The sequence below is a fragment of the Dasypus novemcinctus genome, chromosome 9 (genome assembly GCF_030445035.2).
Source record: "Dasypus novemcinctus isolate mDasNov1 chromosome 9, mDasNov1.1.hap2, whole genome shotgun sequence".
Lineage (NCBI taxonomy): Eukaryota > Metazoa > Chordata > Mammalia > Cingulata > Dasypodidae > Dasypus > Dasypus novemcinctus.
Genome location: NC_080681.1, coordinates 111,032,893 through 111,318,104, shown reverse-complemented (window position 1 = coordinate 111,318,104; position 285,212 = coordinate 111,032,893). Strand labels below are relative to the sequence as shown.

Here is a 285,212-nt window from a genome sequence, read left to right as displayed (position 1 = left end):
AGGAAAGGGGACCCTTGTTATAAAGTGGCAGAGAACTTGATGGAATTCTATTCTGATGTCAGATGGAAGGCAGAACTTGCAAGTGACTGTATTAGTCAGCCAAAAGGGGTGCTGATGCAAATCTGTTGGCTTTATAAAGGGTTTTTATTTGGGGTAAAAGCTTACAGTTACAAGGTTCTAAAGAGTCCAACTCAAGGTTACTTCCTTACCACACTCTGTTGCCATGTGTTGAAGCAAAACGGTGGGCAACGTCTGCAAGGGTTCAGTTTTCTTCTTCCTTCTCAAGGCACTGGGAGTCCAGCTTCTTCTGATCTCAGCTGTAGGCTGGCATAGGCCTCATCTCTCTTCCCAGGGCTTGTTTCTTTCTGGGCTCAACGGCTCTGGTCTCTTCAGAAGGTCAGCTGTAGACTATGAAGCGAATGGCTCATCTCTCTTCCTGGGGCCTCTGCAGTGTCTATGGAGCTGCCTCTCTTCCTCTGTGTATCTACTTCTGTGTCTCCTTGGTTGAGCATCTGCTTATATAGCCCACAAAGGGAGTCGGGACTCAAACTGAGTCACCCTAAAGACATGGTTGAATCAAAGCCCTAATCTCAATAATCTCAATAATTTAATCTCAATAATTTAATCAAAGCCACCTGTATTATTCAGCCAAAGGGGTGCTGATGCAAAATACCAGAAATCTGTTGGCTTTTATTAACGATATTTATTTGGGGTAGAAGCTTACAGTTACCAGGCCATAAAGCATAAGTTACCTCCCTCACCAAAGTCTATTGCCACGTGTTGGAGCAAAATGGCTGCTGATGTCTGCAAGGGTCAGGCTACCTGGGTTCCTCTCTTCCCAGAATTCATTTTTCTCTGGGCTCAGCTGCTCTGCTCGCTCCAAAAGGCCAGCTGTAGTCTCTCAGGCTAACGGCCTGTCTCTCTTCCTGGGGCCTCTGCTGTGTCTAATGGAGACTCCTCTCCTTCCTCACCTATCTGCTTCTCAAAACTCTCACCTCCCTTCTCTGACTAACACACTATAACCATCACAGTGTGTAAATGAGCATTTATTAGGGGGCTTATATGGTGTCCTCATCCTTGGCAGTGGGAGAAGAGATGACAGCCTGAGTTCAATCATCCGCATCTCACTGCAAACGAGAGGCGTCTTTTATAATGCCGGTCTACCTGCCGATGGGGAAGGCACACAAGGGGCAGCAGGACTTCTAAAGAAAGCAGTGCTCTGGCAGATAATCTTTACAGTGTTTCTCAGTAGGGCAGAAATTACTATTTACAGTGGCTACGTGGGAGATCTAATGATAGGAAAATAGTAGAAGAACAGCTATTCTAACAGTTTTTAGGAGAAGAGGCCAAGCATTTATGGTACAAGGCTTACCAAGCAATCACAAGTTAGCAAATGATCATTTCCCAAAGGTTGCCTTTTAACTGTTTAGAAACGGATGTTGCTGTGACTGGAGGAGGAAAGAACTGGAAGAGTTCGGGAAGAAAATGAAAAGTTATCTATGCCACAATCCGCCCATCCCATAACTCTTACAATCGTTCCACACCTCTTCCATGTGAAGCCCTAAGAAAAGTGGGGACAGGGGGTAAAGCTTAGAGTTGGTGGTATTGGGATAGGCAACCACAGCTACAATTCAAACAACAATAGGAGAAAGAAATAATGAACAGAGGCAGAATAATTATAAGAATCAGTAAGTTCTGGAAACGGCCACCTAGAAGGGCTGCTCTTATTTGAAGTCTTTACCCAGTTATTCCAATTTGTCAAAGATAAGGGAGGAATATTCCAGGGGAGACGGGAGCTTCCAGATGCAGGTCCATATCCACACCCCCCCCAGTCTGACCGATTGTGGGTTATTGCCACAGTGGCCACCCAGTCAAGGGAGACGTTAGACGAACTTGTGTGACTCTGGAAGAGAAGCCTAAGGGCACAAACACAAATGTTTAGTGGGTACCTATAGGGTGGGGTCTTCTCTGGTGAGTAAAAGAACAGTGGAACTTTCTCCCATAGACCCTAGGACATTTGCTGAGAGCAGGAGAGATCCCACACACATGCTGACCCTCCATGGGAGCAGGTTATAACACCAGTTGTATTTCTTTTAGTTGTACCCACATCACTCTGGCACTTATTGCCCTCTTGGTACGCCTTTTGTGCAGGTGACATGTTGTAGTGCTGTCAGTCCTCACGAGAACAGGAAGGTTGGCTCCAGCGTTCCACCGGCCTGTTGCACAGCACCCTCCAGCGCTAGAAAACAGAGCCAGTCTAGAGCTAATATCCACTGTAGGGCTAAGAGACCAAGCCGTCACTGGCTGGAAGCCACAGGAGTCTTCAGCAGCAGTGTGTTTCCACCCACTTCTGGGGCATGGTCAGGTGATGTAGCAGATGCCCTTAGTTGTTTTAGGGGCGGAATTATCTGGCCTTGCCAATAACTCAAACGGAGAGCCGCCATGTGTGGTGGCTGGGGCCTGGTTTAAATGCCTGAGTCGGTGAACGCCAAGGTCCAAGCCACGTGAGTTGTTTTTAGTGAGTTGCCTTATTTGTTATTTTCGCAAGACATTTTTCCTCTCTCTGAGTCCTGCCCCTGTGGGGTAATAGGGTCGGGGAAAACATCCACTAATATCTTGTTCTTTAGCCCATTGAGATACATTGTGCTTGGTAACATGCATTCCTTTGTTTCTAACTAGGCAACAGAGTATCCTGTATAGACTGCAAAGCCGTTTTATCCCTTTGACCATTCACACCTGTAGGCTCCAGTAGTGACATGCAAAGTGTGGCCCATCAAACATCAGCCCCAGGGGTGTTTTCTTGTTGGGGAGATATATGCACTAACATTCCCTGAGGGGTATATGCACTAACATTCCCTGAGGGGTATATGCATTAACATTCCCTGAGGGATATATGCACTAACATTCCCTGAGGGGTATATGCACTAACATTCCCTGAGGGGTATATGCACTAACATTCCCTGAGGGATATATGCACTAACATTCCCTGAGGGATATATGCACTAACATTCCCTGAGGGGTATATGCACTAACATTCCCTGAGGGATATATGCACTAACATTCCCTGAGGGGTATATGCACTAACATTCCCTGAGGGATATATGCACTAACATTCCCTGAGGGATATATGCACTAACATTCCCTGAGGGATATATGCACTAACATTCCCTGAGGGGTATATGCACTGACATTCCCTGAGGGGTATATGCACTAACATTCCCTGAGGGGTATATGCACTAACATTCCCTGAGGGATATATGCACTAACATTCCCTGAGGGGTATATGCACTAACATTCCCTGAGGGGTATATGCACTAACATTCCCTGAGGGATATATGCACTAACATTCCCTGAGGGATATATGCACTAACATTCCCTGAGGGATATATGCACTAACATTCCCTGAGGGGTATATGCACTAACATTCCCTGAGGGGTATATGCACTAACATTCCCTGAGGGGTATATGCACTAACATTCCCTGAGGGATATATGCACTAACATTCCCTGAGGGGTATATGCACTAACATTCCCTGAGGGGTATATGCACTAACATTCCCTGAGGGATATATGCACTAACATTCCCTGAGGGGTATATGCACTAACATTCCCTGAGGGATATATGCACTAACATTCCCTGAGGGATATATGCACTAACATTCCCTGAGGGGTATATGCACTAACATTCCCTGAGGGATATATGCACTAACATTCCCTGAGGGGTATATGCACTAACATTCCCTGAGGGATATATGCACTAACATTCCCTGAGGGGTATATGCACTAACATTCCCTGAGGGATATATGCACTAACATTCCCTGAGGGGTATATGCACTAACATTCCCTGAGGGGTATATGCACTAACATTCCCTGAGGGGTATATGCACTAACATTCCCTGAGGGATATATGCACTAACATTCCCTGAGGGGTATATGCACTAACATTCCCTGAGGGATATATGCACTAACATTCCCTGAGGGGTATATGCACTAACATTCCCTGAGGGGTATATGCACTAACATTCCCTGAGGGGTATATGCACTAACATTCCCTGAGGGATATATGCACTAACATTCCCTGAGGGGTATATGCACTAACATTCCCTGAGGGGTATATGCACTAACATTCCCTGAGGGATATATGCACTAACATTCCCTGAGGGGTATATGCACTAACATTCCCTGAGGGATATATGCACTAACATTCCCTGAGGGGTATATGCACTAACATTCCCTGAGGGGTATATGCACTAACATTCCCTGAGGGATATATGCACTAACATTCCCTGAGGGGTATATGCACTAACATTCCCTGAGGGATATATGCACTAACATTCCCTGAGGGATATATGCACTAACATTCCCTGAGGGGTATATGCACTAACATTCCCTGAGGGGTATATGCACTAACATTCCCTGAGGGGTATATGCACTAACATTCCCTGAGGGATATATGCACTAACATTCCCTGAGGGATATATGCACTAACATTCCCTGAGGGATATATGCACTAACATTCCCTGAGGGATATATGCACTAACATTCCCTGAGGGATATATGCACTAACATTCCCTGAGGGATATATGCACTAACATTCCCTGAGGGATATATGCACTAACATTCCCTGAGGGATATATGCACTAACATTCCCTGAGGGGTATATGCACTAACATTCCCTGAGGGGTATATGCACTAACATTCCCTGAGGGATATATGCACTAACATTCCCTGAGGGATATATGCACTAACATTCCCTGAGGGATATATGCACTAACATTCCCTGAGGGATATATGCACTAACATTCCCTGAGGGATATATGCACTAACATTCCCTGAAGGATATATGCACTAACATTCCCTGAGGGATATATGCACTAACATTCCCTGAGGGATATATGCACTAACATTCCCTGAGGGATATATGCACTACATATTCCCCCTAAGAATAAGACTGTCTAATTTTACTGTTACGGCAGAGCTGCAGTAGCCATCTACCATGACCCACTGCCCTTGATGTTTCAGGATTCCTATAAATGAGGGCACATTCAGCATGTGTATCTACTAATGCCCATGTTTTCTGTTTGTTGTGGGTGTCATAAATAATGAGCTCCACATGTGGCCTCCAGTCACCTTGCAGAACTGGGACACGCAGGCAACCTTGGCCTCCCTGTCAGAAAAGGGGCTCTGGGGGGGGGTCCACCCTAGGAGATTAGTTTCCGATGGCATTATAGTCACCCCGTCTTCTGGGGTAGCTAGTTTGGTAAATTGCTGTTCAGGTTTTAAGGTTTTCCATCTATGTCCTCGTAAGCAATGCCCACTTTCAAAAGGCCAGCCCAGACTTCCAGGAAGATGGAAGATTCGAGAAAAAATAGCTAGAGCGCAGGTAGAGACTGTCTGGAGGGCTGCTCTGGGGCTCAGAACACCAGGGGAAGGCGAAACACCACCCAGAAGAGACGGAGGAAGGCAAAGAGTCTCAGCTAAGTGAAAAGTCCTGTGAATAAAGCTGCAGGAGAAGCAGCTGGCACCTATCGCCCTACCCATGGTGCAAACAGCAGTCTGGACAGCAGTGGCTGTAGACTAAAGGGATTTCAGGTGTCCTCTTCCCCAAGAAAGGGAGAGGGAGGGAAACAGCCTGCAGCAGAGGTTTTTAGCCTTTTTTTGTTCCACAGACCCCTTTGCCAGTCAGGTGAGAACCACGGACACCTTCTCAGAATGTAGCAGCAGATAGTTTTATTTTTTTTATTTTTATTTTTTTTAAAGATTTATTTTTATTTATTTAATTCCCCTCCCCTCCCCCAGTTGTCGGTCTTCTGTGTCTTTTTGCTGCGTCTTGTTTCTTTGTCCGCTTCTGTTGTCGTCAGCGGCAAGGGAAGTGTGGGCGGCGCCATTCCTCGGCAGGCTGCTCCCTCCTTCGCGCTGGGCGGCTCTCCTTATGGGTGCACTCCTTGCGTGTGGGGCTCCCCCACACGGGGGACACCCCTGTATAACAGGGCACTCCTTGCGCGCATCAGCACTCATGGGCCAGCTCCACATGGGTCAAGGAGGCCCGGGGCTTGAACCGCGGACCTCCCATGTGGTAGACGGACGCCCTAACCACTGGGCCAAAGTCCGTTTCCCAGCAGATAGTTTTATGACACTCAACATCAGAGGTCAGAGAAAATAAAGATAATAAGTTGATTTTTTTCGATTCAAGCTCGCAGAGCCCCTGAAATCTTTCCTGACAGGGCTAGACCCCATCCCTAGCCCCCATAACAGCCACAACTGGCAGAAGCTTCAAGGTTATTATTAACCTGCCCTATTGTGGAAGGGCAATCAACCATTTACTCAGGAGCCACATCCCATGACGCAGAACAGACCCCACCCAGAGCCTACAAGTCCAGATACGGTTCATTTCCTCACAAGAATAGACAAAGAAGCCACAGGACCCTGCCAACCCCTCCCACACCTCTAGAATTCACCGTCCCCAGCCCAATGCCCCCTAGCCATCCCTATAGGCCCTTGAGTTTCACCCAAGCCAAAACCCACTCCCACTAAGTAAGCAAGTTCCTGCCCGGAGATGTACTGTAGGAATTCATGGCTGCCTCTGCCAGAGGTGGGCTGAAGTTCTCTTCAGACCCCCTCCATCGGGAGGGCTTCCCAATAAATCCTTGCCTGCAATCGCAGGTCTTGGTGTCCCAGTTGTCTCACCCCGACATCTATCACTGGAGGGGTCCCACACTTTCAGACGGGGGGGGGGGGGGGGCTCAACATTGTTTATGCTGAGAGCCAGCAGGGAACAAAAGATAATTAATGTACCTTCTCAAACACCTTCCCAACTGCCCTGGGCTGGTTGCTGAGGAGTTGGAGGGACGCAGGGTGCAGCCAGTCAAGGGAGAACAGCCTCTGAGAAAGTTGGTGAGGCTTGGCCAGCCTGGTGGACATTGCTTCTGCACCTCCCGCCCACTGAGGAGCTCCTCGGCCAGCATTCCCCCCTAGCACTTGGGGTCTGAGCTGAGAGGTCTGCCGAAGAGTGCCATCTGCAGGCAGACCAGAAAAGTGCACAAAAAGGGAATAATAATAAAAAAAATAAAAGAGGCAATCAGATACCTTTACTGCCTCCCTCACCAGGCTGTTGGAAACTGTCTGCATCCCAATACTGGGTCCTTAGCCCTGGTTTGAGCAGTTAAACAGGTAATCCTAAATATCTAGAACAAGTTAAACCAAGAGTTAAAGAACAGTGGTAGCACACAGCCACTTAATGAATACCTAGGCAAGAGAGAGAAACTGAACATCAAAGTAAGCCCAGCATCATAATCAGATGCCTAGATATCAGCAAAAAATTACAAGTCACAGTAAGAAAAAGGAAGATATGACTCAGACAAAGCAACAAATAAAAAATCTAGATAAGACATAGGACTTGGAACAGCTAATCAATGAGGTTCATACAAATCTCCTAAATCAAATCATGGAATTGAAGGACAACATGATTAAAGAAATAAAAGACATTAAGAAGACACTGGGGTGCTCGCTTCGGCAGCACATATACTAAAATTGGAATGATACAGAGAAGATTAGCATGGCCCCTGCGCAAGGATGACACGCAAATTCGTGAAGCGTTCCATATTTTTGACCTATGTACCCATTGTTGATGTTGCCTTCCATCCTTTTAGCATTTAAAATTTTAAATCTAGTTTTGTAGTGTTACCTTTAAATCTAGTACCTGAGTAGACTGTCAGATGTCACCAGTGCTTGCTTGGTACTTTTAGTCCACCAAGTGATGTACATAAACCTCATGTGCTTTAAAAACTAAAAAAGTTATAAAAACAAAACAAAACAAAAAAACAAACAAACAAACAAACAAGAAGACACTGGGAAATACTCTGGCTTCTCTTCAGATCATATAAACCTTTCACCTTTTACTAAAGATTTCCATGGAGAGAAACAACTCTGAGTCTTAAGACAATTTTTTGAGGCCTTGTTTTGGCAAGTCTACAAAAAGAAAAAAAAAGAAAAAGAAGACAACACTGGGTGAGCACAAAGAAAAGTTTGAAATCATGGATAGAAAAATAACAGAGCTTATGGGAATGAAGAACAAAAATAAGTGTGATTTAAAATACAGCAGAGTGGGAAGCAGATTTGGCCCAATGGATAGGGTATCCAAGTTTCAAACCCAGGGCCTCCTGACCCATGTGATGAGCTGGCCCATGAGCAGTGCTGATGCGTGCAAGAAGTGCCATGCCATGCAGGGGTGTCCCCCATGTAGGGGATCCCCGTGTGCAAGGAGTGCACCCCATAAAGAGAGCTGCCCAGTGTGAAAAAAGTGCAGCCTGCCCAGGAGTGGCACCACACACACAGAGAGCTGACACAGCAAGATGACGCAACCAAAAGAGACACAGATTCTGGGTGCCACTGACAAGAATACGAGTGGATACAGAAGAACACACAGCAAATGGACACAGAGAGCAGACAACTGGGGCAGGAAAGGGGAGAGAAATAAAAAATAAATCTTTAAAATAACTAACTAAATAAATAAAATACAGCAAAGAAAAAACTGAGCAGGGGCTGAGGGAGTGAATGATAACATGAAGCACAACAACATACGTGTCATAGGAGTTCCAGAAGTAGAAGAGATGGGAAAAGGGGCAGAAAGAATATTTGAGGGGAAGCAGATGTGGCTTAAGCCATTGGGCTCCTGTCTACTATAAAGGAGGTCCAGGGTTCAATTCCCAGGGCCTCCTGGTGAAGACAAGCTGGCCCACAGGGAGCTGGCCATGCAGGAGAGCTGGCCCACACAGGAGAGATGGCCCGTGTAGGAATGCTGGCCAGCATGGAGTGCTGGTGCAGCAAGATGACACAACAAAAAAAGACACAGAGAGGGGGAAGCAGATGTGGCTCAAGTGATAAGGCCTTCGCCTACCATATGGAAGGACCCAGGTTCAATCCTTGGGACCTCCTGATGAAATAGAAGAAGAGAAAGCATGCCTATGCAGTGAGTGATGAGCCAGTGCCCACGCAATGAGCCGAGTGCCCACATGAGTGGCCACGTGGTGAGCCAAGTGCCCATGTGAATGCCTGCGTGGTGAGTCAGTGCCCGTGTGGTGATACAGTGCCCATGCAAGTGAGTCACGCAGAAAGATGATGATGCAATGGAAGAGAGATAGAGGGGAGAGTCAAAGTGAAGTGCAGCAGACACCAGGAACTGAGATGGCACAATTGACAGGGAACCTTTCTTCACATCAGAGGTGTCCAGGATCGAATCTCTCTGAATCCTAGAGGAGAAAGATGAGAAGAAAAGACAAAAAAGAGAAATAGATACAGAAGATCACACAATAAATGGATACAGACCGCTGAAACAGCAGGGTGGGGGCAGGGGATTGGGAGGGGGAAAATAAATAAATAAATCATTAAAAAAAAAAAGAGAGAGACACAGAGGAGAGACAATAAGAGATGCAGCAGACCAGGGAGTTGGGGTGTCACGAGGGATTGAGCACCTCTCTCCCACTCCAAAAGGTCCCAGCATCAGTTCCTGGTGCCACTTAAAGAGAAGACAAGCAGACACAGAAGAGGAGCACACAGTGAATGGACACAGAGAACAGACAGGGAACACAAAAAAGCAACAAAGGGGGGGGGATAATTAAAAATAAATAAATCTTTAAAAAAAATTTGAGGCCATAATGGCCCCAAATTTCCCAACTCTCATGAAAGACATGAATATACATGTCTAGGAAGCACAGCACACTTGAATTAGGACAAATCCAAATAGACCTACCCCAAGAGACATAAAATTCAGAATGCCAAATGCTGATGATAAAGAGAAAATTCTGAAAGCAGCAAGGAAGAAGTGAAATATCACATACAAATTATGTCCAATAAAACTTAGTATGGATTTCTCTTCAGAAACTCTGAAGCTAAGAAGGCAGTGATACAATATAATTAAGGTACTGAAAGAGAAAAACTGCCAGCCAAGAATTCTTTATCTGGCAAAACAGTCCTTCAAATATGACAGTGAGCTTAAAATATTCACATATAAAAAGAACCTAAGAGAGTTTATAAACAAGAATCCAGCTCTGCAGGAAACACTAAAGGGAATTCTGCAGCTGGGAAAGAAAAGACAGTGAGAGAGCCTTGGAGGAGTGCAGAAATGAAGACTATCAGAAATGGTAACCAAAAAAGGTAAAAAGATGGACAAAAATAGGGAAATGGATGTGACTCAAGCAATTGGGCACCTGCCTACCACTATGGGAGGTCCTGGGTTCAGTTCCCCGTGCCTCTGAAAGAAGACAAGCAAGACAGTGAGTTGACATGACTGGCTGGCACAGCAAGCTGACACAATGAGATGATGCAACAGAGAGACACAATGAGAGACACAACAAGTGGGAGCAGAGGTGGCTCAAGCCATTGGGTGCCTCCCTCCCACATGGGAGGTCCTGGGTTCGGTACCCGGAGCTGCCTAAAAAACGAAGACAAACATACAATGAGCAGACACAGAGGGTAGACAGTGAGGGCAAACAATGGAGGGGGGGGAGAAATAAATAAAATAAATCAGTGGACAAAAATAATTTATGACATATGAAAATCGAAGGATAAAATGGTTGAAGTAATTAATGTCTTTACAGTAATAACTGAATGTTAATGGATTAAGCTCCCCAATCAAAAGACAGAGGCTGACAGAATGGATAAGAAACAAAAGCCATCCATATGCTATCTGCAGGAGACTCACTTTAAACCCAAGGATGTAAATAGATTGAAAGTGAAAGGTTAGAAAAATATTTCATGTGAATAATAACCAAAAGAGAGCAGGGGTAGCTATACTGGTGTCAGAAAAAACAAATTTTAATTGCAAAAAAAAAAAAAAAAAGATAAGAGATGCAGAAGGCCATTATATATTAATAAAAGGGACAATCCACCAGGAAGGAGTAATAGTCATAAATATCTATGCACCTAACAAGGGTGCCCAAAATACATGAGGCAAACTCTTGCAAAACTGAATTGAGAAACAGTTGGAGACTTCAAAATACCACTCACATCCATAGATAGAACAACTAGACAGAAGATCAACAAGGAAACAGGGAACTTTAACAATATGATAAATGAGCTGGACCTGACAGACATTTATAGAACAGTGCCCGCAAACTAGCAGTTACACATTCTTCTCAACTGTTCCTCTTTCTCCAGGATAGACCACACATTGGGTCACAACACAGCTCTCAATAAATTTAAGAAGATTGAAATTAATCAAAACACCTTCTCTGATCATAATGGAATGAAGCTGAAAATCAATGATAGGTGGGAAAGGGGGAAGATTTGCAAATATATGGAGGCTAAACAATGCATTCCTAAACAATCAGTGGATCAAAGAAGAAATTGTGAGAGAAATCAATAGACAAGACAAATGAAAATGAGAACACTACTTATCAAAACTTATGGGATACAGGGAAGTGGATGTGGCTCAAGTGATAGGGCTTCCGCCTACCACCTGGGAGGACCTGGGTTTGATCCCTGGGGCCTCCTGGTGAAAAAGAAGAAGAGAAAGTGTGCCCGCATGGTGAGCCAGTGCCCATGTAAGTGAGTCATGCAACAAGATGATTACACAACAAAAGAGAGACAAAGGGGAGAGTCAAGGTAAAGTGCAGTAGAAACCAGGAACTGAGGTGGCACAGCTGACAGGGAACCTCCCTCCATAACAGAGGTCCCCAGGATCAAATCCTGGTGAATCCTAGATGAGAAAAAGTAAAAAAGAGAGGACAAAAAAAGAAATAGATACAGAAGATCACACAGTGAATGGACACAGCAAAAACAGAAGGGCAGAGGGAGGGGGAGGGGGAAAATCTTTGGGAAAAAAACTTACAGGATACAGGAAAGGCAGTACTGACAGGGAAATTTATAGCCCTAAATACCTATATTTAAAAAAGAAGAAAGTACTAAAATCAAAGATCTAATTGAACAACTGAAAAAACTAGAAAAAGAACAGCAAACAAATCCCAAAGCAAGCAGAAAGAAAGATTAGAGCAGAAATAAATGAAATTGAGAAAGGAAGGAAGGAAGGAAGGAAGGAAGGAAGGAAGGAAGGAAGGAAGGAAGGAAGGAAGGAAGGAAGGAAAGAAAGAAAGAAAGAAAGAAAGAAAGAAAGAAAGAAAGAAAGAAAGAAAGAAAGAAAGAAAGAAAGAAAGAAAGAAAGAAAGAAAAGAAAGAAAGAAAGAAAGAAAGAAAGAGAAAGAACCAGTAGAGAAAAATCAACAAAATCAAAAACTGGTTCTTTGAGAAAATCAATAGAACTGACAAACCCTTAGTAAGATTAACAAAGAAAAGAGAGAAGATTCAAATAAATAAAATCGGGAATGAAAGGGGCAAAGTTACGACTGACCCCACAAAAGTAAAAGGAATCCCAAGTCAATATTAAGAGAAACTATGTCAACAAATTAGACAAACCTAAATGAAATGAATAAATTCCTAGAAATTCACAACTATAATACATTAACTCTACAAGAAATATAGGAACTTAGCAAACCAATCACAAAAAAAGAGATTGACTCCATTATCAAAAATCTTCCAACAAAGAAAAATCCAGGACCAGATGGCTTCACAAGTGTAAGCATTTCGAGAAGAATTAACACCAATCCTGTTTAAACTCTTCCAAAAAAATTGAAAAGTAGGGAAAATTACCCAACATATTTTATGTTGCCAACATCACAGTAATACCAAAGCCAAATAAAGATACTCTAAGAAAAGAAAATTACAGACCAATCTCTCTAATGAACATAGATGCAAAAATTCTCAACGAAATACTTGCAAACTGAATCCAACAGCATATTTTAAAAAATGATATACCACAATCAAGCGGGTTTTATTCCTGGTATGCAAGGGTGGTCCAACATGAGAAAAGTAATTAACATAATACACCACATTAAAAAATCGAAGGGAAAAAAAATCACATGATTATCTTGCTTGATGCAGAAAAGGCATTTGACAAAATCCAGCATCCTTTCTTGATGAAAAAAACCAACACTTCAAAAGATAGGTATAGAAGCAAAGTTCCTCAACATAATCAAGGGCATAAACGTAAATCCCACAACCAACATCATACTCAATGGGGAGAGGCTGAAAGTGTTCCCCCTAAAATCAGCCACAAGACAAGGATGCCAACTCTCACCATTGTTATTCAACTTTGTGCTAGAACTTCTAACTAGAGCAGTTAGGCAAGAAAATAAAAGGCATCCAAATTGGAAAAGAGGATGCAAAACTCTTAGTATTCTCAGATGACATGATCCCATATTTAGAAAATCCTGAAATATCTGCAACAAAGCTATTAGAGCTAATAAATGAGTTCAGCAAATGGTGGGGTACATGATCACACAGAATTCAGTAGCGTATCTATATACTAGCAATGAGCAAGCTGAGGAGGAAATCAAGAAAAAAATGCCATTTACAATAGCAACTAAAAGAATAAAATATCTAGGAATTAATTTAACCAGGAATGTAAAGGATGATATTCAAAAACCTACCAAATCTAGGACTCCTGTGAAGAAAAGCTGAATAATTAGGGGGGGGGGGGGAAAAAAAAGAAAAAAATAGGATGTGGAATTTTTTCAAGTCAACATTCTTTATCTAAGTTCTTTATCTAACTTTATCCAAGTTCTTTATCTATCCTTTAAACTCATCGCTATATGCCATTCCCTAGTAAGGGACCATGACATTATTTTGGGTTTCAAATTTCGAGGAGTTCTGGATCACAGAGTGTTTCAACAATGGCAATGGAGGGATACTGGTATGGGATACCAATGACAGGTGATATATGACTGACAGGGAGCGGTACAGAACATATGTCCAGGGTGCATGGTAATGTTTGGATATACTCATAGTGGCAACAATTAAAAACCACAGTAGGGGGGGTACTGGGTTCCTGGCCAGTGGTGCTCTGTCGTGGTCCCTAGGGGAGCAGCGACAGTCTCCCAGGTACAGTGGTGGGGACCGGGAGGGAGTGAGGGTTCAACAGTGAGCCCCTGATACTAATGACTATGCTTGTGAGCTGATAAACCCAAAATAATAACAAGGCCTAGAGCAACTTTGTGCCTGGGAATTTCCTTCTGTCAGCCTTCACGTTACTCAAATGTGGCCAGTCTCGAAGCCAAACTCAGCATGTAAATACAATGCCTTCCCCCCAGCGTGGGACATGACACCCGGGGATGAGCCTCCCTGGCAACGAGGGACCACTATCAACTACCAACTGATGATGCAACTGGAAAATGACCTTATACGGAAGGTTCAATGCGGATCAGCAGAATATCCATGTCTACATAAAATACCATGACTTTAAAATGCTGTTTGACCTAAAGTAAGGGGGAAATGGAAAGGAGAAATGAGTTTATATGGCTACGAGTTTCTAAAAAAGAGTCTGGAGGCTGGCAGAAGGTTTGCCCTCATGCACAACTGAGCAGAGTCAGAGAGACAGATAAAGCAGATACAACCCCCAGATATTGGTTCCTTTGAGGGCTAAAGAGACCCATGGGAGTTATGGTCATGGCCGATGGGGTTAACTACCAGGGCAGATGGCCCCTCTTTGGAAATGGTGTTTATGTGTGATGAATCTGGACTCAGATGGGATCTCCCTTCATAAGACTTTCATGCTAATGTGCTGGAGGTGCAGTTAATGTTGGGGTTTAAGATATATTTAGGGGATTTGAATCTCTGGACTGACAATGTGATAGCCAGATCCTGAGCCTCAACAGACTCCAGCACCTACAATCTGATTTATTGGACTTACCACACTCAGCTAAGATGGAGGTGAAGAAGGACAACCACCACACCATGGAGCCTAGAGTGATTACAACTGAAAATGGGAGGATTGCATCCAGCATCCAGGTGGAATCTGAGCCTCCTCTTGACATAAAGGTGCAATGGACACAACCAATCCAGTGTCCACATAGAAGAGGTGGCATTGGATTGGGAAAAGTGGACATAATGGACAAAGGGTATGGGGAAAGGCAGGAAGAGATGAGAGGTGGAGGCGTCTTCGGGACATGGAGCTGCCCTGGATGGTGCTTCAGAGGTAATCACCGGACATTGTAAATCCTCACAGGGCCCACTTGATGGAATAGAGGAGAGTATGGGCCATGATGTGAACCAATGTATATGAGGTGCAGAGGTGCCCAAAGATGTACTTACCAAATCCAATGGATGTGTCATGATGATGGGAACGAGTGTTGTTGGGGGGGGGAGAGGGGGGTTGGGGGGGGTGGGGTTGAATGGGACCTCACATATATATTTTTAATGTAATATTATTACAAAGTCAATAAAAAATTAAAAAATTAAAAAAAAAAAAAAAAAAAAAAAAAAAAAAAAAAAACCTACCAAAGCTGCTGAAAGCAACCGAAGAAGACCTAAGCAAATGGAAGGACATTCTGTGTGCGTGGATTGGAAGACTAAACATCGTGAATATACCAATTCTACTCACATCGATTTATAGATTCAATACAATACTATTCAAAACTCCAACAACCAACTTTACAGAAATAGAAAAGGCAATTACCAAATTTATTTGGAAGGGGTCCTGAATAGCCAAAAATATCCTAAAAAAGAAAAGTGAAGTTGAAGGACTCACACTTCCTGAACTTGAAGGGTATTATAAAGCTACAGTGGTCTAATACAGCATGGTATTGGCATAAAGATAGACACATTTATCAATGGAATCAAATTGAGATTTCAGAAATAGACCCTCACCTCTATGATCAACTGATTTGTTGTTGTTGTTTTATTATTTTTTCTTGTTTTTGGTCAACTGATTTTTGATTTTTTGATAAGTCTACCAAGTTCACTCTTCTGGGACACAACAGTTTCTTCAACAAATGGTGCTAGGAGAACTGGATATTCATAACCAAAAGAATGAAAGAGGCCCCCATCTCACTCCCTATACAAGAATCAACTCTAAACAGATCAAAGACCTAAACATAAAAGCCAGGACCAGAAAACAGATGTGGCTCAAGTGGTTGAGTGCCTGCTTCCCACATGGGAGGTACTGAGTTCGGTTCCTGATGCCTCCTAAAAACAAACAAACAAACAAACAATAAGCAAACAAAGGGAAAAACCAACTCAGGAGATCCGATGTGACTCAGTGATTGAGTGCTGGCTTCCCACATATGAGGTCCCGGCTTCAATTCCCGGCCCTGCCTGGTATCTATAAATGGGACCTCCTCAAAATTAAACACTTCTGCACCTCAAAGGTCTTTGTGAAGAGGGTGAAAAGGCAGTCTACTCATGGGAGAAAATACTTGGAAATCACACATCTAATAAGGGTCTACTATCCATGATAGAGAAAAAGATCTTACAATTAAACAATAAAAAGAAAAATGACCTGATTTAAAAATGGGAAAAAAAACCTGAATAGACATTTTTCTAAAAAAGAAATACAAATGGCAGAAAAAACACATGAAAAAATATTCAACATCAATGGCTATTACGGAATGCACATCAAAGCGGCAATGAGATATTAGTTCACACCTACTAGAATGGCCATTATTAACAAAACAAAACTATAAGTTTTGGAGAGGATGTGGAGAGATAGGAATGCTTATTAACTGTTGGTAGAAATGTAGAATGGAACCGCAACTGTGGAAGACTGTGGTTCCTAAAGAAGTTAGACATAAATCTACCATGTTACCTGGCCATACCGCTACTAGGTATATATCCAAAAGAACTGGGAGCAGTGACATGAACAGACATCTGCACAGCAGTGGTCATGGTGACGTTAATTCACAATTGCCAAAAGATGGAAATAACCCATATGTCCATCAACTGACAGATGGGTAAACAAACCGTGGTATATACACAGAGTGGAATATTACTGAGCTGTAAGAAGAAATGCTGTGAAGCAAATGACAACATGGATGAGCCTAGAGGACATTATGTTGAGTGAAGCAAGCCAGGCACAAAAGGACAAATATTGTATAATTTTGTTATTATGAACTAAATATGATGAGTAACCTCATGGAATTAATAGCCAGAATATAAGTCACCAGAGAAAAGAATGTGTTAGAGAATGGAAAACTGAGGTGTAATCTGTAGAGAATTGGTAAAAAGTTGTTTGGAAATGTTTGGAAATGGTGAAAACACACTGTAGGATTTGTAATTAGTAGTTAGTAGCGCTAGCATACGGGTATGATAGTATTTTTTGTTTATTTGTTGTTTGGAGTAATGAAAGTGCAGTAATATTGATAGAAGTGATGAATACACAACTTGGTGATTATAGCAAATACCATTGATTGAACAGTTTTGATAAATTTTATGGTTTATGAACAAAATGATAGGACGGGTTGGAGGAAAAATGTACCAAATGTAAGATATGGACTATAGTTAGTAATACTTTGACAGTGCTCTTTCATAATTTGTTACAAATGTTTCATGACAATGCAAGGTGTTTGTGGTGGGATGATGTGTGGGAACCCTGTATGCGTGTTTGTTTTGTAAGTTCACAACTATTACTAGGTACTTATTGTTTCTGTATGTTCATGTAATGAATGATCTACTTCAATAAATTGTTTTTAAAACGAGGAAAAAAAAAAAGGGTCAGCCCACATTTGCTCGTGAGTTACTTTAACGGGGCCCCTAACCATGGATGTGGTCCCCGGGGAGGGCTGTGCTTTCATGTCTTTTATCGTTTGTCCTTTCATTCTCTTTCTTACTCATTCTTTGCTTCTGTCTAAATCACTCAAATCAACCATGGCTTCACCTACTACGTATATTTCTTGGGTCACTAATGGGCTTAAAAGGGCTACCAGAGCACCATATCATTCCCGAAGGCCAGAATTTATCATTTTCTTTCTAATTTCTCCTGTAAAGTGGTAGGTTTTCTCGTTCCTAATTCCTGTAGCATGGCCTGGCCTTCCTCCACAGTCCTCCACCCAGCGGGTGCGCTCTTGGGTTCTCCTGGTGTCACCCAAACATCTAAACACGCAAGAATCAACCTGTCCTTGAGGAAATGTGTCCCTGAGGATTTTGCAAATTATACATTTTTTGCCATAAGGCAGGATTAGTGGTGATATTACTGTTTTTCTGCTTCCCAGCAATTAGGCTGTCCCTTAACCGTATACCATCCAGGTTGTTAGGGATTCCCTAGGTTGCCAGAAAGTTTTCCTAATTCAATCACTTCTCTGACAGGATATCCTCTACCAATCATTGTTTCATTAAGAGGTCCACCATTCGGCACCCCTGCCTGTGCTGGAGGGTGTACCTGGGATTTAGCTGTCCTCTGTATGAGGGACTGGACCTAAGGTTTTGGGGTCTCTTCTTCAATCATGTCTACATTGGCATCACTATCTTCCTCTTCCTCAGGGCTCTGTGTTTTCAGATCCCAACCTTTTCTAGCTGACATCACCCAAACGCTTGGTCACGTTTGCCACCCCCTAATTTTAAGAAACAATAGGCCAGTGAGTGTCTCCATATATTCTTCCTTCTTTTTTTAAAAAGACTTATTTATTACTTTATTTTTTTATTTATCCCCCCTTCCCTCAGATGGTTTTCTTGCCTGTCTGCTCATTGTTTGCTCACCTTCTCCAGGAGGCACCGGGAACCAAAGCTGGGACTTCCCACCTGGGAAGTGAGTGCTCAGTGACCTGAGCCACTTCTGTTCCCCATGGGCGAGGGTGTCTGCTGGCTTGTGGCATCTGCTTGTTTAGGTGTCTGCGCATTGTGGCAGTGTGGTGTCTAGCTCGTTGCAGCTGGTGCATCTGCTCATTGTGGTGGGTGTGACGTCTGCTTGTCTTTTTTAGGAGGCACAGGGACCCGAACCCAGGACCTCCCATGTGGTAGGCAGGTGCCCAACTGGTTGAGCCACATCTGCTCCCCTCTTCCTCCTAAATCTAGCCGGTCCAAGAGACCTGTCACTAAAGTGGAGGAGCACATCTGCACATCTCTTTTTAGTTGTAATTCCTCCATCAACCTGTGGATTTCTCTGTCTTTCCTGAGACAATCTGCTGTAGCTAAATATACCACTCACAACAATGGTCAGCCAATTGCCGTGGCAGCACGCTTACTGTCTTTGTTACATTTCATAATCTTTTGTTCTTGGAATACATACTCTTTCCTTCTGGCATTTTCAGGATGTCCCCATACTTACGTGGAAGTCACAAAAATCAAGCAATTGGGCAATTCCCCCACACAGAGAGGTAGAAGGCCATCCTGGGATTTTCCAAGCAGATTCCCCACCCTGCCTCATACTTGGGTCTGTCGAATCCTGCTGACCACACCAATTGTTCTGAATATAGTGAGGAGCTGTATAAAACGGCTTCTGCCCACTGAAAGGGATATATCAGGCCAAAAACAACTAAGACAACACCAGCTGGCAGTAAATGAGTGTTTACGAGCGGGTTTCCTTGGGGTCCTCCTCCTCAGTGGTGGGAGGTCTGAGCGCGATCGCCCACGCTGACTGAGCAGTTGAAGGGTCTTTATTGTGGCATAGGGATAACTCTGAAAGAATGTACCACTTTGCTCAAGATAAAAGGTACATACATTTAAAGATGTTTATCAAGGCATGCAGGGGTGCTGTGACTTCTACAGAATGTTTCTTTGATGATAATCAAAGAAACAGAAGTGCGTGTTATTTGCGCAAGGAGAGAAAGGTCAAATAGTTACAGTTTTACTGACTTTAAGATCTACTTATTCTTGGGCAATCATTTCCTGAAGCATGTCTTATGACCAACTGAATCTAGCTTACAGTTTGATTTAAGGAAAAGGCAGTGAGAGCTGGGGGACGCTGAGTTACCGCTGCCGCGGTTTCTTCCAGCTTCCTGCTTCCGTGGCTTTCTCTCTCTCTGAATTTCTTTCTCTTATGAAGGACCACAGGAAGAGGATTAAGACCCACCCTGGGGCACGCCCATTAAGTAACCTCAACAATAGGTCCTAAAAAAAAAAGACAAAAAAGAAATAAAGCAATAAAAGAAAACAAAATTAAAAAAGAAAAAAACAAAACAGAATAAAAACAAAAAAGAAAAAAGAAAACAAAACAAAAATTTTTTAAAAGAGGGAAAAAGGACAAACAAAAGGTCCTACTTAAAATAGGTTTACACCCACAGGACTAAATCAGCTTTAAGAACATGGTTTTCATGCAGTGTAGCAGAGGCAGGGTAGGGACAGGATTTGAGGTGTACCTGCTGTCAGTCTTTATTCATGCCACTGCAGAGCAATTCTCCTACAGGGTCTACTATTGGGGAGCGGGTGGTGAGATGTCCTTGTTGAGGGATATTAATTAGAAAAATCTCTAGATCAAAATCATTGCAAGGTAACTGTTTATAATATAAAAGATGGTGCAACCAGTAAAATCCACGCCTTCAAAGAATATTTAAGGGACATGGGGAAATATTCATGACAGAAAAAGTAGGGATCCAAATTATATTTGTGACATGATTCCAGTTTTGTGAGGGGGGAAAAAGAAATACATATGTACAGAAAAAGAAAAAAAAAAGAAATGAAGGAAATACAACAAAATATTAATAGTGATGAACTCAGAACCATAGGATGACAAGTGATGTCTGTTTTCTTTTCCATATTTCCTTAATTTTCTATCAGGAGCATGTATGGCTTTACTTTCCAAATTTTAGAAAGCTTTTTACCAAGGAAGGTATAAAAACTTCCCCCAATAGTGACATCTTATATAGCTGTAGGATGGTATCAAAACCAGCAAATTGACATTACTGTTGGTACGTCATAGTTAACTAGCCTACAGATCTTATTCAGTTTCACCTTTATTAAAAACTGCATTCACTTATGTGTAAGTATCTGTATGTCTAGTTTTATCTCATGCATAGATTTATGGAACCACCACCACAATCAAGACACAGGACTTTTCCATCACCACACAAGAGTTCGTTCAACCATTTGCCCATTGAAGGACATTATGGTCATGCCCAGGATTTTGCTCTTACAAAGAAAGCTGCTATGAACATTTGTGTACAAGTTCTTATGTGAACTTAAGTTTTAATTTCTCTGGGATAAATGCCCAAGAGTATGATGGCTGGGTTGTAAGGTAAGCATGGTTGTATAAGAAACCGCCAAACAATTTTCCAGAGTAGTTATACCTTTTTACATTCCCACATACATTACTTTTATAGCCAGAAAAAAAAAAGGATTTTTTTTTTACAGAGGAAAAAAATCTGAAGGAACTATATTAACTACACTGTGAAGAAGTAGTTACAGGATGATGAATAATTTGGTTTTCTACTTCTGTTATCCTATTACAATCTGTATATTGAGCATATTTTATTATAATTTTTTTTAGATTAAAAAAAAAAAGACAGACCTGTGAAGAGCTGATATTGAAACTGCTCAAGTGAGTCAATTTGCCTGATGCACCCAATGCCAGCACAGTGACACCGGGATTTTGAGAGAACACTTTATTAGCAAGGGCCAGCACAGAAGAGACCAGAGAAACAGTAATTTCCTCAAATCAGTCTCCCAGAGCTGAAAGCTGTGCTGATTTTTATGTGGTTTTGTGGGGGGCTGGCTTAGTATAGTGAGGCAGATGGAGTGAGATTACCTGGGGTAGGAGGTGAGTTTCAGCTGAGCACGTGCTGTTTCAAAACATGCTTGGTTGTAGTCCCATGTAAGAGAACAGCAGTGCAGCTGTGGACGTGATTTTTACTATTATAATGAAGCAAAGGTAATTTTTAGGTCAAGTTTTGTGTCTTTTTTGGGAGGTACTGGGCATTGAACCCGGGACCTCATAGGTGGGACGCAGTCCCTCAACCACTTGACCTACATCTGCTCTCCATCGAGCTTCTCTTAACTGCGCACGTTTTAGTGACCAGAACCAGTCTACTTCAGTTCTAGAGTGAAAGGATCTAACCCAGATTTTGGGATTAGACCTTCTAATAGTCTCATTACTATGCATAGGGTGAGATGTTTCCTTTTAATATACCTAAACAGGATGGGGTTTTAAAACTAAGGAAATAGCAAATTTAATAAATCAGAAAGAAAGGTTACTTCTGTCAGGGATTAGTGAAGCAGCAGCTTCAATATCCGGTCAATGAAAGATCGAGCTTGATTTTCCTATTGGGTACCCTCTTACTTCATTCCCAGCTGCAGGGATGATGGAAAGATGCTTAATCTGAATTGACAAACTCGTCAATTCCACAGGCATTCGCTGAAGGTTAGAGCATGCCAGATCCCTTGCCGGGTCCTGGAAGAACTCAGCGTGTATTGGAGTTGAGAGTGTGTTGTCGTGTGTTGGACTCCCCACAGAGAGGTCCCTGGAAGAACTCAGGGTGTACTGGAGTTTCAGCAATGGCTTTTCTTGGAGCTGGAAGCTGTGTTATCTAGGGGCTAAGGCATTAGGCCAAGTCAAACTAAAAGTGTTGAAGAATCAACAAGACCGCGGGAAAAGCCCTTTGGGAGGAGGGAAGACAGAAAGAAGAGGGAGTAGTTGGTGGAACCCAAAGTAGCAAATTGCTATGAGAGGCTAGTGTAGAGAGTGACTTAAGGAGATTGTTAAGTCACTACCAACTTCATTTTGCAAAATCTACTGCAGTGGCTTCAAAACCACCAGACACCAGCAAAAACTCTTGAGAGTAAGATGAAATTTCTGACCCGAAAGAGAGGTCTGGGGTCAAATAAGGGCAAATACCCAGCATCTTCAAAAGCCACTAATTAATTAATCAGACAGTTTACATATATTCCCACGGGCCAATACCATGATGTAGGCCATTCCTATAGCACTTTACAGTTTACGAAGCTCTTTTATTTTATTTTATATTTTATTTTTAAAGATTTATTTTTTATTTCTCTCCCCTTTCCCCCCCGCCATCCGCCCTGTTGTCTGCTCTCTCTGTCCATTCACTGCGTTCTTCTGTGTCCATTTGTGTTCTTGTCAACGGCACCGGGAATCTGTGTCTCTTTTTGTTGTGTTACCTTGCTGCGTTAGCTCGCTCTCTCTGTGTGCAGCGCCACTCCTGTGCTTTCTTCGCACAGCGCAGCTCTCCTTGCAGGGTGCACTCCTTGCATGTGGAGCTCCCCTATGTGGGAGACACCCCTGCGTGGCACGGCACTCCTTGTGTGCATCAGCACTGCACATGGGCCAGCTCACCACATGGGTCAGGAAGCCCTGGGTTTGAACCCTGGGCCTCCCATGTGGTAGGTGGACGCTCTACCAGTTGAGCCAAATCCGCTTCCCTACAAAGCCCTTTTATAGCTCAGCTGACCTTCTCGATATTCCTGTGAGGACAGCTATCGCCCCTCTCACACTGAGGAGATAATAAGACTCAAAGAGGTGAAGTGACCCATGTTGCATAGCCGGGAATTGGTGGAGCTGGGACTTGGAACCTGGTCTTTGGATCCCAAAATCGGTTTCCTACCCAGCATGCCACAGATAGGCTCGGAAGCATGAGCTGAAAGACCAAGGATAGATGAGAATTTCAACCTACAACAACCTTACTTTATTTTTAATGCATTCGTGGAGATTACAGCTAAGAAATTTGATTAATGCCTCAAGATGCAAAATAATTAGTGAAAACAAGGCTTAGATGAAGATGATGATGAAATCAGCTCCTTATCCAACCACTTATCATAAATCTTTTCTCTACCATTATCTGTACCCAAGGGGGAGGACCAGAACGATCTCCCCAATAGTGTAAGAACATCTCCTCAACCACCTCCCAAAATGCCCTGATTTTCAGGACATTTTTCTGTGGGCTTTGGTTAGAGCGCCCCCATGTGTTTCTATTTTGTATTAAGTCTTTTAAAGGACCTGTTACCAGCATCCTCAAGATTTACAATAGGGTGTGTGAGATGCTTTATCTACTTAAATCCATACCGCGAGGTAGGTGGAAACTGAGGCTCAGAGAGGCCCATCCAAAGAAAGTGGCAGAGCCAGGATTCTAATCCAATCCAGGTTTGCCTGTCTTTGAAGCCTGCACTTTCTTGCACCTTTTCCTGCAGCAGGCTGGTTTCCAGGCACAGAGCCTGGTCTTCAGGAACTGATCTGTGGAGTGTTCCAGAACTTCTGGAGGATGCAGGCACTGTACTGACTGGCTTCAGTGCCTCTGACCCTCAACCTGAAAGCAGCCCTTCCATGAAGGAAGACAGACCCTCTCCAGCTCATCTTATGCCTACCCTTTCTCCCATATCTGACCCCAAATATTTATTCAACAACCCTGTGCTGGGTACCTGAGTTTACAGAGATGAATGGGGCTGGAACTGGAGTCACATCCACTCTTTCATTCATTTCTTCAGACATTAATTTTTGAGAGGCAGAGCTAGACACTGGCTAAAATAGCTTGGGTCAGACAATTTGAGATCCAATCCTAGTCTGCTACTTTCTAACCCATGGTTCTGCACCTGAGCCTCAATTTCCTCATTTGTTAGATGGAGTTAGAAGTAGCATAAAGGAGATGGCACAAACAGTGTTCTGGGTCAGGGCCTGGAAGGTGGTAGGCAGTCATCCGTTGAGTTTGTTCACTCAACAAACTGAAAAATGGGTCAATGAAAGATTGAGTTTCCTTTCCCTGTTTTGTACCCTCTTTATTCATTCCCCGCTGGGACAAACCAGAAGGTGGATACATTAAAAAGTTAGACTAGCTCCTCCCTCCTCCCTCCTTCTCTCTTGACTCCTTTAGATACATACACCATAATAGCCACCCTGAAGGCAAAAGGCACAGGGACAGCAAGTCCCTCCTCCAGATCCCAGGTTCTAGCTTTCACCTTCCACCCCCAGGCCTGCCCATGGGCCATTTTCTAGTGCCCAGCCTGGGATGGGGAGGAGTCTCAATCAGCATCTCAAAGCCCAGAACTGCCTTCCTCCCAGCTGGCCTCTCTCCCCACAGAAAACAGTGGAGCCCATCCCCTAAGTTCTGGGCCACTGGGTTTTTCTCCCATGGGGCCCAAGGGCCAGAGTGAGCCAATAAGGATGTGGGATGTGAGGCACAGATGGTGCCAGGCAGGCCCAAGGGGTGAGGGGCCCCTCCAGGCTCTGGAAGTAGCCATATCCTCTTTCGGGCTGGAGGTAGGTACATCTTCTTTGGGGGGAGACTTACACATTTGCCCTAGATGTGGGATGTTGGGGTGACCCTTTCTTCCTGGCCAGCTGTTTCCCTCCCTTTTTTTTAACCCCTCCACTGGTCAAGCTGGCCAACCCCAAGGAAAATAGGTTGGGGGTAAGGGGTGGTCAGTTCACCCCTGAGCTCCCTGTCCTCCCTGCTCTGTGCAGCCCCCACCATCAAAGTCTTCAAAGAGAAGACCCACATCGACATCATGGCCATTGGCCATGTGGTCTTGGACAAGCTCCAAGTGGGCACCTCATCTACAAATGCAGAGATATCAACCAGATGGCCAAGAACAGGTTTCAGAAGGAGGCAGCAGAGGTGAGGCTGCTGCACCAGGGGTCCCCTGAACATGGCCACTTTCAGCCTTAGTCCCCAGGGGTGGGATGCTTCATGGTGGGAGGCGGGGACAACTCGCTCCTGAGCAGCTGAACTGGTGAGTGCTTTCTATCTCAGTCATGAGAGATGGGGCAAGTGAGGCTCAGAGGTTTAGATTGCTGGCCTGTGGGTGCATAGGAATGTGGCACAGGAGGTAACGCTGCCACTATCTCCCAGGTAAAAAGGAGGGGAAAGGATCTATCCTTTCCATGAGTCCACTATGGACCTTGGAGGAACACTGGGGACATGAGGTGAACATGACGGGACTTGACCCCAGGAACTCATGGTCACACATCCTCATGTCACATGACAAACTCAGTAACAGTATGGGTGCAGTAGGAGTCCAGAGAAGGGACAGTGATCATGGCCCAGGAGCCTGGGAAGGCTTCCCAAAGGAAGGGACCTCCTGTGAACCTTGAAGAACTGGGTAGGGTGTCTGTGAGGCCTGAGGAGACTGGAACACTGGATGCAGAGTGCCTGAGATGGAGAAAGATTGTCTGATGAGACTGGGGGTGTAGGCAGCAGATGCTTTGCTAAGAAGCCTGGCCACTTTATCTGCAGTCAGTGGAAAGCTAGTCAATTTAGTTTCTCTGTTTCTCCATCTATGCAAAGGAGATAATAAAAACAGCTACTTCACTAAGCTATTGTGATAATTAAATGAGATGATCCATGTTAAATGCTTAAAACAGCCCCAGGTACATGGACAGCACTACTTAAGTGTTTGCTGCTATCACTAATTGGAGAGCTTGTTGATAACGTGCCAGAGCCATGTGCCAGTCTAGGCACTGTATGGTATGTCACTAGGTACCCTGGCTCTAAAACTTGCTTTTAAGAAAAACTTAATTATGCAAGTAAGACATTCTATTATAAACATTAAAATTCAAACAAAGGCACCTACATGTATGCTCTCTTCCTTTCCCCTCTAACTCCCAACTTATCTGGGAAATTTCTTCCTGGTCAATGGGCCACTGCCAAAGGCAGCAGGGGTAACCCGGGAGTTTTCCCTTCCCATGCCTGGGTCAGATGGACAAGGGCTCTTTCAAATACACCTCGGGTGCTGGACAAGTTGAAGGCAGAGCAGAAGCATAGCATCGCCACCAAAGCAAAGCATCACCATCGAAGTGTCCCTGTGGAAATTTGAGACCAAGAAATACTACATTGTCATCATCAACACTCGACAGTAACATGACTTCATTAACCACCAGGGTTGTCCCAGTTCTGCTAGGCAGGTGGGCAGTGGGTGTCCAGGCCAGGTCTGAGCTAGACTTTCCTCCCTCTATTCCTTTGTACCAAGCAGACTGTGGTGTGCAGATTGCAACGAGTAGTGTAGGGGAGTTTGAGACTGGCATCTCCAAATGGGCAGACCTATATCTGGGCATGAAGCAGCTCATTGTGGTGGTGAACGGGATGGACATTAGGGAGCTGCTTACAGTCGCACACATTTTGAGGAGGGGAGGTGAAGGGCTATATCGAGATCGCTTACAGCTCTGTGGCAGTGCCATCATACTCATCTTGGGTTGGCATGGGGACACCATGCTGGCTGCCAGCAGTGAGGTGAGGACTGGGGTAGGGCCAGGTAAATGAAACTTTCCAATGAAAATCTTCTAGTTATTACTATAATATAATACTCAGGATTAATATCATGTATATGGGGACAGACACTGTGAATGATCTCTATTCCCACACAATACACGATTGGATCCCCATTTTTCAAATAAACAAACAGAGGCTGTGTCTTTTTTTTTTAAGTGATATATTTTTAATCACATAAATGAATTGAAATTGCTTATTGATTTAAAAAAATTTTTTATTTCTCTTCCCTTCCCCACCCCCGAGTTGCCTGTACTCTGTATCCATTCACTATGTGTTCTTCTGTGTCCACCTGTATTCTTGTCAGTGGCACCTGGAATCCATGTCTCTTTTTGTTGCATCATCTTGCTGCGTCAACTCTCCGTGTGCGCAGCACCATTCCTGGGCAGGCTGCACTTTCTTTCGCACTGGGCGACTCTTCTTATGGGGCGCACTCCTTGTGTGTGGGGCTCCTCCATGCGGGGACACCCCTGTGTGGCACAGCACTCCTTGCACGCATCAGCACTCCTTGCGTGCATCGGCACTGCGCATGGGCTGGCTCGTCACACAGTTCATGAGGCCCCGGGTTTGAACCTTGGACCTCCCGTGTAGTAGGCAGACACCCTATCCGTTGGGCCAAATCTGCTTCCTCAGAGGCTATGTCTTAACTTAAGGCTTACAACCAGTAAGCATAGAGATGCACTTTCTTTTGTGGTAGCCACTAGCTATGCTTGGCTATTTAAACTTAAATTCTTGGGGAATGGGTATAGCTCAGTGGTTGAGTGCCTGCTTTCCATGTATGAGGTTCTTAGTTCAAGCCCCAGTACCTCCTAAAATAATAATGATAACAGAAAAATTTAAATTGTTAAAATAAAATAAAAGTTCAGCTCCTTAGTCACATTAGCCACATTTCAAGTGCCCAACAGCTACATGTGGCTAGTGGCTACAATATTGGACAGCATAGTTATAGAAGATTCCCATCATCATAGGAAGTTCTACTGGATATCAGTGGTAGGTTCTAGAATCCTGCTCATGCTTGCAGCATCTAAGCTATGCTACCTCTCAAGACATGCTGGGCAGTGTGTGGGAAATATAAATGCATCTAAGGTAGGTCGCTGTGCTCATGAATCCCACCATCTAGTAGGGTTGGAAATTCTTTTAGATGAGTGTGTCCCCAACAGGGAAGTCCGGCTTTGGCATCAGTCCCTGGTTCAAGGCCCAGCTCCATCCCTTGGCTGAGGTAACAGGGCGAGTGAGGCATTAACATTCTGGGCCTCAGGACTCACATCCTGGCATTGTAAGAATTCAGTGAGAGAATCCTCATGGGCATTTGTTCACGCGTACAGTTAGTGCTCAAATGCTAACTGCTATCATTTATTACATTTGCCTAAAGCCTATCTTTTCTATAACTGACTTGAGAATTTTTAGCCTTTATCTCAACATGTACATATCTATGTTTTTATGATTATAGAAGTAATTTCTAACATTTTTACAAAGAACATTTCATACACGGATGAAGCATAAACCATAATCCCATGGCTTAGTTTTTGTATAGTTCTTCCAAGGTACTCACAGTTGGACTCAAACTATATATACCATACTATAACACTTTATTTTCTTAATTTTCCTTGCCACTTAGACATGCTAAATAGTTAATGGGTCATATTGCATCTCATGGAGGTACAGTCATTTGTTTAGCCATATCCATTATTAAATGCAAATGGTGATAAATGATTTGAATAATTACTATATGCCAGACATAAAAATAAGCACTTTACATATATATAAGTACATGAAGAAGGAATTTACTCCCATTTAAGATAAGACAACTGGGGCACAGTACAGTTATGCAGTAGCATAGCGTGTCTAATTTCAATAAAACTGCTGTAATAATCATCTTGGTAAATAAATCTTTGCACGTATCCTTGATAATTTAACTAGGATAAATTCCTAGTGAAACTAAGTGTAGGTATTATTTTGGGTCGCATCTGACTTAAACTGCCCAATTACCCACCAGAATAATAGAACTGCCACCAACAGTGTTTTTATCTAGTTGGTATTTGAGCGTGCGCGCACACACACACACACACACACACACACACACACACACACACCGAGCACTGTCCGTGGTGCTGAGGTTACACCGGTGAAAGAGATGCAACTCTGCTTATGGCGCTTACAGTCTTGTGCGGAGGGATAATATGGCAGATGGTGACAAGCGCTGAGAAGAAAAATACACAGGAGAGAGCTACTTTATATTGGGTGGTCATGAGGGGCATGTTTAGGATATTAGAGTCGAAAGATGAAGGTTTGGTGACGTTTCCCATACCTTGAGCATTATTACACATTTCAACTGGTGTGATAAGGGAGGTTTCATTCCTGTGTCCTGTTAGGCATATTTTAGGTACCTACTATGTGCCATGTGCTAGTTTATGGCTAATATTTCTCAGCTTGCAAGAAATATCTGTGACACTGAAGATTTTAATATTCCCCATCTTTGAGATGGAGATGACATGATGCCAACCTTGTAGGTTTGCTTTGTGGGCCTGTGAGTTGGCATAGAACCAAGCGAGCTAAGAAGTTCATCAAACAAATGGAAGTGCTCATCCTAGGCTCACCGTCACAGAAGTGTCAGTGTGAAAGGGGTTGGTGTTTGGGTTTTTGGAGTTGGTCTCTTTGTCAACTTGTGAATGGACCACTTGGCAAGAGCCTTTGGCTCTGGGAAACCTACCTCTGATTCTCAATTATTTGCTCTGTACAAAGAGGGTATTCTATTTTTGTTACAGGTTTGGATTGTTTATGTAAAAATGCTTATTAGTTTTTCAAAGCCTCTTATTTCCCCCCACAAGAATCGAGTATTAGTAGAAACAATAACTTTCTTCCTGGAGCTGCCAAAATTTTTTTTTTTTTTTGGCATTTTATTTACAAATAACTTCAAAGTTACAGGACAGTTTCCAAAAACACTAAAATGCCATACAGGGAAATGGATGTGGCTCAAATGATTGGGCTCCCGCCTAACACATGGGAGGTCCCAGATTTGGTTCCTGGTGTCTCCTAAAGAAGATAAGCAAAACAGTGAGCTGGAATGACAGGCAGGCATAGCTAGCTGATGCCACAAGATGACGCAACAAGAGACACAAGGAAAACATAATGAGAAGATACTCGCATAAAGATAGCGGAATAGAATTGAGAATCCAGAAATAAATCCTTACCTATACAATCAATGTCTCATTAACTACCAAGTCCATGTTAATGGGACAAACAGTCTCTTCAACAAATGGTGCTGGGAGAACTGGATATCTATAACCAAAAGAATGAAAAAGGAACCCTATCTTACTCCCTATACAAGAATCAACTCAAAATGGATCCAAGACCTAAATATAAAAGCCAGGGTCATAAAACTACTAGAAGAAAATGTAGGGAAACATCTTCAAGACCTTGTAGTAAGTGGTGGTTTCTTGGATCTTACAACCAAACACGTTCAATAAAAGAAGAAAGAGATTAATGGGACCTTCTCAAAATTAAACTCTTTTGCACCTACCAGGACTTTGTCAAAAGGGTGAGAAGGCCACCAACTCAATGGAAGAAAATATTTGGAAATCACATGGCACATAAGGGTTTAATATCCAGGATATATAAAGAGATATTACAACTCAACAATAAAAAGGAAAATAACCCAATTAAAAAATAGGCAAAAGTCTTGACTAGACGTTTGCCCAAAAAAGAAATATAATTAGCAAAAAAAATCGCATGAAAAATTGCACATCACTAATGATTAGGGAAATGCAAATCAAAACTACAATAAGATATCATTTCACACCTATCAGAATGGTCACTATTAAAAAGACAGAACTACAAGTGTTGGAGAGGATATGGAAAGAAAGGAATACTTATTCACTGTTGGTGGGAATGCACAATGGAACAGCCACAGTGGAAGATTATTTGGCAGTTCCTAGGGAAGTTGAATGTAGTCTTGCCATGTGACCCAGCAATACCACTACTGGGTATATACCCAGAAGGACTAAGAGCAGTGACATGAACAGACATCTGCACACTGATGTTCACAGTGGCATTATTCACGATTGCCAAAAGTTGGTATCAACCCAGGTGTCCATCAACTGATGAATGGATAAACAAACTGTGATATGTTCACACAATGGAATATTATGCAGCTGTAAGAAGAAATGAAGTCATAAAGCATAGGACAGGGCAGCGGACTTGGCCCAGTGGTTAGGGCATCCGACTACCACATGGGAGGTCCGCGGTTCAAACCCCGGGCTTCCTTGACCCGTGTAGAGCTGGCCCACGCGCAGTGCTGATGCGCGCAAGGAGTGCAGTGCCACTCAGGGGTGTCCCCACGTAGGGGAGCCCTACGCGCAAGGAGTGTGCCCCGCAAGGAGAGCCACCCAGTGCGAAAGAGAGTGCAGCCTGCCCAGGAATGGCACCGCACACACGGAGAGCTGACACAACAAGATGACGCAACCAAAAGAAACACAGATTCCCGTTGCCACTGACAACAACAGAAGCAGACAAAGAAGACGCAGCAAATAGACACAAAAAGAACAGACAACCGGTGTGGGGTGGGGGAGGGAGGGGAAATAAATAAATAAATAAATACTTTTTAAAAATAATAAATAAAGCATATGACAACATGGATGAACCTGGAGGACATTATGTGGAGTGAAGCAAGCCAGACACAAAAGTACAAACACTGTATGCTTGTGTTACTATGAACCAAATATATTGTGTAACATATTATATGACTCAAAAAATTGTATATGTATCCAGTACATTTAATTGAGAAATATATATTTTTATTCAACTGTTTCCTTTTTATTTTTAAATTATTGTTTATATTTTCAATTATTAAATGTACAAAATTTAAAAAATGTAATGAGAGACACAACAAAGCAGGGAGCAGAGGTGGCTGAAGTGATTAGGTGTGTCCTTCCCACATCAGAGGTCCTAGGTTTGGTTCCTGGTGCCTCCTAAAAGACCAGCATACAACAAACAGACATAACAAATGCAAACAATAAGGGGGTGGAGAGAAATAAATAAATATAATAAATCTTAAAAAAAACTCCAATACCCCCACACCCCCAAATACTCAGGTCCACCATTTTAACATTTTGCTATCTTTGCCATATCATTCTTTCTTTCTTTCTATTTATCTACCTACCTACCTACCTATCATCACCATAATCTATCTATCTTTCTATTCTATTTTTGGAATATTTGAGAGCAGGTCACACACATCATTATCCTTGAACATATAATACTTCTGCATACATTTCCTGTGAACAAATCACCTATGTAATCACCTTATGTGCAGATATCAAGTTCAAGAAATTTAACATTGATATATAGCTTACCTTCTATATTCTAATTTTTTCTGATGTCCAATAATGTCCTTTTTTTTTGAAGGTACGATGACTGAACCTAGGGCCTCCTACATTGCAAACAGGTGCTCAATCACTGAGCTACATCTGCTCCCTGCAATAATGTCCTTTTGAGCCTTTTCTCCTCCATTCTTAGATCCCATCCAGTATCATGGATTGCATTTACTCATCATTATCTCTTTGTTTTTCTTCCCATCCCAACCTTTCCCAATCATACCATTCAGTGGGATTAATCACTTTCACAGTGTTGCAATACCCTCACCACCATCCATTACTATCACTTTCCCTTCACCCTAAACAGAAACCCTATACATATTGTGCACCAACTCCCCATTGTCCCTGCTTCGCACCCCTGGTAACTTATACTTTACTTTCTATATTTATGACTTTGAATATTCTCTGATATTTTCTTTGTGGTACCATGGGGCTTAAATTTAACATCCTAAATCTATAACAATCTCATTTACTTTAATACCAACTCACAACTTCAATAACAGGCATAAACTATGTTCCTTTACCCCTCCATTCCCCCATCTTTATGTAGTTCTTGTCTCAAATTATATATGTGTACATTATGAGTTCAAAATTATTGATTTGGGAATGCACAACAAAAGGACACAGAGAGCAGAGAGCAAGTACAAAACAATGATGTTTGGGAAGGGAGAAATAATTCTATAACAAAAACAAAAAACCAATTGATTTATCATTATATATTTTTTACATATATATAATACATATATTTTAAATGAGGTAGCAGGGATTGAACCCAGGACCTTGTACATGTGAAGCAGGTGTTTAGCCACTGAGCTACACCTGCTCCCCTATTTTATATATATGTATTTAACAAATCAATTTTATTGATATATATTAATAAATCATACAATTCACCCACAGTATACAATCAGTGGTATTTGGTATAATAACATAGTTGATCATTCATCACCTCATCATTATTAAACCATTTTCATCATTTCAATAATAATAATAATAAAAAACAGACAAATAAGAAAATTGTTCACCTCTTGATGTCTATATGATTTCCTGCTGTACATAGCTGTTATTTCTGGCTATTCTTGCACAATTACTTATTAATCAGTTTTGTTGAGGTATATTCGTATACCATCCAGTCAAATCAAGTGTATAATCAATGGCTTTTTATATAATCACACTTGGGAAGTGGATTTGGCTCAACTGATAGAGCATCTGCCTACCATATGGGAGGTCCAGGGTTCAAACCCAGGGCATCCTGACCCATGTGGTGAACTGGCCCACGTGCAGTGCTGATGCGTGCAAGGAGTGCCATTCCACACAGGGGTGTCCCCTGTGTAGGGGTGTCCACATGCAGGGAGTGTACCCTGCAAGGAGCATTACCCCACGCGAAAAAAGCATAGCCTGCCCCGGAGTGATGCCACACACACTGAGAGCTGACACAGCAAGATGATGCAACAAAAAAGAGACAGATTCCTGGTGCCGCTGACAAGAATACAAGCAGACACAGAAGAACACACAGCAAATGGACGCAGAGAGTAGACAACGGGGAGGGAGCGGGGGGGGAAGGAGAAATAAAATAAAAAATAAATCTTAAAAAAATAATATAATCACACCGTTGTGCATTCATCACCACAAAAACTTTTAGAACAATTTCATTACTCAAAAAAAACCAAACTTCATACCCCTTAGCAGTCCTTCCCCAGCCCTACATAACCATTAGTCTTAATCATCTTTATAAATTGATTTATATTTACATTTTATATAATTGGAATCATACAATACATATGTGTCTGGTTTCTTTCACTATGCATAATTTTCTGTCCGATAATAACATCTAAGAGTATTAACATACATTTGCTAAGTTTCAAAGAAAAAGTCTTAAATATGCAATTTTACCCATATTCACATTTCACATGTGGTTTTGTTGTGCTATACAGTTCCAAGTTACATTTTTTTAAAGATTTATTTATTTCTCCCCACCCCCTCATTGTTTGCATTTGCTGCATCTGTTTGTTGTGTGATGGTCTTCTTTTTAGGAGGTACTGGGAAACGGACCTGGGGCCACCAATGTGGAAGGCAGGTGCTCAATCGCTTGTTTAGGAGACTATTCTTTCCCCATTGAGTAGACTTGGCATCCTTGTCAAAAATCATTTGGGCATGGATGTGAGAGTTTACTTTTGAATCCTAAACTATTCTGTTGGGGTATATGTGTGTCTTTGTGCTTGTACCACATGGTTTTGATTACTATGGCTTTGAAATAAGTTTTAAAATTGGGAAATGTGGTGCTCCCACTTTGTTCTTTTTAAAGTTGATTTTAGCTATGTCCCTTACCCTTCTTTATGAATTTCATAATTAGCTTTTCCATTTTTGCAAAGAAGACTCTTGGAATTTTGATTAAGATTGTGTTGAATTTGCAAATTGCTTTGGGCAATAGTGACACTGTAATGCTACTAAGTTTTCTGATCCATGAATGTGGAGTATCTTTGCATTTATTTAGGTCTTCTTTAATTTCTTTCAGTAATACTTCGTAGTTTTCCATGTACAAGTCCTTTACATGCTTTGTTAAATTTATTCCTAGATACCTTATTCTTTCCAATGCTCTCGTAAATGGACTTTTCTTGATTTCATTTTCAGATAATTATTGACTCAGTTTTCTTTTTGCTGATGAGTTTGAGGCATTGTCACAAAATACAGCAAGTTTTTTTTTTTTTTTTTTTGCCTCTGCCTCTTCTGACCTGTGTCTCAAAGAAAGGCAGAAGCAAATGGGGCACTAGGAATCTAAATCTGCCCCCGTGGCTTCCTTCTGGGGGTTTAACTGGTACACAAACCAGGGAGCTGGAAAAGGTGTTAAGGGAGGACTCTCAGGGAGTTCTTGGCCCTGACCTAATTTCCTAGTCCTTAGAATAAGTCCAGACCCTGGTGTTAGACTTCCTGACTTAAATACTGACTGTAAAAGTTACTAAATCTGTTTGCCTGTTTCCTCATCTGTGTAATGGGAAAGCAATGATAACTGCCTCCACAGGGTGGTGAAGGTTGAGTGAGTTGACTCTCGGTACAGTAAATTAGCTATTAGTTAGCTAATTTCATTAGCCTGATATAGGTACTGGAGTCTAAAGAAAATGATTACAAGAAAGTCTGAAGAAAAGTTGGGTGTTGGAGGGGAGGGGAAGTGAATGAGACTGAGCTCTTTTTAACATCTTCTCAGGTACATGTGTCCCTCAATTTTTTTTTTCACTTAACTTTATTTTGACAATTTCGGAGTTATAGAAGTGTTGCAAGATCAGTATATTCCTGGACACCCTTCACTCAGATTCCCTAATTCTTAAATTTACCACATGTGCTTTACCCTTTCCCCTCTATTCTTTCTTTTTCCAAACCATGTAAGAGTGTCAGACATGATCCCCTTTACCCCAAATACCGAATGTGTTTTTGTTAAACATAAGGACACTCTCTTATGTATCCAAAGCCCAAGAATCAAGGAATTAATATGGACACACTACTGAAGTCTATAAACTTTATTTCAGATTTTCCCAGTTGTCCCAATAATGTGCTTTACAGAAAAAGAAAATCTGGGACCCTCAGTTGCGTTCAGTTGTCTTGTCTCTTTATTCCATGTTTTTTTGGAGAAACCTTTCCCTTGGCTCTGCCCTTTCCAGAGGACGGGCTGAGGCCCCAGCTCTGAGAGTGGGCCAGTGGATACCCGATGGAGGAGACTTTTAGGAGGGGCCTTTTTTCTTCTCCCTCGTCCATTAGTCCAGCTTTTCAGAAGTGCTCTCTTGACTCCTGGATGAAACCCAGAGAGGTTGGGGACTTCTACCTCCCCTATGGGTATGAGAGAGGGGAATTACGGCAGTATAAGTGAAGGGTTTGTCCTGTTTCACCAAAGTCCTGTCTGTTCTCCTTTTCCCACTTGTGCCTGATGCAGGAACTGGCAAAGTCAAAGCAGGCTTCTGCCCGGGTTGTGTATCTCGGCCCTATCTTGGGTCCCCCCTGAGGACTGAACATAGACCAGGAGCCCTGTTACCTACTGTGCCATCTGCTGTCAGGACTGTAGTCCTTGCCTGTCAGAAATTAATCTGAAAACCATCTTTGTGCCTACAAGATGATACTCTTTCAATTATACACCATAACTAATTATACATCACAGCTCACGACCCTTAAGTCACCACTGGAGTTGTATAAATTTGGTTTACTTACATTGTTACAGAAAACATGAAAACATTTGCTTCCTAATTTGCAGAATTGCTTTAATGTAGCTTTGGCGGTTTCACCACTCAAGAACCACCAGGTCCTGAGACGATGGAAGGAGCGGGTGCAGTTGCCAACAAGGTCCACGAGGGAGAGGCAGCCCCTGAGACGCCTCAGCGCCCCTGTCTTCCTCTCCCAAATCTTCCCGGTTCGCTTGGGGAGAGAGCCCGCCTCCTGGCCCATAAGGCCCTAGGCCGGAAGCTCCGCTCTCTCTTCCTGTTCTTCATCATGGCGGTGAGTAGCTGAGTCTCGAGTTTCCTTCCCTTCATCCGCCTCCATCCTCGGCCGGCCGCGCCCACAGGGGCTGCCTTGTCCGCTCCCGGAGGAGAACGGAGCCTGCAGTTCCGGCCGGGCCGCAGTTGGCGGATCGGCGCGGGTCTGGAGCCTGTCATCTCCCCTCCCACTCCTGGTTGCAGGCTCGGCACAGCCGCCGGAGGGCTCAGAGGCACGGCTTGCAAGCCGCGGCGAGGGCGAGTAGGGCGAAGGAGGGGCCGGGGACGCGTGGACGGGCCCGTTGCGGGGCCCGGGGGCTGGAGGCTGTGGCCCGGTGCTGGGAAACCTCAGCCGCTTCCTCCGCGTACGGCGTCCGTCTTCGGCCAGAGCAGCGAACCGAGCTGGGGACGTCGTAAACCACGTGCTTCCCTTTTCCTTGGCACTTTTTCTTCTTCTCTTACTCTCTTAATATGTCCTATAGTGGTGCTCCCCTCGGCACCCTGCACGTTGAGCACTTCGGGGTCCATCTTCAACGTCTTACACTCGGTACTTGTCCTAAGTCTCGGTTCACCCTTTCCGCGCGGGAAGATAAGCGGTTCCGAGCTGTCTTAATGCCACCCATATAGACACGGTGATATTCCCGAACTTAGAAGTAAATGGGCAGAGAAATAATTAGGCTTAGACCTATGGTGGGGTTGTGGGTGTGTTGACGGCTGCGCTTCCCTGTTGCAGCAGGATCAGGGTGAAAAGGAGAACCCCATGCGGGAACTTCGCATCCGCAAGCTCTGCCTCAACATCTGCGTAGGGGAGAGCGGAGACAGATTGACCCGGGCAGCCAAGGTGTTGGAGCAGCTCACAGGCCAGACCCCTGTGTTCTCCAAAGGTGAGTCATGGCAGGCACGGTGAGGGCTGCCCGCTAGGTGCTGGTATGCCTGGTGATTTCTTCTTAACTCACGTTGTTCAGCCTGGTTTTAAGGTGATGTCCCTTCTTAAAAGCATTAAATTCACGAGCTACCTAGGAAGCATCTTTATTTCAAGGTAGGCGTGGCATTGATGTGAGCAGAGATTAAGCTAAGACTAGCCCAAGTAGAGATTTTCCAAGTAAACTGGGGTGAAAGAAGAATGAAATGGTCCTGAGTGCAGTACAGGGCATTAGGCCTGATTAGGTTATACGGGCTACACTGGGAATAGGGCTGGGTACCCAAACTGCCTGGGTTCAGATCCTGGTTCCACCACTTGAGAGCTCTGACCTTGGATTCTTCTGCTTAATTTGCATAAAGAGGGTAATAATGATACTTTATAAGGTTGTAGAGCAAGGGTTCTTAATCGGGTCTGTGAGCTTGAATTGAAATTTAAAAAAAAATTCTTGTGGGGACATGTTGGTGCTGGCATGACACATTTTTTAAATAATGCAAATAGTATGGACTTGGTATAGTAAGGGGTCTGTGGTTTTCACCTGACTGGCAAAGGGGTCCATGGAACAAAAGGTTTAAGAACCCCTGTTATAGAGGATAAAATCAGTTGTTACATGTGAAGTGCCTGCTACAAAGCAGTAAATTCAATGTAGGGAACTTCTTACTTTACTTTGTTTTTAAGGTTATATTGTTTTAGGGTATTTATTAACTGTATGATCTTGGGCAAGTTATTTAACTCACTCTCAGCTGGTAACCATACAATAAGATTTTAGCGAATATTCACTGCTATTATCATTAATGCTTTGTTTTCTTTAGAACACAGTGATTATCTTCCTTTCTAGGTATTTGTCTGTTCTGGTTGTGGTCTTGCTGTCCCTGAAGTTTTGATATTACTTTCTGAATTGTGGTTGGGTGTCTTGGAAATTGAAAATCTGTTTTCTATGTTATCGATGAAATGGATTAACAGACATTGTTAGACTAGACCACCACCACTTAGTGTGATACTTAATGTCTGTTCTGAGGAATGGAGATGATGTTCTGGGGAAGAGGCAATGCCATGGGATTATGAACATATCTGACTGCTCATTACCCCTGCCTACAGCTAGATACACCGTCAGATCCTTTGGCATCAGGAGAAATGAAAAGATTGCTGTCCACTGCACAGTCCGTGGGGCCAAGGCAGAGGAGATCTTGGAGAAAGGCCTGAAGGTGAGGCTGATCCCCTCGTGGGCGATACTATTCAGTACCCACTTAACACATGGAGATAATTAAAGTGACGGACTGTCTTTGGTGCTTTGATTTAATAGTTTAGAAGATGCCTGAGGGGGAGTTAAAGTGCCTCTGTGTTCTCTGGGTTTCTTCCCTGCTCTTAGGAGCTTGAAACCACCATGAAATCCCTACAGTTGGGATGTGATTTGGTATAGGGGAGAGATAAGAGATTTTGTTCCAGCCAGGTTAGATTGAATTGTATTTTTTATCAGACTGTTTAGGGTGCTGAATATTGCAGGCTGAGGTGGTTATCTTTTGGGGAATTGAAGTTGACAAGGAATGTGATTGTTGTATTTTCTCCTCAGGTGCGAGAGTACGAATTAAGGAAAAATAACTTCTCAGATACTGGAAACTTTGGTTTTGGGATCCAGGAACACATAGATCTGGGGATCAAATATGACCCAAGCATTGGTATCTACGGCCTGGATTTCTATGTGGTATGAATATTTAGTTTCTGCTCCTTGTCTGTGAGATGAGTGGAATCTGCTACCTGTTCATTTTGTGTGCTATCTTGGTGTTCCACATGTTGGATGGAAGCTTTGAGTATTGTCTGTTCTCCTCCCCCTTGGAATGATGTGCCTCCTTAGTGGATGACAAAGGAAAATTCAGCCACTTAGTTGAAAGTTTTTTGAGAGGTAGTATTAGTATTTGGCATGAGGTTTAACTGCACTGAGGTTGATATCCCAGCACTTATGGCCCTTAAGCCACTGGATGGAGTGGGTTCCATCCAGAGGATAATTGTGGGTTTGAATGATATGATTGTTAGCTCAGGATGGGGATTTTAATGTGGAAATGACCATTTATGTTACTGCAGTATTTTGGTCCAATCATAAAACTAAATAGTAATGAGAATTGGATGTGTAATTTGTAGACAGCAGACTTTTGGGAGGCACTTTGGAGCTAAAGCAGAAGAAAAAAAATCTTTTTCTAAAATGTACCTGTTGTAATAATAAGGTATTGAAAATATTACTTATTAAATATTAAAAGAAAAGTGCTTTGGCGATTGGGGACAGTAGAGAGGGGGAAGGAGCTGAAAGTTCCAGCCTCCAAAGCAAACTTACACTGTGGTGGTGTGTTGTCTGGGATGCTGGGAACTGTTGTGTTAGATACAGCCTTGCTCTCGCTCCAGAATCCATTGGGCCACCAGGTGACTCTAGAAGATCCCTCCAATGTGTGAGTCTTGTCTGTCTGCTCTTGACTCTGAGCTGGCTAGGTGACTGTTGGTTATTCCTGGGACAGGTGCTGGGTAGGCCAGGTTTCAGCATCGCAGACAAGAAGCGCAGGACAGGCTGCATTGGGGCCAAACACAGAATCAGCAAAGAGGAAGCCATGCGCTGGTTCCAGCAGAAGGTAAACCTGATTTCTCTCAAGTGAAGTGGTGGTGTTGGTGACTGGGAGTTGGGATTCGGGGGTGTCAGGTATAGCACCGTTTGATGGGTAGTTGTTTTTTTTTTTTGTTTTTTTTTAAAAATTTTTTTAAAGAGAAGTTATTTGGGCAACTTGTTGAATGGGGCTTCCAGTGTTGGTGGCTTTAAAAAAAAAAATTCCCAGAACTTGACCTTATCCCTATGCCCATGACTGTGGGCAGCTGGAAGGAGAGGAATATGGCCTTAGAAGTCCCCTTTTCTCATAGAGTAGTTGAGCACAGTGTAGCACTGAAACAAGACAGCTTCCTGTTTGTTCCGAAGGTATGGGGGATTCAGAGTCAGAGTTCATGTATGAGGTTTGAATTTTCAAATGTTAGACATTTCTGCATCTTTGCTGTTGCCTCCAATTCTGAAAAAATTAATCTCTTCTCTTTCAGTATGATGGCATCATCCTTCCTGGCAAATAAAATCCCATTTCTATCCAAAAGGCCAATAAAAAGTTTTCAGTGAAATATGTATTACTGTTGTGTGTTCTGTGAAAGGAGCCTGGCCATTTTCAAGTTCTTGGACCTCAAGCCTCTTAAAGCTTCGATGGAATAGCTGGTAACTAAACCCTGTCATCCTCTGGCTGGATGCTAGTGTTTCCTGGTAGATCCAAGTCTATGGAGAATCGTAGAGTTGTTGAGAGGCAGTATAAATGGATAAAAGGGTGGTCTTTGAGTTAAATTGCCTGGATTTGAGTCTGAACCTTTTACTAGCTATGTTTTGTTCCCTTTAGAGTTATTCATTTCTGCCTCAGTTTTCTCATCTGTATCATGGAGGTGATAATAGTAATACCACTCACAGGGTTGAAAGGGTTAATACTTGTAGAATGCTTAGGCTACATAGTGCTCAGAAAGGTTGATTTTTGTATTTCAGTATATGAAAAATGCTATTCCATTTGCTTCCCCTTTTGTCTGAGAATTAGGACTTTCATGACTATACTTTTCCAGGTCCCTGGAGGAGTGACATTCAAAAGTCACCATTTCTCTTACTAAGCATTAAGACAATTCTTGGCCAGTGGTTCATTGTTTTCAACCTTGGGCTGAAACTTGGAGCACCTGTTAATCCAATTCAGTAATTTACTCATTTGTGACTAATGAGTTCAGTAGTCCTGCTGCCTTTATCATTGCTATTATGTGGTTCTTTGACTTGTCAGCTGCCTTTGTAGATATTAAAACCTGGAAATTATTTGGCATGTCTAATTTTTAATTGAAAATATGGCATGTGTTTTGTCTTCTGATAATAAAACTATTATAGTACAAGTCCTTTTATCCAGTAAGATCAGATTCAGTTGTTTAAAAGGGAGAATCATGAGATAATATACACTTTATTTCATAGGAACATTTGCATTCATTTCTCAATCTTTTATCATAGAGCCAGGCTCATCACGTAAATGGAGTGAAAACTTGTAAAGGTTTCTGCTTCATTATTTCCAGTTACACTTGTTATTGTAATTACTTAAGTTAATACAAACAAGTATAACTGGAAAAAAAAACATTTGAGAACAAACTAATGCAAATTCAACATGTTTTACAAAGATGAAGAGCATGTTACCTTCACTTAAAGCATTTCAGAAAAAACTAGTAGGTGAAAGACTCTCTAATGTTACTGTGACCTCATGCACGTTACTGTTAGCCATTTGCTATGTAGGTAGATTGGATCACCTGGGAGTTAAAATCTTGGGCCCCTGTCAACCTCCCAAATTAGATCTGTCTTTTAACAGTATGCATCATTAAAGTTCAGAAGCAGTGTACACGTCTTAAGGCCAGAAACAAAGCAGGGGAGAACATGATGCCCAAGGAGATTGCTTTAATAAATAAATTTAGTTTTATGAAGTTCTTGCCGTGTGGTTATTTTTCTCATTTCTTCTACCTCTGAACTTGGCAGTGGATCAGTGCTAGGTGACCTTCTGCCCCTATGTCTCATAATGATTGTTTTCAGAATAAGGTGATATCCCTAGTGGTCATCTATTTTTGTATCAGGCCTGGATTTGCTAGATGCTGCTTTGCTGAGTGAATGTTCTAGTCCTGCAACTACCCTTTAAGACAGAGTTCTTCAAGCTGGTGTAGAATGCCCACCCCCATCCTGGGGTATTTGAAAATTGTGGGAATGGGCACATGTATATATCACAATAACCGAGGTTGCTGTTGGCATTAGCACCCAGAAGTCACGTGTCAAATAGTCTACCATTCAGGATAATCTCACATGAAATGGCAAAGTGCTACAGGGATAAATACAGGGTGTGGTCATTGTTAACTTGAGCAAATACATGACAGCTAGCTGTGCAAGCACTGGGAGGCGCCAGTATAGTAGGAGTGATTCAGGAACATCTGATGACCATGTAGTTAGCAAAGGGAGTGTAGTAGGTAATAGCAGAGGCCAGTAGGGGGGGCAGGATCACAGCGTGTGGGGAGCCCACCATGGGATACTTTAAAGGGGGTTTAGGGCAGAAGCAGGGAAACCTGTTAGATTATTGTGTTTTGTGCCAGGGTGCTGACCTTTTCATCCACACAGGATGACCAAAGCACCAAAAGGGTAGGGATCAATATCTGGGTAAAAGTTTGTAGGTATCTTGTATTTTTGAGACATTTCATTTATTCCCCACCCCTTGTTTGTGCTTGCTGTCTGCTGTCAGCTCTGCCGTGGTGCACGCCAGCGCTGGCCTTCACCAGGAGGCCTGGAAAATTGAACCCAGGGCCGCCTATGTTGTAGATGGGAGCCCAATCACCTGAGCCAAATCTGCCCACTGTAGGTATCATTTTTTTTTTAAGATTTAGTTATTTTTAATTTATTTCTCTCCCCTTCCCCGCCCCTCTCCCCCCCCACACACACAGTTGTCTGCTCTCTGTGTCCATTTGCAGTGTCCTGCTCTGTGTTCTTCTGTGTCTGCTTGTTCTCTTGTCAGCGGCACCCGGAATGTCTCCTCTTTTTTGTTGCATCATCTTGCTACATCAACTCTCCATGTGTGGGGCCCCATTCCTGGGCAGGCTGCACTTTTTTCATGATGGGCAGTTCTCCTTACAGGGAGCACTCCTTGTGCGTGGGGCTCTGCTACGCAGGGGACCTCCTGCATGGCACAGCACTCCTTGCACGCATCAACACTGCTCATGGGACAGCTCATCACATAGGTCAGGAGGCCCTAGGTTTGAACCTTGGACCCCCCCGTGTGGTAGGCAGATGCCCTATCCATTCAGCCAAATCTCCTTCCCTGCAGGTATCATTTTAAAGATGAATCAAAATCTTAAAAATATGTGTATGCTTTATATATATATACACACACACATACATGCACAGATTTGCACTGTTAACTGAAAATACCAATTTAAAAGGATTGTTTTTATAATAATTAGAAATATATAATTTGCAGGAGAGCACATGGTCCCATTGGAAACTAACTGGCAAACACAGCTAATGTTACTTTTTGGTCTCTAATAGAAAGGAAGCTGTAGTTTTTTCTATCGCTATCGTGGGTTTTTTTGTTTTGTTTTGTTTTTATTTGTATATGTTAATGAAGCATACAATTCATCCTATAGGTTTCATTTGTGTTTTTTCTCTTAATATGTGTTCTCATAGTGTCTTTATATTCCAGCTTAGAGATATATAGGACATGTTTCCTTGTCTAGTAGCGGGCATTGAGTGTCAGGAATGTCAGTTTCATAGAATTGTCCCAGTAGAGCAGGGGTTCTTAACAAGAGGTCTGTGAGCTTGAACTGAAATTCAGAAAAACATTCTTGAGGGGATGTGTTGGTGCAGGTGTGATATATCTATTAAATAATGCACAGTATAGTGTGGACTTAGTAAGGGGCTTGTGGTTTTCACTTGCTTAACAAAGGGGTTCATGGAACAAAAAAGGCTAAGAACTGCAGCAGAGGCTGTTTTTCATCCTGACCATTGAAATCTGTAAGGTCCTTGTCAGGGTTATCAGAGCTGTTAGGATGGTGTGGTATAGTGGAAAAGCACTAAGTTGGGGAAAGGGTTATTCACATTTTAATTTCCACTCTGCTTCCCCTGCTAGGGCTGTGACCATAGGCTACTTGCAAAGTTGCAGCCTGTGGCTCTTCTAGAGTAATGCCTGTTAGATTTTTTAAAAATAACCCTTTATTTCTTAAATTTTGTGCTTTTGCCTTTCCCTGCAGCTTTATCACTGGTCAGTCCTAACCTGGAATTTTTAATAGTAAACTCCATATGTATGTTGCAGAGCTTCAGCCATCTGGTGAGTGAAGACCACAATGAGTAGATTGCCAAAGAAGCCTGAATCCTAAAGGGTTAATACTCAGGCCTAGGTGAGTGTTGAGGTAGGAGCCCAGAAACCACCCCACTGACAGTTTAAGCTGCCAGCCACAGGGGAGTGAGCCGGTGCCTGGGGGTACAGAACCACTTTCAGAGCAGCTTGTTATGGAAACCACAGTCAGTTGTCAGAGGGGAATCCAGCCTAAGGCACCTGGGGGCACCAGGAGGACTGAACTTGACTCTCTTCAAGGTGCAAGGAAGCTTAGGAAACAAACCTATAGTGCAGATGGTTTGTGTTTTTACATATCAGTGAACAAAAATGATGAGTTGCTACTGTGCCAATTAGGGCCTTTATGTAACTTGATTCTAGGTTATGTAATGATCATTATTGATATAACTCATCTTCTGTGATAAATACATCAATAGTTACCTGGAGTCTGAAAATAGCTTAAAGAAACAAAGTTTTATCCCATTCATTTATGTACTGGGGGATGAATGTATTGCTTTTATAACAAATGAGTACAGGTGGCTTTTAACTCTTTGAATGCCATGGTGCCTGCCTCTGGGAACATAAGAGTTATTCTACTTTTTGCTTTAAAGATGGCTTTGTTCAAACTTTACACGGTATATCGTGATAGTTTCAAGCACAGGTTTTGGAGTCACTCCTGGGATTAAGTAATCATCGGAGACCTGCCTATTGCCCACATTAGAGATGAAGCACTCATTGTGTAACGTAGACTTGTTTTCTGTGAAGAGTTGCACTAGTTATCACCTGGTACCCCTTCTGTTGCAGTTTGAAATGGTTATGAATTCCAAAAATAGATACTGGATTATGTTTGTAATCTGATCTGTACCTGGGCCTGATTGAGTTATGATTAGGGCTTTAACTGGACCACGTCGTTAGGGCATTGAGTCCCTGCCCCTTTGTGGGTGGGGACTCACATAAAAGACATGGTAAAGAACAGGGTTGGGAGTACTTAATGTTGGAATTTTGATGTTGGAGTTGGACGCTGAAGTCTTAGGTTTGAGCTCCAGAGAAAGAAAGCTGTTCACTTGATAGTCTCTGCGAGGAAAGAGCCGTTTGCTTGATATTCTACAGCTGACCTTATGGAGAGAGGCAAAGCCTAGAGAATCTTGTGGATAAATCAGGCACTGAGCCCAGAGGAACCCAGGAAGCCTGAACCCTCACAGACGTCAGCAGCCCTCTTGCTCCAACACGTGAAAATAGACTTTGGTGAGGGAAGTAACTTAGGCTTTCTGGCCTGGTATCTGTAAGCTCCTATCCCAAATATAAAAACCAACCAGTTTCTGGTATTTTGCATCAGCACCCCTTTGGCTGACTAATACACCTTGCCACCCTGATTTTAAGAAAATAGTTATCTGAAGCTTTTATTCTCAGGCTGGTCATCCAGGCAAACTTCAGAGGAGGGGTATCCTTTTACTGTTGTTGGTTGTCTTTTCTGATGTGCATGTATGATTCCATTTAATTTTCATGACTTTGTGAGGTAACTATTATGATAACTCTCTTGTTAGATGAGGACACAAAGTCATCGAGAAGAAAATGAATTGCCCAGCCATAAATAGTGGTGGAATCAGGCTTCAAACCAGGCAGGTTCTAGACCCTCCAAACCAGTTGTCTTTTGGTATAGGTTGGTAGCTCTCAGTAAGACTAAACCACATTTCTGCTCCATGAAATAAACTTCCATCAACTTTCCCCTGCAAATATGTTGGCTGGCCCACAAAATATTGTTTTTCATAGTCTGTATGCCCCAGATCTCCAGGGAGGGGCAGGAATCAGAAAAACAGCCTTTACTTATAGAGACAAACACCCAAGTCGCCCCTGAATTATAACTAAAGGAAGAAAGTTCTTCAGAATGGGAAGTATGTGCATTTTGTGGCTGACTTTCTGTAACCTCAGCCTAGGGCTCTCTCTCACTGTCTCTGTCCCAGTATCTGATCTTTGAGACCATCTTGTTGCTCATATGAGGCACAGATAGCAACCCTGCCACTTACTACCTGTGTGCGAACTTGGGCAAGTTCAGCCAATCTCTCTGGGCCTCAGGTCTTGTGTAAAGTAGTACAGCATCCATCTTGCAGGGTTGTTTGCATGAATTAAAGATAGTATAGAGCAGTTGCTTAGCACCTAGAAGAAGCTCTTGTAAGTATTGTAAATAGTATATTCTTTGTGTTCTGTAGTAGGCTTAAATGCAAGAGGTTTTATTCAGTGGCCTGAGAGCTACTCTTTCCTGAGGAAGAGAAGAGGATAAGGATGTGGATTATTTATTGTATAGGTAAGAGCAGGGTTAAGTGGATTATTTGCCAAGCTGCTTTCCTTTCAGGGAATCCATAAAATCTATGAAGAAATGGGCTGTGGGAGTAACAACAAGAAGAAGGACCAGGTATGGCTTTTCTCAGTTGAGCATTTATCTTCTAATTCATTCAGCAAATACTTGAGTGTTTATCTGCATGAAGTGCAGCATCAAACTAAACAGATAAAGTTCCCTGTTGCTAAGTGGGTGAAAAAAGTACATGTTCTTCTACCCTCTTCAGGTGAAAAAATCCAGTGATCCTCTTTAATGTTATTTAAAATAACAGCACAAACAACGTAGGATTCCTCCCACTATAACAGTATAGTGGTATTAAGTATTATTTTCTAAATCATCTGTTACCCACTGCAGAGGGGGTGGGATGGGGTGGGGATTTGCTCCTCTGAGGGCATTCTGGTCCCTTTCTCCTCCTGCAGTATTGAAAAGCACTGGATGAGTTGATTCCTGAGCTTCACAGAACTCAATAGTGTCTCTTAAGTGTTGTCTGAGGACCACCTGCATCAGGCACCTGGGAAGCTTGTTTAAAATACAGATTCCTGGACTCTACTCCTATAGACAAGTTTTGTGGGGCTCGTTACAACAATAAAGGTTGAGAATCATTGTTCTTTACAGCAGGGGCTTTCAGAGTTTTTTCACCATGACGCATGGTAAAAAATGTATCTTTATATTATCATGTTATGTACATTTCGGAAAAAAGTTTGATGCAACAATATTGTTATCACAGGCAATGCATTCTCATTCTATAGTCTGTTCTATTTAATTTTTTCCTAATGCTGGTTCTAACCCATTAAGTGAATCTAACCTGCAGTGCTCTAGAGTATAATCAAGTTTCAGTCAGAATTTCTGAGCTTAGAAGAACCTTCAAGGGAAACGGACTTTGGCCCAGTGGTTAGGGCGTCCGTCTACCACATGGGAGGTCCGCGGTTCAAGCTCCGGACCTCCTTGACCCGTGTGGAGCTGGCCCATGCGCAGTGCTGATGCGCGCAAGGAGTGCCCTGCTACACAGGGGTGTCCCCCGCGTAGGGGAGCCCCACGCGCAAGGAGTGCACCCATAAGGAGAGCCGCCCAGCGCGAAGGAGGGAGCAGCCTGCCGAGGAATGGCGCCGCCCACACTTTCCGTGCCGCTGACGACAACAGTAGCGGACAAAAGAAACAAGACGCAGCAAAAAGACACAGAAAACAGACAACCAGGGCAGGGGAGGGGAATTAAATAAATAAAATAAATAAATAAATCTTTAAAAAAAAAAAAAAAAAAGGAGAACCTTCAATGGCCATCTAATCCAGCAGTTCCTACACACTAATCAGGAGACTGTACTGGGCTGGATACAGGAAAATCACTGAGGCATTTTTAAGAACAGGAAGTGTTCCTGCTATGTCCCAAGTTCCACTTCTTTTCTTTTTAAAAATTATTTTTTATTTATTCCCCACTCCCCGCCCCAGCTGTCTGCTCTCTGTGTGCATTCACTGCGTGCTCTTCTGTGACTGCTTCTATCCTTATCAGCAGCATCAGGAATCTGTTTCTTTTTGTTGTTGCATTATCTTGTTGTGTCAGCTCTCCGTGTGTGCGTTGCCATTCTTGGGCAGGCTGCACTTTCTTTCACGCTGGGCGGCTCTCCTTATGGGGTGCACTCCTTGCACATGGGGCTCCCCTATGCGGGGGACACCCCTGCGTGGCAGGGCCCTCCTTACGCACATCAGCACTGCACATGGGCCAGCTCCACACAGGTCAAGGAGGCCGAGGGTTTGAACTGGGGACCTCCCATGTGGTAGACTGACGCCCTAACCACTAGCCCAAGTCCGCGTCCCTATTTTATTATTTTAAAGATACATAGATCACATAAAATGTTACATTAAAAAATATAAGAGGTTCCCCTATACTCCACTCCCAACCATCCCTGCTCCTACCCATATCAACAACCTCTTTCATCAATGTGGCACATTCATTGCATTGATGAATATATTTTGGAGCACTGCTACACTGCATGGATTATAGTTTCCATTGTAGTTTACTCTCTCCCCCAGTCCATTCAGTGGGTTATGGCAGGATAGATAATGTCCTGCATCTGTCCCTGCAGTATCATTCAGGACAACTCCAAGTGCCAAAAATGCCCCCATATCACACCTCTTCTTCCCTCTCCCTGCCCTCAGCAACTCCCGTGGCTATTGCCTCCACATCAGTGATACAATTTCTTTCATTGCTAGGGTCACAATAGTTCTATAGTAGAATACCAGTAAGTTACACTCTAATCCGTATTTTATTCCTCCATCCTGAGGACCCTGGGTTGGTGATGTCCACTCCACCTCTAAACCGAGAGGGAGCATAGATCCCACATGACTAATGGATGTGATTCTCCTGCTTGTAGTTATAGATGCTCTAGTTCCCTAGAGTGGTGGTTGACTATCCTTACCTCCCTGTGAACTGACCTGGGTAAGTCCAATGAATTGGATTTAGGATTGGCCTTGTACACCAACCCTGACAGCCAGTGCCTGGTCCTAAAGGCTTTTTGGGGAGCCAGTTGGATGTATTGGGGAGGGTGTGGGCTCCGAGCTGCAGAAATCTAGTGATTGTGTCAATTTCTTAATTTCTCTGAATTCAGTTTATTCAGTAAATAGGGATAAATATTTCTATCTCACTTGGTTATTATGAGAAGTAGAAATAATGTAAGTAAAGTGCCTAGCATATAACTGTGACAGGTATGTCACCTTTTTTTGTTGTCTTCGTGTTTTTCTGTAGTTAGAATTATTGCTGTTTGCAAGCAACTCTGAAAGTCTATAGCAAATTTTAATTTACCCTAAGAAGTATCTGTTATAAAAGTCTGCTGCTGGTGAGGGTGATGGGGGTGAAGAGAAAATGAGCGGTCTAAGGAAAATAATTTCTGAGACAGGAACCAGTTGTGGATAAAGAGTGGAGATCAGATTCATCAGGGACTTGGATCCCTTCTGTGAGGTGGCCTACTGTGTACTCTGCAGCAATGAGGAAAAGCCATTTATGCTTTTGTTTTCAGCAAATGTAAAGATTACTCATCAAAGGGAAGGAAATAGTTATGCAAAGGTTGAAAATAATTTATTTTAATAGTTCTGTGAAACACTGTACTCCTGAATTCATATGATCTTTAGGAACCTGAAGATCTCTGTCCCAGCTCCTGCTAATTAGTCTTTTTTTTTTTAAGATTTATTTATTTTTACTTATTTCTCCCCCTCCCTCATTGTTTCCACTTGCTGTCTGCTTGCTGTATGTGCTCTGTGTCTGCTTGTCTTCTTTTTTAGGAGGCACTGGGAACTGAACCCGGGGCCTCCCATGTGAGAGGGAGGCGCCTAATCACTTGAGCTACCTCCACTCCCTGTCTATTGTGTCTCTTATTGTGTTTTCCTTACTGTGTCTCTTGATTGCATCATCTTGTTGCATCAGCTTGCTGAGCCAGCCCATTGCGTCACCTCACTGTCTTGTTCGTCTTCTTTAGGAGGCACCGGGAACCAAATCCGGGACCTCCCCTGTGGTAGGTGGGCACCCAATTGCTTGAGCCATATCCTCTTTGCCCATCAGTTACTCTTCATATTATGAAACATAAATTTGGGGTGTTCTCAAAAGTCTCCTATCCTAGAATATATTGAGTCTTGTCCATAGAATTTATATGCTTTGATCTGTAATTTTCCAGGTTATACTTTAAAGACAGTAACAACAAATGAAATCATCTAGTGTAGGTTCTGAAAAGTATTACAGAACAGGAGCTTGGCTCGAGATGTGTTAATCTAGTATCCTGGTCTTATCTTCCAAAGTATTTGCCATTGAGCAGAGCAAATACGGAGAATTGTGGTCAGTTTAGACGTTCATGTTTTAAGAGCGAAGCTGGTATATTCAAGGAAGGTCCAGGGCCACTGAGTATAAAGTTTAAAAGATACCTGGACTATCTTAGACACCCAAGCTAGAGCATATAATTTTCCAGACTGGTGGGTTCCTCCTATACTGACTCACTGAACCATAACAGCATGTTAGAGCTGAAGTAAAAGGACCCTAAACTCAGACCTGTCCCATACTCTTGGTAAAAGGCCCTGAACTCAGACACACCACATGCTGTTGAACTTGATTTGTGCATTAACCTTCTGTTTTCTAACATGTAAAATAGAGATAATAATACTATTGCACAGGATTATTTAGAAGCAAGATGATATCTGTACAGTGTGTGTTATATTGTATGTCTACAACAAGCATTGGCTCCCAGCAAACTTATACACAATTTCTAAATAGCCTTTGTATTCATTTATTTAGCTAGTCTTTTATCTAAGTATTTATTGAAGGCTGTTGTATTTCAGGTACCGCTTTAGGCTCTGGGTATAGTTAATTTCATGGAGCTTACATTTAGTCAATAAGTATATATAATGTCAAGCATTGATTAATTGATATTGAAGGGTGAGTGGGTACAGAATGATGGCAGGTGTGTGTTTAAAAAACAGAAACAAAACGGTGGTTAGGGGAGACCTCTGAGGAGGTTACATTTGAACAGTCTGAAGGAAGAGAGGAAGGCAGCTTTGTAAATATCTGGGAAAAGAGCTTACTAGGCAGAAAGGACTTGCAAAGACCTTGACATGAAAAAGTTCTTGGCCCTTTGAGAAAAAGCAAGGAGGCCAGTGTGACGAGCGCAGTGAGGAGGTGGGAGAGTGGAAGGAAACGAGGCTGGAGAGGTGAGGGCAGACTGCTTAGGGCTTCAAAGGGCATGGCAATAAGGACTTTGGATTTATTGTAAGACAGGAAAGTACTGGAGGGTTTTGAGTTTATTGAAGTAGTTTTTCCTCCTTGTGGCATTTTATCAACTCTAGTTTTTTGTTTTTAAAAAATTTTGAAATTTCAGATTTACAGAAGAGTTGTAAAAAATAATCATGTATACAAATAAGTACAAATAAAATGAAGAAGGTAGGATTGTATCAATGTCAGTATCCTGGTTGTGATATCATACTACAGTTTTGCAAATATTGAATGAAGCACCGAGCACCTGCTGGTCTCCGTGAGAGTAAGACAGAAATGGTTCCTACCCTTATGGTGCTAGAGGCTGCAGTGGAGAAAATGGGGAGAGAATGCCAATAAAACAGTATAGGGAAGCAGACTTGGCCCAGTGGATAGGGCGTCCGTCTACCACATGGGAGGTCCCCGGTTCAAACCCAGGGCCTCCTTGACCCGTGTGGAGCTGGCCCATGCGCAGTGCTGATGCGCGCAAGGAGTGCCGTGCCACGCAGGGTGTCCCCCATGTAGGGGAGTTCCACACACAATGAGTGTGCCCTGTAAGGAGAGCCGCCCAGTGCAAAAGAAAGTTCAGCCTGCCCAAAAGTGGTGCTGCACACATGTAGAGCTGACGCAGCAAGATGACACAACAAAAAGAAACAGATTCCCGTGCCGCTGACAACAACAGAAGTGGACAAAAAGAACACACAGCAAATGGACAGAGAACAGATAATTGGGCTGGAGGTGGGGGGTGGGGGGTGGGGGGTGGGGGGTGGGGGTGGGGGGTGGGGAAAGGGGAGAGAAATAAATAATAAAATCTTTAAAAAAAAAACAGTATAGAATGGCTAAAAAGTAAAAGAAATAACCATGTAAAGCAGTCGTGTTTTGTGCTGCAGTGTCCTATCTGGTGTTGGAGAGAGGAAAGCAAGTGAACCCTCTCTGGTTGGGGTTAGGGAACCAGGAATGGCTTCCTTAAGAGAATGGCATTTAACTAAACCCTTAAAGAATTAGCTTGGTGAAGGGGAGGAAGGTTTGTGGGGGACAGAACATCCCAGACAAGGAACAGCAAGACAAAGGTCAGAAGCAGGAAAGGCCCTTGGTGCAGCTGAGGAACTAGTTTGTGAGGGTCACAGAGGAGGAGGGAACAAGAAGAGAGGAAAGGGTGGGCAGGCAGGTGGGGCCTCACCACACAGGCCCTTGCAGGCCCTACAAAGGATCTTAGTCTCTACCCCGGAACGGGAATCCACCGAAGTTTTGAACAAGAGGTTTTTATTTTTAATTTGCAAGCCCAATGAGTTTAGAATAAATAGAAAGAGAAGGAAATTAAAGTTTATTGAGGGCTTGCTATGTACCAGTTACTTTATCCACCATTTCCTTCTTGTGTAGAAACCCTGTGAGGTTGGAATTACTAGAATATGTGTCTTTGAGGACAAGGATTAAGCACATTCACATCCCAGTCACTAAGCAAAAAGTACTGGGCACGGACGAAGTGCTCAGGAACGATCCAAATGATTGATTTTACAGAAGAGGCTCGGGGAGGTGAGGTCGCTTGGCCTAGGCAGAGCTGCACGTGGGGTTCTGGGCCTTGTACTTTGAAGGGTTGTGCCCTGGACCTCCTCCAGCTGAGCACCTCCCACAGTGTAAGGAGTCTACTGGCTCAGGGGATGTGCCAACCCCAAGTCCATCCCCTCTTCCAGACCACACTGTTAAGTACCCCCAAACCCCCAGATTTCCCTGCTCAAATGGCCCCAGCTATCTACCATGCCTGCCTAGACCCCTTTGCTGAATCCCTTCTTTTTTTAATATAATTTTTTTAAAGATTTATTTTTTATTTATTTCTCTCCCCCCTCTACCCCCCCCCATTGTCCACTCTCTATGTCCATTCTCTGTGCGCTCTTCCGTGTCTGCCTGCATTCTTGTGAGGTGGCACTGGGAACCTGTCTCCCCTTGCCGCACCATCTTGCTGTACCAGCTCTGTGTGCGGTGCCTCTCCTGGGCGGGCTGCGCCTCCTTCGCGAGGGGCAGCTCTCCTCACGGGGCACGCGCCCCTTGTGTGGGGCACCCCCACACGGGGGCACCCCTACATGACACGGCACTCCCTGTGCCGCAGCAGCACCGCGCATAGGCAGCCATCACACGGGCCAGGAGGCCCTGGGTATCAAACCCTGGACCTCCCATACTGTTGGTGGACACTCCATCAGTTGAGCCACATCTGCTTCTCTGGATTCCTTCTGAGGACACCCAGGGGTGGCCACGGGACAGCTATATGGAGATATGTGACATTGGGATTGTGAGCTGGTATGACCCATGAGGCCCTTGTCCTGAAGAAGTGTGAAGTGTGCAGGGCAGAGCCTGGGGGGAGAGCCCTGTTAGTTTCCTGTGGCTGCTGTAACACATTACCTCAAATTGAGTGGCTTAAAACAATACAAACTTTTCTGGAGGTTAGAAATTTGAAATGAATCCCCACAGGCTAAAACCAGGTTGTCAGCAGGGCTGCATTCCTTTCTGAAGCTCTAGGGAGAGGACTCACTCCTTGCCTTTTCCAGCTTCCAGAGGCTGCCTACATTCTTTTGCTTGTGGTCTGTTCCTCCTTCTTCAAAACCAGCAAGCACCAAACTTCAGTATCTGCTTCTGTTGTTGCATCTTCTCTGATTCTCCTCCTCCCTCTTTACTTATGTGGACCCTTGTCATTACATTGGGCCCACCCAGATAACCCCGGATAATCAACCTCATCTCAAAGTCAATTGATTAGCAGCCATGATCCCTTCTACAACCTTAGTCCTCCTTGCCATGTAAAGTAACACATTCACAGGTTCTGGGCATTAGGGCAGGGGCGTCTTGGGGGCCACCATTCTGCCCATGACAGGTGGGAAGGGAAAGGGGTGGGTCAGGAGCCCGTTCTTAGGCCACCACATCCTCAAGCAGCACTCTGAGGTACTTGAGAACTCCAAATTCAAATCTGGCCTTTCAGGTCATTATGAAGATAAATTTCAAGGTAGCAAAATAGGACGTATTTATAGTTTGTTAATTTATAACTTTTAAATATTTAGATATACGGTATAGGGGCTTCCTTTTGAACTCCTGCCTTAGGCCCTGCAAATGTTAGGGGGAGGCCTAGGCTGAAGTCACACATCGAGTGAGTGTCCAAATTAAAACATACATCCTCAGTTATTTCCACCACACAAGGCCACCTCTTCAAGGGGAAGTGAGGCAACAGGCTGCCACCACTGACTCAGTTTTGTATACCTATCTACCTTCCTGTTTGTTACAGAGCTGCCTGTTTTTGAACCTCCTGTCCAGAACCAGACTTCCTACACCCTCTGAAGCACTAACTGGTTTCCAATCTGTTTATACCTTGCTCATATCATATATTGCCCTATGTGGATACTTCTTATCCTGACCCTGGCCTTCTGCTGGATCATTGGAGTTCATTTCTGGATTCACCAAACACTTCATAAGCACCTCCACTGGGATAGAGTCGGCTGTATCAAGGAGCTCACGGTCTAGCTAGGGCAACAATGATGTAGACTCCATGTTACAGCGATGGGGTGGGGGCAGTGGTGTTCCATAGTCATTTCCGAGGAAGTGAGTCTTAACTAGGCCATGAGGCAAGTGAGTCTTAACTAGGCCAGGGGGCTGAGGGCTGGAATTTTGGGTTGAGAGAGTGGCATACTCATAGGGCCTGAGGCTGTATAGCAGGGCAAGTTTAGGGAATCCCAAATTGGTCAGAATGACTAGAACAGAGAGTAGGAGGTAGGAGGAGACAGAGAAAAGATTTAAAAGACTGACAGCCAGGTTGTCCCTGATAGGCCATAGGCTTCCTGAGGGGCTCAGAGCCTGCGCAGTGCACAGTGCGCGTAGGAGGCAGCAGGTACTTGGTAAGTATTTGCTCAGAGAATGAGATGGAGTTCCTGAACACCTCACAGGGGAACCTTGATTCAGTGTCCTGGAGCCCAGTGGTGCTGCACCTTGCTGCACAGAAGAATCACCCCAGGAGCTTTGAAAAACAAAGTTCAGACCCCACCCCAAATCAGTTCAGTCGGAATCTCTGGGTATGGGGACTCAGTGTTGGGACAGTTTTTAAACGCTTCCCAGGTGATTCTAACGTGCAGCCAGGGTTGAGAACCACCGTTGCAGGCCAAGGGAGAGCACTGAAGGGTCTTAAAGAGAATTAGATTTGTGTTAAAATGGTTCTGTGGAAGATGAGTGGGGCAGATACAGAATTGGCATTTGGGAGGTTGCTGCAGGAATCCAGGTGAGAAAGAATGAGAACCCTAACAAAGACAGTGGCAGTGAAGAACAGGGAAGCAAATGGATCTTGAGAGAGTTTAGGAAAGTGCAGTCAAAAGGATCTAGTGACTGGGGGTGGGTGGGTTAGAGTCTAGGATGGTTCTTTGACTTGGGCTTGGGCGACTTGGTAGATTATGGTGCCGTTTCTAGACTGGGAACTATGAGGCAGAGACAGGTTTAGGGAGTGTTTCCTTGCCCTGTAAATTTACACTCTAACGGACCTCTGAACAGTTGCCTGCTCACTTACTGGCTTTCTGACTGTTAAGCCCCAGGGTTTCCCAAATCTCCCTAGCCCTGCTGCAAGCCCTGAGTTTCCTGCCTACTTTCTTTTCTTATTTACCTTCTCCAAAATAGTGTGGGCACTTTTCCCACAAAGGCTGGCTGCAGCCAAGAGTGCAACAGCAGTCTCTTCAATTCCCCTCTGCCATGCTTCTCCAGAGACTAACACTCTGGGCCTGTTTTTAAAAGAAAATTGAAGAGGGGTAGGGGGATGGGAGGGAGCAGGGAGAAGGTTTCCCCTACTGTTATGAAAGTAACTTTAAGAACATTTGGAAAATACTGGAAAAAATATAATCACTTAGATCCTGCCAACATAAATCCAATCACTGTCCATTATTTTGGTGTGTTTCCTGCCCATCTTCATCACTAGATATAGATTGTTTTATTCTTTGTATTGTTGTGATTGTACTGGTAAAACTGAACTGATTATAAAAGTAACAAGGCAGGCTGCGGACTTGGCCCAGTGGTTAGGGCGTCCATCTACCACATGGGAGGTCTGTGGTTCAAACCCCGGGCCTCCTTGACCCGTGTGGAGCTGGCCCATGCGCAGTGCTGATGCGCGCAAGGAGTGCCGTGTCACATAGGGGTGTCCCCCACATAGGGGACACACATAAGGAGTGCGCCCCATAAGGAGAGCCGCCCAGCGCGAAAAAAAGTGCAGCCTGCCCAGGAATGGTGCCGCACACACGGAGAGCTGACACAACAAGATGACGCAGCTAAAAGAAACACAGATTCCCGTGCCGCTGACAACAACAGAAGCGGACAAAGAAGATGCAGCAAACAGACACAGAGAACAGACAACCATGGTGGGGGGGAAGGGGAGAGAAATAAATAAACAAATCTTAAAAAAAAAAAAAGTAACAAGGCAGTTTAAGGGAGGCAGCTTAAGTGTGGTGCAAAGAAATCACTAGAAAAATATTCCCAGTGTAGGCAAGGGTGTGGAAAACAGACACTATCATGTAGGCTGATGGGAATATACATTGGTAGAAACTTTCTGGAGGATCATTTGACAAAATCAAAATCTTGGCTATACATGACCTTGACCCCATAATTCTATTTTTAAGAACTTATCCTACAGAAATATTCAAATGTACAAATTCAAGTGAATACAGAGGTTTACTGCATCCTTTTTTTTTTTTTTAAATGAAAACTGGAAGCCACCTGAATGTTCATAGGGGATGGCTTAAATGCATTACAGCGTGGCCATAGAGTGGAGGAGTGTGCCAGTACAAGAAGTGCTCCCTGGTACGCTGTGAAGCGGAGGGGAAAGCATATTGCAGGACAGTGTGGTGTCCTGATTCTGCAGTAAAAACAAACACAAATGTTTGTCTTGAAAGAGTCACTAAGGGTGACCACAGAGAGGGAATCGGAGCGTTTCAGAGAGGGGGATGATCTGCAGAAGCTCCAGAGGAGGACTAGTTGGAGAGTTTAGGCTCCAGTGAACTGCTGCTTACCAGCCCTGTGACCTTTGACAAGGCATTAACCTTCTGTGCCTTTGTTCCTCACAAAGTGGAGATGGTAATTGTTCCTATCTCAGGGTTGAAGTGAGCATTAAATCATTAAGCTCTTGTAAAACACTTAACAGTACTTGGCATGTGAATGTACTTAATGTTAGCTAAGTCTCATATCTGATTCAGCTGACATCAGAGTTTGACTTCCTGCTTAACATCTCTGAGCCTTAGATTCTCATGTCAAATGTTGATTATAGCATCATCTGTTGATTGCAGCCTTATGAGACCCCAAGTAAAAGACCCCACTGAGCCAGTGCTCAAATCCTGACCACAGACACAGTAAGAGAATAAGTTTGTGTAAATTTGCTGTGCAGCACTAGAAAACTAATACACATATAAATGCCTTGCAAGGCTGTAAGAATCTGGGATATCAGTATGTAAATATCTTGCTCAAAAAATTGTCCCTGGCTGCAATTCTGACCCTGGTGCAGAGTTAGTAATATTAGTCTGGATTTTATCTCTGAGAGTGGATCCCTTTAAAGTAGTTCAGGAGAAGCTCACTTCAGTGCTTCTAGGGCTAGGCTAGAGGAAATGGAAATCAATGAAGCAGCTCCAGTGCTTGGGGGCAGGGGAGTGGGGAGGGTGTTAAGGGGGTTATGGTGAAAGAGGGAGTCTCTGCGGAGCTCCAGCCAGGTGTTGCCCTACGGAGATGTGGGACAAGAGCTGTTAGATCTCACAAATTTCACTGGGACAGAGGTTGTGAAATCTGATTTTTAACTTTTGGAAGTTAGTTCAATTTTGTAAACACCATGAGTGCAAACAAAACGTGCCAGCAGGCCATAGTTAGCTCACAAGCTGCCAGTTTGCTATCTTAGCTCCAGTCTTTCTAGGCTTGATTTAGCAAAATACTTACTAAGTGCCTGTTGTACTTCCAGCTCCTTTAGTACCTGGTCATATTTATTGTTCTGCAACCTCAGGCCTGCTAGCCTAGTGTTTCTATCAGGTACTAAATCAGTCTGGTGTATTTGAAATGGTATTTCATTGTGGGTTTAATTTGCATTTCCCTGATTACTACTAAGATTTAGCATTATAGGGGGTGAATGTAACTCAGTGGTTGAATGCCTGCTTTCCATGTATGAGGTCCTGGGTTCAACCCCAGTACCTCCTAAGAAACAAAAAACAAAAAACAAAACAAAACCCTGGAAAGATCCTTAACACATTTAAAATAAAAAAAAAGATTGAGCATCTTTTTATGTATCTATAGACATTTCTTCAGTTGCATTTTTACTTCAAATCTTTAGATCACTCACTAATTACTGATAGATTTAGGGCTTCCTTAATGGAATTTTTCTTTTGAATAACATCATACCTCCTAGACTGGACTCCTTGTTAGGTTTGGGGCTGTCTGTACATCTAGGAGGCCCAGCAGCAGACACAGTGCCTGCTACAGAGTAGGGGCTCAGTACTTGAACACATCAAGTGATGTTTCAAGAGCATGATAGTCCTCCTTTTTCCTTCTGTTCTTGGCACAAGTATTACTGATTTAGTTATCAACTTATTCAATAAGCACAACTCCCGACTTTGATGAGAAAGCAGATTAAGAAAGGTTTGTCTGTGTCCTGCCCCCACTGAAATCAGGAAGTAAAAAGGGGAACTGGCTGGCCTTAAGGGAATAGTGATTCATTTTAGGTGGTAGAGAAATACCTACTGAAAGGGGCATTGAAGCTTGAAAGGGTGCAAGATTGGAACTTCAGTTTGGAAGATTGGAACTGCATAGAAAAGTATCCTAACGCTGAGGCTGAGGATAATGCCTGAGCTGTGAGTGTCCCCTTGCTAGTCAGGGCCTGTCAGATGATTACCTGGAATTGAATATGCCCTATTCCTCAGGACACACAGAGCCTTTCCCCTGCCACTGGCCAATCACTAAGTGAAGAAGTTGAAAGAAGATTGTTTTCCAGCCAGAAACCTGGATTCCAGTCCCAGTGGTTCCTTTTTCCTCACCATGCCTCTTTCTTCTTCTAGAAAGGGCAATAATAACCCACCTCATAAGGCTCTCCATTAAATTAGAAAGCACTTTCAACACCCACCTCACCAAGGCTTCCATTTGATTTTTGTTGCTTTTATAACTTGCCTTCCTTTGTACTAGGTTAGAGGGGCTAAATTTGTCTCTGCATCAACCTCCCTGTCATAGGCCACTCTCTTCCCTGGGATGGCCTCCCTATAGATCTTTCTGTCCATCAGTCCTGGCCTGTTTCCACAGTGGCACCTTCTCTGCTTCTTGGTCACACAGCAACTTCTCTAGAGAGTAAGTTCCTTGAGGGCTGCAGGGAGGTCACGCTGCTTTGGACATGGTGGTTCTGTATGGCTGTTTTTGCCCCTGTGCTCAGGGTACTTGTTTTTTTGTCTTTATGGTTGAATAACACTCCAGCCCTACAACCCTTTTAATCAATACCCACTGGGAGTACTTTTGGATGTGTTTATCAATTTCAGGGCTTCATGACCCAGTTGAGATGGGGGTGGGCTGTGTGGTGAGAATACATAGGAATGTTGTCATTCCCCGGCTCTACCTCATATGCCTCTACTCAGGCCACATTTCCATTTCCTCCAACACACCAGACTCGAGCAGACTCCATCTCTTTACACCTGCTGCTGTCTCCCCCAAAGCATCCTCCTCACTTCTCCACCTGGCACTTTCCTTCCTACCATCCTTCAAGAGCTAAGTCAAATGGCCCCTCTGACATCTAGGCAGAGTTAGGTCTCCTTTTTTTATAGATACTCATTCACTCACTAGGTTAGCTATCACTTAATTGAGGGTATACTGGGTGCAAAGTGAACTGGGATTAATAAAAGAAGTAGTCCTAGCCCTAAAGGAGTTCAAAGGCTAATCAGGGAGTCAGACCCAGCTATGCTGGCTGCATTAAGGGAGCACTCAGGAGGATCATTGCATCTGCCATGGGGGAAAGATGACAGGGAAGGTTTCTGAAGGTGGCAACACCTGAGTCTTAAGAGTATATGAGAGGGAAGCAGACTTGGCTCAACGGATAGAGCGTCTACCTACCACATGGGAGGTCAAGGTTCAAACCCAGGACCTCCTGACCCGTGTGGTGAGCTGACCCACGTGCAGTGCTGATGCGTGCAAGGAGTGCCCTGCCTCACAGGGGTGTCCCTTGCGTAGGGGAGCCCCACATGCAAGGAGTGTGCCCCGTAAGGAGAGCTGCCCAGCGCAAAAAAAGCGCAGCCTGCCCAGGAGTGGTGCTGCACACACAGAGAACTGACGCAGCAAGATGACACAACGACAACAACAAAAAGAGACACAGATTCCCTGTGCCACTGACAAGGATACAAGCTGAAACAGAAGAATACACAGCGAAGGGACACAGAGAACAGACAACTGGGGTGGCGGGGGGTGGGGAAGAGGAGAGAAATTTTTTAAAAAGTGTATGAGAGGGAGTGGGTGGAGCTCAGTGGTTGGGCACTTGCTTTTCATGTACAAGGTCCTGGGTTCAAACTCTGGTACCTCTTTTTTAAAAAAGTGCATGAGTATCCAGGTAGAGGGACCAGGTTGAGCAAAGGCAGAGGAGAGAAACAAAGTAGTGTGTGCAGGTCAGTGATGGTTTTGCTGGGGCATAGATAGAGAAAACGCAGGCCCTTCTAGGATTCTCTTAGGATGAACCACACAAAATTGCCATTTTGTAGGTAAAAAATAAGTATCAGCACCTGCATATAGTTCAGCCTAATGGGTCACCTTAAGGGTGTTGGACTTTATCTTATACCTCAGTGTTTCCTAAACTTTCATCATTTTTTTAACCACTTTCATGATTTTTACCTTCTCCGAATTCCTAACTACTTAGTATTCACTTAATTTTTATTTAAAGAGACTCACTTTTTTACTTAAATGAATTTATTGTAAAAGAAAACTATATCAAAATGAGAAAATAATCATTTGCCCTTAAAAAGTAATTGTAAAAAGAAATGCTTTGAGAACAAAACAGTGTTAAAACTCTTGCTAGATTGTTTCTTGCCAAGCTTCAAGGCTCGTTTCCTCTCCTACAAATAAAATGGATCTAAACAATAGTTAAAGAGCGTAGAAATCAGCTAAGAGTCCAGGAAGATTCATGGCAGTAGGAATAGAGGGAAGGTGGAGTAAAAAAAGTTTTGCACAAAAATCGCTAGGATTAATTGGATGTGGTGTGAGAAAAAAGAGAAATCAAGAATGACTTTCAGGTTTCTACCTGTAGGGCTGTGGGTACAAGGAGGGACGATTACAAGGTAAGTTTGGCCAGTCTTGTGTTTGAGGTGCCCATGGGGCCTCCACGTGGAGAAGCCCAGCAAGCAGCCAGGGGTGAGGGTTTGGAGCAGAGCCACTGGGTACAGACAATCCTGAGGCTGCAGGTGTGAGCCCACTAATAGAGGCGGTAAGGAGACAGCCATTTTGGCTGGTATGCTTTGCTGCAAAACCTCCCAGCCTAAGAATAGATCTGTGTCCTCCCCTGGGGAGGTCCCAGAAGACAGCAGTGTTCTTAGTCATTTCTTTCTCAAAGGCTCCTAGTATGTGGGAAAGGAGGAGGGTTAAGGAGATTAAAAATTCTGTCTTGAACCTGCCAAATCATAAGGGCAGGGAGGGCACCCAGGTAGAAAGGTCCATCCAGATAAATTCTGAACTCCATCCAGGAAACGTGAAGCTAGATCTATAGCTTTGGGACTTGCCAGCCTCTATGTGGTGGCAGAAACCGTGAGAATGGATGAGAACCTCCAAATAGAGTGTATAGTATCATAAGAGTAGCAGGCCCAGGAGTGAACCCTGAGGAGCAAAAGCATTTAAGGGGAGAGAAGTGGTAGAGAAGGAGACCATAAAGGAAACAGAGAAGGAGCAGACAAAATGTTTGAAGTTAACCAGGAGAATGAAGTGTCACGGAAGCCACTGGAATGAAGTTTCATGGAGGGGAGTGATCACCAATGTCAGATACAGCAGAGAGGTCTGCCAAGATCAAAACACCTTCTGACCTTCTGAAGTCACAACTGAGATTTTTCCTGGTGGTCTTAGAAAAGTTATTTTCAGTAGAGTGGTGAGGATAGAAAGCAAAATTCGGATTGGATTGAGGAGTGGCTGGAACATGAAGAACAGCAATTGTAGACCGTTTTTTTGGGGAGGTATAACATGATTGTTATTTAATCATTCAATAAACATTCATTTCCCTGTTGTGTGCCAGGCACTGTTCTAGGTGCTGATGAATAAAGCTGTGAACAAAATAAAAATTCCTGCTTTCAAGAGCTTCCATTCTAGTGGTAGAGGGAGAAATACTGTATGTCAGGTGGTATTAAATACTTGGAAGAAAAATAGAGAATGAAAGAGGTGTGTGTGTAAACTATTTTATATAGGGTGACTATATAAAATCTCTGATAAAGTAACTTAAAAAGAGAATGTTGAGTTTGATTTTTAAGGATCTCGGATGTACAGTATTGATTAACCATGGCCCTTAATTCTTGATAAACCTTGTGTATACTGTTAAAATGATAGATTTATAGATCTCATCACTCCCTAGCCTAGAATATTTTACAGTAAAATATAAATTCTTCACCATGACCTCTAAGACCCTACATAATCTGCCCTCTGCCTCCTTTACCAAATTTGTCTTCTACTACCCTTCCCTTTCTCCTCATACTCCAGCCACACAGAAAAGCTGGATTGAATGAGTCAGGTGTGTTGGTAAGGATGGTCTTTCCAGGTACTACCTGGAGGTCTTGTGGCTTCTCTGGCAACAGGAAGCAAGGCAGCTTAAAGTCAAAGAGCTTGAGCTTTGGTGCTGGACAAACATGGCTTTGACTCCTGGCTTTGCTACTTACCAGCTCTGTGAGCATGGATAAGTCACAAATCCTCAAGGAGCCTCAGTCTCCTCATCAGTGAAATGAAGATAATATATATCTATATTGGAGGGTTGTTTTAAGGACAAGATTCATAGTTAATGCAAATTGCTTAGTACAATGGCTGGCATATTACAAACACTCAATAAATGGTAGTATTGTTCTTATTCTCATTGTTATTATCATTATTTTGATCAATCAGTCTGCCCAGTTAGCAGATGAGGAACCAGGCCTGGCCAGGGTCATGCAGTGTTTTGGGGTGTAGGAGGGGTGCCCAGAACACAGACATTCACACATGGAGTGCAGGCCAGTGTGTGGAGTGGAAGAGTGGGCTTTGAAGCTGAGCAGACGTTGGTTTGCATTTTGGGCTTGTCATTTACCAGATTTGAGCTAGTTACTTAACCTCTCTGAGTCTTGTGTTTCCTATCCTTAAAATGCCACATGAGATTGGAAGGTGAAAGAATGGTGCATATTAAAGTGGCACAGAGCTGGGCCCCCAAGAAGGCACTCAACAAACATCTGTTCTTCCTACTACTCCCTTCCATGCTACTACTTTCTTAATCTTCTTTACTTAACCTAGTGATTTTTTCCCCCAGATAATTCCTTTATTGAAATTTTCAGTAAATTTACCATGAAATTTTACATACACAATGGAAATACCAATTACATATCAGGAAAAATATTTTAATGGTATTGTTATACAGTGTATTTGCTAATTCCAATGGATCCTCATCTCTTACTGCTGACATTATCTCCAGTATTTGAATTATGTGGCAGGGTTCTCTTTGAAACAATGCCCATTTTCCCACTTCTTGTTGGTAGGAAATGAAGTTTTTATATATTTTCATCAGGCATGTGTACTTTTGACTCTACTCCAAGGTGCATCAGTTTCAATCATTAATTTTTTACTAGGGATTGACTTCAAAACTTCCAATTAGTCTCAATTTTCAGTGAGTAACCATTAAATCCTATGTAAAGATCCAAATCCATCAAAGCAGCTGCTGCTTCCTTGGTACCATCAAATGCGTGCACCACTCCACCTACATACTGATCTCTATTTCTTTTCAGTATGTTCAAAAATTCAACTTCTGAGTTTCAACAAATTCAACTTCTGAGTTTCAACAATGAAGAAACATTGGTAATTTTGTTTGTTCTGAGAGTTCAAACATTTTTTCAAAATATTTGAGCTGAGTATCTTTGGGATAAACTGTAATTGGTCAAAATCAAGTCCACGTTCCCCTATTACTACAACTTTCCCTTTATTGTTTTCAGTAAGATTTAGCAACTCCATTAAGTAAAGATCATGGTTATTCTTTTCAAATTCTCCACATTTCATAGGACACCCAACTGTACTGAAAAACATATCTGAAGCAATTCTCAAAAGGACGTCTTTAAAATAACAATTCACTTTTTTTTTTTTTTTTAAGTAATAAGATACCATTTGTGCCAAATGCAGTGCATCTTTCTAGCACCAATCTGGACAGCTCTCTATTTCATCCAGTAAGTTATCTTTCTTCTCGCAGGTGGCATTTAATATTCCCTATATTTAGAGAAGCTTTTGCTTAGTATCACCTTGATGCTTTTGAATTCCTCTGTAAATTCCTCTGAACATAGGATCTGTCAAGTTGATACCAATATTGATGAATTTGAAGCGACTCATAACTGTGGCCTCAGCTCCTCCCTGGCAGAAGTAGAACCCAGTGATTTTTTTTTTATTTTTTATTTTTTCATTTCTCTCCCCTCTCCCGGCGCCAGTTGTCTGTTCTCTGTGTCCATTTTTTGCTGCGTGTTCTTCTTTGTCCGCTTCTGTTGTTGTCAGCGGCACGGGAATCTGTGTTTCTTTTTGTTGCGTCATCTTGTTGTGTCAGCTCTCCATGTGTGTGGCGCCATTCCTGGGCAGGCTAAACTTTCTTTCATGCTGAGTGGCTCTCCTTACAGGGCGCACTCCTTGCGCATGGGGCTCCCTACGCAGGGGACACCCCTGCGTGGCACGGTACTCCTTGCGCGCATCAGCGCTGCGCATGGCCAGCTCCACACGGGTCAAGGAGGGCCGGGGTTTGAACCGTGGACCTCCCATGTGGTAGACGGATGCCCTAACCACTGGCCAAGTCCGCTTTCCCCCAGTGATTTTTAATCATCTTTTGAAGAGAGGAGTGTGTCATGGATACCTCTGGGAATTTGTTATCTGTGGACATTCAATCTTGGGGGGTTTATAGACCATTGTCATAGTCTGGGGTGAATTTATGACTTAATCAGTCTATCAGAATAAATCAATCTCTCAGTATCGCTTATTTTCTTTTTTTTTTTTTAAAGATTTATTTATTTAAGGCGGCCCCCCCCCCCCCCCCCGCCGCCGGTTGTCTGTTCTTGGTGTCTGTTTGCTGCGTCTTGTTTCTTTGTCGGCTTCTGTTGTCGTCAGCGGCATGGGAAGTGTGGGCGGCACCGTTCCTGGGCAGGCTGCACTTTCTTTCACGCTGGGCGGCTCTCCTTACGGGGCGCACTCCTTGCGCTTGGGGCTCCCCTACGCAGGGGACACCCCTGCGTGGCAGGGCACTCCTTGCGTGCATCAGCACTGCGCATGGGCCAGCTCCACCTGGGTCAAGGAGGCCCGGGGTTTGAACCGCGGACCTTCCATGTGGTAGATGGACACCCTAACCACTGGGCCAAGTCTGTTTCCCAGTATCGCTTATTTTCTATTCCAGCTTCCTTTAGCTCACACTTTTCCATAGCATCATTCCAAGAGTATTCTCAATAATGGTCACAATCACGCTTCCAGTTTCAGGGGCTGTGGGCATGGTGTCACTTAAGTTTCACAAGCGTCAATTTCCTTATCTGAAATGAGAATGAGAATATCTTGTGACGGTTAATTAGGATACCATGATTTGTTAATAGCACATTTTACATAATCTCATTTAATCCTCACAGGAATGCTATGAGGTAACTTTTTCATTCAACTCAATCAGTATTTATTGAGTGCCTATGATGTGGCAGACACTGTTTTAGCTATAGTGATACCTCATGGAACTTAGATAATGGGGAGAGACCACAAAAACACAGACCAATAAATAAAGAGCTAAGGGAGGGAAATGGATGTAGCTCAACCAATTGGGCTCCTGTCTACCATATGGGAGGTCTAAGGTTCAATGCCAGGGCCTCCTGGTGAGGGCAAGCTGGCCCATGCAGAGTGCCAGCCCACGCGGGAATACGACCCCATACAGGAGTGCCACCCTATATTGGAATGCCACCCCACGCTGGAAAGCCATCCTGCGCAGGAGTGCTGACTGATGCAGAGAGCTGGCTCAGCAAGATGACACAACGAGACACAGAGGAGAGAAAATAAGAAGACGCAGCAGCACAGGGAGCTGAGGTGGCACAAGCGAGTAACTGCCTCTTTCCCACTCTGGAAGGTCCCAGGATCGGTTCCCAGAGCCGCCTAATGAGAATACAAGCAGACACAGAAGAACACACAAATAGACACAGAGAACAGACAACAGGGGGAACGGGGCGGGGCGGGGTGGGAGGGGGAAAAAGAAAGAAATAAAAAATAAAATCTTAAAAAAAAAAAAAAGCTAAGGGAAATGTTTCACAACAATGCAATGTGTTGGTGGTAGTGTAATGTATGGGAGCCCTGTATGATGATATGCATGTTTGCATTGTAAGTTTACAACGTTACTATACAATTATTATTTATGTATGTTATACAAAATTTTATTTTTAAAAAAAAGAGCTAAGGGGAGGCATTTAGGTTACTTCCAGCATATGGTTTATATGAATTTACAATGTATAAAAGTATCAAAGAATACTTTTTTTTCCCTTTATTTTTATGGTCGCTTTTTTCCCCTGGTAAATACAGATTCTCAGTCTACTGCTCTTTGGGGGCATTATAGAATGCTACCATCTATCTTCTTTGAGCAAAGGTCTTTAGGGGGTTTGTAGGTCTGATAACCTTAAGGCTTTAAATGATATGTTTAATCCAACTTCAAGGCATTCTATGAAAGGTGTGGATTTTGAAGCTCAGACACCACTCCCTGGAGCTGGCAGTCTCTACTTGCCTTGCTGTGTTTGAGGAGGGAGAAGCCAGGCAGTGAAGCCCAGAAAGATGCCATATCTACGTAAATAACCAACTAAACATGTTTGAAGGATGTGAAACAAAGATGAATGTATCAATTCAGAAAAATGAGCCTGTCAAGGAAAAGAACAATGGCAACAGCTGTGCAAAACAAAAATGCCCAGATGGAGAATTTTATATCCTGCTTTATAGTAAAGCACAATATTCTCTAAGGCACTGAATTTTCCTGAATAATCGCAACTTGAAAAAAAAACAAAAACCTACTATATTCCAGTTATTTAACATGTTAATAATCCTCACATGAAAGTTGTAAGGTAGGAAGAAACAATTTCAGTGAGTTTAAGTAACTTGACCAGGAACCATCGTTAGTACTGGCAGAGTTAGGAACTGGAGCTCAGGCCATCACTGAGCCCCTATCTGTGTTCTCTAGACCTGCCATTTAGGTGGACTCAGATGCTGCCTGTGTGGCAGGATAAGAGTAGAAGGGTCACGGTGAGGAGCAGTCCGACGGGAAGCCCCTACCCACTAGTACCCCTCACTCAGCACCTGTCCCGCCAGCAGGATCTTGACCATTTCATGAAAGGCAAGGACTCCTTTCTACGATTGAGAACAAGATGGTTACTGGTCCTTTTTCCATGTGTCTTTCAGTGTTTTAAATCATGCTGATAACAGCTAGCCTCAAATTGCTCTTCTACAATTAAAAAAATATTTAAGAACAGACCATACTTTTTACAAAAAAAAACCTCAAAAAGCAGACGATGAGAGCCTCCCTGCCCATCTTTTCCCCCCAGTGTAGCTGTAAACATGTCTTCTGAGCAGAGTAGGATGAGTCCTTTATTTTTTTTATTTTTTATTTTTTAAAAGATTTATTTATTTATTTAATTTCCCCCCCTCCCCTGGTTGTCTGTTCTTGGTGTCTATTTGCTGTGTCTTGTTTCTCTGTCCGCTTCTGTTGTCGTCAGCGGCACGGGAAGTGTGGGCGGCGCCATTCCTGGGCAGGCTGCTCTTTCTTTTCACGCTGGGCGGCTTTCCTCACGGGCGCACTCCTTGCGCGTGGGGCTCCCCCACGCGGGGGACACCCTTGCGTGGCAAGGCACTCCTTGCGCGCATCAGCGCTGCGCATGGCCAGCTCCACACGGGTCAAGGAGGCCCGGGGTTTGAACCGCGGACCTCCCATATGGTAGACGGATGCCCTAACCACTGGGCCAAAGTCCGTTTTCCCAGGATGAGTCCTTTAATTACTCTCACGGGGTTCTCTGATGCTGGCAAGAGAGCTAGGGAGGAAGTCCCCCTCAGGTTTTCAGGTGACACCCTGGGCTACCCTTAAGCTGAATAATAGTTCATTGAATGTCACCTGAGTGCTAGCCATTGCTGATCCAAGATGGACAAAACAGGGACATTAGGGAACTCATGTGGTGTTAACCGCCTCGTGTAAACCAAGGATTACAATGGTAATCCCCCAGTGAACATATACAGGGTAAAATTTTTGTTTGTTTTTAAAAAACAAGTGCTGGCCAGTTTTATTAAAGAAAATTTTCACATGATTTACTTTTCACCAGTCTGTTCTGGCATGTTTCTAATGAAAGCAGAATCACCTGGATCAGTGATAGCCAGTGTACATATCCTCTGTAGTAGTTTCTGCTTGCTGTGCCCAATTCAGTATTATTTCCACTGTAGTGGTCAGCCTGTTTTGGCCAACCTGGCATAGGACTCTACTTCAGGCTTCCTCAAGATGTTTCGCCTCGCCTTCCCTGATCACCATCTTCGGAGTCTGCTTGTACCCCAGCGCTTACTTTGCACTTTTCATAACTAGTTGGGGCCTAGAGTTGGTCGACTCCAGAGACTTTTCTATCTTCTTTGCAGCCACCATCTTCCTGCCTTCGGGGTGGGATGGCCCCCAACCAAGATGGCCAGGGAGCAAGAAAGACCAGAGTAGAACTGGTTAAAAACCATTTTTTTAAAAACCAGAGAACAGCACATGCATAATGAACTGCTCTTTAAAGTATCTGTATATTTAAGTGTAAAGAGTTCTTTATTTTCCAGGTAACCCTGGCTCAGGCTGACATAGATGGGGGAGGAGAGGGCCAGGCACCCTCTCCAGGAGCCCCCAGCAGCATATGTGACAGGAGAGGAACTGGGCAAGCATCGTTTTTTATTCTGGTTATTGAGATCTCCCTGGGTAACATGCACACACATACACACACAAAATGTTCCATGGATCCTGAGTATGTATGCCAGGTCAGTTAGTCAGCAATTCTGCTTCAGAAAATCGTTCGTATTCCATTACACCAGTGCTTGTCCACTCACCACATTTTCAAAATGGAAGGAATTTAAGAGCTCATTTCCATGTAAAGGCATTTGTTGTGCAGAAGAGGGAGACTCCCAGGGGGAGGATAGGACTGGGACTAGAATCCCAGTCTCCTCATACCCAGTTTGATGCCTTTTCCATTATACCCCATGCTTGAATGTTAGGGTGCCAACTGGACTTTTATCCAGTGCTGTTTATGTGGCCCAGATCATGCTGGGTAGCAGAGGTACAAGGCTGGACACTTCTTGATAAACAGCCCAGTGGCAAGACATGAATAAATTGACAATTTATCTACAACCTGAAAAGGGCTGGTTGCTGAGGGAACTCAGGGAGCAACACCAAGCCAAAGGGTCAGGAGATGGTAGGAGGGCTTCCCAGCACAGTGAGTAAATGAGAAACAACTTATATTGAGTTATTTCTTTCCAGCGCTGGGAATTAGAAGAGCAACCACTTTGAATGAGAGGTCAGGCCAGGTGCATTGCTTGGCAGGACATCCAGCTATAATTAGATAAAATCTGATATAATTAAATGAGATGCAGTCATTGCTGACATTTTAAGTTAGCCTATTTACTTGCTTTTCAGTAGTAGAAAAATTTAGTGCTAGAGAGAGAAAGAGTGCCTCAAGAACTGTGGTTTTGGGTCTGATTAGGCTCTATTGCTGATGGACATATCATCAGAGGAAACTGCCCTTCTTTCATTTCCTCATTCAAGTAGTATTTATTTGATGCTTTGGTGGAAAAGGAGATGTACAGGCTCTTGGTTGCTTCCTGGGGCTAAGCTGTTAGAATTTAGACAGAACTTTCTCTGGTCCGCAATCCCTTGACCTGTTCAGAGGTGTGCACTCACTCTGGACCTACCTAGACTACTTAGATTCAAATTCCAGCTTCACCTCTTTCCTGCTATGTGACCACATGCAAGTTTATTTGGGCTCCCTGAACCTCAGCTTCTCATCTGTAAAGTGGGGATACTGTCATCGCATTGTATTGAGGCTGAAAGTAAGATAGCCCTCTGGCGCCGCGTGCTCCTCCTACGGTGGTCCCTGTCTTTGACTTCTGCTAATTCAGTGGGACGCCCCCAGGTTCGCAGGCGCTGGAGGGGCCACTGACGTGCTGATTAGAACGTGGCATTGATTACATCTCCGGCCGGGGGTGGGAGGGGGAGTTGGATATATAAGGACCGGGCCTGGCGCCGGGGCCTCTCATTCCGTCCCGGCCTGCACGGTGCGGGGAGCTCGCTCCAGGCGCCGGCCCTGCACGCCGAGGAAACAGCCGCCCCGGGGGACCGGCGAGGGGCCGGCGCGCCCCGGCCCGCGCCCCCGGCTCCGGCTCCCGGCTGGCGCGCCCAGGCCGGGCGAGGGCCCGCAGGGCGACCGGACCCCCGGGCGCGGGGGCGGGGTCTGCGGCCGGCCCCGCGCCCCCCCGCCCCGGCCGAGGCCCGGAAGGGGCCGGTCGCGCTTCCGTCTCCGCCGGGGAGGCACGGAGGGCGGAGCTGCGGCCCGAGGACGCGACGCGAGCCCAGTTCCGGCGAGGAGGCCGCGCCAGTGACAGCGATGGCGGCGGAGTCGGCGCTCCAAGTTGTGGAGAAGCTGCAGGCGCGCCTGGCCGCGAACCCCGACCCCAAGAAGGTGGGCGCGGGCCGCGCGCGGCGGGCGGGCGTTGGGCGCGGCGCGGGCCCCTAACGGTCGCGGCGGCTGCGGGCGCCGAGCGCCCCGACCCGGCCAGGCCCCGCCGCGCTCGCGGCCGCGGCCGGCGAAGTTGGCGGCGGGTCGGGGCGCCCCGCGCGGGCCCCGGGCTCGCGGGCCCGGGCCGGCCGCCCTCCGCGCCGCCGCGACGGGGCGCCCCCGGCACCGGAGGGACGCGGCGCGCCCCGGGCGGCCCCGCGTGCCGGGCGGCCCCGCGCCCCGGGCGGCCCCGCGCCCCGGGCGGCCCCGCGTGCCGGGCGGCCCCGCGCCCCGGGCGGCCCCGCGCCCCGGCAGCTGTTGCCCGTCCCGGGAGCTCGCCGCGGAGTTGACTCGCGCCCGCCGCCCGGCCCGCGCCGCGCGCCTTCGCGCTCCTCTCCTGGAGAGATGCCTCTGATTTCTTCTTGTCTCCTGATGTTCGTTCGGAGAAGGAGACGGCACTGCCTGTACGGGACGGAGTCTGGGCTCGATGTGTGGCTGTGCGTCTCTAAGAGACGTTTTTTATTGCTTTCCGGCTTGATATTAGAACACTGACCTTTTCGCTTTCTTAGTGAATCCCATTCAAAAGGAAAAGAAACCTCCCGTCACTAAGGTTGTAACTGAGAAAAAATAAATGGTTAAGTATAGATGGTTAGAAGTTGTAGCGAGCCTCGATAGAAAGCTTTGTCGGGGTTTTCGTTGCTGCGAGGATGGACAACCATTTTTAATTGAACCAACTAGTTAAGCACACAAGTTAAATGCAGTTTTCTCATTCCTGTCTTTGGGAGAGTGTCTAGTGGATGTTAGAATTTTTACATTGAAATACATTAGTTAAAACAGGGTGTTTGACAGTCTGTCAGCACTCTAGCTAGGGGTTGAATCTCTGAGCCTGAGAGTCCGGTTCTAAGAAGTAATCTATCTAGGAAAGCAGTCGAGATAAATGGCGGAGAGATTTGGGTTCTAACCCATTTGCCAGCCGAGGATGTTGGAAACTATTTTCTGTGCTGAGTCTGTGTATCCCTCACCTCCTTTTGCTTCCTAAACTTAAAGCCCCAGGTTCACAGTAAATGCTCGGGGCAGAGTATTTGCCACTCTGAAGAAAAAAAGAGAAAAATTTTGGAAGGGCCCCTTTCTCCTCACTTTGTTCCTAACTTGTTATTAGATGAGGTTTACTCCATTTCCAAAGGCCTCTCACCATCAAATCACTTTTTTGGAGGGGGTTTTTGGGACCCAGGATTGAACCCGGACCTCAGATGTGGGAAACCTGCACTCAACCACTGAGCTCGATCGGCTCCCCTGAGTTTTTTTTTTTTTTTTCATTTGTGTGCTTGTTTTGTTTTGTTTTGTTTTTAGGAGGCACCGGGAAGCATTTGCTCAGCCGCTTGAGCCACATCCTCTCCCATCAAATCACTTTTTAAACTCTCTTCATAACCAAGCTCAAAGATGACCTTAAGAAACCATTTTAGTTTTAAATCTGTAAATACTTAATTTTTTTCAATTGTGTTGTTATGTTTTCTGTTGCAGCTTTAGTGCCTAGTGGCCAGGCATATTTACAGGTTTCTTTTATAATAACCCTTTGTGAACATCTAATAAATGGTCATTATTTCTGAGCACTGGTTTGTTTTTCTAAATACAAGGGTTGTGACCAATTTTAAAACCTTAAAGCAATATTAGTCTTTATTTCATATTTGGTCTTTATTTCCATCAGGTAAAAAAAAAGGTCTATTTAGCATCTATAGTCGTCTTGCCAGTAGGATTTAAATTTTGAAGTAGCTTTCTAGTAGTTGATGAGCATGAAACAATCAACTTAGCAAAAAGTTTGGTTTCTCATCCTACTTGAAGTATTAGTGATTTTTGTGAGTATTTGGACTTTCTCTTCCCAGATAGAAAATCACCCTGAACTTATGGCTTGGCATTGTGAAGTGAGCATTATGAGGATGAGAATACATTGGGATATCGCTTTTGCAAAGGGCACAGTAGTTGGCATTTAGAATGAGCTAAGGGCAGAGGAAAATTGCAAGCTGGCACATTGGTCTTCTTCCTCTTAACCTTCTGTTAATGCAACAAGCTCCCACAGGTTGTTCTGGAAATTGCAGGTTAATTATATAGCAGTATAAAATCTGCAACCCAATCCTGAATTCAAACCATTATTGGTCAAAGGGTTGATTCCACACCTATGTTCATGGATTGTTTTGTATTGATCATTACTGTTCATCTTTAACTCTGTTTCATCTTTAATTCTATCTATGATTCAGGCTTCCTTGGGGAGAAGGTACCACGCAGACCACAGCCACTTGATTTCTGTTCCTACTATTTAATTGAAACAGTTAACATAGCTGGCACAGTAACATAGCAGTACTTTTAAAGTTACCTGTCAGTGCTACATTTTGAGTGCTAAAACCACAAAGAACACATTGGTGGCAGGTGGAGAGCTAGAGGTCAACAGTATGAACATCTTTTGCTTGAAGGTGTGTTAGGAGGGACAACTGAAATTCCTAAGCTTATACTCTGCAAATGCTTGACATTTCTCAGTGAACTGTTGCCAGTTCTACAGTTGGTCACTTGGTTGGATAACAGCAAGTTCCCCCCTACCTGAGTTTGTTCAGAGTGCTTTTACCTTGTTTTTGCTCTATTCTTTCATGAAATCTTTGAAAATGGAAGGGCCTTTTTCTCTTGTAGGGCCAAATCTGTTAGAAAATCTTGAAGGTTTTGGTTTATCTTCAAAATCGCACCTTCTAACCCAAAGTGAAGCAGTGCTAGGCTTCAAGATAAACACACCTTCTGTGACCTCTGGCCCCATCCTTCTCTGTTGGTTTTGTAGAGATCTTGGGACTCTGTTCCCATGGTGATCTCTTTTACTATATGGACTCTAAACTGTTTAATAATGTAATACTGAGGAGAAGCTGGTCTGCTTTGTTCTGTGTATGCTAAGAGGCTTATGAGCTACTGCTTCATTTTCTGTTCCTACGTCCTAAGGATAGCATTATTATGTTATATATTTCTCCTGGCTTAGCAGTACATGCTGTGGTAGACACATTTGACTTAGTAGCTCGTTAGGCAACTTACCTAACCTCATTAGGCTCAGCTTCAATACCTGCAAAATGGGGAGAATGATATCCACTTCATAGAATTGTAATGAGGATGAAGTAAGCTGACACACATAAGCACTTAAGTGTATGTCAGCTACTACCTTCCAGGGGAAAGCATTAGGGGAGAACAATTTATTTTTAACTTTTTCGGTGATTGAGTTTTCCAAAGAAAAGGAATTGGCATTAATTTTCACATGCATCGATTGGATGACATGAAACACAGGTAAAAATTGTACTGAGTTGGATGATGGGTAATCAAGTTTAAAATGGGGGATAATTTTCACTCAACTGTGAAGGTGAAACTCTGCAAATATACCACTTGTCTTCCTTCTAATTATTGAAGTAGAATGACCAGAAAAACATACTCATTACTCTATGTAATAGCAATATGGCATACTAATTAATACCTGGGCTGCACAGGGAAAAAGAACAGATCTTGTTAGCAAATATTTAAGTGTAAATGTAGTCACAGTTATCTCTTCTGAACTACTTGTACCTCGCAGCACTCCTTGTAGAGGTACCTATAAATGTTTCCTAGAAAAAGTCTTAGCCAATCATGGCTTTTAGTAGAAATAGAGCAAGTGGGAATTGGCTGAGGAATATGATTGAGGATCAAGGGGAAAACATTTAAAGAGCTGTCAGTTGGTGAATGAAATGATTAAAAATAAGCATTTATAGCCTTTCAGTCACTATGGCTAAAGCCTGGCCATAGCATTGCCTCAGTGAATCCTCACAGTTTGTAAAGTAGAGACAAGATCCAGTCCCTGCTTTACAGAGGAGGTACCTGAGGGTCCAAGAGGTTACCAACTTGCGTTAGAGTCCCTGATGAGGTGGCGACAGGGCCAAACTGTGAAGCCTGTCTGGTTCCGGAAGTCCTTCTTACCAAAATCTGCTCTACTGATTTTGACCTAGTTTAGGGGATTACAGAAAGGAAATGGGGCAAAACTCAGATCACTTTTCTAATCTACCCAGACATTTTGTATTCACCATTAAACAGCAGGGTCTGATCTGGCAACCTGAAATTGCTCTTGACTTTCCACTTGTGTCGAAAAACACAATTCTATTTAACACTGAAACTCTTCTTGGAAACATGATACCCTTTTCCTGTAGAGACTTCTTTCCCTTTTTACTTTCTTCTGTACGAGGTCCATGGGTAATTTTCCTAAAGCTGGTAATTTTTTCATAAATTCTCTGTCAAACTGGAACAGAGTGATAGTTGATCCACTTTTATTCAGGTGATGGCTTTTGATGCTCTAAGTCTTATTTCCCATTGGTGTAGCAAAATGATTTTTTGCTCTAAAGTTACTGATCCTCAGAAGGTAGCTTAACTTTTCTGAGCCTGTTTTCACATTTGTAAACTAGGGATAATAACACTACTTATTACTATTATTACTGAGTAAGTACTAAACTGTTATATATTTTCTTTGTTCCAGTGATTGGTTTTATATAAATTAACATCTAATGTTTTATTCTCTAGCTTTTCAAATACTTGAAGAAACTCTCTGCCTTGCCTATTACAGTAGACATTCTTGCGGTAAGTTGTATAACTTTAAATATTGTAAAACTATGTTGCATCCCCTTCCCACTGGGAGAGGTGGTAGGATGATGGTTAAGAGCATGGGCTTGGGCTTGAAAGGAGCCGGACAAAAAGGCCACATGTATGATTCAGTTTGTATGAAATGTCTAGAATAGGTAAATCCATAGAGACGGGAAGTAAGTAAGTGGTTACCAGCGGATAAGGGGAATTGGGAGGAGCAGAGATTCTTTTTAAGGTGCTAGAAATGTTCTAGAATTAGTAGTGCATAAAATTGTGTGTGTTCTAGAAGCCACTGAGTTGAACATTTTAAAGTTAAAATGGGGGAACGGACTTGGCCCAGTGGTTAGTGCGCCCGTCTACCACATGGGAGGTCCGCGGTTCAAACCCCGGGCCTCCTTGACCCGTGTGGAGCTGGCCCATGTGCAGTGCTGATGTGTGCCAGGAGTGCTGTGCCACGCAGGGGTGTCCCCCGCATAGGGGAGCCCCACGTGCAAGTAGTGCGCCCCGTAAGGAAAGCCGCCCAGCGCGAAAGAAAGTGCAGCCTGCCCAGGAATGGCGCCGCCCACACTTCCCTTGCTGCTGACGACAACAGAAGCGGACAAAGAAACAAGACGCAGCAAATAGACACAGAGAACAGACAACAGGGGGTGGGGAATTAAATAAATAAATCTTAAAAAAAAAAGTTAAAATGGTGAATTTTATGTTATGTCAATTTTATCTCAATTAAAAAAAAAAAAGAATATGGGCTTTGACATCAACCAGTCCTGGGTTCAAATTCAAGTTCTGTGATTTTATGCTGCTTCTCCTTTGTAAAATAGGGCTGTTGTAAGGACAGATTCCGGTGCTATATGCAAGGCTCTGAGCTCAGTGCCTGGAAGCTGCACTTGTGATTATTGTTGTTAAAGTTCTATAATTAAATGTTTTTCTTCCTCTTAATGTTGGTATGCTTTGCTATTGTGTGTCATTAGAGATTTGAGGCAAAGACAGTAGGTAATGTGCATTGTAACTTGTCAAAGCAGGAGGCCTTATTTCTTTAGAAAATGTGGGTTAGTTTCATATCCCTCTAAATAATTCCTTTCTATCAAATTTGTAGGAGACTGGGGTTGGAAAAACAGTGAATGGCTTGCGAAAACATGAGCACGTTGGAAACTTTGCCAGGGACTTAGTGGCCCAGTGGAAGAAGTTGGTTCCTGTTGAACGGTAAGAACATTTCTCTTTATTTAGGTTTGTTTCAAAAGTAGAAATTCAAATATTTTTGAATATTTGAGTTTTCCCAGTTTTAAAATGTAGCTCTCTTTGAGCATAACTCATTTTCTTTCTTCTCAGGACCTTGTTACTACTAACTCTGTATCCTCTTCATCTCTTTTCTGAGTTCAGGTTCTGTGATCTTGTTCTCTAAAACAGGATTCCCCTGAGATTCATATCTGTCTTTTATTTCAGGAGCACTGAGCCTGATGAACAGGACTATGAGAAGAGTAATTCCCGAAAGCGCCCCAGGGATGCTCTTCAGAAGGAGGAAGAGGTGGAGGGAGACTACCAAGAAAACTGGAAAGCTTCTGGTAGCCGATCTTACAGCCCTGATCACAGACAGAAAAAACACAGAAAACTCTCAGAGCTCGAGAGGCCTCACAAAGACTCTCACAGTCTTGAAAGGAGAGACGAGAGAAAGAGGTGCCACAGAGTCTCACCAGCTTATTCTTCAGACCACGAGTCTTCCGATTATGGCCATGTTCAGTCCCCTCCATCTTCTTCTAGTCCTCATCAGATGTATGTGGACCATTCCAGATCCCCTGAGGAGGATCACGAGCCCTTCCTTTCACACCAGAAACCTGGAAAAGGCCACAGTAATGCCTTACAGGACAGACTGGGGGCCAGTCGAGAACGACACTTGAGTGAGCCCCAGAGTAAAGGGGTTGTGAGCAACAAAGAGCACAGATCTTCCCACAAGGAAAAACGCCCCGTGGATGCCAAGGGAGATGAGAAGTCCTCTGCTTTGAGCAGAGAGAAATCACACAAGGCCATCTCCAAAGAGGAGAACCGAAGGCCACTCTCAGGGGAGAGCACAAAGGAGAAACCACCCTCTAGTGCTGCCAAGAAAGAGAAGGAAAGAGAGAGCAGCAGCAGCAAGAAGAAGTTTTTACCTCCCCTGGAGTTTGCTTCAGACAACCATCTTAAAAAGCCAAAGCACAAAGACTCAGAGAAAACCAAATCAGACAAAAACAAGCGAAGTCTAGACGGCTTAGAGCTAGGAAAGGGGGCAGGAGACCTGTTACCCAAGGTGAAAGAGAAGGTTTCTAGCACTCTAAAGACTCAAGAGGGGAAACAAAAAACTTCTAATTTGGATAGAAAGTCAGTGGGCCCCCTCCCTAAAGTTGAGGATGCAGATATGGATGATGAATTTGAGCAGCCCACCATGTCTTTTGAGTCATATCTCAGCTATGACCAGCCCCGGAAGAAAAAGAAAAAGATTGTGAAAACATCAGTGACTCCACTTGGAGAAAAAGGACCTAAAAAAACTGATTCTAAAAGCACTAGTAAAACCTTGGACTTGGTTCAGAAGTTACCTAAGGTGAATGAAAGCAAATCAGAGAAATTACAGCTGCCTGGAGCTGATTCAGCCAAGCTGAAAAAGGTAACCCCTGCAGCCCCTATGTGATTCCCCATTCAGAACATCTGGCCCTGCAGAGCTCACAAGATCTGTCCTGCCGCTGCTTTGTTGAATTGCAGTTTTCTGTCATTTATCTTCAGCTTCACTAGTTGCCAGAGTAGGTAATAATCAAGATACCTGTTTTCTGAGGTGTCCCCTTGTGATGGGCCTGTCTGTATTGATTTCCTGGCTTGTTAGATGTGATGGTTCCCTGTCCTACAGCCTGGATCTGTGACCTGTGCTTAGTTAAAATTGTTAGGACTTGATGGTGGGGAAGAAAGCTGTGCTTTCCGTTCACTGGTCTCTCTCCTGTAGGTCCCCACCGATTCATTGCCAGTGTTGCCAGACCTCCCATTACCCATGATACAGGCCAATTACCGTCCACTTCCTTCCCTTGAATCAATAGCCTCCTTCCAACCAAAGCGAAAAGGTATGTTTCCCTATCTTTTTTCTAAATGGGAGAAAGATTTTAAAAATTCACTCACCATCTGTCACTAGAACATTATCACCATAACATCAGGTTTTGGTGCATTTCCTAAACTTTCAAGTGCTGGGGTTGATATCTTAGGTTTGAATCCCAGCTCTACCTTCTGTAAGTCATATGAGATTGAATAATTTCTTAAATTCTTTGGACCTTAGTTTCTTGTTCTGTAAAATGGGAGTAAAAATAATCTGCTTCATAGGGTTGTTACATGGATTAAAAGTGATAATGCCAGTGAAGCTTTTAGCTCTGGGTTTTCACACAATAAGTGTTCAATAAATCGTAGCTGCTGCTGTTAGTAGCCCTTTTTCTATACAAATTACATGTGCTTTTGATCTTAAAGGAGAAAAATACAAAATTTTTAATAGAAAAGAATTAGAAGCCACCTAAGTGTCCACCAGTGAGACTAACAGACAAATCATGGGTTCATATGGTGGCATCTTAGGCAGCTATAAAAAATGTGGTCGGTCTTCATGTACTGACATGGAAATGATTTCTGAAATGTGTGTGGAGAAAGTCGTGTGTAGTGAGTGTTATTTGGTTAAAAAGGAATAAAAAATATGGTTCTTTTCGCATAAACTCTGGAAAGATACACAAGAAGCTGGTAACATTGGTTGCCTTTGAGAAAGGGAACTGGGAAAGGGGAGGTGGAGGAATGGGGTGGGAAGGAGAATTTTCACTGTCACTTTTTTTTTTTTGTATCTTTTGCAATTTCCTTTTCTGTTTTTTCTTGCTCCACAGCAGTCTCTTCACCCCAGGAAGAGGAAGAAGCTGGATTCACTGGGCGCAGAATGAATTCTAAGATGCAGGTGTATTCTGGTTCCAAGTGTGCCTATCTCCCCAAAATGATGACCTTGCACCAGCAGTGCATCCGAGTACTTAAAAACAATATCGATTGTAAGTCACACACTTCTCTCTTGTTCTCAAGCACATTGTAGTACTGAAAATGTTATCACTGTGTGGCTTGGCTGCTATTCAACACTTTCACCTTTAATTCCCTGCAGCAATCTTTGAAGTGGGAGGAGTCCCATATTCTGTTCTTGAACCTGTTTTGGAGAGGTGTACACCTGATCAGCTATATCGCATTGAGGAATACAATCACGTGAGTATCCTGTTTGGGTGGGACGAGGACAGTTTTCTGTAGCCCTGTCTCTGTGAACCTCCCATGGCCGAAGGGTAGCACAGAGAACAGATCCTTTTTTGGGGCATGTTCATTTTGCCTCTGGGCCTTTAAACAAGCATATTTTTAGCACCTGCTCCTGGCATCGTAAGTGGGCCTCTTGGGCTAGAAGCAAGGTGGGATTCAAAGGGAATGAAAAACACTTCCAACAGCTCCCTTGAGATTGCCTAGTCACAAAGGTCAAGGGAGAAGTCTGGCAGGAGAGCACCTGGAATCCAGGGCGGGGACAGTGTCTTGTGTTGACACTTGGGTATCTGGTGAATAGTGACATCCAGGTCTATCCAAAAATCCTTCTTCTAATGATGCAGGGATATACTCATTTGATTGTCTTAGTCGTCTCTCTAATTCAGAGATAACTATAACAACATCCTCTTAGGCAGCCTCCTCCTCATTATAGTTTATTGTATTTGGGGGAATACCTGGATTTGACTTCATTCCAGCTTTATGCTCTACCAATTTCCTAAAGGAAAAGTCTGTCTTAAACCAACTTTTGTGTTTTCTTCTCTGCTAGCTTCATACCCTCCAAGAGCAACTAGCTCTTTTTTTATTTTTTATTGAGTGATTTTATTTTTTTCCAGAACTGTGGTATTTTAATATACTACCGTGAGGACCAAAAAATTAGTAGAAAACTCGTCATCCCTAAGTTATTAAAGGATGAAAAAAAGATATGCAAGAGTGCTTGTATGTGAATATATATATGTCCTGGTTCTAATTTCAGGTATTAATTGAAGAAACAGATCAATTATGGAAAATTCATTGTCACCGAGACTTTAAGGACGAAAGGCCAGAAGAGTACGAGTCATGGCGGGAAATGTACCTGCGGCTTCAGGATGCCCGAGAACAGCGGCTGCGAGTACTGACAAAGACGATCCGATCTGCACATGCCAATAAGCCCAAAGGTAAAGGGAAGCGGGGAGCAGAGAAGGAACCAGCAGGATGGGACCTGGTCGGACAGTGGCCTATGAGCTTTGGACTGCAGCAGGATCTTGAGGGGTCCCGTCAGCAGCTGCACGTCTCCCTCTCTCGCATTTGTAGGAGGAGTTGGGGTGTTGTCGTCTGCCACAGCCCATTCTGCTCTACAGTGGAGTTATCACGGTTGATAATCCCCTAGCTTTTGGGGCATTTGAAGAGGCTTTATCTTTTAATAGTTTAGATTATCTAAATAACAGTAGCATCTCTGCTCAAGAAGGCAGGTACTAATCTCCTTTTTTCTCCTTAGGCCGACAAGCGAAGATGGCTTTTGTCAACTCTGTAGCCAAACCACCTCGTGATGTTCGAAGAAGGCAGGAGAAGTTTGGAACAGGAGGAGCAGCTGTCCCTGAAAAAGTCAAGTAAGATCTCTGCTGTCCTATGTGGTCTTTGCTGATCAGAGAAGAGAGACCCGAGAGCTTATGATTAGCCCTAGAAGGCAGTCATAGGAACAGAAGAGATTTCATTTGGGGGGGGGGGGGGCAAAAGCAAGATGCAGTACAGAGTGAGGGCTTTGGAGTCAAACCTTGACCAGCTCAGCAGAACTGCCTCACTGAGCCTGTTTCTCCGACCACAGCATGAGATGTGCCTCTTGGGGTGGTCACGAGTAAAAGGAACAAGAACTGATTTATGGCACTGGCAGCTCTGAGTTACCACCAGAAATCCAGGGTACCAGGGTCCACTTAGCCAAAGCCCCCAAACAGGCCAGCTTTGGGCTGTTCATGCTCAGGGCATGTACTCATACTTACGACTGACCAGCTTTGTTCTGTTACAGGATCAAGCCAGCCCCGTACCCCACAGGAGGCAGCCATGCTTCCTCCAGCAGCAACAACTTTAACCCCAGCACTGAGGAACTGGCCTATGATGGCCCAAGCACCAGCAGTGCCCACTTGGCGTCAGTGGTCAGCAGCACTGTTTCCTACGATTCTAGGAGACCAACTGTGAAGAGTAAGTATGGGTTTCTGCTCAGGAATTTCAGAACTAGTATTTGAACCCCTTCATTGTCATTGCCACCATATTGCATTTGTGTAGTGGACGTAGCGTACAGATAATGTCTTGCAAGTGGTGGGTGTAAATTTTAGTCTCTCCTTTTACCTGCCTTCTCCTGCTTTGTCCATAGCACTTGTGCCTTTTTTTATTATCTTTTTTTTTTTTTTTAAAGATACATAGGTCACAAAATGTTACAATAAAAAATATGAGGTTCCCTTATACCCCACTCCCTGCATCCCCCACTCCTCCCACATTGACAACTTCTTTCATTAGTGTGGTACATTCATTGCATTTGATGGGTACATTTTGGAGTATCGCTACACAGCATGGAGTATAGTTGATGTAGTTTACACTTTCTCCCAGTTCATCAGTATATCCTACCATAACTCTGTCAATGTGTCTTTTAAATGATCACAGTGAATATTCATTCTGCTACTCTCTACTCTCCTTTATTCACCTAAATGTAAGCCTGTTTCTCCAGTCAATAACATGGGCTTTATAATTATTATTTTTTAAAGATTTTCTTTATTTCTCTCCGTCCGTGTCCCCCCCCTCCCACCCCTTGCCTGCTTCTGGTGTCCAATCACTGTGTGTTCTTCTGTATCTGCTTGTATTCTCATTACGCAGCTCTGGGAATCCATCCTGGGACCTTTAAGTGGGAGAGAGGCGATTACTCTCTTCCGCCACCTCAGGTCCCTGTTCTGCTACATCTTATTTTCTCTCCTCTGTGTCTCTTGTTCTGTCATCTTGCTGCACCAGTTCTCCTTGTTGGCTGGCACTCCTGCACGGGGCGGCTTTCCCATGTGGGACGACATTCCCACGCAGAGCGGCACTCCTATGCGGGGCTGTACTCCCACGTTGGCCTGCGCTCTGTGTGGGCCAGCTTGTCCTCACCAGGAGGCCCTGGGCATTGAACCCTGGACCTCCTATGTGGTAGACAGGAGCCCAATTGGTTGAGCCACATCCATTTCCCTGTAATTACTTTTAATGGCTAAATGACGGTCCATCTTTTTGAGGTTTTATAACCTTACAACCCCACCTTCATGGTATTTATTTTATATCTAGTTGGGTCGGTTTTTAATTTTACTAATTTTACTATCATTGACTTCTATCCCCATTATCCTAAGGGGTATCCTACTTTAAGAAAAGCATCAATTAGTATTCACTGCAGGGGTCTAGGGGAGATTGGGAGCCCTGGCTTAGGGTTTCAGTTGTTCTCAGGTTAACCAGCTGATAGTGTAGGGGAGCCGTCCTTATTTTCTATTTGTATTTAGATAGTTTTAACGTGTTGCTGCAATGCACAGGCAGGACTGGCGTTTACTGGTTTGGATATTTATGAGGCAGAATTCAGTTACGGCGGGCTGATAACGGCCTTCAGAGTCTGCCACTTAGTGTGTAACCATGGCAAGTTGCCCAGCCTCTCTGAGCCTTGGTGCAGGTTGTTAGAATTAGAGGTGGTAATTGTTACCACCTGGCAGTTGCTCAGTAAGCGTTAGCTATGAAGCTGCTTTTATTATTGCCCTGCATGCATCTTGCTGTTATATCAGAGATGGTTACAACTGGTGTCCATTTGTCTGGTGGTGCAGCTAGAGTAACAAGCCCTTGCTGTCTCATTCTATAGGTGGTTTATGTCTAAGCAGCCAAGGACCTGAAACAAGTGCCTCATTTCTTTTTTCACAGAAATTGCCCCAATGATGGCCAAGACAATTAAAGCTTTCAAGAACAGATTCTCCCGACGATAAACTGAAGACCTGCCTTGGAGATGGAATTGGTGGGGGGAGGGATTGGGGGATACAAGGGGCAGTGGGGGTTGGGGAGTGGAACTTCAAAGGAGACCAGAATCTTTCGCTTTGTGGAACTTTTTGGTCTCCGAAGCCTGCACAGTTTCCAGGTGTTGCGCTGGTGAACCTGTGCACAGACACTGCCTCCCTGCCTGGAGAACACTTCAGAGTTCTGAAGATGTGAAGCCTCATTCTCACTGAGGATTTTAAGGTCAATGATACTTTTGTTGTTAACTAGCCTCTTTGTAAACTATAAGACATAGTTTTAATTAATAAATATTGTCCCCAGATTGTATTTATATTACCCCCCCAGTATTTTTGTTTTTGTTTTTTGTCCTCTACCACACACTTAGTCTTTTGTTTTCAGGGTCCTTTATTAAAGTTAGGACAAAAGCCTAGTAAAAGCCATTCCCTGTGATCCAGTTCAGCTCTCCTGAGTGGACTATGGTCCAGAGGGAGGATTGGGCGTCCCTAGAGCCTGCGTGGTACCTGCTGCATGTCGGCCAAGGATTGAATCTAGGGCTGCCCATTCTGGAGGGGAGCCTTGGTGTGGAGACAGGATGTGTTCAGGTCAGACTCCACACCTCTAAGACCCTTCTCAGTGTTGCTTTAAGTTCCTATGCAGGTACATCTCTTTTTTACTCATCAAAATAGTATTTATTGAGAGAGATTACTTGTAAAGGTCTGAAGTCTTTCCACCATCTTTTTGCCAGTTCCCACTTTTTTTTTTTAGGCTTAAGTGGAAGACAGAACCTGTGGGAGACTGATTTGCACAGAACCCAGCATTTTTTAAATTTCAAGTTGCAGCCTCAAAATTTTGAATTGTTTTTCTTTTTCTTCCACTATTGTTCCTTCTCCCTAATAAAATGGGGAAAAATAACACACAAAGCTTCTTGTAGCCCCCAGTAAGCCAGCACTTTAATCTCTTGTTCCCTGTGAATTGCTACTAGAAGCAAACGGTTTTAGAAATTGAAATGCTGTTTTGGAAATTGGTTTTGTTTTCGCCTTTTTTAAAAAAGATAAGATCATGTGATTGGAAGAGCACAACAGTTTGCTGTATTTTGTAAAGAACTTTGCAGTTAAAGCTCAGTCTTTTGAGTGCTGAAGCCAAAATTTGGAGAGAAGGGCCAACTTGGGGAAGGTGTCTAAGCTGAATTACCAGGATGGACGAAAATTGCAAGGGCATCTAGTTGGGGAAGGCAGGATCTCACTTTCCATTTGACCTAGGCCAACAACAGAAACAGGAGGGCTGATGAACACTGGTCTAGTAGGAATCCACTGGTTCGACCAGGTAGAAGTCAACACTATGAATTTGAGATCCCATCGTAAGATCTGAGAAGCAAACAGGATGGTTAGTGCAACAGTCTAAGGAGCTTGGTGGTCAGTCCCTTTGACAATGCCTCTCAGCCCAGAGTATAGAGCCCACTGTTTATAAACATCCTAGAGGGAGGCCTCAGGCTAATTTGAAGATTCCAGAGCAATCCAGGAAATCTGTGCAGTATGTTTCCTAAGGATGTAAAAGCTCCGCATTGTTCAGTGGGTCACTGCAAGGTGCCTGTTGCTGTGGGACACAAATATTGCTGTGTTTTTATTTGCTGTACTTTAGAATTGGGTAAAGCATTATTTCTCGATTATTTGTATTACCATTCCAACTCTTTTCCCTAGTCTGCTCCCCAACTCTGATGTTCAGAAGCCTCTCACCTGTAACCAGATGTAAATTTGGGTCAGGTGCCAGACATCTGTTGCCTAGAATAGTTCCTTCAGGTGTCTGCTACCTGAATTGGTCTCTTAGCTGTGTGTTCAAGTCTTTGTCTTTGAAACCAATTTTTCATATTTCAGATTCAGTTGTGTATGATTTAATTTTCTTTATTAGGATTCTTTAGGCAGGGAGGGAAGAAAGGAAGGACACATATATGTCAAATTTGTTAATCCCAACATGAGTAACCATTTTTGGCACATAAGGATTTTTGGTCACCCCTGTTTGCATAGAGCCATATCTTTTCTTGTTCAACTCCTCATCCCCGTTCAAGTGTGTCTGCATCAGGGATGTGACTTGGTGAGAAGAGTAAGGATGAAGAGGAAAAACCTAATTTTTAAATGATCTCCTCACCTGGGTTATTGAAATGGCTGCAGAGCAGACACAGGATGATGTTGAACCTTTGGTCTCATTTGTGAAAACTTGTGCAATTTTTTTTTTCTGTGTTACACTACATACAAATCACCAAATTACAAATTAACCCTTTGTGATCCTTGGTGTAATGAGCAGTTTCTTTGGGGCTTTCTCTTTCTTTCTGGGAAGTGGGAGGGAAAGGAGCAAGGTGTCATCCTGCTCTTCATTTGTATTTTGGTCCCAAAATGTAAATACAATTTTCTATGTTACTTTTTTGTGGTAACTACCAAGATGAATATTTTAATTAGATAAGTTATATGAAAAGGAAAATTCCATGTCTAAATAAAAAAAAAACAACCCATATGCTGTCATCTTTTTTCCTTTCTCCTTTATTATGTCAGAGAATGGAAACCAGTCACAAAGATGTCTGGTTCCTGAGTTGTGTGGCAGAATTCTTAATCCTTCGGTTGGGTCTTAAAGGATGTTAGATTTCTGTCCATAGGATAGCAGAACTGGGAAAGGGGAATTCTAGGGAAAGAGCGCAAATATGAGAACCTACTGGGGACTAGACATTGTCCCTCATTACACTTGGACTAAACCATTAACTCCATTTGACAGTTTGAAACAGGCTCACAGGGATGAAATAACAGCCAAAATCACAGTAAGTGGCAAGAGTATTTGGAACCTGGATTCTGCTGGACGGCATGTGCCATTCCACCTTTCACTCTCTCCTTGGGGGTGTGAAGGAGCCTAGATGGTCTCGGTTTTGCACTGGTGTCCTAATGAACACTAGTAAAGAATGGTTGGATAAGCAAGGACTTAATAAGAACCTGCTGTGTTGGCCCTGGCTGAGCTCCAGGAGTTCCAGCATTTGTTAATGGCACTAAGGGCTTGGCTTCAACTCCTGTAAGCATCAAATGGGTTAGATTTTAAACCAAACCTCTGACATCTCACAGCAACATGGTTTTATTATCCTGGCATCTCTCCTAAAGGGGGCGTCCTTGGCATATGATCTGATTCTCACTGTTGGATTGAAGTTAATTATGGAACTTGATATTTGTTGGATGATTTTACCCAGAGATCATAAATTAGTCCTCTGTCCCTTATTCATTAATTCAACAATTGCTGAGCCAGGACCTGTGTTAGACTCTGGGATACAAGGTAAAACATTATGGAGCTCAAGTAGGAGTAACTGACCTTACTGATTATGCACCTACTGTGTGCCAGACACCATTCTGTCTTACATTGTTGAGATTATCATAACAATCTTGGACAGTAGTAGCAATGGCCCCAGAGGAGAATAAAAGATGCTGGGGACAAGTTCTAAGAGTGACTCCTCTTAAAAAACTTCTGAGGAAAGTAACAGCCATCAAAATTTTGCTCTGTGTGTTGTCTAGCTAATCCTGTGTTTCTCAAGCATAAAATCTGAGTTTGGGGCCCAGGAGAATGATTTTTAAAAATAAGCAATCCAAGTAATTATTAAAATGTACATTGCAGTTACAAAACTACCACTTCAGAGAATTTGTCATGAGTCATAGCTCTCCATAGCTGGTTAATCCATGGATCAGGGCTGGGAAACTTGTTCATTTAGTTAGCAAATGAACTGTCACCAAGTAAGACAGACATGGTACCTGCCCTCACAGGGCTTTCATCCAGTAGGGAAGATAGGAAACAAATAACTGCACAACTAATTGTTTAAATTAAAATTTTGGGCCCCATTGTAGAGATTCTGGTTGAATAAGTCAGAGGTAAGATCTGGAAATAAGTACTTTTTTAGCAACCTCCCCATTGAATTTTGATAAGCAGCCCAGTTAGGAACCCCTGGCGTGGTTGAAAAATCATGCACAAGCCTTGGAATGGGTCTGGCCCAGGTTCAAATCCTGACTCTGCTCACAGCTATGTGACGCTTCTCTGAGCCTCAGTTTCCTCATCTGTAAAACAGGATAATAATGATACCCCACAGAAGGAATTCAAGCTTTAGGTTAACTAAGAACTATTTTGAGAGCAGAGATCTTCCTGATAACTGAAATCTTAGCCACTGCTGCCCCAGACAGGGTTAATTCAATGTTATCCTCTAACAACCACCTCAAAAAGGCAGATGCTAAAGTTTCTTCTTATCTCAGGGGCCACAAACTCATGTAGCAGGGGCCTGTTGTAAGACAGGGGGAGTGGTGGGAAAGGAAGAAAAAGGAGCGCTATTTTCACAGCTTCATCTTGTTTCCTGGTAGATGGCAGGACCCAGTTTTGCCAATTTTTCTGAGATGCAAAGGAAAGACAGAAATCCAGATTTTAATATAAAATTTGTGTTTAAAACCCTGTGCCACAATTCTATGCAATGTATTAGAAAATGTATATGAAATGAATGATTTTACAGAAAAAAACAACAAACTTGACCCTAATGGCAAGTCTATAAAGTTATAGAGCATTCCCCATAAAAAATCTCCAGACCCACGATATTTCATAGGGGAATTCTTCCAACCTTTAAGGATCAAAAATACCGATGCCACTTAAAACTATTCCAAAGCAAAGAAACGGAAGGAAAATGCTAAAGTAGTACAACATTGATCTCAAAACTAAATAAAGATTGCACCAAAAATTAATCTTACTTATGACTATTGACATGACTATCCCAAACATTAGCAGACAGAATCCAATGAACAATGCCCACCCCCAAAAACAGTATCTACAACTGCATGCAAGACAGTTCCATCCATCTGCCCCATGGGATCTAAGCCCCCTCTCAGTCAGAAACAGAGTGGGCATCACCACCCTAAAATCCTCAAAATTGAGGAATGAACAACAAACACAAGGGAGAAACGCAACTATGGACTTAAGTTGACTTATTATTCTAGCAATGGAAGAACATGTATCATTGATATAAAGGCAGTGGCCACCAGAGATTGTGAGGGAAGGAAGAGGGAAGAATAGGAGTAACATGGGGTACTACGGAGATATAGGAATTGTCCTGCATGATATTGTAATGACAGACATAGGTCATTATACATTTTGTCAAAACCTATAAAATTGTGCAGTGCAAAGTGTAAACTATAAACTATAGACCATGGTTAGTAGTGATGCTTCAATATGTGTTCATCAATGGTAACAAATGTACCACACCAATGAAGGATGTTGTTGATGGGAGAAAGTGTGGGAGGGGAGGGATGGGGTATATGGGAATCCCCGATATATATTTTAAATTAATTAATTTTTCAGGATGAAGGTTTTTTTTTAAAAGATACACAGATCACACAAAATGTTACATTAAAAAATATGAGATTCCCATATACCCCACTCCCCACCCCTTCCCACTCCTCCCACATCAACAACCTCTTTCATCAGTGTGGAACATTTATTGCATTTAATGAATACATTTTGGAGCACTGCTACACAGTATGGATTATAGTTTACATTGTAATTTACACTGTCCCCCAGTCCATTCAGTGGGTTATGACAGGATACATAATGTTCTGCATCTGTCCCTGCAAAATCACTCAGGACAACTCCAAGTCCTGAAAATGCCCCCATATCACACCTCTTGCTCCCTCTTCCTGCCCTTAGCAACTCCTGTGGCCACTGTCTCCACATCAATGATACAATTTCTTCCACTGCTAGAGTCACAATAATTCTGTAGTAGAATACCAGTAAATCCACTCTAATCTATATTTTATTCCTCCATCCTGAGGACCCTGGGATGGTGATGTCCACTCCACCTCTAAATCGAGAGGGGGCTTACATCCCACAAGGTTGATGGATGGGATTCTCCTGCTTGCAGTTGTAGACTCTCTCGGTTCCCTCGTGTGGTGGTTGACCATCCTCACCTCCCTGTTAGCTGACCTGGCTAAGTCCAAGGAACCAGAGCGTAGATGCTGCAACTCTGTTGAGGCTCAGGGCTCAGCTGGCACATGGACAGTCCAGAGATTCAAGTCTCCTGAGCATACACCAACCCCAGCACCAACCATGATGTAACATTTATGTAACCTAAAGCTTCTTTAAAAATAAAAAATTAGGGAAGTGGACTTGGCCCAGTGGTTAGGGTATCCGTCTACCACATGGGAGGTCTGTGGTTCAAACCCCAGGCCTCCTTGACCCGTGTGGAACTGGCCCATGTGCAGTGCTGATGCACGCAAGGAGTGCCCTGCCACGCAGGAGTGTCCCCCGCATAGGGGAGCCCCATGCGCAAGCAGCCTGCCCAGGAATGGCGCCGCACACACGGAGAGCTGACACAACAGGCTAACACAACAAGATGATGCAACAAAAAGAGACACAGATTCTTGTGCCGCTGATAACAGCAGCGGACAAAGAAGAACACGCAGCACATAGACACAGAGAACAGACAACTGGGGTGGAGAGGAGGGGAGAGATAAAAAAATAAAGAACCTTACTCTTAAAAAAAATAAATTAAAAATTAACTAAAAAAAAAAGAATGCAATGGCACATTATGACGAATAAAAAAGCATGCCCAAGTGGGATTTATGTAGGACTAGCAGGATAACTATATTCTGTATCAAACAGGATAGGCTAGAGTACTGGTTTCAACTGAGGGTGGTTTTTGCCCTAAGAGGACATCTGGCAATATCTGGAGACACTTTTGGTCTTGGGGGTGCTACAGGCATCTAGTGGGTAGAGACCAGGGATGCTGCTAAACATTTTACAATGCACAGGACAGCTCCCCGCTACAAAGAACAATCCAGCCTAAAATCTCAGTAAAGGAGGACTGGGTTAGGTTACGTTGCGGTAACAACCCTCAATCTCAGTGGCTTCAAATAACAAAGGTTCATGTCCATCATGGGGCTGTGCTGTATGCTTTCCTTATTTAGGAACCCAGGCTAAGGGTGTCTGCATCCAAGACAAGTGGAGAACATTGCACTGGCCCTGAAGTTACGTCTAGAAGTGACACTCATCACTTCTATCATATTTTATTGGCCACACCTAAATTCAAGGAGCCAGAAAAGTATAATCCAGACACATGCCTGGATGCAGAAAGCCAGAAATACTTGCTAACAGCACCAGAGACGCCAAAGGTAGTCATGGCAGCTGAACTCTTGGTGGAGGAGGGCAGCTAAGAGCACAGGCTGTGGAATTAGACTTGGTTTTGAATTCTACACCTCCCAGCTGTATGCCCTTGAGCAAGCCATTTAACTTCTCTGTCTCAGTTTCTTCCTTCAAAAATGAGGAAAACACAACTGTCATATAATTATTCAGTTAGTGCTTAGAACAGTGCTTGGTGCATAGAAGGTGCCCAGGCGATGTTAGCTATGAGGAAGAGGATGAAATAGGTGAAGCTCTCAGCCTAGAATGGGCATTTAGTAAAGGGTTGTTATTAACTGAAGCTCTGAGGAAAATGATTTGTCCAAGGTAACACAGCTGATAAGTGCAGCATGGTGGAGTCTAGCTCTGACTCTCAGCCTGGTACACAGTAAGTACTCAATAAATGTTAGTTAATGTTTAGAGAAGGCTGAGAATGGTTAGGAGCATGGCTTCTGGATCCAGGCTGTCTGGATTCAAATTCTGGTTCCACTATTAACCAGCTGCATGACCATGTGAAGTTACTTAGCCTCTCTGTGCCCCAGTTTTCTCATCTGTGAATGTGGATAATAGTATACCTGCAATTACAAAGACTAAAAGATAATACAGATAGAGCCTTTAGGACAGTACCTGGTATATTCTAAGTGTCATATGGTTTTAGCTATGGTTGTTTTACTCTCAGTTACCATAAAGGGGCATTCAAAATAATCAGAAAGAGCAGATGTGGCTCAAGCAGTTGAGCGACTGCTTACCATAAGGGAGGTTCCAGGTTCAGTTTCCAGTGCCTCCTAAAAACAAACCACAAACAAACAAATGAAAAAACCAACTCACGGGAGCCGATGTGGCTCAGTGGTTGAGTGGTAGCTTCCCACATACAAGATCCAGGGTTCAATCCCCAGTCTTGGTACCTCACCAAAAAAAAAAAAAAAAAGTAATCATAAAAGTTGTTTCTCTGGAAAACGGACTTTGGCCCAGTGGTTAGGGCGTCCGTCTACCATATGGGAGGTCCGCGGTTCAAACCCCGGGCCTCCTTGACCCGTGTGGAGCTGGCCATGCGTAGTGCTGATGCGCGCAAGGAGTGCCATGCCACGCAAGGGTGTCCCCCGCGTGGGGGAGCCCCACGCGCAAGGAGTGCGCCCGTGAGGAAAGCCGCCCAGCGTGAAAAGAAAGTGCAGCCTGCCCAGGAATGGCGCCGCCCACACTTCCCGTGTCGCTGACGACAACAGAAGCGGACAAAGCAACAAGACGCAGCAAATAGACACCAAGAACAGACAACCAGGGGAGGGGGGGAATTAAATAAATAAATAAATCTTTAAAAAAAAAAAAAAAAAAAAAAAAAAAGTTGTTTCTCCCAGCCTAATTTAGACAGGAGAGAAAAGCATATTGACACAAATTCAGCAGTTCCTGAGATACAGAAATGTTTACAGATAGATTCTAGAAATGGGGGAAAGAAAAAATCGGAAGCTTTTCCTACCTCCCCCCCAAAGTAGTCCTAGAAGTCAGTGAGAGTTCCCTTTGTCCTCAGATACCCCTAACACACAGGAGTGCAAAAGAGGAGACAGTAAGCAGCAGCACAGGGCATTATTCCAAGATCACAGCTCTAACCCTTGCAGTCTCCTCCCAAATCCGGCCCCTTTAATGCCTGCAGTTTCCCATACAACCAGAGGGGGTGCTGAGCCAACAGTCTTGCTCCAGGCAATATCCACTGCTGTCATACCAAATACTTCACATGTATTATCTTATGTTACCCTCATAATAAAATCCTACGGGGAAGTGGATGTGGCTTAGGCAACTGATGGGAGGCTGCTGCTTTGGATCCTGCCTCCTCCTGGAGAGGACAGCAAGCTGGCGGGATGGGCAGGTGTGGCAAGCTGACACAAGAGACATAAGAAGAAGAAAAAACATAATGAGACAACAAATCAAAAAGCAGAGGTTCCTGGTGCCTCCTAAAGACAGTGAGCTGATGCGACAAGATGACACAAGAGACATGGGGAAGAAAAACAGAATGAGAGATACAAAAAAGCAGGGGGTGGAGGTGGCTCAAGTGGATAGGTGCCTCCCTCTTATATCAGAGGTCTGGGGTTCAGTTCCTGGTGCCTCCTAAAGAAACAAGGAAGATGAACATACACAGCAAGTGAAATACAACAAGGGAGTGGGGAGAAATAAGTAATTTAAAAATCTTAAAAAGAAAAAACCTACCAAGTAGGTATTATTATTATTCCCATTTTATATATGACAAATCTGAGGCTCAGAGATGCTAAGAAATTTGCCTAACAATCCCTATTATTTGTGAGAGAGGCAAAAGTACAAATGGAGACATACTTAAAAAGTTATAAACGAAACTAATGAACTATTAAAATACATTTTATTCTACTACCGTGACAAATAAAACTTCACAATAAGCTGGAAAATGAGGTTCAAATTTTTGGACCGGGAAGCGGACTTGGCCCAGTGGTTAGGGCGTCCGTCTACCACATGGGAGGTCCGCGGTTCAAACCCCAGGCCTCCTTGACCTGTGTGCAGCTGGCCCATGTGCAGTGCTGATGCGCACAAGGAGTGCCCTGCCATGCAGGGGTGTCCCCCGCATAGGGGAGCCCCACGTGCAAGGAGTGTGCCCTGTAAGGAGAGGCCGCCCAGCGCGAAAGAAAGTGCAGCCTGCCCAGGAATGGCATTACACACACAGAGAGCTGACACAGCAAGACGACGCAACAAAAAGAGATACAGAGTCCCGTGCCACTGACAACAGAAGTGGAGAAAGAAGAACACGCAGCAAACAGACAGAGAACAGACAACGGGGGGGGGGGGGGGGGCGGGGAAGGGTAGAGAAATAAATAAATAAATCTTAAAAAAAATTTTTTTGGACCTCCTCAGAGCTCTGTACTGGAAGGCAGTGGAAGCAAGGAGCAGAAACCCAGCACCACTCCCCTCCTCTTCATATCCCCAGATCCATGTGCCTACAGATGCCCTAACCAGTACGCTCACACTCCATTCCAAGGTTTTGAAATCAAAAGGGTCCATCAGATCCAGCACAATGAAAGACAAAAGAGCTACACTGAAGCACAGCATCAGGAAAGTTCAGAGTAGGGACAAAGAGAAGGTCCTGAACATTTCCTGAAAGGGGGTGAGGGGGATCCATACAAGGAATCAGGAATCAGAGCAGCATTGTACTTCTCAAAGCTAGACAAGGGAAGTAGATGTGACTCAACCACATGGTCCCAGGTTCAGTTGCCAGCATTCCTGGAGATGACGAGCAAGATGTGAGCTGACGCGATGGGCTGACACAACGAGCTAATACACTAAGAGAGAAAACAAGCAGGGAGCGGATGTGGCTCAAGTGACTGGGTGTCTCCCTCCCACATGGGAGGTCCTGGGTTTGGTTCCCGTTGCCTCCTAAATGAAAACAAGCCGACAGACAGGAGACAACGAACACAAACAATGAGGGGAGAGAAATAAATAAAAATAAATCTTAAAAAAAAAAAAAGCTAGACAACAAAAGCAGTATCTTCAAAATTGTGAAAGGCTTCTATCCTCAGCCAAGTTATCAATTAAATATAAGAAGAGAATGATGGCATTTTCAGAGGTCATTTAATATAAATGGTTGTATGGCAGCCAGCCTATAATATGGCCTCCAGTGCTTCCACCCCTGGTATTCACGCCCTGTGTAGTCTCTCTGTCACTGATATGGCTGACCTGTGGAACCATGAGATAACACAGAATTGACAGTCGGTGACTCCTGAGATTAGGTCATAAAAGACATTGTGGTTTCTTTCCTGCTCTCTCTTGGCTCATTTGCTCTAGGGAAAGCCAGTTACCACACCACAAGGGCACTCAAGCAATCCTCTGAAGAGGTCTCTCACGGGACGAACTGAGGCCTCCTGCAACATCCTACACCAATTTGCCAGCCCTGTGCGGGAGCCGTCTTGGAAGTGTATCCTCCAGCTCCAGTTGACTTCAGCTTCAGATGACTGCAGGCTCATAAGAGATCCTGGGCCAGAGCCACGGGCTAAGCCACTATGAGATAATGGATGTTTGTTTTTGTTTTGTTTTGTTTTTTTAGAGATATTACCTTTATTTTTTTTTCTCCCCCTGCCCCCACCCTGCTGTTTTTGCTGTCTGTGTCCATTCGCTGTGTGATCTTCTGTGTCTGTTTCTTTTTGTCTTCTCTTCTCATTTTCTCCTCTAGGCTTTACCGGGATTCAATCCTGGGGACCTCTGATGTGGGAAAGAGGCTATGAGTGTTAATTGTTGTTTTAAGTCATTATATTTGGGGGCAACTTCTTACACAACAAAAGATAATTAATACAAATATATTGGAGGGAAAATGGTCACAGTATTTCTCCACCCCTTGCATTTGGATTCAACAGGACATTAGCAAAAATTATAGCAGCAGAGGGTTACAAAATGCTTGTGCAATTGGGTCTTGCCCTTTCTTGCTCCTAAGAACTCTGCAATACCAGCATGTGAATATGCTCAAGTAGCCTGCTGGAGATATGTGGTCCCAGCATTCCAGCTGACAGACAACCAGAGACATGATAGTAAGACCATTCCAAACCATCCAGTCCAAGCTGAACTGGCCCAGACCAGAAGAAAAGCCCAGGCAGTCCACAGAGTAATGAGAAATAATAAGTGTTTGTTTAAAGCTATTAATTTTGGGGATGATTTATTACACAGCATAAGCTAACTGATACAATATCTGCAACTTTTTTTTTTAAAGGAAAACATAGAAGGATGTGTTCAAAACCTGATAACTTCCTAACCTTATTTGAGCTTGGGAAGTTAACTTCTATCAGCCTTGATTTTCCTTATCTTCAAATTGGAGAGACTATTGGGTAATAGTAACTATCTCTTAAAGCTCATGTGATAACTGAACTGAACTGCATATAGTACTTAACACAATGCCTGGCATAATGTTCAGTAAATCAATAAAGAGGGATATGGATGTGGCTCAACCAATTGGGCTCCCATCTACCATATAGGAGGTCCAGGGTTCGATGCCCAGGGCCTCCTGGTGAGGACAAGGTGGCCCATGTGGCGAGCTGGCCCACACGGAATGCCAGCCCATGTGGGAAAGCCGTCCCGCGCAGGAGTGCTGGCCAACGCTGAGAGCTGGTGCAGGAAGATGACACAACAAGAGACACAGAGAAGAGAAAATAAGAAGATGTAGCAGAACAGGGAATTGAGGTGGCACAAGAGATTAACTGCCTCTTTCCCACTCTGGAAGGTCCCAGGATCAGTTCCCAGAGCCACCTAATGAGAATACAAGCAGACACAGAAGAACACACAGCGAGTGGACAGAGAGCAGACAATGGGGGGAATGGGGAGGGGGGGGTGTAGAAATAAATAAAATAAATCTAAACAAAATAAATAAATCAATAAAGAATGACAATGATGAAGATAATGACAGAAGAGATGCCAAAAGTAAACAGATGTCCTGGGTAAGGCCTGTGCTGGTCGTGCAGTGGGACATGGTTTTTCCAAAGAAGGCTGCTGAATGTATCATTCAATTAAACAACCATTTGCGAGGCATTTACTGTGTGCCAGGCCGTTGGCCTGAAACTGTGATGTGAAAGCAAGACTAATCCATGGCAGCCAACTATTTTGAACCAGAACCAAGCTTGCCTATTTCACAAAGAATTGAACTAGGACAGCAAAATATTTCTCAGCGGAACTTGAACAGACTTGTCGGACACTCAGAGCCAGGTGTGAAGGATGGTTGAAACATGTGACCTGTCAGGGGCAGGGGATAGACAGAGCCTTCCATAACTCTCTCTGTACCCTCTATCCTTTCTCCCCCGCAGGGAGTCAGCTGTATAACCTAGAAACAAAATGATTTCAACTCTAAACAGTGTCTTTCAATTCTTTTGACCACAGCCCACAATATGAAAAATTTAAAATTGCACCTGAGTACACAAACCGAAAACAGAAACAAAAGGTCCATAAATAGAGACTTGCAATACGTGACATATTCTGGAATTTTTTATTGTATTCTAGTTAATTCCTTAAACATCGCTCACAATTCTCTAAATGGATTTTAATTCCTATTAATGGGTGACAGCCAACCGTTTAAAAAAAACGCTCTGAAACATCACGAGGGCAGGGAACTTTCACGTCATCTAGTCCAAGCACTTCACATTTACGAGGAACAGACTCAGAGAGGTTAAGTCATTTGCTTAAGGCCACACAGCTTGTAAGTGGCAGTGCTTGAATTTGAACCAAGATCTGACTCCAAGACGACTGCTTTTAAAAAAAAATAGTAATAACCGTCTTGAATTCTCACCATGTGTCAAGCACTGTGCTGAGTTCTTTACCGCACACTTCATTTAACTAACTCACTGCGATCCTCTGAAACAGATAGTATTATTCCCATTTTCTAGGTTAGGAAACGGGGTTTCAGAATGGGGGACATGACTTGGCGTGCCACATGGTCAGCAACAGCCGCCGGGCTTGTCTCCAGATCCGGTCGTCCACAAAGCCCGCGCTTTGATGTCCCGGAAGTGGGCTTGTGAGCTCTAAAAGCCTAAGCGTGCTCATGTGAGAACGTTGTGTTCCCAGTCCTCCGCGGCCTTATCATTACACACCCCCTTCTCCAGCAGCTCCCAAAGCATCAGGAGGAGCGTCAAATCGAGTCCCAGCGCCGCCACTTACTAGGGATATGACCTCGGAACATCAGCGTGTTTTCTGCTCTTCAGTCTCCGTCTGTGTAAAACTGGGATAGTAACAGCATCCATCTCCAGGATAAAGAGAGGACTTTAATTCCCCGGCACTTGGAAGCGCTGGTCGAACGTCCGCCTCCCCGAGCTCCGCCCCCTGGCTCCGGGCGCATGCGCCGCACGGGGGCGCCTTTTACGACGCGCGCTCTTGGCGGCCGGCGCGGAGCGACCCGGGCGCGCGGGCAGCTGCGGGGTTGAGGAGACGGGCGAGCGGTGGCGTCGCCATGTCGCACGGCCACAGCCACGGCGGGGGCGGCTGCCGCTGCGCCGCCGAACGGGAGGAGCCGCCCGAGCAGCGCGGCCTGGCCTACGGCCTGTACCTGCGCATCGACCTGGAGCGGCTGCAGTGCCTCAACGAGAGCCGCGAGGGCAGCGGCCGCGGCGTCTTCAAGCCGTGGGAGGAGAGAACCGACCGCTCCAAGGTGGGCTTGACAGGCCCGCGCGCGGGCGTGGGAGGCGGGGACCCGCAGGCCGCCGGTCTGCTCCGTCATCCTCATTGCCACTGTTAAAATAACGACAGCCCAGTCGGGTTGCCGAGGGCTTCCCGGTGCCCGACTCCTGCCGGCCCTTTGGGAGGCGAACAGGGTCGAGTCTCCCCGTTTTGCAGATAGGGAAACTGAGGCCCGGAGAGAGACAAGGGCGCTCCGGCTTTCCCAGCCCAGCGCTCGGTTCTGCCCAGGACTGCCTGGGGTTGTGAGGAAGCGTGGCCATGCGGGCGTTGACGCTTTGCTTTGACTCCTGATCCCAGTGGCTGGCTGCCTGATCTATCACCTGATGAAGACCAACCGAGGGAGAGGAAGGGGGTTATCCTGTCTACAGGAAGGGTTCTTAATCATTTTTAGGATCGCAGACCCCTTTTGAAAGCTGTGACCCCTCCCCCTAGAAAAATGCATTTAGGCACCGTCTTTGCACTTAATTTCAGGAGGCTCGTGGACCCAGCAGTTCATTCCTGGGCTGCCATTCAGAACCCTGTGACTCTTAGGCCACTGTGGATAAGACCTGTTAACTTCAAGTTAATTAAGTCCTGGAAAACTGAGGGAGGTTGACTATTTGCATTGCGTCCCAGAACAGGGTGGAAGATGCCTGAAATTGTAGGCTCTCAGCAAATATTTCTTGCTTTCTCCTTTCCACTTCCCATCCTCTCCAGTTTGTTGAAAGTGATGCAGATGAAGAGCTTCTGTTTAATATTCCGTAAGTATCTCTTAGTGCCTGCCTAAGGCTGAATAGGCAGTTCCCAGTTGCCTTATCAGGTGGATTCATTCACTGGTTTTGTAAAGGAAACATCTTTTTAAAAATGAGATAAATTACCTTGGTGGGTTTGAGGAGGAAAACACCATAGCCTGCTTGGTGCAGACAAAACAGATTATTTATTGAAAGATAACTGAGAAGTTGAGTAAATTTCTTAGAATTGTAGATTGCCAGAAAGACGGAGTGTAGCAAGTATTTAGCAGAAATACTACCGAGCAGTAAACTGAAGCCCAGAAAGGGAAGGGTCTTTACCTGGGGTCACACAGCCAGGGATTCAAACCTAGGTTTACAGACTTCTCTTTTGCGTTCTGGCAGATTTACAGGCAATGTCAAGCTCAAAGGCATCATTATAATGGGAGAGGATGATGACTCACACCCTTCTGAGATGAGACTGTAAGTGGCAAGGGCTTAGGCCCTCAAGAATCTCCTAGTTCTCTTTCTCTAGTAGCACTTTATTTCTTTTCACTGGGTTAAATATTCTCCCACTTTTTAAAAAACTTCCTGGACTTGTTCTTGTTGTTCTACATCGGAATATGTTTATCTCTTCCTGAATTAATGGCTTTTTTGATTAAATATCTTTAGGGCCAATAACTTGTCACTTTTTTCAGTGTGCTTACTACAGTTCCATTCATTCAGAGAATGTCTTATCATGCCAATTATTGATAACTTTGCAGGTTTCTTAGCTCAAATGATCTCTCGGAGTTAGCTTCAAAATTTCCCCAAGCCTTTGCATGCAGTAATAATCTTTGCGTGCAATTTGTTGACATGGAATTACTTCAACTGAGTTTGTGCAGTCTTTTACTTAGCAATTTTCTGCATACCTGTTGCAACACTGGACCTGTTTCCACCAGAGTTAGTATTCCATTTTGACAATTTACTTTATTCCAGTGTAGCTCATCTAAAAGAAGGGGAAAACAGCTTTTGTGTACCGGAGAAACAAATATCAAATGATGAGAGTATGTGAAGTGGTGTCCTGTGGTTAGCTGTACAGTTTGCATTATAATATGGGGTTTTAAAAGTTCTTTATATAAAGAACTTTACGTGAAAAATTTCATCTTAAAAATCAAGCAATTAAAATGGATTTTAGAGAGTTTTAAGAAAGAAATTGATGTTAATTTTGAATATTCAAAACATGAATTTAAAAACAAGTCATATTTAGCCATTTTAAGGAAATTGAGAGTCTTAAACGAGGGGAAGAGGGGAATTTGAACACAGACTAAATATTAGATGGTACCAAAGAATTATTAATTCTGTTAATTGGTAATATTATTATAAAATGTTATAGGTTTTTTGTTTTGTTTTTTTAAGAAGTCCTTACTTTTTAGAGATACATACTGAAGTATTTATGGATGAAATGATATGGTGTCTGGAATTTGCTTTACAATGTTGAACGAGATAGTCCTTCACACACTTCCTTTCCAACCTGGCCTGGCAGAATGGCTCCCACAAAGAAGGGTGGCAAGAAGAAGAGCTGTTCTGCCATCAGTGAGGTGATGACCAGGGAGTAAACCATCAACATTTGCAAGCACATCCATGGAGTGGGCTTGAAGAAATTTCCCCTGGGCGCTCAAAGAGATCTGGAAATTTGCTATGAAGGAGATGGGAACACCAAAGGTGTGCATTACACCAGGCTCAACGAAGTTGTGTGGGCCGAAGAAATAAAGAATGTTCCATACCAGATCCATGGTATGGCTGTCTAGAAAATGTAATGAAGATTCATCAGACCTGCACTATGTACTGGTTACCTTTGTACCTGTCACCACTTTCAAAAACTTACTGATATGTCAAAGTGGATGAAAACTAATAACTGATTATCAAATAAAATGATACAATAACTGAATAAGAAATATATTGAGCAGGAACAAAGTACTATAAAAGAAATATATCTAGTAGAAACAAATCAGCATGTTGATTATTGAAGATGAGTGATAAATATATGGAGATTCATTATACTTTCTTTACTTTTGTATGTGTTTCGAGTTTTTTATAGTAAGTTTTTAAAAATTCTGCATCTCTTACCATTGATTTGATTTGCTCTCCACATCAATTATGTGGGGGTAACTACTAGCACCATCCCCATCTTATAGACAAGGAAAGTGAGACACAGAGCGGTTAAATCGCTTGCACAAAGTTACACAGCAGGTAAACAACAGAGCCAGGCTTTAAACCCCGGTATGTCTGGCTCCTGAGATGCTTCTTAACTACAGTGCTTTACTGCTTCTCATAGTGCCACTCATAAATGTTCACTATTATTATTATTTTGCTTTTCATCATTTTTAGAAACACCTTGAAGCAACGTTTGCTTTCTTAAGTTACATGCATTTTGCTGCAGCTAGTATCTTGGCCTTTCAACTGTGTGGTGTGCTAGTAAAATGCCTCTGGAAATGATGGGGTTGTATGACTCAGTTCTTTAGAATTTGTAGGTTATAAGGAAGACAACTGTGTCTTAGATTTTTGTTGCAACTTTGCAGCCTTTTGTGATCTTTTCAAAACAGAAATCCCAAATTGTACTTTTTTAAAGAACTGTAAGATGACTGAGTGTATTGAGTAAAAGATGAGATCAGGTAACCAACACAAGCATTTTGTGTACAATGATCTTATCTTTTTAACCATGTTTAATGTTTCTGCCAAAGTATGTATTTTTCCCCTGAGTAAGCTATTTTATTTAGCATCCTCAGCTTGATCTCTGTGTGCTGAGTTGCTTATTTTTCTCTGTGCATTTGTTGCACGTGACTTAGTTTGAGCCATCTCTTTGTATATTGCTTCTCATGTGATCTTAACCCACTCAAAGATGCCAGTGGATTATGTGCAGTTCTCAGCTCTTTTCTTGTTGCATTAAAGATATTTGTATAGATAGGCCAGAAAATGCCATTTCTAAACTTTGACCCCAAAATTTGATTTCCTTTGGTAGAACCAGTGATCATTGATGAGAGTAGGAAGTTTTGAAAAACATGATAATGCATATTTCTTAACTTTCTTTCCTTTTTCTTTTTCAGGTACAAGAACATTCCACAGATGTCCTTTGATGATACAGACAGGGAGCCAGATCAGACCTTTAGTCTGAACCGGGATCTTACAGGAGAATTAGAGTATGCTACAAAGTAAGCACTGGGCCTCTGACTCTCTGGCTTCTGAGGAACAGGAGGTGCTTCCTCATTTGTGACCGTTGTATATGTATTGGGATTTAAAGGGCTTGCCATTAATTTTTTGACTGGTCTTCTGGTCTCTTGGCATCAGAAATGAGTTAAAACGGGGAGGAGGTTTGACCTTTGGCTTGGTCAATTTTTGGCAGATTCAGAGCAAGCCATAGACTTGTTAACTTGTAAGTAGTTGGCATATCTGAATGAGCTTCTAGGGTGATCTTAGGAAAGATGTTTTCATAGTTCTGTAAGAACCCAAGAATGTTCACTGACATTTACCTGGGATTTACTGCAAGTTGGAGCTGTAATTGTTTTTTGACTTTGTGGTGAAATACTCATTGAATGCTAACCTCTGTCTTCTTTCCTTACTCTTTTCATCCTCTAGAATTTCTCGTTTTTCAAATGTCTATCATCTCTCTATTCATATTTCAAAAAACTTTGGAGCAGATACCACAAAGGTCTTCTATATTGGCCTGAGAGGAGAGTGGACTGAGGTAAGAAAGGATTGGAAATGTGTTTCCCCCCTAATAGCACCCCCTATATAGTTGTATATCTGTACACTGGTAGTGGGACCATTAAGGCAGTGGAAATAGAACAAGTGAGACATCAATTATTTCCAATCTGTTTATAATTTTTCTTGGTTTTATCATATCAACTGTCCATCTCATAGACTAGGCCATTTTTAAGGAGCTTGAAGTGATACAAATGATATCAATTCAGTTTTTCACTTTTAAAATTCCTTCCTTCATTCAACATTCTTTAATAATATTTTTTGTTCTGGGCACTGAGATTGAGTGATGAACAAGATAGACAAAGTCCTGTTCTCATAGTGCCTCCTTTATTTATAGTAGGGGGATACAAATGAATCTTGTAAGTTATGGGGTAAACCATTGCAGGCTTCTCAGGGTAAAGAGTATCATAAGAGGAGAGATATTAGGTGGCAACTTCTGGAAATGTATCTGAATGAGGGCTACTCCAATGTGTGTGTTCTTGGGAAGTGCAGTTCTTTAATCCTCAGCTAACCCAGCCTCTCGATTTTCTTGTAGTTTCGCCGACATGAGGTGACCATCTGCAATTATGAAGCATCAGCCAATCCAGCAGACCACAAGGTCCATCAGGTTACCCCACAGACTCACTTCATTTCCTAAGGGCTGCCTAAGGCTCCCGCAGAGGCAGTGTGTCAGTGAAGATGTACAACTACCTGTTGGGAAGATAAAGGAGATGGGGCTCTCGAGAGTTGGCTGCCACAGCCTCTGCCAAAGCTTTGTCTTTGGGGCTTGCTGCAGAAACCTGGCCTACAGAAGATAACCACACCACCAGGGAGGGTTGTGTGGGTGCCAAGGGACAATCGTGGTTCTCTAGGGCACTGCAGAAATTGGATCTTGGGCTGGTCAGGCATCTGGCAGTCATAGATAATGCTTGCTTTACCAGTCTGAATGTGGCTGTGGGATCTCAAGTGTCTTGTTGCTTTGTGGCAGGATTTGTGTATGACCTTTTTTTTTTTTTAACATGGAATGATTCCTGAACTCCAGGAAACTTTCTGAAGCCTCAGGATTGTGTTTGTATTAGCCATCAGGAGGGTCTCCAACTAGAAATACTTGTCCCTGCTTGCTCCTTTTCCCTGTCATTTTTCAGCTTTCTTGTCAAGTTTCCCAGCTTGGAGTTGTCTGTCATGCATGAGTGTCCCATGGTATAGCTAGAAGGGCAGGAGTCTCCTGGTGACACTTAATAGCTTGGAGAGAAGGTCTTTTTTCTGTACTGCATACATAAGCAATCTGGGGAGAGCACAGGAATCATTTTTGTGTTTATGGGTATTCTGGTAGGGGTAAGATGGGACTTAGGTAAGATTCTTCATGGAAGATCCTTAATACTTATTAGCTTCTCATTAGTGTTGTAAACTCAATGCCAGAATTTGGAAATCTCTGAATTCTACTGTTCATGGCTTTTTTTTTCCCACTGTGACTAAGCTTCCTAATAAATCCTTGCCAGACTTAATATTTGTATTTCCTTTTGAATTCTTGGTAGTACTGGTGAAACTTTTATCTTACTGGGAACTATATTGAACTTTGAAACTAGGTAGATCATAAGTACCAAATTTAAGACAAGACTAGATCAGTACCTCCAGGAAGGGTCATGTTTAATTTTGTTCAGTAGGCTAAAAACACTCCTATACCCACAATTTTGTAAAGAGAAAGGTGGGGTTCAAAACGTATATGCTATTTCTCAAGAAGGGAAAAATAACTTGTGGAAAGTGAAATTTAAAAAGAAGAGAGAATAAGTTCTGGAACTCATCAAAAGAAATGAGGGTGAGGAAAATAAGTGAGTAGCATATGCAGTCCAAAGGCGGACTTAAGTTTTGAAAGAAATAGACATATCAGTGCAGCAATTGAAAAGAATATCTATAGTAAAAAGAAGGGATTTGAAAAGTTAGTATCCTTCCCCTTACAGAATATAGAAACAGTCTATAAAGGGAATTTGAATCTGAACCTCTTGAGAGAAATCCTCAGAGGGACTCACCTTGTTGTTTGGAGGTTATGCCCCTGCTTCTCCAGCCTGAGAAAAAGCCTGCCACTGCCTGATGCAGCCCGAAATCAGGCAGAATGCAAGTGCAATTCTTGATGCACTCAGAGCCCTACACACTCTGCAGCCATCAGCTGGATCATTTTGGAGATTAAAAATAAAAGAAGGGCCATGTTTCAATGTGGAGAGGGTGGGGGTGGGAATAAAATTAGAAATCTTGGAGAAGACTAGCCCTTCTTTAATTCCACTTATTAAAGCACAAATCACAGGGTAGCTTTTTGGGACTGAGCCTCAGAATTTGAGGCTCCATTCTGAAGAATTTGTTCAAAGTCCCACAGTGTTTTGGGGGGATTAGAGGGTACAGGAGGAATTGTTCATTCTTAATAGGCTCGACAGGGATTCTGTTAGGAGTGTGGAACAACGTTTTTTCCCCTTCTGTTCTTACCCTTTTTCCTCTTTGACATCCAGTGCTGGGTCTGTGGCTTGCTGTGGTCCTCTGGACCCAAAGCTTTCCTACCTGGAATCCTTGTATTTTAGGCTCCATCTCTGTGACCTGCTGAGCACTTATGGCCAAATTGCTTCTTGACCTGGGGAGAAGTGCTTTGTTGAGCTCTGAGTTAGTGCTGTTTTCTTTTAGTTCAGAGAAAAACTAGTATAGATTTAGCTGGGAGAATGAGTCTTAAACTGCTGAGGGACAAGTGTGACTCATTTCCTGTTTGCTGATGCCCACATGTTCTCTTAGGGACATGGTCCTTCAACTGTTTGCCTCCCCTTCCAGCCTCTCTCTGGCTCCCGAGCCCTGTTTCCATTTTACAGGTGCAGCTAGGAGCAAAGTGTGACTCAGTGGTGACCCAGCGAACTCCTTTTTATTCTTAACAACTGGAGCTCATTGATGATACTTTGTGCGCTGTCTGCATGGCACTGCCTGACTAGGGCAGAGCTGCGACACCACCACCCATGCCTGTCCAGCTATCCGGGTATGGCCTGTGCTATTTTCTCAGGCTTCTCTTCTACAGCCATTAAAACCTCACTGTGCTTTTACAGTGTATAAAGCATTTTCACACTACCTCATTTAAGCCTAATAGCAAAGCTGTGAGGTAGGCAGGATGGTTATCACCATTTTATAGCTTAGGAAACTGGTCCAGGGAAGTATCATTGCAGAGGAATATGGGGGTTGGTGTGTGTTTACTTCCCCTCCCTGAGCCTCAGTTTTCTTTGAAATAAGATGGGAGGGTTAGATCTCTAAGATCTTTTCAGAGTGTATGATTCCATCCGTGACCTGGGAATTCTGAAGGGATGAACAAGAAAGTCAGTGGTAGATACTTAGATCATAAGGCAGTGCAGCCCAAGGGGATGGGAAAGTCATGAACTTTATGCTAACACTGTGGGGAATGCCCTCCTTTTAGATAGCTTTTCACCAGAGACGAGTGCATGGTGGTAGCAAATGGGAGTCTGATGCCCTGTCCAGATTCTGCAGGTCAGAGCCGGTAAGGACTCTTCACTCGGGGCTTAATTGCAGGGCGTGGCCCCGTCGGACCCAACATGGCAGCGTCTGTCAGGCGAAACCCGGTACCCTACTTCCGGATTCCGTACTGATGGCCAGGCTGCTTCCGGCATCGGGATGGCTGGCTTCCCGGGACTCAAACGGAAGTTCCGGCGGGGGCGGCCGAGGGGGAAGAGTGTGTGTCTGTGCGGGAGAAAGAGGAGAATCGCTCCAGAGGTCTCGAAACCCCTAGGGAGTGGAGGTACCCTAGTCCGGGGACAAGCAGGCGGAGGGAGGGGATATGGGGGCCGATCGGGCCGCCGTGAGGGTCCTGGAGAGTGGGGAGGGGGAACCGCGATTGTGAAGGATGGGGGTTGGGATTGAGGTTCGAAGAGGCGCTGTCCAGGCTTGAGGGCTTCGGGAGTTGAAAGGGGCTGGGAAAGGTATGTCCGGGTGTGATGAGAAGGGCTCCGGGATTGGAAATGGAAGATCCCATTGTGGGGCGGGGGCTCCCTGGGGTCAAAGGTAGAAAGCGCCTTTGTGAGCAGGTGCGAGTCCTGGTCAGGGTAGAAAATGTCACTGAAGAGGAGATGGCTCTTGGTCAGAACAAAAGTTCCTATTGTGGGGAGTAGGAGAGGGCTGCTGGCGTCAGGGTGGAAGTTTTTACTATGGGGAAGGAGACATGCTTAGCGGGCGAGGCACCAGTCTGAGAGTGGGGACCCTTAAGTGAGAGAAGAATGCTCCCACAGTAGAGAAGGAAGGAAATCCCAGCTCAGGACAAAAGGTCTAAACCCCTATGGGAAGAGGGACCCCAGAGTCAGAAATGAAAGACCCCACAGTGGAGTGGTGTTCCTGGGGGCTAGAGGTGGAAGATGGAAGCCAGTTGGGAGGGTGGGTGCCCTGGCAAGGATGGGAGGGTGGGTGCCCTGGCAAGGACAGGCACTCGGGCAGGTAGTGGAAGCTTCCGGGCAAGTTTGGAGAATGCTAAGGATGGGGAGGAGCCAGCTAGCCTGACATTTTTTTGTGTACTCGGGAAGTTCCAGAGCATTTGAGTCTATGGGCAACAGCAGCAGCAGCAGGTAGCCCAAATCAGAGAGGCGTGGAGTGCCAGTTGGTGGAAGAGAATCTCTGTTCTTTCCGGGGACATGGGCATTTCCCAGGGTTGTGGGAAAGGCTGGACCAGACACTGGATGAGCTGGATGGGCTGGATGGGAGGGAGACAGGTTGGAGAAGATGTGTGTATGGGATGGGAACGGGCTAGAAGCGTATGTCCTTGGCATTTTTTTCAAACCCTTCACTTCCGAGCAGAGTTGGGAGCTGGAGGTGACCTAGGGGCTGTAAAGAAGGGGGAATGACTGGAGAGGAGGGAGGAGGCGGTTACCTCTGCCCCCTACCCCTCCACCCCATCACCGGCAAGCCCAGGCTCTGTGGTTCTGGCCCTCTAGCGTGGCCGCCTCCAGTTTTCAGCCCAGGAACAGAAGTGAACTTCCTGCCCCCTCTGCACTGCGACCTACCTGCCTTTTGTGTCCAGGGCAGAACCCTGGGTGAGCCCTGGGTTTGGGGCTCTGCTCCTGGGTCAGGAGCCTCTCCTCTGCCTGGCCTTGCCCCTGAACACCTCCATTCCACAGGCCCCAGCCGTGGAGCCCCAAGGTGTATGTGCGGTAACACCATGTCTGTGCCCCTGCTCACCGATGCTGCCACTGTGTCTGGAGCTGAGCGGGAAACGGCCGCGGTAAGGGCCCTCTTCCACCCAGGGCCACCTGCATAGCTTTCCCCAGGGCCACCTACAGAGGTTCCCCTGCCTGCAGCAGCCCTCCACCAGACCCGGGAATGATGAGAAAGGCTCATCTCCTGAGCTGGGGAACTAATGGCAAGGAGGCTGGGGAAAATGGAGGTGGCAGTGAGAAGGGAGCAGCTTTGAGCCAGGAGGTACGGGGTCAATAACCTGTTGCCTGTGACCTCAGTTGCTCCCAGGTCCTTGGGGGTGGAGGGAACAGTGGCTGAAGTTGAAGGATGTGGGAGGGATGTTAGCAGGATGGTAACTGCCCTCTTCCCCGTCTCCCCATCTGATCTTTTCCAGGTTATTTTTTTACATGGACTTGGAGACACAGGGTGAGTGAGCTGGGAAGGGGGTGCTCCTTGGGGAGGTGGGCAGAGACCAGTGGCAGGGCTGGGGCGGCCTGCTGCCCCTTCCTCTCTCCCTCCTGACAGACATCGGCGCCTTTCTCCCTTCACTCCTATAGGCACAGCTGGGCTGACGCCCTCTCTACCATCCGGCTCCCTCACGTCAAGTACATCTGTCCCCATGCGTGAGTGTCACTCCAGCAAGGGAGGGGTTGAGGCTGGGGATCAAGAGGGGATGGTCCTGTGGTCCCAGGCCTGTTCTCCCCTTCAGCTGCATTCTGGGCTTAAGGCCAGGTAAGCCATTTTCAGTCTTAGTGCCCGTGGAGCCACCAGGAGTGGGGCCTGGCACCAGTCCCCAGCTCCAGGGTCTTCTAGAACTGAGATCCCCTAGATGCAAGACTTCTCTGTGCCCCTTTCCCAAGTACTCACCGGCTGAGCTGGCCCCCGTCGCGCTAGCACTGGGCTCTGCTGCTGCATCAACTGCTGATGCCCCAACCACAGCTTCCAGCCCCACGTGGCTGGTTGCCTGGCAACACCTTAAACACAGGCCCTGCCTGCTGGGAGGGGCTCCCAGGGGGCCCTCTGCTGTGGCTTCCTCATCTCTCCTGAGCAGAGTCCCTCTTTCTGTCCCTCCCAGGCCTCGGATCCCCGTGACACTCAACATGAAGATGGTGATGCCCTCCTGGTGAGTGCCAGGGGGAAGGGACATGAGCTGAGGAAGTACCAGGGGCTCGTCAGGGGCCTTCCAGTGGCTGCCAACGATTCTGCTTCCCCAGGTTTGATCTGATGGGGCTGAGTCCAGATGCCCCAGAGGATGAGGCTGGCATAAAGAAGGCTGCAGAGAACAGTAAGGTCCTAGCCCCTCATCAGTTCCTCCCTTCCTTACCTCCCAGGAAAGGGTTGGCACATGCCACTGCTGGCTCCCTTCCCTGGGCTCCTTCAGCAGCTTCCCACCCCCCCAATCATGCCCCCTCCCCCCAGTCAAGGCCTTGATTGAGCATGAGATGAAGAACGGGATCCCTGCCAATCGCATCGTCTTGGGAGGCTTTTCACAGGTGAGAGGTGGTGGGTGGTGCGGAGTGGGCAGGGGAGCTGGGTCCTGTGACCTCCCATTTGCTCATCCCTCCAGGGTGGAGCCCTGTCCCTCTACACCGCCCTTACCTGTCCCCACCCTCTGGCTGGCATTGTGGCCTTGAGCTGCTGGCTGCCTCTCCACCGGGCCTTCCCTCAGGTGAGTCACCCACAGTATCCCCTCCTGCCCTTCAAGTCTCCCTGTGGCTTGGGGACCATGTCAGGGGACTGGTTTTGCCCTCTGAGTCCTGTCTGGCCCACAGGCAGCCAATGGCAGTGCCAAAGACCTGGCCATCCTCCAGTGCCATGGGGAGCTGGACCCCATGGTGCCAGTGCGGTTTGGGGCCCTGACGGCCGAGAAGCTCCGGTCTGTTGTCACACCTGCCAGGGTCCAGTTCAAGACTTATCCAGGTGTCATGCACAGCTCCTGTCCTCAGGTCAGTGCCGATGGACCACTGCCCACTCCCGCCCTCTCCCTCCTCCTTTCAGTAGAAGCCTCTCACAATCCCTCCTCACCCCCAGGAGATGGCAGCCGTGAAGGAATTTCTTGAGAAGCTGCTGCCTCCTGTCTAACCAGTCGCTGGCCCCCAGCGCAATCGCCACCTTGTGGGGGACCCAGCACGCACAGCACCATCTTGGATCTGAGCCGGTCGAGCCCCTGTCCCCATTCTCCCCAACCTGCCTCTTCCCATAGGCCTCTGGGGCCTGGCCCTCCCTCCTGGCCTCAGCCACCCGCTCTGTCTGTAGCAGGCGGTGGACAGCTCTTAGCCCCTTCCCTGGAGGTGGGCCCTGGCAGCAGTATTGGAGGGGGTGGAGGCAGCGGGATGAAGGGGCCCAGCCGCTGACCCCCTCACTCAGGACCTCACTCACTAGCCCCGCTTTGGGCCCCCTCCTGTGACCTCAGGGTTTGGCCCATGGGGCCCTCCCAGGCCCCACCTACCGATCCCCCCAACGGTTCTGCCCAGATAATCGTGTGTCTCCTGCCTCCACTCCAGCTGCTTCTCAATCATGAATGTGTCCTGGCCCCGGGGCCCCTTGCTGCTGTGGTCCGCCTGCCCCGGGCAAGCCGCTGGTGAGGGCGGAGTCTGGGAGGGCCTGCCCACTCGGGCTGGGCCTGCCTCCCCTCACCCTCCTCATAGCAGGCCTGGAGCCTGCAGGGCTGGGCTGGGGCTCAAGGTCTCCCCCAGCTGTCCCACCCACACTATCCCCGCTCCAGGGCCAGGGAGGCGGTGGGGGAGGAGGGTGTCTCGTCTTCTGTCTCCATGTCGTTTCGGGTGTTTTTCTTGTTGTGTCCTGAATTCCGATAAAATTAAAGAAATGCTTCCTCAACTCAGGCCTGGCTGATTCTATTCAAGGGTCAGAGAGTGGCCAGTGTAAGAAAACTTTTACTTTAAATCCCTGGGAAAGCTTCATAGCAGTATAGCATCAGGGAGGAGGTGTCTTGTCCCAGGTCCTGCCTCTCTCCCTCGTTTTGGTGGTCCTCGACCCAGGGCAAGATAGGCGTTAGGAGACCCCTTACTCCTGGTCAGTGGAGCCCTGGGCTCAGGCCTGGTGGGCTAAGCAGGCCAGCTGAGGTTTGTGGTAGGAGAGGCCTTGGCTTGGGCCCAGAGGCTCTGGGGTCCCTGGGTTCCTGCTGGAGGCTGGAGCAGGCAGTTCCTCTCTTCCTTGTCTGGTCCGAGCAAGGGGATGCGAGGGGCCTCAGGCCCGCCCACCAAAGCCTGAAGGATTCTGCTTCTGCCAGCGCCACAGGTCCTCACCTGCCGTGGGCGGGGTGTGGTCAGGGTCCACATTGGAATGCAGGGCCCCCCACCACCTGGGACAGCCCAAGGCATCCAGGGCTAGACCTGATTGTCCTCTTCCTAGCCCCAAAATCTCTCCCAGGGCTTAGGGCCAGCCCCGGGGTCAGAGGTCGAGGTCAGTACTCACACATCCTGTCCAGTCCTAAGACTGCTGTCCAGCCCAGCTCCTCCCGGGCCAGGCTGGGGTCGGCATAACAGGCAGCCACATCGCCTTCCCGCCGGGCAACCACCTTGTACGGGATCTGTGAGAGGAGGCGGGCGATCAGAGCGTAGCTGAGCCTGAGCTGCCTGCGGCCTCACCCCACTGCTGGCCAGGTCCTCGAGGCATGGACGTGCCCCTAGTGGGGAAGAGCAAGCAGGGACCGTGGACGGGGAGGCTCTTGGCGTGCTGTGTAGGGAGGGGGCCCCAGGCGCATGCTGCTGAGTTGGGTGGGGTGGGCGCTGGCCTACCTTCCTCCCAGAGGCCTTCTCCATGGCCTGGACCATCTGCAGCACTGAATAGCCCGTGCCGGTGCCCAGGTTGTAGATCTGCCGGGAGACGAGGCCAGTGGAAGGGGCTGGACCAACCACCCTGTTGGCCCCTGTGGCCCAGGCCTGGGCCTCCCTCCCTCCCGGGCTTCCCCTTCTTTCCCTACCCGGCAGCCACACTGCTCCTTCAACTTCCTCAAGGCTGCAATGTGACCCTTGGCCAGGTCCACGACATGGATATAATCCCGGACGCCTGCGAGGAGGAGGGGGCTCAGTGCAGCCTGTCCCCCTTGAGCTCCCCTCCTGCTCACTCCTGGGTCCTCCTGGTCCTGGGCTCACCTGTGCCATCCTCTGTGTCATAGTCATTGCCAAAGACATTCAGGGCCTCCCGTCGCCCGATGGCCACCTGGGGGCAGAGGTCAGGTCAGCTCCTTCCACCCCCCTCACCTGCCTTAGCCCAACCCGAGGGCCACCCCTCCTTTGCCCCTTCCCTTCTCCCCTACCTGGGAGACATAGGGCATGAGGTTGTTGGGGATGCCCTGGGGATCCTCACCGATGCGGCCTGAGGCGTGGGCACCTGTGGGGTTGAAGTATCGCAGCAGCACTGCGTTCCAGGCCTGCGGGCACATGGGTCATGCTGGGGGCGAGGAGCCAGCGTGTTCTGGCTGTTTCCAGCGCCCTCTACCCCACCCCCGACTCCTGGTCGCCCTCTCCAGAGGTGAGCAAGGGGTGGGCCGGGGCAAGTCACAGCCCTCTCTGAGCCTTGCTTTCTCCTGGTTGGGTTCAGGGTGCCATCCTCAGGCTGATGGGAGGAGCCCATGGGCAGAGCCAGGGCCAGCCAGGTCAAGGAGGGGCCTCACCTTGTCTGCCTGGCACAGGTCCCGGATCATTTCCTCGATGAAGAACTTGGATTTGCCGTAGGGGTTCGTACAGCCGCCTGTGGGGTGGGCCTCGTCCAGGGGCAGGTACTGGGGATTTCCATACACTGTGGCTGAGCTGCTGAACACCAGGTTCTTCACCCCGTGGGCCCGCATGATCTGGTCACGGAGGGGCAGTGTCAGTGGCCTCTGTCTCACAGAGCTGGGACTATGGGCGCATCCATTTACAGACAGGGAAACTGAGGCTCAGAGGGGAAGAAAGGCGTGTGTCCAAGAGGATGCAGCTTGGGCCCTGTCTGGCTCACATGCAGCCCTGCACCTGTGTTGGGTGTGCCTGCCAGCTGGCCCTGCCTGCCAGGCTCAGGGCCCTCCCAGTGTGTGTCCCTGCCCAGGCCGCTCACCTCCAGAAGCTGGATGGTCCCCGTCAGGTTGACTCTGTAATAATCCAGAGGCTTCTGTACGGACTCACCCACGGCTTTGAGCCCTGCAAAGTGGATGACTGCTCCAAAGCTGTGCTGCAGAGGTATAGTGGGGGTCAAAGATTGCTCTACAGGCAGTAACCCCTGCCTGCCTACCAAGCCCCCACTTTTTAAAAAAAATTTTTTCAGGAGGTACTGGAACTGAACCTGGGACCTCGTACATGTGAAGCAGGTGCTCAACCACTGAGCTATGCTCGCTCCACAAGCCCCCACCTTCTTGAAGAGACGCTGCAGGGCTGCCTGGTCCAAGAGGTCCATCTCCTCAAACTCCACAGAGCGGCCAGTCAGCTCCTGCACCCGCTGCAGGCTCTCCGGTATGGAGTCCCCACCTGGTTGCACACAGAGGCCATCAAAATCACAGGAACAGATGGAATTGGGGTTGCCAAGGGACTAGCCAGGGAGACGCACACTTCTTCCACCATCCACTCCAGAAGTCCCAGTCCCCACCACCTGCTGCTCACCACGAATGGCGTTATGGAAGTTGTCGATGACCACAGGCGAGTAGCCCGCCTCTAGCAGCTCCAGCACCGTGTGGCTTCCGATGTAGCCAGCCCCACCTGTTACCAGCACCTTCTCTGCCATCGCACCTGGCCCAGGACACAGTCTCAGGAGTGGCTGACGCTGCGTGTGCTGGCCCTCTTTCCAGCCGGGGAATTGGTCCTGTGAGCTTGCCTTGGAGGGAGGCATCAGTGTGTTCTGGTTACAAGGGTGGCTCTAGAGTTAGCCCTGGTTCAAGTCTTGGTACCATCATTTTCTGGCCTTAGGCCTTGGGCAGATCACTTGTCCTTTCTTGGCCTCAGTTTCCATCTCTATAAGATGGAGCCAATAACTGTACAAATTTCCTATGGCACCATGAGGCTTAAATGAGCTGTCTTAAAAGGTCTGCCACATGGTGTAGGCAGGGAGACTGATGCACAGGTGCCATATTTTCTAACCCCAATTGACCCAGGATTGGGAAGATGGAATGGGAGGTGAACGTGAAGATCCACACTTCCTTCCTCAGGGTGTCTGGGAGCTAGAGCAACCTGGGCAGGAGAGGGAAGCACAGCAGCAGGACTGGGACCCCAGGAGCCAGAAGGAGGAGTTCTGTCTGCTCAGACTTGGCCTTCCCAGTTTCTCTGCCTTCATGAGGTGTAAACTGGCTCCTTGGCTCAGTGACTAATACCTCCTGCTTCGGGCACCCCCTGACTCTCCCTTAGGGGTCAGCTGGGAGGAAGCTGGAAATACACCAGATGGCAAGAGTGAGGTCCTCTGCCAGGCTAGGTCCTGGAGTGGACCCCACCCCCACCCTATCCCAGGGCAGGCAGACTGGCTTGGCCTTTGCCAACGCCAGCCCTGAGAGGGCCACGCCTGGTCACTCTAGCTTGGAATTGGGATCCCACCCAACTTTAAGTTACACTGGGTGAGCCAGCGTAGACGTGGCCTTGGCCCTGTCTCCACTGCCAGGTGTGCATCTCCGCCCTAAGCAAACTCTATAGAGGGCGGGGTGGGTGGGGGGGCTCAGACACTGAGGCCTTTCATTCCGTGCAGCCTCCCCCGCAGCCGCCCTCCTCCAGGCTGCCACATCCCCCTTCTTGGCCCATCCAGCACCAACCCACTTGACTGAATGCCCGGCTCTGTACTTTCCCATGAGTTTCCTCAATTCCCCCAACATCCTGCCCAGGAAGGTGTCATTACTGACACTTTTCAAAGAATACTGAGGGTCAGAAGAAGTGAAGTAATTTGCCTAGGCCGGTCACACAGCCAGTTATAGCTGGGTTGGAATCCGGATCTTCAGGCTCTCTTCCCAAGCAACTCGCCCTTCCCCGCACGCCTTCCGGGTGGACTCAGCTGCCGACGCCGAAGCGGCCTCCACCCCCACCACCACCCCACCGAGCTCCACCCACCGTCCGGACTCCTGGAAAGCGGTGGAGTAAGGGCCCCGGGTGGGGGCAAGTTTCGTCCCGGACCCGCGGGGTAACCTGGCCAGCTCGGTTTTCCCAGTCTGTGTAATGGCGAGGAGGGGATGTTGGGCAGTGAGAGCTCCAGTGCAGCTGGGATTCGAGCCGCGGGTCGGAGGGGCCGGGCTCGAAGCCCCGGGCCGGGAATGAATGAACACCGGCAGCCCCAGCCCAGGCGGCGAACTGGGAGCAGAGGGGCGGACCGGCCTTGGCGGCACTCCACCCAGAACGCGGCACGGACCCCCCCCCCCCCCCGAAATTCTCCCTCGCGTCCCGCGGACCACCTCGCTCCTCCGGAACCACCAGATCCCGCTTTCGCCTCCCGAACCTGCTCGGAATCTCGCCGGCGCTGGTTCCAGCGGTACCGCCTCCCTCGTCCAAAGCGGAGGCCCCTTTAAGAGCCGAGGTCCACCCCGGCCCCGCCCCTGCCACGCCCCCAAGGAAACGTGTCACTGGGGACAAGGCTACTACGGGGGGCCGGGAGGACAAAAAGGCTCCTGGGGGTTTGAGGTGCCTTATAGGCGCTCTCCCATGAAGGGAAGGAGTTGACTGTACTATCCCGTGCCGGGAGCGGCCGCGGAGGAAAGGCGCCTACCGGCCATCGTGCCCCTGGGCGGAGACGGGCGTCGGGCCCCTCCGCAGGCCTCCCGCAGCCCCTCGGCCCCAGGCCCACCAACCGCGGGTTTCCGGGATTTGTTTGCCTAACCGTTTCTTAAAATTGTCTTGCATGAAATATGCAAGCAGGGGCAACAAAGGCAAAAGGCGGCTGCTGACTGAAGGTAATGGGGGTCGTCGCTCTTCCCCTGCCCTGAGTCCGCTGGTTCCGGGATGTCGGGTATGAAAACCAAGAGCTCGGGAAGAGCAGATGAAATTCAAACAGGAATTCCAGTGCTGAGTGTTCTGTCCTCAAATTGTAGCCGCCACAACTGCAGGAAATGGTTTGCCTGCTCCCTGCCTGCCCTAACTTAAGCAGATTAGAGTATGGTTTTATGTGCTTATAAATAAAATGTGGACCACAGAATCATATATAACATTGCAACATACTAAGTGCTGAAACCTGAGCAAAGACATCGACCTTAGGAGCATGGGTGTTTGAGAGCCTGGAAGGTCCTGGGAATGGCCCTGGCCAGCAAGGATGGCTGACAGACCCCAGAGCCTGAGGCCCTGGGAATGGTCCTGGCCAGCCAGCCAGCCCAGGGCAGTGAGAGGAAGGGAGTGGCCAGGCATGCCCAGGTCACGTGGTGGCGGAGAGGCCAGGCCTGCCCAGAGCACGTGGTGGCAGCTGCCCACAGGGAGCTTATGCTGTGGAACAACAGACCTGGCCGCAGAGGCAAGAGCCTCAGAAACCACCTCTCCAGGGCGTTCTGGCCAGCTACTGCTGCAGCCCTCCTGAGCCCAAAGCTTGCGCGTTTCCACCAGGGATTTGGGGCTCAGTGGGTAATCTAGTGATAAATAAAAACGTTCAGTCTACATTTTCATCTCAGCACAATGTTGTCAAAATGGTTTATTTCCCACCAATCTCCCCACTCTCATATATACACACATAGACACAACAGAATGCTGGAATGGTTCTATGCCATTAGCCTTTAATCACATAAGCGGTTTTCAAAATTCACATTGGGGGGAGTGGGTGTAGCTCCGTGGTTGAGTGCCTGCTTCACATGGATGAAGCCATGGGTTCAATCCCCAGTACCTCTTTAAAAAAAAATCACATCCAGAGGAAGTATCACTCATGAGAATTTCTAGTGATATTGGATTTGGCAGTTGGCCACCACAAAAGCTCAGCCCTCATGCCTGCAGCAAATGCCCTCTGCCAGCTTGGGGGTCAACTCCTCCATGCCCCTTTACCCTGAGAAGTCAGAGAGCAATGGTTCCAGGCCACGGCAGGGTCCAGCTGGTAGATTTCACCCACACAGGAGACTCCGGGATCAGGCCAAGCCCTCAGGAGGATGCATTCAACTCCCAGCCTTTGATTCCATGGTGAAGGAAGATCTCCAGCCCCCAAAGCCTCTCGCTCAGGTCTGGCAGGCCAAGCGGCTCCTCCTGCCCCTCACCTCCTTTCTGCCTGGAGAGATCTATGTGCAGAGCTGGCTGTGAGGTGCTGCTCCTTTTCATTTCATTTCATTTCCATGTCCCCATCTGCAAATCATCAGCTCATGCCCCTATTCCCACACGGTTCCAGGGCTTTAGGAACTCAGAGTTTACAGGTAGCCTGAGCCACTTTGGAACTGGTTTTTCTGTTCAGAGCCTGACAGATAAAGGCCCCAGCTTCCAGGAGCTTCTGAAGGTTTACACCCTTTGGGAAACAAGTGAGAGGAGGAAGTAAGTCATGACATGCCCTCAACATCCAGGGAAACATCACACTGGACAGACAATTATGATACTGAAAAAGTAAAAGTAAAGGTGAAGACAAATAGGCTGTTTCTCTGACAGTGGGCACAGGCTACCTGGGAGGTCGTGTTCTCCTACCATGTGGGGTTAGCCCTCTGTTTCCCCCTGTATAAGGTGCACAGGCAGGTGTAGTGATTTGTAGTGCTGCCACAAGGGCAGTGATCTCATCAGTCTCGTGCAGTCTTCCATTTTTAGGGCCTAGCACACGGCCTGGCCCACAGTGATAAAAAAAATAGCGCACTCAAGTACAAGTGTGAGGCAGAGAGCAGTAGGAATAAAACACCAACTAAAAGGGCCAAGTGGAAATACTCTGTCCCGAACAATAGCTTGTATTTACTGATGCTTGGCTGTGTGCTAAACACTGTACTTATATTTTCTTACTTAATCTTCATAGCAGCTCTAAGAGATAGCTGCTATTGTTATTCCCATTTTTTAGGCTCAGAGAGATGAAGTAATTTGCCTACGGTCAAAGCTCTGATGTCACTTAGGGCCCTGACTCTGTGATAGTGCTGGGTGGCTTCTAAATCTACTGCCCTTATTTTGCAGAGAACAAAACAGAGGCCCAGAGAGAAGTGACTCATTTCAGGTCATGAACCTGACCCCTTTCAACTCTTTCCCTCCACCCTAGTGCCTCCTAGACCTGAACTGCTGAAGTTACACTGAGAGCATGGCCTGCTCAGGCCCAGGCTCATGGCCTCGCTCAGCCACACTCTGCCTCAAAAACATAACATAGGCTACCCCTAAAACCCGGCACACTTTCTCTTTTAACCCACCTCCTCCCATAAAACAAAACAAAAACAAGCAAACAAAACAAAAAACCCCATCAGCTTCTGTCCTCTGCGTCCCGGCAGAGCTGTCGGTTCAGGGCTGTGGTCACCTGGGGGCATGGGCTTACCGTGAGGATGCCCAAGCCGGTGAGCATGTAGACGAGGTCCTCAGTGGCCAGGTTTCCCGATGCCCCCTGCGCATAGGGACAGCCACCAAGTCCCGCCACAGAAGAGTCCACAACACTCACTCCCATCTGGAAACAAGGATGTTTCATGGCTGTCACGGTGGGGTCAGGGCCTGCAACGCTGGGCCTCGCAAACCACCCAGCTCTCTGCTCCCTGTCTACTAGGACAGGGACGCATTCCTTTGGCTTATGATTCTGTTGAAAATCTCCCTGAAAGAGGTGTTTTTCCTTTTCGTTTCTGGAACAGTGTGTCTTTTTTCATAGTTTCTTCTGCTTGGCATAGTGGTCCCCCATTCCTTCATGGTGGACTCCTCATCCTTTAGGTCTCAGCCTAAAAGCCACCTCGTTAGAGTGGCCCCTCCTGATCACCAATCTAGCCCCCTCCCGCTGCTGAGATTTCAGACCATGCAACATCTATGCACAACCCCCAAGTCTTCTCTAGCTTAACTCCAGTCCTCTAACCTCACAGGGGCTCTATTCCACTTCCCTAAGTCCATCCCTCTCCACTCTCCCAGGTGCCTTTTCGCTCTCCTCAGACCTCCGGCCCCCTCCTTCACATCCTCTCTCAGCTGCTTCCACTTTTGAAGAGGACACAGGCACACACAGAGGAGATGTCTCCACTGGCTCTCACCATCACATCTATCCACCAGCCTGCATCTGGGCCCACGGGCTCCATCTCTCCTCGCGGCCTGGGAGGGACTCCCCGAGCTCCTAGCCAGGGCTACCCCCTCTGCTCTGTGCATGGCCGCATTCCTCTCACTGGCCCAGGGGTTCACTCCATCAGGTCTTTCCTTTCCCTCCTGCAACAGAAGCTACCCCCTCCAATGGTCATTCTCAAGCCAGCAGACTGGGGTGTCTTCCATCTTTTACAAATAAATGCCTCTTGGAACCCATATTCCTTCTAGCCTTCTACTTCTTTGCTCCCATTCATAGTAAAAGTCCTAAACACAGCCAACCTATTTACTACCTCCTTCAATTCTCCCTTGAACCCAGTTTAAATGGATTTCAGTCCCTAAAATCTCTCTGGAAACAGCTCTAGGTCACTGATGACCTCCATGCAGCTAAATCCAAAGGTTAATAGTCAGTCCTCTTTGTCCTTGACCTCTTGGCAGCATCCTTGTGGAATGCTTCCCTCGTGTGGCTTCTAGGGTCCCACATCCTCCTGGCATCCTCCCAAAGTGCTGGCCTCTCCTGAGGTCTCCAGCTGGTCTTTGCTGCCTCTTTCTCACCTCCCCGACCTTCAGAGGTTGGAGCCCTCACTGCTCGATCCTCAGATGGTGTCTCAATCCACGCATACTCCCTGATAGCTTTAAATACCCATTTATAAGCTGACGACTCCAAAATGTTTATACCAGCCCAGACTCTCCCTGAAATCTAGGTTCACACAGACAACTGCCTCCTCAACAGTTCTGCTGGATGCTCAAAAGTACCTCAAACTTCCCACGTTAAAAAATGAATTCCCAATTATCTTCCCACACACCGGCTTCTCCACAGTCTGCCTCCCCCTGCCCCCAACTTTTCACCTGGATTACTGGTTCCTTTGCTTCCACCAGCCCCCACAGTCTATTCCCCATACAGCAGCCAGAAGGATCATTTCCCTCCACTCCTCTGTTCAAAATTCTCCAGAACCCCGGCCCACCTGATCTGGCCTTCCGCACCTGACAGCCTCTTCCACCACCTGTCCCTTGTTCCCACTGCACCTGAGCAAACTGAGATCGCACAGCCACAAACCATACCCTTGACAACCACAACTCTGAAGAAAAGACCTGGAAAGTACTAGAATCATTTGGTTCAGAGACATGAAGTCCTAGGATACTACTTGAGAGCATAAAAAGAGGAGGTCAGGATTGTCTTGGCTAACCTGAAGATGGTGCATGAGAATGCTGTCCAGCAAGGTAGCCTGTGGTCAGACACCAAGAACTTTTCTTCTATGTGGCTGCCAGCCCATGGAGTCCTCATTCTGGGCCAGCCCTCTGGAAGTAAACCTCAAAGGAAACCCTCTCTACTGGGCATTCTTACCATGCAGCTCTGCCTAGTCACCTTTCCTCTTTCCTTTTCAACTGCTTAACTCCCTCGCACCCTTCATCACTCAGGCCTTACTTCTTCTGGCAAATGCTATGACCTCCCCAGCTGGGGGGAGGCCCGGCCCTCCTCAGCCCTGTGCTTCCTCCCTTCATGACATTTGTAATACTGCCTTAGGATTGGCATGTAATTCCCTCGGCTGACTCCCCTAATAGACCGACTGTGGGCACGTTTCAGGGAAGGGGTGCCATGCCTGGGTCTGCATGTCCAGCTCAGGGTCTGGCAGAAGGGCATCAGTAAATGCTGAAAGAAATAAAAGAAACCAAGGTACCCTATGCCCTGCTCTCTGGGAGTGTGACAGTTAGGCTAATATGTCAACTCTGCCAGGTAATGGTGCCCAGTTGTTTGATCAAACAAGCAATGGACTAACTGCAATACAATGGCATTTCATGGACTTGAGTCATCAGTGAGTTGACTGCATAGAGGGCTGATAACATCTACAACCCACTAAGGAGACTGCCTTCGGCAATGAGGGACGTCTCATTCAATCAGCTGAAGGAGAAGGAGAAGTGATTTCAGCATTCAGACGGGTAACTCCCATCTCTGCTCTGGACAGCCTCTCCTGGGGAACTCATCAAGGACCTTCACTGGCGTCCCTGGCTTGCAGCCTACCCTACGCAACTTAGGCTTCTACATCCCCAGGGCGGAGACAATTTTATTAAATCTCATACTATTTACAGATATCTCCTGTTGATTGTTTTCCTAGGAAACCCTAATATAGGGAGGACGGACCATTCTCCTGCTTACCTGCAGTGCCATCAGGGTGTTGGCCAGGGCTTGTCCATAGGTGTCATGGCAGTGGACAGCCAGGGCCGCCAAAGGCACCTCATGCATGACAGCAGATAGCATGTCCTTCATGACCCCTGGGGTGCCCACGCCGATGGTGTCCCCCAGGGAGATCTCGTAGCAGCCCATCGAATACAACTTCTTGGCAACCTGGGGAAGCAAGGAGTCCCTTGGAGGACACCACGGTCTCCCAGAGCACGGCCAGTTTGCATGGGAATGAAACGCCTCATTTGCCTGAGCAGGAGGCTGAGGCTTAAAGGAGCAGAGCAGGTCACTGGTGCAGGCCCTGGGGCTCCAACCTCTGGCTTTTCTCATGACACCCGGAGACTGAAATTTCAGCCCTTCACTTTCACCTTCATACGTGGTGTCGTGTCCAGGTACTGGAATCAGGAAAACTAATTCCTTTCATGAAGCTCTATCCTCGGCAATTAAGACCTACATTATCATGGCTCTGAGGTGTCAGTCATATATTTTTAATAGAGATATGTAACTGTTCACATTTTTAGAAGTTCATTTGCATATCCCTAAAATCACTGCAAAACCAGAGTGGCCTAAGCCCCACCTGAGGAACTGCTGCCCCTTGCCTTGTTGCCAAATAAGGCAGAGGACGGATGGGGTAGGGCCAGGGATGTGGATACACTCACCCATGAGCTGCCGGAGAGATGAAATAGTGACCCCCTGGCTCCCTAGTGCCCAAGCAGGCAGCATGGTAAGGAGGGGAGCTAGCCTCCTTCAGGAGGTGGAAGGATGCAGAGGAGGAAGGAGCAGGCCTCTGGAGTTGCATGATGCCAGAGTCAAATCCCAGTTCTGCTGCTCACTAGCTGTGGGGCCTTGGGCAAGGGACTTAACTTTTCTGAGTTTAATTCTGCTTCAGAAAAATGGTGATGACCCCTTCAGAATGAGAGTGAGAACTGGAGGCAACATGAGGCCAAGACCTGGAGCATAGCAGCCACTGTCAATGAGCAGCTGCTATGTTAGCATTCCCCACGTCTGGACGTCACATGGTGGTGTGAGAAGAGCCAGTGGGCACAGGAGGTAGACAAATTGGCTTTACCATTTAACCATTGGCTATATGGACAATTATTCTGTTTCCTCAACTATGAAATGGAAAAATAAAGCCAAATTTGCATGGAGGTTTTAAGGATTACATGACTTAAGCTTGTGGGTTTCTCAAAATCAGTCCCTGCACTGTGCTCTTTTCAGTGTTGAATGGCTCCTGCTCAGAGGGGGTCAGGTGGGGCTTCTCCCACCCTGGTCTGCAGGAAGTCTTGGGCTTTGCTCCTGAGGGTTCCCTCCTCAGAGGTCTGCACACCGCAGGTGCACACCATTACCTGCTGACGGACCTCAACCTGGAAACGGAACCAGAGGCCTTCACTCTGGGGGAGAAGGAAGGGTTTCAGAGACTACCTGACTGGCGAGGAGGTGGGCCTCCAGGAAGCAAACACAGAGCTGCGCCCATGGGGAACAGGGTGCTTCACAAACAGCTGGATGGAGGAATGCAATCAGTGACCCACCAGGCGAGGGGGGTTAGAGGAGCCTGCGCTCAGGGGTAGGCAAGGTGGGCGGCCCTCACAAAGCCCTGCCCCCCACACACACCTCCGCTACTTTAGCCGGGGAGATCTTTCCTTCATAGGGGCATCCCAGCACGCAGGACACATACCTGCAGGAAGAGAGGGAGGAGGAAATCAGTCCCCTTGAGCCCTCTGGCCAGTAGGGCGGAGGCAGGGTGGCTGCTTGACACACATCCCTGGGAGGCAGTAATCAAACTCTGAGGCTGGGCCACAGGCAGAATGCCTGGGTGGGGCAGAAGGGCAAATGCTACAACAGAGGTGGCACCAGGAGGAGGGGCAAGAGAGCCAGACAAGGGCAGGAGGGAGCTAAGAGGCCTATCATTCTGGAAGCAGGCGAGGCAGCCAAGGATTTACAAGAGTCAAAGGCCAGCCAAGAACAGAAACTAGAGAGGGCAATATCAGCAGGAACCCAAGCCACACAGAGTGAGGTAGAGCAGAACTATGGACGAGGGCAGCTGGGGCCAGTATTCACAGGAGGAGACCAAGGACCAGACGGAACCAAAGGCAGGAACCAGAGCTTGGTTAGATAGGAGTCAGCAGGAAGCTGTGCTGGCCTGATGACCATGGGGTGAGCTGCTCCAGTGAGTTGCCAGAGGATTGATTCTTTCATCCATTCATCCAACTGGTATTTACTGAGTTGCCTACTATGTGCCAAACACTGGGCATAAAGCACTGAACAAGACTGATAAGGGGAAGCAGATGTGGCTCAAGCAACTGGGCACCCTCCTCCCACATGGGAGGTCCTGGGTTTGGTTCCTGATGCCTCCTAAAGAAGAAAAGCAGATGCCTCAACCAGCTAAATGCTATGTATAGGATTTCAGGAATCCCAGAGGAGAGGTAGAGAAAACTACTTGGAGAAACTGGCATCCATGAGAGGACCTATAGGGTGAGCTGGGGTTAGTCCCAAGAAGGGGGAAGAGGGTACAGAGACAAGAAAGAGTGGGGGCATGTGACAAATGGAAGGAGTTCCAGTTCGGCTGGAGTGTACTGAGCAGAAGCAGCAGAGCCAGTGGGGAACAATGAACAATGAGGCTGCAGAAAGTAGCAGGCGCCAAACTCCCAAGTTCTTAAATGCCGTGGTGAGAGAGTAGATGTGGCTCAAGCTACCATATGGGAGGTCCAGGGTTCGATTCCCAGGGCCTCCTGCTGAAGGCAAGTTGGCCCACATGGTGAGCTGGCCCGCATGGAGTGCTGGCCAATGCAGCAAGCTGGCCTGAGCAGAGAGCCGGTGCAGCAGGATGACACAACAAAAAGAGACATAGAGGAGAGATAATAAGGGACACAGCAGACCAGGGAGCTGAGGTGACGCAAGAGATTGAGCTCCTCTCTCTCACTCCAGAAGGTCCCAGGATCGGTTCCCAGTGCTGCCTAAAGAGAAGACAAGCAGATACAGAAGAACATACAGCAAATGGACAAAGAGAGCAGACAAAAGAGGTGGGGGGGGGGGGGGGAGGGCGGTAAGAAAGAAGGAAAGAAAGAAATCTTTAAAGAAAAAAAAAAAAAAAGCCATGGTGAAATTATCTGACCTTAGAGAGTCATTTAACCAGGAAGTGATGTGATTAGATATGCACTTTTGAAAGACTGCTCCGGCTGCAATTTGGACAGCTGTGACCTTACGGTAGGCTCCTCATCCTTTCTGAGCCTCAGTTCTGTCATCTGTAAAGTGTGGCTAGCCCCCTCTTTGTGGGGCTGTAGTGGGGTTTCCATTAGCTGAAGCATGTAGAGTCTGGCAGTACTGCTATTAAAGATGCGATATTGGCAACTTGGAGACCCAGGGGAGTCATCAGGGATGTGTGAGACGTTGGTGGTGAAGCCAGCATAGCCTGACCTCTACCAGCCCCCGCTTTAGTGTCACGTCCTGCAAGATCCTTCATAACCCTCGCTGCTGAACTGACCCAAAATTCAGGTTTGAGAGAAAGCACTTATTAGGATTTCTTCTGACCACATTCACGTGGAAAAAGATGTGGTATGGAGCTCGGACTGCCCTCTCCCAGGGAAAGGAATTTGGGGTGGGGGTAGGGATCGCCAGAGGCAGACCCTAGCCCCATTCCAGAAAGGTCCTGAGAAGATGTGTAGCAGCACGGTGGGCTCACCTACCCTCGCACGGAAATCCCAGCGGCCCGAGCTGCCTTCAAGATTTCGTCAAACCGCTGCAAACTCTCATCGATGGAGCAATTGATGTTCTTCTTGGTGAAGAGCTCCGAGGCAGCTCCGAAGATGGACACTTCCTTGGCACCAGCAGCAACCTGCCAACAGCCAGGGGAATTCCTTTCAGCATTTTCTGAGAACACTGACAAAGAGCTGCAAAAAAACTTGTCTTACAATGAATTTTATGTATGTGAATTATATTTCTACTGAAAAAAAATCCATCTTATTTTTCTTCGCTACTGCCATAACCACCCTGGTCTTGAAAGTTTTTTGCCTAAATGGAGAAACTACCCCTTAATGCTGTTCTGGTCAACATGTATAAGAAAGGTGGCAGACACCAGCAACTACTGTTAAAACTCTTGTGGAAAGCTGGTTACCTTTCTCCAAAGAGAACGTGGGTAATAACAAGAGCTAACATTTACTCATCACTTACCTTATACCAGGCTCTTGCTAAGCAACTTATATGATTTATATACAGCCTATCTGCAGAGATCCTCGCAACTTTAATACAATTATTAGTCCTATTTTAAAGGAAAAACATGAGTTTCAGAGGGGTCAAAATCTCAGAGCTGGAAGTGGCCAAGCCAGGGATGCCCTCAGGTCTGTCTGACGGTGCTTTTCACCATGGGAGACAAGCTGTGCAGACACCCCAGGACAGGGGACTGGGGCCCAGAGACATGGCAGGGACCAACGCAGTCAGGTGCACTTCAGGAGCCCCTGCCAACGAGCTTTCTCTTACTGCTGCCTCGAAACCTTTGAGATTTGGGGTCAGGACTGGGTAGTTGATGCCAGGAAACTTCTGAATGCCCTTCAAGACTTCAGCATGGTCAGCCATCTGAAAGTGAAAGAAGACACTGCCGAGTCATCATCAAGGGCAGTCAGAGTTGAGTTAAGAGAAAAACTTTTTATTGCAAAATCTCTGTTCTCCAGAACCCCTGGAGAATGGATCCTGCAGAGCAGTTTCACCAAAGCTTTTACTAGTTGTTTGACTACTGATGGGCCAGGAGGCTCCTGGTTTGGGTGATAGCCCAATTTCTTACATGGCTAATTCTGCCAGTTTTACATAAGGAGTAACGGCAGTAATCAGAAAATCAGCCCTTTCCTGGGAACTCATTCTGAGCCCTGCCCTGGGCTGGACATTCCATGTCTTATCTAACACCCACTTCCCTTCCCCCCTACCCAAGATGGCTCTCTCATTTGTCTGCTCATTGTTTTTGCTTGTTGTCTGCTTATTGTCTGTTTTTTCTTTAGGAGACACTGGGAACCCAACTTGGGACCTCCCATGTGGGAGGTGGGCACTCAACTGTGTGGGCCACATCTGCTCCCTAACACCCAATTTTAAACAGGGTCTTTCTTCTCCATTTGACCATTTCTATGAAGCAGAAGTCACCTGTCTTCCCCTTTCACAAATGCAGAAACCAAGGACAGGCACATTTAGAACAGACTTCCAGAGCCAGGAGAACCCTGAGAAGTCACCTTCAACCTGAAGAGGGAGAAGCCTCAGCAAGGTCACCTAGCAGGTCACGGGCAAAGCCAACGTTGCACCTAAGCCTTCTGATCCCCAGGTCATGTTCTTGTTGCTGCATCACTCTACCATGACCAACCTGAGACCTCTCAAAGCCAGGAACCCAGAAGCCGATGTTCCCTACTTCTACTTACTTTCAGGGCAAACGCAGAACCTCTCATCCCTCTCACCTGAGAAACACCTCTCACTGAGGGCTAGGGCTCACCTGGGGAACCCACTTGGGAGACACAAAGCTGGTGGCTTCTATAACAGGGAGTCCTGCTTCAGAAAGCATATCTATCAGCTTGATTTTCACTGGAGTCGGTACGATATTCTGTTAATAGAGAAACACCAGAAAAGAAATGGGTTGGCAAAGGAGGGACTAAGATGGTTTCATACGAGTGACTGGCAGTTTTAGCCCCCAGGCCATGTGACTGTGCTTTTGTTACACCAAGCACATTACTATCTCAATTTCTGAACTCTGACATGAATTCACAAGGACTTCCCACCAATAAATGGATACAAAGCTTGCCTCAAGTTCTACAGATTGTGTTTTGCAGCAGAAGCAGTTTCTCTCCTGAAAAGGAGTTAATATTTATATGGTAACAGTATTTTTCTGCCAGACTTTTCTTAACGAAATATAATTTATGACCCTATCATAAACAAATTAAGAGCAATGTGCTATGGCCTCAAAGGGCACAGAGATGACAAATCCCTTGGGTCTTGTGGTATGGAGTCCCCACACTATTACACCTTCCCACCTTCCAACTGGGACAGGACCTCATTTTCTCTTGTCAGCCCATGATTTCTCTCTCCTTCCTCCAACATGTCCAGTCACTCACTAGGTTCTATATATTCCTCTTTCCAAATCTACCACCATTGTCCCATGTACTTTGAGGTGTAACCGCTCCTTCTGCCTGCTAAGGTCTCATGCTACCAATTCACCCCACACAGGAATCCCTCTAAAATGAAGCCTCCATTATTTTACTCTCCAGCTAAAAAGCCCTCAATGGGTCCCTAATACCTATAAAATTAAATCAAACTCCAGGTCCTTCTCACCAGGTCTTTCGACCCCCTCTCTCTCCAGTTTCTCTCCTACAAATAATTTTTGAGAGTACTCCAGGTTCTAGGGGTATTGGGCTAGATGTCAGAGATAAAATGGTTACAGGAATAAACATGGTTATGCCCTCATGGGGCTTATAGTCTGTTCTTTCCCACAAGCACTCACTATCAAAACAAGGCTGGTCATACTTTTTAAAAAGAGAAAAAACTTTTCTAATTTAATGTTGAAAAAATAATCAACAGATAATTATTTCAGATAAACACGCCCAAAACAAAACACCTTTCATACCACCCAGAGATAATACCATTCACACCTTGATATGTGACCTTCTAGACCTGTACAGGCCACTATAGAAGCCTCTAGCCAGCCACATGTAGTTATTTAAATTAATTAAAATTATATAAAAATAGAGACTTCTGGGAAGATGGCATTAGAGTAGGTAGGCAGGGCTCAACTCTCCTACAAAAACGACAAAGGAAGGGAAAAAGCCGCCCAAGGAGCTGCTCTGGGGATCGGCAGACCAGGAGAGTGCTACACATGGTCCAGGAGGATCAGGGTCAGAGATGAAGCTGAAATGAAAACTGTGAACACCTGCAGCCGGGAATGGTGCCCACCCTCAAAGCAAGCAGCCTGGATAAAACCTGTGGCTCACTTTAGCCACCTGAGAGGGGAGAGAAATCTTCCTCCCTGGGAAAAGGGAGAGTGCAGTGGAGGGCAGACAGCAGTTTCTCGTCAGTGAGTCTGGCCAGCAGAACCTGCTTTAAAAATGTCAGCTCAAGAGATGGAAAGATTCTCTGAAGAACACCATCTGCTGGCAGGCTGGGAAACTCAAGAAGATAAAACCGCTTTTGGGAGTCTCTCATGCCCCAGACTCCCTAGATCTAACTGCATCCATTAGTTGGTCCCTGGCCCTATTTTAATAACTTAAGCTGGGCAATATTATAGACTTGGAATAAGTTGAACCAAAAATCAAAGAAGGGGGAGCAGATGTGGCTCAAGCAGTTGAACGCCTGCTTCCCACGTGGGAGGTCCTGGGTTCAGTTCCCAGTGCTTTCTTTTTTTTTTTTCTCTAAGACTTATTTATTTATTTAAATAAATAAGTAATAAAGAATGTTGTGTGTTCTTCTGTGTCTGCTTGTCTTCTCTTTAGGCAGAACTGGGAACCGATCCTGGGACCTTCCGGAGTGGGAAAGAGGCAATCATTCTCTTGTGCCACCTCAGCAACCTGGTCTGCTGCATCTCTTATTGTCTCTCCTTTCTGTCTCTTTTTGTTGCATCATTTTGCTGCACCAGCTCTCTGCTTGGGCCAGCTTGCCGCACAGGCCAGCATTCCGCTGCATGGGCCAGCTTGCTTTCACCAGGAAGCCCTGGGAATCGAACCCTGGACCTCCTATATGGTAGACAGGAGCCCAATAGCTGAGCCACATCCGTTTCCCCCTAGTGCTTTCTTAAAACAAAAACAAACAACAAGCAAATGAATGAAGGAACCAACTCAGGGGAGGTGACATGGCTCAGTGGTTGAGCACCAACTTCCCACATATAAGCTTCCTGGTACAATCCCCAGCCCTGGTACCTCAAAACAAAACAAAACAAAACAAAAAAAATGAAGAATAGCCAAGAAACAAAACCACTAGGCAAGAGAGAGAAAGTGACTGTCAGAGTAAATTCACCAACAAAATCACATGCCTAGACATCAGCAAAAAATTACAAGTCATACTAAGAAACAGGAAATGATGGCCTAGCCAAAGGAACAAATAAAAAATCCTGATGAGACAAGGATTTAAGACAACTAATCAATGATATCCACACAAATCTCCTAAATCAACTCAAGGAGTTGCAGGAAAATGCGACTAAAGAGATAAAGGATATTAAGAAGACACTGTGTGAACATAAAGAACAATTTGAAACCCTGAAAAGAAAAGTAACACAGCTTATGGGAATGAAAGACATAACAGATGAGATTAAAAATACATTAGATATAGTATGAACATGTAAAAAGATTTAAAAAAATAATACAGGGAAGCTGATTTGGTCCAGTGGTTAGGGCGTCCATCTACCAAATGGGAGGTCCACGGTTCAAATCCCGGGCCTTCTTGATCCGTGTGGAGCAGGCCCATGCGCAGTGCTGATGCGCGCAAGGAGTGCCATGCCATGCAAGGGTGCCCCTGCGTAGGGGAACCCCATGCGCAAGGAGCGTGCCCCATAAGGAGAGCCGCCCGGCTCGAAACAAAGTTCAGCCTACCCAAGAATGGCACTGCACACACAGAGCGTTGATGAAGCAAGATGACGCAACAAAAAGAAACACAGATTCCCATGCCGCTGACAACAACAGAAGTGGACAAAGAACATGCAGCAAATGGACACAGAGAACAGACAACTGGGGGGGAAGGGGAGAGAAATTAAAAAAAAAATACATTAGAAGGGGAGTGGATGTAGTTCAAGTGGTTGAGTACCTGCTTCCCATGTACAAGATCCCAGGTTTGATCCCTGGTATACCTCATAAAAACAAACGAGAAAACCAACTCTCATTGGGGAAGGGATGCAGCTCAGTGGTTGAGCATCTGCTTCCCATGTACAAGGTCCACTTTCCAGTACTTCCTAAAACAAAAAAAATACATTAGAAGCATATAACAGCATATTTGAAATGAAAAAAGAACAAATAAGTAAAATCAAGGAAAGAACAGCTGAACTTGAAAAGACAGGAGAAGAGACAAAAAATGAATGGAAAAAACTGAACAGGGTCTCAGGGAATTGAATGACAAAATGAAACGTACAAACATACAAGTTGTAGGTGTCCCAGAAGGAGAAGAGAACGGAAAAGGGCACTGGGAACGGAACCTGGGACCTCCCATCTGGAAGGCAGGAGCTAAGATTATCAGTAAAGGTAATTTAAAGGGCAAAAAGAGAGACAACAGTAAGATATGACAATGGAAAGTCAAAGGATAAAATAGATGAAGCAAGTAAAGCCTCTACAGTAATAACATTGAATGTTATTGGATTGAACTCACCAATTAAAAGACATAGGGAAACGGACTTGGCCCAGTGGTTAGGGCGTCCGTTTACCACATGGGAGGTCCGCAGTTCAAACCCCGAGCTGGCCCATGCGCAGTGCTGATGCGCACAAGGAGTGCCGCGCCACGCAGGGGTGTCCCCCATGTAGGGGAGCCCCACGCGCAACGAGTGCACCCGTAAGGAGAGCCACCCAGCACGAAAGAAAATGCAGCCCGCCCAGGAATGGCGCTGCCCACACTTCCCGTGCCGCTGATGACAACAGAAGCGGACAAAGAAACAAGACGCAGCAAATAGACACCAAGAACAGACAACCAGGGGAGGGGGGGAAATTAAAATAAATAAATAAATCTTTAAAAAAAATAAAAATAAAAGACATAGACAAAATGGATGATAAAAATATAAGCCATTTAAATGCTGTGTACAAGAGCAGATGTAAAGACACAATCAGGTTGACAGTGAAAAGTTGGAAAAAGATATTCCACACAAACAATAACCAAAAAAGATTTGGAGTAGCGGTACTAATATTGGACAAAATAGATTTTAAATGCAAAACTGTTAAAAGAGATGAAGAAGGTTATTATATTCATAAAGGGGACAATTCACCAAGAAGAAAGAACTATAATAAATATTTATGAACCTAACATGGATGCCCCAAAATACATGAGGCACACACTGGCAAAACTGAAGGGAGAAATAGGCATATCTACAATAATAATTGGAGACTTCAATACACCAGTCTCAGCATTGGATAGAACATCCGGACAGAGGATAAATAAGGAAACAGAGAGCTTGAATAATATGATAAACGAACTAGACCTACCAGACATTTATTGAGCATTACACCTCAAAACATCAGGATATACATTCTTCTCAAGTGCTCATGGATCCTTCTCCAGGACAGATCATATGTTGGACCATAAGACAGGTCTCAAAAACTTTGAAAAGACTGCAATTGTACAAACCACTTTCTCTGATCATAATGGAATAAAGCTGGAAATCAATATGGGCAGAAAAAGGGAAAATTCACAAATATATGGAAATTAACAACACACTTTTTTTTTTTTAGGAGGTCCTGGGTATTGAACCTGGGACCTCATGCATGCAAAGCAGGCACTTAACCCCTGAACTACACCTGCTCCACAAATAACACATTCTTAAAAAATCATCAATGCACAACTGAGCAGAGTTTGAGAGACAGATAAAGCAGATACAACCCCCAGATATCGGTTCCTTCGAGGGCTAAAGAGACCCATGGGAGTTATGGTCATGGCCGATGGGGTTAACTACCAGGTCAGATGGCCCCTCTTTGGAAATGGTGTTTATGTGTGATGAATCTGGACTCAGATGGGATCTCTCTTCATAAGACTTTCATGCTAATGTGCTGGAGGTGCAGTTAGTGTCGGGGTTTAAGATATATTTAGGGGATTTGAATCTCTGGACTGACAATGTGATAGCCAGGTCCTGAGCCTCAACAGACTCCAGCACCTACAATCTGACTTATTGGGCTCACCACACTCAGCTAAGATGGAGTTGAAGAAGGACAACCACCACACCATGGAGCCTAGAGTGATTACAACTGAAAGTGGGAGGATTGCATCCAGCATCCATGTGGAATCTGAGCCTCTTCTTGACATAGAGGTGCAATGGACACAACCAATCCAATGTCCACATAGAAAAGGTGGCATTGGATTGAGAAAAGTGGACATGATGGCTGATGGGTATGGGGAAAGGCAGGAAGAGATGAGAGGTGGAGGCGTCTTTGGGACATGGAGCTGCCCTGGATGGTGCTTCAGGGGCAATCACCGGACATTGTAAATCCTCACAGGGCCCACTGGATGGAATGGGGGAGAGTGTGGGCCATGGTGTGGACCGTTGACCATGGGGTGCGGGGGTGCCCAGAGATGTACTTGCCAAATGCAATGGATGTGTCATGATGATGGGAGGGAGTGTTGCTGGGGGGGGAGAGGTGGGGTGGGGGTGGTAGGGTTCAATGGGACCTCATATATATATTTTTTTAATGTAATATTATTACAAAGTCAATAAAAAAAAAAAGAAAAAAAAATCATCAGTAGGTCAGAGAAGAAACTGCAAGAAAAATCAGTAAATATCTCAAGACGAATGAAAATGAGAACACAACATATAAAAACCTATCAGATATAGCAAAGACAGTGCTAAGAGAGAAATTTATTGCCCTCAATGCTTATATTAAAAAAGAAGAAAGAGCTAAAATCAAAAGCCTGGCTGTATACCTGGAAGAACTAGAAAATGAACAGCAAACTAATCACAAAGCAAGCAGAAACAAAGAAATAAAGATTAGAGCAGAAATCAATGAAACGGAGAGAATACAAACAATAAAGTGAATCAACGAACCCAAAAGTTGGTTCTTTGAGGTCAACAAAATGGACAAACCCTTAGCTAGATTGAGAAAGAAAAAAAGAGAGAAGATGTAAATAAATAAAATCAGAAATGAGAGGGGGGGCATTACTACTGAGACCACAGAAATAAGAACAATCATAAGAGGATACTAGGAACAACTGTACACCAACAAACTAGACCAAGTGGACAAATTCCTAGAAACATGAACCCACACTGACCGTAGAAGAAACAGAAGACTTCAACAAACCAATCATGAGTAAAAAGATTTAAACAGTCATTAAAAACCTCCCCAATCCCATAAAAAGGATTCATGGGAAGAAACTTAAAAAAAACAAAACAAAACAAAACCTCCCCAAAATGAAAAGCCCAGGACCAGATGGCCTCCAAAGGTGAATTCTACCAATCATTCAAAGATGATCTAATATCAATCTTGCTCAAGCTCTTCCAAAAAATTGAAGAGGAGGTATATTAGTCAGCCAGAGGGGGTACTGATGCAAAACACCAAAAATCTGCTGGGCATTATAAAGGGTATTTATTTGGGGTAGGAGTTTACAGTTACCAGTCATAAAGTATAAATTACATCCCTCACCAAAGTCTATTTGCACATGTTGGAGCAAGATGTCTGCCGATGTCTGTGAGGATTCAGACTTTCTGGGTTCCTTTGGGCTCAGCTCCTGTGTTTCCTCCACAAGGTCAGCTGTAGACTATGAGGCTCTCTAGGCTTTGCCTCTTTTCACAAGGTCAGTTGTAGACTACCAGGCGAATGGCTCTGCCTCTTTCCCCGAGTCTCCAGCTTAAGACTTCAGCATCAAACTCCAACATCAGAACCCCACAACTCTGTCCTTTGCCATGCCTTTTATTTTTTTCACATTTATTTTTTATTTATTTCTCTCCCCTTGCCCCCACCACCCCCAGTTGTCTGCTCTCTGTGTCCATTTGCTGTGTGTTCTTCTGTGACTGCTTCTATGCTTATCAGTGGCACCGGGAATCTGTGTTTCTTTTTGCTGTGTCATCTTGTTGTGTCAGCTCTCTGTGTGTGTGGCGCCATTCTTGGGTTGGCAGCACTTTCTTTTGCGCTGGGCGGCTTTCCTTATGGGGCGCACTCCTTGCATGTGGGGCTTCCCTATGCGGGTGACACCCCTGCATGGCACTGAACTCCTTGCGCACATCAGCACTATGCAAGGGCCAGCTCCACATGGGTCAAGGAGGCCTGGGGTTTGAACCATGGACCTCCCATGTGGTAGGCGGACGCCCTAACCACTGGGCCAAGTCCGCTTCCCTGCCATGCCTTTTATCTGTGAATCCCCTTATCAAGGGGCAGAGACTCAATGCCCTAATGATGTGGCCCCATTAAAGTCCTAATCATAACTCAATCAGGCCCAGGTACAGACCAGATTACAAACATAATCTAATATCTATTTATGGAATTCATAACTATTTCAAACTGCTACATGAGGAATGTTACCAAACTCATTCTAAGGAACCAACATCATCTTAATAGCAAAGCTAGATAAAGATATTATGAAAATAGAAAATTACAGACCAATTTCTCTACTGAATATAGATGCAAAAATCCTCAACAAAATACTTGCAAACTGAATCCAAAAGCACATTAAAAAAATAGGGAAACGGACTTTGGCCCAGTGGTTAGGGTGTCCGTCTACCATATGGGAGGTCCGCGGTTCAAACCCCGGGCCTCCTTGACCCGTGTGGAGCTGGCCATGCGCAGTGCTGATGCGCGCAAGGAGTGCCGTGCCACACAGGGGTGTCCCCCGCGTGGGGGAGTCCCATGCGCAAGGAGTGCGCCCATGAGGAAAGCCGCCCAGCGTGAAAAGAAAGAGCAGCCTGCCCAGGAATGGCGCCGCCCACACTTCTCATGCCGCTGAGGACAACAGAAGCGGACAAAGAAACAAGACGCAGCAAACAGACACCAAGAACAGACAACCAGGGGAGGGGGGGAAATTAAATAAATAAATAAATCTTAAAAAAATAATAATAATAATACACAATGATTAAGTGGGTTCTATATCCCAGGTATGCAAGAGTGGTTCAACACAAGAGAATCAAATTAGTGTAATAAACCACATTAATAAATAGAAGAAGAAAAATCACATGACCATCTCAATTGATGCAGAAAAGGTATTTGACAAAATACAGCATCCTTCCTCGATAAAAACACTCCAAAAGACAGGAATAGAAGAAAGCTTTCTCAAGATAAAGTGCATTCATGAAAAACCCACAGCATATATCGTACTCAATGGTGAAAGACTGAAAGCTTTCCCGCTGACAATGGGAACAAGACAAGGATGTCCACTATCACCACTGTTACTCAATATTGTGACAGAAGTTCTAGCTTTGAGCAATTAGGCAAGAAAAAGAAATAAAAGGAACCCAAATAGGAAAGGATGAAGTAAAACATTTGCTATTCACTGATGATATGATCCTATACCTAGAAAATCCCAAAGAATTCACAACAAAGCTACTGGAACTAATAAACGAGTTTGGCAAATTGACAGGATACAAGATTAATATGCAAAAATCAGTAGCATTTCTGTACACTACTAACGAGCAATCTGAGGAGGAAGTCAGAAAAAAAATTCCATTTATAATAGCAAGTAAAACAATCAAATATTTAGGAATAAATTTAACCAAGGACATAAAGGACCTGTATATAGAAAACTACAAATCACTGTTAAACCAAAGAAGACCTAAGAAGGATATTTCATGTTCATGGATTGGAAGACTAAATATTGTTAAGATGTCAATCCTACCCAAACTGGTTTATGGATTCAGCACAATCCTAATAAATCAGACAGTCAATTATCAAATTTATTTGGAAAGGTAAAGGGCTCTGAATAGCCAAAATGTCTTAAAAAAGAAAAATGAAGTTGGAAGACTCTCATTTCCTGACTTTAAAGCATATTACTTATCTATGGTGGCAAACACAGCATGGCATAAAGATAGATATATTAACCAATTGAATAGAATTGAGAATTTAGAAATAGACCCTCATATCCACAGTCAAGTGATTTTTGACAAGGTTGTCAAATCCATCCTGCTGGGTCAGAACAGTTTATTAAACAAATGATGCTGAGAATACTGGATATCCATAGCTAAAAGAAAGAAAGAGGACCCCTATCTCACATCATATATAAAAATTAGCTCAAAATGGATCAAGGACCCTAGAACCATAAAACTCATAGAAGAAAATGTAGGGAAGCATCTTCAAGATCTTGTGGTAGGTGGTGGCTTCCTAAACCTTACAGGCAAAGCAAAAACTATGAAAGGAAAAATAGATAAATGGGACTTTTGTAAAATTAAACACTTTTGTGCTTCAAATGACTTTGTTAAGAAGGTGAAAAGGTACCCTACTCAATGGGAGAAAATTTTTGGAAACCACATTTCCTATGAGGGTTTGATCACCAGGTACTATGAAGAGATCACACAACTCAATGATAAAAAGACAAACAACCCAATTAAAAAATGGCCAACAGGGAAAGCAGATGTAGCTCAACCAACTGGGCTCCCGTCTACCATATAAGGCCCTGGGTTCGCTTCCCAGGGCCTCCTTGTGAAGGCAAGCTGGCCCATGCCCACGGAGAGCTGACGGCCTATGCCTGCAGAGAGCTGACAGTCCATGCCTGCAGAGAGCTGGCACAGCCAGATGACACAACAAAGGGAGACAAGGAGACACAGAAGAACACACAGTGAAGGGACACAGAGAGCAGACAGCAAGCAAGTGGCAAGGGGGGGGGTTTAATTTTTTTTAAAATGGCCAAAAGATTTGAACATTTTTCCAAATAAGAAATACAAATGGCCAAAAAGCACATGAAAAGATGTTCAACATTACTAGCTATTAGGGAAATACAAATAAAAAATACAATGACATATCATTTCATACCTTACAGAATGGCCATTACTAATAAAACAAAGTAAAAAGAAAACTACAAGTGCTGGAAAGGATGCAGAGAAATAGGAACACTCCTTGACTGTTGGTGGGAATGTGAAATGGTGTACTTCTATGGAAGACAGTTTGGGGGTTCCTCAGACAGCAAAATATGGAACTGCCATATGATCCGTCAATCCCATTACTAGGAAAATATTCAGAAGTGAAAGCAAGGACATGAACAGACATTTGCACATTGACGTTGACGGTAGCATTATTCACAATTGCCAAAATATGGGAACAACCAAAGTGTCCATCAACTAATGAATGGACAAACAAAATGTAGTATATACATATGAAGGGATATTATTCAGTTGTAAGAAAGGAGGTCAGGATTCATATGACAACATGGATAAGCCTTGAGGATACTGAGTGAAATAAGCCAGACATGAAAAGACAAATATTGTATGGTCTCACTAATATGAACTTAGTACAATGAGTAAACTCATAAAGTTAAACTCCAGAGTATAGGTTACTAGGAAACAAAATGTGGGTTGAAAGGGAGAACTGATGCTGAATGTATGTAGAATGTTTAATAAGGTGGACTGTAAATGTGGGGAAATGGGAGTTGATGGTAACACATTATAGTGAGTATAATGGGGTAGTTTAGGGAGATTAATGTCAGTTGAAAGAAAGCTAGAGGATAATCTAGGGACTGTATAATATAGTGATTTGGGTGGTGGATGATGATTGTGGTCAATGGCACAAACACAAGAATGTTCCCCTATTACAAGGTGTATTAGTCAGCCAAAGGAGTACTGATGCAAAATACCAGAAATTGGTTGGTGTTTATAAAGGGTATTTATCTGGGGTAGGAGTTTACAGATACCAGGCCATAAAGCGTGTTACTTTCCCTCACCAAAGCCTATTTTCACATGTTGGAGCAAGATGGCTGCCAATATGTGCAAAGGTTCAGGCTTCCTGGGTTCCTCTGGGCTCAGCGCTTCTGTTTTCTCCATAAGGGCAGCTGTAGACTATACGGTAAATGGCTCTGTCTCTTTCCCTGGGGTTTCTGCCATGTCTAAGGAGCCATCTCTATTCCTCTGTGTTCTTCTCTTGGCTCAGGTCCTCACTTCCCAGGTCTTGCTTCTCTTTCCTCTGTGGGCTGACTTCCTGGGGCTCCAGCACTTCAGCATCAAACTCCAACATCAGAAAACCCTTGCATCAAAGTAACAACTCTGTCCTTTTGCCATGCTTTTTATCTGTGCCCAATCATGCTTTTTATCTGTGCCCAATCAAAGCCCTAATCATAACTCAATCACACCCAGGAATAGACCAGATTAGAAACATAATCTAATACCTATTTTTGGAATTCATAACCATATCAAACCACTACACAAGGTATTAAGAATATGGAGATACACGAAAAACTACAACTAATGTAATGTACAGATTAGAGTTAATAGTAATATTGTAATATTTTTACAGCAATGGCAAAGAAGAAATTATATCAATGCTAATAAGGGTCAATAATGGTGTGGGGGGAGGTATAAAGGATATGGGATTTTTCCTTTTGCAGTAATGAAAATGTTCAGAAATGAACTGAGCTAATGATGGTGCAACCCAGTGATGAACATGAGGGCCACTGTGGGTATGCTTTGGATGGACTGTACAAGGCAGGGGACTGTGAATCATAGTAAACCCTGTGGTGAATGATGGACTGTGGTTAACTGTACAAATATGAAAAAGTTCTCTCATGAACTACAACAAATAAATAATACTAATACCTGGTTTTAATAATAGGAAGGTGTTATTTTTGCCTGATACTAATATCTCGTAGCATTAATGTACATTTGTTCAATTTCAAAGAAAAACAGTCTTACATATGCAATATTAGCCATATTCTATTTCACATGTCAGATAAGGGTTTAATATCCATTATATATATAAAGAGATGTTACAACTCAATGATAAAAAGACACATGACCTGATTGAAAAATGGCAAAAGACCCAAGCAGGCATTTGCCCAAAGAAGAAATATAAATGGCAAAAAAACATGAAAAAATTTTTGTCACTATCAATTAGGGAAATGCAAGTCAAAAATTCAATGAGATATCTTTTCATACCTATTAGATAGGCTACTATTAAAAAGACAGAGAACTACAAGTGTTGGAGAGGATTTGGAGAGATAGGAACACTTATTCACTGTTGATGGGAATGTAGAATGGTACAACCACTGTGGAGGACTGTTTGGCAGTTCCTAAGGAAACTGAATATAGATTTGCCATGTGACCCTGCAATACCACTACTGGGTATACACCCAGAAAAATGAGAGCAAGTGACACAACCAGATATCTGCACACCAATGTTCACAGTGGCATTATTTACAATCGCCAAAATATGGAAATCACCCAGGTGTCCATCAACCAATGAATAGATAAATAAACTGTGGTTTATACCTACAATGGAATATTATGTACTGTAAGAAAAAATGAAGCAGTGAAGCATATGACAACATGGATGAACCTGGAGGAGGACACTGTGTTGAGTGAGGCAAGCCAGACATGAAAGGTCAAATACGGTATGACTGTGCTCTTATGAACTAAATTTATTATGTAATGGAGTTAATAACTAGAATACAGGTTACCACAGAACAGAATGAGGGAAGCAGATGCAGCTCAAGTGGTTGAGTGCCTGCTTCCCATGTACAAGATGTCAGGTTCGATCCCCATTACCCCCTAAAAAAAATAAAATAAAGAATGAGGTTAGAGACTGGAAAGCTGAGGTTTAATCTGTGGAGAATTGGTAAAAACATTGTTTGTAAATCTTTGGAAATGAATAGAAATAGTGAAAGCACAACATAATGTTTTTAACTAGAAGTGCTATTATATGGTACAACAATGGTTGAAAGGGAAAGTCTAAGGTCATGTATATCACTAAAGGAAAGCTAAAAATGTTAACATGGAACTGTACACCATAGTAAAACCTCATATGAAAATTGAATATGGGTAATATTGACTGTATGACTGTTTTTCTTTGAAACTGAACAAATGTATATTCATGTTACAAGATGTTAGTATCAGACAAAAAAACACAAAAAACATCATACAATGTGAAAGAAACCAGACACAAAGTTCTACATATTGTATGATTCCTTTTATATAAAATGTAAATATAAATCAGTTTTATAAAGATAAAATCAGATTAGTGGTTATGTAGGGCTGGGGAAAGATAGAGGATTGAAAGGTGCTAAGGAGTGTGGAGTTTTTCTTTTTGGAGTAATGAAACTGTTCTAAAATTTTCTGTGGTGAAGAATGTACAACATTGTGATTATACTCAAAGCTATTTATTGTACACTTTGGATAAGACTGTATGGTATTTAAATAAAACTGCTTTTTAAAAAATGTAACATGGGACTGTATAGCAGAGCAAAACTTCATGTGAAATATGAGTTTGGGTAATATTGCATATCTAAGACTTTTTCTCTGAAACTGAACAAATGTACGTTAATGCTACAAGATGTTAATATCAGGCAAAAATACAACCAAAGCAAGCTAGAGTAATATGTTAATTATCTTCCATTAAGGGTAAGGAAAAAAAAAAAAGAAATATACTAGACAAAAGAAACAAGACACTGGGAAACGGACTTTGGCCCAGTGGTTAGGGCGTCCGTCTACCATATGGGAGGTCCGCGGTTCAAACCCCGGGCCTCCCTGACCCGTGTGGAGCTGGCCATGCGCAGCGCTGATGCGCGCAAGGAGTGCCTTGCCATGCAAGGGTGTCCCCCGCGTGGGGGAGCCCCACGCGCAAGGAGTGCGCCCGTGAGGAAAGCCGCCCAGCGTGAAAAGAAAGAGCAGCCTGCCCAGGAATGGCGCCGCCCACACTTCCCGTGCCGCTGACGACAACAGAAGCGGACAAAGAAACAAGACGCAGCAAATAGACACCAAGAACAGACAACCAGGGGAGGGGGGGGAATTAAGTAAATAAATAAAATCTTTAAAAAAAAAAAAAAAAAAAAAGAAACAAGACACAAGGTACTACATACTGTTTGACTCCATCTATACAAAATATAAATACAAATAAATTAGAGAGATGGAAACAGAATAGCAGCTAAGTACTGCAGGGAAGGATAGAGAGATTGAGAGGTGATTATTAAGGGGTAGAGGGGTTTTTTTTGTCTTTGTTTATTATTATTGGAGTAAGGAAAATGCTCTAATAATGACTGAAGTGATAAATGCACAACTATGTGATTGTATACCAAATACCACTGATTGTACACATTGAATGGATTGTATGCTTTATGAATATGTATCAATAAAATCGATTCAAAACAAACAACAGTAAGAGCATGGTTTGTGGAAAATACACACCAAACATAAGCAGTTAACATCATAAAGATGGGGAAGCAGACTTGGCCCAGTGGTTAGGGTGTCCGTCTCCCACATGGGAGGTCTGCGGTTCAAACCCCGGGCCTCCTTGACCCGTGTGGAGCTGGCCCGTGTGGAGCTGGCCCATGTGCAGTGCTGATGCGCACAAGGAGTGCTGTACCACGCAGGGTGTCCCCTGCATAGGGGAGCCCCACGCGCAAGGAGTGCGCCCCATAAGGAGATCCACCCAGCGCGAAAGAAAGTGCATCCTGCCTAAGAATGGCGCTGCACACATGGAGAGCTGACACAAGATGACGCAACAAAAAGAAACACAGATTCCTGTGCCGATGACAAAAGAAGCGGACAAAGAAGAACATGCAACAAATAGACACAGAAAACAGACAACCAGGGTGGGGGGGAAGGGTTGAGAAATAAATAAATAAATAAATAAATAAAACAAAAACATGAATATGTGCTTTCATCAATTGTAACAAATATGTCACAAGATGTAAGGTGTTGGTGGTGGGGCAATGTATGGGAATCCTGTATGGCATGCATGATTGTTTTGTAAACGCACAACTACTCAAATAAAAAAAAAAAAAGAGGATATGGTTCATATAGTTCAGAGGTTTAAGAAATTGTGGGGGGTGAAACTGGCTAAGTATGATATCTTCGAAGCCCACCCCAGAAATATGGCTAATATTTCCAGGAGGGCCTTCATCTCATTTCTGTCTTGAGAGAAGTGTCGCTCAGGGACAGTGTGCCATTCCCTTGGGAGAGGATTCAATACCATACACATTCACCTGCTTTCCACAATCCCCAACAATTCTCTACTTTTCCCTTTTACATGTTCACAAGGAGACAAACACATTATCTGATGGATTGCATTTAAATACTTTCCTATTTCTACTCTTTGGGTCTCCACTACACCCAGTGTGACCATATCAGCACAAGGAAGACAAAGAAAATGAAGGATTAGAGAAAAAAAGAGTTTGCTCATTCAGGGTTTCTTTAATAGGAAATAAAAGGCCCAGCAGCACATTAATATGCCCAATAATCCTCTGTTCCCTTTTGCAGTGTCACTGAAGAGCAAGGCAGGAAAAAAAAAGGACTGAAAGGAGAGAGAGGAAAAAAAACAGGTTCGATAATTCACTTTGAATTCCTTAGTTTTCTGTGTAGTGTTTGGGTTGTGCAACTTCTGGAGACAAACAAACGGAAAACCTTCTTCCTGCTTTGCCTATTCTGCCCCTTTTCCTCCTTTGTCCTCTGTCAATTCATTTACTGTCTGCAAAACTGGATCCTATTTTCAAACTTGGATGGCACTGGAGCCCATGTCGCTTGGGAAAAAAAAATTATATAAAAATAAAAATTCAGTTCCTCAGCCACACGTACTTAATAGCCACATGTGCCTACCACATTGAACAGCATAGGTCTAGAACATTTCCATCACGGCAGAAAGTTCTATGGTGACAGTAGTGGTCAACTCCTTTTCCAGGAGCTCCCACACATACGTAAACTTTGTTTCTTACACAACTGAGATTAAAATAAACATAGTATTTTATAACTTGCTTGAGTCAATTAATTTATTCCTATATTATTAACAGCTCTATAATATTCCATTTTATGAAAAGTCCATCACATATTTGCCTAGCCCTCCTCATGCTGAACATTTAGGTGGTTTCCAGCTCTTCTGTGTTTACCAACAGGGTCGTGAGGAACTCCCCCAAGGCTAAATCTCTGCATGTACTCTTCAATGGCTTCACCTGGATAAATCCCTTTACACGTAATTGCTAGATCACTTTTCAGTTGTGTATATTTTTCCCATCTCTCTTGAGATGCTTCATTGATGCCCTGCCCCTCAAGTGCCTTTTCCATGCTCTGCCTATTCAAATCCTATCCCTTTAGCACTCATCAGCCTCCCTGTTTCACTGGCCTTGAGTTGGACCTGGTGACACCAAACCTGTTGCACGGCCATCTGAGAATGTTTAACTGTCATGGTGCCTTCCTGCCCTAAGTCCCCTCTCTTCCCCTTCCCCACTGCACCAACTACATGGAATAACCAAAGCAGAAGCTCAAAAAACCTTTTTTGGTTTATTTTCATCTTTACCTTTTCATTCTGCAGTCCGTCCCGGGGACCAACTTCCACAATTTTCACCTGCTTTGGGATTGTGTCCACAGATGAAATGCTGAACTTCAGTTTAAAAGAAGAAAGAAAAATAACAAGAAAAGATTGTCACATTTCTCTAGGGGAATAACCCTGAAAGAAGTAATTCATCTTCACTAATACTGAGACAACAAGAAATATTTCTTACTGCTTAATTTACAACTGGTCTATTTTAAGAATTAGCAAGAATTATTCTAGAAATAAGAACGTGCAATAGATTCATGCTCTCAATATAGGCACTCCCCTGAAGTCCAGCCTCATACTCCCAACTGCCTACCTGACAGCTCCATTTGCACCTCTAACTTGGCAGCCCCGAAACAGAACTTGTTAATTCCTCCCAAAGCCCAGCCTGACCCCATCCTTTCTGCCTCCAAAAAAGGCATAATCATGTACCACATTGCTAAGCCAGAACCCTGACTCGTCCTCTGTCCTCATTCACCATAGACTCTAAGGGACTGCACGATTTGGCTCTTGTCGACCTCAGTAACCTCCTCACTTGTTCCTACCATTTCTGTCCATCCCCACTGGGTCACTATACTCCCATCCCATGGGCCTTCTCTCTTCCCAGCAGGGCCTCTGGGCTTACTGTCCCCTCTGCCAGAATGCTCTTCACCTGGCTCTTCTTCTGGCTGGATTCTTCTCATGTTTCAGTCTCAGAGAGGCCTCCTCTGACCTTCTTTGTAAAGTTGCTGCCCACTGTCCCCATTATTTCAGTACTATAACTATTTCCTCCAGTGCACTGCAAATAATGCCTCCTCAGTGTTTCTTCCAGTAGAATATAAGCCCTATGAGGGACTATGTTTGCCTTGATCTCTACTTCATCCCTAGTGTTTGGCACTATGGTTGGTACAAAGTAGGCACTCATTAAAAGTCACTGAGGAGAAGTGGATTTGGCTCAACTGATAGAGAGTCCGCCTACCACATGGAAGGTCCAGGGTTCAAATCCAGAGCCTCCTGACCTATGTGGTGAGCTGGCCCACGCACAGTGCTGCTGTGCTCAAGGAATGCTGGCCACACAGAGATGCCCCCGTGTAAGGGTGCCCTCCCCCACGGGTAAGGAGTGGCCCCTGTGCAAGGAGAGCCACCCCCCACGAAACTGCAGCCCGCCCAGGAGTGGTGTCACACACACAGGAGCTGACGTAGCAAGATGATGCAACAAAAAGACACAGATTCCTGGTGCTGCTGACAAGAATACAAGTGGACACAGAAGAATACACAGAGGATGGACATAGAGAGCAGACAACTGGGGAGGGAGGGAGAGAAATAAAGAAAGAAGAGATCTCAAAAAAAGTCACTGAGGCAACAAATAAATGCTCGAAGGTCATAGCTGGCCCAGAGGAGAGCAGCTATGGGGTGTGGAGAGCAGATAGTCCTCAACCTTGAGGGAGGAAGCAGATTCTAACCTTAGGCTGGCCGATGAAAAGAATAATCTGACGGGATATGACCGCTCAGCAGCTGAAAACACTAAAAAAATAAAATTAAAAAGCCTGAGTCTCCTCCCCACCAAGTAACAGATGCTTCTTTGCCCTATTTCCTCTAGCCATCTTAATTCTACAATTCTTCCAATTAACTTTGTTTTACCAAATTTAATCTGGATAAACAATGCCGTGGGGCAAAGGGAAAGGTGCATTATGCAATCTGCTAAGGATCCCAAACCCTCAAGTTCTGAACCCCTTACAGAAGGAAATACTCTGCTACGAATCATCTGGCACTTGAACAACTCACGTGAACTGGCCTTGGCTTTAGCCAGCAAAGCTTGGCTTTAGCCAGCAAAGATACTAAGACCATGGGCCGTTGAATTTTATGAAGGCAAGGACTTCGTTTTATTCACTGCTGTATCCTCACGGCCCTGGGATACAGTAGGGACTCATTAAGTGTCTGTTGAATGTTGCTGAAATACCATATAATCTGCTTTCAAGTTCCTTTTGTAGATCAGAATAAACTCAATTCTACTTCTTTCCCCACAATAGGCCTTCATATAATAACAAAATAATTCACATTTACTAAGTACTTAATATTTTCCAGGCACTTACAAGAGGCTTTCACATGTTAACCCATATCATCTTCTCAACAACCTTATTATATAGGAATGACTATAATCCCCATTCTACTGTGAGAAATCTAAGGTCCAAAAAGATTCAGCAACTTTCCAAAGGTCACAGGCCAGTAAGACACTGTGCTAAAATCTGAACGTAGCTGTGTAGCTCTAAAGCACATGCTCCTAGCTGATAGGCTATATTGCCTCATTGCCACCCTTCCCTCCCAGTCTTCTGTTCTCCTGGTTAAATAGCTCCTCTATAAAGTTCTGCCTAGAGATGATCCTATCTCACCACATAAGTCCTGTGTCACTGCTTCCAGGGCTATCAATATTCTTAAGCATCAACAAGAATATTGATAAACCCTCATGCTATCTAATGACAAAGGTACTTCATTTAACGATAACTTTACATTTCATTATCTCAACTGGATGGAGAAACTGAGCCTCAGAAAGATTACCCTCAATCACATATGTAGGAAGTGATGGAGATTGGACTTGAACCCAAGTCTGGTTTTGATACCAAACCTATGCTAGTAAACCAATGATGTACCTATCATCATCACTTCATTTCACCAGGGATTTTTTCAAAGCATTATTAATTCTACCATCTCACTTGCTTCTAACTCTTGAAGTTGGAATTAACCATCTTCATTTACACATGAGTAACTGGTGGATATGGGTGGGCTAGTGAAGACATTAAAATGGCCCTCTATGAGAGGCACACTGTCAGGATAGGTGTAGTTTTTCTCATTATGCAGCTATAACTCCTAAACTCTCTAGTTATCACCACTTACTAAGTGGTGATCACTTACCAAGAGCCAAGACAATGCCAAATGCTTTACCTACATTTTCTTCTATCTCCAAAACAACCCTGAGGTAATGTTATTTTATAGCTGAGAGAGTTTCAGAGGGTAATTAACTGTCGCTCAGCTTAGAAAGAGACAGAGCCACCCTAGCTTGAGTCCATCGTAAAACTAACTAGGACTCCCACACTTCCCATGCACTCGCGGAACTTGGAGTGAGAGAACAATTCCAAGGGAATCGCAGCCTGGCCCCCCACAGCCCAAGTCCTGCTCGGTAGGTGAGATACCTCCCCAAACGCCTCCAAAAGCAACAAGAACTGAGAATGGAGGCGGCAAGACCGGACGCCTTCCTTTTTCCACGTGGAAGGGGGAGAATGTTTGTGATTTTCATTAATGAGTAGCTTGGAAAGGTCTGAAGTTCAATTATAGGAGAACGGAGTCAGGGTCACCGGGAATAACCTTGGCCTGGGAATCAGGACGCCTGGGTTTGCGTCCAGGACTCCGTGACCAAGGCACGTCGTTTCCCCTCTCCAGTCCTCAGTTTCCCATATCCCTCAAGAGAGGTGGGCAGGACAATGACGGTCTAAGCCTCCGAGGCCCTCCCGACTCTGGCCTAAGGAGCTGTCCGGCTTCACCTCTCGGAGAGCAGCCACCACGGGCCAAGCCTGCGACCCTGACCCCTACGGTGCCTGCGGGGCCGCCCCCTAGGCGGGCGGGGCACTTACAGCCCGGAGCGACGCCAAGCCCACCAGTCCCAGCGGCAGCGCCCTCCTCACTGTCGCCATCTTGGCCCAGCTTCCCCTGCGGCCGCCCAGCTGCGTCCCACGTGACTTCTGACCTCGGTCTGAGCGCGGGGGCGGCACCGACCCGCCCTCCGGGGCGGGGACTCCGGCGCGACGGAGGTGTCACCCTACGCTGGCTCCGCCCGCGACCTCTCGAGGTGTTTGTTCCTTCTGGCTAGTTCTGCTTCCTTACTGGTTCTTATTTACTGGGCGCCCAGCGTATACTAGGCAGGGCGAGGCAATAATAATAGAAAGATGAGCAAAAATTAACCCAAGTGTCTGGCTCCAGGGGTTTATAGTCGTGTGGAAAAAGACACAAGAGTAGCGCACAATAGTTGTGTAATTACTAACTTTGACAGTAATAAGAGGCAACACTTACTCTTTGCCATGCACTGTTCTGAGTTCTTTGCACGTATCAACTCGAAATTCATGACGATTTTCAGGATTCGAATGTGGGCGGGTAAGTCCAGAGAAGGAAGCTTCTTTTGATTTCATACCTTGAAAGAGCAATAAGATCTGACCAGGTGGAGAGGATGCCTTGCAGAAAGACGGAACTAAGCATGTGCAAACGCGGGAAGGCAAAGAAGTCAAATGCTTAGAGCAGTGTTTTTCAACTGCATGTTCTGACCCCTGCATTGGTCATAAAATCATTTGGCACTGTGCGGATATCCAATTGATGATTGCACTCTGGCACTCTCCAGGCGAGGCAGAGAAGGCACTCTTCTTACCTTCGAGAGCTCAGGTTTTAGTTAGGAAGAGAACAAAACATTTTAAGTATCGGCACTGGACATTTCCTCCATCATAACACTTGGAATACTACTCAAAGAATGCTCAGCCTTGCAGCTAGTACTCTGCCCAGGGATGCTAGCATGGTGGCTAATAAATGTGACTGTCCTTAGACCGCCCCTAGTTCCTCCCTCTCCCAACTGTATCACAGAGGACCTGCTGCACTCAGTTCCCTGTCTGCTCCCTGAAAGCACTTGCTGGCAAATTCTGCAAAAGTAAATTATTTATAAGCCCAGTGTCTAAATAACTTGTCTGAGATGATGTGGCAGTTTGATACTATTTGTGAATTCCAAAAAGACATCTAGGAAAGTGGATGTGGCTCAACTGATAAGAGTGTCCGCCTACGATACAGGAGGTCCAGGGTTCGATACCCAGGGCCTGGTGGCCCATGTGGTGAGCTGGCCCATGCGCAGCACTGCCACGTGAAAGGAGTGCCGTGCCACGCAGGGGTGCCCCCCACGTGGGGTTGCCCCGTGCACAAGTAGTGTACCCAGCAAGGAGAGCCACCCTGTGCGAAAAAATGCAGTCCGCCCTGGAGTGGCACAGCACACATGGAGAGCTGACACAGCGAGATGATGCAACAAAAAGAGATACAAGGAAGCGGCTGTGGCTTAATCAGTTGGACTCCCATCTACCATATGGGAGGCCCTGGGTTTGTGTTCCAGGGCCTCCTTGTGAAGGCAGTCCCACCTCCAAGCGCTGCAGAGCACCACGGAGAGCTGACTCAGCAAGGCGACACAACAAAAAAGGGAGACAAGCAAAAAAACACAGAAGAGCGTGCAGCAAATGGACACAGAGAGCAGACAGCAAGCAAGCCGCAAGGGGGGAGGGGAAATAAAATAAATAAATACAGACATAGAAGAACGCACAGTGAATGGACACAGAGAGCAGACAGCATGCAAAAAAGCCACAAAGGAGGGCTAAAAAAAATTATTTTAAAAAAAAAGGAGACACAGATTCCTGGTGCCACCTGACAAGAATGTAAGCAGACACAGATGAACACACAGCGAATGGACACAGAGAGCAGACAATGGGGTGGGGGAAGGGGAGAGAAAGAAATAAAATAAATCTTAAAAAAAAAAAGAGATATAGATTATGTTTGTAAACTTGTCTGTTTCTCTGGACGTGATACCCTTTGATTGTATTAAATTCAAAGGTTTTACATTTACTTAATTAAATCAAGATTAGGGTGAGTCAGGGCTGAGTACCTGCCCCATTGGTGGGCTATATAAATGAACATTCAAGGAGAACACACAGTATAAAACACAGTAAAAGAAAGAGAGAGCTCCAAAGATATGGCACAGGAGAGAATCTTGACCTTGGGCTCTGGAGAAAACTGAGCCATTCACCTGAGAGTTTGCAGTTGAACAGACCAGAGCCCTGAGCAGCTGAGAAGAGCCTGGAAAGAAATGAGCCCTCAGGCCTGCAGCTGAAATTGGAAGAAGCTGGGCCCATGAAGCCTTAAGAGGAAGAAGGAAGGAGAGACCAGGAGAGATTGCCTGCCATCTTGCTTGTGGCAACAGAATTCAGTGGAAGTAACCTTGAGTTGGATTCTTTAGGGCCTTGTAACTGTAAGCTTTTACCCCCAGATACATGCCCTTTATAAAACCCAACAGATTTGTAGTACTTTGCCTCAGCACCCCTTTGGCTGGGTAATACAGATGAGTGTCTAAAGGGCAGAGACTCAAACTGCTTGTTCATTGTGGGGTCCCCAATACTGGCATGTGCTTGACTCTAAGTAAATATTTACTGAAAGAGTAATACTAGCTGACAAGTGTGTACTAGACTTCGCTCAGAGTCATCCTCATTTGACATCTTGTTTTAACCAAAGGTGCTTTTTTTTTTGCACTTGTTTTTTTAAAATATATCAGTCATGACATATTGGAGCTTTATGTGAGTTATTTATAACAAAGTCTATGTAGCAGTTTGATATTATTGATGAATTCCAAAAAGAAATATCGGATTATGTTTATAAACTGATCTCCTCCTCCGGGCATATTAGATTATATTGGATTCATAGGTTTACTTGATTAAGGGATTATGTAAACCTCTTGTGCCAGTAGGGCACATCAAAGTGTGGGGACTCACAGATAAAAGGCATGGCAAAGGACAGAGTTGAGGGTTTTCTGATGTTAAAGTTTGATGCTGAAGACTTCAGCTGGAGTCCCGGGAAGTAAGCTCACAGAGGAAAGAGAAACTGGCCCCAGGAAGAAAGGAACCTTGCACCCAGAGAAAAGCAAGCCCCAGGAGCGTAGGAACCCAGGAAGCCTGAACCCTCATGGTCGTCGGCGGCCATCTTGCTCCAAGTAGACTTTGGTGAGGGAAGTAACTTATGCTTCATGGCCTGGTATCTGTAAGCTCCTACCCCAAATAAATACCCTTTATAAAAACCAACCAATTTCTGGTATTTTGCATCAGCACCCCTTTGGCTGACTAATACAGTCTGCAAGATAGATATTACTGTTTCCATTTTAGAGATGAGGAAACTGAGCTCAAAAGAGGTTAGATAACTTTCCTAGGATCATATATGGTAGGTAAGTTCAGAGCAATGTGGAACTCCAGAGAGCAGACTTTCTTCACCTAGTGCTAGCACTACATTGCTCTTTCCTTTTCTTTTTCTTCCAAGCTCAACAAAGAATATGAAACATTTTACTAAAAGAGCTAGGACTGCTATTACTAAGGTACAACCCTGTGCTATGTGCTGGGAATTCAGCACAATTACATGCAACTTCCTCAGACCTTCAGGTTTTATGGTGATAGGTTTTCACTGGGCTTTTTTTTTTTTTAATTGTTTTGCCTTATGGCACAAGTTGTGCAAGCAAAGGGCTTAATACTTTGCTTTTGGCAATAGGTGTATTTAACTACAGTGGTGACCATAATTCAGTGACCATAATTCAAACACCAGTTGTTTTCATGAAAATTAACTTTATTTGTACTCAAATTGTAATTCTAATGCACAACATCAAATTTCTAATTATAGCTCTTCCTTAAATGCAGACAACCTCTTTCTTTTTGGAATATTTGTTTAAATCCACTCCTGCTTTTCTGAAAAAAGCTGTGAAAGTGGTGGCAGACTTTTTACACTAATGGAACTTGCTAGTATGAACGTTTACAAAAGTTTTGCATATTCTGGTTATAAAGCAAATTTCAAGTAACTGGTAACACGTATCTCATTAATTAGCTATAATGCAATTAAACTAGAACTAACAAAACCTTACATTTTGTTAACTCATGAGTAAAAGAAAAAATATGGAAATTAGGAAATACTTAGAACTGAATGTTAATGAAAATATAACATATCAGTAAGCCTTAAATATTTACACTGGAAAAGGCAACTGAAAGTTAATGAACAAAGTTTCTAACTCAAGATGTGAGAAAAAGAACAAGAGAAAAACTCAAGATAAGTAGAACGAAGGGAAAATTAAGAGATAGAAATTTGAATTACAACAAAGAGTATGATCCAGAAAAAAAAGGGAGGGGGTCTGGTTCTTTAAGACTAATAAAATGGACAAGACTTTGACCAGATCCTTCACCAAGAACAGCAGGAGTTTAAAAAGAGGACAAAAACACAGCATGTCAAAACTTAGGGGATGCAATGAAGACAGGGCTCAGAGGGAAATTTATAGTAATGAATGGCTAATTAAAAAAGAAGAAAAGTTCCAAACCAATAACCTAAATTCACATCTGAAGGAACCAGGAAAAAGAAGAGCAAACAAAACTTACAGTTAGTAGAAGGAAAGAAATAATAAAGATTAGAGCAGAAATAAATGAAATAGAGAATAGAAAAACATTGAGAGAATCAATGAAACCAAAAGTTGGTTCTTTGAAAAGATTGATAAAACGGACCAACTTTAGCTAAACTGACAAAATAAGAGAGGATGCAAATAACTGAAATTCAAAATGAAAGGGGGGGACAGTACCACTAATCTTGCAAAGAATACTATGCATAATTGTATGCCAACAAATTTGATTATTTAGGGAAAATGGAGAGATTCCCAGAAACATATGAGTTACTTAGACTGACTCAAGTAGAAACAGGAGAGCTTAAGAGACTTGTAACAGGGAAACGGACTTTGGCCCAGTGGTTAGGGCGTCCGTCTACCACATGGGAGGTCCGCGGTTCAAGCCCCGGGCCTCCTTGACCCGTGTGGAGCTGGCCCATGCGCAGTGCTGATGCGCGCAAGGAGTGCCGTGCCACACAGGGGTGTCCCCCGCGTAGGGGAGCCCCACGCGCAAGGAGTGCACCCATAAGGAGAGCCGCCCAGCGCGAAGGAGGGAGCAGCCTGCCGAGGAATGGCACCGCCCACATGAGAGGTCCACGGTTCAGTTCCCGGTGCCTCCTAAAGAAGACAAAGAGCTGGCTCATGGGCAGGCGTGGCAAGCTGACACAACAAGATGCTGCAACGAGAGACACAAGAAGAAAAAACATAACGAGAGACTCAACAAAGCAGGGAACGAGGTGGCTCAAGCGATTAGGCACCTCCCTCCTACATTGGAGGTCCTGAATTCAGTTCCCCATGCCTCCTGAAGAACAAGGAAGACAACAGACACAGCAAGTGCAAACAATGAGGGGAGTGGGGATAAATAAATAAATAAATAAATAAATCTTTTAAAAAAAGACTTCATAAAAAACCTGCAAACCAATTTCCCTTATGACTATAGATGCAAAAACCCTCAATAAAATACTAGCAAATCAAATTCAACAGCATATTAAGAGAATTATACACAATGACCAATGGGATTTATTCCCAGGAATGCAAGGGTATTTCAACATAAGAAAGTCAATCACCCTTTTAGAATGAAGGGATAAAATCATATTATCATCTCAATTGATGCAGAAAAGACATTTGACAAGATTCAACACCCTTTCATGATAAAAAAAATTCAGAAAAATAGGAATGGTAGGTAACTGCCCCAACATAATAAAGAGCATATATGCGAAGCCCAGAGCTAATATTATATTCAGTGGTGAAAGATTGAAAGCTTTCCCCCTGAGGTCAGGAACAAGACAAGGAGGCTGTTCACCACTGCTAGTCAGCATTGTACTGGAAGTCCTTACCAGAGCAATTAGGCAAGGAAAAGAAAAAGAAGAAGGGATCCAAACTGGAAAGGAAGAAGTAAAACTATCTCTATTCACAGATGACATGATCCTTTATACAGAAATCCCAAGAATCCACAAAAATACTACTAGATATGATAAACAAATTCAGCAAAGTTGGAGACTATAAGAATCAGTTATGTTTTTACATACCTACAAAGAATATTCTGAAATGTAAAAATTTTTTTAAGTCCCATTCACAATAGTTCCTAAACGAACAAATTTAACAAGGAATTGAAGGACTTGCACACTGAAAACTACAAAAATTGCTGAAAGAAATAAAAGAAGACCTAAATAATGACAAGACATCACATGTTCATGATAGGAAGACTTAATGTTATTAAGATGTCAATACTACCCAAAGCTATTTACAGATTCAACACAATAACTAGCAAAATCCCAGAAGCCTTTTTGCAGAAATGGAAAAACCAGTCCTCAAATTTATATAGAATCATAAGGGTCCCCAAATAGCCAAATCAATCTTACAAAGGAATAACAAATTTGGAGGACCCTCACTTTCCTAATTTCAAAACTTATTACAAAGCCACGTAATCAAAATAAGGTATGTGTTTCAACAAGTTCTCCATGAGACTCAGCTGCATCTAAGGTTAGAAAGACACTGCTTGTTATAGAGTGAGTGGGAAAGGGGACATAAAGCTGGAGAGATTGAAAAGAAACAGCAGGATATGGTTAGATTTCTGGAAGCCAACAAGATAGGTTTGAGAAAGGTGGCTATAACAATGTCAGAAAAACAGAGGCAATGAATGTGCAAAAATATCCCTTGGAAAAGAAGCCTCTCAGGGCAACTCTCTGCTACCTCAGATATTTAAGTGATGACCGATATGGTGATTATGACAGTCATTTTTTTTTAATCAAAGGAGAGCAACACAGTCTTTTCATTCTTAAGCCTAAAATCAAACGATTGGCATCAAATGCAGGCCTTAGAGAGGAAAAGTAAACAGATACCTTTTGAAGTGTCCTGTGGTACTCAGCAAGCACCTGCTCACTTAATGCATCGTCGTGATAAAAGCCACACGCACTCTCAGTAACTTTACTTGCCTTGGAAAAGATGTTTTTGGAAAATGTGGGTATAATAGGGATTGCCCTATTGCTTTAAGCCAAATCAGGACTGTAGTGGGTTTTTTCTTACTTTTGGACTTGCCTGCACTGCCTCACTCACCTGGAGGTACTGTAAACCGGTTACAGGTGTCCTTCCCTAATAATGACTAAAAGGATAAGTGGGTGATGCCATCAGAGAGAAAACGCTGGTTTCTGCCCTTGGTTGTGGTAGATGTCAGTATGGATCAAAATCACTTTTCTTGGCTCCCTTCCCCCACTCCCAAGGTATTAATTTGGGGTAAAACCCCTGTCTCACTGTAGTGACTGAAAGGGAACAGATATCGTGCTCGAGGTGCTTTTCTTCAGTGAATTCAGCCAGCAGAGCCCGCTTTGAATCTCCACTCTGGAGATTCAACACGGGCACGCAGGAAAGCCCACACTGAAACACCTCTGTGGAAAGGGGCGCTGACTCACGCCATCTGCTGGCCGGTCTGGAAACTGCATGGACAAAAACTGCTAGCGCTCTCTGTATCCAACCCCTGGGAGAAAATCTTACCCCATATGTGAGTCCGTGGTCAGGTTTTGAAAGTTAAAGCTGGGAAGTTTTAAAGACTGAGAGTAAGTTGAATAAAATACCAAAGAAGATCTGTGGGGGAAAAAAAACAGTAGGCAAGAGAGAGACATTAGCCATCAGAGTAAACACACCATTGTATTCAGATACCTAGACAGCAAGAAATTACAAGCCATACTAGGAAAAAGGAAGAAGTGGCCCAACCAAAAGAACAAACCAAATATCCTAAAGAGATACAGGATTTAATACAATTAGTCAGTGATAATCACACAACTCTCCTAAATCACTTCAAAGAATTTAAAGAAATAAGGGATAGTAAGAAGACACTGGAAAAGCTTAAAGAACAATTTGAAAGCCTGCAAAGAAAAGTAACAGATTTTATGGGAATGAAAGACACGATTGGATGTGATTAAAAATACATTAGAAGCACAGATTTGAATTGCTTGAAGACAAAATTAGTGATTTCAAAGACAGAATATCTGAACTGGAAAAGACAGGAGAACAGAAAGAGAAGAGAATGGAAAAAATGGAACAGCGTCTCAGGGAATTGAATGACAACGTGAAATGCACATTCGCATTATTGGAGTCCCATAAGGAGAAGAAAATAGAAAAGGGGTAGAAATATTTGAGGAAATATGACTGAGAACGTCGCAACCCTTATGAAGAACATAAATATCAATATCCAAGAAAGACAGTGCACCCCAAACAGAATAAATCTTAATAGATCTACCCCTAGACATCTACTATTCAAAATGATACATATCAGAGATAAAGAGAAGATTCTGAAAGCAGCAAGAGAAAAGCAAAGCATCACATATAAGGGAAACTCGATAAGATTAAATGCTGACCTCTCATGAGAAACCATAGAGGAGAGAAAAAAGTGGTATGATGTATTTAAGGTACAGAAAAAAAAATTCCATCCAAGAATTCTGTATCCAGCAAAGTTGTTCTTCAAAACTGAGGGTGAGTTCAAAGTTTTCACAGACAGACAAAAACGAATAGAATAGGTTACCAAAAGATAAAATTTGCAAGAGATATTAAAGGGGATGCTGCAGCCTGAAAGGAAATAGCAAGGGTGAGAGATATGGAGAAGAGTTTAGAAATGAAGATTATTAGGAAGGGTAAACTAAAGAATAAGAAGACAGACAACAGAGCAATATGACAGCAGAGAGCTGAAGGACAAAATAGATGCAGCAATTCAAAGTTTTCAAGTAGCCCTTTATATCTATCCAGTGAACCCTGAAATTTGGAAAGAAGACCTTTCTTGGGCAAGAACACTCCAGGAGCAGCAGAAAGTGGCACAAAGGATTAAACAGAGTGAATCATCAGAAGTAACAGATTTCTCACCAAAGTCAATTCCTGACTACGACTTTGAAAATGATGAGATTTTTGCTGTTTGTGCAGCTATTGCTGAGAAACAGAAGAGAGCTTCAACAAATAAAATAATGGTTATTGTGTCTGCTTCTGGGAGTTTAGAGACTGTCACTGAGAAGAAAGATGGTGCTCCATCACCTGATGGCTGTTTTTATCAAAGCCTGATAAAGGACAATGCATAGCATGAATTATTTGAAACTGTCTTTTTTTGATTATCATTTAAAGTTTTAGACATAGGGACATTTATTCTGGAGAAACAGGGCAAAACTCCTTTTTGTAAGATAAGTTTTAAAGATTTTTAAAGATGAAGCATATAAATCTAAATAGTAGCATTATTATATAGTATTTGGACTATGATAACTTCTGGTTTATACTTAAGATTAGAATTCTGAACAAAATGGTTTTGATGTATAAATTTAATTTAGTACAAATATATGGATGGATACATTTTAAAGACAACTTGAAAAGCAAATTCTTGAATAGAAAATAACTTGGTTAGTGTTATTAAAATGTTGCCTCATTGACTTTTGTTTTATGATAAAAGAAATAAGTGATTGCTTTCTCTCCTAGAAATATACTGCTGCTACTTTTCACTTTGTTTTCCTTGCTTCTGTAGAGTAAGATTATCTCAAGGCTTCAGTATTTCTAATATTCATTTTGATTCAAAGTTATGGTTTTATTATATGTGGAATCTTTGAGAGTTCAGGCAAAAATGCAATGCAAATGTGAACATTCTGAAGTTTCTCTTAATTCTGATTTGTGCTTAAGTTTTTGGCTTTAAAGAAGTTATAACAATGGTGGGAAGCGGACTTGGCCCAGTGGTTAGGGCATCCACCTACCACATGGGAGGTCTGCTGTTCAAACCCCAGGCCTCCTTGACCCATGTGGAGCTGGCCCATGCGCAGTGCTGATGCATGCAAGGAGTGCCGTGCCACTCAGGAGTGTCCCTGCAGGGGAGCCCCATGCGCAAGGAGTGCGCCCCGTAAGGAGAGCCGCCCAGCACACAAAAAAGTTCAGCCTGCCCAGAATGGTGCCGCACACATGGAGAGCTGACACAACAAGATGATGCAACAAAAAGAAACATAGATTCCCAGTGCCACTGACAACAACAGAAGTGGACAAAGAAGAACACGCAGCAAATAGACACAGAGAACAGACAACTGGGGCGGGGGGCGGAAGGGGAGAGAAATTTTAAAAAAAATTTTTTAAAAAAAGAAGTTATAACAGTGGTAATTCCCTCCTTTAGTATTTGTGTGATAAATGTCACTATGATGGCTTTATTTTTTAGATTATTACTGTAGATAGGTTAGTCCTTATCACAAGTGTCTTTTTTTTTAAATGAGTGTATTTTACAGATATATTATAATAAATTGTACGGCTGCATTTTAAAAAATAGGGGATGATATGGGAGAGGGAGGTGGATGTATGGGAATCCCTCATACTTTTGATGTAACTTTTCTATAATCTAAAACTTCTTTAAAAGTAAAGTTTACTCTATTTTTTAAAATCACTACTGTTTAAGCTACCTGGAGTGCATCCTTGAAATTTGTTTGTCAGGCTATTAAAATCTTTTGATCCTACAAAAAAGAAGCAATGTAGGTTGACAAAAAGCATTGACGATTTTTGCTTCAGACTCACAAACATCACAGTTCCAGTGCATTGTAATAACATCTATAGAAAAAGTTAGATGTCCTAGCCTTCTTTTTGTTATGGAAACTCTCAGCCCCATAAATCCTCCAAGCTCCTACAGATGTTTCCAAAAATCACTATTTCACAACATGTGATCAGAAGAACCAGGTTACAGGAATGAAAATAATTGTTATTTTGGAAAAAAATATGCTTCTTCATCTCTTGCATGGGGAAAGTTTCACCCAAATGCATAAGAATGTTTGTAAGATATATTTTAAGAGGTGCACAAATTGGGTAGTAAATTTTTAGGAAAATTGTTTAACATCTGAAAGCATTTTCAGCTCTAGCAATTTATTTATACATAAATGCACATATATTTTTAAATGCAGCTCCCCTAATACCTGCTTGTTCTATTTTGTGAAGGGATTATATATTTTTTTGAGAAAGGAAGATCTCGGTTAGATATATTTTGCGAAACCTTGATGAGGCATATTAAAAGATACCAATATTGTTGTACAATTTAAACTTTTTCCTGTATTTTTTGGAGGTACCAGAGAATGAACCTAGGACCTTGTACATGCAAAGTATGTACTCTACCACTGAGCTACACCCGCTCCTCTCTGGTACTTTTTATCATTCCTTTAACTTTGCCTCCTCATATTTCTGACCAGGGCACAGTGTCAGCTTTTTTCAGATTAATGTAGACACATGCTCTCATAAGAGCACATGAGCAGCATATACACAAAAGGGCAGAAGGCTGTCTAAAACGTAACTCCGAGTTACATTTGGCATGCCAACTCTCTTCTCCATGTGGAGTGGATGCTGATAAGAAATGATCATGCCTGCTTCTTTAGGGCAGAGGTCCCATTTCTGCATCCTTTTCCCACAACAGGGACACTTGTAATTTTCACAGATTTTTTTTTTAGGAGGTCCTGGGGATTGAACCCGAGACTTCATACATGTGAAGTACACACCCAACCACTAAGCTCCACTCGTTTTTAGAATATTTGTCAAATGTGGGAACAGCCTTGAATAAAATAAGCGCTCAGACGGTTGCCTAAAATATTCTATTTCCAGCTCATGGATGCTGCACCTGCCACTGGCATTCTGAGCAGAAAGTTTTGAGAAATTGAAAGAGCATAAGCATCAAAGCACTATCACCCTCCTGCTTGATAAATGTGGACTATTCTAATTGAACTTGTTGAATGCTGAAACTGAAATCCTAGCTGCATCTTTGCAGCCTGAGTCCACAACCAGAAGAAAACCACAACACAGATTTCTAATTGTTGAAATAGACACATATTCCATGACCCACAATTTTTACTTCAAGGAATACTATTGTCAAATCATGGATATTATAGTTAGTAGGCATTAAATAAGATGCAGGTCAAATTTCATGCGGCTAAAAAGAATTTTTTTTTCTTTTGAGCTGGGTTTTATATTTGATTATGTGAGTCTTCTGGTAACAGTTGTTTTTTTTAAAAATACAGCTATTTTTATTTCAACGTTACTATTATACAACTTAGCATTTAGTCTACCCTTGTCTTTGAGCTCCAACAACCATCTTGGAGGGACAAGTCTTTTGTGAGTTAGATTCTAGAACTGTAGGATTAATGCCACACTTTTCAGATTTAAACAAACACTACCCAGATTCGTTTGTCTTATACGTTTGAGCTAACCATCATATACCCAGCATCATGATACCAAACTAGATGGATTGTAGTGCTGAATTACTGCCCCTGGATACACACCATCCACTTCCCACCTTGCTTTTTTTTTTTTTTTTTTTTTAATCAGCAAAGCAATATAAGAGACCAAGCCTGGCTGATACTATTCTTGTGAGTGTGCTAGAAGCACATTGTGTGACGTTTATCCCAGTGCCTCCGTTCTCCAGAGTGCTGAAGAATTGTCCTGCAGGATCATGCCATGTTCTGAGAATGTTGTGTCTTTACTTGTGCTGTTCTACTAGCCAAATTTTGAACAGTAGTAATGATTTTCTTGTCCCTTCCTTTAACCAGCTGTCTATAGATTTTGATAATCACAGTCTTAAAAGTGCAGGAAAAAAGTGGATGGGAATTGCAGGCATAGGTATACTATCAAGGGCATTTTAATATAGAATTTAAACTTTATTTTCTGTAGTCTATTGGGGCAAAGGAAATATGCTGCTAAAAATCAAATGATGCCATTTTAAAATTAGTTACAGTACAAAATCCCATCCTTTTAAGTATCTGAAGACCAGAAGAAAAGTTAATTGGGGAATTTTTTTCCCTCAAAATCTGGTGTTGTTTCAAAATCAAAAAGGAGGAAAAAGACCTTCCCCCCAGATCTAATATATTTCAGATATTTTAAAGATATAATTTTAAAGATATAACACTCCCACACAAGGCATTTTTATACTATATGAATTTAATAATGAACAATTAACTAAACTTACTTTTATCTTCTGTTATTGAAAGGTACCTGTGGCAGTTTGATATTATTGATGAATTCCAAAAAGAAATATTGATTATGTTTGTAAACTGATCTGTTCCTCTGGGTGTGTTCTGCTTTGATTGTATTAAGTTCAGAGATTTCAGTTTTACTTGATTAAATTAAGATTAGGGCTTTGATTCAGCCATATCAGTAGGATTTTGAATCCACACTCCCTTGGTGGGCGGACACTACACAGAAAATGACACTTTGGTGAGGGAAGTAACTTACTCTTATGGCCTTGTGACTGTAAGCTTCTACCCCAAATAAATTCTCTTTATAAAAGCCAACAGATTTCTGGTACTTTGCATCAGCACCCCTTTGGCTGACTAATAGAGTACCAAAGCGTCTTTCTCTTTTGTTTGTTTGATTTTATTATGGGGCTTTGTTTTTCTAGAAATGCTTTTTATTTAGCAGCTTTTCTTAAGTACCAGGGTTTACTTTGACTTACATAATCATCATTTTTAGATTTCAATTTGTATATATTTTTCTCTAAAGACATTGGTGAAATTACCAATTTTTAATTTAGCATAAAAGGGGAATAAATTATAGAAAACACAAAAAACAGTGTGATACTGGCATAAAGCTAACTATAAAAACCAATGGAATAGAACTGAGAGTTCAGAAATAAACCCATATATCTACAGCCAACTGATTTTTGACGAGGATGTCAAAAACATTATTGAGGAAAGAATGGTCTCTCCAACAAATGGTGCTGGGTAAACTGAAAATCCACTTGCAAAAGAATGAAGTTGGGGGAATGAATGTGGCTCAAGTGGTTGAGCACCTGCTTCCCACATGGGTTCAGTTTCCAGTGCCTCCTAAAAACAGAAAAACAACAGGCAAACAGATGGAAAAAACAATTTAAGGGAGACAATGGGGCTCAGTGATTGAGTGTTGTCTTCCCACAAAGTAGGTCCTGGGTTCATTTCCCAGCCCCAGTAATTAAAAAAAAAAATTACGTTGGATCCCTACCTCACACCATAAACAAAATGACCTCTAAATGGATCAAGGACTTAAACATAAGAGCTAAAACTCCTGGAAGAAAACAGGAAGGAACCTTCATACCCTTTGATTTGGTAGTGATTTCTTAGGTATGACACCAAAAACATGTGCAATTAAAGAAAAAGAGAGATAAAATGGACTTCTCCAAGAAAAAAAGACCTTTGTACTACAAAGGATACTATCAAGAAAGTGAAAAGACAACTCACAGAGTGGGAAATAATAATTGTGAACTATATATTTGATAAGGGTTTCATATCCAGAATAAATAAAGAACTGCTGTAACTCAACAAGAAGACAATCCAATTAAAAATAGGCAAAGGACTTCTTTAAAAAGATATACAGATGGCCAATAAGCACATGAAAGAATGCTCAACATCATTGGTCATCAATGAAATGGCATAAAGGAAATTATATCTGATGCCTTGTTATCCTGCCTGGCCTAGTCATGAGTTCCCCTTTTGAACAAACACCCCAGCTGGCCCTGTGCACAAGAGCAAAGCCTCCACCTTTACATCATTTGGAGGGTAAGGACCACCCTTAACTTCTCAGAATGGCCCTTGCCACTCCTTCTCTTTCATGCTACAGAATTTACTAGCAGGGCAGGTACTTCCATGTGGCTTGGATGATAAGAAGCTGCGGCAGCTTCTCCAAATGGCCCTTGCTGCTTCTATTTTTCACTTTATATAGTTTGAAACTGCTCATCCCAGATCCCTGAGAAAGCCCTCCCCCTGCCTCCTGAGTCACCACAAAGGCCAGAACCTGGGACCCACAGGGGTTCCTCTTTCCCCCTCCTTCAGAGACCCTCCCAGAAGCCTAGGTTAGGGCCTCTCCCCTGCCCCTGGCTGCCTCCTCCCTCTCTAGGGCCTTTGATCTAAGAAAGCCGTCCTTGGAGACATTCCTAGCTGGTGGCTGCCAGCTGTGTCTGCACCTCATCGCTCAAAGAACTGCTGTTTAACACCCAAAACAATCAAGAAAATGCAAATCAAAACCACAATGAGATACCACTTCACACCCACTGGGATGGTGTGTGGATCTGAATTTTTGTGGACCCTAGAAAATTATGTTCTTAAATTGAACCTGCTGTGAACCTTTGATTAGATTAGGTAGCTAGGGGCTGTTTGATTAGATTAGATAGTTAAGGGCTGTTTGATTAGATTGCTCCAGTAGGGTGTGGCCTAGGGTGGGTCTTAGTCCTCTTACTGGAATCCTTCATAAATGGAGGAATAAAAGCCACAGACACAGGGAGAAGAGCCGCAGTGACAGAGAGAAGCCTCCAGAAGTCGAAATCAGCAAACCTGAGAGAAAGAAAAGCCACAGATGGAACAGCGTGAAGAAGAACTAGCGACGAGGCTGAGAGGAGAAGGCAGAGAGGAGCCAATGCCTGCCGTGTGTCTGATTGCCTATAGCTGAGCTCAGGGAGAAAGTGAGCCAGAGGACAAGGCAGAGCCGGGCAGAGCCTCCATGCGCCTTGTCATGGGCAGGAGTCCAGGATCACCAGCAGCCGACCTTTGGGGAGAGAGCTTTGCCTGATGGCTTGATTTGGACATTTTACCCAGTCTCAGAACTGTAAGCTTTTAACCTAATAAATTCCCATTATAAAAGCCAACACACTTCTGGTATATTGCTCAAAGCAGCTTTTAAAAATTTATTTAAACAAGATTTATTTATTTATTTATACCCCCTACCCGCACCCCACCGTGTTGTCTGCTCTCTGTGTCCATTTGCTGTGTGTTCTTCTGTGTCTGCTTGTCTTCTCTTTAGGTGGCTCCAGGAACCGATCCTGGGACATACCGGAGTGGGAGAGAGGTGCTCAGTCTCTTGATCCACCTCAGCTCCCTGGTCTGCTGCATCTCTTATTGTCTGTCCTCTGTGTTTCTTTTTGTTGCATCATCTTGCTGTGCCAGCTCTCTGCTCGGACCAGCTTGCCATGTGGGCCAGCACTCCTGCGAGGGCCAGCACTCCACTTGGGCCAGCTCACTGCATGGGCCAGCACTCCTCATAGGCCAACTCTCTGCTTGGGCCAGCTTGCTGCATGGGTCAGCTTGCCTTCACCAGGAGGCCCTGGGAATTGAACCCCCGACCTCCTCTATGGTAGACAGGAGCCCAATTGCTTGAGCCACATCCACTTCCCTCAAAGCAGCTTTTAGCAAACTAAAGCAGATGGCGTGTTATAAAACAACAACAACAACAGAAAATATTAAGTGTTGATGGGGATGAGGAGAAATGGGAGTCCTTATACATTGCTGTCACACTGGAGAATGGTCCAGCCACTGTAGAAATAAGTTTTCTCAGAAAGTTGGAAGTAGAATGACCATATGACCTGGCAATCCCCCTCTTAGTATATTCCCCAAAGAGTTGAAACCAGGGACTCGAACAGATATTTTTATAGCAACATTATTCACATAGCCAAAAGTTGCAAGCAACCCAGTGTTCAAGAGATGAATAGATTAAAAAAATGTATGTAAACCCAATGGAATATTATACATGCTACAGTCTGGATGAGCCTTGAAGACACCATGTGGAGGGAAGTAAGCCAGACACAAAAAGACAGATATTGTGTGCTCTCACGCATATGAAGTTCCTAGAAGAAGCAAACTTCATAGAGACAATAGTATGTAGGTTACATTGGAGTGGGGTGAGGGATGGAGTGGAAAGAGGGAGTTACAGCTTGATATGTGAAATTTCTGTTTGAAGTGATGAGAAAGTAGGGGTAGTTGGTATCAGGGATGGTGGCACAATATCATGAATGTGCACTGAATTGTACACTGGTGGCTAAAAGGGGCAACTTTGAGTTACCATGTTTATTAATACAATAAAGGGAAACGGACTTTGGCCCAGTGGTTAGGGCGTCCGTCTACCATATGGGAGGTCCGCGGTTCAAACCCCGGGCCTCCTTGACCCGTGTGGAGCTGGCCATGCGCAGCGCTGATGCGCGCAAGGAGTGCCGTGCCATGCAAGGGTGTCCCCTGCGTGGGGGAGCCCCACGTGCAAGGAGTGCGCCCGTCAGGAAAGCCGCCCAGCGTGAAAAGAAAAAGCAGCCTGCCCAGGAATGGCGCCGCCCACACTTCCCGTGCCGCTGACGACAACAGAAGCGGGCAAAGAAATAAGACGCAGCAAACAGACACCAAGAACAGACAACCAGGGGAGGGGGGGAAATTAAATAAATAAATAAATCTTTAAAAAAAAAAAAATACACTAAAAAGATTTTTTTTTTAAAAAAGAGACCACACTGCAGAGTTTAAAGTACAAATTTACAGAAAATAACTGAAAATTTTGCTGAAATGGGTAATTTCTTAGAAAAGTATAACTTTTAAAAACTGGCTTAAAAAAGGAATCTTCACATGCTCTAGGATGGCTATAATCAAAATGACAGATAATTAACAAGTGTTGGTGAGGATGCAGAGAAATTGGAATCCTCACACATCACTGGTGAGAATATGGAATGGTGCAGCCACTTTGGAAAACAGTGTTTCGGTTTTATTTATTTACTGAGGTATGGGGGACCTCGTATGTGGGAAGCCAGTGCTCAACCTCTGAGCTACGCTGGCTCCCCTAGCTGGTTCTTTTCATTTGCTTGCTTGTTGTATGTTTTGTTTGTTTGTTTGTTTGTTTTAGGAGGCAGCAGGGACCAAACGTGGGACCTCCCCTATGGGAAACAGGAGCTCAATGGCTTGAGCCACATCCGCTCCCTGGAAAACAGTTTGACAATTCCTCAATAAGTAAAAGATAGTTTCCATATGACACAGCAATTCCACTCCTAGGTATATACCCAAAAGAAATGGGAATATATGTCCACATCAAAACTTGTGTACAATTTCATAGCAGCATTATTCTTAATAGCCCCAAAATGGAAACAACCCAAATGTCCAATAGAATCACTTTTGGCTGATGAATGAACAAATAAAAGTGGTATATCCATACAATGGAACATTATTCAGCCATTTTAAAAGGAACTGATACAGGCTACAATATGGATGAAACTTGAAGACATGCTATGCGAAAAGAAAGAAGCCGGACACAAAAGACTACATATTGTATCATTCCATTTATATGAATTGCCCAGAACAGGCAAATCTATAGCGGTAGAAAGTAGATTAGTGGTTGTCTAGGGCAGGGAGAGTGTCTGGGGGAAGCGAGGGGTGACTGCTAAAGGATATGAGGTTTCTCTTTGGAGTGATAAAGGTGTTCTGAAATTGTGGTGATGGTTGGACAACTTTGAGAATATGTTAAGAACCAATGAATTGTTCTTAATATATTAAATGGGTTAGTTGAATGATATGTGAATTATATCTCAATAAAGCTGTTAAAAAAAAAGAAAAAAAAAAAAAAGGAAAATAAAGGAAAGTTCCTGAGATGACCAACAATGGAATCCTTTGGGCCTCAAAGGACTAGTCTAACCTTTCTGCCTGCTCAAGTTTGGCCACCTAGGTCTATGGCCCCAAAAAGCCCCCACAGGTATAGGGTCTTGGGCCTGAACAAGGTCTTCTCAGCTGTATCTCATTTCTCCAGACAGCCACTGTGGCAGGATTGCCTTTCTTCAGGAACCGTGGTGGGGAAATTTCCAGCCCTTTAATGAATTTTTGCAGTAATTTTTGGCAGCTTCCTACCACATACACAGTGCAAAAATAATTTGTCAGCCCAGGACATCATGGCAGATGATAGCCAGTAGCCTCCCAATGTCCTGAGCTGAAGAGTTGAGCTGTGCCTTGGGCCTCAGTTTTGTAAGGGGTCCAATCCACTAGTCTTCACTGAAAACTATCCTGGCCTGGCCTGATAATTCCAATGCTAAATTATTCGAGAAAAGGTTGAGGGCAAAGCTTGTAAGGCATTCAGTTCAGTCGTCTCCAGTAAGAAAGCCCCTCCAAAGGGAATGTAATAGATGTAGGTTTGCTAGAGATTTTTAATACACTCTGGAAGGTTTAAGAGTTAGAGATAGACCATGGGCCTCCATTTCATAAGGAGTTCCATCCACTGTTTCCGAAGCAAACCATCGTGGCCTCTTGCCTTCCTCTGAGCCATTCTGTATGATCAGGGAAGCTGAAAAGAAACAACAAACCTCCAACTTTGATTTTTGTAAGGAGTTGGATCTACTGGTCTCCATTGGAACCATCCTGGAAGCATACTCAGTAGTTTGGCTTTACTCAAGACAACTGATGCTATATTGTAGAGCTGGGGACACATTTGGGACTCAATTTTGTAAAGACTTGCATCTACCCTTCTCCATTAGAACCATCCTTGAATTTTGCCCTACGGGCCAGATTTACTCCAGACATTTGATGCTAACATTGACTGCAGCTGCTTAACTTGTAACTGTAGCTGTTATTTTAGCTTATTTCCCTTACTTGTAACTGTAGTGCCTATCTAGTATTAACTGAACGATTTATAACAATGTTGACAATGTTGTAACCACATGCTTGCCCTTCCATTACAGCCCATTTGGTGAGCTTATTTCCATTCCTTTACTTGTTATCTTATGTTAACTGAGAGATTTACAACACTGTTGAACTAAATGCTTGTCTTCCTCTATAGCCACTTTATCCTTGCCTCAGTTGGCTTTTCACAGTTTTCAAGGGCTTCTCCGTGCTTGCACACTCCCTATTAACCAAAATGGAAACATAATCAATATCTGCCAGCATCACTATATTCACCTTCCTTTGTTTAAATCCCATAAAATCCCTAACCTCTTTAGACTCAAGAGACAGATTTGACCTTTTATTTTCCTGTCTCCTTGCTTGGCTGTCCAGCAATAAAAACTATTTCTTTTTGCAAAATCTTGGTGTCACTGCATTGACTTCTGTGCACATTGGGCAACAGACTCTTGCTTGGTTTGACATGGTTATGAATTCCAAAAATAGATATTGGATTATGTTTGTAATCTGGTCTGTACCTGAGCCTGATTAGGTTATGATTAGGGCTTTGATTGGGCCACATCATTAGGATGTTGAGTCCCCACCCCTTGGTGGGTGGGAACTCACAGATAAAAGGCATGGCAAAGAACAGAGCTGAGGGTTTCTGATGTTGGAGTTTTGATGTTGGAGTTTGATGCTGAAGTCTTAAGCTGGAGCCCCAGGAAGTCGGCATGTAAAGGAAAGAGAAGCAAGTCCCGGGAAGAGCACCTGAGCCAGGAGAAGAACACAGAGGAAAAGAGATGGCTTCTTAGACGTGGCAGAAACCCCAGGGAGAGAGACCTCATAGTCTACAGCTAACCTTGTGGAGAGACGCAAAGTCTAGAGAGCCTCATAGTCTATAGCTGATCTTGTGGAGAAAACAGAGGAGCTGAGCCCAGAGGAACCCAGGAAGCCTGAACCCTCACAGATGTTGGCAGCCATCTTACTCCAATACTTGAAAATAGACTTTGGTGAGGGAAGTACCTTATTTATTATTATTATTTTTTAAAGATTTATTTATTTATTTAATTTCCCCCCCTTCCCCTGGTTGTCTGTTCTTGGTGTCTGTTTGCTGCGTCTTGTTTCTTGTCCGCTTCTGTTGTCGTCAGCGGCACGGGAAGTGTGGGCGGCGCCATTCCTGGGCAGGCTGCACTTTCTTTTCACGCTGGGCGGCTTTCCTCACGGGTGCACTCCTTGCGCGTGGGGCTCCCCCACGCGGGGGACACCCTTGCGTGGCACGGCACTCCTTGCGCGCATCAGCACTGCGCACGGCCAGCTCCACACGGGTCAAGGAGGCCCGGGATTTGAACCGTGGACCTCCCATATGGTAGACGGACGCCCTAACCACTGGGCCAAAGTCCGTTTCCCGGGAAGTACCTTATGCTTATGGCCTGGTTTCTATAAGCTCCTACCCCAAATTAATACCCTTTGTAAAAATCAACCAGTTTCTGGTATTTTACATCAGCACCCCTTTGGCTAATACATTTGGTAACAATGCAATCTGGAATGTTTAAGAGTTGAGGGTACACCATGGGCATCAGTTTTATGAGGAGTTGTATCTGCCATTTTTTCATAATAGTCATTCTCATATCATGCACAACAGTGCAGATTTACTTGAAACTTTCAATCTATTAATATATAGGAGATTTTGAGTTGGGGACACACTTTGGGACTCACATTTGTAAGGAGGTGAATCTACCCCTCTCCATGCAAACCATCTTGGCCTGTCACTCTCCCACCTTGAGTTACTCCAGGTGTTTGGTACCTTCTGGAATACCCTGAGCTATGATTTTGTAAGGAGTTGCATCCACTTGCCTCCACTGAGAATGATTCCAAACTAACATCATCCAAGGAGCATTTACCAACTCAGATTTACTGGCAACATTCCACACGATCAGGAGCCTGAGGCGTGAAAAGTCCAGTAGGTGTGAGAGGCAGGCCTGGAGCCATCTTGTCACCTGGCATCACCTTCCAATGGGAAACAGCAGTTTGGGCCTTGGAGCTGCTATGAGTGGGTGCCTCTTGCATAATTTAATTTTTTTTTCTTGTAGGGAACATAGCTTTGGTTGTTTTGATAAATGTAATTTTGTCATTGTTTCTAGTTTCTGGAGTGTAGAAAACCAACTGAATTTTTTGCCAATTGAATTTTATTGATCTTGCACCCAACAGTTTGCTAAACTATGTTATTAATTTTAACAATTCATTTGTATATTCTTTGGAGACAATCACATCATCAGGGTACAATGACAGTTTGGTGTCAACCTTACTAATCCTTTTACCCCTTATTCCTCTTGTTTTACATAGATTAGAACCTCCCAAACAACACTGAATGCAGGGATACCGGACACTCAGGTCTCGTTTGTGATTGGAAAGGTTTAGCTTCTAACACCTCACCTTCACATATAATGTTTGCTGTAAATTGTTAATATACACCCAGTTCTAGTCCTGCTTTGTGAAGAGCTTTTCTCACAAATGTTTTGAATTTTATCAAAAGATTTTTTTGAAATTATTAGAAATATCACCTGGTTTTATCTGTTAATGTGGTGAACTCAGATTTTCCAATGTCAAAACATCTTTATATTCCTGAGACATCAATTTTGATATGACTTACTATGTTTTTATGAAGATTGCCTGGACTCAGTCTGCCGATATTTTGCTTAGAATTTTTTGCATCTATGTTCATGGGTGGATTGGTCTATCCTATTTACTCTCCTTGTATTATAAAGTGAGTTGTGGAATGTTCCCTTTTTCTGTTGTCTGAAAAACTCATTTTTAAGACTAAAATGATCTATTCCTTGGAAATTTTGTGGGGCTCAGGTGTAAAACTAGGTATATTTTCTTTGTGAGAAAATTGTGTACTATTGATTGTTTAAATGGTAAGCCTTGAAGGTTTTCTATTTTTTCCTTAAACCCTTTTTCTTAATGATATTTTCTATAAATGTGATCACACTTTCAAATTTTATTGGTAAAAAATCATCCATTATTGTTTCAATCTTGGCAATATTTGTAATTGTACTTTTTTATTCCTAAAATTGCATATCAGTGCCTTATCACTTTTATCCCTTGTCTATTTTGTTAGTATTTCAAATAATCATGTTTGGTCATGTGGATCATTTCTGTTTTCTGCTGCTAGTTCCAGCTTTTCATCTCACCACTTCTTTCTTTGGATAGGTGCTCTTTTGTGTTTCTTTCCCTAATTCCTTTTTTTCTTTTTTTTTGAAGATTTATTTCTCTCCCCTTGCCCCCCGTTGTCTGCTGTGTCCATTCACTGTGTGTTCTTCTGTGTCCACTTGCATTATCAGGTGGCACCGGGAATCTACATCTCTTCTTTGCTGCATCATCTTGCTACATCAGCTCTCCGTGTGTGCAGTGCCACTCCTGGGCAGGCTGTGCTTTTTTCACATGGGGCGGCTCTCCTTGCAGGCACACTCCTTGCGGGTGAGGCACCTTTATGCATTTCCCTAATTCCTTTATCTTGTCACTTAGCTCTCTAAATTTGTCTTTCTCAACATAAGCATTTAAAGCTATATATTTTAAGTATCTTTTTTATTTTTTTTAAAGCTACTAGTCTCACAAGTTTCAATACATAGTGTTTCCATTATCATTTTAAGTATTTTCTAAGCCCTCCTATGGGGTCTCCTATGATGAGTTATTTAGAAGTGTGTTTTAACATTTCTAACATACCACTTTTTTTCCCCCCAAGTTTTTATTATTGCCTTTTATGCTATAGATACACTACATAGTCTATATGATATAGCCTCTTTGGTATTTAGGATTTATAAATGTTCCAAATGTGGAGAAAGTATTTATTTCTTTTTTTTTTTCTTTTTAGGAGGTATGTGGGATTGAACCTAGGACCTCATACATGGGAAGCAGGCACTCAACCACTGAGCTACATCTGCTCCCCCATATATTTCTTAAATGCTATATAAAGACTTCTAACTACATCTGTAAAATAAAAAGATATCAGAAACCTGATTAGATCTGTAACAAAGAGGCAGAATTGGCAGTGAACTTAGAAGAATGGTACTGGAAGTCATGAGCAGAAAAGACAAAGTAATTACATTCTTTATTCTATATTAAAGAGACTTGGTAGGCCTTTTTTTCCCCTTAGTTAAAAACAAAAAAACAAAAACAAAAAAACCCCAGAAACTGATTAAAAACCTATAAACAGTCCAAATTGAAGTTAGGAAAAGAAAGCTACAACTTGTTCTTTGATAGAAATGACTTGACATATAAATTTATTAGATCACATTTTAAAAGGCACAGGGCAGAATCACATTCATTTTCTTAATACTATTGCTGTAAACAGATTGAATTTAAGGGCTCTCAGTTTGCTTTGGAAACTTCTGAAGAATAGACCATTCATAGCCTAGGAAAGCTTCTTCCCTCTCCTCTAGGCTCTCTGCCCTTTGGTGTGGTGTAAGTGGGGACAGCTGATGCTAAATAAATAGTAAGTGGTTGAGATTGCAAAATTGGTCAATCTCTTCCCATAGGCAACAGAGTAACTAAGTAGATTAACAAACACCAAGAGTGGAGGGAAGTTTCCGATGCAGATAATCTCCAAAATTAGGAATGGATGAACTCAGAGCTTAACTGTTTAGTCCCTTCTTTTGACCAGAGGGAGGTTGGCTAGGAATGGATCTCAGATCCTTGGTCCACTAGAGGCAAAAGTGCAATGTATTCGGTTCCTTTGATTAAAATGTGTTAGAAAAGTTTTCTCTGGTGGCGAAGAGAAGTCACTTTATTACAATGATGGAACTATAAGAGGAAAATCAAAGCAGCAAACAGTAGGCAGTGTTTCCTTTCCTCTTGAACCCAACTGATCACTCCACGTCTGTCAGCCTGACAGTCCAAGCAAACTCAACTGGGACAGCAGAAGGTGGTAAATAGGGCAGGTAAATGAGGAGGCCTTGAACCGGATCTCTGGACCACTTCAGATATCCTCCAATTCCCAGCATCACTGCCTGCAGAAAGCAAAAGGGGATGCGGGAAAACGGGAAAAAAACCAAAACATTAACAAGGACAGAATGCAGGCTGCAGGTGGGCGGGGGGGGGGGGGGGGGGGCCTTCATGCTGGCCAAGGGCAGATAGTCTAAAAGGAGAATAAATTAAATAAGGGAGAAACATGGCAAGGGATGGAAGAAGTAATGAAGGCTTGCCTATTTCTTTAGAAGAGGTTACATCTTAGAAAGGATTGGCTGAGACTCCTTACCTTTGTAGATAAGGTAGTTATGGGGGATTGAAGAGTTAAGACTCCATTATCTGGCCAGTGCAGAAAAATGGCATAAACAATGGGTCCTTTTGAGGTATACCTGGGAAAAGAGAAACATGATCATCAAAGACCCCTGGCTTGTGAGCCTGACACACAATCTTAGACATTCCCCTTTCTATTCTCCACCAATTCCAGGATGTTGAGTCTGTCACTGCTACTGGGAAGCACTAATAACTTGATCCCAATTAAGGTCTATGGGAAAGCAGCAGCCTTTCAAACTCTTTCTGGAGATCTCTTCCATCTTATTTCTCTATGGGGTTATTAAGTCTTCTTTAAAAATTATTTAACTTCCACTAGTTATTTCACATAGAAGCCATTTACCTTATTATTCAAATCTTTTTTCATCTCCAAATCCATGTGAAAGGAAATCCACAGAAGATATAATAAAGGAAAGATAAAATAAAGATAAATCTGTTCTGAAATTTCACTGTATTTAGAGAGAAGAGGATGAAAATCACTAAATAGAAACTCAGCCAAAACCGAGGGATTAACCCATTTCCCCTGATCCAAAGACCTAGGCTCTCTGGTAATAACTGCAGTTGCTTTCTACTGAGCACTTACTACATGCCTGGCGCTGTGCCAGGGGCTTTACATACAGTATCTCATTTAATCCTCACAAGAGCTCTATGAGGTTAAGTATTGTCACCTCATTTGGCAGTTGAAACACTGAGGCCCAAGAACAATAACTAGAGCTAAAATTCTGACTGAATCATGGCTTCTCTACTTACTAGCTTTGTGATTCTAGGCAAGTTATATTACTGCTCTGTCCTCCGTCTTCTCACTTGTAACATGAGGATAACAACAGGATCCATGAGGGGATAAAATGAGTGGAGAGCACTTCGAAGAGGGCCTGGTACATTGTTAAGTGTGATGCAAGCATTAGCTCTTACTATTTTTAGATGGAAGGGTAACAATCTCAACTAAATTGGCTGATGCTACTTTGTAGTTCCTTCTCTTCTCACCAAGCCCAGTGTCTCCCCAACTAGTCCAAGATATTCTGGTGGTTTAAGACACAACTGAACAGGCACACAAATTTTATAGCAAAAGAGCAGCTCTGGGCTTCAAGACAACTTCCAGCCTGGCCTGTCACACTGTGGACCCAAGGAGATCACAGTTCAGGATGGGCCACAGTCCCATTCCTGCAAACCAGAGAAGACAAGACTCACCATACAGTCTCATTCTTATCCGTCTGCACCCTCCAGGGTTTAGAGGCATAGATAGCCTCCCCGTTGACGCTCAGCCACTTCCCCACAGCAAGGAGCCTTTCTTGGAAGATGGGAACAATCACTCCATCTTTAGTTGGTCCAATGTTGAGAAGATAGTTGCCTCCCAAACTTACTGTCCGAACCAGTTCCTGGAGAGAGCAGAAACAATGAAGGCCCAGCTCTGAATGCCCAGCCTGGCATAACGCTTAGAACACAAGAGTGTTCAGAGAAGAAAAAGAATCTAGGGAAACGGACTTTGGCCCAGTGGTTAGGGCGTCCGTCTACCACATGGGAGGTCCGCGGTTCAAACCCCGGGCCTCCTTGACCCGTGTGGAGCTGGCCATGCGCAGCGCTGATGCGCGCAAGGAGTGCCGTGCCACACAAGGGTGTCCCCCGCGTGGGGGAGCCCCACGTGCAAGGAGTGCGCCCGTGAGGAAAGCCGCCCAGCGTGAAAAGAAAGAGCAGCCTGCCCAGGAATGGCACCGCCCACACTTCCCGTGCCGCTGATGACAACAGAAGCGGACAAAGAAACAAGACGCAGCAAATAGACACCAAGAACAGACAACCAGGGGAGGGGGGGAAATTAAATAAATAAATAAATCTTAAAAAAAAAAAAAAAAAAGAATCTAGGGCACATTCCTTTGCTTTGTGAATATCCTTTATCTTTTTAAAAATAGTATTTTAACTTTTGTCATTAGAAAAGCAAAACAGGCTCATATGATAAAACAGAAAAACCCATGTTACTAGATGGAGAAATACTTTAACTCAAATTATAGGGGGAGATGATTATGGGCAAAAAAGGCAATTAGAATCTGAGGTGAGACTGTACTTCCTGAGGTGCCAGGGGCAGTGGTCATGTGTCAGAAGTAAGTGTGAGCAGGGACGCTGGACAGAAAGCACCTGGCAGTAAGGGATTGCGTGGCGTGATACAGAAAGATCACAGGGAACAGACGGGAGATTTTGAGCAGCTGCAGTGCAGACTTTGGGGAGATGAAGGGATAGGAAGAATTTCAGGCCACTCTAATGTGTGATGGGCTGTATAAACTCACATACTGGGGAGAACATGCTGTAAACAGACATGTTCTTCAAGACTTCTGGGGTGGAATTTGTGTGAAGTCAACAGGTGCACTTGAAGGCAGCCCAGTAAAACTAAGAACACATACGGAAATTTTAAAAAGCAGAAATTCATAATAGTACCTCAAAGACACCACCATTAACATTCGATGTTTCCTTCTAGTCTTTTCCCTATGTGGTTAATTTTACATAGTTTTGATGATGCTGATAATACGCTAACTTATTTTTCCACTCATCCCTCTAAGCATTAACCCATATTACATTCATAAACATTTCAATGGGTAAGAAAGATTTCCAAATCCACTTAATTACTAATACATCTTTATGGTTGTAAGAAATTGAAACAGCCCATGTGTCCAATTGAAAATAATCCTGGAAAGAATTTTCTGCATGTAAAAGTTTGTTCTGTAATTATAATTATTTCCTTAGGACAGATTTCTATTAACATGTTCAATAACTCTGAAGGAGTCTATCAACTTACACTTCCAGCCAGAGTGCTTCTATTGCTCTTAGTTATAAGGCTGGGTTTAGATAAGAAGTTCAAAAACAACTAAGTCAGAAGTGCCCTCACCGAAATGATTTCCGAGCTATTTGTGATGTCGGACATTTCCATGTCCCGACGATAGCCCCAGGACATCTTGTCAATGGAGGTGCACATCTCCCACTTGTGGCTGGGCAAACTCTCCGGCTTGAATTTATCTTGACAGTTGTAGTATCCTCCATGGTGACAGGAGCAGTTCTGACCCCATCGGTCATTTACCACCACCTCATCCTAAAGGAGGAGAGCGCTGAGTCATCAGAGGTAAAAACACTTAGCTTCCTTCATGAAGGTGTTTTAATAAATTAAGAGTCTTTTTGGAAGCAAGGAAAAGACTTAGTCTAGACAGTGGTTCTCAACTAGGGGTAATTTTGCCCACCCCCCACGCCCCCGGGGGAACATTTGGCAAATCTGGAGACTTTGTGGCTGTCACACTGGGGTGATGCTCCTGGTGTCTAGTGGGTACAGGCCAGGATTCCACTCAGCACCCCACTGTGCACTGGCCTGCTCCCCACAACAAAGAATGATCTGGCCCCAAACGTCCATGGTGCACAAGCTCAGAAATCCTCACCTAGCGGCATATCACGTCAGGGGTGGGAGAGCCTCTTTTAAAGGTCATCTAGCAACCCACTTATTCCACTAGAAGAGAAATGGAGACTGACAGAGGAGAGGACTTGCTGAGATCACACCCCTGGGCAGTGGGAAACCTGGGACTATGAGTCAGGCATCTGAGCCCAACTCAGGACACTTTTCACCACATAACACTGACCTTCTTTACCTGGGCAAAGAAAAGTCTGCAAAGGTTTTTTCCTTCTTTAAGGTTTAGCTGAACTATGAGAAATCATTACATGGAATATCTTAATGTAAATGTTTAAAAATAACAGGGTGGTCAATATAAGGTAATAACTGAAAACACTTTCAACTCATGCCAGCAGACAGGAAATTAAAATTTCTATTTCTTGCTGGTATTTGGGTTATTTCCATTGCTAAGGAAGCTCGTCCTACAACTAAGAGTGCCAAAGCAAAACCAAAGAATACTGATTACGTTTGTAGCTGAGTTTGATCCAATGTCCTGTACTCAACTTGCAATGCCTAAACAGCACAGATCCAGACCTGGCTCTGGCATCTACTAGCCAGGGGCCTTAGGGAGGTGACCTCACCTCTTTAAGCTCCAGTTACCTTACCTATTAAAAAAAAAAGGAAAGGAAAAAAGGAAACACTCACTGCAGAGGGTTTTTGAAAGGAATAAAAGTGACAGTGTACCTGGATCCTAGCCAAAGGGCTGGCCCTTCACCCACCCCTTCATTCTCAGAAGCCTCTGTCGATTCTACCCCCTGTGTACTGAGCCCTTCCAGGCAGACACTGCCTGGAACTTCTTTATACCTGCAGTCTCTAAAGCAGCACCCTGGCCATCTTATCTTCAGGCCAAAGCCTGCAGCCTGAAAAGAGCTCAGGACTCACCTCTGTAAGTCTGTTGGCTGGTTTATCACCCTTATTGTGTGTCTTTCTCTTCAGACTGTGAGTTCTTTGAGGATGGAAACCATGTTATTCTGCCCTGCATCCCCAGGGCCCAGCCAGGGCATGCCACAGAGCAGGCTTTCAACAAAGCCTTGCAGAAGCCAGGGAGAGCATACATCCCTATCTGTCTGCACAACCAGCATGTAAGCAGGTGGAAACAACCTCAGAAGGAAAAGTGAACTGCCTTGATTGCTCTGGAATTATCAAGCAATGCCAGGAAGCCTCAAGGCCCCTGCTTAGCTGCGCTTTTTAAAGAGCATCCAGGATACTATTTTCATACTTTCTTCCAACCCTATATCTTTGCCTACTCTTTTTTGCTTTTTGCAATGCTCCTTAGTAATGGACGTTTGTTTATAAACCCACACAGCAAATGGCCTGACTCCACCAGTCCACATCTTGAGCACATCTGCAAAAGCTACTTTGGAGAAAAAGTTAAAAAAAAAAAAAAAAACGATTAGGGAAGTGGATGTGGATCAAGTGATTGAGCTCCTGCCTACCACATGGGAGGTCCCAGGTTCAGTGCCTGGTACCTCCTAAAGATGAGCAAGACAGTGAGCTGATTGATGGGCAGGTGTGGTAAGCTGATGCAACAAGATGACGCAACAAGAGAAATGAGGAAAACATAATAAGAGACACAACAAAGCAGGGAGCAGAGGTGGCTCAGGCAAGTAGGCGCCTCCCCCATTGGAGGTCCTGGGTTCGGTTCCTGATGCCTCCTGAAAAAAGACCAGCACACAACAAAGACAAACAACGAGAGGTTAGGGAGAAATAAATAAATAAAATAAAATAAACCTTAAAAAAAAAAAATCATCAATCTTAATCCTTGGTTCAGCATCCACCCATTTATTCTATAACTATTTATGGAGCAACTACTCTGAGGCTCATACTGTGACAGGTATCCAAGGTAGACAAAACAAAATTCTTGCCCTCAAAAAGCCACCAGAGGAGAGAGGGACCTGGACAATTATAGTATGAACTTATAGCAGAATTAACACCTAGGGGTTAACAGAAACAAAGGACAGTGACCAGGAGAGAGTGGAGGACTTGGCCATGCAGGTACTGCAGACAGAAGGAGCAGTAAGGACAAGCGACTGTTTCTCCTGATGACTAAAACACCCACCCTTATGCCTGGTTGAGACTGCTGTGCAATCTGGGTGCACTGACTACAAAGGGGAGACCAGAACATGTTGAAGCCTGGAAGCAGCAGGAAATTAGAGTGGGAGCCATTATCCCAGAGTCTCTGTCCCTGCCTCATTTACTTCTAAGCTGGCTTAAGTTTACCATCTGGCTATGGCTTTAAACAAAAGTAACCAGGGAAGTGGATGTAGCTCAATTGATTGGGCTCCCATCTACAATATGGGAGGCGCTGCGTTTGTGTCCCAGGGCCTCCTTGTGAAGGCGGGCTCGCCCACGCCCATGGAGAGCTGACGGCCCATGCCCGCAGAGAGCTGGCGCAGCAAGATGACCCAACAAAGGGAGACACGCAGACAGAGAAGAACATAGAGCAAATGGACACGGAGAGCAGACAGTGAGCAAGCAGCAAGGGAGGGGGATAAATAAAATAAATCTTTAAAATAAAATTTAAAAAAGTAACCAAATCTCTTTGAGAAATACCTTCCTAGCATGAGCACAATACTAAAAGAGCCCTCTTTTCTAACTTATGTTCTACCCAGTAACCATGGGTAGAACAGGGTCTGCAGAGCCACCCCCGCCCCCCCCCCCCCCGCCATGGGAGGACCCTCAGGGAGAAAAATGGCGAGTAGCTAGGGGTCCCTGCACATCCACAGGGCACAGAAAACCACTCTTAAAATGTCTTTATTTATCACTTAGGATCTCTTTCCCTTTCTCTTCCTTCCTGTTTTCCAAATTTAGTAATAGTAACCCAATAAACTCCTTAGCAGTGTATGAATCTACCAAGGTACCTCAGTTCAAACTGGCTTTAACTTAGATCTTTTTTTAAAACTCCTCAACAAATTTAGAAAATATAAAATTTTTGAAATTTTCTATGGCGAAGACAGACTTCTGCTACTTTGTAAGTGTACACTGAGATACAAACATAAATGTGCAGCTCTTATGCACTAATAGTTTTGATTATGGGAAGGGGGATTAGGGGTTGGCAAAATTCTCTCAAGAATTTGATATAAGGAAATGAACCTAACCCTTGAGAGTTCAATATATAATCAACACAGAATTTAAGAGGTCATAGACACAGAGAGAGAAGACAACTGCAGGGGAAGGGGAGAGAAATTAAAAAAAAACAACGGTGATAGACATTTGCATTTTATTCCTATCGCTTATTTTCAAGTTTTTTTTGTGTATTAATTTTTTAGGAAGTTTTCCCACTTACAGTATTTGCTTAATAGAATTTATTTCATTTCCCCTATGGGTGGTCTGAGAGTTCTACACACTGTTTCTATTCTACTGCTTAAATTTAACCATAGTTAAACCTATGTTTGTTAACATCAAGAAACCCAGAGGAAACCTTTAACATCCACTGAGCCCCCTTTTCTCACCACCCAGTGTTAATATTACTATTTATCATTACTGTTGTTATTACTCAAGATCTTAGCTCCTTGGACTTTTCTTTCCTCAGACAAATAATTAAGAAATAAGGCATTTAACCACATACCTTGACGGGGCTGTCATTATAGAGCCAAGAGAGAAAACTGGTAGAGTTCCAGTAAGTATCAGGGCATTCCCACTCTCCATCAGACCAAATCAGGTCTGGTTTGTACCTGAAAGTCAGAAGATTGGGACAAAGTTTATTATCTGAATCCACTTACAGTAAAGTCTTGTGGACTTATTCTTGCAACAAATATTTGAAAACTAATCTTTCCCCATTTTTAAAGTACCGTACAATGACCACAATATAGAAAATAAGGAAAATTAAAAAGACAAAAACAACAAAAAGCCACTTTGCTAACAAAACATAATACTTTAGTAACAGCAAAAAACCACAGCACTTTGGTATGTTTTCTCCCTGTCTTTTTCTTTATGCCTTTTTAGGAAATGGCATGGTAATTAGTGTATACAATTCGGTTTCCCACCAGCAACTCATTCTAATTAAAACAGTGGTGATTCCAGAATGACAGGATTAGAGTTTCTGCTTCTAAGACGTGTTGAGAATTTGAACTTTTCTTCCAAATGTGTTTTTTTGACAACTACTCCACATTTCTACTGTAAAGGGTCAACAGATTCAACTCAAGCTCAGTTGTACCCTTCACACATTATTACTCAGAGTGCTATAAGGTAGGAATTATTATTCCCATTTTAGAGGGTGAGAATCTGAGGCTCTAAGTGACAAAGCTTGAAAGTAACAGGAACTGTAACTCACGTGCAAACCTGCCAACATCAAATCCTATGCTATGCTCAGTAACTGGGATAGCGAGGAGACTCTAGGGAAAAAAGGTTGCCTGTCTAAGTGGCAAGATGTAACACAGTCTGTTTTACTGTGTACAAGAAACTGTACTGGGCACTTTATATTCATTACCTCATTATTTCTCATAACTCTATGGTTTATTATTATTCGCATTTCACAGATAAAGTCTGGAAAGATAAGTAGTTATATAGCCACTAAGAAAAAAAGAACTGGGATTTTCAAATCAGTACTGTCTGCCTCCAAGCTTCTGCTGGTCTCTTGACAGCTATACTATCTCCTTGGAAAAATCACCTGGATAAAATCTGGGTGGTAGGAAATTTTTTTGGTCTAAAATGAGAGTTCAGGCAGAGATGGCTGCCTGGTAAGCTTTATGGGTCTGTCATCCTCAATTAGCCCACAGATGCTGGAAGGGCAAATTACAGATAAAACATGGTGAAGCTTAGTGACAAATCCCAAAGTGAAAGTCATCGTTTTAAGAAAAATAATAATATCCTTGCCTGGTATACATTAGGCACTGTGCCAAGTACTTTTCACATTTATTCTGAGCCCTAACAAATGCACTATCCCCACTTTACAGAGCAAGAATCTGAGGCTCAGAGGGGTGATCTGTTTAAGGTGACAAAACTGTAAGTAATGAGAGCTGGAATGCAGTTACAATTCTGCCTGATGCCAAATTCTGTGGAGTGTCATTAGCTTTCCTTGCCTCTCTCCAAGGTTCTGACAAAGGGAACAGCATATAAGGGGGGACCTGAACTTCTGACTTATTCTTAGACTGGTTTTTGTTTGATTGTTTGGATTTATAAAGGAAACATGGCTGCATTAGGAGTTTTTAAAAGTAGGAGAAAAACACAACACATATTTCACCTCCATACAACCACCACTTTTATCATTTTGGTAATAATAAAACCAGTATCCTATAGGAGCTCTGATTTCATTGATATATCACTTCTGTTTCTTACCTGTAAACTAAGTCATACAGCTCTGGCATTGTTTTTGCACTGACAAAATGCTGTGTTTTGCAGCCATTTTTCTTGTCAAGTAGGTAGAGTGGATGGAACCATTCTAAGAGTGAGTGATAGAGCCCATAGCGTATGTTCCTTAAACACAAAAACAGGACAGTAACTGTTAGTCAGCAAAAAAAGAAAAAAGAAAAGAAAAAAAAAAAAGGAGAGATTTTAAGGAAAACCAGTTCTAATATTTTCACATCTCAATGAAACTCACACATACGGGTGGGGAGTAAGGGGTGGGATTCAAAAACCATTTCCTCAAATTATCTATCATTCATTTAAGCAAAAAAGAAAAAAAGAAAATATTTTGCTAATACACATAACCTCATTTTTATACATAAATATTTTAACACCAAAAAGTCATTTTAAGTCAATTATCTCAACATTTGACGTATAGTACTACTTTTTAAAAACTTTTAAAAAACTCTAGGGGAGAGGATGTAGCTGAGTACTTGAACGCCTGCTTCCCATGTACAAGCTCCTGGGTTCAATCCCTGGTACCTCCTTAAAAAACAAATAAATAAACAAACTCTAGGAGCAGACGTGGTTCAAGCAGTTGTGTGTCTGCCTCCCACATAAGAGGTCCTGGGTTTGGTTCCTGGTGCCTTCTAAAGAAAAAGAACAAACAAACAACAAGCAAAACAATGAACAAAGAGATGAGGGAGCCAACTTGGGGGAACTGATATGGCTTGGTGGTTGAGCGCTGGTCTCTCGCATATGCAGTTTTAGGATCAGTCTGTGATCCCAGTACCTCAAAAAAAACCAACAACAACTCTAGAGTATAGGTTGCTAAGAGACAGAAGGTGGGTTGAGTTGTTTAATGTCTGTAGAAGTTTTAACAAGGTTTACGTAAAAGTGTGGAAATGAATAGAATTGATGGTAACACATTATAGTGAGTATAACTAACACTTAACACTGCTGGTTTACAAATGTGATTGTGGCTGAAAGGGATAGTCTGTGGATACAAATGTCAATTGAAAGCAAACTAGAGAATAATTTAGGTACCATATAACTGATTTTGGTGGATGAAGACTGGTCAATAAGATAAATATAAGAATGTTCTTCTTTTACAAAAGTGTTAAGAATGTGGTGATATATAGGAAAATTACAACTCATGTAACTTCTGGACAATAGTTAACAGTATTATTGTAATATTTTTGCAGCAATGGCACAGAAGATATATCAATTCTAAGGGACAATGACAGGGGGATATAAGGAGGAATGGGATTTTTCCTTTCGGAGTAATGAAAACCCCATTACTGAGGAGTGACAGTAATGGAGAGGTGATGACAGCACAACTCTGGTGAAAATGAGAGCCACTGAGTGTACATTTGAATGGACTGTACAAGGCACAGGACTGTGTGACACAGGGAATCCTGTGGTGGAAGAAAGACTGTGATTAACAGAAAAAATATGAAAATGTTCTGTCATGAACGATAACAAATATATTAATGAAATACTAAAAGAAGGTGTTAATGATCAGGTGGATGGGGGAAATACATCAAATATAAGAATGACATACTTCAATAAAAAATTTTTATGAAAAAGAAAAAAACGTTATCTGTGTCAATTATAAAGATATAAATTGTAGAAAAATTGGAAAAAAGAGCCAAGTATAAAGAAAAAAATATCCAAAATTCTATCACTCAGAAATAATCATTAGTAACATTTTCCATACAGATGAAATTAATGAATATAGCTAATTGTTTTATTTATTTAAGAGTTATTGCGAGTTCTTAACACATCCAAAATGAAACATGGTTAAAGGACCTATTTTCAGTAGCGCTGATTTTGAGTAAAGAATGGTAAGTGTTACAGAAACACTGTAATAGACGTTAAGAAGTAAGGATAACACTGTAATGGCACAGATGAGGCAGAAAGAATTGAAGTTAGGTATCTCATCATTTGACTCAGGGACTAAAAGAATAAAAAGGTAAAACAGTAGTTCCTAAAGCAAAGATCAATTCAACATCTCAGATCTACAGCAGAACTGTTAGCAAAACACGTCATTGGAAAACTGAGTTTTGGACAGGTGATGGAAGTAAGAAAACTTTTTCTCGAAACACCAGGTAGTATTTTAGGCTTTGCAGGCCATGCAGTCTCAATCACAACTACTCAATTCTGAAGCTGTAGCTTGAAAGCTATCACAGACAATGTATAAATGAATGGGCATGGCTGTGCTCCAATCAAACTTTATTTACATAAAAGGCAGCTGGCCTACCCCTGACCAAATCACAATAGAGCTGAAGTTGGCCATGGCACAACTACTACTTTTCCTCCTTCCTGGCAAATATAATCAGGGATGTAGGGTCCACAAATTCCAGCTCTGCCACTTCCTAGCTCTTTGATCTTGGGAAGTTACTTCCTATAAAGTAACAAATATTAGGGAACATTAATTAGAATCTTAATCAGGTGCTTCCTGACCTTTTTTTTTTCCCTGTCACTGCCCTTTCAGGCCCCTACTGGATCTACCACTTAGCCAAATGTTCACTAAACGCCTGCAATGCTCTGTGCTGATGGCTAAAGAGGACATAAATTTGAGACAGCCAGTCGCTGGCCTCCATCAGAGACAGGACCCAGTATGGAAAACGCCCTGGGGGATGCTTCACCGATTGCAGATGGAGCTCTGTGGTCTGTGCAGGGCACCTTCCACCTAACTAGCCACAGCCATGAACTCCTCTGTTGCTGTCACCGTTGGCCATGTCAAAACTGCTAAGCTTCAGAGACTGCTAACTTTTTTCTTGTTTTGAAATTTAATAAGGGGAAAGTAGTTTGCTCAAGGCCATATAGCCAGTAAGAAAAAAGAACTGGGATTTCTTTTAATTGCTTTCTTTTAATGGGTATCCAATATATAAACTCAATGCACAAAGCTTCCTTCCAAATGCTCTTTTCTCAGACCTCTGCACCATTTGTTTCTGCACCAATACTCTTCCTAACCATCATTTGTTATCTTTAGGTGATCTGAGGGGACACAGATGTCCCAAACCTGTGTGAATAACAGCTTTAGAAGTCTTCAGTTGGTTTTCTATTTGTTGGGAGCATTAGAATTCCTAAGACTTCTTGACTACTCTGTGCTTGACAAAATGACACAGCAGATAAAATTGCTATCAAGGTCTTTTATTTATTTTATTTTATTATTATTTTTTAGGAGGCACTGGGGATTGAACCCAGGACCTTATACATGGGAAGCAGGTGCTCAAACCACTGAGCTACACCTGCTCCCCAAGGTCTATTAGCTAATTGTACAGGGAGAAGCTGTAGGAGCTGTACATTAGCTTCCCTCTATTTGTTAACAGTTAAGTGATCCACAAGAAGTTATTTAAAGAAATGACTCTAAATGTATTTAATTATTTATTTACTTTTTATTGGAAGTTGTGGGTTTACAGACACTGCTAATTTGAAAGCCAGAAACTCTTCTAATGACCTCAATTACTTCCTAAAATGCAAACATAGAAAACACACACAAGTGTAGAGAAGGAATGGAACACGGGCCGGCTAAATCAAAATAGATAGAGATGATAGCGAAACCATCCACAGGCACACACCTCTTCCGGAGAGCTGTTCCTAACTCAGCAACCAAATCTCGATGGGGCCCCAGGTCTTGCGAGTTCCAGTTCCAAGACACGGGACTTGGCCAGTTTGTGAAGCCTTCATGATGCTTGGTGGTCAGGACTACATACCTGTGGACATGAAACTCACATGAGCAAAGCCGTGGGCCGGTGGCTTTCAGTGTGAACTTGCCCAGCATACCAGGGCCTTTTAAAACGGTTGGGAGAACTCGACCATAGGAAATGTATTTTGCTGAGGTCACAACTCCCTTTAGGGATTTGTTCGGGAGTGGCAGCAAACAGCCCTTCATTTGCAGCCAAGAAGGTCTGGAGGGAAGGAAGGAATAGGTAGGGGAAAAGAAGTATATCTTAGTCTCTCATTCTTCAACCCTTCAACATAATTACTTTTTTGTGTGTTTTTTTGTTCGTTTGTTTTTTGCCCTTGCCATGAAGTTGAAAAAGATCTCTACTAGAAATAGCGTGGCAGATAATAGAAAATTAAGTTGTTTGCTTTACCAAGACTGTATGAATTGCCTTTACATAGGTGACAAAGGATCACAGGTGCTAGGGAGAAGAAGTACACTTTGAAATTAACAACAATATCATTCATTTGCTTTTATGGCAGAAAAACAGATAATGACAACACATGATACTTAAGTCACTGGCTGGTATGGGGAAGTCCAGGGCTTTAAAAAAAGAATGATCTACCAAAACAATCATGTGACTGATGTGGTCTGAGAAAAAGCTTTTATGCAAAAGCCTGAAACAATTATCATAAATTTAAGACATTTTAGGGCTTGTCAGCTTTGCGCAGGGATGTGTTAGGGATGGTACACGTTTCCTACCAAGGGCCAAAGAGTATTTTAGGCCTTGTGGGTCACATTCATCTCCGTGACATATTCTTTGTTTTGTTGTTTTTACACCACTTTAAACATGTAGAAACCATTCTTATCTCACAAGCCCAAGAACAGGCAGAGGGCCCATCCTAATGGCCATAGTTGGCAGACTTCTGGTGTAATAGAAAGGAACATCACCTTGAGTCTAGGGCATTAGGTCCTTTCCTCTCTCTGGTCCAGTCACCTTGTCCCTAAAATAAGGGGTCTAAACAGAGGATGTCTCCCAGACTTTATTTCACTTAACATACGGGTCTCTAGGGTCACTAGAAGTTAGAGAACACTGTCTCTAATTATTCAAGACTTAGCTTCCCATACTTTTAAGTGGCAACACTAAATGTCAGTTATAATTTCTCTTTAGTACAAGAGAAACTGAAATTAGAATCCCGAAGATGAATGAGGAACCAAAGTGCGGGTGGACGACTGCTGAAGCCAGGAGCTGGGGAAACCTGGCTGCCTCCACTCTCACTCTCCGCCAACCCACCTGCCTCCCAGGCTCCAAACAAACCCACCAGGAGGCTGAGTAACCCTCCCCGAACTCCACAACACACTGCCCCAAGGCTTACTCCTCCAAGACTGACTCCCTTCAACAGCCTCATCCTCCAACACGAGTCTCTGACCCCCACCTCGGCCAACACGCTCTGCTTTCAGTTCTCTGAACCAACTGCCTGCTAGCTCCAAGAGCTCTCAAAACTGTTCAAACCTTTCCTGACCACTTTGTCTGTGCAAGGCACAAAAAGCCGATGAATGAGAATCTGCACAGCTCCCTGAATACACTACACCTGCACACCACACCTCCTTTGCCTCCCTTTCCACCGTTGAGATATTAGAGCTGGAAGAACCGGAAGGAAGGGGGCTGCAGGGATGTGGAGTGACGTGTTCAAGGGGAGTTCTCAGTTGAGCTAGGACTAGAATCCGTGAACTGGTACCCGACGTCGGCGTAGCTAAAGCCGGGCGGTAGTTGTCGCTCTTGAAGCGCTGGTAGTGCGGCCGCCCCTAGCATTTCCAGAGCCACCAGAACCACCTGCCTGTCCCAGACCGCTGGTTTAAAATCCTGGCTGTCCTGTCGGGCTGGAAGGGACCTCCGGTGCCACCTAGCTCAGGGAGACAGGTGTAGACTGTCCCCTGCATCCTGAGACCTTTATTTTCTAATCCCCGACCAGATGCACCTTCTCCTTGCTTCCCAACGTGTTATGACAAGCTCTGACAACGTCTGCATCCTTCAGGCGGCAGACCCAGGACCTGGGGTCAGCGGACAGCGGAGTGACCGCGCCGCCCCGCGCTGTTCCCAGCTGCCTCCGCCCCCAGCCGGGGAAGGGGCGCTGCCGCCCACCCGCGCGTCGACACTCACTGCGCCCCCGCGGCCTTGAAGAGGTCGGCCCAGTCTTCCGGCTGGAAGAAGCCGGCCGTGAACTGCGGCCCGAAGTCGGCGTAGCTGAAGCCGGGCGGGTAGTTGTCGCTCATGAAGCGCCGGTACTGGGGTAGGCCTTCGCCCTTCCAGTGCCACCAGAACCACTCGCTGCCCCAGGCCGGCACCGAGAACACGCCCCAGTGCACGAACACCCCGAACTTGGCCTTGTCGAACCAGCCAGGCAGCGGCCGGGAGTCCAGGCTCGGCCAGTCCGGGGTGTAGCGGTGCCGAGTCCCGAGCCGCCGCCGCCCCCCGCCCTTCGACTCGGCCTCGCCGGGCACGGGCGGCAGCAGCGCCGCCAGCAGCAGCAGCAGCAGCAGCAGCGGGGCGCTCCCCGCCGGCGGCCACATCTCGGGCTCGCAGAGCGGCCTCCGCCGCCCGCTCTCAACGCGCAGGTGCGGGGCGCGCGGTCTCCGCCCACTCTAACTAATGATTGGCTGCGAGGGAAGCCGCGTCAACCCTTACCCCCAGGCTACCGAGTCGCTTCGCCTCGGGGTCGACCTTCCTGTAGCGCCCCCTGGCGCTCAAAACGGAGAAAGACAAAAGGTGGCGTTGGGAGCGCAGGGCCAGTGGAAAAACGGCAACTTTCAGAAAGGAATTAACTGCAGGGTAAAATCATGGAAATAGGACAGGCCTGGGTGTGTGCAGAGAGCTAAGGGTGGTCCATTTTGCTGCAGCAAAATGACTGAAGTTAGATCACGGGTGAAGAGTTGGGAACCATAGAGGGCTTTCAAGCTGTAGTGTGGACAGCCAGGGGTACCAGGTGGAAGGGCATTGTAATAGCCCGAGCAGAAATAACGAGGTAGAGCGATGATGGGAGGAAGCGCTATGAGCGGGGATGAGGGAGAAAAGTGGGTGCTGAAAGAGGAAGGCAGGTGTGACTATTTTTCCTTTCTATTATCTCCTGAACTTACTTTGGGTGTTCTGAGGTGACTTCAAAGATCTAATTGGAGAGATGTCTATGGAAGAACATTTTTAAAGGAACAGGGCCAGAAAATAATTGAGAACCGAGAGGTTCGAGGAGTATCTGGGTGAATCTTGTCCATCAGGGAGGTCCCTAAGTCCTTTACAATTCACATGTCACGTGGGTCAAACAGGAGGCAAGACTGTCATGTGTGGGAAGTGTGCAACTCAGTAGTCTGACGTCCGCCGTAACATAATCAGCCTCCACATATCAGTGAAAGAACTGCAGCATGTCAGAATCGGAAGGGACCTTGGCAATCCTCGGCGCCATCCCCTTCCCTGCCCCTCCCATTTTACAGAGGAGGAAACTGAGGCTCAGAGAGGGGGAAAGAATTGCCCAAGATCACACAGCAAGTTTGGGTCAGAGGTGGGACCAGAACCCAGGTCTCTAGATGCAGAATCTATGTCTCTCTCCACACCACTTCTCTCCTGCACCTAGTTGCTGGGTAAGGTGAGATGTCCTATTGCCAGAACTTAGTGTTTCCTCATTCTGGGAATGATAAAGAAACAGTGGTTGTTGCTGACTGAACTGTTATTTTCTTTGTTTTCTGTGTTTTGAGTCAGTGGTTTTTCCTCTGCCAGGTTATGTTGAAATATGACCCAGAAAGCTTAAAACAAAAAAACCCAACCATGCGTGTCTTCTTGAGATTGGAGCGAATGATTGGTATCTGATGTTACAAAACCCACCTTGGGGAAGATAAAATCAAACACGATGACATTCATTTCTCCTTATGCCCATAACCAAAATGTAAAGCTGCAGGGGCAGGTGAGAGGCATTGCAGTAGAGTGCTCCGAACAGGAAGTTAGAAAACCCAGGTTTCTTGCCATGGACACCACCTCACTGGGTCTCCTTGAGCAAGCCTCATCCATTCTCTGGGCCTGTTTTGCCATCCAAGAAATGAGGGCAGTTCTTGATGATGTCCAGGGTCCTTTCCCCCACGTCTGGCTCTCTTCCCCTCCATAAACTCTGCTTCTCTACTTAAAGTGTGACTGCAAAAGGAGAGAGGTAGAAAATATGCAAGAGAGAGTACGTAATTAAATGATTTTCAAAATCTAGTTTTATTCACTCAAATATTTACTGAGTACCAATTTGTGCCAGGAACTTGGGCATTTTCGTTGCTAAAATGAGAGGAGACCCTACTAAGAATACACGGAGATATAATAATAATAATACATGAATTTTCAAATTCACTTTTAAAAATTGAGGCATTTCTTTGCTTTCCAAAAAGAAAGAATAAAATAAAATGTGATTTTCAATAATGGAGTGCACGGTCAGCTTTTCAGAAACAGTTCCATTCCACAAGTATTGACCAGGACCTTAAGGGACCTTAAGGACCACCCCTTGCTGAACTCTGGGATCCAGAGGTGAACAGAAGCTCATCATCTTGTGGCAAAAGACAAGCTAGAGACTGCTGGTTAACACAGTCCTTGATACGGGATTGATAAAGGGGTAGCGTTTGTCTTCTGGGGCATAAAATGAAGCATATTAGAAACGATGAGGAGTTAAGCTTGCAGAGACCCAATGATGCAGAGAACTAATATTATTCTGGATGACCAATATTCAAATAGAATTTAACTGAACTAGTCGAAAGGGCTTAATGGTTAAGAGGGCAGGTTTTGAAATCAAACAGATCTGGGTTGGAAACTCAAGCTTTAATACTTAACAGTGTGACTTGAGCAGATGACTTTATTCTTTGAGGTTTCCTCAGCCATAAAATGAAGACCCTTCTTCATCAGGTTATTGTGAAAACCAAGTGAGATAAGGCATTTAAAAGCACTCAGCCCAGTGCCAGGCATATAATAAAGGCTCAGTAAAAGCTAGTTGCCATATATCACCAAAACACTATAGTAGGTTCTACCCTGTCTGAAGTTGCATGCCCCAAAGAATCCCTATCATGTGACTCTGTTGATGTCCTTCATTGTACCTCATGTAATTATCTTCTTATTTACTAATTTACATTGTCACTTGTTCTCTCCCTACTAGAATGTAGACTGTAAGCGACATGAGACAGGGGCAGAGTCTCATTTATAAGTGGACATCCAAGACCTAGAACAGAGCTGGCACAAACTTGTGAGATGGATGGATGAGTGAATGAATAGTGGAGGCCTTATCTCGTATGTATTAAATGAACGTGTTTACTTAATATCTTTCTTTTAATCAGTCTGTGGTCCCAAGTGATTGCACTAGAATTCCTCTGCAATCTGTCATCAATAGCAATTAAGCCCCACTGGTAGGAACCCAGACTCCCTGATATGTAAAATATGAGAATAATAAAAGAATGAGGCTGTATTCTTGCCACATCTGGGAGGAGATAATGGACAGGGGCTGTCAGCCCTGGGCCTCCTATACAGAAAGGGAATTCCCGCCGCTGCCACCACCACGTGCTCTGCTTATTACATGTTCTGGAGATATGAAGTGAGAGGAGACTGGGAACAAGGGGGCTTATAAAATCGTCATGAATATCTTCCTTTTGGGGTTACATGAGACTGCGACACTGTCTGCTCCAGTGGCCACCAAGCATGACTCCAAAGATTATATGTCCCAAGTGACTCCAGCCTCCTCCATGTTCCCCAGGGACCAGGGCTGGAAATGGAGATTAGCAGGTTGACCTAATAGAATAGCAAGATGCCCTGAGCTGGAGGCTTGTCAGTTTCTTTTGAAATAGGTGGATTCACAGTCTCATCACATCCCAGTTCCTGGTCCTCAATGGGCAAGGGTGACCTGATGGCGGGGGCCTGAGGCACCTGCTTTCATAGCTCCCAAGCCAAGGAGTCCTCATAATTAAACAGAAACCAGGGACTGGCTGGCCACCCCACCAGAAACCCTGAGTTTCCAGGAGGAATGTCCTTTCTTTTCTCAGATTTCCTCTGCATCCCTCGCTGCCAGGCCCAAAGGCTCCTTCTCACTTCTATGGTCACTGGAAAATGAAGACACTAAGCCATCTCAGTAGGGAAGGTTTTCCTGCCCTGACATGGACTGAGCCGTCCCAGGCCTTCTGTGCCCACCAACTTCGGTCATCCAGCAGACCTAGTGTGAAGAGCACCATCACGTCACCCTCCAGAGGTCAGTCCCAGCACCCAGCTGCCAGGCCCCAGGGGCTGCTTCAGGAAAGCTGAGAGGGTCAAGGTGGCTCTCTCCTCCAGGGAATGAAATGATGTCTGACTTGGGTTGTTTGAAAATGGGAAAGAGGCCTCATCAAAGATCAGAGATGTACAGACTTTTAGACTCCGGCCCCTGGATGATTTTCACATCAGCCTCTGTCTCGGTGAACGAAGACCTCAGAGCCTCTTCTTTTCCCTCGTGCCCAAGGCCCGGCAGGCACTTCTTCCAGCGGGCCAGGCAGTGGTGGGCAGAGGAGCGGATCTCCCCACTACGCAGGGCATAGATGACAGGGTTGACCAGGGAGTTGACAAGGCAGAGCATAGAGCAGAAGGCGAAGGCCTTCTTGACCTGGTCACTTAGTGTGGTGGCCAGGCTGTAGACCATGAGGGCCAGTACCGGGGACCAGCATGTGAGGAGCACAGCGAGCACCACCCCCAGCGTCTTGGCCAACCTCACGTCCAGCCTCATCCGGGCCAGCCCTGGCACCTGCCTGTCCTGGTGCTCAGCCAAGCTGGCTACGTGTTGATGGGCCTTCCAGAGGACGTGCCCGTAGGTGGAGATGATGCCAGAGAAGAGCAAGGCAATGAACAGGAGCCAGCCCAGCAGGTAATCATTGGGGATCAGTGGGAAAAGCTCAGAGCAGGGCCTGGGACAGCAGGTCCATCCCATGAGGGGCAGGTAGGAAACCAGTGCTGAGAGGACCCACATGACAGCCAGGGTCACCAGTGCCCTGCCGTGGGTGAGTAGAGCTTTGTATGCTGGTGGGTGGCGCAGGCAGAGGTAGCGGTCGACGGCGGTCAGCAGCAGGCTGCCCACAGAGGCTGTGAATGCCATGGTCACACTGCCAATCTTCAGCAGGAAGACAGCCTTGGAATCCACACCATGGAAGACGTGGAAGTTTACAAAACTGCAGGCAAAGACCACACTGGCCAGGAAGTCGGCCCCAGCCAAACTGCCAATGAACAAGTAGGAGGGCTTCCTGCGGAGACTGCGGGAGGACAGGATCAGGTGGAGTACGACCAGATTCTCTAGAGCGCTTAGTAGGCCCAGAAAGGTGCACAGCACTGCCACAGCTATCTTTTGGGGGCTGTCGAGAATCATGTAATCCTTCATGGGGTTGAAATCCAAGCCATCTTTGGAGCCATTGGCTGCCTCCATCACCGAGCATTTCTCCATGGGGCGGGCCCCTCAGCTTCTCCTGCTCCTTCCAAGAAGGCTTTGCTGCAGTATGAGAAGAGGAAAGGGAGTTGTCTGCAATCAGCACAATAAAGACCTCACACAATGACTGGCTCTAGCCAAACCTTTTACCTGTGGATGGATCGTATGTTAAAATATCAATTTCTATGTTGGTCCTCTGTATTTTGCCCTTTCTTCATTCAAGCGGGGAGTCGGGTCTGTATTGGTTGTGGCAGGGGAAGTATGAGGGAATATAAGAAGCAGAAGTGCAAGTGTTTTGGCCTTTTGTTTTCCAAAAGAGTAAAGATTCCCCAAAATCAAGAGGAAATCAAAGCCAAGAAGAAATGAGCTCCAGAGTGAAAAGCTCAAGCGCTTTTTTGGTATTAGTTTTTTCCTTCTGTTTTGTTTTGTCCATTTTGGTAAGTAAGGTGCTGAAGTTTTAGCAATGATTTGGGGATGGAAGGTGAGTTTGTGGCTTCACACCAAATGGTAGAGTTGTCAGATAAAATATAGAAGTATAGTTAAATTTGAATGTTAGATAAACAATAAATAAGTTTTTAGTATAAATATGCTCCAAGTATTGAAACACACATAGACACACACCCGGGGCCCCCAAAATTGCATGGGACATTTTAAGCAAGCTCAAAATTTCCTATTCAGGTCTCACAGTTTTCCCATATAAAAAGGTCCATGACGCTGACAACAACAGAAGCGGACAAAGAAGAACACGCAGCAGATAGACACAGAGAACAGACAACTGGGGTGGGGAGGGGGGAAGGGGAGAGAAATAAAATAAATAAGTAAATCTTTAAAAAATAAAAAATAAAAAAAAAATAAAAATAAAAAGGCCCATGGAATCTGAGCTCACAATGCAAAGTTACAAAATGCCTAAGGAACCATGAGCAAGAGTTAGCAGAAATATCAGACAATAGAATTAGACTTCCAAGAATTTCATATAATATAATTCTTCATATCATATGACATAATATCTAAGGCATATATTTTATCATATTAATATGATTAAACCATAAGGAATTGAAAATATTAGAAGAGAATGAGAGACTGGGCAGATTTTTAAAAAATCAAGTAGAATTTCTGGAAATGAAAAATAAAGTGATGGGAAAAGTAAATTCTTAAGGGATGGACTAAAGGCCGAATAGATCAGTCAAAAAACATTAATCTGGAAGGTAGATCTGGAGAAATATCTGAAAATGCAGTGCAAGAAGGTAGAGATGGAAAATGTGAAAGATAGGTAAGAGATATGAAGGGTTGAATGAAAAGGTTTAAGATACATCTAATTGGAGATCCAGAAGGGAAGAATAGAGAGAATTGGTGGTGGGCATTGGGGAGGTGATTTTCAAAGAGATAATAGTGGAGAACTTTCCAGAATTAATGAGAGATGTGACTCCTCAGTTTCAGAAATCACAGTGAATCCCAAGCAGAATTCTAAAAGACAAACTAAATCCACATTCACATGTATCATAACAAAAATCCAGAACACCAAGACAAAGAAAAACTTTGAAGAGGAGAGAAAAGACAAATTGCCTGCAAAAGAATCATTATTAAATTTAAAGCAGTTTTCCCAAAAGCGATAATAAAAACTAGAAGACAGAGAAAAAGCCATCAGTCTAGAGTTTTACACCTAGCGAAACTGTCACTCAAGAATGAGGACAAGGGGAGCCAGTGTAGCTCAGTGGTTGAGTGCCTGCTTCCCACAAGTGAGGTTCCAGGTTCAATCCCTGATAAGTCCTAAAGAAAAAAAAAGAAGAATGAGGGCAAAATTAAAAATTGTCAAACATATACAAAGAGAATTGTCCACTAAGAGATTTTCACTAAAAGACCATCTAAAGGATATGCCTTCAGAAGAAGGAAATTCAACCTAGAAGGAAGAACAGAAAGGCAACAAGGAATGGTAAGCAAATTAGTTGGTAAATATATAAGTAAATAAAAACAAATGGGAAAGCGGATTTGGCCCAATGGATAGGGTGTCCACCTACCACATGGGAGGTCCAAGGTTCAAACCCAGGGCCCCCTGACACGTGTGGTGAGCTGGCCCATGCACAGTGCTGATGTGCGCAAGGAGTGCCCTACCACACAGGGGTGTCCCCCATGTAGGGGAGCTCCATGCGCAAGGAATGTGCCCCGTAGGAGAGCTGCCCAGTGTGAAAACAGTGTAGCCTGCCCAGGAATGGCAATTAACAAGCTTTATCTAATAGTTATATATGAAACTTTGCACTCAATAATTGGAGAATACATATTACTTTCAAGCAAATTTGAACATTTACATAAACTATGTCCTAAGTGAAAAGTAAATTTTAACAAATTTCAAATGATCTGTAGCACATGAACTATGAAGTCTCATCACAATGCAATTTATTTAGAAATCAAGAACTTAAAAGACATGATTAACAAACTCCATAGGCATGAAAACTTTAAACACACTGCTGAATAATTCATGGGTTAAAAAAATAATAAAGGGGAAATGGATGTGGTTCAAGTGGTTGGGATCCTGTCTGCCATATGGAGGCCCCAGGTTCAATTCCTGGAGCCTACTGGTGAAGGCAAGCTGGCCTGAGCTGATGACCCGCGCCGCGGAAACCTGGCACAGCAAGATGACGCAACAAAGGGAGATGCGGAGAAGAGACAGTGAGAGACACAGTCTATCAGGGAGCTGAGGTGGCTCAAGTGATAGAGTGCCTTTCTCCAATGTTAGAGGTCCCAGGATTGGTTCCTGGTGCCTCCTAAAGAGAAGATGAGAAGAGTAGACAAGCAGACACAGAAGAACACACAGTGAATGGACACAGTGAGCCCAGGTGGCAAGAGGGGAGAGAAAAATTTTTTAAAGATAAAATAAATATATCTTTAAAAAAATCATAAAGGAAATTAGGAAATACTTAGAACTGAATGATTATGAAGTTACAACATTTTAAAATTTGTGGCTGCAACTAAGTGGTACTGAAAGGGAAATTTTTAGTCCTAAATGCTGTAAAAGAAAAAAACCATGAATGAGCTAAACATCTAACTTGTGAAATTAGAAAAAGAGCAACATCATATATCCGAAGAAGGTAAATGATAAAAGTTTTAAAAAAAGAAATTAATGACATGAGCAAAGAATCGAGAATAGAATGAACTAACGAAGTTGAAAGCTAGTTCTTTGAAAAGAACTAATAAAATAGACAAATCTCAGGCAAAATTCCTTAAGAGAAAAGGAGAAGAACCACAAGTGAAAAATATCAAGTATGAAAGAGAAATGGTCAATAATCTTTTGAAAAGATGCTTAGCCTCAATAGCAGACGGAGAAACACCGGTTAAATGCAAGTTTTACTCCCATCCGATTTAAAAAACAAGTCTGACAATACAGTGTATTGGAGGTGTGGAGCAATGATAACTCTTGGCACTGCTGATGAAGGTGCAAATTGGGGATACCACTTTGGAGAACAGTTTTGCAAAATCTAGTGAGGATGAAGATGTGCCTGCCACTCTCGGATGCATCTTTTCCACTCCTGGGAATACACCCCAGAGGAACTCTTGCACGTGCACCCAGGGAGTCATGTACAACATGTACAAGAAGGTGCATGTCAGCATTTTGAAATAGCAAACAAATAGGAAATACTAATGTCATTCAGCAGGAAAATGGATATATTGTAGTATATGCACACGAAGGAATACTCTGAAGCAGTGAAAAAAATCAACTAGAACTATATGAATCAGTAAATACAAATTGTAAAAAAAAAATGTTGAGCCAAAACCCTCATCCCTTAGGAAACTTTCGAGGATTTTTGAAGTAGTTAAGGGAGAAGAGAACTTTGCAGCTGGTAAAAGAGGATATGAGAGAAATAAGAAGGAAAGCAGGATTTTCCCCCGGACTAGACTAGAACACAGTGCCTTACCTGATGAGAAGATGTTGTGTTGGTTTGGAGCTGTATGTATCCCAGAAAAACATGTCTTAAACTTAATCCATTCCTGTGGGTGTGAACTCATTGTGAGCAGGACCTTTCGATGGGGTTACATTCAGTAAAAGTGTGACCCAACCCATTCAGGATGGGTCTTAATCCTATTCCTTTACGAGCGGAATGATATTTAGACAGAGAGAGGAAGGCGCAGAGGGAGTAGCCAGAGGCTGAACATCAGTGGAAACCAGAAGAGAAAGGAGAGGCTAGGAGATGTCACCATGTACCTTGCCATGTGACACACTAAGGGCCAAGAGTCGCCAGCAGCTTACCCCAGAATGCCACAGTATTCAGGGAGAAAGCACTGCCCTGATGTTGCCTTGATTTGGACTTTTTCCTGACCTCAAAACTGTGAGCAAATATGTTCCCATTCTTTAAGCCAAACAATTACATAGTATTCTTTTTTTTTTTTTTTTTTTTTTTTAAGATTTATTTTTATTTATTTAATTCCCCTCCCCTCCCCTGGTTGTCTGTTTTCTGTGTCTTTTTGCTGCGTCTTGTTTCTTTGTCCGCTTCTGTTGTCGTCAGCGGCACGGGAAGTGTGGGCGGCGCCATTCCTCGGCAGGCTGCTCCCTCCTTCGCGCTGGGCGGCTCTCCTTATGGGCGCACTCCTTGCGTGTGGGGCTCCCCTACGCGGGGGACACCCCTGTGTAGCACAGCACTCCTTGCGCGCATCAGCGCTGCGCATGGGCCAGCTCCACACGGGTCAAGGAGGCCCGGGGCTTGAACTGCGGACCTCCCATGTGGTAGACGGACGCCCTAACCACTGGGCCAAAGTCCGTTTCCCTACATAGTATTCTTGAGGAGTCAAAGGAAACTAAAACAAATGTGCACTTCAATATTGACATTTGTTGTATGTACTTTTTTTTTTTTAAAGATTTATTTTTATTTATTTAATTCCCCTCCCCTCCCCGGGTTGTCTGTTCTCTGTTTCTTTTTGCTGCGTCTTGTTTCTTTGTCCGCTTCTGTTGTCGTCAGCGGCACGGGAAGTGTGGGCCGCGCCATTCCTCGGCAGGCTGCTCCCTCCTTCGCGCTGGGCGGCTCTCCTTATGGGCGCACTCCTTGCGCGTGGGGCTCCCCTACGCGGGGGACACCTCTGTGTGGCAGGGCACTCCTTGTACGCATCAGCACTGCGCATGGGCCAGCTCCACACGGGTCAAGGAGGCCCGGGGTTTGAACCGTGGACCTCCCATGTGGTAGACGGACGCCCTAACCACTGGGCCAAAGTCCGTTTCCCGTGTTGTATGTAATTTTAAAAACATTTTTTCCCAAAACATTAAAACACTTAAGTAATTACTATTGAAAAATTGAAAAGTTCCATATATACCTGCAAATGTGACTAGCCTGAATTGAGATGTACTGCACATGCGAAACAATGGATTTTAAAGACAGCTTGGAATAAAAGAATGCAAAGCATCTCATTAATAATTTATAATTGATTACAAAGTAAAATGATACTATTTTGGGTCTATTGGGTTAAATAAAATATATGCCTGAAAACTGATATCAGTTTATCAACTGATGAATGGATAAATAAAATGTGGGACAGGGAAGTGGACTAGGCCCAGTGGTTAGGGCATCCATCTACCACATGGGAGGTCCACGGTTCAAACCCCGGGCCTCCTTGACCCTTGTGGAGCTGGCCCATGCGCAGTGCTGATGCGCGCAAGGAGTGCCGTGCCACGCAGGGGTGTCCCCCGCGTAGGGGAGCCCCACGCGCAAGGAGTGCGCCCTGTAAGGAGAGCCGCCCAGCGCAAAAAAGCGCAGCCTGCCCAGGTGTGGTACCACACACACAGACAGAGAGCTGACGAAACACAGATTCCCGTGCCGCTGACAACAGCAGAAGCTGACAAAAAGAAGAACATGCAGCAGAGAACAGACAACTGGGGCGGGGAGAAAGGGAGAGAAATAAATAAAATAAATCTTAAAAAAAAAAAAAGAGGGACAGCCAAGCAAATGTATTAAAAATAAAATACAAAAAAATAAATTTCACCGGTTTCTTTTTTTTGAAATACCAGGCCTGGGATTGAAGCCAGTACCCCATATGTAGGAAGCTGGCACTCAACCACTGAGCCACATAGGCTCCCCTGAGTTGCTTTTTCTATTTGTTTGCTATTTGTTTTTTCCATCCCTAGGAGGCCCCAGGAACTGAACCTGGGACCTCCCCTATGGGAAGCAGATGCTCAACCACTTGAACCACCTCCGCTCCCGTTTCTTTTTATTTATTTCTTTTTTAATGTGGCTGCTGGAAATTTTAAAATGACAAATGTGACTTACATTATATCTCTGTGGGAAAGTGCTAGCCCAGATCGATGGTCTGTATACTTGTGGGCAGCCAGATGGGAACACATCCGCAGCCGCCATCCATCCTCCTGAGCTGGGTGGCTCATCAATCCCAAACTGTTCTCTCCTTTCCAACCTCCACTCCTTTGACCCCGGGGTCCTTGCTCTAACTTAGCCTCCTTCTTGATCTCCCTTCAGGGCTCATCTCCTAATCCTGAGTCCCGAGTCACAAACCATGCTCCAGGCTTTCCTCTGCATATGTTGGAGCCTTCTCTGCAGTAGTCTTTCTTCCAACTCGATTAATAACCCCATTAACCAACGTTTGTATGGAGTTTAAATTCTATTATACAAAAGAATTTTCACAGCCACAGTCTAATTTAATCCACACAACCCTAAGATACGAGAATGATGGTTGTTATTGTTTCATATATAATATAAGACCAGAGAGGTTAAACTACTTGGCTGAGGCCACACAACTGAAAAGATTGACCTTCTCAAGGTCCAGGGCTGAGCCTTCATTATATCTGGATCTGATACCTTTGCACAGTGCTTGATCCGTAGCAGGTACTTAAAAACTAACTGAATGAAACCCATTCGAATGGCCAGGAGCTGTCTCAAATGGAATGGACCCAAGGGAAGGGAAGGAAGCAGATGGCCTAGGTTCAAATCTCAGCCAGGTGGCCTTGTTCAAGATACCTAATGCTTTGATTTCCTCATTTGTAAAATGGGATTTTTGCGAGGATTTAAAATAAATAATTCTTGGAAGTCCTTATTGTTATGGCTGCTATTATTATTGTTAAAATTATTATTATAATAAGGGTCATCTTCAAATAGGGATAATTTCCTAGTTAGGAGGTTTGTCATGAGACAATAAGAGCTCAATAAATGGTAGCCCTTATTATAATCCCATGGTTTTTAAATTTTTAAGAGAGCAGACACTTTTTACAATTTATGAACCCTTATTTATAAAATGGGTAAAATCTGAGTTCATGTTACCTGTGTGTCCAAGGAACACATATTGAAAACCTTTGGTCTAACCCAACTCCGTCATAGTACCATCAAGAAAACAGACCAAAGTTGGGAAAGTAATTTGCCGGTCAGCCAACAAATTAGTGGCAGGCCTGGGACTAGATCCCACATCCCCTGAGTCATAAGACAAAACCCTTGCTCTGTATGCACAAAGGAGACCCTGTCCAGAGACGCTGGAAAGGGGCATCTCCCAAACCTTTGCTCAGTGTTGCTAAACTACCACCTGAGCTGAGACAGAAAATAGTTCCAGTGGAGCTCTTGACTCTGGTCACAAGTAAGTGACAGATGGTAAAAGTTTCTCTCAGCTCCCACACCCCCACCCAGCCACCTCTGGAAGCTTCAACCAGAGGTGTTGGAGATAAGGTACGCTCCCATCCCATGTTTCCCTCGCTCTCCAGTCAGGGAATGGCTCACCCCATGTAGAGTCCAGCCTAGAAAAGGAATTCTGGGCAGTGGGATTTACATTTGTGCCCCGCCTATGCCTGGCTTGACCACCAACAAGGTGGGCAAGAGAGGAAATGCAGACATTTGGATGGCTGTCTTAACAAGACATCTGATTACAACACAATATACAGAACAGGAAACCCAGCTCCCTATCTTTCCTCTGGACAGATGACAGGACACCTGACTTCTAGACTGCACCTTCCTCCAGGGCAAAGACTGGGTCTTAATTGTCACTGAATGCCCAGGACGGAGAGAGGCTCAATGTTTGCTGAACGGAACAGTGGTTCCAGTTCCACTTCTGCCATAACTTGTCATGTGACTTTGGGCAAGTCCCTTCAATTTTCAGAGCCTCTTTTCTCATCTGTGAAATGTTAATAACAACACCTGTCCCATTCTTCTTGGGAAGACCAAAGGGGTTGGCCTCCCACGGGTTTTAATGAGGTATATCAATTCTCATGAAGTGTTTATAAGACTTTATATCTGTGCACTTTTTAGGGGAAATGAAAAGGGTTTATATTTTCTATCAGTGTTACAGTGGAGTTCCAGATATTAAGAACCACTGATGCCATGCAAAAACATTTTATAACCTAACACTGTACAAGTGTAAGATTAAAGAGAACCAAGGGAAACAGATGTGGCTCAATCAACTGGGCTCCCGTCTACCATATAGGAGGTCCAGGGTTCGATGCCCAGGGCCTCCTGGTGAGGGCAAGCTGGCCCACACGGTGAGGTGGCCCACGTGGAGTGCTGGCCCATGTGTGGGAATGCCACCCCATGTGGGAAAAGCTGCCCTGCGCAGGAATGCTGGTTGACACGGAGAGCTGGTGCAGCAAGATGATGCAACAAGAGACACAGGAGAGAAAATAAGAAGATGTAGCAGAACAGGGGTGCTGAGGTGGCACAAGAGAATAATCATCTCTCTCCCACTCTGGAAGTTCCCAGGATTGGTTCCCGGGGATGCCTAATGAGAATACAAGCAAACACAGAAGAACACACAGTGAATGGACACAGAGAGCAGACAACAGGGGGAATGGGGTGGGGGAGAAATAAATAAAAATAAATATTAAAAAAAAAGAGAACCAAACATGGTGGAAAGTTTTGGTAGAGGAAGGAGGCGATGGTAGCACAACACTATATAATTCAATAAGGATAAATCCTGAATTGCATATCCTTGGGAGTGGTTGAGATAGAAACTTTTATGCTGTATATAAGTTACCACAATTAAAAGAGAGAGAGAGAGAGAGAGACTAAAGAGACAATGACAGGGAAATGGATGTGGATCTAGCAATTGGGCTTCCACTTACCATATAGGAGGTCCAGGGTTCGATGCCCAGGGCCTCCTGATGAAGGTAAGCTGGCCCATGTGGTGAGCTGGCCCATATGGAGTGCTGGCCTGCATAGAGTGCTGGCCTGCGCAGAGTACTGCCCTGCACAGGAGTGCTCTCCTGCGCAGGAGTCTGCCCCATGCAGGATGGCCCACATGGAGAGCTGGTGCAGCAAGATGATGCAACAAAAAGAGACACAGAGGAAAGAGAATAAGAGACACAGCAGATCAGGGAGCTGAGATGGCATAAGAGAAGGATTGCCTCTCTCCCACTTCAGGAGGTCCCAGGATTGGTTCCAGGAGCTGCCTAATGAGAATACAAGCAGACACAGAAGAACACACAGCAGGTGGACACAGAGAGCAGACAACTGGGGGCTGGGGGTAGGGGGGATAAATAAATCTTTAAAAAAAGAGAGAGACAACAACAAATAAATGCAATACATGATCCTGGACTGGAAGGACAAATAGAGGACAAAATGCCTCAAAGAACATTGTTAGGACAACTGATAAAATTGGAATATGAACTGTGTGCTGTATATCAAAGTTAGAATTCTTGAACTTTATAGCTATACTTAAGGTGGTTACATAAATGAGTGTCTTTGTTCTTAGGAAATGCACATGGAAGGGTTAGGTGTTAGAGGAACATGATGTATGCAATCTATACTCAAATATTTAGAAAAGACAGATAGTTGATAGGTAGGTAGAATAACAAATGTACCAAAAGGCTGATAGATGGTAAATCTGGGTAACTGGTTTGAAGTTCTATTTATAGTTTCTGTATTATTCTTACAACTTTCCTGTACATTTGAAGCTATTTTTTTAAAAAAAGTTAGAGAGAGAATAAAAGAGCCCACTTAAAAAACTACCGAAGCCCAGAGCCCACCTGACAACCTCCACAGGAAGAGTCTCAGAGCTGGGGTTGGCGTCCAGAGGCCACAGCCTGCAGGGATCTGGCTCAAGCTGAGTGTCTGGGGAGGGCATCTTGAGGGTCCAGGAAAAAGGTGTGCCCCAGGGAGTGGGGTTCATTGTTTAAGTTTTAATCCATGATAGAAAATGTTACTTAAAAACACAATTTGAGGTGGCATCCGCCTACCACATGGGAGGTCCGCGGTTCAAACCCCGGGCCTCCTTGACCCGTGTGCAGCTGGCCCATGTGCAGCGCTGATATGCGTGGGGGAGTGCCCTGCCACGCAGGGGTGTCCCCGCGTGGGGGAGCCCCACGCGCAGGGAGTGCGCCCTGTAGGGAGAGCCACCCAGCAGGAAGGAGGGTGCAGCCTGCCCAAGGATGGCGCCGCCCACACGGAGAGCTGACACAATAGGATGATGCAACAAAAAGAAACACAGATTCCCGTGCCGCTGACAACAACAGAAGTGGACAAAGAAGACGCAGCACAAAGACAGAGAAAGACAACCAGGGTGGGGGGGGGGGGGGAAGGGGAGAGAAATAAATAAAACTTTAAAAAACAAAACACAATTGAGCATCTTGTTTTAGAAAATTAAAATATAATGATCAAATTTAATTTGGTAAATAATTCTTTGGCACAAAGAGATTTCCCCCAGATTCGACTTTGTAAAGTGTGTTGTTTGCTTTTTGAGAGCCACACCATAACAGCAAACTGAACGAAGAAACCAAGTAAAGCTTATTAAAATGATTGTCACAGATGCGCTATTTGCTATTTCAAAGAACACTGAGTTCATTCATTTACTGAATTCACTTTATTCCTTAGTGTATTTCCTTAGGTAGAATGACATGTAATACTCAACACCTATCATGAATAGTGGTTTCCTCTCGAGGCAGGTTAGTACAGGGGAAAGAGGAGAAGACGAGTCATAGGGGGGACCCAGCAGAGGACATGGCCTTGAGACCCCACCCGAAACCCCCTGAGGGAAGGCTGCGGCTAAGAACGAAGCCAGGAAGACCCCGCTGAGACCCTGGCCACGAGGTCCCGTTAGGAACTCTTCCTGGGGTCAAGGGGAGGCCCCAGATAACTCCACACAGGCCTCCCCGTTCGTCCCAGACACCCCGAGCAAAAGGCCTCATGGTTGGTCCCCTGAGAGCTGACAGGTGGGACAACCAATCAGAAACAGCGAACCGCTGGGGCTCCTCCCCCAGCGTTAGGGAACAGGAGGCGGGAGTAATGATTACAGCAGCCCCTCAGCCCCCAGTGCTCTCGCTTTGCCAGGAGCAGGCTGCGTCCACCTCTTGGGTGTGTACTTCTTTCCTTTTCTCTGTTTCTCAATAAACTCTTTTTACTGGCCTGATTAAACTGGCGAGTTTTAAAATTCTTCAAGAACCTAGTGGAATCCAGTATCCCCGGACTTCCCTCTTCCAGTATAATTAGGGACCAATGAACACTTAGAACATGGGAAAACTTCTGTTTTAATTACATAACCATAATCACGTCTTAGATCCTGGCATCATCAATGCAGAAAAAAACACTTTTTCAAGAGAGGGCAGCGTATTAGTAGCATTGAAAGGAAAATATGGTAAATCTAATGGTTGTCAGCGTTGGAGAGCAGGGGTGACAGTGTGAAGTGAGAGGCCGCAGCCCAGATGGCCCCGAGGCTGCTGCTGTGTTAAAGTCTCCCGTGGAGCTGGAGGCGCTGCGAGAGGCAGGATGACCCTTGGGCCGTGGCCACTGACCTGCAGTGGGAAGCTGAGCTTGGAGGCCAGGAGCCTCGCTGTTTTTCCCCAAGCCTGGGACGGGGAGACCTGGCTTCCAGGCCCCTGTCGTGCCACTGAGTAACTTCGGGGAAGTCCCTTCTCCTCTCTGGACGTTCCTTTTCTCATCTTTAAAGCAGGTGGCCTGGGTGGCTTCTGAGGTCTCCTCCAAGAGACTTGCCCTGTGGGACTCCAGTGTCGCGGGCTTTACCACCAGACCTCCCTGGATTCAAGTCCAGCTTCTGCAACTTAGGGGCTCTGTGACCTTGGACAAGTTACCTGTTAACTGGAGAAATACTACCCATATCACACTGTTGTGCACATTAAGTGACAGAAGTTAACTAAGTTCAAGGCTCCTGCCTTATATTCTATACCTAATAAAAGGCAGGAAATGCTCACCAGAGTTGGTTTACAGGATTCTTAAAGGATTCTGAGCTTGGGTCTTAACTGACCTTCTTCTGAGAACAGGTAGAAAGATTCCCACTCACAGCTGAAGCTTTACTACCATTAAAGCCAAACCATCACAGTTGTCTGACCTGCCTGAAGAGCGTATGACTGACAGACCAAGGGACGCTCTTGACCCACTCCCCAGCCAGCTGGGCCCTTGGAGCTGTGTCCAGACATAGGAAGGGCGTCATGGGGCCTTTTTCCACATTTTTTCCTGTTGTCCCCTCTGTGCTTGATAGCACTTGGTTGCAGTTGCAAGAAAGTTTTTTGGAGTTCTGGGCTGTAGGACTTTGTCTAAATCTTAGCTGTTTTTAATAGGTCTGACATCAAAAGTCACCTCCAGGAAGCGTTCTCTGATCTCTCACCTGTCAGTTGGATGAAACTCAGTGAGCGCTACAGCATGATCGCTGTCCACACTGCATTATTTGTGACCATTCCTTATCTTGCTTCCTAGACTATGAACTTCTATCTTGAAAGTGGACTCTGAGACCTGATTATCTTTGTATGATGATCAAAGATTTGACCCCCACAAAAAAACTGTTTCCAGCATGAAACTATGCCCACTGTAGAGTTTCAGTGAAATTCTTTTGAATCAGGGGCCAGAGTCAAGCGAGTGGAGGTAGAACTCAGCTTACCCAGGCTCGGCAAGGAGGTGGCCCCCAAGCCACCATGGCCTTTTCACAAACCCATGGAAGACTGCTCAAAGTCATGTCCTCTTCCACCCTAAGCCTCACCATCCTTCTCAACATAATGCCCCCAGGAACCAGAAAGAGATGGGTACACAAGCTACAACTCTAAAGCAGAAATTGTCCTAGAAGGCTGGCCGCATCCAGGCTGTTCCTTGTAAACATTCTACCAGACTGGTCACACCTAAAATGGATTCCACAGAGGTGGGGCAGCACCGTGGGGGAAGGAATTTCTAATCCCTTCAGTGATGTAAGTTGTGCAAGTTTATTGATGAAAGACAAAACATAGACACTGCCCTAGGGGACAGGTGAACCAGCTTCCAATCGGATTATTCCCGAATCAATTCCTTTAATAAATTCCTTTGGGGATTTCCAGTGCCCAGACACAGTGCCTGGCACAAAGTAGGCACTTAAATCAAGAAATACTTTAAAATGTATTTATTGAACACATGAATGAAAGAATAAACACATATTAGGAAAGAAGCAGGCTACTTCTTCAAATCAACTTTTGGGCCTCCTTTTCCCTCAGCTGCCGGGAAGCTCAGTGCTAAATTTAAGGCTGGCCTGCAGTTCCTGAGGCATTCAAGGTTCCTGATTCATTTAATGCTCCTGTTAGTGGTTTTTACAGCTTTGTTTTTGTTTTTGTCCTAATTCATGTTGGAGGCCACCTCCAGCCCTTTTTGGAAATATAATTTGTAATTGATAGAACCGCAGCAAAGGATCATTAAGGTCTCCTCTATAATTCCTTTCTGGAATGTCTTTTGGTTGTCAAGGAAACCCAGCCTCTGTGAGTCTGCGGGGATGGGAAGGGGGCTGAAGGATTTCATCCCAAACCTGCTGTCCACTCACCCTACAACATCCATCAACCAAGTTCTGGGTCTCCACCTTGCTGGCTGGAGACATCCTCTCTGGGTCTTTCCTCCTCATCTGTCTGTAGCTCCAGCCTCCCTCCCAGGTGGGATGGGGCTAAATCACATCCAAGGTCTCTTTCTACTAAAGAGATGGTTAAGTGCAAAGGCCCTGGAATAAAAACATCTCTGGGCTCAAACCCCCGCTCTGCCATGGATGGGCTGTGTGACCCTAAGGCAAGTTACTCAAATTGTCTGGACCTCAGTTTCATCTTCTGTGAATGGGGAAACTAATACCTGCATTCTTTTTTTTTTTTTAAGATTTATTTATCTCCCCTTCCCCCCAGTTGTCTGCTCTCTGTGTCCATTCACTGTGTGTTCTTCTGTGTCCACCTGTATTCTTGTCAGTGGCACTGGAAATCTGTGTCTCTTTTTGTTGTGTCATCTTGTGGCATCAGCTTTCCCCATGAGCGGTGCCATTCCTGGGCAGGCTGCACTTTTTCTGAGCGGGGCGGCTCTCCTTACGGGGTCCAATCCTTGTGTGTGTGGCTCCCCTATGCGGGGGATACCCCTGTGTGGCACAGCATTCCTTTGCGCGCATCAGCACTGTACATGGGCCAGCTCACCACATGGGTCAGGAGGCCCTGGGTTTGAACCTGGACCTCCCATGTGGTAGGTGGATGCTCTATCAGTTGAGCCAAATCTGCTTCCAAATACCTGCATTCTTGATGTGCAGATTGAATACTTGTTTAAATTATTTAATTAAAATAATTATTTCGGGAAGCGGATGTGGCTCAAGCAGCTGGGTCCCTGCCTACCACATGGGTGGTCTTAGGTTCAGTTCCTGGTATCTCCTAAAAGAAGATGATCAAGACAGTGAGCTGAGGCAATAGCCTGGTGCGGTGAGCTTATGCAACAAAACGACACAGCAAAGAGACACAATGAGGAAACACAATGAGAGACACAGGAAGCAGAAGTGGAGGTGGCTTAAGTAATTAGGAAACTTCTTCCCACATGGGATGGCCCTAGTTCAGTTCCCAGTGCCTCTAAAAAAAAAAGATGAGCACACAACAAACAGACACAGCGAGAACAAACAATGAGGTGGGGGGAGAAATAAATAAAATAAATGTTTTAAAAAAAATAATTATTTAAGCTAATAGTAGCTTTGCTGCCTGATTGAATTTTATTTTATTTTATTATTATTATTTTTTTAAAGATTTATTTATTTATTTAATTTCCCCCCCTCCCCTGGTTGTCTGTTCTTGGTGTCTATTTGCTGCGTCTTGTTTCTTTGTCCGCTTCTGTTGTCGTCAGCGGCACGGGAAGTGTGGGCAGCGCCATTCCTCGGCAGGCTGCACTTTCTTTCACACTGGGCGGCTCTCCCCACGGGGCGCACTCCTTGCGTGTGGGGCTCCCCCACGCGGGGGGCACTCCTTGCGCGTATCAGCACTGCGCATGGCCAGCTCCATACGGGTCAAGGAGGCCCGGGGTTTGAACAGCGGACCTCCCATGTGGTAGATGGACGCCCTAACCACTGGGCCAAAGTCCATTTCCCAGATATATTGTTTTAATTAAGGTATATGAAGAAAATCTAATTTCATACACCTATGTAATTAGAATAGGGAGGAGTATTTTCATAGCCATTTCCGATAATTCTTTGATATGAAGCCAAAATTCTACACGTGGTCATTTCTTAAAGTTTAGTTGCAATGTGGACTCTAAAACCATATCCATGAACTTTCCATACTCTGTTACATTAAGGGAAGCAGATGGGCACCCGCCTACCACATGGGAGGTCTTAGGTTTCCTTGCCTCCTACCAAAAAAAAATTGAAGACGAACAGAGAGCAGACAGTGAGCACAAACAACAGGGAAGTGGGGAGGAAAGGAATAAATGAATAAAATAAATCTTTAAAAAAAAATCCATTGCTATTGGGAAGCGGGTGCTGCTCAGTGGTTGAGCACCAGCTTCGCAGGTATGAGGTCCCAAGTTCAATCCCTGGTACTTTCTGAAAAAAAAAAAAAATCCACTGCTCTTTATGCTGTATTAATAAGTATCAATAAAAATGATTTGTGTAACTATATCCATTGCTGCATCTTGCCATTTTGAATGGACATTTTTCATCCATACTTGATTTTTTGTCATTTGGAAAATAATGATTCATAGAATTGTGCAGATCTTCCTAATGTTGAAATGTTTCATTATTCATAAAAAATTTACATTTATTAATATCACCACAGATTTCATCAGAAAAGTTTTGGGAAGCCGTTCTCAAATTTTACTATCACCAACAAGTATTGCCATCCCATTTGAAGTGACAAGCTCGTTTTGTTCATGAAAAAAAAATGTCTGCATATACCCAAGTCAGAATAACTGTAGTTGATCTGCCAATCATTCTTTCAGGCAAAAATAGCGTTCTATTTAAGAAGTAGTTAGTTCAGCTTGCAACTCAAATAATCCCACAGATGCTTTTTCTTGAGAGAACCATTGCACCCTGGTATGCAGCGGAAGTTAATGCTTTCTGCGCCCTTTCCCTTCCTACTTTCATCACACAGAATATTAAAAAGACGTATATTCAAGGGAGGAGATTTCATAAAATTAATAATTTTCACTGCTTTATCAAGGACATTTTTAAGAGAAATGGGCTTTTTGAAAAAAAATGTAAAATGGTGCTTGCAGGTAGTGGAGAATACAATAACTCCTAGTACAGTTGGGTGTTTAAGGAGCTAGCTGTTTCACCTATTTTGCTTTTGCACCCTCAGTGTAAATGTCACCACAGTGATAAAGGCAAATAACATCTTAGTATTGTTGAGAAAATAGTTCTCACCTTGCAGACCACATTTTTAAAAAAAGATTTATTTATTTATTTATTTCTCTCCCCTACCCCCCTCAGCCACCCGCCCCCCCCCCCCGCCCCCGCCCTCGTTGTCTGTTCTCTGTGTCTATTTGCTGCATCTTTCTTCTTTGTCCGCTTCTGTTGTTGCCAGAGGCAGGGGAGTCTTTGTTTCTTTTTGTTGCATCATCTTGTGTCAGCTCTGCGTGCGGGTGGCGCCATTCCTGGGCAGGCTGCACTTTCTTTCGCGCTGGGCGGCTCTCCTTACGGGGCGCACTCCTTGCGCGTGGGGCTCCCCTACGTGGGGGACACCCCCGCGTGGCAGGGCATTCCTTGCGCGCATCAGCACCGCGCATGGGCCAGCTCCACATGGGCAGACCACATTTTGAAAACCCCTGGGTGCTTCCTTTGTGGCAGGCACTGCAAGAGGCTTTTTCCATGGTAACACGTGCTTCCTCCAAGCTGCCCTGGGAGGTAGATTGTCCTGTTTTCCCTGTGTTATAGATGAGGATTTACCCGCGGTCACACAGCTTGTGATCAGCAGGGCCAGAGTTTGAATCCAAGCTGCCTGGCGCGTCTTTTTGGATAAGCCCCGCGCTGAGCTCGGCGCCAGAGCCTGCCCAGGGAGGGCCTGGATGGCGGGGTCGGAGGGGCCTTTCTTACACCTCTGGACGACAGTCTCTTGCCTGCTTTCTCCTTTTCATTCCTCCTCCGTGGAGGAAGGCAGAGCCCCCAGCGCCACCAGGAGCCGCTAGTGCACTAGAGTGGAAGCTCCATGAGGGCAGGGCTCATCGTCTGTTTTGTTCACTGCTGGGCTTCAAGCGTCTGAAACGGTGCCTGGCACAAAGGCGTTCTCGCCGACATGAAAATCCTCAAGGAGGGTGCCCTTCAAATTTTCGAAGTACACGAAACTGATCTAGTGCAGGGGGCGGGGGGGGGGGGCGGGCAGGGGTTGGCTGAGGGAATGTACATCAGCAAGGACACGAGCATGCCTGGCTTAACAATTCAAAGCTTCCCCTGAACGGGTCCGTGGCAAGGGGACTCAGGCAGAGCCTTTCAGAACCTAACCTGCCTCTAGATGCCCAGGCGAGCACGGGATCGGCGGGGGAAGCACAGCTTTGTGGTGGCAGCGGGCGAGGTGCCCAGCCTCCTCGTCAGGTAACTCAGGAGGAGGCACTCCTATCCCCGTCTCTGCTCTACAGAGGCCTGGGGGGAAGAAGGGATTGCCCGAGGCCACACAGAGGGGCAGAGCTGGAGGGGACGCTGGCCCAGGCCCAGCACCACGGCACCAGCCTGCCTCCCCGCTGCTCGCCAGCTGCTGCGGCCTTTCTCCCGGCATCCACTCCCCTTTCTAGGGCGCCTTTTGAAATGCTGAAAATAACGGGAGGCTCCCCATTTCCTGTCTCCCTAGACTCCTCAAGAAGGACCCTTGGACTCTAGGCTGTCCTGAAGACATGGTCTTAACTCTACCCTCCAGCTCCCTCGTGGTTTGGGGTAAGTCACACAGATTCTCTGCCCTTTGTCTTCGCCTTTATCATAGGAGCGAAAAAGCCTATATCCCTCTTTCCAAAAAACCTGCTGCAGAAAATTCTTTGAAGCCCAGTCTTACTAAGGTGTAAATGGCTGCTAGCAGTGCGGATTTCCCTCCTTGCAGAGAGAGCTTGCTGTGGGTGAAATCTTAGTCATCAGCCTTTGGGTAGGGTTCCTACAAAGCGAGGCATCATACCGGGGGTGGGGGTGGGGCATTGGGGGCAATGCGGGCTTTTCACGGTGGCTAACCTTTACAGCTGCTGGCTAGGAAAGGGTTAACCATGAAGCTGACTTTCTGAATCACCTGTGGTTTCCCTCGGGCTGCTCTGACTCTTCTGGGCTTGGCCAGAGGGTGCTCCTTCAGGCTCACTTCCAGGGTTGCAGCGACAAGGGTGGGAGTTGCAATTCAGGCTCCTTCTCCAAGCAGGAGGTGGAGGTGGAGGTGGGATGTGAAGTGTAGAGCCTTGGAGACTCCGCTCTTGAGACTCTTTGTGAACAATGACAACAACGGCCACTAATACTGAATGAGCACTTTACGCTCTTTATCGTAACTCATATATCTCACTCTACGCACTTTATTATGTTAATTCATATATTTTACACAAAAAGCCAACGTGGGAGCGTGATATCACTCATTTTTTTGTTAAGGAAACTGGCACCAGGAGAGAGACTGATTCATCGGGCGCGGGGCTGTAAGACCTGTGAATGATGGCAGAGTGGCTGGAGGGGTCACTCTGTCCAGAGTGGCTGGACAGAGCCTGATGGGCAATTTAACCTGGTTGTGGGCTCTTAGGCCATGGAGAGATGCCAAGAGGCCCAGGAGGGACCAGCTACCTAGGAAGGGAGATGGAATGAACAAGAAGATCACCTCCTCAGATGCCTGGTGCATTTTCTCTGTAAGGTTACTTGAGGAGCTTACCCAAAATTCAAACAGTAAAATAAAATAGAGCAGGTTGAGAACCGTGAATCTCAGCAGAGTTGCAAACACCTACTCTCCAATTCATTTGACTCGTCCAGGACAACTAACAAAAGGAGGATGATGGAGAACGCCCATCCCAAAAACCAGAGTATCCATAATTGTAAGCAAGACAGTTCCATCCATCTGCCCCGTGGGATCTAATCCCCCTCTCAGTCAGAAGCAGAGTGGGCATCACCATCCCCAAATCCTCAATGTTGAGGAGTGACCAAACATAAGGGGGAATGCAACTATGAACTAAAGTAGACTTATTATTATCTAGCAATGGAAGAACTTGAGTCATTGATGTAAAGGCAGTGGCCACCAGAGGCTCTGAGGTGAGGGAGAGGGAAGAATAGGTGTAACATGGAGCATTTTTGGGACATTGGAATTGTCCTGCATGACACTGCAATGACGGATACAGGCCATTATATATTTTGTCAAAACCTATAAAATTGTACAGTACAAAGTATAGACTATAATGTAAACTATAGACCATGGTTAGTAGGAAGGCTTCAATATGTGTTCATCAATTGTAACAAACGTAATGAAAGATGTTGTTAGTGGGGGAATGTGGGGGAGGGGAAGAGGTGGGGATATAAGAAAATCCCTTATATTTTTGATGGAACATTTGTATAATCTAAAGCTTCTTTTGAAAAATAAATAGAATGAGGGGATTGGACTAGACCATCTCCTCTCTCTTTTGACTCAGGAGCCTGTTTCTTCGTAATACATAATTTTTAAAACCCCAATGGGAATTATTTGAACCATTTCATGATTTTCCATGATCAATGATAAAAGAAGTGATTTTAAGTCGAATGACCTGTTTTCAATAAACGTATCATTTAAAATTTTACCCTAGCATTAATTTTAAACCACTTGAATTATATATGTGTGATATAAGAAAACAAATTTTGACTTTCCCCACTTTGTAAGTGGTGTGTGTTTGATTTACTTTAAATTTATGACTTAAGAAAATGCAAGGTTGCTAACAAATTTAAAAACGATATAGGATGTTTTATTTGGGGATCAAATGTACTTTAAAATGCTTGAAATGTAATGAAAGGACAAAAACCTATTTCATGACCTAAAGGGTAGAATTCTTGCTTTTGGTACTTAAAAAGCCACACTCTTTAGAATCTTATGTGTGCTAAATGGTGAGAAAAAATAGGTCCCAAGGTCCTATTTGCAAATCCCTCCTTGCAATACATAACTTTCTCTTTTTATCAGTCTTTGGAATTTTTTAAGTAACAGTACATCCCTGATAAGCTGTATAAGAAATTGGATCAGATCAATGCAAGTTATGAATCGAGGCAAATTTACGAGGAGTTATCTTCATTTTCCTTATTGCTTTGTATTTTTGATGTCAGAGTTCCTTTTGTTTCCTGTTTTTAACTATTGGCCCATAAAGCGTATAAATTAAACAATTTAAGACCAAGAATTTTTTAAAAAGTAAAACCAAGGCCACTCCGATGGCCAAATGATAAACCGCCTGGCTGTGAGTCACGAGGCCATTATTTGCTTGACCCCACTAGTTGCCGCTCCTGCTTCTCCCATTTATCCTTGGAAACTCTCAAATGTTGTCCATTCTTAAAGAGAGGAAATACGTTTTCATACTAAAATAATTACTCTATTCACTGTTTTTGTTGTTTGTTTGCTTAAATGGAAACAGGTGCCAAGGCCTTCTAAAGATGTGAACTTTCTGGAACTCTCGTGATCCCTTCCTCCCTGTTGGGAAAAGCTGGTGGAAAGCAGTGGAAGGACAGCAGCCTTGGGCTTGAATTCTGTCCTGCCGTTTATCTGCACGTCCGCAGGCGCCCCATGCCTCGGTGGTCTCATCTGTCAAGTGGGTATTAGTAAGATTGGCCTCGTGAAGACTAGGGAGGTTGGTGACGTGCCTGCTCACTCCCCAGTCCTCTGCAGGCTCCCACCCCCTGCTTTCAGTTCCATCGCGGCTCCCAGGACCCACATAGATGCACAGAGAGACACAGAGGGCCCGTCTCACTGGGACTCACAGAATTCTGGCGGAGGCAACACCGTGAATGCAGCTGTGGTTCTCAAAGAGGAACCTGGGGTGGCCCCAACCCCTCGGGAGACAGGAGGTCCACCGGGAAACAGGCAGAGGGGGCTGTGGTTGGAGGGGCTGCCTCTGACTGCGCTAGCGGGAAGTTGGGGGCGTCCCATGCAGGGATGGGTGCATGTGGGGGAGGGGAGGAGAAGAAGCACAACCCACAGGATGCCCCACCCCCACAGTCACTTCTGCCCCGAGGCCATTTGGATGGGTCCCTGTTCCCCTCCAGTCCCCTGTCCTGCCTCCGTGGCCGGTGCCAATGATGCTGTGGGGCTCCCCACCCCTCCTCTGACCTGCCCCCCTAATCTGTCCTTGTCTGCCATTTTCTTTCTTTGGCATTTGGGGTCTTTGCTGAATGCTGTGGGGGCAGGCGATGCCCCAGGCCCTGAGATCCTTGGTGTCCCTGGAGATGGGAGGAGGAGGAGGGTTTTATCCTTTGCTGAGCTCTGTCAGAAGAGGACGTGGGCCTCGGGTCCCCGTGGGGTCCCTCCTCTGGGCCGCCTGCTGGCTGTGGCTCAGAATGTCCAGGTTCCCACTCTGCCCGCGAGCTCTGTGGCCTTGCCAAGAGACCTCCGCTGCTGGCTTGTAACTTGGAGCGAGAAACAAAATTGTCCCCGTAGGGCTGCGGCGAGGATTAAACAAGGTAATACCAGTGCCCGGGACAGCCTGGAGCACAGGTAGGGAAGGCCACGCTGACCGTCAGAGATGGTTTTCCAGGAATGGGGAGTCACCTGGGCCTGGTTGAAGCCCCAGGACACGACACCGAGTGGACAGCATGAAGTGACTGTTGGCCTGGATGGTCCAGTTTGGGGGTGGGGTGAAGCCAGGCACACTTACATGCTCCCCTTCTCACCCCCAGCAAAGGCTCCCAGGTACGCAGTCCCATGAGTCTGAAACACAATGCTGCAAGCGACGATGCTGAAGTCACCACCAACCAACCATTCTCCAAGCCCGCGTTGCATGGACAGCTGAGGGAGCACATTCCACACTCGTTCTCCTGTTTGATTCTCACCACAATACAGCAGAGTTCTGCATTCAGACGGACCTGAGTTTGAGCCTGGACTTGGCCGTGTCCAGCCAGCTGTGTGACCTTGGGCAAGTCACTGTTGCCTCTGGGCCCCCTTTTCCTTTTCATCAGGAGGGCCGAATGGCTTCCTCAAAGGGCTCTTTCGTGTCTCCTGGCTTGGGGTCTTTTTGCAGGGGTGGGTAGAAAGCGGAAGCTTTTTGAAGACAAACTTTCTTCCTATCCCTGTGAAAACCTGAGCTCAGTGAGATGGTTAAGCTGGGGTCCCAGGTGGATGGAGAGAGAACACTATGTATCCGAGGCTCAGCCCGGGAGAGAGGCCAGATTGCCCCCAGATGGAAGGGACCAGAGGTCATAGGTCCCTCGAGTGTAGGAAACCTGGGCCCTGCTCCCTAGAAGTGAGGGCGGAACTCTGGGGGGACGGAGGTTTTGAGTCTGGCAGAGACCTTGGACTCCAGGCATGCTGGGGAGGCCAGCAGGCTGGGCTTCTGGGGATTGAGCGGATTCACCCAGCAGGCATCCATTTTAGGGGAGCCAGGGTGGCATAGTGGCCAGGGGTCTCCCTCACGTGGTGCATGTGACCCTGGGAGTGGATATAGGGTGCTGGGAGGTGGGGGTGAGGGATCTGATTTCCAACCTGCTTAATAGGATGAGGGCTCAGAGTCCTATTGAATGTGATTTAATAAGAATGAATAGGGAAGCAGACTTGGCCCAATGGATAGCACGTCCACCTATCACATGGGAGGTCCGCGGTTCAAACCCCAGGCCTCCTTGACCCGTGTGGAGCTGGCCCATGTGCAGGGCTGATGCGCACAAGGAGTGCTGTGCCACACAGGGGTGTCCCCGCGTAGGGGAGCCCCACGTGCAAGGAATGCGCCCCATAAGGAGAGCCGCCCAGCGCAAAAGAAAAAGCAGCCTGCCCAGGAACGGCGCTGCACACACGGAGAGCTGACACACAAGATGACGCAACAAAAAGAAACACAGATTCCTGTGCCGCTGATAAGGATAGAAGCGGTCACAGAAGAACACACAGCGAATGGACACAGAGAGCAGACAACCGGGTTGGGGAAGGGAAGGGGAGAGAAATAAAAAATAAATCTAAAAAAAAAAAAAGAATGAATAAAAGAACATTGTGTGCACGTCTGAGTGCACATGGTCAGCCTAATAGGCGCAACGAGACGAGCAGGGAAGAGAACGGCCTGGAGGGCTCTGCTAAACTGAGCCGGCCTGCCGTTGCCCACCTGCACGACGGTCCCAGGAATGCTGGTCAAAGGGTAAAAGGACACACTTCACCACTAGGAAGAGAACGGCCTGGAGGGCTCTGCTAAACTGAGCCGGCCTGCCGTTGCCCACCTGCACGACGGTCCCAGGAATGCTGGTCAAAGGGTAAAAGGACACACTTCACCACTAGAAGGTGACACTGGGGCCCAGCGCAGCTTAGGGGACCACGTCCGGGTCCAAGGTGGCCACAGAGCTGGCGCCAGTCACTGAGAGACCCCTGGCCTCCCCAGCATCCTCCCCAGCCCCTCCACTGCCAGCTGCTGAGTCTCAGTCATGTCCTCACACACTCAAGGTGTCCATACATCACCCACGCTAGTGAAAAACAGCCCACAGCCCCATTTTATCCTCACTCCCAATCCACAGCAAGGGCGGGTGGGAGCGAAGATCAATCTCTCCACCACTGCCATTTACTGCGCAGCCCTGGGCAGGTATCCACCCTGCCCGTTGCCAGCACCATCCAATCAACCCCCAGAACAAGCCCACGCATGACGTTCTTGGGGTCCACATTTCTCAAAAGAGGAAGTTGAGTCAGAGACAGGTGGAATGATTTGCCTGAGGCCGTAGAACTGGCGGCCACAGAGCTGGGATCCAGCGGTGGGCACCGACTCTGGGGCTACCCTCGGAAGCACTATTCTTCCACCGAACCGAGCAGCTGGCCTCCTGGTCTAGTGCTGGCTCTGTCACCACCTAACCGCCTCATCCAGGCAAGCTGCTTCGCTCTGTACCTCAGTGTCCCCCTCTGTAAAACGATGGCCTGAACTCACCAGATGATCCCTTAGGCTTCTGCCGTCTCTAGCAATGTGGGGGTCATTCCCTGGATCACCACATGCTGTGAAGCCTGCGCCTGGTAAGGCAGCATAAGCTGTGGCGTAAGGCCAGAGTGCTGAGGTTCAAGGGCAAAACCCTCACTTCATGGTGGTGTGGCTTCAGTAAGCCACTTAGCCCCTCCCCCCCACTATCTGTGAAGTGGGGCCTGATAACAGCATTTACCAAAATAGAGTTGTGAGGATTAAACTAATTCACCTAGGAAAGGCCCTCAGAGCCACGGGAAAGCTCTGTAGCCCATGTGGTTGCTGCTCTTACTGCCGTGACCTTCGCGAGAATGAAAACTAGCGCTGGTTCTTGGTCCCATCTAAGGACAAGGACCCCGCAAGCCTTGAGTATCCTCGTGTTCTCAAAAGCCCCAGGCATCCTGAGAGGCTAGCCATCTCCTGTCCCAGCCCAGATAGCACCCCGCTTCTTACCTCCGTGGAGGTAAAGAACACAACTTTTCCAGAATGAAGAAGCCAAAAACATACAAGCAAACAAAACCTAAATAAACCCCACTCACGGTTGTCGGTGGCTGGGCTCGGGGACCCTGGCAGGCGGGGATGGTCCTGGCTGTTTTGTGTCACCCTGAGGCTGGGCCCTGGGTCCCTGTCAGACGCCTATGAGCCACCTGCCCCCCAGGCGACTTTCTCTTGCTTTTACTCTTTCTCACGGATCAGTGAGTGCGAGGAGGTCTGGCCTTCCGTCCCTGTCACCACTTCCCCTCCTGGCCCCAGTGCCACAACGCTCTTGCTCATGCAGTTGAGCTATTTCTCATGAGGCGTTCTGCCCAGGGCGGGGCACGGGCAAAGACCTGCAGTCAAGGGATTTGGATTCCAACCTGGTTTCGTTGTTATCACTTTGGACAATTCACTTAACCTCCCTAATCCTTAGTTTCTTTATCTGTAGAGTGGGGATAACACAACCAACTGCCTTACAGAGGTAACCTAAAAGGAGATTCCAATTTAATGCCTCTTCCCCACTAGACCAGAGATTTGTAATGCAAATGCCTACAGGCTCCAGGCAGATAAGACAAATGAAGGAGGGGTACTGGTATGGGGCGTTAGGGAGAGGTGGGGACTGTGGGGACTAGGAGAACACATGATCTGTCTTGTGAAGGGAGACACTTCTCAGTTCCAGCCAAGTTTTGCCACTTGGGAATTGAGGCCCAGTTGCTGGATGTTCCAAGCATTTTCCAAGAGATCCTAGAAATTCTGCCTTTTGTATGATAGTTTCCCAGTTTAGAATATTGACCACAAAGTCAAATCTTTTAAAAATGCTTGGGAAGCAGATGTAGTTCAAGCAGTTGGGTGCCTGCCTACCACATGGGAGGTCCCGGATTCAGTTCCCATTGCCTTCTAAAGAAGATGAGCAAGATAGTGAACTGATGCAAGTAGATGATGCAACAAGGTGATACAACGAGGAGATACAATGAAGAAATACAAGAGATATAACAAGCAGGGAGCAGAGGTGGCTCAAGCAATTGGGTGCCTCTCTCCCACATGGGAAGTCCTGGGTTCGGTTCCCAGTGTCTCCTAAAAAGAAGATAGGCAGACACAGACAGCACACAACAAACAGACACAAAGAGCAGAACAATGGGGGGGGGGGGGCGGGTGGAGAAATAAATAAATAAAGTAAATCTTTTTATTTTTTTTAATTTTTTTAAAATTTTTTTAAAAGATTTATTTATTTATTTAATTTCCCCCCCCTCCCCTGGTTGTCTGTTCTTGGTGTCTATTTGCTGCGTCTTGTTTCTTTGTCCGCTTCTGTTGTCGTCAGCGGCACGGGAAGTGTGGGCGGCGCCATTCCTGGGCAGGCTGCTCTTTCTTTTCATGCTGGGCGGCTCTCCCTATGGGGCCCACTCCCTGCGCGTGGGGCTCCCTTACGCGGGGGACACCCTTGCGTGGCACGGCACTCCTTGCGCGCATCAGCGCTGCACATGGCCAGCTCCACACGGGTCAAGGAGGCCCGGGGTTTGAACCGCGGACCTCCCATATGGTAGACGGACGCCCTAACCACTGGGCCAAAGTCCGTTTCCCTAAAGTAAATCTTTTTAAAAATGTTATGTGGGTCATTCACAATACCATTTTCAGTTTATGTTTATTATATTCTGAGCTTCCTGAGGGCTGGGAGAGTTCAAAGCATTTTCACATCTATTATCAGATAAAATATTTAATGAGATTCTACTAGGCCCTAGGGATATAAAGATGAGTATCATGAAGTCCCTGCCAGGAAGTGGACTTGGCCCAGTGGTTAGGGCATCCGCCTACCACATGGGAGGTCCACAGTTCAAACCCCGGGCCTCCTTGACCCGTGTGCAGCTGGCCCATGCGCAGTGCTGATGTGCGCAAGGAGTGCCCTGCCAAGCAGGGTGTTCCCCGGGTAGGGGAGCCCCATGCACAAGGAATGCGCCCGTAAGGAGAGCCGCCCAGCGCGAAAGAAAGTGCAGCCTGCCCAGGAATGGCGCCGCCCACACGGAGAGCTGACACAAGATGACGCAGCAAAAAGAAACACAGATTCCCGGTGCCGGGGACAAGGATAGAAGCAGTCACTGAAGAACACACAGCGAATGGACACAGAGAGCAGACAACTGCGGGGGTGGGGGGAGAGAAATAAATAAATAAATCTTTTAAAAAATTCCCTGCCTTCCTAGGGTCATGATCTATGATGATCTTTTCAGATCTTAAGAACTGCCCCCTATACCTGAGGAATGGTTCCCAGGGAAAGAGACCTTGTCCCCAAGATATGGTTGCCAGATTAATCAAGGAAAAATATAGGACAACAATATTTTGGACATATATACGCTGAAAAAATTATTCAATGTTTATCTGAAAATGAAATTTTGGTGCCCTGTATTTTATCTGGCAACCCTACCCTGATGAGACATTTTGGTAATGTCTGGGGACATCTTTGGTTGTCACAGTTGGGGGAGTTCTACTGACATCTAGTGTGGAGACCAGGGATGCTGCTAAATGTCCAACTTGCACAGGACAGTGCCCCAATAAAGAATTAGCCAGCTCCAAATGTCAATAGTGGCAAGGTGGAGAAACTCTGGCCTAGACTAGCCCTGGCTCTTTCAGAGCAAACCCAACGCTGGGGTGGAGGGCTTTAGTGTGATAATTAGTCCTCTTGGGAGAGGGCACAGTGCCAGCCGTCTGCTCTTGTACCTTTCCCAGGAGCAAGAAATTGGCAGTGAAGAATGGGACAGAGAACCTGGGGCCAGGAGAGAGAAAAGGAGAATAAAAGGAGAGATGGGTATGATGGACTTTGTTTATGGGGACCCAATTCGATTTCTGCCGTGCATGCACATCTATCACCTGGACTGTATAGATGACTGGTTGATGAGATCCTTCACGTGCCCCTCCTGCATGGAGCCAGTTGATGCAGCACTGCTTTCGTCCTATGAGACTAATTGAGCCAGGGTCTCTCATCTGACACTTCAAGTGAACCATCATTTTTGGTGGTTTTGATCTTTTGTCACTGAGCCCAAAGAGCCAGGGATTAGGAATTAAGATCATGCACAAAAGTTTCCTAAAAATTCCTGAATGGCTGCAGATGTTGAGGGAAAGTACGTGATATTTTAGAAACTTAGGGGGGAAAGTAGGATGGTATTTTTATGTAAAACCTTGACCCAGTGTTTAAAAAATATAATTGTATTTAGATCTTGTTATTGCTCCAGTACATAGGAATTGTGTAAAGTGTTACAGCAGCTGTATATGTTTAAATTGTGTGTGTTGAAGATTTAATTAGAAAAAAGATAGTGGTTATTTTTCCTAAATGAAAGAACTCTTACCCATCCCCCACCACTCCCAATTCTTTTCTGAAGTTGCAGGCATTTGGGTCAAGGTTTTATTAAAAGCTACATTTTATAACACTGGCACACACACAAAAAAAGTAGTTTTAAGCTTGTTTGCACAGTTCTTTTTTTCCATTGGAAATGGAATCCATTGCCTTAGGTCTTCTTAAATAGTGTATTATTATCGTTGGGGCTGGCTCTATGCTTGAAAACCAGTTTATTTATAACCTGTTTAAAGTGCTATATTCTGTTTGCAGTTAGGAAATGCAGAATTCAAAGTGATCTCCTAGCTCATAAGCAAACTGAGATGCATTATCCCTTTTCTATTAAAAAAATGAGTTGTGTCAAGAAACCAAATTGTAGTAAAGTAGGGTGTAATATTACCCTTTCTTATGTGGTTTATCTAATTATTTTGGTTAATATGGTGATAATTAAAAGTCAAGATAAATTAAAAAAAAAAAAAAAAAAAAAAGGAGAGATGGGGAGTGAGTGCCCCACTTACAAATTCCATCAGACTCTGTCTAAGCCAGAATTGGAGACACGGGGATGAGCTGGAGAAGACCTAGCAGGTGCTTCCATGATGCTGAATCCATGACACGTGAGACTACCCCCAAACATGTAATAATAGGCTGAATGCGTGATGCAGGGAAGGATGCATGAATGAACGGAAGAATGAATGAATGAATGAATGAAGAAAGGAAGGAAGTGACTTAAAAGCTAGGGTGGAAAGAACACTGGGAATCTGAGTTTTGGTATAGCCTCTGCCACCGGCTGGCTGTGTGGCAAGTTTCTGCCTTTATCTGGCCTCCATTTCCCCATTCCTAAAATGAAGAAGTTGGAAATGACCCGTGCTTCTTAAACCTCTGCGTGCATCAGAATCACCCGGGGGGAGCCGAGAGCTCTTTAAAACTCAGCTCCTGGCTGGACCTCACGTCCGGAGTTTCTGATTCAGCAGCTCTGGGGCCAGGCCTGGGAATCTGCATTCCTAACAAATTCCCAGGTGAGACTGATGCTGCTGGTCCTTGGGACCCCTCAGGTAGGCCTTTCCTACGCAGTCGGTCCAGGATCCCCAAGTCTCCTGAGGACCCCGGGCAGTGCCAATGGAACCCACACAGGAAGTCTGTTCTCTCTTCCCCCTGGGAGGACTGGGCGCACCTGCCGCGAGGGCCCGGGAGCTGCCTTTCCTCCCGCGTTCCCTCGCTGCCCGCCCTGGTCCGTGAGACGCTGCCCTCTAGCGGGCGATGCGTGCCCGCCCAGAGCGCGGCCTTACGTACGGCGGGATTGAAGGAGCACCGTTTCCGCCGCTTTTGTAACCCTCGGAGCCCTTCAGGTGACTCCATCTCCAAAAAGGATGTTGGTGCCTTAAATTAATCTGGGGCGATAAAAAGAAAATGAGTCTGCAAGGGTGTGGGAGAACGTATTGTCATTAACTGGTGGCTGTTTTTTTCTTTTAAAAACTCGGCATGCCGGTTTACCTTAATTACTAGCCATAAAGGTTGATGGTGCTATTTGTATGGAAAAGGCTTGTGCGTGCTTTTAAATGTTTTCACTACGAGAACCCTTTTAAGGAAGTTCTACAAGGTACATTTATAACGCGCTCACTTCTCCAATGAGAGAAGGAAAAGGAAAGCAGTGACTGTTGCCGCATGCATGGCGGGAGAGGTGCTCCTGTATCTACTCGCTTGGGGCAAGCCTTTAGGCCCGTTACCTGACCCTCGGTTTTCCCGCATGGTGCAGTGGTTTGAGCACAGTCTCTGAAATTGGAGACTAGGTTTGAATTCTGGCTTGAGGAGAATCTACCTTACCCTGGGCAAGGTGCTTTCTTTTTTCTGTTTTCAATTTCTTCAACCCAAAATGGGGAACTTGGAGACTGTCTTGTTTTTCAAACCTGGATTGCATCAGAATCGCCTGGCAAGCTGGCTAAAGTGCAGATTCCCGGGCCAGTTCTGAGGTGGGCCTGATAGTCCACATTTCTCCCCACCTCCCACTGGTGTGAATACGGGACCTGGGCCAGTGCGCCCCTCCAAGCCTCCTCTTCCTCACCTGGGAATCTCCAAAGGGCGTAGGTAGATGTGAGAGAATGTGTATGAAGCTGTCATGGCTCTCCTGAATTTTACACATGCCCACAGCATTTGTTTTTTTTTAAAAGATTTATTTATTTATTTCTCTCCCCTTTACCCCCCCACCCCAGTTGCCTGCTCTCTGTGTCCATTCGCTGTGTGTTCTTCTGTGACCGCTTCTATCCTTATCAGTGGCACCAGGAATCTGTGTTTCTTTTTTGTTGTTGTGTCATCTTGTTGTGTCAGCTCTCTGTGTGTGCAGTGCCATTCTTGAGCAGGCTGCACTTTCTCTCGTGCTGGGCGGCTCTCCTTACGGGGCACATTCCTTGCGCGTGGGCTCCCCTATGTGGGGGACACCCTTGCATGGCAGGGCACTGCGCCTGGGCCAGCTCCACATGGGTCAAGGAGGCCTGGGGTTTGAACTGTGGACCTCCTATGTGCTAGGCAGACGCCCTATCCATTAGGCCAAGTCCACTTCCCTGCCCATGGCATTTGAATCAGTGATTACACTTTTAGCAATCAATTTTAAGAATTCATCATCCAATCAAAGACATTCATGATGGCATCATTTATGATAATGAGAACTTGGAAACACTTTAAACATGCAATAATAGGGGAATTATTTCATAAATTATGATACATCCATGTGTTGGAATGTAATGCTGCTACTAAAAATTAGGTTTTCAAAAAATATATAATGACTTGGGCAATTGTTTACAACACAATGTTGTGAAGAGAGCAAAGTGCAAAACTGTTTTAAAGGCAAACAACCTATTAGAAAAGTGGGCAAAAGACGTGGACATCAAAGGAAGTTATCTGAATCCCCATCAAACCTATGAAAAGATGCTCAACAGAATTAATCATCGAGGAAAAGCAATTTTTTTTTAAAGAAGTGCACTTAATTTTTTTTTTTCTCCGCTCCTTCTCCTCCCTGCCCCCTTCTGTTTTTTGCTGTCTGTGTCCATTCACTGTGTGATCTTCTGTATCTATTTCTCATTCCGTCTTCCCTTCTCATCTTTCTCCTCTAGGATTCACTGGGGTTCCATCCTGGGGACTTCAGATGTGGAGAGAGGTTCCCTGTCAATTGTGCCACCTCAGTTCCTGGTCTCTGCTGCGCTTCACCTTGACTCACGCCTTCATCTTTCTTTTGTTGAGACATCATCTTGCTGTGTGACTTACTTGCGTAGGTGCTGGCTCAACGCACGGACACTCAGCTTGCTGCATGGGCACTTGGCTTGCCATGCAGGCACTCGGCTCGCCATGCGGGCACTTGAGTGGGCACTCGGCTCACTGTGTGGGCACATTTTCTCTTCTTTTTAACCAGGAGCCTCCAGGGATCGAACTCGGTTCTCCCATATGGTAGGGGGAGGCCTTAACACTTGAGCCACATCTGCTTCCCAGGAAAAGCAATTTTTTTTTAAGATTTTTATTTTTTATTTATTCTCTCCCCTTCATCATCCCCCACCCCCACTTGTCTGCTTTCTGTGTCCATTCGTTGTGTGTTCTTCTGTGTCTGCTTGTATTCTTGTCAGCAGCATCGGGAATCTGTGTCTCTTTTTTGTTGTGTCGTCTTCCTGTGCCAGCTCTCCATGTGTGCGGCCCCACTCCTGGGCAGGCTGCGCTTTTTTTTGCACTAGGCGGCTCTCCTATGGGGCGCATTCCTTGTGCGTGGGGCTCCCCTACGTGGAGGACACCCCTGTATAGCACGGCACTCCTTGCGCACATCAGCACTGCACGTGGGCCAGCTCATCACACAGGTCAGGAGGCCGGGGTTTGAACCTTGGACCTCCCATGTGGTAGGTGGATGCTTTATCCATTGAGCCAAATCCGCTTCCCCAGGAAAAGCAATTTTAAAGTGAATGTGATATTGCAACATACCCACCAGAAAGGCTAAAATGAAAACGGGATGTGTCAAGTGTTAATGAAGATGTAGAGGAACTGGAACTCCTGTGCACTCTCAGTGGGAGTCAAAACTGGTTCAGCCACTTTGGGAAATTGGTAGTATCCCTTAACGCTAAACATAGGAAATGCTATGACCCAATTTTTTTTTTTTCAATGGTCCTGTTCTTTATTTAGAAACCTGATTGTTCAGGAACGTGGCGGGTGCTTCTGCACCCTGCCCTTTTGGTTGGGATTGTGTCGGAAGTGGTGGGCAACTTTCTCCCAGTTCCTCAGCAGTGGAGGTAAAGGCTCTGCCACTTAGAAGCCCAAACTGTAGGGGACAGTGTGGACAGGGAAAGGGAGCAGGAAATCCCAAGGCAAGCCAATGGAAGAGGGTATGGTGAATTCAAGCAGCAACGGGGGCAGGGGAGGGGGGATATATATGTATATAATGGACAGAAATGTTCACCAAGACATCTATTCGAGTGTCTGTCACAGTCCCAAATTGGATACCACCCAATTTGTAATAGCCCCAAATTGGATACCACCCAAATACCCATTACAGCAGAATGGATATCTAATTGTGGTATATTCCCACAATGGAATACGATACAGCCCTGAGAATGAGTGGTCTACAACTACTTGCAAAAAAAACAAAACAAAACAAAACACTTTGGATGATACTCACAAATATAATGCTGGTACTTTATATAAAGTATGAAAACAGACTAAACTAATCTGCGTTCCTAGTGATTACCCCTGAGGGGCCTGAGTAGAAAGGGCCAAGTGGGGCTTCTGGTGCTAGCATGCTCTGTTTCTTGATCTGAATGCTGATACATAGGAATGTTCACTTTGAAAATTTATTGGGTTATATACTTAGGAATGTGAACTTTAAAAATTGGTTTAAAAAACTCATATATGGGAATCCTGTATTTTATAAATTTGTCCGTAAACCCACAATTTCTCTAATTGAAAAAATAAAAACCACTGCTTAAGAGAATGATCTGAATTGTGGAAAGATTTTACATATGTATATAGAATAAAGAAAAAAGAAAATCTATTGAAATAGTAAAAATGATGATCTTTTTCTTCAAAATTTTTGTCTTTTCCAAGTTTTCTTCAGTACAATTTTTGTAATTGGAAAAAATGTGTTTTTTTAAATGTAAGGAAACTAGATAGCATTTCAAGGAAAACAATATATGGAGGGGAAATAAGCTGTTAAAAATGAGTTCAAGAGGCAGAGGCTTGGGAAGTGGATTTGGTCCAACAGACAGGGCGACCGCCTACCACGTGGGAGGTCCACGGTTCAAACCCGGGGCCTCCTTGACCCGTGTGGAGCTGGCCCACGCGCAGCGCTGATGCGCGCAAGGAGTGCCTGCCACGCAGGGGCGTCCCTGCATAGGGGAGCCCCACGCGCAAGGAGTGCGCCCCGTAAGGAGAGCCGCCCAGCGCGAGAGAAAGTGCAGCCAGCCCAGGAATGGCACTGCACACGGAGAGCTGACGCAGCAAAATAACGCAACGAAACGAGACGCAGATTCCGGGTGCTGCTGACAAGAATGCAAGCGGACACAGAACAACACACAGCGAATGGACACAGAGAGAGACAACTGGGGAGGGGGCGGGGAAGGGGAGAGAAATAGATTTAAAATTTTTTTTTAAAAGGGGCAGAGGCTGTGCAACTCCTGAAGGCCAAGGAGCCTGCTGGCTGCCTCAGGGGTCTGGAGGCGTCTCAGCGCAGAGCCCGCCTTCCAAGGTCATCCAAACCTTCCTTTCCCAGGTGAGGAAGCTGAGGCCCAGGGAGCCCGCCTGGCTCACCCATGTCAACACAGGTAGCCAGAGGCGCTGCTGGCCCCCACTCCCAGCCCACTCTCCATTTCGTCACACTGGCCGGAGCTGGTCAACTCTGTCAGGAGAAGTCAGACGCCCCTGGTCCGCGAGGGGCTCCCGCAGGCCCCGGCAGCCTTGGGCCTCGGCAACCCCGTCGCGTTTCTGAGCTGCCAGCCCTGCCCTCTCCTGCCCCTCCCGGGGAAGACAGCTGAAAACACGCAAGCCCCCTCCTGAGAGCACCTGCTCCTCCCTGTTCCAGGAGACTGCCGTGGTGTTTCAAAAGAAAGGGAACTGGAAACGGACTTTGGCCCAGTGGTTAGGGCGTCCGTCTACCACATGGGAGGTCCGCGGTTCAAGCCCCGGGCCTCCTTGACCCGTGTGGAGCTGGCCATGCGCAGTGCTGATGCGCGCAAGGAGTGCCGTGCCACACAGGGGTGTCCCCCGCGTAGGGGAGCCCCACGCGCAAGGAGTGCACCCATAAGGAGAGCCACCCAGCGCGAAGGAGGGAGCAGCCTGCCAAGGAATGGCGCCGCCCACACTTCCTGTGCTGCTGACGACAACAGAAGCGGACAAAGAAACAAGATGCAGCAAAAAGACACAGAAAACAGACAACCAGGGGAAGGGAATTAAATAAATTAAAAAAAAAAAAAAAAAAAAGAAAGGGAACACTTGACTTGGTGTCTATTCCCAGCTACTCTTTTTTTTTTAAGATTTATTTATTATTTATTTCTCTCTCCTCCTCCCCCCACCACCCCAGTTGTCTGTTCTCTGTGTCTATTTGCTGCGTCTTCTTTGTCTGCTTCTGTTGTTGTCAGCGGCATGGGAATCTGTGTTTCTTTTTGTTGCATCATCTTGCTGTGTCAGCTCTCTGTGTGGGCGGCGCCATTCCTGGGCAGGCTGCACTTTCTTTCGCGCTGGGCAGCTCTCCTTACGGGGTGCACTCCTTGCGCGTGGGGCTCCCTATGCAGGGGACACCCCTGAGTGGCAGGGCACTCCTTGCGCGCATCAGCACTGCGCATGGGCCAGCTCCACACGGGTCAAGGAGGCCCGGGGTTTGAACCGCGGATTTCCCATGTGGTTGACGGACGCCCTAACCACTGGGCCAAGTCTGCCGCCCCCGACTACTCCTGAAAGCCTTTAGGGTGCCCAATCTCTCCTCTCCGTGATGCCTTTTCCCCCTCTTTCTGATTATGAAAGTAAACAAAAGCATTGAACCAGGAATCCATACATATGCCAAGTTAAAAAAAAAAGAAAGGAAGAAACAGACTAAGCTCTGTAGCACACTATCATTTATGGAGACCAGAAAATAGTGCAGTACATTTGACAAGGATACAATTACAGCCCAGGATGCTTATCAAACCAAAGAGGCACCCCAGAGGGGTGTCAGGAAGAACTGCTCCCAGCAATGGGAAGCTCTGTGAGACTTTAATCAGGGGCTGTGATAAGGCGTGGGGGAGCAGAACTCACCTCCCTGGGAGCCAGGGACAGCCAGCTTTTAAAGGTCTGGAAGAGGGTTGGAGAAGCCCTGGCTGATGGTAAGAGGGGCTGCCCACGAGGGGTGGGGGAGTGGGTTACTGAGGTTGCAGTTAGGACCGCTGGGTTCAGAATGTTTTCCTTTCCGGTAATTAGGCCACCCTGAGTCTGTTAGGACTAGGAAAGAGCAGGAGGGAGATAAGGAACTTCCAGATAGGAGGCTCTCAGGACTGGGTAGGTCTAGGACGTGTTTGATACTTAGATGACTTAGGGTCTGAAGTTGTCTTTCCCCCTTTTTCTCTCCCCCCATCTTTTTCCTTTTCTGAATTGTTCTTCTCTGGAGTTCCACCCCTGCAGGGCTGGTTTCAACACGTCAGGATGGGGAAGGGAGTAGGTAGGGGTGGGAGGAGTGAGGCTGGCCCTGGTCAAGAGAGAGACCGTCAGTCTAGGTCGGGTTGCTGGTGGTGGTGGTGGTGGTGATGGGGGGGGGTAGGAATGTGGATGAGAGAAACCCCACACATCAACGCCTCAGGTAAGAGAGGGGCCATGAGAGTGAGCCCTAGACGGGGGGCACCTGCTTGCCACAAATGTTGCATCTGAGGGTCTCCCCTAAAAAATGAATAATTCTCATTGCAGGCATTTAGGAAATTTAGAAAAAAATAGGGGAAAAACCAAAAATGTTCCCTGGTCTGACCACCGGGAGGTAAACTGCTCACTTAGGATGTGCTTCTCTCTAGGCTGCCACAGTGGTCTGTGCTGGAGGTATCGAGGGGCCCAGCACCCAGATGGGGCCAAGGGGCTCGGAGGAGAGCGAACATTTACGAGATGAATTAGAGAGTTGATCAAGAGGTTGGATTTGGGTTACGAGTATCTGAAAAGTGCCCTGGTAAAGAAATATTTAAGTGACCCTATTGAGAAATAAAAAGTATAACCTTGCAGGAAAAATATCTAACAAACCACTCCTGCCCCCACATCTGTAAATCAACCTGTGAGAACGTGGCCTTCACAGGAGAATATCAAACAAACAAACGACTCCTGCCCCCGCTTCTGTAATCTAACAAACCACTCCTGCCCCCCCACCCCCGCTTCTGTAAATCAGCCCACAAAAGCACGGCCTTGCCCCTGCCTTCTGCTTCTGTAACCCCGCTTGCAAAATTTCTCCTAGCAACGAGTTAGCCAATGAGCAAAAGTCATGCAGATCCCACATAAAATCCTATATAAACCTATGAAAACTGAAAAAAGGAGCTGAGAATTTGGAGATTTGCTCTCCTCTGGGCCTGTGCATAATAAATCTGTTGGTTCTCTCCGAGGCCGTCTTGGGTTTCTGCTGTGGTTCAGAGCTCCCGGCTTTGCTGCAACAAAACCCCTGCTGTTGTCGCTGGCTTTTTTGTCGGGGAGGGAATTCCTCCCCGTACCCCCGCCCCATCAGGGGAGGCATTCAGCCTTCAGGCCAAGCACCGTGGGTATTCAGCTGGCCTCTTTGCCCTTGCTTCATAGCCACAGCCCAAGAGGTAAATATTAACTCTATAAATAACTGCACTGGCAGGGGCTGAGGGCAGAGCTGAGTCTAACAGGCTCAGGGACCTGAGAGCGTTTAAAATATCCTTGATTCTCAGGCAGACTGGAACAGGAAGCTGTGGAAGCCAAAGATTAGGTTTGGATTGCCAATCAGTTCTGGCCGCGAGAAGCAACACTACACACACGTGAAGAGGTCTGGGCTGGGAAGCCAGAGGCGCCTGGGTTCTGTTCCCAGATCTGCCGTTGAACAGCTGTGTGGCCTTGGCACCTGCCCTGAACCTCCTGTTCCTATCTGTATGATGGACGTGACACTAATTCTACCTACCTAGTTGAAGTCATCAAAGGCAAAGAAGGTTTAGAAAGTACCACGAGAATATTAAGGAATAGGATAAACACAAGATAAATAAGACATAGTTGCTATCCACGATCTGAACAAAAAATTAGCCCATGAGAGAATCAATGTCAGGCATTGTAATCTTCATGAAAGCAGGTATCCTCGCTATGGCGTTTGCCACGCTAGCCCAGCCCCTGGCACAACTGCCCAGCCCATGGTAGGCATCAACAAGTATGTATCGAATTAATAAATGCTGAGTATCCATGGAATGGCAAAGAGGATAGGAATTTATGAGTTGTTTATGAGTAATATGTATTTCTGAGTTTTAAGTCTGACCTGTTTCTTAGCTCAGGAAGGCAGAATGGTACACAGAGAAAGAACACTGGACTGCAGCCAGGAGAACCTCTGTCCAGTTCTCAGTTCTACCCTAACTCCATGAGTTTGAGCAAAATCTCTTTTCTCTGACCACCATCCTCTTGTGTAAAATGAGCAGTTGGGTTTGGTAGGAATTTACTTTTCTTTGTGTTTTTTTTTAAACTGCAACCCATAAGAAATTCATTTTCATTTCATGTTATGACCCAGAACCCATATATTCTTTGTACACTGTATATAAAATTGCAACATCAGTTTCATGAAGCAATAATTACTCTCACTATATGGGTTGCACTCTGATATTTTCCTTTCTATTTTATTCTCTATTCTATTACAATAAAATATGCCATTTGTAATTAATGAACTCATTTTTATCACCCACTGATGGGTCAAAAATTACAATTTGAAAAATAATTGTTGGAGGATCTCCTCTCCAGGTCTGGAATTCTAATCTGCCTCCATATTCTTGCCTCCACGCCTTTGATTATGCAGTTCTCATAAGCTGTAATATCCTCTCCTTCCTGCTTCTTTATTTGATCTTGACTCTGTCTTCCAAGTCTAACACAAATTTTTTCTCCAACAGGAAGTGTTCCTGCTATGTCCCAAGTTCCACTTCTTTTCTTTTTAAAAATTATTTTTTATTTATTCCCCACTCCCCGCCCCAGTTGTCTGCTCTCTGTGTGCATTCACTGCGTGCTCTTCTGTGACTGCTTCTATCCTTATCAGCAGCATCAGGAATCTGTGTTTCTTTTTGTTGTTGCATTATCTTGTTGTGTCAGCTCTCCGTGTGTGCGTTGCCATTCTTGGGCAGGCTGCACTTTCTTTCACGCTGGGCGGCTCTCCTTATGGGGTGCACTCCTTGCACATGGGGCTCCCCTATGCGGGGGACACCCCTGCATGGCAGGGCATTCCTTGCGCACATCAGCACTGCGCATGGGCCAGCTCCACACGGGTCAAGGAGGCCCGGGGTTTGAACTGTGGACCTCCCATGTGGTAGGCGGACGCCCTATCCACTGGGCCAAGTCCGCCTCCCCAAGTTCCACTTCTTAATCTATTTTCCCCCCTTAAACGATCTTATCTGTCAATTAGCTGGAAGCTATTTATCTACTTATATATCTAGAAATGTGCTTGGAACTACCGGAAGTCAAAAGGCATGTGACACGCTCAGAGGTCCATGCACAGAGTTGAAGCGACAAGAAAGGCAGCTACTTTACCCGCCCCCCCTCCCAAAGAGCTGAAGGATTTCTGAGGAGCGGAGGGGGGCCAACGAGTACGCCTAAGACAAAAGCAGAGCCCAGGGGGAAGGGAGGTGCAGGAAGAACAATCTACTGAACAAAGAGAAACTCAAAGCCACCGCCAGCCCGCAGCAGGACTGAAGGGAAATAGGTCAGAGGGAGGTGCCTCCTGCTGCCTCCCGGGCTGAGTCACTGGTGATTCAGCAACCCCAGGGGCAGCGGCTGCTGTTTCCACTGTGGTCGGTGCCAAAGTGTCCAACTGGCTGGACACTTCTGACCCAGAGTTGGCCTGAGAAGTTGTGGATATGTTTATCTCGTACTTTCCAGGAAAAGAAAGCCGACTGAACTATTTCATGGTTTTCCGTCACAGGCTGATCAGGGCATAGGAAACAGTCAACAAGCAAGAGGTTGTGGGGAATACTTGGATGGATGAGGAAGCCACGGTGGAGGAGAAACTGGATCGGGGACCAAGTTCGAGGTCCGGCTCTGCCTCACTCTGGCTATGTGATCTTGAACAAGTGTGAGTCTTAGATTGCTCTCCTGTAAAATTAGAGGATGGGACAGACCATCCAGCTTTGACGTCTGTGCCAGACATACTCCCTGCCCTCAGAGTGTTGACAGTCCTGTTGGGAAGGTGAAACATTGGCCAAAAGGGGTCATGACGTCATTCAGCTCTTTATCCCCAGCAACTGGCTCTTGGCCCCTTGTAGGTACTTAGTAAACATCTATTGAATAAATGGATGGAAAATAATAATCTCCATGTATTGGGCTCTCATGTTGTGCTTTTCACAAATATTTTCTCATTTAATACTTATGACATTTAGCAGTAAGAATTACGTATTATACTATACTAGGTATGGAAATATTGTATTCCTCAGGATGGAGATAAGAGGAGCTTCAGGTGCTTTGTATAAAACCATGGAAGCCAGCTAGTAAGATAGGAAATCAATAGATGGATCTGGAACCTGGCAAGAAGTCCATGTGGACATCAATAACCCCAAGATGGCTGCTGGAAGACCCCCCCAAGATTCTGCCACTCAGTACAGGATTTCCTCCAGAAGCCAGGAGAAGCCAGAAGAAGCCCCATATATTCCCCAAGGACTTTATCATGGGGCCCTCACAGGAGATTGATGGGTGGGGTATTCAATCAAAACAGCAAACAGCTGGGACTCCTCCCCTGCCATTAGCAAAGGGGTGGAATAATTAACAGTTCAAAAAGCAGGCACGAGGCCTGAACATGCTCGCTTTCGCCTTTGGACCCCTGCTCCTGCCCTCTGCACCCTGCTCTCACCACTTTTCCTCTGCCATGATGGCCATGCAAGTAAAACCTGGGCATTTATAATCTATAATGGGGAACTGTAGTCTGTAAATCAGCCCATATTACCACTTTTCAGCCTCTTCCTCTCTACCTGGGACCCCTGATCAGTTATTTTCTCCCATTTTCTCATCCCTCCCTACCTGAACAAATTACTGGCCTAACTCATCTGATGTGCTCTTGAAATTCATTTTTGCAACATAGTCAAGAACCTAGACAAAATCCAGTAACACCATCATCCATGTGCCCTGGACTCTAATGTTCATAGGCTTGTACAGACCAGGAGGCAAATATCCCCCACCTCACCCCAGAGTTTCCAGTCCCACTTCCTCGCTTTGTATTTCTCCAAAGCACTTATTGTCATCCGATACACTGTATATTTCACTTATTTGTTCATTTGTCTGTTTCTCCTCCCTCAAATATAAACACAATGTAAGCAGGGATCCATGTCTGTTTTGGTAATGTTTACATCCCTGGTGCCCAGAACAGTGCTTGGTACATACTAAATGCTCAACTAATGTTTGTTGATTGAATAAACTAATGAAGGAATGAAGTCGTTGAGCACTGGAGAGATTAAATATAGTAATTTACTCAGGATCATCCAGCCAGCAAGAAGCAGAGCTGAACTTCAAACCCCCACCCCAGGGCCAATCTGGTTAATCCCTATCGTAACTGTCTCATTCATTCAATAAATATTTACTGAGAACCTAATTCCTCCTGGGCACTTTTCTAGGTGTTGGGGATACAGCAGTGAACAAATCAGGCAAAAATCCTTGTCCTTGAAGTACTTACCTCTTAGCATCCTCCTATATGAAAAGAGGTCTAACATTATAAAACTGGGGAAGCAGGTGCTGGCCTAAGTGCTGGGCCATGGCAGACGTGACTAGTCGATCAGGACTTTATTCCTGCTGAACCCAGATGCTGCCCATGGTCTTTCTCAGTGCAACACTCTAGGCTGCCACGGTCAACTGCCACGCTGGCACCAAGACAAACCCTATTCTCTATGTGTGACTAGGCATTGTCATCTCATCAACAAGGGCACAAGTCCCAACCCTGTGCAGAACCTCGGGATCAAAATGGAGGTCCCGTGGCCGGCACAGGACTGGGCGAACCTCCCAATGTTCTAGACAGTGTTTCCCTTATTCTTTTCCCTGAGCCCCAGGGTAATGGAGGGCCAGAGTCTGTTCAGGTTAAACCCAAAGGCCCAGGAGGTGATAGGCTATGTTATTGTATAACTTTGGGCAAGTCACTGCACCAATCTGGGCCTTAGTTTCCTCACTTATTAAATGGGGATAATATTTCTTTCCTCAAAGGGTTGATATGAGGATTACGTGGATTATGTGAAATAATTTATGCAAAGGACCGATCTTAATGTTTGGCACATAGCAGGCATTCAGTAAATGTTTGATGAGTGAATAAAGTCAGGCAGATTGTGTTTTATTTCCAGAGATGGCCTCAACAATATCTCCCATCCATATAACTTCGACATTCCTCCCTTCAAAACTAAGAAACCTTTTATGACTCTTTCAAATAATGGAATATGATATGATGCTATGTGACTTTTGAGGATGGGAATACTTGCTCTTGAAGCCTTTAGCCACCATGTAAGCAGCCTGACTACCCTGAGATCTCCACAATCAAACTGAGTTGTTGCTGGAAGGAATCTTTACATGAAGCTTTTCAGATACCCAAGCTCAAGAAAGGACTCTATTTCATACTGCCTTAGGAAACTCCCTGGATACCCACCCTCTACCCGCTCCTACCCCAGCCCCTGGCCCAGATTCTGCACTTCCATAGTTTTTAGACTGCTGGGTAACAGAAAGAGGACAGGGCTTGGATTCAGAAGTTTTGGGGTCAAGCCCTCCCCCACTGCTTACTAGCTGAGTGATGCCAGGTGAATCTGACTAGCTTATCCCTGGCCTTTATGAAATGGAGGTGTCATAGCTGCTAACATTTACTGAATGCTCTGCATGCTCTCTCCTGGGCATGGAGCCCTTTAAACAGATCACCTCCCTTAATCTTCGCCACCACCCAAAAAGATAAGGTTTATTGTTATCCCCATTTTACCAATGGGGAAACCGAGTCAGGGAGGTTAAATAACTTCCTACAGGATTATGCATCATCTAGTGGTAGAGCTGGGATCCAAGAACCAGGTTGCCTGGTTCCAGAGCTTGTGCTCTTACATCCATGTCGACCCAGTAGGCATGGGTAGAAACTCCAAGAAGCGTGTGAAAGTACATGAAAGGGCCTCTGTAAACGGAAGTGCCGTGCGCAAGGGTGAGGAGACGTGTTTATAGTTATTTCCAACTCCCTTACAGGACTTGGCCTGTGTATTAATCTGCCAAAAAGGCACCAATGCAAGGTACCAGAAGTCTGTTGGCTTTTATAAACGGTATTTATTTGGGGTAAAAGCTTAGAGTCTCAAAGCCATGAAAAGTCTAACTCAAGGCGCCATCCGAGGTGCAGCCACGTGTTGAAGCAAGATGGTGGGCGGCTCTGCCTGGTCTCTCCTTCCTCTCCAGGCTTCCTCTTCCTCTTGAGCTCTGTGGACCCAGTGTCTTGAGGCTTCATGCTTAAGTGATCCTTAGTGCCCTCTCTCCTGGCATAGGGCTTGTTTCTTTCTGGACCTTCTATATCAGTCTTGGCCATTCTGCTTTCTTCCCCATTTGGGCTGTAAACTATCAGGCAAAATGGCTCAATTCTCCCCAGGGCCTCAGCTGTTTGAGCCTTCTCCTTTCTGTCACAGGGCAGGATCAAAGATGACAGACCTTTCTTTCCCTGTGCCTCTTTGTGAATATCCATTTATATCAGACCCAGCAAGGGGACGTAACAGAAAGAGTACTGAGTTATGCCCTGCTCATATGGTCAAATCAAAAAGCCTTAAAAGCAATCTTTTTTTTTTCAGTTTCTTTTTTTTTTTTAGGAGGTACTGGGGATTGAATCCAGGACCTTGTACATGGGAAGCAGGTGCTCAACCACTGAGCTACAGGCATTCCCTGCAAAGGGCAATCTTAACAGGTAATCTAATCAAAGGTCCCTCAACTGAATTTAACACAAAGAAAGGGTATCACACCCAGAGGAACAGATTAGTTTACAAACATAATCTTCCTCTTTTTGGGATTCATAAATAATCTCAAACTGCCACACTCTGTTCAGCCTTATGTTATGGATAGTTGCTCCTGGTTCTGAACCCCACAGTCAAAGCTCCTTAAAAGCAAGGTCCATGTCTTGATTCCTCTCTGTGCCCTGTACGGAGTCTCGTCCAGTGCCAAGGACTGAACTGGGGCTCTGAAATTTTTTTTTAATTGGGTGGATTCCTCTTTGTTAATCCAAAGCAATAGTGCAATCATATCTACTCATGAAAATGTAATGTAAACAAGAACACCTTTTAAAAACGTTTGAAAAAGTCTCAACATTCCTGAAACACTTCTAACTCAAACTTTCTATTCTGGGCTTTAAAAGTCAACTCAAGCAGTGCTCCAAAATGTATTCATCAAATGCAATAAATGTGCCACACTGATGAAAGAGGTGGGGTGGGGAGTGGGAGGAAAAGAGGTGGGGTGGGGAGTGGGGTATATGGGAACCTTATATTTTTTAATGTAACATTTTGTGTGATTATGTATCTTTTCTTAAAAAAGAGAATAAAAAATGGCAAAGCAAAAAAAACTTTAAAAAAGTCAACTCAACCTTTTCTTTCTGAGTCTGCAGACATGGTCACAAAAGAAGGGGCAAAAAGAGAAGCCGTCTTCTTCAGACTCTCGCTGACACGTTCCTCAGGGTGGGAAGGAGGCCATCCATTCGTAAGTGGCAGGATCTGGCTGGGGAGGAGGCAGAAGCGGGGTTATTTGAAAGCAGACTCTCTCAGGTCAAGGCGTTCGGTGGAAACTTGTTTTGCAAGGTTCTCTTATGTGTGACCTGACCCAGAAACTCTGGAGGACTTCAAGAGAGGTTGTGATGTTACGAGGCAGCCTACCCGTGAAATTAGGTCCAGAAGCCTCCCTCCAGCTGAGGCTCTTACAGCAGCCTCGAGGACTTAAACAGTTTCCAGTGGAGCAGGGAGGGAAGTTCTTCCACGTTTGAGTTAGTGAGTTTGTCTTTCCTTTTCCACATTGGGTAGCAAACTGCTATAACAGGCTGATTTTTTTTTTTTTTGGAAGATTTATTTTATTTATTTCTCTCCCCTTCCCCCCCTCCCCCCCCAGTTGTCTGTTCTCTGTGTCCATTTGCTGTGTGTTCTTCTTTTTGTCTGCTTCTGTTCTTGTCAGTGGCAGGGGAATCTGTGTTTCGTTTTTGTTGTTGTTGTTGCGTCATCCTGCTGATGTCAGCTCTCCGTGTGTGCGGCGCCATTCCTGGGCAGGCTGCACTTTCTTTCGCGCTGGGCAGCGCTTCTTACGGGGCGCACTCCTTGTACGTGGGGCTCCCCTATGCGGGGGACACCCCTGCGTGGCAGGGCACTCCTTGCGCGCATCAGCGCTGTGCATGGGCCAGCTCCACACGGGTCAAGGAGGCCCGGGGTTTGAACCGCGGACCTCCCATGTGGTAGGCGGGCACCCTAACCACTGGGCCAAGTCTGCTTCCCTAACAAGCTGATATTGAACCCAACTAGAGGGGTTTCTCAAACTCACTCGGCCAGCACTGAACACGACCTGAAAGAGCTCATTCTTTTCCTGAGACTTTTTGAAAATCATTAAGCTAAGCTTCAATTGATAATCAACAACATTTCACATACATCTGAGATAGTGTGCATGGATAGCACAATGGCAAAAAGCACAGCTTTGGATTGGGGTGGGCTAGATTTGGGTCCCAGCTCCATTATTGCTTAACTGTGGGGTCATAAGTGAGTTTGTTTAAATTCTTTTCAAAAAACCTCTTTAGACCTCAGTTCCCTCTAGTACAACATGGGTTGTTGTGAGGATTAAATGAGTATAGATAAGGGGAGCCCAGGGGAAGGAAGGCCGGCGGGGAGGAGCAACCCTGGGGTGCTCCAGCAGTAGGGGTACCGTGGGCACGGAGCTGGAGGCTGGCTGTGGCCCCGCTGCGGCCCCCCGGGAGACGCCTGAGCCCGCACTGCACTGCCCCCAGCTCCGCGCGGCGCCCCCAGCCCGGCCTCTAAGGGCTGCTGGGTGCCTGCCCAGGCGGGCCTGGAAGAGCCTGGAAGGGTCGGCCTGGGCTCTGCGCCTGCCCCCCGCCGCGGCGCGGGGCTCTGAAGGGTGCAGGGGCTTCAGCACAAGGCGACTATCTCCTGGTTTGTTTTAGATAATGGCATCCTGTCCTGATTCACAGGATGATGCTTGCAAAGGGAGCCAAGGAAGTATAAAGAGGGCAGTTTGTGAAATTAAAGCTCATTCAGCAGACAACACAAGAGTGGAATTATTTGCACAGGAAAGTGGTGAATGTGGCTGGAAGAGCGGTGGCTGGCTGCCCTGGGGAGCTCTGAAGCCTGTTTGATACCAGGACTGAAAACGGAAAAGATATAACTGAAACCACTTGCTGAAGTCCAAAATGTCTGATCTCCACCTCTTCTGTGACCTCCTAAGACAGCAAGTTCATGCAACCTAAGAGTTTGTTCACCATGATGAGTGTCATCTGCCTTCTAGCATGGAGCACATGAACGAAACCTCTTCTTTGCTTTGTGCCACCTGTAGCATTTGTCACCACACTTGAGGACTGTGTGAAGACAGTGCATGCCAAGTTTAAACCCAAGAGGTTTCAACTGCCCTGGCCCGACCCCTTGGTTTCTCCAGTGTCACTTTCTCCTGTTGAAATGGTGACGCGTTCTATTAGCCACCCTGGTTCTCGCAGTTCCAAGAGGAGCAGCCACTCTATAAAAGAGCCAGGATCTACACATGACCGGCTATGCTGCGACGCCCAAGCACCTCCACCTAGACTCTTGTAATGACGTTCCCTTGCAGTCCCAGCCAGGCCCATTCACTGGTCAAGGGGTACGCCTAACGGCGATTTGGCATCTGTACACTTTCCTGCAGAAAGCAGGTTTACGCACCAACCCCCCATCTGAATCGGGAGACCCTCTTCCATCCTCCTCCTCAGGAAACGTCCTCTAAGAATTGTTAAGCAAAAGCTGCTGTAATTAAACTATTGCTATATGAGTAGTTTCTCCTTAGATTTTCTCTACCCTTTGTAGACTACTGTAAACAAATAGACAAAGAAAAAAAACCCACCTACATACCTTTGAAGTGTATTTTCTATTTATATAGTTTATTTTCAACAGTATTTTCCTATTAACTTATAGACACAAGGCTTCAGTTTGACAGACATGTGATATATATAACTTATGTCATGGACCAAAAAAATGGTCACTTTACCACAGCTAAAAATGAGTTGCAATAGTAACCCGATGGTGGCTGTATTGTATTCCTTTAAGCAAAAAGGAAATACTTAATATTCTAAGTGTTTTTAATCGAAATACAATGACATATTGAGGATTAAAAACAACAGCAAGTGATATTGCCCTTCATATGTGAAGTTGACACTATTCATTTGTCAATACCAAATGTGGGGGAAGCGGACTTGGCCTGATGGATAGGGCGTCCGTCTACCACATGGGAGGTCCGTGGTTCAAACCCCGGGCCTCCTTGACCCGTGTGGAGCTGGCCCATGCGCAGTGCTGATGCGCGCAAGGAGTGCCTGCCACGCAGGGGCGTCCCCCCCCGCGTAGGGGAGCCCCACGCGCAAGGAGTGCACCCCATAAGGAGAGCCGCCCAGCGCGAAAGAAAGTGCAGCCTGACCAGGAATGGCGCCGCCCACACGGAGAGCTGACACAACAAGATGACGCAGCAAAAAGAAACACAGATTCCTGTTGCTGCTGATAAGGATAGAAGCGATCACAGAAGAACACACAGCGAATGGACACAGAGAGCAGACAACTGGGGGGCGGGAGGGGAGAGAAATAAATAAAAATAAATCTTTAAAAAACAAAAGAAAACAAAAACTGATTACATTCTAACTTTTGTGACCTACCAAATTCAGGATGTGTATACATTATTTACATTGTTGCAGAAAAGACCTTGTTTGCTTGTACCAGAGAAATAAATGACTTTCAATGCAGGAGGATTTTAGTGCTTTTTTTCTAAAATACACATTAAGCTGCTGTTGTAAGGTATTAATGTTTGCAGCTCTTTAGATTATATAGAGACATTTTTGGTTTATGAATATTTATACAAAATAGAAACTCATCACTAGAAAACGGCATAATTTAATGAAAGAACAAATACCATTTTTTGGTAGTGCCTGCCCATATGTGTTGTCAGCATTTGCCTTTAAATTGTTTTTTTCTTCTCCCCTTTTCTCTCCTCTTTGTGTCCATTCGCTGTGTGATCTTCTGTGTCTATTTCTCTTTTTGTCTTCTCTTTTTGTTTTTGTTTCCTCCTCTAGGATTCATTGGGATTCAATCCTGGGGACCTCCGATGTGGAGAGAGGTTCCCTGTCACTTGCACTACCTCAGTTCCTGGTTTCTGTTGTGTCTCGCCTTGACTATCCCCTTCGTCTCTCTTTTTTGTTGCGTCATCATCTTGCCGTGTGGTTTGCCAGGAGGCCCCAGGGATTGAACCTGGGTTCTCCCATATAGTAGACGGAAGCCCAATCACTTGAGCCACATCCACTTCCCGCAAATTGATTTTTTAAAAAATATTTTATTTTTTAATTACCTTTTTTTAAAGTTAATAGATCACACAAAAAGTTACATTAAAAAACATAAGAGGTTCCCATGTAACCCACTCCCCACCCTCATCATTTTTTTTAATTGTATTTTTTGAAGATACACAGATCACAAAAAATGTTACATTAAAAAATATAAGAGGTTCCCATATACCCCCCACCCCCCTCACCCCACTCCTCCCACATCATCATCCTCTTTCATCATTGTGGCACATTCATTGCATTTGGTGAAAACATTTTGGAGCACTGCTGCACCACATGGATAATAGTTTACATTGTAGTTTATGCTCTCCCCCAGTCCATTCAGTGGGTTATGGCAGCATATATAATGTCCAGCATCTGTCCCTGCAGTATCATTTAGGACAACTCCAAGTCCCGAAAATGGCCCCATATCCCACCTCTTCTTCCCTCTCCCTGCCCTCAGCAACTACCATGGCCACTTTCTTCACATCAATGCTATGTTTTCTTTGTAAATTGTTTTTTGAATTCACTTTGGAGTGATGGTTTTGTCTGAATTCTTCGATGAGGAACTCTTTAAAACAACCGGTTTGGTGTTTTTAAGTTAATTGGATGATTAAAAAAAAAAAAAGAATATCTATACCTATGGCTTCGTGGATTAAGTCCTGCGTGCGTGCTCACTGTGGTGGTAGGCAGCCTCTGAGATAGCCTGTTACCCCTGCCTCCTGGGACTCACACCCGTTGTGTTCTCTCTTCTGCTTGGGAATGGGCTGGACCTAGTGACTTTTAATGAACAGAATACAGCAGAAGTGATGGGAGGGCACTTCTGAGATTAGGCTGTAAAAAAGATGGCGGCTTCCGCCTTGCTAGCTCTCGCCCTCTTTCACTCCTCCCAGCCACCAGTCAGCGAGGACCTAGGCCTACGAACAGCCCTGGGAGGGGGTTTGGAAGCAGATCCTCTCCACTGGAGCCTTGAAATGACTGCAGCCCCAGCTGACACCTTCACTGAAATCTTGTGAGGGACCCTGAGCCAGAGGACTCAGGGGCGTTGCACCCAAGATTCTCCACCCAAAGAAACTGAGATTTTAAATGCTTGTTTTAAGCTACTAAGTTTGGGGGGAATGGGTAATTTGTTATACAGAGATAAATAAGTAGGACAGCTATTATTATTTTTCCAAAAATGGTTTAATATTGAACATGCTACTTTATAATCTTTTTTTTTCCTGGTCCACTTAGCAATATAACTTGACCTTTCCCCGTTAAAAATCATACTTTCTACAGCTTGATTTTTTAAGCCATAGAATGGATAGTATGGATGCATAATTAATTATCTAGGGCCATGCCTTTGCCATACATGCATTATAGTAAATTTTTAAGAGTGTTGGAATAGGCTGGATATCAGTTAAAGAAATGTATGGAGGTATATGGACAGCCATAAAGGCATTTTTTCCCCTTATTTTTTATTTTGAGGTACCGGGGGCTGGGGATTGAACCTGGGACTTTGTATGTGGAAAGCTATCACTCAACCACTGAGCCACATCAGCTTCCCAGAGTTGGTTTTGTTGTTTGTTTTGCTTGATTGTTTTTTTTGTTTGTTTCTGCAGGAGGCACCAGGAATTGAACTAGGGACCTCCCATATGGGAGGTGAGCACTCAACTGTTTGAACCACATCCACTCCCCATAATGGGATTTTCTCTGAGCTTCCAGGAACATCCCTGTAAATAGATCCTAATCCTTTTATGTGTCTGAGGCCTTGAAAAGGAAGGAAGGAAGAGAGGGAAGGCCTGGGGTACTAGTTTTGCCAGCATCTTACCAATAAGGGCTGCCAAAGGGAAAACCCTGACCCACAGCATTTGGTGGCACTTGTGCAAGCCCATACCTGCTTCAGAGTCCTTCAAATGCAGATAGCTATCACAGGACTGTTAGGTATCCCAGTTGATCTCGATTTAATTTCTTCCATATTTTAGGGCCATATAAGCAAATATATTACTCCTTTTAGATCAGGCAAGAGAGATCCTTGCCCTGAGCCCCACTTGTTAGAGGGCCCCATGTCACAAACATTTGTAAAATAAATTCACTACATAAGAGAGAAAAAATGAAATGGCAGAATCAAAAGACAAAAAAAAAAAAAATAGTTAAGAATGATATATACAACTGGACAATTATCACTCTATCTTGAAATGAACGAATATAGAGATGAAAACTAGAATGTCTGAATAAACCTATTTCTCCCGACCATAGATTCATAAGGGTCAAATATCATGTGGTCACATGGGTTGCTCTGTATGATAAGAACACATGGGGGCCCACTGGGTGGACTGTGGGAGAGTGTGGACTATGGTGTGGACCATTGACCATGAGGTGCAGCGGTGCTCAGAGATGTATTTATCAAGTGCAACGAATGTCTCATGATGATGGAGGAGGTTGTTGTTATGGGGGGAGGAGTGGGGTGAGGGGGGTGGGGAGTATATGGGACCTCATATTTTTTTAATGTAACATTAAAAAAATAAACAAAGACAAAAAAAAAGAACACATGGGGGAAGCAGATGTGGCTCAAATGATTGAGCCCCCGCCTACCACATGGGAGGTTCCTGATTCAGTTCCTGGTGCCTCCCAAAGAAGACAACGAGCCAGCACAATGGGCAGGTGTGGAAAGCTGATCCAACATGAGACACAAGAAGAAAAAACATAATGAGAGACACAACAAAGCAGGGAGCATGGTTTCCCAGTGCCTCCTAAAGAAGATGAGCAAGACAGCGAGCTGATGCAATGGGCAGGCACAATGAGCTGATACAACAAGATGATGCAACAAGAGACACAGAAAGAAAAACAATGAGAGACACAGCAAAGCAAGGAGCGGAGGCGGCTCAAGCAAATAGGTATCTCCCTCCCCCATTGGAGGTCCTGGGTTTGGTTTCCGGTGCCTCCTAAAGAAACAAGGAGGACGAACAGACACAGCAAGTGCAAACAATGAGGGGGTAGAGAGAAAAAAATAAATCTTTAAAAACAAAAAAGAACATATGGGGAGAGCAGATGTGGTTCAAGCGGTTGAGCACCTGCTTCCCACCTGGGAGGTCTCAAGTTCAGTTCCCAGTGCCTCCTAAAAACAAAACAAAAAATGACAACAACAACAAAACCAAACAGCAAACGAATGAAAAAACCAACTTAGGGGAACTGATGTGGCTCAGTGGTTAAACGCTGGTTTCCCACATACAAGGTGCAGGGTTCAATCCCTGGCCCTAGTACCTCAAAAGGAAAAAGAAACCAGAAAACACATGGGCACGTTTGTCCCTCAGGATCCAGTGCTCAATGCTGACACATCACAACCTGTAACTCTCAAAACTCACTCTCATGACTGACACTGCTCAGGCCCCAGGGAAACAGGTCTTTACTTGTCTTGTCCTAAGACCTTGAAATAAAAGGCATGAAGGCTTGCGGTTGACCTGGTCACTAGGAATGTAAATTTGTCAAGGTGGGAAGACAGAACGTCTTTTATTTAAATGTCTGTTAGCTTGTCCCTTCTAAACGTTTAGACAACTGCTCGGTGGGCCTCCATTGGCTCTCTCGCCTCATACCTCTTGTCAGTCCAGGTTCAGTGAGGCTCAGAGACAGACCACAGTTCAAGCAGAGAAGTTCATTAGATCCCTGGCATGGTGGGGACCTGCAGCGAGACTTCGGCCTGCCCAGGCTGAGATTGCTCCTTCTGAGCTGGTGTAACCGGGTGGGTTTACAGAAGGGGTGTGTCCATGTGGCACGCAGATAGGGCGTGGAAGTTTACAGACTTTTCCCATTTGGGAGGAGGTCTTGGGGAGGGGGAGAGGGAAGTGTTGGAATGTCCAACAGGGCGTTTGATAATCTTTGATAGTCTCATGGTTGGCTTTGAGATTAGTACACCCTGTTGGATTAGGAAAGGGCGTGGGCATTTTGGGCCATCTGTTATGGGGCAGGGGAGACCTGCCGGTGCTGCCCTGTGCCACCCGGAGGCAGGGGTGTGTGTGTGTGTGGTTATTTTGCCAAATGGGGCTAACACCTCTCAGAAGTTGGGAACAGGCCTCAGAAGTATAACAGTACGTAGGAAAAGCATGGTATAAATAAGTATCTTTAATTTACTTCTTAGTCTCCCTTTCAGTCTCCCTTTCAGTGGGTCTTTTCAGTCACTGGATGAAAACTGGGGGAGGCAGGGAGTGCTTTTTGCTCATTCCTACACAGGGTTGATGTTCACCAGTTTGCTTTGGATGGCCCTACTGAAGCTGGCTAGCAAGACAGGGAACCAATAGATGGATCTGGAACCTGGCAAGACATCCACGTGGGCACCAATATCCCCCAGATGGATGCTGGAAGACACCCCCCACCCACACACACACACAAGATTCTGCTCCTCAGAACAAGACTTCCTCCGGAAGCCAGGAGAAGCCCAGGATATTCCCCAAGGACTTCATCACTGGGCCCTCCCAGGGGATTGATGGGTGGGGTAATCAAGCAAAATAGCAAACAGGGAAGCAGACTTGGCCCAGTGGTTAGGGCGTCCGTCTACCACATGGGAGGTCCGCGGTTCAAACCCCGGGCCTCCTTGATCCGCGTGGAGCTGGCCCATGCGCAGTGCTGATGCGCACAAGGAGTGCCCTGCCACGCAGGGGTGTCCCCGGCGTAGGGGAGCCCCACGTGCAGGGAGTGCGCCCCGTAAGGAGAGCCGCCCAGCGTGAAAGAAAGAGCAGCCTGCCCAGGAATGGCACCACACACACAGAGAGCTGACACAGCAAGATGATGCACCAAAAAGAAACACAGATTCCCGTGCCGCTGATAAGGACAAAAGCAGTCACAGAAGAAAACAAAGAGAATGGACACCGAGAGCAGACAGCTGAGGGTGGGGGGTGAAGGGGAGAGAAATTTAAGAAAAAATCTTAAAACAACAACAACAACAACAAAAAAGCAGCAAACAGCTGAACTCCTCCCCTGCCATTAGCAAAGGGGTGGAATAATTAATGGCTTAAAAAGCAAGCACGGAGACCTCTTGCTCTCTTGCCTTTACCTTGTCCCAGTGCCAGTCCCAGTGCCCATCCTGCCCTGTTCCTGCCTTCTGTGCCCTGGTCTCACCATTTTCCCCCTGCCATGGTCACCACATAAGTAAAACCTGAGCATTTATAATCCATAATGGGGAACGGTAGTCTGTAAATCAGCCTGCTTTATCACTCTTCAGCCCCTTCCTCTCTACCCGGGACCCCTGAGTGGTTATTTTCTCCCATTTCTCTTCCCTCCTTACCTTAATAAATTACTGGCCTAACTCACATGACGTACTCTTGAAATTCCTTTCTGCAGCATAGTCAAGAACCTAGACAAAATCCGGTTACACTACCGGTTTTTAAATTTGTCATTACTTGAGGGTCTGTTCTGATTGTTTGGTGCCTGTGGTATACCAGTTGTTATTAATATTTTCATGAAGACCTATCCTTTTGGGTAATAGAATCCTATGGTCACTTTAAACTTTAAGCTCAATTTCAATTCACTAATTAAAATTGGCCGGTGCAGGTAGTAATAAAATCTCTAAACTTGCTGAGAGTTAGATGCTCTGTTCATCCCTGCTCTTCCTTCTGCAGCTGCTAACTACAGTTTGTTACGGCCAGGTAAGGAGGACAGTAAAGTGGGCCAAGAACATCCTTACTGGGCTGGACCGCTCATCAGATAGCTTCATGTTCTCCTGGCCTGACAGGTGCTGAAAGCTGCCTTTTCCTCTCATGGCCACTTCTGGAGCTTCTTTGGCAAACTTCCATCATGGGCTTCCCTGGCTGCAGTTTCTTTGCAGAGGGCAATGGCCCTACTCGGGCCAGCTGCTCCAGAACCCCCTCAGCTTCTGCCCCTTAGCAGAACGCCTTTCAGCACAGACTGTCGTTACAGGCCCCCCTCATGGGCAGGATCCCTTTGAAAATATCCCATATGTGGTGGAACTACAAATGCTCCCATCTTTCTTTGCTTTCTTTCTAATGGGCGTTGAGAACATATGTACTGGACCAGTAAAGGCCTAGACTTAGAAGGGCGGCACCTCCCATTTCAGAGCAAGCTGGATTCTGAATTCTTGCTAGGAATCTGGACCCTGAAGATGATGCTAGTGTAGCAGAGTGCCTAAGGGCAGAGGCTTTTATATCAGACTGACCCAGGTTCAAGTTCTATGTGAGTGTGAAGTTTGGGCAAGTCACTGAACCTACTCCTCTGAGCCTCAGTTTTCCCATCCTTTAAATAGGGATAATACTGGTGGACTCAGGAGGGTTGTGGTAAGAATTAAATAAGATAATGCATATAAATTGCTTAGTATAGTGTCTTGCTTAGGGTAAAATGCTCAATATTCCTGTTATTATTTAATGAGAGGTACATTTGAAATATGCAAAAGGTCATACTTTTGAATTCCATAAGGTAGCAGTCTTTAGACTTTTTTTGTGCGTGATTTCCTACATTATTTTTTAAAAATTCCCACCTCCGCCCCCTTCCCCCTGGAGATGGCTCCCCATCCTGTCTGCTCATTTTCTTTAGGAGGCACCGGGAACTGAAACCTGGGACCTCCCATGTGGGAGGCAGGTGCCCAACTGCTTTACCACATCTGCTCCCAGGTAACAGTCTTAATAAAATAAAAAAAGATAAGGAGATGGTATAAAATGTCAGTCAATCAATATTAACTGGAGTCAAGAGATCAGAGGGTCCCTAGGCAAATCACTTTATCTCCCCATGCCTTAGAGTTGGTGGGTTTAATGGGGGTTCCCTCATTCCCTGCCATTGCCGAGAGAGGAAGTCACACCATGGTATCAACTAGGCCGTGCAGTTGCTTCCAATCAGTTATAAAACTACGTCAATCTATGTTTTGTTTTGTTTTCCTGCTGTGGCAAAACATGGCTTCTTGGACCATGGAAAGTTGACTCACAGTCTCTTCCCAAGTCCAAACACTCAGCCAGGGAAAAACATTGGCCTGCTCGAATGAGCAGATAAGCCCAGATATTTGCAGCTCATTAATTGCCAGATCCACAGCCATGGAGGCTGTCAACTGTGACAGATGAATAGATCTTACTAGGTCCTTGTTCCCTTGAGGAAAGAGCTGTCCCATATTTTTAAATATTTTATCCCCCCCCACCAGTGTTTTTTTTTTCCGTGCTGTCTGCTCTCTGTGTCCATTCACTGTGCATTCTTCTGTGTCTGTATTTATTTTTTCTTTATTCCCCCCCGCCCCTTGCGGCTTGCTTGTTATCTGGTCTCTGTGTCCATTCGCTGCACTCTCCTCTGTGTTTTTTTGCTTGTCTCCCTTTTTTTAGTTGTTGCATCACCTTGTTGAGCCAGCACTCTGCAGTGCTTGAGGGCTGGGTGGCACTCCGGGGCACCCCTGGCCAGCAGTTCTCCGCAGTGCCCAGGCAAGCCTGCCTTCACAGGGAGGCCCTGGAACTCGAACCCAGGACCTCCCATATGGTTGACGGCAGCCCAACTGATTGGGCCACAGCCGCTTCCCGAGCTGTCCCATATTTTTAAAAGGGTCATATGTAACGTCATCTTTAAAAAACCTTTTAACATTCTTTCAACTATTTCCCTTCTCTGTAATCCATCAACTCCTCTTACAGATCTGATGTGAGGTAAGCGGCCATAAATAACAAGGAGGGAGAATCGTATCCCCAAAGCTCAAAGCCTGGAATTTGACTTATACCCGGATGGTGGGGGTGTAAATGGCTACAAACTTTCTAGAAGGTATTTGGTAATATGTACCAAAATATTGCTTATATATTTATCCTGTCACCTAGTAATTCCATCTTCTAGGAACTTTTTTTTAAAGATTTATTTATTTAGTTCTTGCCCCCCCCCATCCTCCTGTTGTCTGCTCTCTGTGTCCATTCGCCGAGTGTTCTTTCTGTGTCTGCTTGTATTCTCATTAGACAGCTCCAGGAACTGATCCAGGGACCTTCCCGAGGCGGAGAGAGGCGATCATTTTCTTGTGCCACTTCAGCTCCCTGTTATGCAACGTCTTCTTATTGTCTCTCCTCTGTCTCTGTTGTTGCGCCAGCTGTCCATGTCGGCTGGCACTCCCTCGCGGGGCAGTGCTCTGTGTGGGCCAGCTTGCCTTCACCGGGAGGCCCTGGGTATCGAACCCTGGACCTACTGTATGGTAGACGGGAGCCCAACAGCTTGAGCCGCATCTGTTTCCCTCTAGGAATTTACTTAAAGGAAATAAGGGTATATGTGAAGATTTGTCTGTGGATATTCAACTCAGCATATAAGAGCAAAATATTGGAAACAATGGGGGATAGTAAAATTAAAGACAGACAGCTCTAAAAATAAAATACAATGATGTAACTATATATATATGACTTGGAAACATGTTAACAATATATTATGTTTAAAAAAAGTGAAAAAAGTCAGGTAACAGAAGAATATATACCACTTATGACCATTTTTATAAAAAGAAGAAAACCTCAGTAATTGAAGGCTTTCTGTGTGACAGACACTCACTGTCCTAAGTACTTCAAACCTGTACATATATTTAATCCTTATATTAACTGCATGAGTGAGGAATTTTCCCCGTTTTACGTGATGAAACTGAAGCACAGAGAGGTTAAAGATCATATGCTAATAACCTGCAGAGCTCAGATTTGAACATGGGCAGATTTCTGAGTCTGTGTCCCTATCACTACTCCATACTGCCACTCAGTATAGGAAAAAGACTGGAAGGACATATGTCAAAATGTTAACAATTGTTGTCTCTAGGAAGTGAGATGAGTAATTTTAAGTTTAGCTTACTTTTTATCTGCCTTTCGTACAATTAATATATATTATGTATGTAACCAGACAAGACTTCAATGAAAATTGTTTAAAATACAAGATCTTTGTTCCAGACTTGACTAAGTGTCTCTGAACCTCAGTGTCTTTATCTGTAGAATGTTGATAATGTGGTGTATAAGGATTGAATGAAATAATGAATGGGAAAGCACTTTGATAGTGTAGACTCAGAATATATTAAAAATGCTAGGTACTATTACAATACAAAGCAGAAAGTGATAAAGCAAAACTATCTACATGAATTCAGAGATTGTCAAGCTATGCAAACATTGTGGGAGCGTGAGTGGTTTCATATCATATTTGATTCTCTTTAGAGCCTCCCATTATTTCTGAGATGGGGATTGTATGTCTTTACTTCATGCCAGGTATTGTCATGATCTTACACTTAAGTAGATGGCTCTCATGGTCCTTTTTTTTTAAGATTTATTTATTTATTTCTCTCCCCCTCCCCTTGTCTGCTCTCTATGTTCATTTGCTGTGTGTTCTTCTGTGTCTCCTTGTCTCTTCTGGAGTGGGAAAGAGGTGGCTCAATCTCTTGTGCCACCTCAGCTCCCTGGTCTGCCGTGTCTCTTTTTGTTGGGTCATCTTGCTGTGCCAGCACTCCTGCAGGGGCCAGCACTCCTGCGGGGGCCAGCACTCAGCATGGGCCAACTCTCCACACAGGTCAGCTTGCCACACGGGCCAGCTCACCTTCACCAGGAGGCCCTGGGAATCAAACCCTGGACCTCTTATATGCTAGATGGGAGCCCAATCCCTTGAGTCACATCCGCTTTCCCCTTTTTCTTTTTTTTCCCAGTGAGTATTGGGTGAGTATTGGGTATCTTGGATTTTTCTATTAGCAGTCCTTGGTTGTCTGAGCTTGTTTTGGCCAGTTTTTTTTTTTTTTTAGATTTATTTTTATTTATTTCCCTCCCCCTCATTGTTTGCATTTGCTGTCTGTTCTCTGTGTCTGTTTGTTGTGTGCTCTTCTTCTCTTCTTCTTTTTTTTTTTAGGAGGCACTGGGAACCAAACTGGGGACCTCCCATGTGCCCAACAGCTTGATCCATATCCACTTCCCTGGTCAGACTTTTCAAGGTTGCTGCCCATCTCTCTGTTTGCTCAGCTTCTGGCCTGATGAATGGGGAGCAGACCAAGAAATGGACAGCTGGATCAATAGACTAGTAAGGAGCGCAATAGCAGAAACTAGGATTCCACCTGATTGATAAACACATTTTTAAAAAAATATTTATTTATCCCCCCCACCCCCATTGTTTTGCACTCACTGTCTGCTTTCTGTGTCCATTTGCTGTGTGTTCTTCTGTGGCTGCTTGTCTTCTATTTAGGCAGCACCGGGAACTGATCCTGGCACTTTCTAGAGTGGGAGAGAGATGCTCAGTCTCTTGTACCACCTCACCTCCCTGGTCTGCTGCATCTCTAGTTGTCTCTTCTTTATGTTTCTTTTTGTTGCATCATCTTGCCACGCCAGCTCTCCTTGCGGGCCAGCTCTCTGTGAGGGCCAGCATGCTTTCACCAGGAGGCCCTAGGGAATTGAACCCTGGACCCCCTATATGATAGATGGGAGCCCAATCGCATAAGCCACATCCGCTTCCCCTGATAAACACTTTTAAAAGCTAATCTAGGAACCAGTGTAGCTCAAGTGGTTGAATACTGGCATACCACATGCAAGTCCCAGGTTCAATCCCCAGCCCCAGAACCTAAAAAAAAAAAAAAAAAGCTAATCTAAAAAACCATTGGAGGAAGTGGACTTGGCCCAGTGGTTAGGGCATCTGCCTACCACATGGAAGGTTCGTGGTTCAAACCCCGGGCCTCCTTGACCTGTGTGGAGCTGGCCCATGCACGGTGCTGATGTGTGCAGGGAGTGCTGTGACACACAGGGGTATCCCCGTGCAGGGGAGCCCCACGCGCAGGGAGTGCGCTCCATAAGGAGAGCCGCCCAGCACAAAGGAGGGTTCAGCCTGCCCAGGAATGGCGACACACACGTGGAGAGCTGACACACCGAGATGATGCAACAAAAAGAAACACAGATTCCCGTGCTGCTGACAACAACAGAAGAAGACAAAGAACACACAGCAAACAGACACAGAGAGCAGACAACTGGGGAGGAGGGATGGGGAGAGAAGAGGAGAGAAATAAATAAATAAATCTTTAAAAAAAAAACCGTTGGCGTTCAGGATCTAGTGTGTGTGTGTGATCACTACCTGTTAGGATTTCAGAGGACAAAGAGGGCCTTCTTCATAGATACAGACCCATGCCAGGGAATCCCTATTAGAAAAACTTAGAACAGTAGTTCCCAATCAGAGTGAAATATTGGATTCAAACGAGAAGTTTTAAAAACATGCCAAATACCCAAGCTCCCATCCCCAAAGATTCTGATTTAGTAGGTCTGCAATGTAGGTCCAGACATCAGAATTGTTCAAAGCACCCAGAGAAAGTTAAGAACCTGTGGGTCAGAGGCACAGGAGATGTGGGAGTTTAGCATCGACTTCCTGTACCCCACTTAGTAATTAGGCCAAAATGGCTATAATGCCTGAGCACAGATGTGCAATGGCTCAGGAATGTGTGTACAAGTTGGAACCATGGCAGATGCTTCCCCAGGAAACAAATTCACGGTGTGTGTTTTGATATCAGTTTGGCAACAAGATCAGAGTCTGAGGGCACATCAAAACACCAGGCAGGTGTTCCACTTTCACTTTTGGCAGGTTCCGAGTACTTACTTCATCTAACTCAGATAAGCCGTTAGCTGACAGCCCTGCAGCATTCCAAGTCAATACCCTTTGCACTTGTAGCTGAGCTTGAGGCAGAAAAAGAGCCAAACCAGCTCTTGTTTCGGAATATACGCACTGTGGGGAGATGACCCAGCCTGAAAGCCGGTCTGGCCTGCCTAAAGTCTTGTTCCAAGGGCTTGGTAAACCTGGGCGATTGCCCCAACAGCCCAGGTACTCACGGGATCTAAAGTACAGTAAGCATCAGCATATAACCCGCCATCCTCCAAGACTCGGGCTTTCAGAAATACCTTCTTTTGGCCACCCCCCCCCCCTTCTATTTCTAGACTGGGTAGGTAATATTTCCTTAGAAGGTTTCAGTGATCTTGGCTCCCACTGATGGCTTAATTTAAAACAGATTCTCCTGTGTAAAGATTTCAGCAAGCGTGGGAATCTGCTCTGCCTCCTCCATTCCGCAGGGTCCGGGTACAAGGTCTGTAACTCGCACCTCCCTAGTGGTGGATGTTGGGATTATTACGTCTACACTTGGTATTGACTGTCCTTGACTCTAAGTGGAACTGAGTAAAAGAATCTCCCCAGACATCAGCTTCCTTCTGTGATAACTAATAAAGGGAACAGTTTTTTAGTTCCTTCAGGGCCTTGATGGAGCCTCATTTACCACTGTGTCCCCAGGGCTTGGCAAAGTGCCTGGTACAAAGTAGGCACCAGATAACTATTAAAAATAAATGTTTTATATTAAGCACCCATGTATTTATTATGCATTTGTCTCTCGGGGTTGGTGCTGATCGGCATCCTGAGAGCTGCTTGTTTGCATCAACATTTTCCTATCTGAACTGAGAACCATTAATTGGATTGTGTTAGTGGAACTAACTTTAAGCACCAGCATGGAACAAGCAGAGGCTGTGCCAGATGTTCTGAAGAGGATTTTACTTTAACTCCCGCTCTCCAGTTCTGCTGCTGTGGTGGGCACTTGGGAAATACTAATGAGTGATGAGGCTGGAGCTCTATTTAGCTGGTGCTCACAGTCTAGGACTCCGTGAGGACTTTAACAGTGCTCTCCAGGGCAGCCTGACTCTGTCCTTCTGGCAAAGAACCTGGTTCCACCAGACGGCAGGGCGGAGCCTTCACGCTGCCCAAGCAGCCCTGGCAGCCCAGGGACAATCAGTCAGTCTGGTCTGGAAAAAGCACCTTTGAGGCACTGGGGAGGACAGAAATGCTGCAGGGAACGTGAAGAATGGGCTCTGGAGTCTTGGTGTGTGGCATTCAGCTTTTCACTGAGCCTCAGATTCTTCATCTGCATAGCAGAGATCAAAATAGTACCTACTGGGGAGTGGATGTGGCTCCTGCGGGTTCCCAGTGCCTCCTAAAGTAAAACAAAACAAAACACACAAACAATAAGCAAAACAAATGAAAAAAACAGCTCAGGGGAACAGGTGTGCCTCAGTGGTTGAACTCTGGGCTTCCACATATGAGGTCCTGGGTTCAATTTCTGACCCCAGTACCTTAAAATAAGCAAACAAAACAAAAAATAAAAACTCCTATTCCACAAGGATTTTGTGAGGATTAAATGAAATTATGTGAGCAAAACCACTTAGAACAGGGCCAGGGGCAGAGTGAGTATCCAATATATTATGTGTCTGGTTATACAGATAAGTTTCAGAGGTTGATAGGAGAAGTGAAAGACTAATTCCAGATGGCGATGGTTTTGAATAATTTCCTAAATGTTTGGAGTTTGGACTTTATTCTGGAATACAGAACTTTTGGAGCCACTGAATTATTATTTCTTTCTTTCTTTCTCTTTTTTTTTAAAGGTACTGGGGCGAAAGATTGAACCCGGGACTTCATATGTGGGAAGCCAGCATTCAACCACTGAGACACATCAGCTTCCCTGAGTTGTTTTTTTTTCGTTTGTTTGCTTGTTGTTTTTTTTGTTTTGCTTTGTTTTGTATTTAGGAGGCACTGGGCACTGGGCACCGAACCCAGTACCTCCCATGTGGGAAGCAGGGGCTCAACCGCTTGAGCCACATCCAATCCTTGAAATTATTTTTAAGGAAGTAACACTATCAGCTTCTTGGAGGGGTAGAAAGAAAGGAGTGAGGGGTGTGAGTGTAGAGGGGATAGGTTTGAAAGACATTTTGATGATGGAAAAAAAAAAGGAGACAGACTGATATCAGACTGTCCATTTTACATGTTATTATATTTAAAAAATATATTGTAAGAGCACTTTCTGAAGTCAGTCTTAAACCCATTAAACACAGCATTGCTATTACCTGGCTGGATATATAAATAAGCTTCTTGAATTTTTGAGAAATTTAGATTACACTTTTCAGTGAGCTAGCAGTTGATTTACCATGTACTTCTTATTTGACTACAATATGATTACTGCCAGAAAGTCCCCCTGCTCAAAAATAACTCTTTACCAAACTCATTTGATTAACAAACTCCTCTTTTAAGATGCAGTAAGTCTTAAGACCCATGGCTAGAACACCGGTTTTGTGTTGGGTTGGGGGATAAGAGGTGATGGTAGCAGGAAACTGAAGATTAAAAACCGAATTATGGGGAATTTATAAAAGGTCAGTATATATAAAATCACCTAATGAAAAAGTTTATACATACATGAACTGGGAGTGTAAAGAGAATGATTATGCACCATTTACCCCAGAATTATTCATATAAATAGAAATTAGTGTTCTCTTTTAAAACACTCTTTTCGGGTTGTTTATACATTTTCCTCCAAAACAGTTGTCTTTTCCTTTTCCCTGCACCTTGCTGTTATATTCAGCTGAATGGTAACATATCCTTTCTCCTCTTTTTCACTTACAAATGGAACAAAAGGGGAAAACAGGGAGACCACGTTCTCCCAACAAGCTTTTATTGTGAATTTAGTGTGCGAGGCACTGTGCTCAAATAAAACTTTGCGCCTTGAAGGTGTACGTGTGTGGGGGGGAGCACGCGTGGACAAAGTCACAAGTACGTAATTACATACGGTGTGATAAAAAGTTTAGCTCTAGGACAAGTTAAGGACTAGAGGACCCAAAGGAGGAAGTGGCATGTAAATGTGTCAGAAACTCCTTCACATTGGAGGTAACCTGAATAACTGAGGGACGAGTTGGGAACCGCGCGCTTTGGGATTGGCAAAGAAGCTCCTAGAACGGAGTAGAAAATGAATGTCAGAAGCAGGGGCTTGGCCACGGAAAGCAACTTTTTTTTGAGACTTCCATAAATAAAAAATAGGTTACACGGCTCAGTGACCTTAACTCGAGAACCAAATGTCTACCCTTCAGTAATTCCCCACAGGGGGAAATGAAAACGCACCGGGCTGAATTCTCAAGACCGCGGTGCCGGCGAGGAGCGCCAAGGCTGAAGCAGCTGCGGGGGCTCACGGCTGACGCGCCCTCCCGAGCGCGAGCACGCAGCGCGTGCACAGCGAGGCCCTTGGGCTGCGCCGGGCTTCCGCGCGCCAGCGGAGTGGCCTCAGGAGGGCGCCGCAGGGGCTCGCGACTGCAGCCGGGGACGCAAATAGGGGCAGCCGCGCAGCCTGCGGAAAGGAGAAAAGGGGTAGCCGCTTGGGCCTGAAGCAGTTATTCCCGACATGCTCCTCTAAGGAAAGATTTCAAACCTTCGGGAACAACCACCTCCCCTCCCTCCTCCCCGTCCTGCCCCAGCAACAGGCGGTGGCCCACTCCTCATTGGCCCGGGCCCCTCGCCCTCGTGTCTTGATTGGCCACGGTGCCTCCCACCCGGCTCCTGCATTCGCGCAACCTCCATTTTGTCCGTAGAGGCACAAGGGGGTAGTTGCGTGTGCAGACGCTGGAGTGGTGAGCAGCTAGGTCGTCGGTGCTCTCGGGCTTCGTTCGTTCCGTGCCTCGTCTCTCCTTGAAGGGGAGGGAGGCTTCACAGTCGAGTAGGTTCCGCCGCTGTGGCATTTCCGAGCTTGAAGTCGGTGAGTGGTGGTGGCGCCGCGGGCGCGGCCATGTTGGTGTCCGCGCTCCCCATTGTTGGGGGAAGGAGGCGAGCAGAGGCACGATCGGGAATCCGGGGCGGGGGCGCGGGCGGCCGAGAAGGACCACTAGGTCCTTGGGCCGGGCCTGGAAAAAGGTGGAGCCGCCCGGAAGCCAAACGGGTCGAAAGACCCGAGTTTCCCGGGTTCTGGTTTTGAATGACGCGAAGTCCGGGAACACTTATTTAGGGATATAAAAATGTCTGGAAGACCGGTTTACCCTTTTGAAAAGAAAGGGACTTAGTATTTGTTTGGTAACTTGGTTTCTTGGACTACCAGATGAAAAGACAGTGAAACCTGGAATGTTAACTGTTTCCCGTAGGAAGCATTTTTACGTTAGTTGAAGATGAAAGACTTAGGTTGTTTGACTTGTGAAAACTTGTTTTTGAAATGGGGAGGAGTCGAGAGTGTTCATAACCAAAGGAAACACTGCCTGATGTAGACATGTTGGGAAAGGTTTTGTGTAAAAACGGTTATGTGGTGTGTTGAAAGACTGGAGAGTTCTGGTGAGCCAGTTTTTTGGTAGACTGTAAAGCCTAACACTTCGCAACTTTTACAACATTTTTGATGACGAAATCCTCAGTTATTTCTGTTATAAATAAAAATGGTCACTTTTTCCTATTATCTTGAATTAATCTTTACTTTTCCAGCTGTGACTTCTCTCAAACTTGTGTGCTGAGGAGACTCAGATGTTGACCTCAGCTCCTAGGCTGAACTCGGCAGATCAGCCCATGAAAACTTCTGTATTCAGACAAAGGAAAGGATCTGTCAGAAAGCAACACCTATTAACCTGGGCTTGGCAGCAAGGAAGAGGACAGGTAGTGGAAATCCTGCAATCTGAAAAGCAGACTGAAAGGTACAGAATCACAAATTGAGGATTATTAGATTTGTGGATAAACTCACTTTTCTTAAGGGAGTTTTTAAAGGCTGTACATATAACAAAGTGTGAATAACTTGCTTTACTTTTTGAGTTAAAGCAGCTATTAACTCATTCATGAATCTTCTCCAAAACTTCTGGAATTAAGGTTGTGGAGCTGTAGAAGCTTTTTTTTTTTTAACTGAACTTTTAAAAGTGGAATTTTACTCAGTATTTTATTTTCCATTCATTTGCAGGTGACAAAGAACGTGAAGATGGGTGGTGGAGAGAGGTACAACATTCCAGTTCCCCAGTCTAGAAACATTAGTAAGAACCAACAACAGCTTAATAGACAGAAGACCAAGGATCAGAATTCCCAGATGAAGATTGTTCATAAGAAAAAAGAAAGAGGTCATGGTTATAACCCATCAGCAGCTGCATGGCAGGCCATGCAAAATGGGGGGAAGAACAAAGTACATTTTCCTAATAATCAAAATTGGAACTCTAGCTTATCAAGTCCCAGTTTACTTTTTAAGTCCCAAACTAGTCAGAACTATGCTGGAGCCAAATTTAGTGAGCCACCATCACCAAGTGTTCTTCCTAAGCCTCCAAGCCATTGGGTTCCTGTTTCCCTTAATCCTTCTGATAAGGAAATGATGACATTTCAACTTAAAACCTTACTTAAAGTACAGGTATAAAATAAAGTACTAATGTTTAAATTTAGGTGTCACATTTAAGACTAGTCAGTTGGTCTGAAACGTTCATTAGGGAATTAATGTGTGCTAAACTGCTAATGTAGAAAATATTAAGCTTCATCTTGCTTATGTGTTGTTAGTAATAATGCAACAACTAAATTACTGATTGTACTTAACTTTTTAATCGAAGAACTCAAGTGAAACAAGTTTAGATTTGGGGAATCACAGCAATCTTTTTCTAATGCTTGTTGGGGGAAATTTAAAATGATTGTTCATGGATCAGTAGATTTACTTGTTGAAAGCTGGTGAGTCAGATCTTACAAATATCTAGCTAAGACATAGGCAAGTTTAGTGTCCTATAAAACCTGAACAACTAATACGCCAATGACTTGATGCACTGCCAAAAGAAAATGTGAATTTTCCTTAATGAAGTTTCATTTTAGTAAGTTGTACAGTGGTGAATGTGGAAAGGGCACTAGGAACTTAGTACAATGAGGAACAGTATACCCCAGTGGCCCTGTTCTTACATACAGTGGTTAGGTGTCTGCCAACACGTGTTCCAAAGCCATTTAAAAAAAATACGAACAGTATTTGGCAGTCACTGATTAGCTTTTAAAATACATTCTCTGTATTCTAGCACTGCACAAGCTATTGACAGTCATCTGGCCTCAAAAATCAGCCCTGCAGAGGTGGGCTTTGAGTGGAGAATTGTATAATGTGAAAGTTTTTTGTATGTAGGGAAGGGCCATGTAAATACATGTAATAAACTTGTAGCATATGTAAAGTTTTGTTGGCCTTTATCCTACAAAAATAGAGTATTTTAGTATGAATTTGCTGAATGTAAGACCATGGACTTTTTAATACTATAGCCTAATTTTAAAGGTTCAGATGAATTTGTTTTTAAAGTTTGTCCTTTAAAGTGCCAGTGTCTGTATAATTGCTTTGGTTGTAAACTATTTTTCAAAATAAATCCTAGTGTAAGAAGTTTTATATTGTAATTGAAAAGATTTAAGCTGCTAAAACACTTCCTATTTTTAAGAGATGCGAAATGCAGTACCAGGACTATTTTTTTCCTTAAGTCCAAAGATGAATACTTAAAGGTTCCGTCCAACTTTAAAGATCCATTTTGACTTTGACCAATTTTTGTAACCCATAATACTAGTTCATTGTACGGTGGCTGTGTATTTTCTTGTCAATAAGTGCAGCCAGGGACCACTTACACAAAACATGTAAATTCCTGTGTATCTTGATGTTTGAACTACCTTAAGGGTAAATGTCAAGAGTTAACCCAATAGTAAAGTTAAAAAGCGAGAGCAGTGTTCTGTTTTCTAACTTTGCAGCTCATCAATATTTACAAGCAGAATGGTAGGTTGTATTTCTTCAAATAATTTCACATGTAACTTTGCCCCAAGTCTAATATTGGTCTAAAGATAAGCTTATGTAGTACTTACTGTACATGTAAGAATCTGAAGCATGAAATTAAAAAAAATTTCCCCATGGCTGTGTTGTTTCAAATTCTTATGGCTGCTTAATATACAATACAATCAAAGCAACTACTAGGGACCCACCTCCTTCCCCTACTGCTCAGCCCTAGACAGTAAGAAAAAGGCTGTGGAACACTCAGGTTGAGTAAAAAGCAGTCTACATTTTAAGATAACAGGTTTACAGGAGAAACAAATTGGAAATTGTGTATTTAAATGCTTGCTATATAAAATTGTAATTTACACAACTTGTTTAAAGGGGACCTTTGGAGGAAAGGTCTCCTAAGGCCTCAAACCTGTTCTACAAAAATTGATAGTTCAAAATGATGGGGTAGCTTAAACTAGGTAATCCTGAGTTCTTTGTTAGGAAACCCAAGGCAAGTTTGCTATTTTCATGCGAACTAGGGGAAAGGTAATTTCAAATCAAGCTGGTAAATGAGTGCTCACAATGGAGTTAGTTGCAAGACTTCTGAGTAACTTAAAAATTTTCATTTCTGAATAAATTATATGGTCATAACTGACATTTCCCTAGAATGGTGCTATATAGGTATGGTTAGCCTACATTTAGTATGGTGACAATTTCTAAGTTCATGTACTGAGAAAAAAATAGAAGGCACAGAAAACCAATCATGTAGGTTTGCTATAGTCAGGTAGTGTGATTCCTTCAGTTTCAGTTTGTCGAATCTTTTGGTTGGCAGTGTGTAGGGTAGAATCTTGAGTTTTCTTCTTCCCAAAAGCAAGCAAAGATAAAACTGAAGGATTTTGAGTAAGTTCTACAAATGCTGTCTACTGTTTTGCATTTCCAGAGGCAAATTTGGTGAAACCAGAGGGAGGAAATGAACACATTTCTAAAACCTTAACCCAGCCAAAAATTTGAGGCAAAGCTAAACCTAGAAAAAAAAGTTTATTTCACTCTCCATCATTGAGATGTAATCTGCAAAAAACTCAACACAAAGGCCTTTTACTTCTCTACAAACTGTCAATTCTCAAGGAAGTGAATTTACATGCCTCACTTTTTATTCCAAATGAAAAAAGCCCACTCTTTAATACATGGGTGGTAAAACAGTTTCATGGATACACATAAAACAATAAGTATAACCAACACCTTTGAATGAAAGGGCAGAGGAAACCACTCCAATGCTTTTCCATGGCAAGTAGCACCATGTTTATCAAGTCATCACTGTCTAGAATGGTATCAGTTTACCCCCTGGACTACCAAAAGCTTTGCAGGTCTAGGACGTCCAGGACCTGCAGGTCTGTCTCAAGCCACAGCCTCCCTATTTCAAATACAATCTAAGGATTTTGTAAACAGTAACATGGTCAAAACACAATACAATGAAAAGTCTCTAGCAACTTGAAAAGCTATGCTGCAAAGTGTCTGAGCCATAACAGCGAGTGATTTGGGGTTACACTTAGCCTCTGGCGTTTTTTTTCATCCAGAAAAGTTATCAATGTGTAAAGTTGTGAGGAATGAAACTACTGCAAAAAGCCCATCACATGGTAGGCACTTTATACATGGCAATTTTCAGATCTGTAAAATGGAATAGTTTCCATTTCCTAGAATGTTTTGAGGAATATTTTAAAAGTGCTTAATTAGCATTTGACTTGGCATGTTGAGTGCGTAATATTGACAACATTTAATACAAATGGAAACAACTACAGGAGACACCTTAAAGCAATTTTTTCTAATTCCACAGTTGCCAAAACTATACAGGCCTTTTCTGATCTGTCATCTTTTAGAGAACTTATCAAGTATAATTACATTAATGGTAATATTTTCCAGTAAAAAAAAACCTCAAGTCTATTAAGACAAAAACTTTGTATTCAACCATTTTTTTCAACAATACCTTCAACTAAATACCCAATTTACTCTTTCCTTTGACCCTTTGAAATCCCAATTCAAAAGGAAATGGGGAAGGGAGATAAAAGGCAAAATATTCAAACATGTATGAACTACAAAGAGTTAAAAAAAAAACACACCACCTAAATATAAACAGCCTTAATACTGATGGATTTTGTAAAGGTGTTAAAAATAATACTTTTTGTAATTAAATCTAGTCATATTCAAAGTGAACTCATTCCAGTATACCAATTTTATTGTCTCCATGAAAAGAAAGCTATAAAAAATTTCCTCACCTGATTTATGACAAACCAAATGAAAAAAGTAGGCACTGCCATCTAGGTGCATTTAAGTAATAGATTAAGTGCCACTTACTTGTGTGATCTTGAGCAGGTTTGAAAAGTTTTTTTTAACAAATGAGAAATACCTCCAATTTTTCACATCCCTAAGTTATGGGTATTTTATGTTTTCTGTATTTTTATAAATTAATGGGTTAAATTCTATTTTTGGAGAAAAAGGCTTTCAAATAAATATGTGGCAAAAATATGACAAAATCAAATGTTGAGTGATGGTATCAAATGTATAGGCAAACAAATTTCATACCCTAATAAGGAACTAAGGAATCCAAAACATTTTTGTGATACTATAAAAGTTATTTATTCACTATACACAGAACATGTCCCCTATAAAATGTACATGTAAATCACTGAATAGTATAATTTGGTGAACATTTTCTCAATTACAGAACATACTAAATCAGTTGGGTAACAGCTCTGTCTGCCTCAAAATAATCTAATAATTTTAGCACCCAAAGAGTCTCCTTTATATCTAATGCAAAGTTGAATACTTATTTTGGGATTACTTCCTAATGTGTTTGAGGCAGTTAACAATTTAATATAACTCTAGTATATTACAGTCACTGCACAAGAAATCAGTTTATTACATATTAATTGAAACATCATTTTTCATTATTTGTATTAATGGGATGCAAACAAATACTGGATACTTTAAAATGGCAGATAACCACAAAATTACTTATCTTTGATAGTATATACTGGGTTTTATAATTACATTAGAAGTGGTGTAAAATAGTTATGAATACACCTCAAACAAAACAATGAGGCCATACTATAATGATTCAATTGATTGTGCTCTCAGTGGACTTTATTATTGAATAAATGAATTATATCTTTTTTTCTCCCCAATTATCCAGTAAAATGTTTTGCCCAACAGTAAGGGTGCAGTAAATGTTTGCTGAATATACTGACTAGGTAAGAGGTGAGAAGAGATGAACCTTCTTAGCTGGATATCAAGAATCATATTTGGAATTTACCTGGGAAAGAGGAAGATGTAAGCTGCATATGGTGTACAAGTAAATAAACTCAGATGCCATCAAAGCAAACAATTAAGCAGAGAACACTGGCACCAGAATAAACATAGGCAAGGTTTGCCAATAATAGCAAAACTGGAACTGACAACCAAAAGATAGTTTATATTGGACCATAACTTTTCCCACCCAATTCAGTTTGAGACAGACCAATAGAGGCACTGTAAGAGACTATGGCTGTCTTCCTTGATATTCAGACATCCTAGTTTTCAATAATTTATTATGGACCTATTACCCAAGAATCAATATAAACCTATTCATACTTAGGGACTAGTTTCCACAAGTACAAAGTTGAATTTCCTTTTATTTGTCCTAAAATGCTTACTTTCAAACTTGAAGGGACTTCAATTATTCCATGTAGTTTTCGATAACATTCTTTTATCTTTTCAGACCAGAGTCAAAATATTCGTACAGTATTCATACTGCAGCACCTTCCACCCACCCTTTGGTCGCTTGAACTGCCCTTCTTTGGTTCTTTTTCCGCTTTCTCAGATCTTTCTTGAAGTGTAGTAAGCAGAACTGTACTGGGTATTCCAGCTGCAGTTTGGTCTTAAATAAAAGAAGGATGTTTGTCAGTTTGGTTTTCTTTATTCTTCTCTGTGGTATACAGGATTTTGTTAGTTGAACTGGATGTAGCAGCTTACTGGGCCAAATTTTCAAGAGAATGGTACAATAGTTCCCAGGTCTTTTCCCTGGGTTGTAACTTATCAGCTCATACTCTATGTAGCACCTTTCCTTTCTCACTGAAGCATTATCTGTCATTTTTCTTCTTGCTTACTTGGCTTCAAAAAAAAAATGCAGAGATCTTAAGTAAAAAGAGGTGAAGTGTCAGCCCTCACTTGAGTCCTGATATGATCTACTCTATTTAATGTTGAGCACTGTGCCAGACATACAACAGGTAATTAATATCTGTGGAACTCAACTTATAACTCAAAATTAACTTTAAAACAACTGTGTAAGGATCCTCATCAAATACCAAAAGGATCCTAACTATCATGGGTTCATTTACAATATAGTGCTCTGGAAGCTGTTAGGTATAATGTTCTCAAGAAAACTAAGATTAAAAATAAGCAAGGCAAGTAAAAAATAAAAACACCAGATCCTTCGGTTTCACAAAGAACAATTTTCAATGGGCTATCCTCTGGATCTACTTTTAGGATTAATGTGATTAACACTGCCCTCTGTAAGTTTCTCATCAAAACTTAGGGTCTTCCTTAGGGAAGGTTTATTATTTTTTCTCTCCTCAAAAACAAAACAGCAAAAACCAAATTAAAAAAAAAAAGAAAAACTCCACTAAGGATCAGGCACCTGGGCTCAAATCATGGCTCTGCCATTTACAACATTGTGACCTTTTATCTCTTTGTGCCTCACCTTCCTTATCTGCAATATGGAGATAATAAAAATCTTTCTGGTAGGGTTTCGTGAAGATAAACGAGTTATCATGTGAAGGTTTTAAAAAAAAACTCCTGGCACATCATAAATACTCAATACATATCAGCTATAATTATTGCCATTCTTTCAAGTAGATTGAATCCAAACAAAAAATACCTAAACCATTATCCGAAAATGATTAACACTTCATATTAACTGCTCACCAACATTCAATGCAAAAGTATTTTAAATCTGCCATAAACATAAGGCCCAATGCATCTTGTTTAGGAAAGCAGGAAAGCAGAAACATTAGGCTATCCCAATAACGTAAACTTAAAAACCAGCTGCCCCAATTTCATTTTAATAGGTACCTTAACACTACTAAATAAGCTCTAAGTTATTTAAGAGGCTCCATGAGCAATCATGAAACAACTTTGACATCACATAAGGATTTTTAAAGTACTATGTAAATAAAGATGTAGCTTTCTGGCAAGTTCTATCCTTTCCAAAGTCAAAGTTAATTGTGCCTAGTGCAACACTGATTAACAATATTCCTAAATCTACAAAGGACTGTTCTCAATCATTGTTATTTTAGAATCATATCCAAAACTATAATAATTCAAGTTAATCGTTATTTCCTTCATTTTGTTTTTATTATAGCATGTTTGCTTAATTTACAGCAAGCAGAAAATAAGCTGGGTCTTGTTTTTGATCCAAACATTGATGTTTTAAAGGTTGTACACAATATTTGTTAAAAAGAACATATAAAAATACCTTTTTAGAAGCTTCTATAAGAAAGAAAATACAAAGTTTAACCCCACAACTTTCCTCTTTGCTAGAACTGCAAACTACTGCTACAGTTTTAAATAGACTTTTTGTTGTTTAAACTATACATCCAGGAAAATCTAAAAAAATTAAAGAAACGTGCATATAAATGATTGCATAGCAGAACATGAACATTAACTGCAAAACAGTAAAGAAAGTTAGAAATACTATCAAATATACAAAGGTTCTAGAATCAATCCTTTAAACACATTCCACAAACAGTATTTAAAAACCATCTTTTGTTCTTTACAGGCAGGTCTAGAATACTAAAATAAAAAATGAAAAAAGTAATCCTCTAAAAGGAATCGTTTTCCCAGTTATTTCTTACTTATACCTGCAAGCAAGCAATCTGAGATTTTTAAAGATGCTAGCTTTTATTCTGAAATGAGTTTGGACATATCGTCAAATTACTTTTTTTGTCCCCAAAACGATCTTTCAGAGAAATAATAAACAATTAAAGATATCATTTCCTCATTTTTAGCCAGGTACTGACAAGTACAATAATGTACTAGTTATCAATTTACACTGATAATCAGAAACTCCAAAACAAAACAAAACAAAAAACCCCCGTGACTTTTGTTTAAATTGACTAATCCTTTCCCCCAATTATGTAATATTTCATGGCACCACAGAATCACCTAGTAATGGGAGTGTTATCTTTCAACTTGCCTCACATAAAATATACGAGGTGTGACAAACAAGCCTTCCTCATTAAGAGATAGGCAGATTTTGATACAAATGCACACACCAACTGAGTGCTATAAGCATCAAAATTATTTTACCCTAGGCACACATAAACAAAACCTACTTTGAAACAATTTACTTGCTTCTAACAGGATTAAGAAAACAAAGCAGTATCATGGTCAACAATGCTCCTTAAAATTTAGAATAACCAGAGAACAGCATTCTTTCCCTCTAAAATTACTTGTCATCAAAGACCTGCTCAAATTTAAGGTGAGTTCTTCTGATGTTTTTATGTTTCAAATCTTCAGAGAAACCAGAAAAAAAGCAGTGAAGGCTCTATGTTTCACTCAAAAACTCAATTTCCCTGAAAATGCTACTTAACCAAGTTGGCATCATTCCCCAAGGCAGTGGGGGTTAACAAAAGAACTATTCCACACTGCTTTATAAATAAACTATCATAATGGGCCTAGACATTTTGATAAGACATTAAAGGTCCACCCTGAACCTAAATGTGTCTGAGCAGTCAGTGTTGTACTGTAGCTACAACTTCACTTTTGTATCATTCTATCTTATTAACAAGCTACATTTCTAGGTTAACAGTTCTACCAAATATGGATATGAAAGTTTATCTTGAATAAAACAATGTTGCAAATTATGGTCAACCAACATCTTTTCACCAATACTTCAAGCATAAAAAATGAGAATCTTTACAAAAATATACAGAGACACCACAAATTGGTAGCTGCCCATTAACATTAAACAAACTGGACTCTTAAGAGTGGCTTCTCAACAGCATATCATTTTAATTATAACCATTGCCTGGTACAGGGAAAACTAACAAGTGTTGTTGTTGTTTTAAGCATCATTGCAACATTGTATTCCTGATAATTTAATTCAACCAAACTATGAGTAAATGAATGATACATGCCTAAAAATATCATGGTTTAAGCTATTAGTGGCCACTGGACTTAGGACTAGTCCAAGACCTTGATCTAGATTTTGACCTAGACCTAGACTGTGATCTTGACTGAGATTTGGATCTAGGTGGTTCTTTTTTCCTTGATTCCTTTTCATATCTTGAGCCAGACTTATAATGTGTTTTGGAATCTGTTTTAGAGGTGCCTCTAGTTTTGGTGTGAGATGCAGACCTAGAACGTGATTTAGCCTTCATTTCTTTCTTGGGCTGGGACTTGGACCGTGATCTTGAATTGGATTTAGATCTTGAAAAAGATCGATTTCGGTGTTTGAATCTTTCAAAACAGAGGAGAAATACAATTAGAGTAAAAATTAGATTCTATATTAATCAAATTTGTTATTTTTAGAGCAAAAGTTTCACTCTGAAATTGAAAAACATATAGGTCTTTTTCAAAACAAAGTTATTTACCTATCATTGTCGGAATGGCTTCTGCTACGCCGTGGTCTTCCAGTCGGTCTACTGCTAAAAAGTATATCAGAAAAAGCAAACAGTGACAAATGTCTATTTATAGTCTAAATTTTAAAGTTTCTATTAAAGTTTCTAAAAAAGTGAGCCATAAAACTTAATAAAACACCAAAATATTTTTTGTCTCAATGAAGCAATCCACAAAGATAATTAAAAATATACAAAAACATTAAAAATTTTTAATGCTAACATAAATCTTTTCTAATGGATCATTGTGCTAAACTTCACACTTACTTTCTAGGACTATAGGATCTTCTATAGTTGTAATCAAAAGACCGACTTCTCGATCTCCTCCTTTCGTAACTCCGGCTTCTAGAACGTCTGTATCTATCATAATCATCATAGCGTGAAGAACTGTATACATTCCTCCCTTCCTTGGCTTTCATCTGATTTGGTGCTATGAAACACATAGAACAGAAATATTTAGAAACATTTGAAAAATGAATATTTAAATCCTCAGTTAAAAAAAAACACTTATTGGTGGCCTATGAACAATGTGTAGTGTCAAAGTGCAGGATATATAGTTACATGATTCAGGGAGACTACAGTAAAGACTGGAAGAAAGCTAATACTTATTGAACGCCTTACACACACGTGCCTTGGAATTTATCAATTCTTATGTTACCACATTAAATTCTATGAAGCAGATACTTGAATCTGTATTCCCAACCTAAGCACTAGACAATTATCGATACCTGTGTCTCCCTAAGGGTTTGGCTTCTGTTCAGCAGCTGTTTTAATCCCTATCTTACAGTATCTTGCTCAAGGTAACATAATGAAGTCAGTATTCAAACCCATGTCTATTTGACTCCAAAGCTTGTAATCCTACCTCATTAGTATACAGCAAACATAACCCATACATTGTTTCCACAGCCACACACCCATACAATTATCCCATTATATTTTGAAGCCTTTTATGAGCCAGAGAAATGGCTCAAGGTCTTAAGTTTTTTTCAAGTTTTTTATCCCCTTCAATTCCACCCCCACTATATTATACATATCTCACTTTCTGAAGTCAACTTTCTGAAGAGTTCATACATATTTTAGGAATTCTGATCTCTTCCACATTCAACCAATATCTACCCCAAACTTCTATAATACATAAGAAAAATACAATATTCTAGCTTCTTAAAAAGTTATTTTTCTGGGTTTTGAACAGATATACAAAGACAAGTTGCATAATTAAGTCCAAGAAATCCTGAAGCAACATACTGTCTAGAAACGATGCATTATACATATTAGGTATAAGTGTACTTACTCTTCCGATCCCCCTGTGCAAACTGGATTTCAATTTGACGTCCACAAATCCATTTTCTGTCCAAATTATGTAATGCATCTTCAGCATCACGAACATCCTCAAATGTACTAAATGTTAAGGGGCTTGGGAAGTTTTGCAAACTTTGATAATGAATGTGTTCAGTTGGTAATCTGGAACAATTACTAGTCTCCCAATATTGTGCTAGAAAAACCAACCAAACTCTACTAACTAGTTGGTTGATTCAGCTATAAATGTTACACAGTTCTAAAGCACCTGTGGATTTACTATGGCATAAGTTTCTGAAAATACTCTAGTGAATTCACAGTTAACTTACTGAAGTAAGATCCGTTATAGCTGAACCACCAAGTAATCTTACATTTTTTTTCTTGACTGAGTTTTAAGAATTAACTTTATAAAACAAGACAAAAAAAACACATACAAAAAACAAAAACAAATGCCAGGTCTATGTTGGATGCCAAAACAAAAATTTCTTAAAATAAAACCAAAGCAGTTAATATGTTTCAAATGAAAATAAAATGTCAATAGTTCTTGTGTAAGCAAGCAGGATATATCTTACCTTTCCAGAGATGAAAGCATTAACCTCAAATTTATTTTGCTGTTTTTGCAAAATAAGATTTTTTGCATATCTGTGTTTCTTGCAACGCACAGGTAAGACTACACGCTGGTCACTTGTGGGTATCAAGACAAAGTCAAGCAATATTCAAGACAATCACTATCAAAAGCATATTGCATCCATACAGACTGTAACAGCATACTGCCAAGAAATAGCCACTCTAAGGGCTCTTAGGCCAGAAAGCCCTAACCATGATAGCCAAATACATAGCTTCCTGCAAAGTGGGTTTCCAACCTGAGAATTTAGTATTTATTAGCCAGAAACAGGAACTGTTGGTACCCATTTTAGAGCTGAGATGTTAAGCTGCCTTGTCTCCTCCCCCCAGCCCTGGCAGCCAATGCCAGCAATACTACTTTAAGAACCTCTGACTTTACAGTTATCCTGTTCCAACCTAACTCTTTTCCTAAAATGGAAGTAAAGTACACCTTCAGGGCAGTGTTTGATGTAAAAGCTTGGGAGATCTAGGTTAAGTTCAGGTGTGCATTTTCATTCTATTCTAAAAATCAACTCTTCCAACTTGCCCATTTCTAGCTGTCAAATTTGAGAAGATGTAAGAATGGTGGGTCTAGAGAGCTGATTAAAATACTCCCAAAGTGACACAATCTTTTAAAGACCTATAAAGGGCTCTTTTAATTTCAGAGACTAAACGGTCCAGCTCATTCAAAATTCGTTTTTGTTCTGAAAGGAATTAAGGACCACAGCAGATTTCCAGCTCTCTTCCAGAGGCTATTGTGTGTAGGCTGAATGGAAGGAGAGACTTCCAAGTCCTAAATCATTGGGCTTTCAACACGAAAAGGCAAAGGTCGATGGGGAAAATTTAGAACTTTGAATACTGTAACTGAACGATCCTCAAGGTTAATGAAAATGGGCTCTAAAATAAAGGGATAAGTTCACTTAATGCGTACACTATTTCCGGTTACCCCAAGAGACAGAATATAACAATTTTAAAAAGATTTAACTCAAGAGAGCTGTAAAAATTATTGAGAGCAAAGTATCCTCTGGTGCTACCCTCAAGAACAATCCTGAGCTGGAAGGGCCATGACAAGATTTTACTTTACCTGTTAACTAAGGTATAGGAAAAGAAGGCTAATTGGGAAACAGGTTAGGTAGAAGAGATAGTGGCAACAGGAACAGCCAATATCACTCTGAAGCCAGTCATGGAGGAATCTGTACTTCAGGGTCTTCCCAAAAACCGAAGAGATAATCTGTTACTTCTTTTTAAGACTATGAAAAGATTTACTCTGTGTGTATATAAAACTATCACTTTCCTTTTAAACTCCTTTGGATGACAAACACCTCTTCTGGCTCAAGTATCACATGTTCTTGAGTCAAACTACCATTGAATCTAGTGTCCAGGCCACCCCCAAAACTTGTAAAATCAGGTCAACACTGTAAGCCAGAATATACCGCTACTTTTATTAACCAAGTCAGATATAATTTTTATTCTTTCTGTAACCAATTTCCACAACTGTCCATCACTGGCCTTGCAGGAGTAGCATTCAGCCCTTTCCCACAAGATCAGAATGTCATTAGGACTCCTCATTTGAACTTTCAAGAGACTTACTCAATTTCAAGATTTTCCTAGCCTAAGGTCCACAGCTCAAATCTTTGTTGTCAAAAGAAGATGATATCTCTCTGATGGGTGGCCTTCTGCCATCAATTAAGAACCAAACAATCACATGTGCTAAAGCACAGCAGGGCCAGCAGAACAACCTCCAGAAGTTAGGGGTTTGTGTATGCTTCCAGCATCCACTTCAAAATCTATCTATAAACAGGCAATATTTCTAGTGATCTGACCCTACAAGACCACCTGAAGTGTTTCTAAGTTGCCCCAAGTTCATGCACCTGTCTCCCATTTAAGCACAGCTCTAGAGTCTGTTTCTGATCCCAAAACCTCATGCTACTGCAAAAGAGCACTGCCTGCCACTCTGTAGCATCTGACTGCTGGGTCCAAAACAGAATTATGCTGAATTTCAGCTTATCGATATTACATCCTGGTACAATTTAACTTGACAAGCTAAGAGAGTGTGCATTTATACAAGACCACAATCACAACATCAAAGGCCCATACAAATCAAGTTATAGGTTTTGTCACTAGACCAAACCAGAATAATTTTGAAAGTTAACTGCTTACAAAACATTAAAAAAGAAAAAGAAAAAAAAAAAAAAAAAGGAAAAAGAAAAAAAGGAAAATAGTTATTCTGTAGGATACATCAGGTATGATTCCTTTAATCTTGGCCATCATTCAACTTCATCTTGACCTTTAACTCTTTAAGTGCTTGTCAGAAGGACTTGTCATGAGATGCTTGGCCAAAAATGACAGATGGCTTTATCTTTAACTTTGAAAAACAACCTTTTCCCCCTTTTGTAGATAAAGCGAGGCTTTGTCTCCCATTAGGCTTGTCCTTCTTCCAGCTTTTCTTTATTTTTTCTTTTCCCAAACTCTCCCTTCTCTTCAAGCCTGATCCTTAAGAGGTCTTTGGCTTGTCTACTTGCCTTAAGTGTTGACCTCTACTCTAAAGGTTCTTTCATGCTTTCTCTTTGGGGTCGCCATAACTGTACAGACAGCTTTACATTCTCTGAGGCAACAACAGAGGACAGCAAATTAGGGGTCAATATTAAAGAAGTTTACCTCATTGTTATACAATTTGTTTTTGATCAAGTGATTCAAATTAACAATACCAAACTTTATATTGCTAAGCACAAGAATGTTTTACTGTTTAATTTGATTTACATTAAAGCTGGTAGCAACCGGAATGTATTCAAATTTAAATCACATAATATAATGATTGATTTTCAGCAGCATGAATGGGAATTTAAATATTTTTGGATTAACTTTAAGATATAGAGCAACGTGAGAGTCAGAATTTTCAAAACTCTGAAGACATAAGACATTAGAAGACAAAAAATAAACTACTTTTTAGATGTTACCTCTTTACACAAACTTGAATTTCAAACTTCAACACCCCTCACTAATCAGCCATCTGAAGAAAGGATATTGAACATAAGCAAATCCTCTTGGACGGCGAGTGTAGAAATCAAGTGGAACATACACATCAACTATAGGACCATAACGACCAAATTCACGACGTAAATCTTCAGACCTAAAACATCATGGGGAAAAAAAAAAAAAGACCCCAAATTTTTATATTCACCCCCATGAAAGAAGTTCTTTGTAAGAAATAGAGGTATCTTTCTGTAACGTCTCAGTCAATGAAAGGGACTGTAGTCTAATAAAGTGGAAATGTGTGACCCGTAGGTCCCAACTATGTCCTTTGGTGACCTGAAACAAACTTTCTAGATCTCAATATTAAGAGGCTATTTATAAAGACATACAAAAATTTATGGGCAATACATCTTTTTGTTATAGGAAGCTAGGATCCAAGAATTTGCAGTTTAAAATAAAATCTGTTACTGCTTTGCATTAATAAGTCCAGTAATCAGGAAATCAACACATATAAGGGAAACTTGATCACAACTGATCTCTATTGTTTTTATCCATAGCATTCAGTTTTCATAAAAGATAAAGTAGCATTAGGTTGTATGTAAGTCTCTATGGCTAAAGTTTTTCTTTTACAGTATTACTATCCATTCTAGTGCTCTGAAAAATATTTATTTTGTACCACCAAATTTTAAGGACGGTGTTAAATACTTAATAGTAGGTGGTTATGGATTGAAAAATAAATCACAAACATAAATAAGGAAAACTTTCCTAATTACCAAAATACTATACTTTCCTATTAAAAAAAGGAGATTTATTTATGAAATATGAAGTCTCATCTTGTTATAAGGTTCCTTCTAAAAATTCTTAGGGCAAATCCAAGCAATTAAAGGAATTGGTGGAAACAAAGCCTAGTTAAGGCACGATCTGGACTAATCTAACTTAGGTACCGACATCCCAATGACAGAGGTTTCCTAAGTCCCCCTTCTCAAACGGTGCCCAGAATTTCAGGTAAATGAGAATACGTCTTTGGATGTAACTGGGAAAATCTGATTTCCCAAATCTCAACATTCTCCTTCTCCAAACATCGCCAAAAAGATTAAAAACCACGAACATTCCCCTCACCCCCATCAAAGGAAATGCTTCAACAACGTTCCCTCACTTGATTCCGTTATCTCAGTGCAAAATTATTCTTTTTAAAAACGGAAAGAAGTAATCTTTGAGCCGAGAAGGCATGCACCCCCAAGAACGTGAGTTTCAAAGCCACGGGGCGCGGATGTTTGGTCGCGGACAGGCCGTGGCGGTGGCTGGATGCGCCGAAAGGAAGCCAGGAGAGGGCAAACCGAAAAGCCCGCCACGCGGCCCGCGTTCTGTTCCCGCCGCAGCCAGGCTAGGGCCAGGGACACCGCCCTCGCCCCCACGCGGCGGCTGAGGCCGGCGGCGCGGCCTAGTTGGGCGCCTCTGCTGGCGCGGGAACCGCCATCTTCCCCCCTTCCCCTCCCCCGGCCTAGCGCCGCCGCCGCCGCTCGGGTCCCCTCCGGGCGCCCAAGGCCTCCCCGCGTGTACCTGACGTACCACCCCTGTACATACCTGGTGTCGTCGGCCACGTTCCTCACGAAGAGAGACGTGTTCGGGGGGCGCAGATAGCGGGACATGACTGTGGCGTAGGTTTTCGGCCACGGGAACTAACGGGCTCAGAAAGCCGTCCGCGGCTCCGACGGCGGATCCTCAGACACACACAGCCAAAAGGCTCCGCTACGGCAACCGTCTTATCTCGCGAGACTTCACTCCCGCCTCCACCCCTCCCATCTCGGCTCAACGCCACGACCAGCAACGGTTCTTTCCCGCGAGATCACGAAGCATGAGCTTGCGCATGCGGACGGCTCGGTTACACGTCACAGCCACGGACTCGTTCATTGGCTTGCTTTCCGTTGGGCTTCTTCTGGGTTTTCCCTCCGCCCGCTCTTTCTTTCTTTAGTGCTTCATTTTCCCGCCCTTTCCTGCTTTGCCCGGACCCCAAGATTCTATGCCAACTTTGCAGTTATTATTGGGCAATTTAAAAAAACATAGTTTGGAGAGCCCACCCAAAAAGTGTCGTCTGATTTTTATTAGATCCCTGACAGTAGGAATTTACAGTCCAGGTGTTTGTCCTGGCATGGATGATCCTGTGTCTCTCCACGGCTTTCGGCATTCTCAGACCCACCCCCTAAGCACCTTTGTCCCCACTCCTGCCGCGTTTGGCATGTCCTTGCTCCTTCACCCATCCACGCTGTTAATCTTGATAGAGTCGTTCCCAACCTTCTACATTTTAGTCTGTGTCATTTACAGTGTACTCTATCTCTATACCTTGATGTTATGCATTGATCCTGTATTGTAGTGTGTAGCGTATTTTTTCCCATAACCCTTCTGGTTCTTTCCACTTTAAATCAGCATTTCATTTCTTAATGGTTGCACAGGAAGCCTTGAGAAATTGCGGTGAGCTCCTGACTGATAAAAGTAAATTTAGTCTTCTCTCCCAGGATATTCTAAAAATAATCTGATCTGTGAACTCCTTGACCACCTTCATATCAACAGTAAGATGTAACTTCAGCCTTATTGACAAAACATTGTAAATGCTCGTTTTTACATCGTTACTGTGAAAGTGTAACTTCAGCCCTTCTGGGAAACACTGAATGTCTGGTCCTTGATTATTTGTCCTGAGCACTGTACTTTTTAATCATTCTACCCTATGTGAATCATGGGACTCTAGCAAAAACTCTTGTTTTCATAGCCTATGGAGTGTCTTTGTTTTGAGACCCTCTATATTGCCCCTCATTTTCTTGCCTCTTTGCAGAGCACTACCTTCATTCTCTGACCTGCTGCCCCCAGAGACCCTCTCAGGTAAGTAGGTCCCAATAAAGTTCATGTCTGACCCGATGCCAAGTGTGTTCTTTGGTCTTGCGGCTGCCCCAGCTCGTGCCCTTCAGGAGTTGGTTTGGAACACATTGGTTTTCAAACCTGTTGGTCTCAGAACCCGTTTAGGCTCTTAAAAATTATGGAAGGGGGAAGTGGATGTGGCTCAAGTGATTGGGCTTCCACCTACCATGTGGGAGGACCTGGGTTAGATCCCTGGGGCCTCCTGGTGAAAAAAAAAGCATGCCTGAGCAGTGAATCAGTGCCTGTGCGGTGAACCAAGTGTCTTTGCGGCAAGCCGAGTACCCGCACAGTGAGCCAGTGCCTGCACAAGTGAGTCACGCAGCAAGATGATGATGTAACAAAAGAGAGGTGAAGGGGAGAGTCAAGGTGAGGCACAACAGAAACCAGGAACTGAGATGGCACAAGTGACAGGGAACCTCTCTCCACATCAGAGGTCCCCAGGATCAAATTCTGGTGAACCCTAGAAGAGAAAAACGAGGAGAGAAGACAAAAAGAGAAATAGGTATAGAAGATCACACAGTGAATGGACACAGGCAGCAAGACAGCAGGGCAGGAGAGAGGGAGGGGAAAAATTGTGGAAGGCAGCAGATGTGGCTGAAGCAGTTGAGCACCTGCCTCCCACATGAGAGGTCCCGAGTTTGGTTCCTGATGCCTCCTGAAAACACAAAAGCAAACAATAAGCAAAATCAACAAAACCAACTCAGGGAAGCCAATGTGGTTCAGTGGTTGAGCACCGGCTTCCCACATACAAGGTCCCAGTTTCAATCCCTGGCACTGGTACCTCAATAAAAAAAACTTATGTATCACTTTGCTGCCGTGTTGAAAATACCTTCATCAATTCCTAATGTATTGAAATAAAGTTCAAATTCCTTCTTGAAAAAAAAATTATGGAAGACCCCCCCAATTGGAGTAAAACAGGGAAGCAGACAAGGCTCAACTGAAAGAGTGTTCTCCTACCATATGGAGGGTCCAGGGTTCGATCCCTAGGGCCTCCTGACCCGTGTGGTAAGCTGGCCCATGCACAGTGCTGCCGTGCTCAAGGAGTACCCTGCCATGCAGGGGTGCCCCTGCATAGGGTACCCATGCGCAAGGAGTGCACCCTGCAATGAGAGCCGCCCTGCATGAAAAAAGCGCGGACTGCCCAGGAATGGCACCACACACAAGGAGAGCTGACACAGCAAGATGACGCAACAAAAAAGAGACAGTTTCCCAGTGCTGCTGACAAGAATACAAGCAGACACAGAAGAACATTCAGTGAATGGACACAGAGCAGACAATGGGGGGAAGGGAAGAGAAAATAAATCTTAAAAAAAAAAGTAAAACAGAAAATTTGAATCTGTAAGAACATATAGCGTGCTTTCCACTACCCTTCATCACATATCATGTAGTCTTTGGACAAAGCCACTCTACGTTGTGAGAGAATGAACATTGAAAAGGCAAATAATATTTGAGTATAGTTTCGATCTTGCAGATCTGTTTGGAACCTTTCTGGGTACCTCTTCCAGACCACACTTTGAGAACCATTTGCTGCTCCATCAGACTAGATTTCTGGAGGTGAGTGACATTTTATTAGAATACCTCTGTCGTTTACCACAGTGCCAAACAAACAGCAGGGACCCAAGTACTTTATTTTTTGTTTTTTAAAGATTTATTTATTTTTCTCCCCTTCCCCCTCCACCCCGGTTGTCTGTTCTCTGTGTCTATTTGCTGCGTCTTCTTTGTCCGCTTCTGCTGTTGTCAGCGGCACAGGAATCTGTGTTTCTTTTTGTTGCATCATCTTGTTGTGTCACCTCTCCGTGTGTGAGGCACCATTCTTGGGCAGGCTGCACTTTCTTTCGCACTGGGCAGCTCTCCTTATGGGGTGCACTCCTTGCATGTGGGGCTCCCGTATGCAGGGGACACTCCTGTGTGGCACGGCACTCCTTGTGTGCATGAGCACTGCGCATGGGCCAGCTCCACACGGGTCAAGGAGGCCCGGGGTTTGAACCACGAACCTCCCATGTGGTAGACAGACACCCTAACCACTGAGCCAAGTCTGCTGCCCCAAGTACTTTATTTATTTATTTATTATATTTTATTTATTTTTTATTTAATTCCCCCCTCCCCCAGTTGTCTGTTCTCTGTGTCTATTTGCTGTGTCTTGTTTCTTTTTTTTTTTGTTCACTTCTGTTGTCATCAGCAGCACGGGAAGTGTGGGTGGCGCCATTCCTGGGCAGGCTGCACTTTCTTTCGCGCTGGGCGGCTTTCCTTAGGGGCGCACTCCTTGCGCGGGGGACACCCCTGTGTGGCAGGGCACTCCTTGCGCGCATCAGCACTGTGCATGGGCCAGCTCCACACGGGTCAAGGAGGCCCAGGGTTTGAACCGCGGACCTCCCATGTGGTAGACGGCCGCCCTAACCACTGGACCAAGTCCGTTTCCCCCAAGTACTTTAAATAAATGAACTTTTATTTTATAAAAGACCATAAAAAGATTATTTTTCCATCATCAGCATCCAAAGCAATTAAATGATTTGGCACAGATGGTTATAGTCTGTTGCTCTCTGTAGCAGCTATATTGTTTCTACATTTATGCTTCCCAAGAAGCTTTGGACATTTAATTTATTAAAACTTTTATTGATTATTATGTGTCAGCTATTTTGCTTAGATGCAAGGAATTCAGTGCTGAGAAACATGGAGGTTATGTTCTAGATAGGGTTGTGTGGAGGTTTGAGAAAATGAGCAAGTAAACAACTAAGGTGAACACAGATTGTAGAATGCGATATGAATCATTAATGTGATTGTCTTTGTTTTAATTTATAAAACAGAAGCGTGTCTGGGAAGGCCTTACTGAGCAAATGTGTCCCCACCTCTCCAAGCACCTTTTAGTGGTGAAACTGCCACTTACTAACCCACTTTTCAGAGTAGTCCATCCCTTAATGGTTTGTGGAAATTTCTGGAAACTTTTATTCAAATACCCACGTTTTCATGTTTACCCTACGAGGCTTACTGCCTCACAAGGAAAATTACTGTTTCTGAAACTGGCTCTGACTGGTTCTAGTCACAGAGCATGCTAGGCCTCCATTTTAGGGCCAAGCATAATTGCAACAGAGCACGCTCCGTTGAACCCTGCCTTTCCTGATCTGGACTGGCCCACATCATCCATAACCATGCCACCCAGTTGCCTTTCTCAAACTAGATTGGCTGAGGTCATCTTACTCCATTCTTAGCCATTCCCTTAAGCCCACCTTCCCTAGACGGTACAAAACCCCAGCACCCATTTTGTTACAGGAGACTGATCTGAGGCTTGCCTCTGGTGTCCTTGCTGGCTGCCCATACAATAGTCTCTTCCTTTTCTCAAAATCCAGGTGACTCAGTGCTTGCGTTGGGCAGACTCTCTGGGTGATATCAATTGGGCGGCAACGAAGGGATGGTCATAAAGACCCCTGCCCGAGGCTCCATGGCCCTTGTGGGATGGAGTTTTTCCAGTCATTGACCCTGAGTGGCCACCTAGAGCTGTTAGTCTAGAGGTTCAATGACCAGGATTCTCCCCTGTCCCCACTGGTGCAGTTTAATTTTGATAGAAAAGACATTTCCAGGTAAAGATGTCTTCTGAGTGAGTAACTTTGTTAAGGTGCCTACTTTTTTTTTTTAAGATTTATTTTTTATTTCTCTCCCCTTCCCCGCCCTTCCCCCCCCAGTTGTCTGCTCTCTGTGTCCATTCATTGTGTGTTCTTCTGTGCCTGCTTGTGTTCTTGTCAGTGGCACCCAGAATCTGTGTCTTATTTTTGTTGCGTCATCTTGTTGTGTCAGCTCTCCGTGTGTGCTGCACCACTCCTGGGCAGGCTGCACTTTTTTTCACGCTGGGCGGCTCTCCTTACGGGGCGCACTCCTTGTGCGTGGGGCTCCCCTATGCAGGGAACCCTGCTGCGTGGCATTGCACTCCTTGTGCGCATCAGCACTGCACATGGGCCAGCTCATCACACAGGTCACGGAGGCCCTGGGTTTGAACCTTGGACCTCCCATGTTGTAGGCGGACGTCCTATTATTTTTTGAGCCAAATCCACTCCCCAAGGTGCCTACTCTTAAACAAAACCTGTCTGGTCTCTGGTTGTGGGTTCAAGTCCCACTCTGGTTACTGGGTTAGGATTGTGGGTTCAAGTCCCAATTTAGCCATAATTGATTAGGATTATGGATTTGAGTCCCACCTCAATCCAACCAGGTTATTTACTAGGTACAAGTCCAAGGCATATGAGAGTCAGTTGCTAAATTGCTCACGTTCTGGTTGTGTGTTTGAGTCTCACTCTGGTCTCTGGTCATGGGTTCGACTCCCACTCTGGTCTCCCTCCTATTGGTATACAGGTTGAATGGCACATTCTGACTCCCTTTTCCCAGAGCATGTCCATGCCATAAGTAAGAATCAAGCCCCTGCTGTGACATTTGCAGAAAAGCTATGAAATTATAGTTTAATAAGTTTGTATTTCTGTGTTTCTATGGTTTTGTGTTTGACTCATGGCTTAAGATTTTTAATTGAAGCTATAAGCTTTCTATTTGTGTCTGTTAAAAAAAAAACACATATGTATGTGTGTATATATATATGCTACCTCTGGATGGTAATACAAGATTAACAAAAAAATCTTAAAAGATCTCTATTCAAATTGCTTAAAGATAAATAAGTGCATATCTATCTATCTATATATCATATTCCTTGAGTTCCAGAATTTAAAGAAACTGAACTCTAACACTTGCAATGTAAAAAGAATTGTCATAGAATTAAATCCAAATGTTAAAAAAAAATATCTAGGCACAGGCTGATAAGGAACAGAGTAAATTGGGCTAAACCTATCAGAAGAAGTTTAGAATGAAGTTTCTTCTACTGATCCTGGTCCTGCAAGTTACTGCTACCAAATCTAGTCCCCTAACCAAAGATGCAAAGGCAGAAGAAAATGAAGTTGTGTTTGCCCAGGGGTACTTGGGAAATTTTTATGACCTCTACATGGAAAAACTTCCAGTGACAAAAATGGGAGTCAATGAGAACCTTATGGAGAATAAAACCCAGGAAATGGCAGCAGCTCTTGGGGTTAAAAGTGACTGGACAACTGGACATATCTACTATGGCAATGATGCACACACCACAATGTGGGGTGCCTGACACTCATGATTTCAGGACAATGCCAGGGAGGGCTGTATGGCAGAAACGTTATATCACCTAGAGAATCAACAATTCCACTCCTGACCTGGTGCATGGAGTTGTTGACTATGCCATCCACAAGGCTTTTCAAATATGGAGTGATGCGACCCCCCTGAAATTCAGAAAGATTAATGCAGGCAAGGCTGACATTATGATATTTTTTCATAAGGAGCTCATGGAGACTTCTTTCCTTTTGATGGAATAAGTGGAGTCTTAGCCCATGCTTTTGAACCTGGAACTGGTATTGGAGGAGACGCACATTTTGATGGGGATGAAATCTGGATAAACTTGTTTGTTGTTGCTCTTCATAAGACTGGCCATTCCTTGGGTCTTGACCATTCCAATGACCCAAGGGCCATAGTGTTTCCCACTTATAGTTATGTTGACCCCAACACATTTCACCTCTCCACTGATGACATACGTGACACTCAGTTCCTCTATGGAGGCCTGGAATAGCACCAACCCATGCCAGAGCCCTGCAACACAGAATTGTCTACCTGTGATCCCAATATGACGTTTGAGGCTGTCACTACAATCAGAAGTAAAATATTTTTATTTAAAGACCGGTTCATCTGGTGGGAGGATGTTGAGACATCTAAGATCAGTGTTAATTTAATTTCTAACTTATGGCCAACTTTGCCGTCTGGTATTCAGCCTGCTTATGAAACCGAAGACAAAAAGGACGTTTTTCTTTTTAAAGATAACAAGAACTGATTAAAGAACAATTTAAGACTGCAGCCAAACTACCCCACGAGCATACATTCTTTGGGTTGCTCTGATTTTGTGAAAAAAAATTCATGTAGCTGTTTTAAACCCACTTTACTGTAATACCCACTTCTTTGTAGATAACTGGTATTGGAGGTATGATGAATGAAGACAAGTTATGGACCCTGGTTATCCCAAAATGATTACCAAAAACATTTCAGGAATTGAGTTTAAAACGGATGCAGTCTTCTACTACAAAGGATACTGCTATTTCTTCCAAGGATCTCACCAAGTTGAATATAACATCCTATTCAGTTACCAAAAGGTAAAAAAGCAATAGTGGATTGGGTTGTTAGGAATGGTATAATTAGTGGTATTTGTCAGTTCACTTCTGTTTAATAATGTGTGTAAGTTTTTAATTTTGAAAACCCTTAAATTTTGTGACTTCTTTGTCATTTTTTACCTGACTTTATTGAGTTTGCAAATAGAAACCTTCAAAGGCCAAGAGAAATCCTTTTGGGGAATTTACACATTTTATTATTTTATTTCTAAGTGTAGTGACTTAACATCCACTTTTAAAGGGACCCTTTACTAATATTTAGTGTCATTTACAAACTTAAACAATTAAACTTCACTTAAGTATTTTAAACGGTGTTTATAAATTTAATATATTCATTTTACTTAATGCTTCTAATTAGCGGTACTTAACCAAATACTTAGAAGAATAATGAAATTAATAAAGTTAAAATTTTGGTGAATCTTAAGTTATGTTAAACATTTTGATACTCTTTACAAACTTTATAAAGTAATTTCAGTCCTTTTACCTTAAAACAATCACAACTCTGAAATTAAAAATGCAATTATATAGTGCACAACTCTGTGACAATACTGAAAGCCATTGATTGTACACTTTGAATGGATTATATGGGGCTTGAATTAAATTGTTAAAAGAAAATAAAAACCTCAGTTATACAATTTTTTTAAAGGAGGTACTGGGGATTGAACCTTGGACCTCATACATGGGAAGCAGGAACTCAACCACTAAGTTACAGCTGCTCCCCTTAAGTATACATTTAAATTAGAATCATGGGGCTAATATATTAGATCCTTTAGTAAGCCAAATTATCTTAAGCTTTACAAATGTTTTAAATGTGAACCGCACATTGAACATATCTAAAGTTTACATAAAGTGATTAATTTTATTTGTTTTTAGTTCATTACATATATAAAGGTCCAATGAGAGTTTTATCATCCAAGCAAATTGGGGTTACTATCACAATCAAGTTGCTTAACTACCCCAAATAAATAGATTTTTGGCTCATTGGGCTGATACTGGACTGGAAGATTTTTTCCTAGGGTGCCTCTGGAGCAGCAATTATCTAAAGTAATTTTTCTTGCAACACTGAGGCAATCTGAGCCCCATTTTATAGTCATTGTACAATTAGAAACTCCAAATCCATTCTTCTCCAACTGGGGTCTCAGAGCCCCCAGTCCCTGGATTCCAGGCATGCATTACCCAATACCTTAAAGTTGGATCCAACATTGTTTTCACTTTTAATTAAAATTTAGAAATTCATTTTAGGTAAGCCACAAAGATAATTAATTTCCTCTCAATCAGGGAGACAACTCTTACAGATATTTTAATGATATACAATTAGAATATGCATATCTTTTTTTTCAGGCAGTACCAGAGATTGAACCCAGGACCTTGTACATCTTAAGTAGGTGCTCAAACAGTTGAACTACATTTGCTCCCCTCTGCATATCTTTTTTTTTAAGATTTATTTTATTTATTTCCCCCCTCCCATCGTCTGCTCTCTGTGTCCATTTGCTGTGTGTTCTTCTGCGTCTGCTTGCATCATCTGGTGGCACTGGGAAACTGCATCTCTTTTATGTTGTGTCATCTTGTTGCATCAGCTCTCTGTGTGTGGGGCACCACCCCTGGGTGGGTTGCACTTTTTTCATGCAGGGCGGCCTTCCTTGCAGGGCTTACTCCTTGCATTCAGGGCACCCCTATGCAGGGGTGTCCCTTGTGTGGCAGGGCACTCCTTGCACACAGCAGTGCTATGCATGGGCCAGCTCACCACACAGGTCAGGAGGCCCCCGGGGATCGAACCCTGGACCCTCCATATGGTAGACGGACACTCTCTCAGTTGAGCCACATTTGCTTCCCTGCATATCTTCTTCTTTTTTTTTTTGAGGTACTGGGAGCTAAGAATTGAACCCTGGACTTTGTATGTGGGAAACTGGTGCTCAACCCCTGAGCCACTTTGGCTTCCCTGAGTTGGTTTTTTGTTTGTGTTCTTTTTTTTTTTTTTTCAGGCAGCACTGGGAACTGAACCTGGGAACTCGCATGAGGCAGGAGCTCAACTGCTTGAACGACATCTGCTCCTGCATTTCTTTCTTTTTTAGGTTTATTTTTATTTATTTATTCCCCCCCACCTTGTTGCTTGTATTCACTGTCTCCTTTCTATGTCCATTTGTTGTGTGCTTGTCTTCTTTTTCTTTTAGGAGGCACCAGGAACTGAACCCAGGACCTCCCACATGTGAGGGTGGTGCCCAATGGCTTGAGCTACTTCTGCTCCTGCATATCTTTTTGTGTCATGTTGATGGTAGAAGTCTTTTACCATCACTGCAACTCTAGGTTACTATGTGATAGGAATGGCCTGGGTAAAGGACAAATTTTATAGGCCCCTGGAGTAGTCCCTCCCTTATTGGTTTGTAGAAGTTTCTAGAAACTTTTGTTCAAATGCCCACCTTTTCATGTTTATCCATAGGGGGCTTGTGGCCTCTTAAGAAAAGTTGCTATTTCTTTTTTTTTTTTTTCATTCTTTAAAAATTACAGCTTTGAGGCATTTTTTTGTAAAAAGTTGATAATCATATACATAAATTTATATGAACTTAAAATTCATCATGCATTTACTTCATTTCTTAGCTTGACCTTCTAGCAAATCTTTAGCTTCATCGATTTTGGCTGCTAAATAAGGAGATCCTCCCTTGTCTGGGTGATTTAAGAGCACAATTCATTGATGAGCATCTCTTATTTTTCCTTCATTGGCATTAGGGCTTACACCTAGTATAATGCTGCCTCTCGTCGGGTCATTTGGGGCTCAAACCTGCCTCTGTAATAGCTGCCACTGAAGGCCAATTTTGGGAGACTTTGAAAAATTTGTTTTACTTGAGGCTTTATAAGTTTGGGAGGTCATCAGAGGGGTTGTGCTTACGCACATCTCAGCAGGAACTCAAAGACAGCCAAAGCAGATACAGCCCCAGGCAGTGGCTCCTGAGGGCTACGGAGATACCAGGTCCTGCAGTCATGGCAGATGGCTCTGGAGTTCAGTGCGCTGCCAGTGGGCCCTGCTTTGGAATTTGTGCTCCTGAGTGTGATGGAGTTGGACTCAGATGTGACCTCTCTACACATGCCTCTTCTGTCCCTTTTATTGAACCTGTGGTTGGCACTGGGGTTGGTCTATGCCCAGGAGACTTAATCTCTGGACTGTCCATGTGCCAGCTGGGCCCTGAGCCTCAGCAGAATTGCTCCACCTACTCTCTGGTTCATTGGACTTACCCAGGTTAGCTAACAGGGAGGTAAGGATGGTCAACCACCACACCAAGGAACTGAGAGAGTCTACAACTGCAAGCAGGAGAATCCCATTCATCAGCCATGTGGGATCTAAGCCTCCTCTTAATTTAGAGGTGGAGTGGATATCGCCATCCCAGGATCCTCAGGATGGAGGAATAAAATATGGATTAGAGTGTACTTACTGTTATTCTACTATAGAATAATTGTGCCTTTAGCAATGGAAGAAATTATACCATTGATGTGGAGACAGTGGCCATGGGAGTTGCTGAAGCCTGGGAGAGGGAAAAGAGGTGTGATATGGGGGCATGTTTGGGACTCTGAGTTGTCCTCCTGAATGGTATTGCAGGGACAGGTGCAGGACATTATATATTCTGCCATAACCCACTGAATAGACTGGGAGAGAGTGTAAACCACAATGTAAATTATAATCCATGCTGTGTAGCAGTGCTCCAAAATGTGTTCATCAAATACAATGCATGTACCACACTGATGAAAGAGGTTGTTGATGTGGGAGGAGTAGGGGGTGTGGGGATTGGGGTCTATGGAAACCTCATATTTTTTAATGTAACATTTTGTGTGATCTATGTATCTTTAAAAAAAAAAGAAAAAAAATGATAAAAAAATAAAAAATAAAAATATAATAGCCTGCAAATTCTGCAGGAGCAATGGTGAGTCCAACTGCTACCACTGGACTGGCCATGGCTTCAGTGGGCTCCCCTGCCTCCAGCAGGAGTACGGTTCATTCCAGTCCTGAGGCTGCTGCCACCCACTACTCTGCTCACACCTACAGCAGCTACAAACCACAAAAGTTATTGTTTCTGAAGCTGACTCCAACCGGTTCTAGTCACAGAGCATGCTGGGCCTCCCTTTTAGGACCAAGCGAAAATACAACAGAGCATCCTCCATTTAAGCCCACCTTTCCCAAACTGGATTGGCCCAGGTCATCTCACCCCATCCTTAGCCACTCCCTTAAGCCCACCTTCCCCAGATGGTATAAAATCCCAGCACCCATTTTGTTCCAGGAGACTGATCTGAGGCTTCCTTCTCATCTTCTTGCTGACTGATCACAGAATAAACTCACTCTTTTCTCGAAATTCTGGTGACTCAGTATTGGCTTCAGTGTGCAACAGACAAATGGACCCTGTGGGCAGCATCAGTGGCAAGAAAACAGACTTCTGCAAATTACCTTAAGCAAAGGAGGGAATTGGGACTATCTGGTGGTACTCCAGTCACTTGAGTTTAATACAGGTAAAGGTTTAGAACAGGTCTGATGGATCTGTCCCTATAAATATTAACAGGACCAGCTACATAAGTTGTAGGACCCAGTGCACTATGAAAGTGTAGAGCCCCTTTCTCAAACATTATTAAGAATTTCAAAGTGACAGCATAGCACTGAGCCAACTGCTGTGTTTTCTGAGTGTGGGGCCTGTGCGAATGCACAGGTCACATGCTCATGAAGCAGGCCCTGAATATTAGCAGTTATTATTATTATTCATAATGCCTTGAGAAAGAATAGGAGCAAGCAAGGTACAAATATTTACTCATTGGGATTGCTCTCTGCATCATTCACTGAGTGCCCCTTTGACTTGTTTTTTTCCACTTATAAAGTCTTTACTTTGTTTTTTGATAATGGACTGAAGTGCAGAGTAGATCATTAAGAAAGTATAAGGTTTTTTTTTATTGAGGTGACATTCACATAACATAAAATTAACTATTTTAAAGTGAACAATTCAGTGACTGTTAGTACTTTCACAAAGTTGTAAAATTACCACCTTATTTAGTTCCAAAATGTTTTCATTCCCTGAAAATAAAACACCATACCATTAAGCAGCTAATCCATATTTCTCCCTCCCCATCCCCTGACTGCCATCATCCACTGTTTCTATGGATTTACCTATTTTGGATATTTCACATAAATGGAGTCATACAACGTATGACCTTTGTATCTGATTTCTTCCACTTAGCATAATGTTTTTGAGGTTCATCCATGTTGTAACATGGATCAGTACGTCATTCTTTTTTTATGGCTGAGTAGTATTCCGTTATGGATATACCATAATTTGTTTATCCATTGGTGGCTATTTGGGTGGTTTGAACATTTTGGCTATTATGAATAGTGCCACTATGAACATGTGTGTGCAAGTGTTTGTTTGAATAAACTGTTTTCAGTTCTTTTGGGTACTTTTATAGATTGAATTGTGTCCCTCAGAAAAGATATATTCAGGTCTTAACTTCTGGTCAAATAATTGTGACTTTATTTGGAATTATGGTGTTTGAAGATGTGATTACTTACGATGACTCCAAACTGGATTAGGGTCAGCCCTAGTCCATATGACTGTTAGGGTTGGTCCTAATCCAATATGACTGGTGTCCTTATAAGAGGGAAATTTGGACACAGAGACAGACATAAGAGAGAAGGTGGCATAGGAAGATAGAGGCAGAAATTGGAGTTATGCTGCCACAAGCATGGAACACTCTGCATTGCTAGCCACTGCCAAAAGCCAGGAGGGAGGCAAGGAACAGTTTCTTCCTTAGAGGCATCAGAGGATCATGGCTCTGTCAACAGCTTGATGCCAGTCTCCTAGCCCCAGAAACTCAGAGAGAGTACATTTCTGTTGTTTTCAGCCTCCCAGTTTGTGGTGCCTTGT

General features: G+C 44.4%; 9 protein-coding genes, 1 long non-coding RNA gene, 3 other non-coding genes and 3 pseudogenes across 30 annotated transcripts; 9 read left to right on the top strand and 7 right to left on the bottom strand.

Annotated features, from left to right (window-relative positions):
• Positions 1-7,500: 7,500 nt before the first annotated feature.
• On the top strand, positions 7,501-7,607 carry LOC111765823 (U6 spliceosomal RNA). Its single transcript, XR_002798047.1, has one exon. It is a non-coding gene; the product is annotated as a U6 spliceosomal RNA (small nuclear RNA).
• Positions 7,608-7,854: 247 nt separating this feature from the next.
• LOC111765822 (U5 spliceosomal RNA) lies at positions 7,855-7,970 on the top strand. Its single transcript, XR_002798046.1, has one exon. It is a non-coding gene; the product is annotated as a U5 spliceosomal RNA (small nuclear RNA).
• A 27,865-nt stretch (positions 7,971-35,835) lies between these two features.
• Positions 35,836-37,420, bottom strand: LOC131279821 (uncharacterized). Its single transcript, XR_009187289.2, has 2 exons — positions 36,533-37,420; positions 35,836-36,157 (listed from the first exon to the last, which is right to left on the bottom strand). It is a non-coding gene; the product is annotated as an uncharacterized lncRNA (long non-coding RNA).
• RPL11 (ribosomal protein L11) lies at positions 36,737-40,858 on the top strand. The gene is made up of 6 exons (XM_004465419.5): positions 36,737-36,817; positions 37,529-37,679; positions 38,813-38,919; positions 39,285-39,416; positions 40,219-40,329; positions 40,784-40,858. The coding sequence occupies exons 1-6, from the start codon at positions 36,812-36,814 to the stop codon at positions 40,811-40,813; spliced, it is 537 nt and encodes a 178-aa protein (XP_004465476.2). The 5' UTR covers positions 36,737-36,811; the 3' UTR covers positions 40,814-40,858.
• Positions 40,859-61,899: 21,041 nt separating this feature from the next.
• On the bottom strand, positions 61,900-65,551 carry LOC101430272 (deoxyribonuclease TATDN1-like; annotated as a pseudogene).
• A 5,818-nt stretch (positions 65,552-71,369) lies between these two features.
• Positions 71,370-86,720, top strand: ELOA (elongin A). 2 transcript variants are annotated; one of them, XM_058304128.2, is made up of 11 exons: positions 71,370-71,542; positions 76,142-76,198; positions 77,295-77,401; positions 77,642-78,833; positions 79,164-79,278; positions 80,071-80,226; positions 80,334-80,431; positions 81,228-81,408; positions 81,729-81,840; positions 82,254-82,426; positions 84,149-86,720. In XM_058304128.2, exons 1-11 carry the CDS (start codon positions 71,468-71,470, stop codon positions 84,208-84,210), a joined length of 2,328 nt encoding a protein of 775 aa, XP_058160111.1. In that variant the 5' UTR covers positions 71,370-71,467; the 3' UTR covers positions 84,211-86,720. The 2 variants fall into 2 exon arrangements, with proteins under 2 accessions (XP_058160111.1, XP_058160112.1); XM_058304129.2 differs by having other exon boundaries at positions 71,405-71,542; positions 80,074-80,226.
• An 11,499-nt stretch (positions 86,721-98,219) lies between these two features.
• Positions 98,220-104,477, top strand: PITHD1 (PITH domain containing 1). Its single transcript, XM_004465413.3, has 6 exons — positions 98,220-98,516; positions 99,242-99,285; positions 99,658-99,735; positions 102,339-102,443; positions 102,868-102,976; positions 103,529-104,477. The coding sequence occupies exons 1-6, from the start codon at positions 98,319-98,321 to the stop codon at positions 103,628-103,630; spliced, it is 636 nt and encodes a 211-aa protein (XP_004465470.1). The 5' UTR covers positions 98,220-98,318; the 3' UTR covers positions 103,631-104,477.
• Positions 104,477-111,009, top strand: LYPLA2 (lysophospholipase 2). 3 transcript variants are annotated; one of them, XM_058304132.2, is made up of 11 exons: positions 104,477-105,979; positions 106,522-106,747; positions 108,114-108,217; positions 108,566-108,597; positions 108,729-108,794; positions 109,247-109,294; positions 109,386-109,456; positions 109,591-109,664; positions 109,739-109,840; positions 109,944-110,117; positions 110,203-111,009. In XM_058304132.2, exons 2-11 carry the CDS (start codon positions 106,624-106,626, stop codon positions 110,251-110,253), a joined length of 846 nt encoding a protein of 281 aa, XP_058160115.1. In that variant the 5' UTR covers positions 104,477-105,979; positions 106,522-106,623; the 3' UTR covers positions 110,254-111,009. The 3 variants fall into 3 exon arrangements, with proteins under 3 accessions (XP_058160115.1, XP_058160116.2, XP_071073770.1); XM_071217669.1 differs by lacking the exon at positions 104,477-105,979 and adding an exon at positions 107,931-108,029 and having other exon boundaries at positions 106,545-106,747; XM_058304133.2 differs by lacking the exons at positions 104,477-105,979; positions 109,739-109,840 and adding an exon at positions 107,931-108,029 and having other exon boundaries at positions 106,526-106,747.
• Positions 111,010-111,049: 40 nt separating this feature from the next.
• Positions 111,050-115,661, bottom strand: GALE (UDP-galactose-4-epimerase). Of its 3 annotated transcripts, none has more exons than XM_004465412.4 (11): positions 115,573-115,661; positions 113,766-113,976; positions 113,518-113,633; positions 113,227-113,340; positions 112,808-112,984; positions 112,451-112,564; positions 112,287-112,353; positions 112,115-112,200; positions 111,930-112,007; positions 111,607-111,721; positions 111,050-111,437 (listed from the first exon to the last, which is right to left on the bottom strand). In XM_004465412.4, the coding sequence occupies exons 2-11, from the start codon at positions 113,884-113,886 to the stop codon at positions 111,379-111,381; spliced, it is 1,047 nt and encodes a 348-aa protein (XP_004465469.1). In that variant the 5' UTR covers positions 113,887-113,976; positions 115,573-115,661; the 3' UTR covers positions 111,050-111,378. The 3 variants fall into 3 exon arrangements, with proteins under 3 accessions (XP_004465469.1, XP_004465468.1, XP_023446594.1); XM_004465411.5 differs by having other exon boundaries at positions 115,529-115,656; XM_023590826.3 differs by lacking the exon at positions 115,573-115,661 and adding an exon at positions 115,191-115,406.
• Positions 115,662-116,802: 1,141 nt separating this feature from the next.
• Positions 116,803-147,215, bottom strand: HMGCL (3-hydroxy-3-methylglutaryl-CoA lyase). 9 transcript variants are annotated; one of them, XM_071217663.1, is made up of 12 exons: positions 147,113-147,202; positions 144,950-145,010; positions 143,490-143,573; positions 131,574-131,743; positions 130,195-130,339; positions 126,905-127,012; positions 125,914-126,009; positions 125,124-125,272; positions 123,052-123,115; positions 121,417-121,605; positions 118,531-118,656; positions 116,803-117,540 (listed from the first exon to the last, which is right to left on the bottom strand). In XM_071217663.1, exons 5-12 carry the CDS (start codon positions 130,240-130,242, stop codon positions 117,439-117,441), a joined length of 882 nt encoding a protein of 293 aa, XP_071073764.1. In that variant the 5' UTR covers positions 130,243-130,339; positions 131,574-131,743; positions 143,490-143,573; positions 144,950-145,010; positions 147,113-147,202; the 3' UTR covers positions 116,803-117,438. The 9 variants fall into 9 exon arrangements, with proteins under 9 accessions (XP_071073764.1, XP_071073767.1, XP_071073765.1 ...); XM_071217666.1 differs by lacking the exon at positions 130,195-130,339; XM_071217664.1 differs by lacking the exon at positions 144,950-145,010 and having other exon boundaries at positions 147,113-147,200.
• A 23,382-nt stretch (positions 147,216-170,597) lies between these two features.
• Positions 170,598-186,813, bottom strand: FUCA1 (alpha-L-fucosidase 1). The gene is made up of 8 exons (XM_004465403.4): positions 186,336-186,813; positions 184,089-184,223; positions 180,496-180,633; positions 178,787-178,892; positions 174,673-174,873; positions 172,989-173,176; positions 171,763-171,862; positions 170,598-171,514 (listed from the first exon to the last, which is right to left on the bottom strand). The coding sequence occupies exons 1-8, from the start codon at positions 186,743-186,745 to the stop codon at positions 171,374-171,376; spliced, it is 1,419 nt and encodes a 472-aa protein (XP_004465460.2). The 5' UTR covers positions 186,746-186,813; the 3' UTR covers positions 170,598-171,373.
• A 1,645-nt stretch (positions 186,814-188,458) lies between these two features.
• Positions 188,459-216,540, bottom strand: CNR2 (cannabinoid receptor 2). Its single transcript, XM_004465402.4, has 2 exons — positions 216,335-216,540; positions 188,459-191,682 (listed from the first exon to the last, which is right to left on the bottom strand). Exon 2 carries the CDS (start codon positions 191,635-191,637, stop codon positions 190,555-190,557), a length of 1,083 nt encoding a protein of 360 aa, XP_004465459.1. The 5' UTR covers positions 191,638-191,682; positions 216,335-216,540; the 3' UTR covers positions 188,459-190,554.
• A 12,327-nt stretch (positions 216,541-228,867) lies between these two features.
• LOC101429390 (pleckstrin homology domain-containing family A member 3 pseudogene) lies at positions 228,868-237,638 on the top strand (annotated as a pseudogene).
• A 16,556-nt stretch (positions 237,639-254,194) lies between these two features.
• LOC101444156 (uncharacterized) lies at positions 254,195-257,830 on the top strand. The gene is made up of 3 exons (XR_009187288.2): positions 254,195-254,723; positions 255,431-255,636; positions 255,894-257,830. It is a non-coding gene; the product is annotated as an uncharacterized protein (transcript).
• Positions 257,831-258,697: 867 nt separating this feature from the next.
• On the bottom strand, positions 258,698-271,997 carry SRSF10 (serine and arginine rich splicing factor 10). 5 transcript variants are annotated; one of them, XM_058304125.2, is made up of 6 exons: positions 271,784-271,997; positions 270,252-270,356; positions 266,619-266,722; positions 265,595-265,757; positions 265,304-265,357; positions 258,698-261,588 (listed from the first exon to the last, which is right to left on the bottom strand). In XM_058304125.2, the coding sequence occupies exons 1-6, from the start codon at positions 271,846-271,848 to the stop codon at positions 261,528-261,530; spliced, it is 552 nt and encodes a 183-aa protein (XP_058160108.1). In that variant the 5' UTR covers positions 271,849-271,997; the 3' UTR covers positions 258,698-261,527. The 5 variants fall into 5 exon arrangements, with proteins under 5 accessions (XP_058160108.1, XP_058160106.1, XP_058160107.1 ...); XM_058304123.2 differs by having other exon boundaries at positions 258,698-265,169; positions 271,784-271,979; XM_058304124.2 differs by having other exon boundaries at positions 258,698-265,169; positions 265,304-265,354; positions 271,784-271,963.
• A 5,949-nt stretch (positions 271,998-277,946) lies between these two features.
• On the top strand, positions 277,947-279,321 carry LOC101428936 (macrophage metalloelastase pseudogene; annotated as a pseudogene).
• Positions 279,322-285,212: the final 5,891 nt, after the last annotated feature.

What these genes read in the sequence shown, in the direction of transcription:
- RPL11 (XM_004465419.5), top strand. An exon ending in GACCCCTGTGTTCTCCAAAG is followed by an intron (nt 37,680 to 38,812) that starts GTGAGTCATGGC and finishes CCCTGCCTACAG; the next exon opens with CTAGATACACCGTCAGATCC. An exon ending in TCTTGGAGAAAGGCCTGAAG is followed by an intron (nt 38,920 to 39,284) that starts GTGAGGCTGATC and finishes TTTTCTCCTCAG; the next exon opens with GTGCGAGAGTACGAATTAAG.
- ELOA (XM_058304128.2), top strand. Translation starts at nt 71,468, where the DNA reads ATGGCGGCGGAGTCGGCGCTCCAAGTTGTGGAGAAGCTGCAGGCGCGC. An exon ending in CTTCCAACCAAAGCGAAAAG is followed by an intron (nt 79,279 to 80,070) that starts GTATGTTTCCCT and finishes CTTGCTCCACAG; the next exon opens with CAGTCTCTTCACCCCAGGAA. An exon ending in ACTTAAAAACAATATCGATT is followed by an intron (nt 80,227 to 80,333) that starts GTAAGTCACACA and finishes AATTCCCTGCAG; the next exon opens with CAATCTTTGAAGTGGGAGGA.
- CNR2 (XM_004465402.4), bottom strand. Translation starts at nt 191,637, where the DNA reads ATGGAGAAATGCTCGGTGATGGAGGCAGCCAATGGCTCCAAAGATGGC.
- GALE (XM_004465412.4), bottom strand. Translation starts at nt 113,886, where the DNA reads ATGGCAGAGAAGGTGCTGGTAACAGGTGGGGCTGGCTACATCGGAAGC. An exon ending in TCATGCCCTATGTCTCCCAG is followed by an intron (nt 112,354 to 112,450) that starts GTAGGGGAGAAG and finishes CTCTGCCCCCAG; the next exon opens with GTGGCCATCGGGCGACGGGA. An exon ending in AGAAGGCCTCTGGGAGGAAG is followed by an intron (nt 111,722 to 111,929) that starts GTAGGCCAGCGC and finishes CTCCTCTCACAG; the next exon opens with ATCCCGTACAAGGTGGTTGC.
- HMGCL (XM_004465404.4), bottom strand. Translation starts at nt 147,172, where the DNA reads ATGGCGACAGTGAGGAGGGCGCTGCCGCTGGGACTGGTGGGCTTGGCG. An exon ending in GCTGGGATTTCCGTGCGAGG is followed by an intron (nt 123,116 to 125,123) that starts GTAGGTGAGCCC and finishes CTCTTCCTGCAG; the next exon opens with GTATGTGTCCTGCGTGCTGG. An exon ending in CCCCGGCTAAAGTAGCGGAG is followed by an intron (nt 121,606 to 123,051) that starts GTGTGTGTGGGG and finishes TTGCTTCCCCAG; the next exon opens with GTTGCCAAGAAGTTGTATTC.
- LYPLA2 (XM_071217669.1), top strand. Translation starts at nt 106,624, where the DNA reads ATGGCTGGCTTCCCGGGACTCAAACGGAAGTTCCGGCGGGGGCGGCCG. An exon ending in GAAACCCCTAGGGAGTGGAG is followed by an intron (nt 106,748 to 107,930) that starts GTACCCTAGTCC and finishes CTGGCCCTCTAG; the next exon opens with CGTGGCCGCCTCCAGTTTTC. An exon ending in TGCACAGCTCCTGTCCTCAG is followed by an intron (nt 110,118 to 110,202) that starts GTCAGTGCCGAT and finishes CCTCACCCCCAG; the next exon opens with GAGATGGCAGCCGTGAAGGA.
- FUCA1 (XM_004465403.4), bottom strand. Translation starts at nt 186,745, where the DNA reads ATGTGGCCGCCGGCGGGGAGCGCCCCGCTGCTGCTGCTGCTGCTGCTG. An exon ending in ATAGCTCGGAAATCATTTCG is followed by an intron (nt 173,177 to 174,672) that starts GTGAGGGCACTT and finishes TGCTCTCTCCAG; the next exon opens with GAACTGGTTCGGACAGTAAG. An exon ending in GATAAGAATGAGACTGTATG is followed by an intron (nt 171,863 to 172,988) that starts GTGAGTCTTGTC and finishes CTCTTTTCCCAG; the next exon opens with GTATACCTCAAAAGGACCCA.
- SRSF10 (XM_058304123.2), bottom strand. Translation starts at nt 271,848, where the DNA reads ATGTCCCGCTATCTGCGCCCCCCGAACACGTCTCTCTTCGTGAGGAAC. An exon ending in TGCACAGGGGGATCGGAAGA is followed by an intron (nt 265,758 to 266,618) that starts GTAAGTACACTT and finishes TGTGTTTCATAG; the next exon opens with CACCAAATCAGATGAAAGCC. An exon ending in AGATCCTATAGTCCTAGAAA is followed by an intron (nt 265,358 to 265,594) that starts GTAAGTGTGAAG and finishes TATACTTTTTAG; the next exon opens with CAGTAGACCGACTGGAAGAC.
- PITHD1 (XM_004465413.3), top strand. Translation starts at nt 98,319, where the DNA reads ATGTCGCACGGCCACAGCCACGGCGGGGGCGGCTGCCGCTGCGCCGCC. An exon ending in AGAGAACCGACCGCTCCAAG is followed by an intron (nt 98,517 to 99,241) that starts GTGGGCTTGACA and finishes CATCCTCTCCAG; the next exon opens with TTTGTTGAAAGTGATGCAGA. An exon ending in GAATTAGAGTATGCTACAAA is followed by an intron (nt 102,444 to 102,867) that starts GTAAGCACTGGG and finishes TTCATCCTCTAG; the next exon opens with AATTTCTCGTTTTTCAAATG.